The following is a 241,930-nucleotide window of genomic DNA, read 5'->3' as shown; positions in this document are numbered from 1 at the left end:
TATTGGCGTTGTGGTTACTGAAGAAAATGCCTTAGAGATGCAGATGCAAGTATGTAGGAGTGAGATGATATCTAGGATTTACTTTATTTTATTCATTTATTTTTTTTTTTTTGTGAGGAGATCAGCCCTGAGCTAACATCCGCCAATCCTCCTCCTTTTTTGCTGAGGAAGACGGCCCTGGGCTAACATCTGTGCCCATCTTCCTCTACTTTATATGGGACGCCGCCACAGTATGGCTTACCAAGCAGTGCGTCGGTGCGCGCCCGGGATCCGAACCAGCGAACTCCGGGCCGCCGCAGCGGAGCGCGCGCACTTAACCGCTTGCGCCACCGGGCCGGCCCCTCATTTATTTTTTTTTAATAATTTTATTTATTTTTTTTTCCCCAAAGCCCCAGTAGATAGTTGTATGTCATAGCTGCACATCCTTCTAGTTGCTGTATGTGGGACGCGTCCTCAGCATGGCCAGAGAAGCGGTGCGTCGGTGGGCGCCCGGGATCCGAACCCGGGCCGCCAGCAGCGGAGCACGTGCACTTAAACACTACGCAACGGGGCAGGCCCTACTTTATTTTATTTATTTATTTTATTTATTTTTTTGTGGGGAAGATCAGCCCTGAGCTAACATCCGTGGTAATCCTCCTCTTTTTGCTGAGGAAGACTGGCTCTGAGCTAACATCTATTGCCAATCCTCCTCCTTTTTTTTTTTACCCCCCCAAAGCCCCAGTAGATAGTTGTATGTCATAGTTGCACATCCTTCTGGTTGCTGTATGTGGGATGCGGCCTCAGCATGGCCGGAGAAGCGGTGTGTTGGTGCACGCCCGGGATCTAAACCCCGGGCCACCAGTAGCAGAGCACGCTCACTTAACCGCTAAGCCACAGGGCCGGCCCTAGGATTTACTTTAAAATACATCAGGAGATAGTAACTGATCCACTTAGCTTGGGGAGGGAGGGTGTAGATGAAGCAGGATTGGCCATGATGTGTTGACCTTGGTGGTGGACGCATGGGGATCATCACACTCTTCTCTCTGCCTTTATACATGTTTTAACTTCTCCCAATAAACATTTTTTGAAAAACAAAAGCCATTCGATGGAAACCTTTGTCGGTATCATAACCCCTATTTGAGGAGCGGCCACTGTGCAGCCCCACGAATTGAAGTACGCAGCGTCTCTGCACACTCTGTCCGTGTGTCAAGCAATGGCCATCTCGTTACCACTCTGCAAGAACGCTGTCCCCTAATGCTGTTACTAAAGTGACTGAAGAGCCAACTTTCACGTTGGCTTCCCTCTTGAAGAGTGATTTAATGTAGGCCTGAGTTAACAACTGCCGAAGTCCAGATGAAAAACGTCAGAAAACACACGTTTTACTTAGGAGCAACAACTTATGAACTGAAATGTTCATGATTATCAATGTTTCTATGCTGTCAGCTTGGTCTGCTTTCTTTTTTTCAAATAACATTTATTTGGTCTTTTCCTGCCATCTTTATGTTCAAGAAAGATACTCCCTAAGGAGCCGGCCCGGTGGTCTAGTGGTTAGGTTCGCATGCTCCGCTTTGGTGGCCTGGGATTCATAGGTTCAGATCCCAGTGCAGACCTTACCTACACGCTGCTGATCAAGCCAAGCTGTGGAGGTGTCCTACATACAAAATAGAGGAAGATTGGCACAGATGTTAGCTCAGGGCCAATCTTCCTCACCAAAAAAAAAAAAAAAAGATATTCTCTATAATGAAAAGGTAGAGTATTGCAATTTGAAAAACTTCCAGTGCCCTGTGTCAGATGAATGCTGTTTGGCTGAAAAAAAAAAATTGAATTTACGTGTTATTTTAAAGGAAACAAATTCAAGTAGTTACATTGAACATTTGGTTGTTGAGTGTCCGAGAAACCGTCAAAAGAGAAGCCAAAGGTTTAAAGAGCTCATGGCTGCAGGGAGGAGCCACGGCCATGGCGTTGTGTCACTCTCCTGAGCCAGACTCAGTGCGCTGGTGGCTCCACGTGACGGCGGCATGGATAGTGGGTGGCAGCCACCAGACCCCACATCCGACAAGGCAAATCTTGCTCCAGTGCACAGAGGAAGTAGATTTTGCTACACAGCAAAAGAGTGTTTCGGGGAGAGAGTTATTCAGTGCCTGCCATTTCCATAATCCTGAGCAGTGCCAGGCTCCCAGGACAGTTCACCAAACCCCACCAGCACCGGCCTGACACCAACACACCTTCATGTGGTAGGCGGCAGCCTGCCTCTCTGGCGCGGCTCCCAGCACCCACCGCCGCCGGGCATCATGGGGGAGTGGGGGGAGAAGGGTCAAGTCTCCTTAGCCACACTTCCTGGACACCTAGTGGGGCGCACGCTGTGCCAGGGGCAGTGGGCACTGAGAGGAAGTAGAAGTTGCTGTTCCTGCCTCCTTAAAAACTATACAGTAGGTCATGATGTTGGGGTTGGAATGGAGAACTGGTGGAAATTAGGAATGGTAAAAGTAGAATTCTGAAATTCTTAAAATTCCAGTAAACATCAAATATGGCACAAGGTATTTTGGGTAGTTTTATACCACGTAAAAAGGTTTTTTCGGGGCTGGCCCAGTGGCATAGTGATTGGGTTCACATGCTCTGCTTCGGCAGCCTGGGGTTTATGGATTCAGATCTGGGTGTGGACCTACACACCGCTCATCAAGCTGTGGCACCGTCCCACATACAAAAAATAGAGGAAGATTGGCACAGATGTTAGCTCAGGGACAATCTTCCTCACCTAAATAAATAAATAAATAATATATTTTTAAAAAAGGTTTTTTCTATTAGTGGCAGTTTTGGGGGATAGTTTTATTAAGAGTTTGATCTTGTGGCAGTTTTTTCAACTGGCAAAGTATGTGACAAAATACTTTTTAAGTTACAGACATATTTAAAGAAACAGCCTCATAAATTGCAGCTTCCTTCACTCAACACACGTTTTAATGAGCTCTTCCCGTCTGCCGTGCACCTGCCATACTTCGCATCGGGAATTCTGCCCACTGAAAGCACAGCATGTATTTGCAGCAGTTGATGTGAAAAGCAGATTTCTGCAGATGCCTTACTCCTGTACAGCTTGTGTCCCCCGTACCTGAGATCATTTCGACAAGTTGGATCCAGGTTCCAACTGGCACTACTATTTATTCCTCATGTGACCTCAAGCAAACTCCTTAACTTCTCTGGACCTCAGCCTCCCCGTCTCTGAAGTGAAGGAGTTGGATTGAATGACCTCCAGAATCTCTCTCAGCTCTATGATTCTATAGCTCATGGATCCGTAATGAACTTAAATTCCATGATCCAAAAAGAAACTGAGCTGTGAGGCAAGTGCAGGATGATAGATCATAAATTGCAGATTCATGTAAAGGACACTAATTCATCTTTTTACGCCTGATATCTAACAGAGGACCACACATTTATAGTAGGCACTCACATTTTTTAGTGAATTTAATTGAATAGGGATGCTAGTTTAAAAAGTTTCCTAATTCTTGGTAAAATAGAATAAGAGATATCTTTGGTGATTATATTGACAATTACTCTATTATTAATGACAAGGAAGTGAGAGAATGGGGGTTCTGCATCAGGATCTCCCAAGGTGTGTTTAGGGGAACATTACTCTTACCATGCGTGCTGAGGGGTCCCGTGGGGAAGTGGCTCTGAGAGTTGTGCCCTCTGTTGGAGAGACAGAGTGCACAAGCTCATGTTAAGGCTCTAAGTCCTGCAGGAGGAAAAAACATGTTTAACCCAGTGTGACCCAAAGGTATGTGACCTTGAGGCCCGTTCTCCTTGGAACACTCTTTGGGGATGCTGCTTTATGCATCACCAGGTATCACTCCTAAATCTCTTCTCCCTACGGCGAAAGCCTGGCATTCCCCTGCTCTTCCTGAGCACCCATCCCTTGTCCAACAGCTCCTCCTCTGCCCACCCTCTCATGGGGGCCCAGGGCCAGCCCGGGAGGCCCTGAGACAAAATCCACACCTCCCACTCTCACCACATGTTGTGCACGAGCCCTTCTGGTGTCACTAAGCTCTTTTAATCATTACACATCTTCCTGGGTAGATGACAGAATTTCAAGGACGTGTCCCTTCCCAGCTTGAGGGGTCTGGGGAGGACCTAGATGGAGTGGACGCTGGCGCTGCTTGCCCAGACCCCTGGGATCCACTCACAGCCCCTGAGCGCCTTCTCAGCTTTCTTGGCCTTCCCCGGTGGCAGCCCCAGTGATATTGCTTCCAAGGACTGGCCCAGAGAGGAGCCAGGTGAGCTGGGAGTTCGTGTCCCCCTGCGCGGCAAGTGACCACTGACTGTCCCGAGGCACATGCTGGGGGCCAGGGACCACTGCCCAAGGCATGTTCTGGGGGCAGGTGACCACTGACTGTCCGAGGCATGTGCTGGGGACAGGCTGCCACTCCTCCCTTGGGACTTGGACTGAAATGTCCCCTGGATTGGCTGCTTCTGCTTCCACCGCATTTAGAAGCCTGCTCCCCTGCACCCTCCCTGTCTCCCCTGGGGGCACTTCCCCAATCAGCCACCGCACCTGAATCCCCACCTGGACGTTAGCATCTGACAACCCATCCTAAGACTCTGAAAACCTTTCAAATGAGTGTGCCAGGAAGCGCAGGGGATGCCACATTGCTGCTGCACTCTCCCCTGCCCTGGTGTCACCTCCTTCAGGTGACTTGATATCCCAAACCTGTGTCTTGGGAACATCACAACGGACCTGCCAGTGTCCTGAAGTATCCGGGAGACTGGCGGGAGGCCCGCCGCCTCCCCCGCCCCACAAAGAGACTACTGTGGGCACAGCGAGGAGCGCAGAGGAGCTCCTGCTCTGGCTTCTGTGAACAATGGTGGGACTCCATGCAGACACTGCTATTGAAGTACAGGCTTTCTCTCTTTTGAAAAGGGTCAGAAAGGAGCCTTGTGTTTGCATCTCCTCTCTGTCCTCAAAACTGAGTGGCTTTTCCAGTGAAACCAGCCCTGTGGCCTCCCGTGCACCCACCCAGGGAGGCTGAGTGGCTCTGAAGTCCACCCTGTGTGCCGAGGTGCCACCAGTCATGGAACCTCTGCAATGTCATCAACCGAGGCAGGGTCCCCCAGTCCCTGGATCCCCCATCCCTGCAGAGACCATTTTCCACCGGGCAGCTCTGCCCTGAGACACGGGCACTGCCTAGAGATCCCCACACCCACCTACAGAAGGCAGCAAGGGGCTGTCCCCTCACACCGTAGGTCCTTTCCCTGGAGCCCAAGCACCAGAAAGCCAGTGGCTGGGGAGAGAGGTGGTTTGCTGTGCTTGGCAAGGCTGCAGTTCCCTTCTGAAAGGGCTGCAGACCCGGTGAATGTGTGCAAATCAAATCCTGAGATAGCCTTCAGCCACAGCAATTCTCCAAGTGGGGCCCTGGAGCCGCAGCAGTAGCAGCAGCACCTGGGAAGCTGTCAGAATCCAACTGTCAGCCCCACCCCGAACCTGCTGCATCAGACGCTGCGGTGGGGCCCAGCAACTTTGGCTTTAAGGAGCCCTCCAGGAGACTGATCACACTCAAGTTCAAGACCCACTGACCTGGAGAAGCCTGCCTTTAAAGGAAGCCTGGAACAAAGCCTTCTGCAAAGCGGTCAGATGTGGGCACAACAGGTTGTCCTAATACATGGCACGATTCTTCAAAGAGAAGCCCCCTGCAGCCCAGCTCCCAGATGTCATGAGAAATCACAGGCCGCGGAGCAGGGCTACAGATCTGAATGCTTGCCTCCCTTCCCTTCCCCTGCCTGCCCGGTGGCCAGCCCCTGATTAAGGCTGAAAGCGATCAAGAAGCCTCGCCCCCACCGGTGCCTGGGGGTCGAAGTTCATCTTGTTGCCCTCAGCTCAATTTCTGGCATCCCTGGGGAGAGGCCTTGGGCCCAGTGTCAACTCTCCTCCAGCTCCATGCGTCCAGCTGGTGGGTCGGGCTTGTTCCCTGACTTCCAGCCTTGAATTGAGCCCTGAGCTAGGCATCAGAGGCCCTGCCTTCCTGCCTGGTGCTATCCCCTCTCTCCAGGAGACCAACTCTCTTCCATCACCAGTCTGTGATTAGATATATGTATTAATAAAGATGTAGCTGGTATCACTGCTGACCAGAACACCCGCATGCCCTTACCACCTGAGCTGTCCGCATGCACAGGTGGGCCATTTTCTTTAGGAACCAGGCTTCTCCCCACCTGCCCGCCCAACCAACAGCCAGGTCCCAGCATCCCAGCCTGTGAGCCAATGCATGTTGATCTATGTTTACCAGAAGGTGGACATTTGACCAGTGCTAGACTCATTGCACAGAGCCATCCTCATCTTGTGCAAGTGAGGGCCCCCAGCTCCACTGCTGCTCCTCGTTTCCCGACTGCCTGTAAACCGAGGCAGGCTGGAAGGCGAGCGGACTCCAATATCCACAGACCGTCCTAAGATGTTTTCACTTGGCTTGTCCACTCACATCAACCCAGGCAGGACAGAAGATCCCGGGGGAACCCAAGGACGGCACTGGGGGCCCTGGGCCTCCTGGAACCCAGAACTGGGTCTGGGAGATGGAGGCCCTCTGCATCCCTGCAGGTCCTCTGGCCTCTCCCCTGCAGCATTTCTTCTCCCTGGTACCTACCCCTGGTGCCCCCTCCTCTGCTCCCTCCTGGTCTTGGCGCTGACAACAACGTGATGATGCTGTGCAGGGCCCTCGTGGCTCCCACGTGACATTTTGCCAGATTACCCTCCTCCATGGGCAGCTGTCCTCCTCTATTCCTGGTCCAAACACCTGAGGGGGTCATCTGACTGGCCCAGCTCGTGTTTTTGCACCAGGCTGTGGGTCACAGCCAGCCTGGACATGAGCTGCCTTCGGGTCAGGCGTCCACCCACGGTCCAATCAGTGTGACCAGCGGGGCTATGGGAGCTGGTTTTCCTTCACGGCAGCCCTGATCATCATCTCTGACTCCATCGTTGAAATCCCCATCTGGGTTTGTTCAATTTTGATTTGTAAAGTCCCCAAGTTCGTGAAGTTTTATTTAACCTGTAAAGGTCGACATACCACAGTATGTCAACCCAAAGACCCTGACCCAAAGCCCGCATTCTGGTGGCCGTTGCTGTGGGTGTGCACTGGGTGGTATCAGGGGCCGGCCTAGCCATCCAGATGCCCACTTCCCCACGGAGCCCAGGTCGACTGGACTCGTGTTCTTTGAGAGACAGGTGTTCTCTCAAAGCATGGACCGAGTTCTCTCAAAGTGGGGACTGAACGGACAGGTTTCTCACCTCACAGAGGAAAACAACTCCACTAAGCCTCGAGTTTCCCTGTGCAGACAGCCGAGGACTCACTAGTCAACTCGCTGCTCGTTCTTCAGGGAAGGCTAAGGGCAGCCCCCCAGGATGCTTGGGTTCTCAGAGGTGACGGCCATGCCCAGCTTCTTCTCGGCTGCCAAGGGGGCTAGTTAATAAACACCTAGGCTGGTGGTGGGAACGCCTTTCTTCCAGGAAATTAGTTCAGGAGAGCTTGGTGGCCTTAATCAAGTCGCCTGTTAAAGAGTAACTTACACCCATATTACATTCAAGTCCTGGGAGTAAATATCCAGGGGAAGTGTTTATGTTAACGGGTGAACAAAGCATCCTTTGTCACCAGCTCTGCCAGCGTCAGGCTCCCTTTGATAGGAACCGGCTGGCTCAAACCCCTGGGAACGTGCAGCCTTGCGGTTGACCAGCTAACCACTCTCCTGGGTGGGTTTATCCCGCATGGGTCTTTGCTTTCCCCAGAGCGCGGAATCGACAGGGCTGTCAGCCCCCCCTTCACGCAGCTGTGAGGGAGTCGGCCTCTCCCTCTCAGACCCCCAGGTGGGCGTGGGGTGGGATCTACCTCCACGTGTGGTTTCTCTCCTTGTCTGGTGTGAAGGTGGTGTGTACCCCTCGGAGTCTGTCCCACAGGCTCTGGGGTCTCACCGTGTCTCCCAGGCCCTCAGCAGGCAGCGCCCCAGGTCTCCCTGCTCTTCGGACACCCCAGCTGCACCTCCACATCTCCCGGAGCATGGCGGAAATACCCTCTTTCTGGGCCCTGGCGTGGATGACTCAATTAAATTCCTGGAGGTGAGAGTCTGGCACTTGTACTTAAAAAAAAAAAACCTCCTTGGGTTGATTCCAACAATAGGAGGAAGGGAAGTAGTAGGCAGAGTGTAAATAACCAAGATGGACGTGGGCTGGTCACAGATGTGGGGACACGGAGCGCCATAAAGCTTGTCCCCTCCTGTAGAAAGTTGAACGTGTAAAATAGGAACAGTGTTTGACACAAAATGAAAGTTTTTTTAAATCTCCCAAGAGATTCTGCTCTGCAGCCAGGCTGAGAACTCCACACGTGAGCCCCATGAGATTTGATGGGACCGGGGCTGCGTGGACAGGGATGCAGACTCAGAAAGCAGGGGCGCTGCTGCACCCCCCCATGCTGCAGCCTGCAGCCAGCACCACCCTATTCTTTTGAGCACAGGGTTCCGTCTGATGCAGGTAGCAGCCGCACGAGGTAGACCTGAGGGTCTCTGTTGCACAAGTTAAGAAGCCCGGAGGACCAGAGGTAGCCTGTCCAGGCCACATGGCCAGCAGAGCAGGAGGGCCTGGGGTGTGTGGGACCTGCAGCCCAAGCCCAAGGCCCTGTGGGGTAGGACGCCTCCTCCCTGGGACCCTTTGTGACAGCAGAGGGGGTACAGAACCTGTTGGCTGTGGTGCCCTTTAGCCGCTGGGCACAAGTGGCCTTGTGAATAAGCTGGTGGCCTCTGAGGAGACGGGTACAAGGTGGTCAGGTGGGTGCAGCCCTGGGGAAACCAGGCCAAGGATGCTGTGCGGGGTGCTGGCACAGTGGACACACCCGGGCCACACCCTGAGTGTCTCCCCGCCCCCCTCCGCCCTCCCCCACCCCTCAGGATCGCCCTGCCTGGCCTCTTTCAGCCAAATGCCTGCAAGGTGGGTCAGCTGAGGCAGGCCCGTCTGGGGAGGATGGGGCAAGGCCCATGACCTGGCAGGTGCCCCTAAGTTTGAGGAGGTTTGGTGACTTCCTGCAGGCAAGAGGGCCAGCAGTGAGTCAGGAGGAAGCAGCGTAAGGAGGCTGGAGGCCACTTCCCTGAGTTCTTCCTCCTCCTCGGGGAGCCCGCCCTAATTAGCGCCTTGGCCAGCTGGGCCTTCACGGGAAGCAATGCAAGTCACACTCTCGGCCCGCCCAGGTGGCCTGGCCTCTTCAGCATGTGCCTCACCTAGAACCAAGACCTGGGGATGAGCACCTGGCGGAGGCCACCCAGAGCTGGTATCGTGGTGAGATACCAGCTGTGGTGAGAGCTAATGCTCCCCCGTAGGGGATGTGGGCAGCAGGACCTGGCCCTGCACCTGGGCCCACCTGGCATGGAAGGGGGCACAGGTTGTATGTCCTGGAGGTCAAAACCCCCTCGGTTATCTCCCAGCCCCGAGCACCCAGGCCACAGAGGCTTAGGGGAGTCAGGGGCCTGAAGGAGGGAGAGCCTGTGGCTGGACAGTGCCTACATCATTCCTCAGCGTCCGGTGGGGTGCTCAGCCTGAATTACAGCCGGAATCACTGAGGTTCCCAGAGGCCCCAATTTCCTCCCTCTGGCGTCAGGGCTCTGGCCTTGGTCCCCCTCATCAGCCAGTCCTTTCTTCGTGCCTCACACCCACCCTGGTGCCTGCCCCTCTCTCAGTCCCCACCAGACCCTGACCCTCACACGGGTGGGTGGCAACCCTGGGCAAGTCACTCACCGTCTCTGAGCCTCAACTTCCTCATCCGTAAAATGAGCATGAGAATTCCTGTCATGGCCATTCTCTGCAGCCTCGGGTACTCCTTGGCAGTTGCAGATCATAAGGTACATCTCTACCTACTGACGGGGCAGGATCTCCAAGATTTAGTTTGTTCCAGGGGAAAACCCATTTATAGGATGATACATATAGAGTGACACCATTTGAGTTTGAAACACACACAGGCACAAATCTCAAAGTATGTTTTTATATAGGCACATGCTTGTATGTAAGTCATGCATGGAGAAAGTCTGGCAAAATATACATCAAAACAAAACAGTGAACACACCAGGAATGGGGGCAAGATTAAGGGGGATTGATCAACATGGACTTGGATTTTATTGGTAAGGCTTTAATTTTAATGAGACTGTGTTCAAGAATTACTATATGATTTCAAATAAACAAAATTTTAAATTGCACCCTTCTTGCAAGGATGTGGGGAGAATTACGCCCTAAGAGCCCAATGCAGCCCCACCCTCCTGTCCTAGCTCTTCTCGCCGTCTCAGCACCTCAATTCAAGGATGTCCCCCATCCAGGTCATATTCACTCAACAAGCATGCGAGGCCACCTCCTCTATGCCAGCCTTGGGCTGAACTCTCTGTCAGAGGAGGTTCCAAGGCAGGCCTGACCTGGAGAGGCTCCCAGCCCTGCGGGACACTGCCCTGAAGCTGGGCTCCCAGCCCAGCTTCAACAAGTGTCTCCTAAATGTTTGGAGGTGCCGCAAAATCCAGCAGTGGTGTGTTTCCTGCCCAACACCCATGAATGTTTTCTTCAAAGGAGAAAATCTGCCAGACCAAAGTTAATTAGCCAAACATTAAAACTAAAGGAGGCCAGGAAACTGGTACCCAGATCTAATGAATTGACGGAAAGCTCGTGACTTGGATAGTCTTTTCAAGCACCCGCACATCCCTGTAAGGGGCTCCAAACCTGAGACCCTGCTAACCGGCCCCTGTAGGCACCGGTGCTGACTACAGCGCCCACCAGATCCGCGCTTGGTCCCCCTCTTCAGCACCCAGCCCCATTTTGATTCACTTTTTCCAATCCCTCCTCCCGGCCCAAACCCCAGGAATCTTGGAGCCAGCCAAGTGTGCCCACGATCCATCATCCCTGGGGCACGTTTGCCAGACCTCAGGGGCGCAGCATCCATACACGAACCCAGATTCCCAGCTCACCCCAGGGGCTCGGGGGTCCCTAGATCTGGCCGCTTTCACAGGAAGGATCACATCAGGGCCTGGGAGAAATGTGTGTGTCAGGCCCAGTGGAATGCAGTCCGCAAGAGGCCACCAGGAAAAACAAGTTCCCGGGTTAGCCTCCCAGGAGTTCACACCTGCTGCCTTGTGACCAGGGCTCGGGGAGCCCCGTTCCTTAAAGATGGGCAGCGCCATTGTGTCCATAGGGTCAGGGCCTGGAGAGCCGAGTGTGGGCGGGGAGTGGGGAGGGGGGGAAAGGCTCCAAATGGCTCTAGAGGGGGCAGAGGAGGAAGCTGCCTAGGCAAGCAGGAGGGGAGCAGGCAACGGGCAGTGGGAGCCCAGGACCAGTCCACTGGCAGACGGTGGGTCTTAGACCCGGGCATGGGTCCTGGCTGAGGCCTGACCAGGAAAAGAAAGTGCAGGAGCTAGGCTGGGTCACAAGAGCCTAGCATTCACGGGCTGAGCCCACTGTGAGCCAGACGCTCCCTGGAGTCATCGAGGACACTGGGCACCTGAGATTCCCTCTGACTGGCCGGGGGGAGGCACGACTTGTGGGCAGACTTGGTGAGTGTGGGAACAGAAAGAAAAGAAGGGCAATGGGGCCCCCATCACCACCCAGTGAGGTGCTGCTCTGTGCCAAGCACCGAGCTCTGTACTTCCTCGGGACCCCGGCCAGGAAGTGGCGGCCTCCACGAGCCAGGCCGGGTGGGCCTCACTGCAAGGTGGCCGTTCTTCCCCCTCCTCCACCCTGCCTCCATGACCACGGCCAGCATTCACAGACCACGTTCCCTCAGTTAATCCTCACAACAGCTCATGAGGTGGGATGGCCATCATCCCCACTTTCCAGGTGAGGAACTGAGGCTCAGAGAGGGTAAGTAAACTGTCCAAGGGTACACAGCTAGTATTCTGCAGAACCAAGACTCAGATCTGGGAGGTCTGAAGACAGAGTTCCAGCTCTCAGCACCAACTAGTGCCACTCACCCCAAAGTAGGATGGGAAGGGACAGCCTCAGCCCTGGGTCAGGCTGCCGACCCTCTGGTCACCTCCGACCTCCCAGCTGCTGACCCCTGCCTGTCTGACCCTGTTGCCTGCAAGGCGGTAAGATGAACTGGAGAGAAGAGGGGCTTCTGTTGTCAGAGAACGCCAGGTTCAAATCAAATTCAGCCACCTAGTCATGTATGACTTTGGACATGTGAACTTCGCTCCCTGAGCCTCAGTTTCCTCACCTGTGAAATGGGGTCATAATGTCCACTTAGGTGAACTGTGTACCTCAGGACACCACGGTCTGGGGCGGGGGGAGGGCTCGGCCCAAAAACTGGGGCCACGGGAACAGTCACAGCACAGAGTTCCTCCACAGGACTCCGGCTCCAGTGCTCCCCAGAGTAGCCTGTGTACGCCAGCCCAGAACAGGCCTTCAGGTGCTTTCATGCAGAGGAAGGGGGTCATCTCCCACCCACCAGCTCTCGGGGATCCCCCCAACCCTGGGAAGCACCAGGGTATCAGAGCAGCCCAGGCCCGTCCCACCCCCTCCCGCAGACCCGGCAGCAGGAAGCAGCTGGAGAAGCAAGATCCACAGCAGCGCTGTGGGCCGCGGCCACCAGCAGCCTGGGGACTGTGCCAGCATCTGCTCTTAGCCCCTCCCCTCCCCTGCCCCACCAGGCTTGTGCACAAAATACCTGCGTTTGGGGTCAGCTTTAGGTTGGGAGGGGCCCAGGTGCAGACCCGGTCTGTCTGCTAGCAGCCCTGCCCGCCTGTGTCCTGAGGGACGTTGACTAAATGATTTTCGTCTTCCTGCTGCTGATTCAGATGAATTGCCATGGGGTGCGTCACTTCCACTGTGAACCAAGCTAATAACACCTCCCACTCAGTGCTTAAAGGTCTATCTTGAGCATGTATCGCTGGGTAATCAGAAAATAACAAGGCACTTTATTATTATTTTTTTGTGTGTGAGGAAGATCCGTCCTGAGCTAACATCTGCCAATCCTCCTCTTTTTTTTTTTTTTTTTTTTTGCTGAGGAAGACTGGCCCTGGGCTAACATCTGTGCCCGTCTTCCTCTACTTTATATGGGACGCCGCCATAGCATGGCCTGACAAGCTGTGCGTCGGTGCACCCCCAGGATCCGAACCGGCGAACCCTGGGCTGCCGCAGCAGAGCCTGCGCACTTAACCACTTGCGCCTCTTGGCCAGCCCCAACAAGGCACTTTAAAAACAATAAAGAAATAATCCCCCAGCCCGGCCCGGGTGGGCTTCAATGAGATCTCCTTGTGGAGGGGCTTGCTGAGCTCTGGCAGCTCGGTGTCCAGACATCCCCACCAGCAGCCTGACCACCTGAGGGTGATGATGACGATGATGGGCACTGCTGTTCCAACCACGGCCGCAGGGGCCTCGGGGAAGCTGCCGGGTCCTCAGCTCCCATTGCGCCGCCCTTTGACTGGTGGCTCTGCCGGGGCCCTTGGTCCGTGTCCATCCCCACGTCTCTGCCTCTTTGCCCCGGGCCGGCAGGCGGAGGCTGTTTGGGGCCGCCTCCTGCCAGGAAGGACAGACAGACCCTGCTTCTGGAGCTGCCCTTGGTGGGGCCCTCAGGCAGCCCTTGCCGGCCTGCACCCCACCGAGCCACACTCCTGACTCTTGCCCAACCCCAAGACATAGAAAAGATCAGGGTGAGGCAAGTGAGGCACCCGGGAACAAGATCGAAGGAGGTACTCACTCTAAGAGCCCGAGGGCACTGCGTGAGGCTGCCTGAGCTCCTCCTCCAGGGCCGCCCAGGGGCCCCGCTTCCCTGCCCCGCTCTACCTGGGGCCCCGCTCCCCTCCCCTGCTCTACCTGAGGCCCCGCTACCCTCCCCTGCTCTACCTGAGGCCCCGCTACCCTCCCCTGCTCTACCTGGGGCCCCGCTACCCTCCCCTGCTCTACCTGGGGCCCCGCTACCCTCCCCTGCTCTACCTGGGGCCCCGCTACCCTCCCCTGCTCTATCTGGGGCCCTGCTACCTTGTCCCCTCTACCTAGGGCCTGCTCCCCTGCCCCGCTCTGCCCTGGGAGCCTTGCTTGCTGTCACGGCCCTGGGAGCTTAGACCTTCAAAGTGATTTTCCCAAAGGGCCTCAGAGACCAGAGTCACTTCCATTGTTGAGAATTTGGGTAAAATTTTAAAATGCCAAACCAGAATTACACACTGTGATACCCCTGAAAGGTTACATTTCATGGTGGAATCTCTCATTCACCCCAAACTCTCACCTGTAACCTCACTGAAACAGGGGCTAAAGGCTTACAGTTGAGGCCTTTGTGAGGGTGGCTCTAGGTGAGCCCCCACCTCCTGCCCACGGGGGCTTAGCCCTCCTGCTCTCTGCTCACTGTTCTCAATGGCCTGGAGGCTTGGCCTCCGGTTCTCTCAGCACAGGGCCCAGTACAGGCTGCGGGCACAGAGCTGGTGCCCAGCGAGTGGACAGAGGGACATGGAGCACAGGGCTGGGTCTCGGGGAGCTTGGGCAGGGACCTCCTGCTCCTGCCGGTGAGGTCACTCTGGCTGGGATGGCACATGCTTGCTCTCTCAGCCTCTCAGAGGGACAGTTCTGGTAATAACCCACTTCTTCCTCCTGCTCCTGTGATTCACCGCACTCGGGTCATCTTCACACCTGACTCACCTTCAACATCAGCTGAGTGTGGCCGGAAGGTGACCAACTCCATGGGGACCCGAGGGCAGGAGGGAAATGTGGCAGGGGCCAGCCCAGCAAGAGCTGCCAGTGCTTCTGCTGCTGCGTCAGAGGGGAGCCCTGCTTCCTGCAGGTGCAGCAGCCCTTCCTGCCCTCACAGCACTCTACAGTTTACACTCAGGAGGCAGGTGGGAGCTGGGATTTCCATTTGGCTGATGGGGAAACAGAGGCTCCAGGGGACCTTGACCGCCCAGTGAGGGGATGGGCAGAATGGAAGGCCAGCCTCCGGACTGCACTCAGTGCCTTCGAGCCACATGGGGCAGAACCCAGGAGTCGGCCTGTCCTGCCCCAGTGCTGGGCTGCAGCCTCAAGCCCAGGGCCGAGGGAGGAGAGCCCAGGTCCCTCTCCAAGAGTGGAGTGGGGAAGGTGTGACGATGGTCTAGGGGTGGGCACAGCAAGTGCTAGTGCTTCGGGGGTATTCATGAGCCCCCCCACTCTCACTGCCCAGGCCTTCAATTGAACCTGCCTGGGAAAGGTTAGAAGTCAGAGGCAGCTCAGGAGGGGGTCAGCCTGTCTGGATGGAGGGGTGGGCAGAGATGAGGGAGGCCCCACATCTCCAGCTGGATGGGGGCAAGCCCACTGGGTGCTGCGTGTGTGGCTCATCCCAGCCTCACAGCAGCCTGAGAAGGCAGCTGTGCCCACAGATGGAGGCTCAGGGGCAAAGTGACGTGCTCAGGCTCTCCTGATTGGGAAGGCTGCTGGGGACCTGGCTTCTTCCCTGTCCACGGGTTCCAAGGCCAGCTCCCCTGTGCTTCCACAGGGCCATCGCTGGAGGGACCGCGCAGCCTGCTTCTGCCTCGTAGGGCCTTGGCCAGCCACCCCCATGACCCACCACTGGGTCCATCTCAGAAGGCCTTGGTGGCTCCGTCTGTGTCCATCCTAGTGCTGGGGGCCCAGGAGGTACCCAGGTAGCGTGAGGGGAGGGGGTCCCAGCAGGCACCCAGCCCGGTGCTGGGCGTGCCCGAGCCCAGCCTTTGGAAGACAGAAGACGGAAGACATGAGCCCGGCCAACTCCAGGCCTGCCCTGACTGGCTGGAGCATCTATTTTTACATCCACACTTCCCGCTTCTTTTCCTGTTCTAGGGAAAGGCTGATGGAGCTCCACGGGGCCTGAGGTTTCTCCCAGGAGCTGGAGGCAGCCAGGCAGCACCTCTGCCCTGAGCGAGCAAGGGCCTGATCCCGCTCTCTGGACGAGCCGTGAAATGTACGGCTCGCACACGTATCCCGAAAGAGGTCCCCCTCCTGCAGTGTGTCCTCATGATGCCTCTGTTTGCCAGGAAAAGGCAGGGCCGTCAGGGGGATCCAGGGATCCTGGAGGAACCAGTGGCACCTGAGGACCCTGGCGCAGCCCCTGCCACTTACCTGGTCTGTCCTGCCCACCACCTTCCTCTCAGCCCCAGATTCTTTCTCCCCCCACCCTGTCCTGCTGTGACCCCAGCCTAAGAGCAAACTTAGGAAGAACTGAGAGGAAGGAGTGGGCAAGAGAAACTGTGGAGGATGCTACTCACCTTTCTTTCTTTTTTTTGTGAGGAAGATCAGCCCTGTGCTAACATCTGCCAATCTTCCTCTTTTTTTGCTGAGGAAGACCGGCCCGGGGCTAACATCCGTGCCCATCTTCCTCCACTTTATATGGGACGCCGCCACAGCATGGCTTGCCAAGCAGTGCGTCGGTGTGCACCCGGGATCCGAACCAGCGAACCCCGGGCTACCGCAGCGGAGCACGCGCACTTAACCGCTTGCGCCACCGGGCCAGCCCCGGCTCACCTTTCTTTAAAAAGAACAACCTGAACACGAATTCTTGGAACCTGGCTCTGGATCCATAGCAGGGCCCTGAGAAAGCTTCCTCACCGGCTCTCAGTGTCCTCCCCTGTGAAATGGGGGTCCAGGGCTGCAGCAGTGATGAACGACACTCAGCCGCGCTCAGGGTCACGGCCATGGCAGGAAGGCCGTGTATTAGTTCTTTCAGCAGCCAGCACTAAGAAACCAGTTCTGAGCAACACGAGCAAAAAAGAGACTTACTGGAAGGAGGTGGGGCTTCTCCAGGTTCACAGAGGAGCGTGACCAGCGAGCCTGGAGTGGTGAGGTTGGGGGTCTTCTCTAGCAGGCCAGCCGACGTCTCCATGAGGCACAGTGGGCTCAGGCCCAGGGCCTCGGGAGATGTTTTTATTTCCTCTAAAATTGGAAGAAGAAAAATGAATTTTGAAGTTGAATAAACTGTCTCAATGTATATATCAATATATTCATCTTTACGCCAATACAGTTGTAAAATGTAATTTTTTTTTTTTGCTGAGGAAGAGTTGCCCTGAGCTAACATCTGTACCAATCTTCCTCTTTTTTTATGTGAGCTGCTGCCACAGCATGGCCACTGACAGATGAGTGGTGTAGGTCTGCGCCCAGGAACCGAAACTGGAGTGCACCAAACTTAACCATTAGGCTACTGTGACTGGCCCAAAATGTAATTTTTAATATTCTTTTACAGAGGAGGAAGGGGCCCTGCCCCAAGGTGTGGCCCTCAGGGCTCATCTGTGGGCCAATCCAGAGTCAGATTTCCAGGAGGGAGATTCTGATTGGTCAGCTTGAGTTGCAGGGTCCACACTGGGACCAACAATGGAGGCCAGTGGGCAGGATGACCAGGCCCAGACTTGGCCACTAGGCCCCCCCTGTAAGGGGAGAATGGGGAGGGCTGGGAGCCCCCGTGGTGGGGGTCTATCCTGATCATTGTGGTCCCCTGGAGCGGCTGTCGTTAGACTCTCCTGTTTCAGGGCTGAGCACCATCCTTTGTTTGCCCTCTGCTCTCTCAAAGATGGACATCCACAGGTGTGCTGACAGCAGCCTCCCGAGTACAGGAGACTGGGGCCTGCAGGCTGGAGTCCTTGCTCACCAGCTCTGGATCTGCTGCCCTCAGAGCAGCCCAGCAGAGACCACTGTGGCCGTGACTATTTCCCAGGTCAGCATTGCCAGCCCTGACTTTGGCCATGGGGAACCTCAAGGACACTCCTGAGCACTCTGCAGTTTGTGGAGGGGACCACCACAGTGAGGCCTCCACCAGGCTCCCCTGATAGCTGCGGTGGGGAGGGATTCTTCAGGCCAAAAGAATTTGGGGTATGGTACAGGCCAGGGCCATCCTTCCTGGCCATGGATGGCCTTCTTTGATCCCCTCCAGATCCCGGTGATAAAGCAGACTTCAGGACTGACCCTGGACCAACTGTGGAACTCCAAGTGAGCTCCTTCCTCTCTGAGCCTCGTTTTCCTCTTCTGTAAAGAAACACAACTGCAAGGAATGGACCTCGGCATCACTGCGGCAGAGATAGGAAAAGGGTCAGGAGAATCTCAAGAGGCAGGACAGATTCCCAAAGGAACGCTTCTGAACCCTCACTTTCGGGCACTTGCCAAGTTCTTCCGGGCAACCTGGGAATCCTGAGTGGAAACGTTAGCCCAGGCCCCGGAGCCAGCTGGTCCTCGCTGTCCAGAGGAGCCCCCGGCAGACAGCAGGAGACAGGGCGATGCCCAGGAGGAAAGTGAAGGCAGGCCGCCTCTCTCACCCTGCAGCCTGGATCTCTGGGCCCTCCCGCACTCAGCCCCATGCCCCAGCCTCTGTGCACGCAGGCTTTCTCAGGCCTCGAGGTTTCCAGGTGTCCTGTGCCCTCTGCCAGGGTGCCCTTGTCCATGTGGTCAGCCCAGCTCATCCACAGGAGACAGGATGTGAAGTCTTCCCAATCTGGTGGAGCCCCACGCCCCTCCTCTGTGTGCCTGGGCATGCACTCAGGCTTCATCTTGAGCACTGACTACATGCCAGGCGCCTGGATTGTGTTGTCTCATCCTCACAACCACCTTGAGGCCGTACCCTGATTCTCATCCCCATATTTCAGATGGGGAGACTGAGGCTTGAGGAATTGAGTCTCTTGTAGGTCTTTGTGCATCTCCTCTACAAACACATCACCCTAGCACAGCAGCTTCTAAAGAGTGGCTTCTGGGCTGGTCTCTTGAGTCAAGAGCTATGGGCCTCGGGCGAGTGTGGCTCATCTTGGCTGCATCCAGGAACTGCCAGGTATGCAGGGAAGGGCTGACCGGGTCCTCTGCCAGGCCTCCTGCTCACAGGCTGCCACCCCGCCCCAGCCCGTCCCACTTGGCACTGAACTGGATTGGGCTATGCCGGGTCCGTCCTCCAACCTGGTGGCCAGGCCAGGACCCCCAGCACTGGTCCTCACAGGCCTGCATGGGTGGTAGCAGAGCCCAAGGGACCCCACCCAGGCCTGCGGCCTCCCTGCTGTTCCCTCCTGCCCCAGGGCCCAAGCGTTGCTAGGTAGTGCACACACAAAACATGTAGCAGGAGCTAGGACTGGGCAGGGCGGAGAATGGGAGGTGGCTCCCCAAACATCTGGAAATCATCATCTCCCTCTCCCATGCTGCTCTGGAGATAACACGGCCTGTTTGTTGGGGGAGATGCACACCCCTGGCCCTGCGTGGAGCCCGAGGGTGGGTAGGGGCTGCACACTTGGCCTTTCCACCTGAGCCGTGTTTTCACTGGACGCCCGTCCCGGTGAACGGGCCCCACCGCTTATCCTTTCTTCTAAAGGTTTTGGAGCTGTTGTTGTTGTTTACATTTAGCTCTCTCATCCCTCTGGGGTGTATCTTTGTGAAGTAAACTACTGAATAACCAACCAGCTTCCTGAAAACCCTATTTACAGGAGTCCGTCTTTTCTCCACTCGTCTGTGCAGCCAGTTCTTTGTGGGTCAAGTTCTTTAAGATTTTAGGTTTGATCTTGAAAGCAACAGAGACTAGCACAAGACCCTAACACAGGGAGTTGAGCCCGACGGTGGACGGGACCACAGCAGGCGCGAAGCAGGGAGACCGGCGGGGCGGCCGCTGTTCTGTCCTCAGAGTGGAGGCAGCTAGGTGTGAAGGAGAGGACAGGCTGGGAAGGGACTTAGAGGGTCTGTCCCGGTGAGGCGGGCCAGCCTTCCCTGTGAGCAACCCCGCGGGTAGGGTCTGGCTTCCCTGTGGGTCCAAGAACAGGGCAGGAGTCCTACAGCCAGAAAGAGGCCAGGGAGCTCCTGCCCAAGTGCTCCTCAACTTCCTGGATTCCAGGAAGGCTCCCAGGGGGGCAGTAGGCAAGCCCCAAACAGGGGTGTGCCCATCCTGCAGCTCCCGTCAGCCCTTCCGGTGCCGTGGCAAGCCCCACGCAAGCCGGCTGGAGTGTCTGGGAGTGTGTGGCCATCTGGAGCCGGGGGTGGCAGGCAGGAAGGCCCCAAAGCATCATGGAACAGCAGGGAGACAAGCCCAGGGACCATGGTTGCAGAGCGGAGGCACTCAGGGGTTATTTGGGGAAAAACAGGCGGTGACTGTGGCTGCTCCTAGCTCTGGCCCTGACCCTCTATGTGCTGGGCCTCTGCAGCACAGAGGTCTGAGAGCTTTGGACTGTCCATCCTCCAAGGCCCTTCCGGCTACAAGTTGGCAGTGTGCGAGGCTATGCCGGGCCATGTGCTGACCGTGCAATCATCCCGAGCAAGACCATGATGACTGGTCCCACCGGACCCAGGCGCTGCAGTGGCGAGGTGAAACACAGGGCACTTTGTGTGGGTGACTGGCCTGCCCGAGCGAGACTGCAGTACAGGGAAGGCGAAGGCTGGAAGATTCCAAGGTTTTAGTCTCAGTTTCCCAGAGACGAGCGGGGACAGGGCTCAGGAGGCAGAAATGCAGGAAGGCAGGAAAGTAGGAGATACCAAATGGTTCTGGATGCCTCAGTAGGGAAGGCTGGTGGGGTCCCCTTGTTGATCTTTCGGGCAGTCAGCATTTCATGTTGGGCAACCTAAACAGAGAGGTGACAGGGTGGTGGGGGAGTGTGGGCTGAGAAGGCACAGAGAGGGCAGGAACCCTGAGAATAAAGCCCAGCGGGGAGGCAGAGGGTCCTGTGAAGGAGATAGGAGAGCCACCACCCTCCCTCCCAAGCGGGCCTCTCTAAATCAGCCACCCCTCAGCCAGCTGCCCACAGAAAATGCTGGAGCAGCAGAAACACAGTGGGAGGCCCCTGTGCCTGCCAAGGCTGTCCTCAGGAGAGGGCAGGAGAATGGAGTTGGGGTGGGAGTCAGGCCAGCCAACTCGGGGGTCAGGGAAGGAGGAGGGAGAGGAGGCCTGGGCTTGGAGCACCTGTCGGTGACCTTTAGCAAGCCAGCTCAGGTGGAGGAGAGCCCTGACTGGCAACCTAAGTTGGAATACACACAAGGTGGGGAGCTCACTCCTGCATCCCACAGTGGCCTGCTCCTCCCAGGGGAGAGTCCCTCCTCCCAGAAGTGATGAGAGGTGGGTGTGACTGCCTGGACACACCTCTCAACACCGCCCCCCACCCCAGCCTGGGCTAGATGGCTGGGGGAGCCATTTATCCCGACAGCTTCTCACTCAGAGACCCTAGAACAAACAGGGGCCCAAGCAAACATCAGCTTTTCTCCCGGCCTCTGGCGGATCCGCCCAGAGCAAGCAGACCCGTGGGCCACTCTACCAATCCCCAAACCACATGTGGGGGTGATGCATGAAGGGGTCCAAGAACACACCACACAGCAGCAGTGCCAGGCCACATTTTAAAGCAAATTTCCCAGAAGCCATTTCACAGCCCCCAAAAGGCAGGTCCATTGGTTACCACCCAGGGAGCCCCAGACACCAAGAGGCCAGTACTGGTTAATGGACTCCTCTTTATTCCAGCTTTATCAGCTAGTGGCAGCTAAAAGTGATTTTACACAAAATAATGTGTCAGAGATAATTGCTCCTGGGCACAGCTCCCAAATTCCAACCTGCAACCAAAGGCCAAACGTGCCCGTTAATGATTAAACCTGTAGAATCGGTACTGAGGGGCAGAGCGGCAGGGAGAGGCTAGCAGGCGCCCAGCGGCCGCCCCGCCCAACAGGAACTGTTTCCTGCCCAGCGGGGGAGGGGAATCGCTTCTCCACCAGGGGAAAGCTAAATATTGTCTGACACCGGCACCCGGGATGGCAAACAGGCATCTCATTGTCTGCACGCAGCAAGCCACGGTCACAGCCCAGGCTGTGCCCGCCTGAGGTCTGGGTGAAGGCCCAGGGAGGTTAGAGCATCCTGGCATCCAGGGTGGGAGGGGCCCTGCCTCTACTGCCTTCCTCTGCACCAGAGACGTTCTCAGGAAAGGTCTTGCGTTGCACAAAGGGCTTAAACAACGTGAAATGAATGGATATGGGTGGGCATCGGCATAAGAAAACCCTTATTTGGTGACAGAAAGCAAACAAGGGCCATTCTCCAGGTGGTCAAGAGTTTTGGATTTACACTCAGAGAGGTCTGGGCTTCCCCAATCCCAGCTCTGCCATTTGTTAGCTGTCATGTGATGTCTCTAAGCCTCAGTGTCCTCCTCTGTAAAATGGGGACGTGGTACCTGACCTCAGGGCATCCTGAGGCTAATGAGAGGATGCATGTAAAACACTGAGGGCCATTACCCAGGCATGTGGTAAGTGTTCAATACACAGCATTTTTTTTTTTTTTTTTGAGGAAGGTTGCCCCTGAGCTAACATCTGTTGCCAATCTTCCTTTTTCTGTTTTTTCTCCCCAAAGCCCCAGTACATAGCTGTATATCCCAGATGTAGGTCCTTCCAGTTCCTCCACGTGGGACGCCACCCCAGCATGGCCTGATAAGCAGTGAGCAGGCCCATGCCCAGGATCCGAACCAGGGAACCCCGGGCCACAGAAGTGGAATGCGCGAATCCAACTGCCATGCCACCAGGCCAGCCCAATTATTTTTTATCACAATTATAATCGCAACAGGATTCTGTCCCTTTGCAAGATCCTCTCCCAACCTCAGCCTCCTACTGTCTGTTGCTGTGTGTCTGCAGGTTGAAGTTGGACAGAGTCGAGGTTCAGTGCTTGGGGCTGACTACAGAGGGAAGGGGAAGTGGAAGGCAGGGTACCAGGCACCTTGCCTTCCCAAGGCAGGGGTCAGGAGTTCGTGTGAAAGTAAATATATTTTTATATATAAAGCTTTATTGATATATAATTCACCTAGCATAAAACATACTCTTTTTTTTTTTCTGAGGAAGATTAGCCCTGAGCTAACATCTGTGCCAATCTTCCTCTATTTTGTATGTGGGTCACCGCCACAGCATGACTGCCTGCGCGTAGGAACTGAACCTGGGCTGCCAAAGTGGAGTATGCTGAAATTAATCACTAGGTCATGGGGCCAGCCCAAAACATACCCTTTTAAAGTTACAATTTGGTGGGTTTTTGTACATTCCCAATGTTGTGCAATCACCACTATCTACTTCCATCATTTCCATCAGCCCATAAAGAAACCCTGAACCTATTAGCAGTCACTCCCCATACTCTCTCTCCCCCAGCCCCTGGCAACCACCACTCTTCCTTCTCTCTCTATGGGTTTGCCTGTTCAGGACATTTCATGTAAATGGAATCATACAAAATGTGTTTTTTGTGTGTCTGGCTTAGCATAATCTGTTCAATGGTATAGCATGCATCAGTGCTTCGTTCCTTCCTATGGCTGAATGATATTCCATTGTATGGATAGACCACATTTGTTTATCCCGTTATCAGCTGATGGACACTTGGGTTGTTTCCACCTTTTGGTTATTGTAACTAATGCTGATACGAACATCCGTGCACAGGTTTTTGTGTGGACATATGTTTTCACTTCTCCTAGGTATAGACCTAGCAGTGGAATTGCTGGGTTATATGGTAGAAAGAACGTTATTTAAAATCACCAAAAAAGCAGTAGAAAAATAAAAGTAACTATATAAAGATGAAAGGTAGGAGGGAAATGGAATGCAGCTGAATTTCCATCTTCCATCCTGAGGAGTCCATAGTGTCTGAAATTTGACAAGTCAGAGACTAGAGACAGACACATGGTGTAGAGCTGCAGGGGCAGTTGAGAGCAGAACGAAGGACAGTGCGACAGAAGACCAGCCCTGGGGAGACCCCAAGAGAGCCACTGGGGAGGGGGAGGTGGGTGGGCACAGTGTGGTTTTGCATCATAAGCACCTCTGCGTTATTCCATTTGTGACTGTGACTGTGTTGCTTGCATCAAAAAGACATTTTGTTAATTATAAAATCTTTAGAATAGGTGACCACTTCAGAAGTGAAAATGGAAGTTAGCAGGAAAATCGGGTTCCATTTGTCAGGAAAACAGCGAGAGAGGCGGTATGCATTACCAGCTGGCTTCGCCTGAAGACACCGTCTGCCTCCCTCCATTTCTGCCACTAGTCCTCGGTCCACCCCTGGAGCCACAGGGTGAGGAGCGGGAGTCCTTGCCTTCTTCCAGGTGAGAGCCCTCCAAGCCCTCAAAGGCAGCTCTCCTGTTCCCCTGAGCCTTGTCTTCTACAGGCTAAACTTCACCCACCTCCTCAGCTGTTTTATTACAGCCTCTATGATCCCTTCTGGCTAGGATCCCTGGCACTCCGGGTGTGCAGGGAGGCAGGGATGGTCTGCTGGCCTCAGTTGGGAACACACCATCCACCCACCCATCCATCCACCCAACCACCCATCCATCCACCCACTCACTCACCCATCCATCAACCCAACCACTCACCCACCCACCCACTCACCTATCTACTCACCCATCATCTGCCCACTCACCCACCCATCTATCCATCTATCCACGCCCCCAGTTACCCAGTCACCCACTCATCCACCCATCCATCCTTCCATCCACCACTTGCTCATGCTTTCTCAGAGCCAGCCCCTGGGGCCCTGCTCTCAGTGAGAGGACCAGACTGATCGCCAAGCCAGCAGTGACTACAGGGAGTGAGAAGTGCTGGGGCAGAGGTCAGCCCCAGGAGCATCAAGGAAGACTTTCTGCTTGGGGGAGAGAGTGAGGAAGACACTTGAATAAACGACCTGAGAGCCAGGGCAGCAGAGAGCTGGAGAAACAAGAGTCGTCCACGGGGCTGACTCTGACCAACTCAGGAGTCAGGTCAGAATGGGTACAATGGCCACCAGCAGTCATGATTCTACAGCCATCCCCAGCCTCCTTCAGTGGATGCTCTATTTTTGGGGACTCTGGCAGATACCCCCCAGCTCCAGGAGAGCACACACAGTGACAAGCTGGGGCTTTGGAGGTCCAGGCCTGCTTCTCCAGGGGGGTGGTCAACCTTGGGCAGTGACTTTACCTCCCTGCACCTCCGTTAGCCACCTGTGTAAGCAGGAAACAATCACCACCATGAAATGTTCCTGGGGGTTCACTTGACAAGAGTTTATTGGGTACCCGGTAGGTGTCAGACACAGTTCTAGGCTCTGGGGATACAGCTGTGAGCCAAAGTCCTGCCCTCGGGGCCTATGAATTAGAGAGAGTGCAAAGACAGCTCTCAACACACACTAGGCGCTCAGAAAACCATATAGCTGCACGGGTTACTTTCTGTAAGAGCGACGCAGACGCCAAGGGAGCACCCACCTCCACAGGACCCTGGGCCTCACTCAGACCAGGTGCTGGAGCCCACTCCAACTCCATCTTTCCATCATAGCAGACCCCAAGCCCACTGTGAGGACGGTGTATCTGCAGACTCTTCCTAGTGGAGACATTCTGCTGATAGGCTGTGGGTTCCAGAAACCTCCTTTTCCCTTTGAAAAAAAAAATCAGGACTTTCCAAGTTTGAGGAGGCAAGCACGAGTGAGATATGGCCCTTCCTCCTGTTGGCCCACCCTGCTCTGGGAGAATGGCCTCCTTCTCTGCTTCCTGGCCCCTCAAGGCCCAAGTCACACTGCTGTGGGAAGACTCCATCCTGATCTTGCAGGAAGAGATCCTTGTGGCCGAGTTGGGCCATGTTGCTGGTGGCCATTGTGGTAGTGACCTACAGATGTCTGTCAGCGACGCCCAGCCTTGGGGGCTGCTCCCAGGTCGCAGGCTGTGTCTGGGAAGGGGTGGCAAGGTATGACTCTCCCGAGGTGAAAAGTTAAACTGGGTGACCCCGGGGAGGGGGAGTTTTGGGGAGGGACTGGGGGATGGGCAGGCCAAGAGGGCTGAGCCAGAGTGGTCAGCAGCCGGGTCTGAGGGTCTAGGTGGAGGCGGAAGCCTGGAAGCCCAGGGCAGGATGTCTGGTGAGGACGCTCCCAGGGCAGGGGGCCTGGGAAAGGCGGAGCGTGAGCCAAAGCTCTCCTTATTGTTCACGCTGTCATTGTCACCATGTCTTGGACACTGGATCGGAGGAGAAAGAGGTGGCTGCGGGCATGGAAGACCCGGCGCCGGCGCCGGGGGAAAGAACAGCAGGACCCCGCCTGACGAGACAAAAGCCCCCAACAGGAAGGAAGCATGGCGGCAGGAGGGGCCCGCCAGGCTTCGAAAGCAGGCCCCGCCCCCGTCCGCCGAGGCCACGCCCACAAGGCCCCGCCCCTAGCCGGTGCCGCAGACCCCAGCACGCACCCGCTGCGGATACCCGAGCCAGATGCACTGGTCGCCCGCCTCCACTGCGCGTCCGCTCCCCGCAGCGGCTTTCCGCCCCCATCCTGTGCCGGTTCATCCTCGCAAGGATTCTCGGCAGGCACAGTGTGGCTCGGGGATGCGGCTGCCCCACTACACGGTTCTCCCTGCCTGGGACAGTCACAGACCCTGGGGAGGGGCCTGCAGGCTGGACCTTGTGTGAGCCTGGGGCCAGGATGTGACCATCAGGACAACAGGAGAGGGTCCAGGAATGAAGAGGGCCAGGGGCCTACCCACCTGCCGGCCCCAGTGAGGCACTTTCTCCCCAGGAGGAGGCTCTGCCTGATGGGATGCTCCATGAGAGCAGCAGGGCACAACCTGGGCAGGTGGGCTGCTCAGGGCCCTTCATCTGGACTCCCTCCTGGGAACAGGAAGCACCCTCCCCTGGGAGCCCAGGACAGCCACAAACATGGGACAAGAACATCAGCCACAACCATCACAGTGGCTACCGCAGGGGATTTTTGCTCCATTAACAGGTGATTCCACCCGACCAGCCAGTGTCCAGACACCAGGCCCAGGGAGGATGGTGCCAGGGCCCACCCAGCAAGTGCTCAGTGCCAGCGACAGGCATGGGATAGCATGCTTGGTCCAGGTGGGCAGCAACGGACAACAGGCAGGGCAGACCGCAGGGCGGAAGATGACCAGGGAATAGGATCCAGAACCCTCAGGGGCCCACACAGGGTCTGGGGGACAGAGGCCAAAGCACAAGGACAGTAACAGAGGTGGGGGACCCTTCCAGGTTGGATGGGCTGTAAGAGGGTTCTGCCTCTGAGCTACAGAGAAGGACTGAGCTGGTCAAGCCCCTCTGGCCTCAAATCTGGCTTGGCCTCAGGGCTGGGCTGGAGCTGTGGGTTGGGGTAGGGAAAGAAGACTCAGTCATGTGGCTCCAGCCAACTTGGAGCAGGAAGTTAGACCAGACCTGAGGCTCCATCTGTCGGGGTCAGAGGCCCAGTTCTGGGTCCCAGGAACTATTCTGACCAATGCCACATCATTCCTGCTGAGTCCTCCAAGGCCCGGGACTCAGGGGAAGCTGAAAGGCGGAGCCTCGGGAGCTCTGGCTGCTAAGAGACAACTGGAGGAAAAGCTGTTCCCAGGATGTGGCCCCAGCAGCAAAAGCTCTTGGGAATATCCCACAGTGGCCCAGCATTCTCACTGGACACACCATCTCTCACCCACCCGCACTCACAGATGCCCTCGCTCGTGCACACCCAGGGCCGGGAAGGCCGTGCTCTGCCCAGCAGCTCAGTGCAGCTGGCCAGCCCGCATCTGTACAAGGTTCAGTGCCGCCACCTGCTACCTGGGGAACACCCCGTTTCTCCCCTCTTAAGGGCAGTTCAGACATTGGAGGCAGAGACGGAGGGCCTTGAAGACCATGAGAAGGAGGTCGGACTTTATCCCACAGGCAGTTGAGAGCCAGAAGAGTTCCAGGGTGGCCTGGTCAGATCTGGGTTCCGGCAGGCTGCTGTGTGAACATGCAGGAAGAGTGCACTTGGGGACAGGAAGCCCAGTGAAAGGCACTGCTATCTGTGAAGAGGGGCGGTGGGGCCTGGGCTGGGCAGGGACTGAGGGCTGCAGCAGTGGAGCTGGGGCTGGGGGCTGGGGAAAGCCAAGGCCTCTGGCATTCACGCCAGGATGCCTGGGCATGGCTCATACCACCATGGGTCTTTGGGGCCCCCAGCCCTTTCCTTGGAGAGCCGGCAGAGCTGTGCTGTTCAGCTTCCCAGAAGCCCTTGTGGAGGGTGGCTCACCCCACCCCCTCCCCCGCCACCCAGGTGCTATGGAGACGGCCGAGCTCCAGTCAGGGCAGCTGCAGGACGGCACACAGCCGTGTCCTCAGGATGCCTCGCAAACTGGCCTGAAACTGACCTGTAACTGCAGCTCTTGGAGCCTTCTGGAACCCAGATCCCCACCTGAGATCAAACCAAAGACCTGGTTTAAGGTCCCTCGCTTGGCTTGCGGCCTCCCAACGCTGCCCCACTTAGCTGTGTGTCCTTGGGCCAGCCCCCTGACCTCCCTGGGCCTCGGCTTTCCCATCTGTAAAATGAGAGGGGGCCGGAAGATTTCTGAGATCCTTCCTCACCGTCACCCTGTGCACTCCTGGGGGCCAGGCCTTACAGAGTGATGGGGTCACAGAGGGGTGCAGACTCAGTGGAGGGACAGACATGTACTTGGAAGGTGGCGCACATGACAATGAGAACAGAGAAGAGGGAGGGGGGGAGGAGGTCAGGGTGAGGCCATCAGAGTTGGCCCTTGAAGGCTAGAGTGAGGCAGAACCTGGGGTTGCCTCACTGCACCCCCACCCCAGCACCCAGTGCCAGCTCTTGCCCACAGGCCTGTTGATGAACAGATAAGTTAACATTAGTAGCAGCTACCGGTAACTACCAATAGGTGTGAAGCCTATTCAGTTAAAAAGGCCTGACTCATTGCAACTTGGTTTGCCTTCCAGCAGCGCACACCTGGGCCTTAAGTCTCATTATCTCCAATTCACAAATGAGGAGACGGAGGGTCAGAGTGCTGCGTCTCTCACTGTCAGTGAGTGGTCATGTAGGGTGGCCTTGAGCCTAGGTGGGGTAGGGGTGCAGCCCTGGGGGCCCAGAGTGGGCAGGGTGCTGAGGACCCCTCCCTGCAGCCCTGGCAGCCAGGCACACCAGCCAGAGCCTTGGGGCAGCCAGTCCAGGAGAGCCCTTGGAGTGAAGCCCACGGTGACCCCCAGGATAGGGGAGCCTAGGGCCCAGCCCACACTCCTCTCTCTGGCCTGCCCTGAGCTGTGGAGCAGGAAGTAGGGGCAAGGCTGAGCTCCCTGAGGCTATCTGGTTGCTGTAAGGATTTCTTGAGATAAAGCCTGCTAAATGCCTAGCCGGATGCCCAGTGGTGGAGGAGGAGAGAAGGTGGGTGGAGGAGCGAGCATCTGGGCTGAGCTTTGAAGACAGAGTCGGATGCTAAACAGAGAAGGTGGAAGCAAGGGCATCCTGGGGTCAGGTGACAGCAGGAGCAAAGTCACCAGGTGGAAGAGGGGCACTAGAGTGGAGGGCCAAGGGGATCAGGAGCCAGGGACAGTAGGGAGCAGGGACACAGGCCTCCTTTGGCACATGGGACCCCCCCAGGTCACTAGCAGGTCACTTCTGTGTTGAGCTCTGAAGAGGGCACCTGGAGGCCTGAGGAACATCACCACCTCCCACACCACATACCACTTTTGTTTGCCCACAAGCCAGCTTCCCAGGGCAGCACTGTTGCCCAGCTAGGACCGAGCTCGGTCAGTGGCCCCCGGCCAGGAGGGCAGGGGGGCAGGGAAGGCAGGGGTTGGTGACCAGGGGCCCTGCTCCAGGGGGCATCGGAGGAGTCAGCTCCGTCGACCTCTCCACAGCTGGCTGGTGGAGGGGAAACATGGCCCTCTGAGGAGAGGAGAAATCCGGGTCCGACAAGTAAGCAGATGGGTTGTTTTCCGGGCCCATAGGCCCTGAGCCAGCGCCTGCAGTCCAGGCGTGACTGCTGTCCTCCAGCCCTGCCTCCCACCTGGCGCCGCCTGGTCCTGTTCAGCTGGGCCCTGGGCAAGGGCGCTCTGACGGCGGAAGTGCAGGCACCGTCAGGAGCCGCAGTGTGGGAGCACCTGGAACAGAGCCTGGGCTGCAGGAGTGCTGGGCCCATCCTGCCTGTGTGACCTCGGGCGGCAGCTTATCTACGCTCTCTTGGCCTCAGTTTCCTCCTCTGTCAAGTGGGGACGTCAGCAGTGCTCGCCTGCTCGGGGCTGTGGTGAGGATAAAGGAGAACTGTGTAAAAGTGCCCTCGGGGGGCTCGCAGCCGGGAAGCCAGGAGGATGAATCTGGCAGCACACCACAAGAGTGACCTGACAAGTCTGCACAACCTTTGGGGAGGTCACGTGGCAGCAGGAGGCGCTTCCAGCAGGCAGAGTTTTGGAATGCAGGCCCATGCTTGAGTCCCACTCAGTGTCCCTCCAGCATGCGAGCTCCTCACCTCTCCTCCGGGAGCAGCTCCCATGTCCTGTCTCCTCCAGGACGTGCTGTGAGTCCTGGCCCCTCCTCTGAGCCCTGCAGTGTGAGTCTGGGCCTTTGGGACCTGAACAGCTGGAGCAGCTGTTAGGTTCAGCCTGTCACCCTCAGGGAGGAAGGTCAGCTGCACGGTCCCCATCCCGGGGCTTGTGCCTCTTGCCGGGTGCCCAGTGAGTCCCTCTGCAGCCCCTGCCCTTGGAAGCAGTGGGACACCCCCCTGTCCTTTCTGCGGTGCTGCCCACAAGCTGCTTCCTCTCAGGATGAGGGAGGTGGGCATTGCCCTGCCGAGGCTTTGGAAGCCCCAGGAAAGAAGAGCAATTTTGGGTCACGGCCCCCAAAGCACTAGGCCTATAGCTCAGCTCCGCCCCAGAGCCTAATCACAGGAGTAACACAGGTCCCCAGCAGAAGGCTTGTCCGGGCTGGTGCTCCCCACCCGACATCTCAAATCTGGACCGCCAGCCAGCCAGGGGCAGGTGCACTGTTAGAGCCACATGGCTCAGCAGTCAACGGCTCAAGTTCAAGTCCTTGCCTGAACATTTAGCTGCTGTTTGGCCTCAGGCAAGTTGCTCAACCTCTCTGATTCTGTTCACTCACCTAAAAAGTGGGAGTGACAATTGTTGTACCTTCCTCAGAGGGTCTTAGGTTTACCAACGTGGTAAGTGCCTACAAAGGAGCCTGGCCCTCAGGGGGAAAAATCTGACTTTCGGAGGAGGGGGTGTGGGACTCAGAAAGGGGGCTGTTAGACAGGCTGAGTGGGCACTGGGTCACGGCTGCCACTTTCAGAACTCCGCAGCATTAGGGGCTGGCAACAAGCCCACAACGACAGAAACACAGAGCCCAAGACAGTCCAGCACTGGTTTTGAAAGTGAAAAGCAGCAGGAGGGTGAGTTGGCAGGTCTGATGAAGCTGCAGAGGGATGCCAGTGGGAAGAAAGCCCATTCACTCATTCATTCATTCACTCCCTCCCTCCCGCATTCACTTGTTCATTCAATCTATTTACTGAATACTCTCTCTCCTTTTTTTTTTTTTTTCGGTGAGGAAGATTGGCCCTGAGCTAACATCTTTGCCAATCTTCCTCTATTTTTATATTCGGGACACTGCCACAGCATGGCTTGATGAGCCATTTATAGATCTGGACCTGGGATCCGAACCTGTGAACCCAGGACCCCCGAAGCGGAGTGCATGAACTTAACGACTATGCCACCGGGCCGGCCCCCTGCTGAGCACTCTTATGTGCTGGGTGCTATGCTAGGTGCTGGGAGATATCTCCCTCATGGAGTGTCTGTTCCAGACTTTAAACCATGTAGAATGCCTTCTGGAGTGCTCCGGAGGACTTCAAAGCAGGGAAAGGGCAAAGGGCAAAGGTCGTGCCAGAGGTGGGGGAGGGGTCAGAGATGGCCTCACTGATAAGGTGCATTGAGCAGAGACGGAAAGGAGGAAGGAGCATGTGCAGGGCCGCCTCGAGGGACCAGCAGTCACACAGGGCCCCATGCCCAGGGCTTATGCTCTGCCCCACGGACTTGAAATTCTGAAAAATTTTATCTTTGAATTTGTGTTTTGTGAGTGGAGTCCGATGGGATAACGGAGTCCGATGCACTAGGCATTGGTCCTGGGCTCATGTGTCATGGTCTGGCTTCCCACTATCTCCCTGCCTCTTGGCTGCCCACTCCCATGCTGGCTGGTGCCCTGGACCCCATCAGAGCCACATACACCAGCCCAGCAACGGCTACCACCCTCTGCCCATAGTGGGGACCTGGGCATGGGCACAGAGAGGGTCAGGGACAGTCATACGTGTCCCACGGCATCTCAGGGAGGGACATGGAGGTGGCTGTCCCTGCCTCGGGCTGGCAGCCACACAGCATGTTCTGTAGGTGATTTGTTGGGAGTGAGCCTGTCACCCACCTCTGATCCAATTACCGAGTGCTTCCTACACAGAGCTTGTACCCCTTGCGGGTCACTCATGGGAAAGAGAGATTGCTTTCCTGCCCCCTCTAGTAGGGGTCACTCAGCAGCCTGTGGTTTGTGCGTGCACTGAGTGTGGGGCCCTGGGCACCTGTCAGGGTCTGCACGTTCCTGGCAAGCATCCCTGTGCCCCAGGGAGCACGACATTAAATAACCAAAAAAACACCATGACAGGTCGAGAGAGAGAGACTGTGGAAGAAAGGAAAATATTTTATATTTTAGTACATTTAATGCTGTTTTTTTCCCCTGCTCTTTTTTTTTTTTGAGGAGATCAGCCCTGTGCTAACATCTGCCAACCCTCCTCTTTTTTTTGCTGAGGAAGACCGGCCCAGGGCTAACATCCGTGCCCATCTTCCTCCACTCTACATGGGACGCCACCACAGCATAGCTTGCCAAGGAGTGCATCGGTGCGCGTCCGGGATCCGAACTGGCGAACCCCGGGCCGCCGCAGCGGAACACGCGCACCCCACACAAGCACGCCACCGAGCCAGCCCCTCCCTGCTCTTTGAATGAGGAGTCCCACATTTTCATTCTGCCCTGGGCCCCACAAATTATGTAGCTGGCCCCGGACATGTGGAATCTGAGGGAAGGACTTCTCAGGCTGAGAGAAGAGCAGGTACAAAGGCCCTGAGGCAGGAGTATGGCTGGCATAATTGAGCACGGGGGCCAGTGTGGCTGGATTAGAGTAAGCAAGGGGGGAGAGTTTCTGGGGATGAGGTGGGAGAGGGAACGGGAGGTGGCATTTATGTCGACCCAGTAGGCTGTGGAGGACTTTGGCTTCTGCTGGGTGAGATGGAGAGCCAGTGAGAGTTTTGAGAGGGGAGTGAAATTGTCTTATTTTAAAAGGATCGCGCTGGATGCCAGGTTGAGAATGGGCTCAAGGGTGGGTGGTGAGTGGTAAGCAGGCAGCATAGGCAGAAGTGGGGGACCAGCTTGGAGGCTCTTGCAGTGATCCAAGTAAGGGATGATGCCGCCATGGCCCGGGGTGGTAGCATTGGAGGTGGCAAGACTTGGTAAGATTCTGGAGATGTTTTGAAGGTAGAGTTGAAATAATTTCCTGGCAGACTGGGTATGATATGAGACAAAGAAGATTCCAGGATAACGCCAAGGTCTTGGCCTGAGCAATTGGAAAGATGGGAGGGCCCTTAAATGATATGAGGAAGGCTGTGGAGAAGTGGGGGTGGGGAGTGTATCCATTTCAATTACTGTTAGAACAAATTACTGCAAACATGGTGGTTTAAAACAGCCCGCATTTGTTCTCTTACAGTTCTGGAGGCCAGCAGTTTGAAATCAGTCTCACTGGCCTAAAGCCAAGGTGTCAGCAGGGCTGGTTCCTTCTGGAGAATCTGTGTCCTTGTCTTTTCTAGCTTCTGGAGGCAACCTGTGTTCTTTGGTTTATGACCCCTTCCTTGCATCTCTCCACCCACTCGCTTCTGTTGTCACCTCTGCTACTACCTTCTCTGACCTTCTTGCCTCCCTTTATAAGGACCTTGTGATTGCATTTAGGACCCACCTGGATAATCCAGGATCCTCTCCCCATCTCAAGATGTCTAAATTAATCACCTGCATGTCCTTTTTGCCATATAAGGTAACATCCACAGGTTCCGGGGATTAGGATGTGGTTATCGTTTGGAGGGCTGTTATTCAGCCTACCACAGAGAGTAAGAAAACAGGGGTTCTGTTTGGGACATATTAAGCCAAGATGCCTATTAGATATGCAAGTAGAGATGCTGAGAAGGCAGTTAGATAAAGGAATACAGTCATGCATTGCTTAATGATGGGGATATGTTCTGAAAAATGCGTCATTAGGTGATTTTGTTGTTGTGCGAACATCAAAAGTGTCCTTACACAAACCTAGATGGTATAGCCTGCTGCACACCGAGGCTACAGGGTATAGCCTATTGCTCCTGGGCTACAAACCTGTGCAGCATGTTACTGTACTGAATGCTGTAGGTAATTGTAACACAATGGTAAGTATTTGTGTATCTAAACATACAAAAGGTACAGTAAAAATAGGGTATAAAAGATAGTGGTACACCTGTATAGGGCTCTTACCATGCATGGAGCTTGCAGGAAGCTGCTCTGGGTGAGTCAGTGAGTGAGTGGGGAGTGAATGTGAAGGCCCAGGACATTACTGGACACTACTGTAGATTTTATAAACACTGTGCACTTAGGCTACTCTAAATTTATAAAAAATATTTTTCTTTCTTCAATAGTTAATTAACCTTAGCTTACTGTAATTTTTTTACTTTATAAACTTTTACTTTTTAAAACTTTTTTACTCTTGTTATAACACAGCTTAAAACCAAACACATTGTACAGCTGTGTAAAAATATTTTCTTTATATCCTTATTCTATAAGCTTTTTTCGATTTTTAAAATTTTTAAATTTTTTGTTACTTTTTAAACCTTTTCGTTAAAAGCTAATGCACAGGGGCCGGCCCTGTGGCTTAGTGGTTAAGTGCACACACTCTGCTGCTGGCAGCCTGGGTTCAGAACCCCGAGCACGCACCAATGCACCGCTCGTCCAGCCGTACTGAGGTGGCGTCCCACATATAGCAACTAGAAAGATGTGCAACTATGACATACAACTATCTACTGGGGCTTTGGGGAGAAAAAGGGGAAAAAAAGGAGGAGGACTGGCAATAGATGTTAGCTCAGAGCCGGTCTTCCTCAGCAAAAAGAGGAGGATTGGCATGGATGTTAGCTCAGGGCTGATCTTCCTCACCAAAAAAAAAAAAAAAATAGCTTAAACATTTGGGGAAAAAAAGCTAACGCACAAACACATATGTTAGCCTAGGCCTACACAGGGTCAGGATCATCAACATCACTGTCGTCTACCCCCACATCTTGTCCCACTAGAACTTCAGGGGCAATAACACATATGGAGCCATCATCTCCTATGATGACAATGCCTTCTTCTGGAATACCTCCTGAAGGACCTGCCTGACGCTGTTCTTGAGGAGGTGTCACTCTTTTCAAAAATGTGTCATGGTGGTTTGCTTGGTTTGTTTCTTTTTTTTCATCACAGATTTGCTTGTGAGCAGATAATGCACCATGAACATTCCTCTCTATTAATGAAAACCTTTTGGTGTTGGGGTCCATGTTTTCAAACTTTTTAAGGAGTTTGTTGAGGTCTGCAAAAGCTTCTGCTAAACCTTTCATTGTGAATTTTCTTGGGAGTTCTTTTTCTTCTCATGCAGTTCCTTTTCTCTTGCCTCTTTCTCAGCTCTTCATTCCTGTTCCAGTTCCAACAACTCCTCAGTCAATTCCTCAGGAACCACCTCTAGGAGTGCCTCGATTTCATCCTCATTCACACCCAGGTTAAAGTTGTTTGACATCTCAGCCACAGCCTTGTTGATTTTTGCAACCTCCTCATCCTTGGAAAATCCTTTGAAGTCATGGACCAAACTCTTGAGTGTCTTCTTGCAAATGCCATTCTTGAACTCCTTGGTGACATAATCCCAAGCCCAAACAATGTTCTTGGTGCAGTCATAGATGTTGTAATCCTCCCAGAAGTGCATCAGTGTCTCCCTCAGTTGCAGCAATAGCCTGGGAAAATGTCCTCTTTGGGTAGTAGGCCTTAAAAGCTGCTGTAACTCCTTGATCATTGATTGGATCAAAGAGATGGTGTTTGGAGGGAGAAACACCACTTTGATATTGTGTTGAAGATCACCAACAAAAGAAGGATGTCCAAGACGTTATCAACAATAAGCAAAATCTTGAAAAGTATGTTATTCTCCAAATAGTACTTCTCCATTTCATTGGCATAGCACTTCAGGAGGGCATCTTAGAAGAGGAGCTAGGTCATCCTTGACCTCTCATTGCTCCTGTAGTACACTGGCAGTGTGTGCTTACTGATATGATTGAAGGCCCTGGGGTTCTCACTGTGCCAGATCACAAAGTGTTTCAATATATAGCCTGTAACATTGCCCCCAAGCAAGACTGTTATCCTGTCCTTAAAAGCTTTGAAACCTGGCGTTGACCTGGCCTCCTTACGGATGAAAGTCCTTTCAGGCATCTGTTTCCACAATAAGGAGGTTTCACCCATATTGAATGTTTGCTCTACTAAGTAGTTTTCCTCCACAATCAGTTTATCCAGAGCTTCCAAAAATTCTTCAGCTGCCTTCACATCAGTATTCGCAGACTCATCACTCACTTTCACATTATGTAATGAATAATGATTCTTGAATCATTTAAACCACCCAGAGCTAACAGTAAATTCAATATAGTAGTCAGGTCCAGCCTTTTCTTTTAACATCACAAAGAAACTTTTTGCTTTGGCCATGATTTTCATGGCGCTGAGAGGGATACACTTCTGTGTCTGGTCTTCAATCCAGATCATTAGAAGATTCTCCAAGTCTGATACAGACCCTTCTCGAATTTTTGTTAGTCTCATTGTCTTCAATGAAGCAGATCCTTTAACAGCTTCCTTCACTTTGTTCTTGTTCTTCAAGATGATAGCCATGGTGGAAGGGGACACACCTGACTGGCGAGCAATAACCATCACTGATTTCCACCTTCGGAGTCCTTAATCTCTTTTAATTTTGTTTCTAGATTACTTGTTCGATGTGGTCTCTTACTGGCAACATTAGCAGTGGATTTTGTACACTTAGGGGCCGTGATGAACCAAACAACATGAGATTAAATCAAGCACAAGAGAAAAATGACACAATCGAGAGACGTGGTAAACACAAGATATGAGGCTACTGCCGGCATAAAAACAGTATGGCATACTGTTTTATAGTAAATTTTTTTTTAATAAGTAGAAAGAGTACACTCTAAAATAATGATAGGAAGCATAGTATATCCCAGCAGGTGCTCCAAAAAAAATAAGCATAATATAATAAACACATAAACTAGTAACATAGCCATTTATTATCACTAAGTGTTACGTACTGTACATAACTGTATGTGCTGTACTTTTATATGACTAACCTTGCAGTAGGTTTGTTTACACCAGCATCACCTCAAACATGAGTGAAGCATTTTGCTAGGACATTACGACAGCTATGACGTCAATAGATGATAGGAATTTTTCAGCTCCATTATAATCTTATGGGACCACTGTTGTATAAGTGGTTTGTTGTTGACCAAAACGTTGTTATTCAATGCATGACTGTACAGAGTTTCGGGGAGAGGTCCAGGCTGGAGATGTAAATGTGGGAGTCACGAGTGTGCAAACAGCATTTAAAGCCGTAAGACTGGATAAGATCATCTTGGGATCATCATTTCATCAAGTTGAAGGAATCTCCCAAAGACAGAGATAGAAACAAGGAGAGAAAAAATAAGAAAATCAAAAGACTAAACCAGGAAGTCCAACATCTGAATGTCAGGAATTGCACAAAGAAAAAAAAAAAAAAAAAAACAGAGAAAACAGAAGAAATAAAATTATCAAAGAAAATTTTATGAAAAACTCCCAGAACTGAAAGATATAGGTATCATGATGAAAAAAATCCTACCAAGTTACCAGCACAGTTAATGGATAAAAATCCACACCAGTGCACTTCATCTTGAAATTTTAAATCAATGAGGATAAAGATAAGACTCTAAAAGCTTCCAGAGAGAAAAAAGTAGGTCATCTTCAAAGGATGAGGTAGCTGAATAGCTTCCACAGCAACACTGGAAGCCAGATGACAATGGAATTAATGCCTTCAAAATTCTGATAGATGATGATTTCCAACCCAGAATTCTATACCCAGCCAAACTTTCAGTCAATTGTGAAAGCAGAATAAACACACTTTCAGAATGCAAGATCTTAAAAAATTTACCTCCTCTGCACCCTATCTCAAGAAGCTACTCAAAAATGTGCTTTGCCATGAAGAAGAGGCAAACTCAAGAAAGAGGAAGATAAAGGATCCAGGAAACAGATATTCCATGCAAGAGAGGGGGCAAGGAGAATTCCCAGGATAACAGCAAAGGAAAGTCCTAGGACAACAGCCATGCAGCAGACTGGAGAGCAGCCTGTCCAGATTGAGATGTATTAAGTCCTAGAAAAACAAAATATTATAGAGAAAAGAAAATATAATCATAACAGATATTTTTGCTACAATTAAACATATACGTTCCTTTAAAATCTTGCCTTCTATAAACCCATTCACTAAAAATAACAAGGCTTACAGAGAAAACATGGTTAGACATAGACTACTCAAAACCTATGGAACATTTTTAAGAAGTTGGGTTTATTGAGGTACAATTTATATACAGTAAAGTTTTTCCTTTTGAAGTGTATAATTTGATGAGTTTTGAAAAATGTAAATAGTGGTATAGCCACCAGCACTATCAAGATACAGACATTTCCATCAGCCCAAAAAGTTTCCTCATACCCCATTGCAGTCAGTTCCCCTCATCTTTCAGACTGATCTAGTTTCTGTCCCTATGACATTCCAGAACATTATATGAGTGGAATCATACAATATGTAGTCTTTTGACTCTGACTCCTTTCACTTAGCATAATGCTATTTTTAGATGTATCCATTTTGCTGTGTATATCCGTTAGTTTGTTCTCTTTTATTGCTGAAGTCATATTCCATTTTATAGATGTACTACATTCACCACTTGAATGAAGGGTGGGTTATTTCCAGTTTGGGGTTATTATGATTAAAGATGTTATGAACATTCACATAGAGGTCTTTGTGTGAACTTATATTTTCATTTTCTAGGGTAAAGGACTAGAAGTGGGACTGCTTCTCATTTTATATATATGTGCATGTGCACATGCACACACACACACACAATTTCATAAGAAAATACCAAACTGTTTTCCAAAAGAGCTGAACTATTGTGCATTCCCACCAGCAGTGTATGAGAGTTCCAGGTGCTCCACCTCCTCACCAACACTTGATATCATCAGTCGTATTCATTTTAGCCTTTATAGCAGGTATGTGATGGTATCTCATTGATGTTGACTAATGATGATTTTTTTCATGGCTTGTATGTCATCCATATCTCCACCAAAGTGTCTCTTCAAATTTTTGCTCATTTTTTAATTGGATTGTTTGTCTTATTATTGAGTTATAAGAGTTCTTTATATATTCTGGATATACATCCTTTATTAGGTTTGTGTTTTGCATCTTGGAACTTTGTAACCAGAGCCCTAATAAAAACAACAATGATACTAATAAAGATACAACACAGTCATTTTTCCTCTGGCATTAGCACCTAAAATCACAGCTGGTCTCTTCTTTGCAGGCTTACCTTCAGACTTCTTCCTCCCTGGAGATGTTGACCCTTGAAGACATTCACTTCTAAAAGAGACCAGTTTCATCCAGAAAAATATAATCTAGAGGTAGCTTTCTATATCGATCAAAAAACAAACAAAATGTTTAACAAACAAAATGTTTTAATATGAGGGAACGTCTTTGCAGCTTCCTCATCTACACACTCAGCTTCCCCAGAGAGACTGAATGTGGAGGAGAGTGGAGTGGTCCTACACTACACTATTCTTGCACTGAGGGAAGGCTTTTCTATGGAATTTTTCAGCTTACCTATTTTTTTAAGGTCTTCATATATTGCTAAGGCCCTCTTTTTAATTATTGCTATGCTGGCTCCTGATGGCTTCAAAATATTACTGCACTGGGAAAAATTGTGTATGAACAATTCAACTTCTAGGTTGTATTGACATCGTTTCCCCGCCCACTAGTCGCCTATGAGCTAATCTGCATTAATAAAACACGTGTTGCAGCAAAACAGTCTGTGCACAACTTGGCTCCGCAGTGAACAGTACTTACCTGGGCACAATGATGGAATCCTGAATATTGTTTAAACCAAAAATATGATATAACTTGGTTGTGAAAAGGGAAAAGACATGCTGGGAGAGGGCGAGTAAGATTGCTAAATTCTCATCTGCTGTAGTACGGAGCCAGTTGATAATATTGAGAATTGAAAAATCAAGAAATAATATAAGCATAATATTTACAAATATGAAAATAACACACACGCACAAAAACTGTAAAAGAATTGAAAGAGGTTGCCCCTGAGGCGTGTGACTCAGAGATGGACCTGCACCTGCTATTTTTCATCAGAAGCCTTTGCATACCATTTGTCTGGTTAAAAAACAAGTCCATGGATTATTTTGATAAGAATTAATTTTAAACATAAAGAAAGTTAGGTCTTTTGTCTAAACAGAACTATCTTTGTATGTTTGGGCTTTTGAACTGGAATTGGAATCAGGTCTTTCTGACTCCAATCACTAGGATAGGGGCCGGCCCCTCGGCGAAGCAGTTAAGTGCCCACGCTCCGCTGCGGCAGCCCAAGGGTTCGCAGGTTCGGATCCTGGGCGCACACTGACACACCGCTTGTCAAGCCATGCTGTGGCGGCGTCCCGTATAAAGTGGAGGAAGATGGGCATGGATGTTAGCTCAGGGCTGATCTTCCTCACACACACAAAAAATCACTATGATACATGTAGAGAACATTAGAAGCTGGTTTGGGAGGTGACAAGAAGTGAGGGCTGCGCTGTAACCTATGCCAGTGTGTGTGTGCGTGCGTGTGTAAATTCCCCTTCTAGCCCAGCCAGACCCATCTTTCAGGACCAGTGTTCTCCAGCCAGTTTCTCACATGGCCTTGACGAGTTCTTCACACCTCATTCAGCTGAACGGCCCTCCTTTCTCAGCCAGGCAGGCTAAGGGGGCTGAGTGACCTTCAGGGTCACTAGGAGGCATGTCCAGTGTCCTCCTGGTTCACTTGGAGGCATTTCCTGAGCTTGTCCAGAATCATCTCAGGCACCCCAGCACAAACTGTAGCATCCGTCACACCATCTCCACACACCAAGAGGGCCAGCCCCACCAGCCGCCTTCTTGGTTGTTGGCAAAAAGGACAGATCGCCCTGTTCCAGCCTGCATTCATGCCTGTGCGGAGGAGGCTGAGGTGGGCGAACAAGAGGGAGAAGCTGCTGCTGTTCAGCTCGTGGGGGTGTTTCAAGGTCAGACTGGCATGCCTGGGCGCCCGAAGCTGCAGATCAGCAGATAAGCGTGGTGGCTCCAGAAATCCTGGACCTTCCCAGCCTGGCAGCAGTGTCTCACCCAGTGCAGGGGAACAGCAAGTACTTACGTGGCATTCACTATGTGCCACAACCATCATTTTATGTACTCTAGACAAAAATCCTTGAGGTAGGCACTATTATCCCCATTTTACAGATGAGCACACTGAGGCACAGAAAGTTTGCCTAACTTGCCTCAAATTACACAGATCTAAGTGGCAGGTGGTCTAGCTCCACGGTCCAAGTAGGTACTATGTGAAAGCACATTTTGTTGACTTCTTGCTACAAAATATCCATTTAGTTATTGCAAAATGAATTCTAAGCTCATAAAACAATGTAAAGTATGTATAGAGTACAGGAGTTAGAGTCAGAAGAACTGGGTTTGAATCTTGGCCCTCCACCTGGGGAGGCCCATCTCCATGGACTGCACCCACAAGTTCCTGGCCCTCCAAATCCAGGGGGTTTGCACAGTGACGCGCCCTGGGGGGAGGTCAGGGAGTCCATCTCAGCTCCTCCAGGTGGGGGCCTTGGATAGGCTGTGTCACTTACTTGAATGGCATTGCTTCCAAGTCAAGCTTCCACTTGGTGACTCTCATCTTTCATTTGTGGTGCCCTCTCCTCCCTTCCCTCCAGCCCTGGGGGTGGTGACTGTCTCCTTGTGCAGGTCCTGGAGTCCTGCACTCTCCCTGTGGTTCCCTTACCCCCTCTTCCGTAAGCAGTCTCCCTTTGTAAATAACCCTCCTGGAATTTCCCTGATTTGCGGAAGCCATCTGTTTTCCCATGGGACCCTGACTGCTGTGACAGCACCATAAATAATGGTGGGAACTGGAAGCACCTGAAGTGTAGGAGAGCACAGGGGAGGGAGGGCAGGTGAGGGGACCCTGCACAGCGTCTGGGGGGGCTGAAGCAATCAGGGGAAAGAATGTTCGGAAAAACCCATTACAACAGAGTAGGGGAAGAGGATGCCTAGGGTAGGATGCTTGGAGAAGAACAAAAGAGCCAAGACTAATCTGAGTTATGGCACGACCTCCAACAAGCTCCCTGCGGGTAGGGACTGTGACCTTGAAGCCTCAAGTCTAGCACGGAGGACATAGCACAGGTCAGAAGCGAATCAATCAACAACGAATGAATCAATGAATGAATCAGTGAGTGTCCTGACCCAGCACAGGCCTCTCTCCTTCCCACAGGGGCCCCAGCGGATTCCAGGAGGAGGGGAGAAAACGGTTTGGGCCTCAGAAAAGGACCAGGGCTGTCTGTGTGCAGGTATGCAGACTCTCTCAAGGCGGGGGAGCCCCGCCCCTCGCAGGAGGCCCTTCCCCTCAAGGACCCCCTCTCCACGACGCCCCGCCCTCCCAGGATGTCCTGCCCACCCGGGGGCAGAGCCGGCGGCGTTGAGCTGGGAAGAGCGCTCCTGGCACCGCGGCAGCCGGGCTGGCATCTGCTCGGCCCCGGCTGGAGCCCCAACACCGTAGGTCCCCGCTCCATGGCCCTGGGCAAGTGGCGAGATCTCTCTGGGCTTCAGAGAACACCTGCCTCACGAGGTCCCCGCAGGGATGAGCCGACGCTGTGTGCTGAGCGCTGGTGTCCTCGGCATGCGGACCCCTCCCCCGTAGGCTGCACCCCCAGGGCGGGGACCCCGCAGCTGGGCACTCGCGGCGGCGACAGGCCTGTGTGGGAAGCAGAACCGACGGGTCGGCTCCCGAGACCCCGCCCTGAGGTCCCAAACTCCTTGCATGTGAAAGCCTGGCAGGAACGCCGTGTTCCGTGGCCTGGGGCGGTAGCTGCTGGGTTTCCACTTGTCTTTTCTTTGGTGGAGGCAGCCACGGCGTACGCGCTCCACGGGCATTATTAGGCGCCGACTCTCTGGCGGGCGCTGGGATCCAGGGGCTGACACAGCCCCGCAGGGCCGCGCACGCCCAATAAAACACGAAAAACAGATCGCTGGCTGTGTTCGTGCCAGGTTCTTCTTTTCTAACCTTGATGACAAAAGTATTACTTAATGCCCCAGAGGAGGGAATGGAACCACGACTGGTTCGCAGCCAACACTTGTGGAAACAGGTTTCCCGGGAACTGTGGGGGCGGAACATGAGCCTCTGTCCCCACTGAACCCACTACCACACTGGGGGGAATAGGGGGGCCACAGGGATTGCAGGGGTGGAGGGCTGCCAGTGGGCCCAGTGGGAGGGGTAGGACGTGGTCTGGGGCGGGTGGAGGTGGGGGGACTGTCTGGCAGGCAGAAGGGGGGCCTGAGGCTGGGGAGCAGGAGGCCCAAGCCCCCAGGGGTTTAACTACCCCCTGCCCTGCTCCCTGAGGGCTGTGGGGAGCCACTGAAGGGTCCCACTGGGGCAGTGGCAGGTCTGATTTCCGTTTTGGAAACACCCTTCTGGCCGTATTGGCGAGGTGAGTGTGGCTCTGTTTGGGGTGGGGCAGGAGAAACAGGGTGTGGTGGGAAGTGGTTAGGGGGTGGTGGGCAGAGAGGGGGTGAGGCCCAGGTGGTGCCAAATGTCTGGCTAGAGTGCTGGATGGATGGCAGGGTGGGGTGCTGGCTCAAGCTGGACAGAGGAAGCAGGATCCTGAAATGTGGCCCTGTCCAAGGATGGCATGGCAAAGCAGGACATCAGCACTGGACCTACCAGCGCCTGCTCACTAGGCATGCAGAGGGCTCTGTGAGCCCAGGCAGCCTGGTCTGCACCGCAGCCCCCCAGCACTGGGCAGGAGCCTGGGGGCCATGCCAGGTCCTTCTTTTCTCTCCTCCCCAAGTCCCACCCTTCAAAGCACATCCCAAATGGGACCCCTTCCCCACGTATAACACCTCACCTTAGTTCTCCTAAGGGGCCTCCCTCCTCCACTCTGGCCACACGCCAGCCAGCCTCCCCATGGTGGCCACTGGGCATTGGAAAACAAATCAGATCTCTCTACTTCCCTGGAAAATCACCAGAATAAAATCCAGACTCAGCGTGGCCCACAAACCCAAACCTGACCTCACCTCCTTCTACTCTCCCTCTGCTCTGCCCATTGAGCTCCCCAGCACCACCCCAGAGCTGCCATAAGTTCTTCCAGCTCCTTCCCTTCTCACCTGTTCTTCCTCCTCCTTTGCACACTCATCCCAAGGAGCCCCTAAAGGCTGCCTCCTCAGTATTCAGGTCCCAACTCAAATGTCACCTTCTCCTGGCAAAAGCAGCTCTCTCTGTCATGTTATCTGGCTTGATTGTTTTTTTAATACACTTACTAGCATTTGAAGTTATTTTATTTGCTGATGTTCTTGTTTATCATCTTCTCCCTGACCAGAATATAAGGTCCATGAGGACAAGGACCTTGTCTGTCTTGCTTGAGGTTGTATCACCAGGGCCTGGACCAGTGCCAGGCCCATGGGAGAAACCCAGTTGATACTTGTTAACTGAACAAGCTCACTGGCCTCTGGAGGAGACAGGTATGTTGCCAGCTCTAAGGTGTTAGGTTGTGACAAGTGACCCAGGACTCAGCAGTCTGGGAGAAGGAGGTAGAGATGAGTTCTCGTGGGGGATCTGGGAAAACGTTGAAGAAGAGGAAGGATTTGAATTGTGACAAGAACAGGGTAGCACTTCTTGAGGAAATTGATAGAGTGCTTTTGCAGGCATAGGGAAGTGAATGAACTAGGACCTGGAGGAGGGAAGGGCCAGGGTTTGGGATGGCTGGGTACAAGATCTGGGCGTGGGGTGCTAGGGGCATGGCAGATTAACTTGAAAAGGTATATTAGGGCCATGCTATGAAGGGTCTTGTTATGGACTGAATTGTGTCCCCCTAAGCTTCATATGTTGAAGTCCTAGCCCCTAGTACACCTGCCAATGTGACTGTGTTTGGAGATAGGGCCCTTACAGAGGTACTCAAGGTTAAACGGAGGTCATCCGGGTGAGCCCTAATCCAATGTGACTAGTGTCCTTGTAAACAGAGGGAGAGACACCAGGGATGCACACACAGAGAAAAGACCATGTGAAGACACAGGGAGAAGATGGCCATCTGCAAGCCAAGGAGAGAGGCCTCAGGAGAAACCAACCCTGCTGACACCTTGATCTGGGACTTCCAGCCTCCAGAACTCTAAGAAAATGAATGCCTGTTGTTTAAGCCGCCCTGTCTGTGATTTTCTGTTATGGCAGCCTTAGCAAACTAATACAGGTATCAAGTTTTTAAAATTTTAATTTTAAGTAGTAATATATTCACCTGGTTCAAAAATCAAACACGAAAAGTAATAATGACCAGTTGATCAAGGTCAACATAAACAGTGATACATCATGTTGAGAACGTGTGCCCTTGATATGATGTGATGTAAATGGCATTCACCTCCGTGGTCTTCCTCCAAAAGAACCCATAACCTCAGTCTAATTGTGAGAAAAACATCAGCTAAATCTCAAGTGAGGAACAAAACACCTGACCAGTGCTCCCCCAAACTGTCAAGGTCATAAAAAACAAGGAAAGTTTAGGAAACTGTCACAGCCTAGAGAAGCCTAAGGAGACATGATAACTAAATGCTGTGTGTCCTGGATGGGATCCTGGGACAGAGGACATTGGGTAAAACTAAGAAAATCTGGATAAAGTATGGACTTGAATTTATAACAGTGAATCGACATTGGTTCATTGGTGGTAATCAATGTACCATACTAATGTAAGATGTTAATAGTGGAAACGCTGGGTGGGGGGTGGGGGAGTAATATGGGAACTCCCTGTATTATCTTTGCAATTTTTCGGTAAATCTAAAAATAAAGTTTATTTTTAAAAGTAATAGTGAAGAGTCTCACTCCAATTTCTGTCCCCTATCTCCCCCGTTCCCATTCCCACCTACAGTTATTGCTTTACTAGTGTTCTGTGGATCTTTCAAGAAATCCTTTATGCAAATATAAATCTATAGTAATTTTCTCCCCAAATGGCCTTTTTATTTTAATCATTTTTAATATGAAATAGTTGAAACATACAAAGCAGAGAGGAAAATACAATGTACCCCATATACCATCACCATATTCAACAATTATCAAGACTTTACCCATATGCTTCAGCTGTCCCCCCTGCCTCGCTTGCTCTCCCTTTTGCTGAACAGTTTTAAACAAATTCCAGACCCCTTACATATGCTAGTGTGCATCTGGACATCTTCCTACACCACCCTGCGGTCCATATCCTGCTATCAACAGTGATACCTGAAGGGCCTCTTGTGAAGTGTGGTCTGGATGATGGGGAGACACAGAAGACTTTGCAGGGCAGGAGTGTGTATGTGTGACCTAATTATGTCCATGTGTGGGATGGTTTGGGCGGGAGGAGTTTAGAGCAGGGAGGCCAATTATGAACGCACTTGGTCTAGATGCCAGGTGATGGGGTCTGATGCTTGGCGGTTGCAGCAGGATGGAGAGGAGGAGGAAGGTGAGCTGGAGAGCCTCTGTGGGGAGCCACTGACTAGCCTGGGCTCAGATGGATGCCTACCTGGAGGACAGAGTGGGCCTTGGTGTGAGGGTGGGGTAGCCTGTCCTTGTCTGTGCCCACAGGTTCCTGTAGGCAAGAGTGGGACCCCAATGGCCAAGGTTCCCCTTCTAGGGAGAGTGGGCTTATTTTGACCACCTCACCCCAGGTGGCACTTCTCTGCAGTGCCCTGACAAAGCCTGTCCCTTGCCTGGCTTGGTGGGCCAGCGCCCACTCCTTCATGATTCATGACTGTTAGCACGTCAGAGCTGGAAAGCCCTCCGAGATCACGGAATCTAACCCCTCTCCAGTTACGGATGGGGAAACTGAGACCCAGAGAAGGGGTGCAAGTTGCCTAGGGCCACACAAGGAGTCAGAAGCAGAGCTGGAATTAGAACCCAGTTCTCTGACTTCCAGCTTAGGATCTCCTATTACCTAGAGCTTCCTCTTCTCTCCAAACCCTGCTCTCAGAAGAGATGTGTCATTAGCCATTAATGCCTGGTGTGTGTAAGTTTAAAAATCCCTGGGCGATCCTTCTCCCAGAGATATTTGTACGCTAAACCTGCTTGCTAATGATAGCATAACTACAGAAAACTATTTATGGCACAGCTACCATGTGCCACAAACTGTGCTAGAAGCTTTTCATACATCATGTCTGGTCCTCCCTAAATTCCATGAAGCAGGCGCTATCATTTCTGTAATCTCCCATTATAGAGATGGGCAAATTGAGATATAGAGAGATGTAGCTTGTCTAAGATCATACAGCAAGGGCGTGGCAGAGGCAGTGTCTGTCTAACTGGAAAGTCTATGCTTTCAACCACTAAGCCCCATGGCCTCTGAAGAAGAACAGTGGTGGCTCCTCATGAAGAGGACAGTGGTTACTCTCTGGCCTCCTCCCTCTTTGCCCCTCAGCCCCACCCAGCAGCCTTGAGCCTCTCAGAGGACCAGACAGGCTACAGATGGACCCTGACCACCACCTGCTGCGGTCTCCAAGGAGGTAGGCCCTTCCCAAGGTGGTTTATGGCCTTTGGTGTTTGGGGCCATAAACAGACCTCCGTGTTCTGGATACTCGTGGAAGTTTCAGGGCTGCCTGTGGAGTACATCTGTCACAGCCTCACCTCTGTCAGGGTTCAAGTGAATGGCACAGCATGGAGGACACAGAAAGGATGACTGCCCATTTGGCAGCCAGTTTTTTTTTTTTTTTTTTTTGTGAAGATTAGCCCTGAGCTAAGATCCGACGCCAATCCTCCTCTTTTTGCTGAGGAAGACTGGCCTTGGGCTAACATCCATGCCCATCTTCCTCTACTTTATACGGGACGCCGCCACAGCATGGCTTGACAAGCGGTGCGTCCGTGGGCGCCGGGGGTTCCTAACCTGCAAACCCCGGGCCGCTGCAGCGGAGCGCGTGCACTTAACCGCTATGCCACCCGCCCGCCCCTCGGCAGCCTTTACTAGAGTCTGCTCCGTGCCCTGCGCTGGACTCTGGACACATGGGTGGTCTTGCCCAGGTCTCTGTCACTCAGGCGCTAAGGCCAGAAGGGGAGGGTGTCACAGGAGACAAGGAGACTGGACCCTAGAGATGAGGACTAGGCCCTGCCCTGGGACGTTCGAGCATCAAAGGATGCTGGTACAGGTGGGCAAGGCGTTCTAGGCCGGGTGCACAGCCTGTGTGAAGGGCCAAGGCTCGCGAGCGGATATGTCCCCGGAAGGCCGTCTGGCCAAGGGAGCAGAGCACCCGGAGCCGCAGAGACGCGGAATGGAGGGGCGATCAGGTGCCCAGGCGCCGGAGCGCCGGGCCGGTTCGTGGGTTCATCCTGAGCAATGCAGGGCCAAGTCACGTGGACGGTTTCGGGCGCACCCACCGCCCTCCGACCCGGCCCCTCGCCGGCAGCCCTACAGCGCGCCGGGAGCCGGGGTCAGGCCGCGGTCAGACGCGGGCGCGCGCGCCGTCGCCGCGATGCGCCCCGCCCCCCACCAGCCTCCAGGAACCCAGGTTCGAGTCCCGGCTGCCGTGACTAGGAGTGGCACTGGGCTAGCTCTTCCCTCTTTGGGCCTCCTTTTTCCCATGCCCGAGGTCTCCGAGAGGCCGGGCTCTGGTTCCGGCGCGGCCCTGAGCCCACAAACCGACACGCAGGGCGGGGCACAGGCCAGGCGCCCCTAGCAGCCCGCCCCGCCCCCACCCGCCCGTCACGGGAGCGCGGACGCGCACGGGCGCGCTCGCACCTGGCCACCGCCGAGAGTGAGGTTGGATGGGCGGGGCCGTGAAGCCCCGCCCCCGTCCGCGCCAGGCCAATCGGAGGGGACATATGGCTCCGTGTGGGGCGACGCGGTGGGGGCGGGGCCTGCGGGGGCTGAGGAGGGAGCCCGCGGGCGGGCGGCGCGAGGCGGTTGGGCGGAGGCAGAGGCGGTGGCGGCCGGTCCCAGGATAGCGACGCAGCGCGCCGGTGGCCGCGACAGGGCCCGCCAAGCTCCGCAGCCCGCCGCAGCCGCCGCCTCGCCGCTGAGAGCCCGGGAGCGCGGCGGCAGGCGCGCGGCCTGTGAGGGCGGCCCGAGCGGCGGGCGCGGCGCGGCGCAGAGCGTCCTGTCAGGCGGCGCGGACGCCGCGGACCCGCGCCGAGATGATGCCGGTGGGTGCGGGCGGCGGCGGCGGCTTCTTCCGCGGGCCGCCGGCCAAACCTCTTTCCTCCCGCGGCTCCCCGCCCCCGGGCCCGCGCGAGGCCGGCCGGGCGGGCGGGGAAGGAAGTGGCCTGGCGGGCGCGCCCGGCCCCGGCGCCCCCACGGCGGGCGGGCAGGCAGGTGGGGGCGGCGCCGGGCTGTCAGCGCGGCCGGGCCGGGGTCCGGGTGTCGGGGCCGGGGGTTGGGGGCGGGCGTCGGCGTGCAGGCGAGCCTACCCTGCTCCGCGGGGACCCTCTGGCCGGCGCCCCAACCTCCCCGGCCACGGCGCGGCCCTTCCTGCCGAGCCTCGCTGCCGGCTGCCCGGGAGGGAAGCGGGAGATGGAACTAGAGTCGTTTTCCTCTTGGCTCTGGCTGGTGGTCAGACGGGGAGGCGGGGGTGTCGTGGGACGCTCTCCCGGTTTCAGGGTTTCGCGGCGCCTCGGTGACCCCCGGCTGAAATGTGCCGGCGTCGCCTGCGGAGCCGGCAGTGTGGGCACCCCCGTGTGGTTCCCACGCTGCAAACCCACGTTTCTCCGTAGTCCTTCCCTGATGCTGAAATCTTGTTGTATTTAGGAATTTACTAGGGAATGGATTGAGAGAGCCATCTTAGGAATTCCCGTCTACAGTGTCTTCGATATTTGTACTTTTTGGTTTAATTGGGCTGTTGTCACTGTGTTCTGAAGGTTGAACGAGGTTCATTTGTGGTGGCGCCGCCTTTGTCCTGCCCTCAAAGATGCGTTCTACTAGAAAGAAGACGCTGGTCGTTAGATTTGCCATCCTCCTACCCGACCTTTTCCTTTACCTATAATCTAAATAGCAGTGGGTGCTGAATTATAATTTTTCTAATCTGGCTTTTTGTTGGGTAAATGTCATGATTTATGAAAAAATGCAGGACTGGTGCTACCCAGTTGGATGAATTGGTTTTCCGAATGCCTATATATTAAGTAAAATTCTCAAACACGGTTATATTAAAGTAACAACAAAATCATTCTTTTAACCTACAGTTTCTACATTGAAAATCACGTTTCAGAAGGAAAGTGTCGTTTCTCTGCATTTTCTATTTGAATACTGTTATTCTGCTATGCTGCACCCAAGGACATTTAGATTAGAAATTTTTTTCCTGATCTTTCAAGTCATTTCCTGTCTCTTGATAATCTCTTCTCTCCTTTTTGAAGTGATTCCAACACTTCGTGTTTGCAAAGTCTTAAGATTTGACCTAGTTGATCCCTAGATCCTTCTTTGGCATCAGGGCTTGTGGGGTTTCTAAACGTTTGGTTTTAAATGAGTGATTGTCTTGTAATGGAAGGAGAATTGGATGAGCATCAGAAGATTCAGAGTCGAGTACTGGTTCTGCTACTTTTTAGCTATGTGACCTTGAACAAGACAAGGTCTCTCAGCCTGGAATTACCTCTGAATTAGGGATAAAAACATACCAGTGTCTGAAGGCCGTCCTGAGGATCAGAAAGGATGATGTGTCCAAAAGTGCCTGTCAAACGGAATACCATGTAAATATCTATTATTGTCAATATGGCTCTGAATTGTCTATTTCTAATTTTAACCTCTGCAAGATAATGCATTTGGAAACTGTTCCCTCCCTAATTCTCATTGGCTAGATTTGGAAAAGGCATTATAGTGTTTTGGAATTTTGAAAGCAGTTTTAGTTAAATCCTGTAATAGTTGATTGTTGCATTGTACTATAGTAATACTGAAGGATATCTATAAAATTGTGACTGGGTTTCATCATTGTATAACGTTTAATTATAAATACCCTGTTAAGAAACTTGGCTTACATTTTCCGTATGGCACCTTCAGACATTTTACCTCTATTCCACATGGTTAGAGTTTCTTACCAGGTTTCATTTTTAAGAGGTTTGTTTAGCTGGCAATTGGAAAATTTATTCATGATACTCAAAATAATCAAATACTGTTTTTAAAAAACAGGTCTGTTAACTATTTAAAACACTCTGCTTTTGTTTTAAAATGCCTTCTAGAAACAGATAGTATTTCTCTTAGTCCCTCTTTTGTGACCTTTACTTTTGTATTTCCTTCTTGATCCCTAAAAATACTATTTATAGGATTTAGTCCTTCTATTAACACAGTTGGAGTTGGTTGTAAGTTTAATAGAAGTTTTAAGAACATGCCATTCTTACTTGATACTATCTTGAACTATGTATCCAAGATATAAATAAGATTTTTCTTACTTTATTGTATATTTGGTGTTCATCATCATGATGAATCATCAAAGGAAGATTGGAGCGTATTTTGTATAGAGCAGCACTGTCCAATAAGAATGTAATGTGAACCACAAATGGGATTTTAAATTTTCTAGTAACTACATTAAAGTGATATTATCTTTAATAATATCTTTTATTCTCAGTATATCAAAAATATTATCATTTTAACGTGTAATCGATATGAAAAATTTACTAATGTGTTATTTTGCTTTTTTTTTTTATACTAAGTCATTGAAATCTCGTGTGAATCCAGTGAAGTTTTACGTTTATAGTGCACTTTAGACCAGCACGTTTCCAGTGCTCAGTAGCTACGTGTGGTTAGTGGCTACCATATTGGACAACGCAGGTTTAGAGTATATTTTATTTATTTGAGAATTGGCAGTTAGTGTGTAGTGTCTGTGGTAGCTTTTAATTGATGAGATGGTTTGCTGCAGCACCCGGTCTCTCAGCTGTTGAGAATAAGGGGGAGAGTATCTGGGCATGTTCTCATCTGACATAATGAAGTCTTTGTAGAAGTCTTCAATTTGCCTGTTACACAAAGTTCCATGACTATCTACTTTTAAACAAAGTTATATTTTGGAATTTTCCCATATTAAAATAGTATTGCATTCTAGTATCTATAGTCATTCACCTTTTTCTCAGTGGATGACATTTTAAAAATGTTTTCCCAAGGAAAACACAGGCTCTACTTTAAAGCTTACTCGTTGACTCATCCCTAAGATCCGGACCTAAAAGCATTTAGGCCATGCCTAAACAACTTTGGTAGAAATAAGATTTTAATAAAAATAGCCTGATTCAGAGCATGAAAAGGATGAAAACTGCCTTGATCATTAGTCAGCGTCATTCTTTTTGAAAGGGAGTGAACATTTTGCAGCTGGTAAAACCTTTTCTGCGTAGATGAAATATATCTGGGGAATGGCACTAAGGATACTTTTTTTTCTTCCACAGGAATGTTGACTTGAGTACAGGAGGCTCTGTGGCTCTGAAATGTGTTTTATTCATAAGGAAGGCACCCTGGTGATAGTGTTTTGGTAATGTCAGCAGTGGGACTCCTTACCTCCAGTAGACACCACACAGTGTGACTAGCTGATTCCACTCATTTCTGTCTTGGGAGCCCTTTTGGCATATTCGCTATAGGCTCTGGGTTACATTAATTTGTGCTTAATGTTTAGCTCTCATTAAACAAATATTCACTTATTTCAGGTATTCACTTTCTTCTAACAATGTAGAAAACATTTTGAGTACTGGAATAGATCTTTCTCTTTTTAAACCATCAGCTGTCACGTCATTGATAAAACAAGGACCTGGAAGTAAGGAGACTTAAGTTCTAGTCCCCACTTGTTAGTGACTGTGTGACCTTTGAACTTAATCTCTTTGGCTTTAGTTTCTCATCTCTAAGATGAGTTGGATCTGGTGATTTCCAAGTGTTTGTGTTTGGTCCAGGAGTTGATATATAGCAGATACTTTCATGAAGGTCGGTAGTATTCATAGCAGCTGCATCAAGGGTTGAGGCAACCTGGCACTTGTTTTGGCAGCCTTTTAGTGAGCTCCTTCCCTGCCCAGGGGTCTTTGTATGATAGAGCAGACAGGAAGAGCTCAGTAGATGTTCACTATTATTGTTAATTGGTAGTTAAGTCACTTGATAAGCTTGAATTTAGTCATTCAGTAAACAAAACAAGACTGGACAAGATTTTTTTTTTAACTCTGGTTTCTTTAAAACAAAAATTACAAACATAATATTACCATTTAAAATAATAAAACTATTTCTAGCCTTTGGACTGCCCAGAAATTCATAAAAGGAAAAGCAAAGCCTTGATCATACAAAGATGTGTATATAAAAGCTTTTATTATTACAGTTTTATTGAACTTAAAAATAGTCCATATGGATAACTCTTCTAAAGGCTACAGTATTAAGTACAGCCATAAAGTTTTGCAGCTATTTAACTTCCTACAGTTAATTTAGTAAGAGTGAGCACTCAGTCAGTGGTCTTTGTCATTATGTGCTAAGGTGCTGTATCATAGGCTTTGTGGTGCTGTCTCCGTTTTTATGGAGAACTGAGGCTCAAGAGGTAAAGAAACTTGGGTAAGGTCCCCCAGTTAGTAAGTGGTAAAACAAGGTTTGAAAACAAACTGTCTGACTCAAAAGCCTTTGCTCCTGGCCGTTGTGCCAGTCCCTTGGGAGAGTTTGCTGTAGTCATGGCATTTTGCTAGAGGTGGTAGTAAATTGAGTTTGGCTAAATTTTTTCCACTTATGCTCAGCTCAAATGGAGCTTAATATTTATTTATTTATTTATTTATTATAATTTTGTTTATTTATTTTTCCCCCAAAGCCCCAGTAGATAGTTGTATGTCATAGCTGCACATCCTTCTAGTTGCTGTATGTGGGACGTGGCCCCAGCATGGCTGAAGAAGTGGTGCGTCGGTGTGCGCCCAGGATCTGAACCCAGGCCGCCAACGGGGGCCGGCCTGGAGCTTAATGTTTAAAAGAATCCCAAGGTGAATCTTTTTGATAAAAAGTGATAGATGTCTCCATTTTGAGTTTGAGGACAACTCTATTTTAAATGTAAATGGGTGCCGACCCCGTGGCTTAGCAGTTAAGTGCATGTGCTCCACTACTGGCGGCCCGGGTTCAGATCCTGGGCGTGCACCGACGCACCGCTTCTCCGGCCATGCTGAGGCCTCATCCCACATACAGCAACTAGAAGGGTGTGCAACTATGACATACAACTATCTAGTGGGGCTTTGGGGAAAAAAAGGAGGAGGATTGGCAATAGATGTTAGCTCAGAGCTGGCTGATCTTCCTCACACACACACACACACACACACACACACACATAAAAATGTAAATGGGTTAAATGTATCTTTTCCTTTCTCAGCGTCCTACTTTGAACAATCTATGCCAGTAGATATGCTTAACAGTTATTTAGGATTTTTAGTGTGATAGGAACTTAAAATATCACCAGGTTATTGTACTGAAGTTACATAAGTGATTGTTGACATGCATTTTTGTGCGTGTTTGCACAGATGGGCAATAGTTTCTCAGCAAAAGTTTGGTGGGGTTTTGGTGCCTTGAAGTGCTGTTGCCATAGTTATTTCACAAACTATGGTTCTAGGGCTGAACAGAGGAATGGCGATAATCAAGTTCTATTGTGACCCTTTCTTGGCCTGATTGCTTTGTTTTATTTCACTGAAAAGATAGCTGTATGACTTGTTCATACTAATTGGTAAGCAAAAGCTGCTGTTACTGGGTTTTGTAAAATAAAAATCTTTGCATGGTGACATCATGCAGAACAATAAAAGACTAGAAAATGAGGTAGTTTTGATTAAAATTAATAAATGGCATTCAAAATATTAGTGTACAGTTCGGTACAGGATCTTGTTAGTGACATTGTGTATCTAGAGTACATGTTAACTGAAGTTTTGGTAGAATCATGATTTATAATGTATGTCGTAATCAGCATAGCTCAAGCCCATGCAAAGGCCCTGTGGTGGGAGCATGCTTAGCATACTGGAGAAGTACAAGGAGGCCTGTGTGGCCGGAGCAGAGTGGGTGAGGGGGAGAGTGGAGGAGAGGAAGTCAGAAAAGTGATGATGGAGGGGCCCGATGTAGGATCTATTGTAAAGACAAAGCGTGTGGAGAAAATTTCTGTTGGAAGAAATGAAACACAGTGGTCTACTTCTTGTTTTGTAAGTAGTTCTGAGTAATGGGCATTGCCTAGTTGACTTCAGTGTAGCAAGTAAGAGTGTGGGCCCTGGTGTCAGTTGGCTTAAGTGTGGATTCTCGCATCACCGTTTACTGGCTCTCTGACCTTGGGTAAAGTTACTTGACCCCTCAGTTCTTTGTAAACTGAGGATAATAATAGTAACCTTATAGAGTTGTTAGAAGGATCAGATGGATTGTTGCAGTGTAGTAAATGCTCAGTAAATGTTAGTTATTTGTAATAAGTTTCATTTCCTCTGGAAAGCTTTCACCATCTTTGCCTTGGTCAAATCCACCAGTAGAGGCATTCAACCTGTTATGTCTTTTTTTTTTTAATATCATTCACACACCATAAATTTCACCTTTTAAAGTGTACAATTCAGTGGTTTTTAGTGTATTTACATAGTTGTACAACCATCACCACTTTCTGATTTCAGAACATTTTGCCTGGTGTGTCTTTGCTGTACTTGTCATAGTTGCAGTCTTAAACATTTGTTTGTGTGACTGTTTCATTAATGTCTTTCTTGTACTGGACTATAAGTTTCGTGAGGGCAGGAGCTGTCTCTTTTTATTCGCCATTTACCACCAGTGCCTATCCCAGTGACTGGCCAGGTAGTCGGTGTTCAGTGACTGTTGAATGAAAGAAGGTATGATGTGGGAAGAAGTGTTGGACCCCTTTGTGAGGAGGTGTGTGTGTGCTGTAATGGGGTTTGCACTTGATCCTCTGAATGATCAGAAACCACCCAATGTTTTTAAAAAGTGGAGTAATGCAGTCGGATTTGTATGACAGGGTTCTGGAGCCAGGGGAGGATAGACTGTGCAGTAAGGGAGATTAACAAGAAACAGGCAGAGCAGTTAGGAGACCAGTCGGTGCAGGCCTGCCTTGACCTGAAGGAGAAGAGAAACATCCAGTCAATAGGAGGTAAAATGGGTATAATGGCATGTGTGGGAGTGAGTGTGATTGCTTGCATGCGTCTGTGATGGAGAGTGAGAGGGGAAGGAAGTTCGGTGGCTGGAGTTGAGGATAACAGGTTTATTGCTTCAGCAGCTAAGCTTGTCTTTCCTTTAACTAAGATAGAGAACATTTGAGAAGGAATACATTTAGAGGGCTGTAAGGGGACGAATGAGTTTTATTTCGGTTCTCCTGAGCTTGAGAGGCCTGCTATTTCCAGAAAGATGTTACTCTTAAATCTTAAGGTAAAATAAATATATCAAGTAAAAAAAAATTATTTGCACTATATTAAGTGTTTTTTAATGTTGTGTTTTTGGAGTTCTGAATTGCTGCCTCGGCATCTGTGGCATAGCACATACGTCACCCCTGTACTTGTCAGTTTGCCTGATGAGCCCTACCGTGAGCCCCCAGTAGACCAAGCTTGCCAGGGCAGTGGCTGGCCTGGGCCTCCTCCACCTCTGTGCTCCTAGCACCTGGCAGAGTTTATGTGCACACTTTTTATAGCAGTGTGATCCCTGTCTCTGCATTGATAGTTTGTGTTCTGCTTTTTACTCTATTGCGTGTTTATATTTCTATCCAATTTCTTGAAAATAATACCAGTAAATAATAGTTAATGTCACAAATGATCCAAGTATACACAGATTTTTGTGGTAGAACTAGAAATGAGAAATGAGGTTTGGTCAAAATGTGAAGAAAGATGAATTAAAGTTTGATAATTTTAGGATTAACAGAAAAAGAAACGAACAACAGGAACAAAGAGTATTTTGTGACAGGAAATACAGGTGTGAAACAGTATAGCACAGAGGTTATCAGCTCAGACTGTGGAGCCAAGACTGGTTTCAGGTTATAGCTTTGGACAAATTATTTAACCTCTTTGTGCCTTATTTTCCTCTTTAAAATGGGTTTGATAACAGTATGTTTCTAGAGGTTGTTGTGAGGATTGTCAGGTGCGTAGAGCATTCTGTTAAAATATGGAATAAACACTCAATAACTGTTTGCTCTTCATAAGTTTTCTTATGAAAACTTATGTCCACCATAAGGCTGATGGACAGGATGCAGTTGGACAAGAGTCGTTAGTGCACTTTATCCCACTGAGGTAGAGTGCTTATGTCCTTCATGTGAGAGAACTAGGTGGTGATTGCAAAATCTGTCAAGTTGATGGGACAGAGAGGGAAGGTTTGCATTACTTAGAAATTAAAGTCTACCTTCTCTTTCCAGTACCTTCTGTTATCCAGACCACAGCTGAGAACCAGAATAAGATTCACTTCACTCAGTGTTCCATCAGTGAGCTGAGAAGCTCATGCCCTTTCTGGTCTCTACCTAGATGGCACCTTCTAGGCCCCTCTGTATAAAATGCCCCTCCGCTTACTGTGCTTTCTTTCTCCTTATAGTATTTATGTCCACCTGGCATTTATTTGTGGGAGATTCATGAAAGCAGGGCTTCATTTTCTTTTCCCACTGCAGTATCCCCAGTGCTTAGGACATTGCCTGCCTCTGGTAGCCATTCAGTAAGTACTTGTTTACTGGATGGCCTCAACAAACAATTGGGCTGCATCACTTATATGCTGGGTCTGTGCGCTGGCTGGGCCCAGTCCCTGCTCTCAGTGAGCTCACAGTGGGGAACAATCATGTAAACAAAAAATGCCATTCCAAAAGATAAAGATTGTAAGAGTGGCAGAGTACGAGGTATAGCAGGGCACAGTGGCAAGAGGAGTCTTCTCAACCTTGGGATGTCAGGGGAATTTTCACAGAGGAGGAGTTTAGAAGGATGAGGAAGAGGGGAGTAGAGGTGATGGAGAAGGGCTTTTAGGTAGAGAGTTTAACGTGTGCAGGGCATTGAGATCTGAATCTGCATGGCGTGTTGTGGGAAATTGCCTGGAGCATAAGGCCAGATAACAGGAGGTAGAGGTCAGATTCTGAGGGCCGTGTATGACCTGCATAAGAGTTTGAACTTGATTTTGAGAAAGATATGAAACTGTTGATGAGTGGTTGTTTTTTTAAATTCTGGCAAAATATCCATAACATAGTTTACCATTTTAATCATTTTTTTAAATGTACAGTTCTGTGGCATTAAGTATATTCACATTGTTCAGCAACCATCACCACCATCCGTCTCCAGAACTTTTTCATCCTCTCAAATGGAAATTACTGTTGCAGGATTTTAAGCTGAGTTGTGAAGTGCTCCAATTTAAGTTCCAGTTGGTACTAAGTGTCTAGAGTCGAGGAGAGGAGTCTGTTGGAATAGTTGAGGCGGAAAGGTCTCTGAGCAGTCAAAATAGTTGTCAAAGAATCGGGCATTGAAGCCAACTTTTAGTAGACCCTCTTCAGCCCTCACTTAACCTTTATTGTTACATGTTGCACAATTCTAATTTACCTGGCTTCTAAATCTTTAGACGGTGCATCTGAGGTTGCTAGAGGGGTGTAGCTATGGGCAGACAGACTGCTGGAAACCATAGAAAGACACAGCTTTAAGTACAACCTGAGGTTGTGGTCTGAGGGTGGGCATCTGACCTGAGTCAACACGAAAGATGTCACAATTACAGATGACACACAGGGTGGTAGTTAAAGTTCCTCATGATGACTGCGTCAAGAGAAGAGTAAATAATATCAGTAATGGAGGCAGCTGCTGGATACATTTTACATGAGCTCTGTCCAAGAGAAGCATAGTGTGAGCCACAAATGCAATTTTAAAATTTCTAGTAGCCACATAAAAAAGGAAAAAGAAACAAGTGAAATTAATTTTAATAATATATTTTACTAACTTACTGTATCCAAAATATTATTAATGTAGTGAATATTCAAACATTATTAGTGAGATATTTTACATTCTTTTTTCATACTAAGCCTCTCAAATTCCAGAACATATTTTGCACATACAGCACATATCAATTTGGACTAGCCACGTTTCAAGTTCTCAGTAGCCGTTTGTGGCTAGTGGCTGTATCACGTGGACAGCTCAGTTTCAGATTTTGGCTCTAAGGGGTTAGACCCTTAGCTATTCAGAGAATGCTGTCATTCTTAAGAATTAATTCCTCAAGGATTATAGATGGCTGATGTTTTATTATAATAATTTTCACTTATTAATTTTTGCTTTTGTATTTGAAAAACTATTGAGGGGCAGTATAATGCAGTAGTTACAGAGCACAGATTTGGGGGCAGACTGTCTAGGGTTGAATCTCAACTCTTTCATTGCCTACCTATGTGATCTTGGGTGAGTTACTTAATCTCTCTGGGTCTCATTGTCCTCATCTGTGAAATGGAGGTTATAGCAGTACCTCCCTTTTGGGTTTTTTGAGGATTAAATGAGTTGTTATATATAAAGAACCTGTAACAGTGCCTGGTGTGTAGTAAACACTATAGATGTGTGCTATTATCCCCAAAATGTTAAATGATTTTGATTCAGTACATTTTAAAGACATTCTTGCTTTGGAGACTGCTTAATTTCAGCTAGACATTTAACAAGTTTTCACAGGTGAAGAAAAAAGGTTAAATTATAATTTTGTGAGGACACTTTCTAATTGATGTCTTTGGGTAACTAATTTTCTTGTTTGCTACAACATTGAGGCTGCTTAGCAACCACAGAAATAGCGTAATTAATAATTAAAGGATTTAGGATTATAATTAAAATTAGGAAAAATTTGAAAGGATGATTTTATCAACATTTAATTACTAGGGCTGTTATAATTAAACTCCTGTCTCTCTCAAATACTTTGTCAGTCTTACTATGTCTGGGGAGACTACCTAGTTCTGTCTTTTTCCATTGGTATATTCTAACACACTGGGTTGTTTTGAGAGTTTCACCTTCTACTATTATTTGTAAATGGGGTAGAAAAGAGTAGCAAAAATAAAACCAAATGTAAAAAGATCACTGTTTAGCAAGTGGAAGACATTTAAGAGGTGGTCCTCTCACCCTCTAGAGTGAAGCTTGGCTGGAAACATGACCAAGTTATGGTATGGTTATTTAAATGTCAAGTTTTTGGCACAGAAGAAAGCAGTGCCTAATGGGGGTTTATTTAATTACGGCTGTTTTCATCTGTCATTGATTGGCAACCCTGCCCTGCTGTCCATTCTATGGACCAGTTTAACACATTCTCTCTGCTTAGAATGTAATCTGCCCACCCCCTGGCTCCTGTATGCATTCTTCACTCCCCTTCATGGCTGACTCCTTCAGTCTCAGTCCACGTATTGCTTTCTTTGGGAAGTCTTTCCTGACGCTGACATCTGGATCTGGCGGCCCTTGTATGGGATCTCATGGCTCTCTGCAGTTTCCCACTGGTTTCCTGGTGTCTCTTCTCTGTCTCAGCTCCAAGTTCAGTGAGGGGGGAGTTGAGGCCTGTCTTGTTGACTGTATGTGCCCTGAGTCTGGCTCAGGGCCAGGTTGGGTTCAGTAAAATTTTCCTAAATGAATGAATGAGTGATCTTGTAAATGTGCCCAATTTATGTTGTATACATGGTAACACTTTGCTTTATACTGTGGGGTTGGGCTTCTTGTGCCTATTTTACTGCAGTGTCTTGCAGTAAAACAAACAAGCCAAAGAGCCTAATTTTAATCTCTTTATGTGGTTATTTGTAGAATTGAACAAATCCTCAAGTATCATTGTTAACAGAGAATACCTCGTGGTCCCTTTGGCTTCTGATAGGAATCCTTTTGGAGAGTTGCTAGTAATTAGATAATAAGGCTTATATGGGGTAGCTGGGAGGGCAAATGGGATATTTTTACAATAGCAATAGTAGCTGCTCATGCTTTTGGTAGTAAATTCAAAGTAGCTAAGTTCTATTTCTAAATTTAATGGAAAAATGAACTTTTGTCTTTCTTTTGCCAGCTTTTTTAAATGAGAAAACCGTTATTAAAATCTATTAATCTGAAACTTTATGGTTAATGATATGATAGAAGAACCCATTTCTAGCAGTTTATGAGGTATTGGCTAATATTCAGAGAAGTTTAGTGCTGAAGATTACCAGAGTCAAAATTCTGCACTACCATGGAGTCAGACAGGACAAGACTATAAACTTGAGGTTCTCACATTTTTGGAGGCTCAAATAGATATTTAGGTCTTATAAAATCTCACTGCCTTCATATCCTGCCCCCCTCTCCAAGTAGTACCTAGCATAATCTACGTTTAAGTGCCTTATACTTTTGTTTTGAAATTTTCAGTTTCTCGTGGGTTGAAGCCTTATTAGTGTGTCCTAAAAGCATGGTTTACAATCTCTATTGCTACACAGTGAGAAGGGGTCCAGACAAATAACTGCTAAGATCCTTTCTAGTGCTAACGTCTTACGATGTTGTGTTAGAGCTGCATAGAGGGGTCTCCATGCGAAAGCCCTCTGTTAGGGAAGCTCCTGGAGAAGCAGATGGACTCTGAGCTTGAGCTGCTTATGAATTCTGAGATGGAGAGAGGCCGCGTGACCCAGGCTGGGAGTGGGAGGCAGTTGTGTGCTGGGCATTGGATTGGTACTTTCAACAGATATGTTTGTGCCTCCCCTTCTCTATGCCAAGGCATTGTGAAGGGTATGAATGGCATAGTAGGAAAGAGAAACATAGTACAAAAAAGTGACATTCAGTAAATATTTTCACAACAAATATTTATTAACTTTTATTTTGTGCCAACACAGTGCTAGGCGTTGGAGACTTACAGACACTAACTCCCTGTCTTCAAGGGGTTCATAGTCTAGTTGATGGAAACGTGCAAAACGCCCACAGGTCCATTGTGGGCCAGGAGTGTTTGAAAATGCAGACTTTGGAATCGACTAGGCCTGGTGCCAGCCCTGACCCTGCCACTTACTAGCTTTGTGACCTTAGACAAGTTACATAACCTTTGGAACTTGTCTCCTCATGTGTAAAATGAAAGTAACAATGCCTGTCTCTAAATAAATTATGGTGTGGCCATATAGAGAAATAGTATATACCCTAAAAAAAAATGAAGTAGAACTGTGAGTCTTCTCATGGAAAAATGCCCAAAATATAATGTTGGCTGAAAAACCAACATTCTATTTAATGTGGTCTCACTGTAAAAAAGAAGAAAAGAATTTTGTGGTGTAGAAAAAGAAAGGATATATACCAGCTGTTTAAAGTGTGGGTCATTAGGGGGACTATTTTTTATTTCCTCTATTGTTAGACTCTAAAAAAATTATATGTATGCTAATTTGCCACCTAAAAAATAATAAAGATAATAGTTTATAAAACGCAAACCCTTCTTCCCAGGGTTTCTGACAGGAGCAAATGATATTATGCGTGGAGAATGCTCAGCACGAGATCTGGCCCATAGTGGGGGTCAGTAAATGGGTGCCATTACTGTTATTGCTGGGCGTGGCAGCTGAGGAGGAAGACTGCTAGACGGCAAAACCCTGGAAGGTGGAAGTTGGGTTCTGCGGTTTGCGTTTCCAGGGGCACTTGATTCCTTAGCTTAGGATCTTGATTGTCTTGTGGGGCCCACATCTGGGGACCAGGGTCCTCATGGTCCATGAGCTTTTGCTGGCCTTGGGTGAAAGAGAAAAGACTCGCAGCTGGGTGGAGTGTGCCAAGTGCACGTGAGCACCTCTCCATCCCCTCATTCTCTTGAGAATCAAAACATTGCCCGCCTCACTTTGAAGGGAGGGAGAGAGGTGGCCTGCCAAATTGTGATGCCTGTCCTAAAAGAGACCTGGGACACTCATGGGCAAAGTGGTGTAGTAGACTTTTGGAGTCATCCCTGGGTTTAGATTCAGGTTGAGCAAGGTATCAAGCCTCTCTTGACCCTGCTGCTGCTTCTGTAAAATGGGATGATGCTCCTGCCTCTTGCACTTGGAAGAGAATTTTTTTGAAGTAGAATTGATGGGTCATCTTATAAGGTTTACCTTTCCTCTGCTGGTGAAGTAGACAGTTGGAATGAATCTTCATGAAAAAAAAAGAGATCTATCCTGTAGGTTTTTGTTTTCTCTTTTGACCTGATTTTTTAAATATTTGTTTCTTTGTGGTATTCATCTCTTGGGAGTGTTTTGTTGTGGAGGAAACAATGTAGTTTTCCACAGGCGTGGTTTGCATTGGTGCCCATACGTCCAGGTATGCAAGGGAAGGTCTTGGATTTTGCCTGTTGTCTTGGCAATCTGTCTCGTTAGCTGTTTTTCACTCCAAGTGTTTGGTTTTTAATTATATGGTCACCTCAATTATATTCCATTGAGTGAATGCCTTGGATTTATTTATTTTTAACAAAATGGTGTCACTTAGCTTACATTTTCCAGGATCCCACTGATATCTATGGAGCCCTCTTGTAATATTTTCAAAACTTATTATAGGTCTGTTTTATGATCAGCTACTCTTTATAATTCACACTTGATTATGTGTTCCTGTGTTGGTTTTATTTCATGGTTCTCATTTGTGACTTAGTTTCAGTTTATTTCTATAATTTTAAAAGTCCTGGGGGGTTTTCCAACCTTTTCAGTGCCCAAAATTGTTGTCAGGTATTTAAATAAATAAGAGAGGGAGGAAATTAGATTTGAGACAATATTGTGTGCCAGGCTTTTTGCTAGACATTTTACAGACCTTCTCATTTAATATTAAGTAAACAGTGTAACTGAATAAACTGCTGAGAGGGAGGCAGTACGCTGGGCTGAGAATCAAGAGGCCTGATTTCAGTCTTGTTTTGTTACTAATAAGATTTATTAACCTTGACAAATTATTTCCTTTTCTGGGCTTCTGCTTCCTCATCTGTAAAATGGGGAAAGAATGGTGGTTAGATTAGGTTCCTTCTGGCTCTAAGATTAGATGACTGATCTTTATGATAGCTTAAATTTGAAACTCTAAGCATATCCCTTTTAAAATGAATTGAATATTTACAAAAGGATTAAGAAGCAAGTGGTCACTTACTCCAAAATAACTCAAATTACCAAAAAATATTTTTTTCTTTTCTTTTTCGCCAAACAACTTTAGTGACTATTGAAAAAAAAATTGAGATACCTATGTATTGTCCTCTCAGATTTGCAGCTTAAAATGTACGCTTTTAATAAAACTAGTATGAATGTTGCCTTAGGGAACACAATATTTTATTTTCGTGTTAAAATATGGATCCTTGTGAGCTGGGCCTGATGGCCTAGTGGTTACATTTCGATGCTCTCACCACTTCGGTGGCCCGGATTTGTTTCCTGGTTGAGGAACCACTCTGCCTGTCTATCAGTTGCCATGCTGTGGCAGCAGCTCACATAGAAGAACTAGAAGGACTTACGACGAGGACATACAACCATGTGCTAGGGCTTTGGGGAGGAAAAAGAAAATACAGATCCTTTGAGAACCTCCTTAGTAGTGAGCCAACAATAATACGTTAACTATTTTGAGACCAGAGGGGAAAGAAGCTATTTTGTGGCAGTGTAGGAAGATGATAAGACCAAAGGAAAGATGATCTGCCAACCTGAGCCCCATTTTCTCTCTTCTGGATGGAAACAACCGGAACTTTCAACTTGGTACAGAGCTGGGACTTCCCTGTGTTTGCTAAACAGAGTTGCTGAGGCTCTTGCCCCTGGAGGGTGGAGGGAAAGGAGGGAAGTTCTCCATAAGAGGACAGTCCCCGCTTCTCACACCTGGGGAGTGTGGAGACTGAAGCAGGTGTTCCTGCTGACCTTTTCTCCCTCCCCCTCCCCCTTTTGTTTTTGTTTTCATTTTAAGCTCTTTGTACCTCTTTGCAGATAGAGAACTAGTCAAGACCTGGGAGACAGTGTGGTGTGATGGACCAAGCATGGGCTTTGGAGCCAGGAAGACTTGTGTTCACATCTGAATGCAGCTACCCATAACTGCGGTGCCTTGGATGAGTGTGGCCTTTTTTATACCTCAGGTTTCTCATTTGTAAAATGGTAATAATTTTAGTAGTTGAGTTCATTTTGGTTGCAAGTGGCAGAAACCAACTCTTGTTTTCTAACTTCTTAGAAAAGAGGGGATTTATTGAAGGACATTGGAGGGAGAGCTGAACAACTGACTCTTCAGGTGGAGTAGGACTGGGACAGTTCTGGAGACCTCAGCAGCAGGCATGGCAGGCCTCTTCTCTGTGGCACAGCCTCTTTCTCTTACAGTCCACATCCACTCCATCAGCACACCTTCCCAGTCTACCCAGCTTCTACTTGGCACTACCTCCAGGATTCTCACTGTCTCCTGGAGAGCATTAGCCACCTGAGGGGTCTTCCTGCTTCTGTGCTCCTTCCTCTCGGTCTCTTGGCAACAAAGCAGCCAGAGTGAGCCTGTAAATCATCGTGGTAAAACATGCCATTTCTTAGCTCAGAACCCTCCCAGGGCTTCCAGTCTCGCGCTCAGCAAAAGCCTAATTAGTAGCTTACCTCTCCTCTCCTGCTCTTCTCCCCTTGATTTCTCTGCTCCAGCCAAACTGACTCCTCATTGATTCTGAACCTTACCAGGCATTCCTTCTGCCTCAGGGCCTCTGCACTCATTGTTCCCTCTGCCTGAATGCTCTTCCTTCCAGCTGCCTGCCGGCTCACTCACCTTTAGGGAGGCTTTTTCTAACCACCTTATTTAAAATTAAAATTGCCTTGTTCCCAGTCTCTTTTGACTGCTTTGTTTTTCTCTGTAGAATATATCACCACCCACCATACTGTATGTTCTACCTACTTATTTTCTTTTTCCCCAAACTATAATCAAAACTCCACGAGGGCAGTCACCCTGTCTCCATGGTCGGCGTGAACCTGCAGAGCCTGGCACATAGTAGGCCTCGTAAATACTTGTGGAGTGAAGAACACTTTCCATCAAGTGTCTTCCTTAGTTGAGTCTGCAGTGGCAAGAGGGGTGGGCCTGTAAAATAAACATGACCCCTGGGAACTTGCCACTGTGGGTCCCAGGGAGGAGGGGAGAGGGGTCCCCGGGAGGGGAGAGGATTGCCATCTGAGAGTCATCCCGCCGGGTGCTCTGTGGTTGTCATGATGACTAAATCGGTTGTGTATGCTTGTCTCGTAGGTGCTGAGATGTTCACTCTTTTCCCTTTTTGCCTTCTGACAATATTAACACTCAGAAATTCAGTCATTCTCCATAATAGAGGTTGTTGTTTGGAAAGGTAGAAGTTATGGTCATATAATAAGAAGAAAACTCATATGCAGCCTAATGTTTTAATAAGTTATGGAATACATAATTCTCTCTTCAGAGGGAATGAAATTTTGCAAATTGTACACAGGTTTTTATAAAGGCTCTTCTGGTATCTGAGCAGTCCCAAACCTCAGGACCTAGGCCAGGGCAAAAAAGAGGTGAATTCCTAAGAGTGGGAAGGCATCAATTTTCTTTTTAACCTTTCTTTAGTGGAAATTCTTTTACCCAGGGGAAATGTAGGCTCTTGAGTACATTCATCTTTTGATTTTATAATGAATTTCTACCAATTTAATCTTTTATATTCATACTTATAATGTTTTGTTTTTCAAAGATACATGTGCATTATATGTATGAAGTAAATTCTTCCATTATAAAAAATAGTTTGACTTTATGTTCCTATCTGATAACCTTTTTTTTCCTAAATTTTTTATTTATTTATTTATTTTTCCCCCAAAACCCCAGTAGATAGTTGTATGTCATAGCTGCACATCCTTCTAGTTGCTGTATGTGGGACGTGGCCTCAGCATGGCTGGGGAAGCAGTGCGTTGGTGCACACCCGGGATCCTAACCCGGGCCTCCGGCAGCGGAGTGCGCGCACTTAACTGCTAAGCCACAGGGCCGGCCCTGATAACCTTTGAATAAAGATTGTTTCTTATAGTTTCATGAGGATGAAGAACTTGAATAGTTGTGTTTTTTTTTTTTTTAAGTGTTCAAGAGTTTAGCACTGTTTTGTTCCTGAGCTATTTGAGTAGAAACTTAAGCTTTGGAGTGGACACTCGGGCACTTCTTAGTCCTGTGACCTTGGTCAGTCCTTCATTCTGTCTGCAGCGACAGGATCATCCAAGCACCTGGCTCCATTGGCCTTTTAAGAAAGTTTAGTGATGTAATACGAGCAAACAAAGGGCCTGTGGGTGAACTTAGTAAGCACTGAAATAATAGCTATTTTTATTATTAATAAATTGTAAAAGTCCTTTGATGTTAAGTATCTTGTTATAAACGTCATTCTGATTTTAAGCATATTCTAATATGTCAATACTAGCAGAATTTGGAAAAAACATTTGTAGCTCTGTGTGTGCCCTACCTCCAACAAGCTCTTTTCCTAAGCAGAAAATATGAACAAGGCATTTGTTGTGAAAACTTACTTAAAAATTTTGAGGTTTCACATTTTACAGTTGATAACAAAGCTTGATAAGTCTTTGTTGTTTTTTTTTTTAACCAGGTTTTATGTGGAGATTAGTAAATTAATGTTTAGTTTTCTTTTTATAGTGATTTCTAGATCCTGGTTACAGTTGTTATTGAACAATGCTAACAGTGAATTTTTTCTTCCATGGAACTCACCTAATTAGGTGAAACTTTATCCACCATATCACTGTGCTGTAACAACAGTGGTCTGTCTTGTTTCATTAGGATATCTTATCATGGCTCATGTCATTAGTGCCTGAATTTAGATTCCACAAGGCCTAAGGGATATCTATTTAAGTATTTTTGCTTTGTAAATGGCATAGATAATCTATCTCCAGGCACTGGGACTTTTGTTTTCCACACTTTAGTTTTGCTTAGTTTTCTAAAGATGAGAAATATTTTGAGAATGGTAATTCAGAGCATCATAAGCAAATTCAAAGTAGCATCATGGTTTTGAAGAGCTGGCTGAAATCTGAAAGAGAAAATGGACAAAGTCATTTGTAAAAAGATATGAGTGCTATTGGACTTAGTTTTCGTTTGTAAATTATATTCTGATTTTGTATCAGACGAATAGTATTTACTATGGTGTATCTATATACGATTATATTAAAGTGTTCTTCAGACACATTATTTTGCTAATTACCTTTGTTGTTTTAAGCTTTGTTTCCTGCTGGCAAACAGTACTCGACTTTTGGTATTAGCCGACGTGAAAAACAGGATTCGTACAACTATAGATGTTTATTACTCGAAAAAAGAAAGATACGCAGTCATCCTTTGGTATCCTTGGGGGATTGGTTCCAGGATCCCCCCCAGGGGATACCAAAATCCAAGGATGCCTAAGTCCCTTATATAAAATGGCATAGTATTTGCATATAACCTATGCACATACTCCTGTATACTTTATTTTATTTTATTTTTTTTGTGAGGAACATCAGCCCTGAGCTAACAGCCATGCTAATCCTCCTCTTTTTGCTGAGGAAGACCGGCTCTGAGCTAACATCCATTGCCAATCCTCCTCCTTTTTTTTCCCCCAAAGCCCAGTAGATAGTTGTACGCCATAGTTGCACATCCTTCTAGTTGCTGTATGTGGGACGCGGCCTCAGCATGGCCGGAGAAGCCGTGCATCGGTGCGCGCCCAGGATCCAAACCCGGGCCGCCAGTAGCGGAGCGCATGCACTTAACCGCTAAGCCACAGGGCCGGCCCTTCTGTATACTTTAAATCATCTCTAAATTACCTATAATACCGAATACAATGTAAATAAATAGTTGTTATACTGTATTGTTTAGGGAATAATGACAAGAAAAGTCTGTAGGTGTTCAGTACAGATGCAACTATCATAACCCCTTTTTTTTTTTTGTGAGGAAGATCGGCCCTGAGCTAACATCTGCCAATCCTCCTCTTTTTGCTGAGGAAGACTGGCCCTGGGCTAACATCCGTGCCCATCTTCCTCCACTTTATATGCGACACCACCACAGTGTGGCTTGCCAAGCGGTATGTCGGTGCGCGCCCGGGATCCGAACCAGCAAATCCCGGGCTGCTGCAGTGGAGTGTGCGCACTTAACTGCTTGCGCCACCGGGCCGGCCCCTATCATAACCCTTTTGACCCGAGGTTGGTTGAATCTGTGATGCGGAACCTGAGGATACGGAGGGCCAACTGTATATATAATATACAATGAAATATAATGTTTATTTCAAGTTGTTTCCATTGGGAAAAATATCTTACTGATTATATAGGTTGAATAATTGGCATAGCTAGATTTTTTTTTAAATAACAGCTTTATTGATATATAATTGACATATCATTAAATTCACCTTTTTAAAGTATAAAAATTCAGTGGTTTTAATGTATTCGCAGAGTTGTGTAACTATCACCACTATCCAATTTTAGAACATTTTCCAATTTTATTCCAATTTTAGAACACCCCAAAAAGAAACCCATTAGCAGTCACTCCCTATTTCTCCTCCCCGCCCACCCCTGGCAAACATTAATCTACTTTCTGTCTCTATGGATTTGCCTGTTCTGGACATCTCATGTAAATGGAATCATACAATATGTGAACTTTTTTTTGGTATCTGACTTCTTTCACTTGGCATGATGTTTCTAAGGTTCATCCATGTTGTAACGTTCACTTTATTCCTTTTTATGACCAAGTAATATTCCATTGTATAGATAGATATACCACATTTGTTTATCCATTCATCAGTTTGGGCTGTTTCCACTTTTTGGCTGTTATGAATATTGCTGCTATAAACATTCATGTTCAAGTTTTTGTGTAGACATATGTTTGGGTTTTTTTGCTGAGGAATATTTGCCCTGAGCTAACGTCTGTTGCTAGTCGTCTTCTTTTTGCTTGAGGAAGCTTCGCCCTGAGCTAACATCTGTGCCAGTCTTCCTCTGTTTTGTATGTGGATCGCCGCTACAGCATGGCTGCCAACGAGTGGTGTAGGTCCATGCCCAGGAACCGAACCCAGGCCGCCGAAGTGGAGCGCACCAAACTTAACCACTAGGCCACACGGCTGGCCCCTAGGCATATGTTTTTAATTCTATTGGGCATATACCCAGGCGTAGATCAATATGTTTTTAAAAAATACGTACAGGAGTATATTTTCTTGAATTTTACGAAGTATGTAGAAAGAGGAATTCTTATCCTGAGAATTGTTGGTACACCTAATTTAAATTTCTGAAAGTTCAGGAAAATTTAGTTAGAACATCTATATAGTTTTAGTGAGATAATCTTTATGGTTGATTAATTAGAAAAAATGCATGATTCTTTGTTCTGGTTCCCTTGTATGATGATTAACTTTGCAATTCAGATCGCTCCGACTAAAAACACTACATAAAACTTGGTTAATTGAGAAGTTATTAAATAATGGGGAGTACATTGTAAGTAGGAAGGTATTTATTAATACTTTTGCTGCTGTTCCTTTTTTATTTTGAAGCAGATTAGAGTAGTGGTTCAGAGCATAACTTTGGAGTCAGACAGATCAGGGTTAAATCCTGCTCTGGTATTTATTAGTGCTGTGACCTTGGACAAGTTATTTAACCTCTCCAGGCCTCTTTTCCCTAATCTATAAAATGAAGGGTGGTATCTATCTCACAGAGTGGGTGTGAGAATTGAGAATGTGTGAAGTGCGCATCACAGTGCCTAATAATAAGCACTGATAAACTGTGTTGGGAGTGCTTTTTCCACAGTGCAGTGATTGTTCGTTTAGTCCTGGTGGGTTTCGTGAGGCCCTGAGAGCAATATCTTTCAAACTTCTTAGACCTTGATCCACACACACTGAGAAACACCTTTTATAAGGTGACCCAGTCTTACCCACACACGTGTCTCTGTATATGGATGTATGTAGTTAGAATTTCAGGACACGACATGTACCCTTACCACGTGTAGTCTACTGCTTTATTTTTTATTTTAAATTAATAGACTTTATTTTTTAGAGCAGTTTTAAGTTTACAGAAAAATTGAGCCCCAACAGTTTCCCTTCTTATTTACATCTTGCATTAGTATAGTACATTTGTTAGTTGATGAACTAATATTGATATATTATTATTAACTAAAGTCTGTAGTTTACATGGAGGTTCACTCTTTGTGTTGTACAGTTCTGTGGGTTTTGACAAATGTGTAATGTCATTTATCCACCATTATAGTGTCACACAGAGTAGTTTCACTGCCCTAAAAATCTGTGCTTCACTCACTCCTCCATTCCTTCGCCTACAACCCCTACCAACCACTGCTTCTTTTTTACTGTCTCCATAGTTTTTCCTTTTCCAGAATGTCATGTAGTTGGAATCATACAGTATGTAGCCTTTTCAGACTGGTTTCTTTCACTTAGCAATATGCATTTACGTTTCTTCCATGTCTTTTTGTGACTTGATAGCTCATTTCTTTTTATCACTGAATAGTATTCCATTTCCTGGATGTACCATAGTTTGTTTATCCATTCACCTACTGAAGGATATCTTGGTGGCTTCCAAGTTTTTGGCAGTTATGAATAAAGTTGCTGTAAACATTCATGTGTAGGTTTTTGTGTGTATATAAGTTTTCAGCTCATTTGGGTAAATACCAAGGATTTCAATAAGCTGGATCATATGGTAAGAATATGTTTAATTTTATAAGAAACTGCCAAACTGTCTTCCAAAGTGGTTGTACCATTTTAAATTTCCACCAGCAAATTCCAGTTGCTACACATCTTCACCAGCATTTGGTGGTGTCGGTATTCTGGATTTTGGCCACTATAATAGGTGTGTAGTGGTATCTCGTTGTTTTAATTTGCAATTCCCTCATGATCTATGATGTGAGCGTCTTTTCATATGCTTATTTGCCATCTGTATATCTTCTTTGATGAGAGGTCTGTTCGGGTATTTTGTCTTTTTTTGAGGAGGACTAGCCCTGAGCTAACATCTAATGCCAATCCTCCCCTTTTTTCTTGAGGAAGATTGGCCCTGAGCTAACATCCGTGGCCATCTTCCTCCATTCTACATGGGACGCCGCCACAGCATGGCTTAACAAGTGGTGCGTCGGTGCACGCCCGGAATCTGAACCTGCAAACCCCGGACCGCCGCAGTGGAGCGTGCACACTTAACCGCTTGCGCCACCGGGCCGGCCCCTATTTTGTCATTTTTTGATTGGGTTCTTTATTTTCTTATTATTGAGTTTTAAGAGTTCTATGTATATTTAGGATACAAGTCCTTTGTCAGGTACATGTTTTATAAATATTTTCTCCCAGTCTGGGGCTTGTCTTTTCATTCTCTTAATATTGTTTTATATTGTTCTGTTCTGTTCCATTAAAAAACAGAACTGGTCCTGGGGCTTTAATTGATTTTACAGCCCGCTAGTAGGTCACAACCTGTGCTTTAAAAATCAGTGTTTGTCCTGCTTCCGTAATGTTCACATGGACAACGTCTATAAAGCAACCATCATTCCGGGCAGTGATTCTCAATATTGATCAAGATGGGTGTCAGGGTTGATACTGCCCTTTTTCTATTCTAGAGGATTCTTTAAGTTTTAGTGAATAGATTAAATTTGATCAGCTGCATCAGTCACCTCCACACCAGATAGTAATGACACATCGAGGCATTATGGAAAGCTTCATGAATTTTACATTTCTACAAGATTCTAGACGGTTCCCTCAAAATGCATATGCTTTTAGATACTGAAGGGATTAAGTACATGAGGTGAAGGGAAAACTAAGATGTTTATTTTGTATTCCCAGGAATAATGAAGAACCAGATTTCACCAATTCAGGTTGATGAGAAGGAACTTGTGTATGATGGAATATGCATATTTTTTGTGTGTGAGGAAGACTGGGTCTGAGCTAACATCCATTGCCAATCCTCCTCTTTTTGCTGAGGAGGATTAGCCATGAGCTAACATCTGTACCCATCTTCCTCTATTTTGTATGTGGGTCGCTGCCACAGCATGGCTTGGTGACCAGTGCATAGGTCCATGCCCCGGATCCGAAGCTGCAAACCCTGGGCCGCCGAAGCAGAGCCTGCAAGCCCAACCACTGCGCCACTGGGCCAGCCCCTGGAATATGTGTTTTTAAATGTTAAATTATTAAAGCAAATAAAAACTATGATTTGAACTAAACAGAATGGATATTATTGAGGATCTAATTTAATGAACATTTAACTTTGAATAGATGCTACTCAAATGTTTAAATGTATTTGGCCTCTCAGGAGGGTTAACTATGTACCCCTGCAGTCTTAACACTTCTTTTTTTTTTAAATAAACAATTTAGGTCTTTTTTTTTTTTTTAATAATTTATTTATTTTTTTCCCAAAGCCCCAGTAGATAGTTGTATGTCATAGCTGCACATCCTTCTAGTTGCTGTATGTGGGACACGGCCTCAGCATGGCTGGAGAAGCGGTGCGTCAGTGCACGCCTGGGATCCGAACCTGGGCCGCCAGCAGCGGAGCGTGCGCACTTAACTGCTAAGCCACGGGACCGGCTCTTAACACTTCTGATTTATTTAGAAAAAAATTTTTCATTACTCTCCAAAAGCCAATTCTATTTCTTTGCCAAAATAATACAAATTCAAATTATGGGAAATTGAACTTAACATCCTCTTACTAAACTATTCCTCTGTTTTCTTTGGAGTTAATTCTTTTCCCCCCAAATTTACAAAGGAGGGGAAAACTCACCCCCTGATACCCTGCAGTGCCACCTTGTGGAAAGAGGGAAGGCTTAGCAAGGGATGTCCATGGATCTCTAGGTTTGAGTAAAATCTGCCAAATATCACATACATGTGTACAGGCTCCTGACTTGCACACTAACGTGTTTTAAAGATTTTTTTTCTTTTCTCTGGTGTGGACTAACTCAGTGATTAGAAAGGTAAAATATTGGCTATCTTTTTGTATAGAGATCTCGAAGATGAGAAGGCAGGCACCTACCCTTTGTGGCTCAACCTATTGTAAAAAGGAATTTTATGTATAATTGGGGGAGTTTATTGAGTGCCTACCATGTGCCAGGCAGCAGTGATACAGCAGTGAACTAACTAAAATTCCTGCTCTCAGGGAGCTTATGTTCTAGTGGGAGGAGACAGAGGATAAAGAAATAAATATATAACATAGATCAGATGGTGGTGAGTGCAAAGAAGAAAAAAATAAAGCAGGGTGAGAGGATAGAAAGAGAGAGAATAGTGTGGTTTTAGGTAGACTGGTTAGGGAGAGCTTCCATGATAAGGTGACGTTTGAGCAGAGGCCTGAAAGAGTAATATAGCCATCTTAGTAGCTGAGGGACGAGCGGTCTAGGTAGAGAACAGCGAGTGCAAAGGCCCTGAGACAGGAGTTGGCTTGCTCAGTTGGAAGAACAGTGAAAATGCCAGTGTGGCCAGAGCAGGGGAATGAAGGGAGGTACTGTAAGAGGTAACATTAGAGCAGTGTGTGTGATGCAGGTAGGACCTTGTAGACGGTATTTAGGACTTTAGAATGTATTCTGAGAGAAATAGGAACCCACTGGAGGGTTTTGAGTGAAGTGATATATCTGAAGGGCAAGAGTGGAGACATAGACCAGTTAGGTTGCTCTTGAAAATGTCCAGTCTGGGCCGGCCCCGTGGCTTAGCGGTTAAGTGCGCACGCTCCGATCCTGGCGGCCTGGGTTCAGATCCCGGGCGCGCACTGATGCACCGCTTCTCCAGCCATGCTGAGGCCGCATCCCACATACAGCAACTAGAAGGATGTGCAGCTGTGACATACAACTATCTACTGGGGCTTTGGGGGAAATAAATAAATTAATTAATTAAATAAAATAAAAAAAGAAAGAAAATGTCCCGTCTGAGAGGTGGTGGTAGCTTGGGCCAGGGCAGTGCAATGGAAATAAGCGGTCAGATTCTGGGTACACTTTGAAATTAGGGTCAACAGTATTGCTGATGTGTTGTTTGTGGAATATGAGAGAGAAAGGAATCAAGGGTACCTCCCACGTCTGTCTGTCTGTATTCTCCTTGCTCTGTGTGAGTGGGCAAAGGTTAGTGCGTATTTTTCAGTCTTTGAGAGGCTGATTCAGGGAAGTGAGATGAGGCATTGAAGGCAATGTCTTGGACTTAGTTTTCCTTACAGCCGTAACGTTTCTGAGATTCTAAATTGGTGAAGGTGTTGCAACAATGTAGGGCTGGAAGGGAGCTTAGCGTTAATTCTCATATTGCGGTATGCAGCCCACTGGAAAGCTGAAACGGTCTTCTGATGTCCCCCTTCCCCTGTCCAAACTGATCCTTTCTTTGGCTTTTGTGGGCTACTTACTCGTAAGCTACCAAGTGAGTTATTACATGTTACTAAAATTTGGTATAGCTTTTATTATCTTCTCAATTATTTTTTGTTCCCTCTGAGTTCCAAGGATAGAACTTGTTTCTTATTCCAGGCTTCTTTCTACCACTTAAGTAGAGTTTCTTATTTTCTTTTTTGGAAGTCTGTAGTTCGTCCTTTTTTTGCTGAGGAAGATCCGCCCTGAGCTAATGTCCGTTGCCAGCATTCCTCTTTTTGTTTGAGGACGATTTGCCCTGAGCTAACATCCGTGCCAGTCTTCCTCTATTTTGTATGTGGGTTGCCGCCACAGCATGGCTGATGAGTGGTATAGGTCTGCGCCTGGGATCCAAACCTGTGAACCTGGGCTGCCAAAGCAGAGCATACCCAACTTAACCACTACGCCACAGGGCCATCCCCTATAGTTTGTACTTTTAAAAAATAGCTTTATTGAGGTATAATTTATGTACCATGAAATTCACCCATTTTAAGTGAACTTTTTAAAAATCTTTAGTAAATTTACAGAGTTGTGCAGCCGTCACCACAATCTAATTTTAGAACATTTCTGTTTACCCCAAAAAGAAATTTTGTGCCTGTTTGTAGTCACTCCCCATTTCATCTAGTTTCTGTCTCTATGGATTTGCCTGTTATGGAGATTTCGCATAAATGGAATCATATAATATGTGGTCTTTTGTGTCTGGCCTCTTTCACCTAGCATAGTGTTTTCAAGGTCTGTCTGTGTTATAACCTATATTAGTACTTTGTTCCTTTTTATGGCTGAATAATATTCCATCGTATGATATATTACATTTTATTTATCCATTCATCAGTTGATGGGCGTTTGGGTTGTTTCCATCTTTCGGCTATTATGAATAATACTGCTATGAGCATTTGCACATGAGACTTTGTGTGGATGCATATTTTTATTCTCTTGGGTAGATATCTAGGAGTGGAATTGCTGGGTCATACAGTAAATCTGTGTTTAACATTTTAAGAAACTGCTGAATGATTTTTCAGAATGGCTATGCCATTTTATATTTCCATCACCAATGTATGAGAGTTCCAGTTTCTCTACATCCTCATCAACACTTGTTATTTTCTGTCTTTTTTTTGTGTGTGAGGAAGATTTGTTCTGAGCTAACATCTGTTGTCAATCTTCCTCTATTTTTTTTTTGTTTTTTTTGCTTGAGGAAGATTGGCCCTGAGCCAACATCTGTGCCCATCTTCCTCTATTTTGTATATGGGCTGCCGCCACAGCATGGCTTGATTAGCGGTATGTAGGTCCGCGCTGGGATCCAAACCCGCAGACCCTGGGCTGCCAAAGCAGAGAGTAAGAACTTAACCACTATGCCACCAGGCCAGCCCCAGATAGTTCCTTTTTGTTGTTGTTATGGGTGTTCCCCCCCCAACTTAACTGAGATATAAATGGCATATAACATTGTCATTGTATAATTGACATAAAGCATTGTGTACAGTGTGATGATTTGATGCATGTATATATTGAGATAGTTCCTCTTTTTTAATGGCTTATGCACCCCTAATTTGTGCTTTGCTTTGATTTCCTGGGATCAAGAACATCCTTTAAATACCGCATTTGTAAACATTTTAAAGATTTTATGTAGAGTACTTAAATTAGTGATTGATTCCAGTTGATTTTCTTTGTGTAGCTCAAATGTTCTTGAAAGTAAGGATAAGGTGGTCTCGTGAGTTACTTGATACTGTTATGCAGTTGTCTGCCTGCTAGCCTGCCTCCAGCCTTCATTTACCAGCACCACTTATGTGTCTAGATTTTACTCAGACACTGAGTTAGAGAGAGAACACAAGTCCTGCCCTCAGTGGCCTTATGGTCGTTCTGGGTTCTTCAGACTTTTTTTTTTTTAATAAAAATATTTGCAGCTTGAGACACACTTAGATGATTTCAAGACCAGGTAATGCGCCACAGCTCACTCTTGTGAGTCACAAACACTGTTCTAATAGAGGATGTAACCATGAAAACCATTGATAACTTAGTGTAAGAATGTTGTGCTAGAAATAGCCACAGTCTGTTACAGGAGAACAGAAGAGGCTCTGTCTCAGATTGGGTCAGGATGGGTAGACAGTGGTGTCAGGAAATATTTCCAAGAGGAGGTGGACGTTTGCAGGTGATGGAGAAGGATGAGCAGGGGCCAGCAGGGTCTGTTAGCATGACTTGTCTGGGCAGAGGGAACAGTTTGAGGAAAGTCATAAATAGGGCATCTTGTCATCACATGCTGTATTTGTTACAGCACATAGTACAGTGGTCTCCCCTTATCTGTGGTTTTACTTTCCACGGTTTTGGTTACCTGCGGTCAACCACAGTCCAAAAATATTAAATGGAAAATTCCAGAAGTAAACAATTCATAAGTTTTAAATTGCGTGCTGTTCTGAGTAGCGTGATGAAATCTTGAGCCGTCCCGCTCCATCCTGCCCAGGATATGAATCATCCCTTTGTCCAGCAGATCCAGCTGTACACGCTCCCTGCCCGTTAGTCGCTTGGTAGCCATCTCGGTTGTCAGATCAACGGTCACGGTATCACAGTGCTTGTGTTCAAGGAACCCTTATTTTACTTAATAATGGCCCCAAAGCGCAAGAGTAGTGATGCTGGCAATTTGAATATGCCAAAGAGAAGCCATAGACTGCTTCCTTTAAGTGAAAAGGTGAAAGTTCTCAACTTAATATGGAAAGGAAAAAAATCGTATGCTGAGGTTGCTAAGATCTATAGTAAGAACGAATCTTCTATCTGTGAAATTGTGAAAAAGGAAAAAGAAATTTGTGCTGGTTTTGCCGTCACACCTCAAATATGTATGTTCTGTAGGAAAAAACGTAGTGTATACAGGATTCGGTACTATTCCCTGTTTCAGGCATCCACTGGGGATCTTAGAACGTGTCCCTCGCAGATAAGGAGGGACTGCTGTTTAAATCTTTGCATGTTTTTCTAACTGTAGTTGACCAAATCTTTTATTTTCAACATAGTAATCTTTTAGGAAGGATAAACGTTAACTTCTTTTCTTTTTTCCTTTAGTTGTGGTTGTTTTCTTTAGTTCACGTAATCCTTGACCCTGTTGGGTTTCATCCTATCTTACATGCATTAGTAGAAAAGAAAAAATAACACTACTCATTAGATTATGATATGCTATCACTTGTAAGATATATTGTGATTTCAGAGATGTTAAAATATAAACAAAACGTGCCTCTAGAATCAATACAATATGATATTTGTGTGGGAGAGTCTTTAGTTTTTTTTAAGCTAAGGAAATCTTGCTAGAATAACAGTACCGGTCACAGACCTTTGCAGCTTTAATTTTAGGGGATACCTTAGGGAAGTATGTACCATTCAGGTCAATGCCAGCTTAATTTATCTTGAAAGTTTTCAAATCTGTCATGATTATAATGAAATTCACTTTGGTTAAGTAATAGAGATTAGGGAAAATGAATTTTGCTAAGATTAGGAAAGATAGAGTTTACTAAAGACTATAAAATAGAATTAAAAAGTGAAGTAATGTTTAGTGACTTTCGGATAAAGTTATCTGGGAGTTCTTAGCTCTTAAAAATAAGTCTTGGGCCGACCCTGTGGCTTAGCAGTTAAATGCGTGTGCTCCACTACTGGCGGCCTGGGTTCTGATCCCGGGCGCACACTGATGCACCGCTTCTCCAGCCATGCTGAGGCTGCGTGCCACATACAGCAACTAGAAGGATGTGCAACTGTGACATACAACTATCTACTGGGGCTTTGGGGGAAAAAAGGAGGAGGATTGGCAGTGGATGTTAGCTCAGAGCTGGTCTTCCTCAGCAAAAAGAGGAGGATTAGAATGGATGTTAGCTCAGGGCTGATCTTCCTCACAAAAAAAAATAAATAAGTCCTCAGGGGCCAGCCTGGTGGCGCAAGCGGTTAAGTGTGCGCGTTCTGCTGCAGCGGCCCAGGGTTCTCCGGTTCAGATCCCAGGGGCGCGCTGACGCACCGCTTGTCAGGCCATGCTGTGGCAGCGTCCCATATAAAGTGGAGGAAGATGAGCATAGATGTTAGCCCAGGGCCAGTCTTCCTCAGCAAAAAAAGAGGATTGGCAGATGTTAGCTCAGGGCCGATCTTCCTCACAAAATAAATAAATCTTCAGACTCACAACTCTGCCGTTCTACCTCGCCTCCCTCCTCCCCCACCATATTAAACTTATTCATGAGCTGAAAAGTCTTGGTAATTCAAAAAGTGCCCCAAAATAGTGTCATGCCATCTTTCATTTGGACAGCAGGTTCATAAAGAACTCTGCTTGTCAGAGCAAGTAAGCACAAGCCGTGCCTTCATGAGTGCTAAAGGGGCTGTTCTGTGCCCGTGGTGGACAGTGAGCGTGTGAGACCCTGGTTCTGGCCAGAGGCTCGTCTTGCAGAAGCAAGTGATTATATAAACATTCACTACCTCATAGTATTGAGAACAAACCAGGAGATACTGTAGCAGGACAAGGGCTAAGGGCTGAGGAATAAAAAAAAAACTGAAGAACTGAGGAAACAGGGCATTCTATTGGTTGTTAGTAAACTACTAATAGCACTTAAAGGAAAGATAGTAAAAAAAAAATGTTTTTACTAATCTGAAATTTTGATTTATAAAGCATGCTTTGGGAAAATATATTATTAGATCTTGAAAAGCATAGGCTGTGAAATCACGTGGGAAAATATTTACCATTAGAAGTGTAAAGTAAATGTGTGTAAACAGGAATAAAAATATGTTCCGTTTGTTCTGGTGGAACTGTTACAACATTAAGACTCTTCATTTCTGGACTTGTTTCTACTGGATTCAGGAATTACCTATTTTATTCTCAATTTTATAGATTCCAGGCCATTCATTTCAGTAATCAAAAGCCCCCAATTTTTTATAAATTCCTCTTATGGGTTAGTGAGCAGAAATAACTATTTAACTTCTTGTTAAATATAAATGTGTTTATAATACCTAAGAAGAACTGAAGAAAAAATGCTTGTTTATGGAACAGACTGGATGTATCTTACTTAGATTATACGCAGTATTTCCTCAGTTCTCCGGTATGATGGAGACTTCGGGTTTTGTGTGTCATTCATGGGGTCAACCAGATTTTAGCGTGCCTTGCATGTGTCAGGCAATGGTAAATGAAAGATTCAAAAGTGAATTGCTTGGAGGAGCATAGAGCCTGGTGAGGGGAGGGAGACGTGTTAATGCTGTGATGTAATAAAGATATGTGTGAAGAGTTCCTGGATCACAAAGGAGGGATCATGTAGCCTCCGTGGTGAGAGGAGGTGGTAAAGGGAGGTTTTACAAAGGTGGTAGCCTATGAGCTGAGTTTTCTTTTGAAGGGGGAATAGGAGTTTACAGGCAAACAGGAAGGGCACTGGGGCAGAGGGCCTTGGGCCTGAGAGAACTTGATTGGAGTTGAGGGAGCAGGGTTCAGTGCGGGCTGGAAGGCACTAGGACTGCAGGCCAGAAAGGTTGTGAGGAATCGTGTTTGCTGTGCTAGGAGTTAACGGTTTATCCTGTAGTCTAGGCTTTCTCAAAGGGTGTTCTGTGGAAATCCAAGCCTCATGTGAGTCTCAGAGGGGGAAAAAGTTAGAGATGCATATGAACATTACAATGTTAGACTAAGTGCTCAGTAAAGAAACCTGTTTCCTGTTTATATACCAGAAAAAATGTTTTGGGAAGGGCTGCTGGCAGTGTAGAGCCCTTGAATATTTTAAGCCAGGGAATAACTTTACTTGATTTATGTTCAAAGAATGAACTGGCAACGGTGAGGGGTAGGTTGGAGTGAGGGGAGATTAGTTGCAAGGAAACTAGTTCGTAACTGTTATCAATTTTGGTAACATAAAATCTGACCAGCTGTATAAAGACATTTAATATCAAAATTTAGGAATTTAGGGCACTTCTAAGAAAAAAATATTTTAATAATGAACTAAAATACCTACTTGACAGCTGATATTTTAAGTGAGAGGAGAATTTTGGGACAAATGCAGATTTTGTTTCTGACTTTGATCAAAGATTAAGCAAATACTTTATATTACTATCTGATTAAAGAAAATCTTTGGTTTAAATTGTACTTTAGAAGTAATGTTTAAAAAAATCCCTTCTGACGTGGTCTCCGGATCTTAGATCAAGGTGGTAGGATTTTTTTAAAGATTTGAATAACAATAATGCTGGAAAGTTTTTTTCAAATACATTATAATGTATTTTCATGTTTAAGGGCCATTTGCATTTCTTTTACTGTGATATATTATTTCATTTCCTCAGCCAATTTTTAAAAATAAATTGAATTTTTGGTCTTTTTGTTACCAATTTTTAGGATTCCTTTATATATTGAGATTAGCTTTTTATTTGTAATATGAATTGCAAATATTTTTCCTTAATTTGTCTTTTTTGCATTGTAAAATATTCTTATATTTAACAATTTTATTTATTTATTTATTTTTGTGAGGAAGATCAGCCCTGAGCTAACATCCATGCTAATCCTCCTCTTTTTTTTTGCTGAGGAAGACCGGCTCTGAGCTAACATCTATTGCCAATCCTCCTGCTTTTTTTTATCTCCCCAGAGCCCCAGTAGATAGTTGTATGTCATAGTTGCACATCCTTCTAGTTGCTGTATGTGGGACAAGGCCTCAGCATGGCCGGAGAAGCGGTGCATCGGTGCGCACCCGGGATCCGAACCCGGGCCGCCAGCAGCGGAGCGTGCGCACTTAACTGCTAAGCCACGGGGCCGGCCCAAGAGTCTTATATTTAATTACTTGAATGTATCAGTCTTTTTTTTGATGGGTCTCATCTTTGAGTCATAGTTAGAAAGAGCTTCTGTACTCCAAGGTTATAAAAAGGAATTTACCTAGTTTTATTCTAGAACTTTTATAATTTTATGATTTATATTTAAGTATTTGATCTATCAGGAACGTATGCTAGTGTATGATGTGCAGTATGAATCCAAATTTTTTTTCCAGATGGTGATTTTAATTGCTCAAACATCATCCATTGTATAGTCTTTTCCCTCCTTGCTTTTGAGATGCCTCCTCCATCATTTACCATTTTCTGTTTCTAGACTTCCTAATTTGTCCCTTTGATCTATTTATGTTGCTAGCGCCATATTGTTTTGAGGTTTTATAATATCTGGTAGTGCTGGTTCCCTTCTAAAACTCTTTTCTTTTGGAATTTTCCTGACTTTTCTTATTTAATTTTTCTACATGAACTTTAGAATCAGCTTATCTATTTCCAAAAACTAATCCTGTAGACGTTTTGGCCCCCGGGGTGGGGAGTTGGGGGGTGGGAGTGGGTGGAGGTGAGTGGAGTGGGGGTGTGGGAGGAGGGAGGTGGGGAGATCACTTTCAATTTAGGATTAATCTCTCTATGAAAATGACGGTAAGTTGTAGGTTTAATTTAATCTTTTCTCTTACAGATGATATTAACTGTGTTCTTGAGCAACAATGAACAGATTTTAACAGAAGTTCCTATAACACCAGAAACAACATGTCGAGATGTTGTAGAATTTTGCAAAGAACCTGGAGAAGGCAGTTGTCATTTAGCTGAAGTGTGGAGGGGAAATGGTATGTATTAGGCTCTATAAAGATTACTAAGTAGATGAAATTTAATGTTTATCAAATGCAGAATATTGTTTCTGGTTCTTAGTTATCTGTGGTAATAAGGAATTGAATAATTAAAATAAAAACTATAATATTACATGAGAATAGGATTTTACAAATACTTTTTATAAAAAAGTATATGATTTGACCTTACTATAGCCATCTGAAATAAGCAGGGAAGGTAGATCCAACTTTTGTGTGAAGTCTTTCTTGATATCACTACTACCAAATGAGAGCTCTCTGTCCACTGAGACCTGACGGTGTTTTGTTTGTTGCATGTCTAGTTGTTCTTCTGTTTCTCTTTTCTCTATGATAACTGCATGAAGACAGAAACATTATTGTGTTCCCCTGTGTACAAAACCTTTTACATAATAGGCCTTCCATAAATATTTGTTTATTAAGTTGAGAAGAGTAAATGCTGGCTCTTACATTTAAGGACTGTCAGCTAGCTGGGCAGAGAAGATCAGTGTAGGTAATATGATTACTGAATACGGAAAATTCTGCAAGATAATTTGGACTCTATAGGAGCCATTGAATTTAGACAGGATAGGATATACTAGTAAGGGAAGCAATGTGAAGGGAGGACAAGAGAAGAATATGAACACTGTGTGCTCCTAAGACAGTACTGAGAGAAGGTGGGCAGCAGGGTGGAGACTAGACCAGGTCGTGCAAGGCCTGCAGCACCGGCAGAGGAGGGTAGCCTTTATGCGGCATGCAGAAAGAGGTAACTGTGTGGTATAGATGAGTCTGTAAGTAAAACTTGGAAGGTAAGAGAATGATCGATTGGATCATGTTGAGTTTGAGGTAATAATGAGATGGGCATCCAAATGGAAGTGTTTAAAGGGCACTTAGGGATAATCAGTGAAGTCTTACACTTTTTTTTTTTTTTTACATTTTTTAAAATTTAGGTATAACTGACATACGACATTATGTTAGTTTCAGATGTACAACATAATGATTCGATATTTGTATATATTGCAAAGTGATCACCATAATAAGTCTAGTTAACATCCATCAGGGGCTGGCCTGGTGGCGTAGTGGTTAAGTTCCCATGCTTCAGCGGCCTGGGGTTTGCAAATTCAGATCCTGGACGTGGATCTACGCACCGCTCATCAAGCCATGCTGTGGCGGTGTCCCATATGTAAAATCGAGGAAGACGGGCACAGATGTTAGCTCAGGGCCAATCTTTCTCAGCAAAAAAGAGGTGGATTGGCAATGGATGTTAAGCTCATGGCTGTTTTCCAAAGCAACCATTTTACATTCTCAGCAGCAGGGTTCCAATTTCTCCACATTCTTGCCAACACTTGATATCATCTATTTGTAGCTACCGTAGTGGATGTGAAGTGGTAACTCATTGTGGTTTTGATTTTCATTTCCCTAATGACTAACGATGTTGAATATGTTTTCCTGTGCTCACTGGCTATTTGTGTGTCTTTGGAGAAATGTCTATTCAGATCCTTTGCCCGTTTTTCAATTGGGATGTCTTTTTTTCCTTTTTTTTTTGTTGAGAAAGATTAGCCTTTAGCTAACATCTGTTGCCAATCCTCCTCTTTCTGCTGAGGAAGATTGGCTCTGGGCTAACATCCATGCCCATCTTCCTCTACCTTATGTGGGATGCCTGCCACAGCATGGCTTGATAAGCGGTGCGCAGGTCCATGCCTGGGATCTGAACCCATGAACCGCAGGCCACCAAAGTGGAGTGTGTGAACTCAACCATTATGCCACCGGGCCGGCCCCTGGGTTATCTTTATTGAGTTGTAAGTGTTCTTTTTTTTTTAATTGAGGTATAATTGACATATAACATATTAGTTTCAGGTGTACAACATAATGATCGGATATTTGTATATATTGTGAAATTATCACCATAATAAGTCTAGTTAACATTCATCACCATATGTAGTTACAAAATTTTTTTCTTGTGATGAGAACTTTTGAGATCTACTCTTTTAGTGACTTTCAATGTGCAATACAGTATTATTAACTATAGTCACCATGCTGTACATTACATCCCCAGTAAGAGTTCTTGATATATTCTAGATACAAGTCCCTTATGAGGTATATGATTTGCAAATATTTTCTTCCAAAGTCTTATTCTTTTAATGTTATCCTTAGACTTCTGAGTAAAGACTTTAAGGACACATTGAGAGAAACTTGATTTTGATAAATGTGGAACTATTACTAAACCAAAAATAAGAGGGTGGGTCCTCAGTTATGTCTGATAACAGCTACAGGAAGGGGGTGGTGGTTAAGTAAGTGTAGTTTTGTTTTTTTTGTGAGGAGATCAGCCCTGTGCTAACATCTGCCAATCCTCCCCCTTTTTTTTTTTTTTTTTTTTGCTGAGGAAGACTGGTCCTGGGCTAACATCCATGCCCATCTTCCTCCACTTTATATGGGACGCCGCCACAGCATGGCCTGACAAGTGGTGCGTCGGTATGTGCCAGGGAGCCGAACCAGCGAACCCCAGGCCGCCGCAGCAGAACACGTGCACTTAACCACTTGTGCCACTGGGCTGGCCCCAAGTGATTGTAGTTTTTTGGAGACCAATATTAGAGCCTGATCATCTCATCATTGTTTGTTCTTCTCTAGCTTCTTAGCACTCTTATTCTTTGTTACTTGTTATCACTTCTAGTTCCTTATCTGCCTCTCCCCCTCTGTTACTTAGCCTGGGAGGGAATAAAATTTTTGCATAAATATTGTAGCCCTAGATGGTCCCTGGCCACTTGAGAATGCTAATCTCTCCTATACGAGTCATTCAGTTGGTGCTGTCCTTATCTCCAAGTCCACCCGAAATCATGACCTATGGTTTTACCTCATCAGGAATGAGGACTACCACCTCGGAGTACAGGGTCACAGCATACTATATTTGCCATGGCTTTTGTGCTTGCTATTCCCATTGTCTAGAACAATCCCTAGCACCTACCCCTCTTTGCTTGGCTAACTTCTATTCATCCTTTGCTTCTCATCCCTTCCTTGAATCTTTGTGAGTATTAAATTTCCCTCCCCTGTGCTCCAGTACTGTCATAGTATTTATCAAACCTAATATAGTAGCTTTCATGTCTCTCTCACTGGACTAAAATTCCTGAAGTCGGGGACTTGCCTGTTCACCATCGTATCCCCTGTGCCCAGCCTAGTGCTCATAATAGTTCCTTTGTAAACACTTAAATCATTGAGTGAAACGGAGTAGCAAAGCTGGATCCTGAAGAACTATTTCCCAGTGGGTGAGATTCACAGAAAGGGGAAAAGAACTATAACAGCCTTTCTCAATCTTTTTACCCTAAGGGAACCCATAAAGTAATTGTCAGGTTTCAGAGAACTCCTGCATAAAAATTAATGCATCTATAACTCATGGTATATTAGCATGATCAGTATATGTCATAAACGTAATACTCCAATATAATTGTCAATGGTTTTTTTTTGGTGAGGAAGATTTGTCCTGAGCTAACATCTGTTGCCAATTTTCCTGTTTTTTTTGCTTGAGGAAGATTAGCCCTGAGCTTACATCTGTGCCAGTCTTCCTCTATTTTGTATGTGGGTCACTGCCACAGCATGGCTGATGAGTGGTGTAGGTCTGCGCCGGGGATCCGAACATATGAACCCGGGCCACCAAAGCGGAGCACGCCGTGTGTAACCACAACGCCACAGGGCCAGCCCCTAATTGTCAGTGATTTTGAGAAGAGACTATTTCTCTGTGGATCTGTGTATTAGTTTGCTAAGGCTGCCGTAACAAAGTACCACAGACTGGGTGGCTTAAAAAACAGAAATTTATTTTCTTGGGGCCAGCCAAGTGGCACAAGCGGTTAAGTGCGTGCGCTCCGCTGCGGCAGCCTGGGGTTCGCTGGTTCAGATCCCGGCACACACCGACGCACTGCTTGGCAAGCCACGCTGTGGCGGTGTCCCATATAAAGTGGAGGAAGATGGGCATGGATGTTAGCACAGAGCCAGTCTTCCTCAGCAACAAAAAAAAAAAAGAGAGAGAAGGATTGGCAGATGTTAGCACAGGGCTGATCTTCCTCACAAAAAAAAAAAAGAAGAAGAAATTTATTTTCTCACAATTCTAGAGGCTAGAGGTCTGAGATTGAGGTGTCAGCAGGCTTGGTTTCTCCTGAGGCCTCTCTCCTTGGCCTGTAGACAGCCGTCTTCTCCGTATGTCCTTACATGGTCTTTCCTCTGTGAGTGTCTGTGTCCTAATTTTTTCTTCTTATAAGGATACCAGTCATATTGGACTAGGGCCCACCCTAATGACCTCATTTTAACTTATTACCTCTTAGTACCTCTGAATGACCTCTTTAATTTATTATCTCCTGTCTCCCAATAACGTCACATTCTGAGGTGCTAGGGGTTAGGACTTCAATGTATGAATTTGTGGGGGGGACACAACTTAGCGCATAATATTCTGTTAATTGGGCCAGTTTACTACCCTACTCTTTTTGTGGTTGCCTTCCCCACACAGGGTGTCAACTCTAATGCAAATCAGGAGTTGTAGGTCAAATCTTCAGTTTTTCCTTTTGTAAAATTTCCTTCTCGATTTTCTTGTTGCCTTACCCAAGAATGCCTGAAAGTCTTATCATAGATTTCCATTATGTCAAGAGGCTAATAAGGAATAGTATATATTACATGGTATGTGTAGGGTAGTTTTGTTTCCACTTTAAAATAAAAATGACGTTTTAGTTAACCTTGCTTATTAAAAAGATAGTGAAGCTTAGCTTGCTTTTCTTGAAATTAATCTTTTCTTTAAAATTTTTTTTTAATTCATAAAGGGAAACAATAAATTTCTGTTAAATAACTGGTTTAAGGCAAATTGGATTTAATTTTTATAAAGTTATGCTCAGATTTGGTATATTTAAATAAAGGTAAATTGATTTTAATTAATGTAAAAAAAATGAAAATTTATTGATAATGTTGATGAGTAAAGTGACTAAAACTAAAGCTACTAACACTATAAGCCAAAGCAATATGAGTAAAAATATGGCCAAAGACACAATTTTCTGCAAAACTGAGGGACATGATTGGGCTTTAATATTGGCCTCACCATTATAAAATTACAATGTACATGTTTTTAAAAATATTTTTTATAGGTGTGTATACATAAAAAGTGTTACTTTTGTTCAAAACAAAATTCCACCCACTAAAAGTGAAGATCTAACTGGCTTTATTAAGCAATTCATGAGTTGGGCATCATCCCATCTAGCAAGTAGAGAGAGAGATACTCCAGGGAGTTATACAAAATAGCCAGTTTTTATAGGAAGGGGGGTGGGGTGGGGAAGTTTATTAGCAAAAGAAAAGAAAAGATTATTTTGGGCCAGGATGTCTTCTCTGTGGGGAGAAAGGACTGGCAAGGGTTTTATCTTATTGTGCAGGTTGCATCTTCTTCCTCTAGGGGATGGAGAGGGCTCACACGTGACAGATTACCTCATTGGTACTGACCAGAAAATTCTGGTCAATTGATTAAGACAACATTTCTGGGGAAGGTCAAAACTGCAATTAGGTCAGGTATTAAATCTAGGTTTGGTGTCATATCCTGGGCTTTAGCACAAGTGATGCCATTTTGGGCCTGTGGTTTTTCTCTTTAACACTTTCAAAACTAAAAATATGGGATGATATTTACTTCTTTAATGTTCAATTTGTGCTTGTCTTTTGCTGTACAGATACTCAGTTCTGAGTTGAACTTGAGCCAAGCACACACAGATTTCATTTTCAACTGAAATGAGACAGTTTCTGTCCTTGCCCTTGATGTTTGCTGAGTAAGACAGAGCTTATCTACAGGTGTAAGAAGCAGCACAACGTGTGTTACATTTCTATGAATGGCAGGATTTTCTTCTTATAGAAGTCTAGAACTTATCTAGGGCAGAGCAGTAAATTACACCTTGAATGTGTGATTAGACTGCAGCTTGCAAAGTTCTCTCTCTCATCTTAAAGTCAGGTTCTCAGACTGAACAGAAGATTTAGAGAAAGGATCTCTCACCCAGCCATACACCTGTGTTGAAAGGAGGAAAAACACTGGTCGGATTCCTCCTGCCACTATCTCTCCCAGGTCGTTTTCTATCAGTCTTCTGACTTGCTGGTAGCCTTCCTCACTTTCAAGCACAAGGAGCAGTGGGAACATTTCAAGCTTTCCTTTCTTTTCCCTTTAATTTGAGATAAAATTCACATAACATAGAATCACCATTTTAAAGTGTACAATCCAGTGGTTTTTAGGACATTCACAGTGTTGTGCAACCATCACCAAACTCTGTATTTCCCCATTCCTTCCTCGACACCACCTTGGCAGCCACTGTATTACTGTCTGGCTCTATGTATATGACTATTCTCGGTACCTCATATAAATGGACTCATTTAATATGTGGCCTTTTTTGTCTAGCTTCTTTCACTTAGCCTAATATTTTCAAGGTTCATTCATGTTGTAGCATGTATCAGTACTTAATTCCTTTTTCTGGCTTAGTAATATCCATTGTATGATGTACCACATTTTATTTATCCATTCATCAATTGATGGACATTGGGTTGTTTCCACTTTTTGGCTACTATAAATAATGCTGCTGTGAACATTCATGTACAAATATTTGTATGGACATATGTTTTCAATTCTCTTCAGTGTAGGCCTAGGTCTAGAATTCCTCTTATCTCACACCTTGTCTTCAAAAATTGCCACATTGGGCTGCCAGGAATGTTTGTAAAACACAAACACTAATAAAATATAAAACAGAAAGACATAATCAATAACTAAGCAAGATTCCACTGCTGGGTATTTATCCAAAGAATGTGAAAACACCAACGTGTAAAAATACATGCACCCCTGTGTTCATTGCAGTGTTATTCATAATAGCCAAGACTTGGACGCAACCTAAGTGCCCATCGAGGGATGAATGGATAAAGAAGATGTGGTATATATACACAATGGAATACTACTCAGCCATAAGAAACGATGAAATCCAGCCATTTGTGACAACATGGATGGACATTGAGGGTATTATGCAAAGTGAAATAAGTCAGAGGAAGAAGGTCAAATACCATATGATCTCACTCATTAAGTAGTAGATAATAACAACAACAAGCAAACACATAGAGACAGAGATTGGATTGGTGGTTACCAGAGGGGAAGCGGGGAGGGAGAAGGGCAAAAGGGATAATTAGGCATATGTATGTGGTGATGGATTGTAATTGTATTTGGGTGGTGAACATGAGAACATGATGTAATCCGTGCAGAAATAGAAGTATAATGATGTACACCAGAAATTTATGCAATGTTGTAAACCAATGTTACCGCAATAAACAACAAAAATAAATAAATAAATAAACTAAGCAAGAATTATCAAAAAATACCATAATTTCACAATACAACTCACTTTTCACCTACACAATCCACATTTGTTAATATTAGCAATGCAAAGAGCCAGGGGGACAGCTCCTGAGGTGTAAAACTTCTCTTTAGAATGAAAAATTCCCTCCAATTTCCTATTACAGGGATTGAGGTTGTAATAGGTCTTATAAGTTGGTTGGCAGCACGTAGGGAAATGTTGGGGGAGATGTTTCTGAAGGAAGAGGCTAATGTCGTCAGCCCGTGGTCCTCCCCTCCATGCTGTGCAGCGCTCACCAGTTACTAGCTGCCTGCTTGCCAGGTCCCCTTCTCCCTGATTCTCAGACACCACCTCAGCTAAGTGACCTTACTCAACATCACCAGTAATATGTCATGGTGATGGCATGAATACCCTGGTATGAGAGATGAGAAAGATGCCTCCTCTTCCTGGGGTTCTCCCCAAAATCCATAACCTCAATCTAACCGTGGGAAAAGCATCAGACAAGCCCAGATTAGGACATTCTAGAAAATATCTGACCAGAACTCCTGGAAACTGTCAAGGTCACAAAAAGACAAGGAAGGATTGAGCTATTACAGACCAGTGGAGACCCTGGGTTTATGACAAGTAAATGCAATGTAGTCTTCCGGATCAGTTCCTGAGACAGAGAGAGGACATTAGTGGAAAAACTGGCAAAACCTAATTAGAGCCTGGAGTTTAATTAATAGTAATGCACCAGTGTAAATTTCTTAGTTTTGACAAATACACCATAGTTATGTAAGATATCAGCGTTAGGGGAAACTGGGTGAAGAATATATGGGAACTCTCTATACTATCTTGGCAATTTGTCTCTAAGTGTAAAATCATTCCAAAATAAAACAATTATTTAAAAAAATATATATGCACATGTAAACAAAAAATTTAAAGGTGCAGAGGAATAGATTATGATGTGCAGGATCTCTATGGTAAGACTTAAAAAGAAACCATTGATGAACACAAGGTACCTAAAAGAAATGGAGGGAGATCACCATGCTCATGGACTAGAAGACTCAGTTCACAAAGATGTCATATCTCCCTAAATTTATTTATAAATAAATTAGTATGATTGCAGTCAAAAGCCTACCTTTAAAAAAAGAACTTGACAAGCTGCTCCTGAAGTATATATGAAGGTGAAGGGCTGAGAAATGCCAAGACAATTTTGAAGATAAGCCGTGTGAGGGGACTTTACCTACCAGATAGCAGTACTCTGTAAAACGATGGTAATTAGGACTGTGGTATTGGCATAGAGGTAGATCGAAAGCCGATAGAATAGCAGAGACAGCTCAGAAAAATCTCACGTGCATACGAAATCCTGATACGTGTCAGAGGTGGCAGTTACATGTGTGGGGGAAAGGATAGACTATTCAGTAGACAATGCTGGGAGGATTGATTATTCAAGTCAGAAAAAATAAAATCAGATTAATTCCATAGAGACGATGAAAGTAATGCTTTAAAATTTGTAGAAAAAAATGAGAATATCCTTTTGACCTTGGAGCAGTGAAGAATTTATTGTACAAAAAATTCAAAATTGGAAAAGATTGGTAACTGCTTACATTTAAATTTTTTAAATTACTGTGCAACCAAAGGTACCAACAAAATTAAAAGACAATCCTATTTTCAATCTATGTAACCAACTCCAGATTAGTATCCAAAATATAAACACTTCCTTCAAATACTTAAGAAAAAGGCAAACAACCCAGATTGTTTTTTTTTTAAGGTTCATAATACATGAGGCAATTCAAAGGAAAATGGGGTATATTATAAACATATGAAAGTGGTAACTTTTAAATTTAACAACTGTCTTAGTGCTCTTCTCAAGTAAGTGGTAAAGAGATATTTTGTTAGTGAGCTTTTTAAAGAATATTTGAAGTACATTAATACATTTAATTTTATAGAATTTAATTTTTATTATTGGTAGTTTTTGCTTTCTGCAAGTGCTGACCGACATTCACAATAATGTTACCTGAATTGCCAGGAAGTGCCGTGTCCATCCTTTGTACATGTGACTGCCACGTGTAACGTTTTGATGAATGATAAGACTCAGCCAGTTTGTTAATGTGTTTGTATAAAGAGTGAGAGGCACGCTGGTTCATGATAAATAAATATTGTAAAGGGCATTTTTTTCAATATTCCCTATTTAATGTTCCAAAATTGCTTTTTTTTGTGAGGAAGATCAGCCTTGAGCTAATATCTGTGCCCATCTTCCTCTACTTGATACGGGACGCGCCACGGCATGGCTTGACAAGAGGTGCGTCGGTGCGCGCCTGGGATCCGAACCTGCGAACCCTGGGCCGCCGAAGCGGAGCACTCACACTTAACCACTTGTGCCACCGGGCCGGCCCCCAAAATTGCTTTTATGTATGCTTCTTGTCTTTATGTTACCTAGATTATTTCCCATTCATATTCCTGCTTTTCTTTCATTAAAGTTAAAATCAGTACTTATAATATCCTTGAATTCTACTATGTATGTGTACATTTATTTAAATTTATTTTTATTTTTTTTAGTTTTGGTAGGAGTCATTTTGTTTGTTTCTGGAATAAGTAAGATGTGTGTTTTTTTTTCCCTAGAGCGTCCCATACCCTTTGATTATATGATGTATGAACATCTTCAGAAGTGGGGGTCTCGAAGGGAAGAAGTGAAATTTTTCCTTCGACATGAAGATTCCCCAACTGAGAGCAGTGAACAAGGTAGATAAGTGCTTTTTTTCTCATTTGTTAATTTTTGCCATAAAAGCTAATTTAAGAAAAATAGGAATAAATATTAAAATAATTATTCACGTGATTTTTTTTCCTTAACTCACAAGTAGTGAGAGGGAGAGCTGGTCTCTCACATTTCTTTGGCCTCTGTTATTGCAGTTTACAGTTGTTTCACACTCTTTAGGCACCCACCACTTGCTTCCTTCTCAGGACCCTAAGTCGGTCAGATAATGCACTCAAATGTGTAGGGGGACCTGCTGTTTAAAGGAATTGTAGGGCCGGCCCCGTGACTTAGCGGTTAAGTGCGCGCGCTCCGATGCTGGCGGCCAGGGTTCGGATCCCGGGCGCGCACCGATGCACCGCTTCTCCGGCCATGCTGAGGCCGCGTCCCACGTACAGCAACTAGAAAGATGTGCAACTATGACATACAACTATCTACTGGGGCTTTGGGGGAAGTAAAGAAAGAAAGAAAGGAAGGGAGGGAGGGAGGGAGGGAGGGAGGGAGGGAATTGTATTTTTGTTTTTGATAAATACCAGATGGATCAAATATCTAGCTTTTAAGAATAAACAAAACTATGAAAGGATTAAAAATTCTGGGAAATATGGTTTTTTTTTTTTTTTTAATTTCTTAGTGTGAACAAGACCTTTCTAAGTGTAACACTAAGCCATAGAAGACAAGAGTGATTTGTTGGAAAAAAACAAAAAAAACTGCATGGCAATAACCACCCTAAGCAAAGTCAAAAGACAGATTATAAACTGGGAATAGCTCATATTGCAAAGGGCTAATTTCCTTTACATATATGAGTTCCTAAAAATCGATAAGGAAGAAAAAGAAACAGTAAAAAAATGGGCAAAATATACAAAGAGTTCACAGAAAAAGAAATATACATGGCCCTAGGATATATGAAAAGAAGTTCTGCCTTACTCCTGATCAAAGAAATGCAGGGAAAACACTGAGATGCATATTTCACCTGTCACATTGGCAAAGATTAGAACATTTAATAACACACTTGGCAATGGTGTTGAGAAACAGGCGTTCTTCCACATTGCTGTGGGAGTGTCAGCTGGCAGCTTGTATAGAGGGCAATTTGGCAATATCTATTATAGCTTACAAAAGCACAAAACCTTTCACTCAGTAATCTCACTCAGAGCTTATCCTAAAGCTGTGCCTGCACACATACAAAATGACGTATACATAGTGTTACTCACAGAACATTGCTGGTAGGAACAGCCTAAATGCCTGCCTACCAGGGACATCGGGCTAAAGAAATCATGGTTACCTCTGTACAGTGGACTGCTCTGCAGCCATAAATAACAAAGCTCTGTGCCCTGACCTACACCATCTTCTGCACACGTTAAGTAAATAAGTACAATGCAAAGCAGTGTGCACTCTGCTACCTCTGTGTAACAGACGAAAGAGTAATTATGTCTGTATTGGCTTGTGCATGTACCAAGTATCTTTGGAAGGATACCTAAGAAACTGATAAGATTGCTAGCCAGCCCCAGGGGGAAGGCTGTGGGAGAGGAGAGGGAGGGAAAATCGTTAATTTTGTATCTGTTCCTTTTGAATTTTTAACCATGGGAATATTTTGAATTTGAATTAAATTTTGAATTTTGAATTAAAATTTAAACAAAATAAGAGAATCTTTTTTTCCGCAAGCATATATACTCTACAGTTAAGAGACCCTTAACTTGTTATTTAACAGTGATTGTGGATTACTTGTAGTATTTAAAAAAAAATAATGAAAGGACATCCTTTTGTAAAAAGAAGATTCCTTCATTGCAAGTTATCCTCCTTTATTTGTATTTTATATTAAAGGATATTTTGCCTCTAGGATGAGCTACCTGTCTACTTTAAAATCATCTTTCCATAGCCGTAAATACCATTATAGTGCTGTTTTTTACAGTGCACCATTACTTCTAGATTTTATTCCACTGGCTCCTGGTCATCTGGAGTCGAGAAACCAAAGCTCCAGGTCCAGGTCTTCATCCACTTTACCTTAGACAAGGGCCCTGCCTCCTGGGCAGAATCCTCCGAGAAGGAGGATTAGACTGGCTGACAGACAAGGTGCTGTTCTAGTGCTAAAAATTTATTTTAACTCTCTTCCTGAGTTCTCCAAATATTTATACCCTCCCTTTCCTAGATATACTTAAGAAGTTTTATATTTTACTTTTACTGATATGTGTACATAACTCTTAATGTTGCAGGGTGGTGGGGTGGGGGGGAAGTCTTATTTTATTCTCACTTTATAAATTTAGAAGTGTTAGGGATACCTAAGAGAACTGTCCAGAGTCACAAGGAAGGTGACAATGCTGACCTTCCAGTTGACCTTTGTTGTACCATGGTGCAGCTTAGTCTAGTTGTTGTGGTGACACGGCAAGTACAAACAAGATGAGTGGGGAGGGCGGAATGTTTTGCTGTGTGGTATTAAGGAGACAGCCATCAGTGCAGAGCAGAGTGGTTAGACAAGGAGTACTGGGGGAGATGGGGCTTGAAGTGGACCTCGGAGAAGGAATAGGGTTTGGAGGGGCAGAATGCAGAGCTGCTGCATTCTAGATGGGATCAGGATAAAGGAAGCTCTGAGGTGGGGTATGGTGACAGGGGATACACCTTCTCAACCCGGGCTGGTACGGAGGATTGGTCAGGATTGGAAGAACCAAATTCATCACACAACTTGCATCACTTTTCTAGAACTCTCAGCAAAGTCCCTGCTTCCCTATTTAACACTCCTCAGTTTAACTTCGATGGCATTTGTAATAGGACCCTACCCATCTCTTCCACCTCTTCGTTCCTTCTTTCTCTCTCTCAGCCACACTCTTTCTTGCATGTCTATTCTCTCTGTGTCCTAACCCAGGATTCCGTCTCCCCCAACTCTAATGCCATAGAATGACTCACGTGGGCTTAGTGTTCCTGTTCTGTTTTTGTTCACTGAACTTCTCCTCCAGCTTGTGTTCTAAGCCACTAGAGTCGAGGATTGAAGACTCATGTTTCCTCTGTGCTTCCCACAGAGCTGAGACAAGGCAGTTGTCACCAATTGATATTATTTAAAAGGGACTACATTTGAGTGTTTATCGTATGTAGAACTACAGAATATAACAAGAAGAAGTAAAAGACATCCCTGGAAGAGTGAGAATTCTGTTTGGAAGCTAGAGGAGAGCGTAGAAGACATTTACTTCAATCACCTTTTACAGTTGGGGAAACTAGCTTGGGGAAACTAGCTTAGAGTGTAACATAACTCGATGCAGGTCATGCAGAGCATAAACTAGAACCCGGGAGCTGGTGTGGTGGAGTTTGGAGCGAGGCTGCCTGGGTTCAGCCCCAGCCCTGCTGCTTACTTAGCATGGACCTTGGGCAAGTGACTTCACATCTCTGTGCCTCGGTTTCCTCGTCTGCAGGGTGTGTAGGGTTGTCGTGGGGGTTAATGAGGTGTAATGGTGAAGTGCTCAGAGGAGCTTGGTGCACAGTAAGTACTCACTAAATGTCAGCTCTTATTATTCATTATTTTCTGACTCCAAAATGCAAGATCATTAAGTTTCATCTTTACCAACAAAGATCAAGTGGCACTTGGTATAATTTTAATGTTGTGTGTTTTATAGTATTCTAATTTCTTGATAGTTTGTTGTTTGGAAGAGGCAGCAATTATAGAATATTAAATTTACCTGAATAGCTTATACTTTAAAAATACCAGGAATAACTAAGAATTTAATTTACCCTGTAAATTGATAGATGCCATAGTCTAGGGGGTATGTATGTGTGTAATTCCTGCTAATAGGAAACTACTCTAGATTTTATGAAATGGCTGTTGTATATTTCATGACTGTGTTCAGTTGCAGGCCACGTCACTCACATTCGTTTAAACTCTTGTCATTATCACCCCCAAGGACCCTTTTTTGGATGTTCTGTTTTTGCTTGTCCCCCTCCTGTCCCCTATCAGATACACATATATCTGTTTATGTACTATATATCTTTGCTTTTACATAAAAAGAGTAAGATATTTTTATCCTCTAAGAACCAGTCTTTGTCCCCTTAGGGGCAATATCACTGTCTTTGAGAATACATGGTTTAAGGTGAAACCATATTTCCATAATATAATTTTTCTTCACATTTTTCAAAGTAATAGGAAGGAAATAGAAGACAAAATATTTTTGCGTCTTTTTTTTTTAACATTAGGTTCATGACCCTTTGAAGTCATGTATTCTAGGTGATAAAGTGGGCTCTGGGGTGTGATAATTCTCAAAATAGCATGAAGTAAAAGCTGGAGAGATGAGTGAAGTAGGAGCAGCCATTCAACACATCAGACATGAATTTATATGGCTTCGGATTCACCTGTTAAAGAATTGTGCATCACACTTGATTTTGTTTAAAAAATACTACAGGACATATAGAGAATTATTCCAGTTTAAATTTGAAGCCTTTTTTTTTAACATTTTAATTTTTATGGAACAAAGGAGAATTCATAAGACTACCCAAAATGAGATGGTGTCCCATCTTGGTTTTAACCCTATTAGTGAAGATGAGTTTTGTACATCAGTATTTTTTTTTTTTTTTTTTTTGAGGAAACTTGGCCATGAGCTAACATCTATTGCCAATCTTCCTCTTTTTGCTGAGGAAGAGTGGCCCCGAGCTAACATCTCTGCCCATCTTCTATTTTGTATGTGGGCTGCCTCCACAGCATGGCTTAATGAGCCGTGCGTAGATCCCCGCCTGGGATCCAAACCTGCGAAGCCCGGCCGCCACCTAAGCAGAGTACATGAACTTAACCACTACAACCACGGGGCCAGCCCCTATACATCAATGTTTTTAATTACTGGATATTAAGTTCTATTTTAGTCTCTTCTAAAATATAAAAAGCCTTTAAAATTTTTTTAATATAAATTAATTGTGATAAGATACCTATAACATAAAATTTACCATCTTGACCATTTTTAAGTGTTAGAAATCTTTTGATACAAGTCAACTTCAAGACTCCGAAACAGAATGTTAGAAGAAAAAATTTCATTTTAACAACTTTATGTATAAAGATAAATTGTAAAACATTTTTTCAACTGTACTAAATCTTGAGTTGTTCAGCCTGGTATTTTAAGCTGTGTTCAAATAAATATTTGAGTAAGTGAAGAAATGGGAGAATATCGTTTTTCTAGTATGTCTTATAGTAAGTTTTGTCCTCTCATTTCTTTAGGTGGCCGTCAGACCCAAGAGCAAAGAACTCAGAGAAATGTAATAAACATACCTGGAGAAAAACGCACTGAAAATGGGGTAAGTAATAGTGATTTAAATTGAAATTTTTAAATTGCTTTTTATAGGTACTGATGAGTTTGGGTTATAATTTATTTTTAAAGAATTACTGTTTGGGTAGAAATTGTCATTTCTGTTGAATATTTCAAAACTTCTTCTCAAGTTATAAAGGGGTGGGTACTGAGTGGTTTTACCAATCCACACTCTGGCCCACGCACGGGGTAGTCTCAAGCAGAGCAGTGCCCTCCATGCCCTTCACATGTTGCTGCCCATGACATGACCTGCAGCAGCAGCCACGTACCTGTGTGCATGTGACAGTGGCCTGTCCCCCGGAAGCAGATGGTTTCAGTCTCTAGACTAAGAGATGAACAAGCAGACTTGCTATGTATCTTCAGTGTTGTTGTCCTGAACTTTCTGTCAGGTTTTGAAAGACAAAATGGCTGGTGGGTTGAAGTCTTCTTCACAACTGCCTCCAGGAGAGAGAACTTCCTTTATCATAGGTGTAGAGCATAGGTGTAGAGATGGAGAACAGGCCTAACACTGATTATAGGTGAGGAAGTGTGTCTAAGTGGAGGGGTTCTTTTTAAGAAACGTTGGTGCATGTTAAACGAATAAGCGGAAATGAATGGATCAGAATGAGAATGAGTAAATGAGAGAAGAATGAAGAATGAGAGAAAATGTCAACATGGTCTTTTCTCGAAATTTTAGTAATAACTTTGCAAATAATTTTAAAGGCTGGAGAATTAGTTTCTTTTTCTGGCTCCGCTACTAACCAGGTATGTAACCTTGGGCATATTATTTCCTAACACCATGCTTGGCACAGCCAGATACTGGTAAAGAACACAAGGTCTGGAGCGTGAAGGGCCCATATTCAGACACTGGCTTTAGAACTTTCTAACTAGCTAAATTTGACCAAGTTACTTTGCCTCTCTACTTCCCAACTTAATATTGTTGAATTGATGTTTTAGTTCTTTTATTGGCTACCATTGTGACTTTAAGTGATATACTTAAATCTCTGTTTCTTTGTGCTATCTACTTTAAACCATATCTCTGGACCCCCATCCTTGTAAGATGAGGGTATTAGCACCCCCTGCCTTTTCCATCTTGCCTGCCCTCATACCTTCTAGCTTTTTCAGCTGTACTTTTATGTTGTCAAGGTTGATAATATTTGTGTACTGTTATCTAACTAATTAAGCCTTTTATACTTTGTCTATAGGTTGGTTATAAAGTTGAAAACCGTTTAATAGTGTTTATTATTTTAGATTTTGCAGATATCATCCACTGCAGAGCCAAGTGGTATACTGATTATATTTTCTTCTCTTTGACTCCAGTGTCATAATCCTTGTGCCAGTCAGGGAGAACTATTCGTAATGTCAAGATTATGGATTCTCCTTCCTTACGCTCCAATTTCTAAAGATCACTCCACAAATCCTCTTGTTAGTCCTGCCCTCTAACATACTTGTCCACTCCAAATCTAGAGCCTCTGTGGGGTTCTGCCAGGCATATCTGCTTCAGAAAGTCTTAAGAAATAAAGGCCCAGACCCCACTGGCGGAACTTTTGATTCAGTAATTCTGGGGTGGGCCTGAGAAATTCCCCATATGACTGTGTTGCCCTGCCGTTTGGGAACCTCCAGGTTACATGCACGTATTGTCATAAGCTTTCAGAACTTACTTTCCCAACAGAATTTTGAAGATCCTTTTGAGTTCTTGGATTTCCCAGGACCTGAATTTCAAGGAAGGTGAAATAAATGTATTGGGTAGGCTGTGTATTGAGGTGAGATGTGTGTATATATGATATGAAGAAGGGACTCAGAAAGAAGGGATTTCAATGGTGTAATAAAGTGAGTTTTGATGTTTCGATATGATGGATCTGTGATCTTTTTCCTGATGAAGTTGTTTCTTGGTAGCACGGAGATCGGAGATAACGTTTATATTTCAAGGTCAACAAAACTGAAACCTGAAACCAAAATTTAAAATGTGTTTGTAGCGTTTATGTAAGCTTGTAATTAGAGGGAGGTGGAGAGCTAGTCTAGAGGTATAACTCTGTGCTGGAAGCATTACATCAAAGATGTTACTATATTTTATGACATACATACTTGCCTTTTAAGCCTAATAATAGATTACCTTTGTAAAGCATTTTATTGTCTACAAAGCACTTTTACATGCTTTTTTAAAGTTAACAAGATGTTAAACATCTTTCTCCAAAAAGATTTTTGTGTATACCCTGGATATAGAATAATGGTATGCTGAACTTTCTGCCTCATGGGCTACAGCAACTAGGAACAGATCAAGCTAAGGGAGGAGGGCATGTGGGTTGGAAGAGAAGGGCAGTATGCTGAGTTGGTGTGATTCATGCCCATTAGCAGCTGCTGATGCAAGAGGCTGGGAAAGTGCTGCTCTCCGAAAATTGCAGGTCAACAAGTCGGATTGTCTAAGAAAGGCCCGGACCCCACTGGCAGAACTTTTGTTTCAGTAAGCCTGGTGTGGGCCTGGAAAACTCCCCATATGACTGTTGCCCTGCCAGGTTTGGGAACCTCCAGGTTACATGCACACACTCTCATAAGCATTCAGAACTTATTTGTCCAACAGAATTTTGAAGATGTGGTTTGACTTTATGCTATAAAGGCAAACTGATTTATTCTCGTTGTATGTGCCTACATCCCAGGTAGATACAAGCCATCAGGGCACAAGCCAGCTTTGGTATTTCCTCATTGCCCAGAGCTTCTGCTGTCTCTCTGTTTTTGGCTCCTGTAGCCTACTTACTATTGTGTCAGCTCATTGATGCTCTTAAAAATAGGTTTTTATGTTTTATCTTGCCTTTTAGATGTTGCAATAAGGAGTGTAGTTCAGTTTGTCTTGTGGGCCAAACTGTTGGAAACAGGCAGTTCTCATGGTGTTTGGCTTGTAGCTCTCATGTGGCACGTAGTTGGTTTTCTCTGACTGTTGTGTTTTTTGATAGCTGATTATCTTGCTGATCTTTCTAGCCCTAATCATTTCTAGCCACTTGTCTTGAGTATAAATGTTTGTTGAACTGAACTGAACTGATATGGGTGAATTTTAATCATAAGAATAATTCACACTTATAGGATAAAATAGCATATTGTAGTATTATGGCAGGGGATAGGGATCCAGTATATATTTTAGATGTCTAATTGACTCATTAATTTGTGAAACTTAGTAATTGCTGGAATATGAAATATTCCAGCTCCAGAATATAATGAGGTGTTAGAGAGGCTCAATTTTACTGAACATTTTATGTGATAAAAATAAGCCTACGTGTTTATAATGTATCTTGATATCATTATCACCTATTTTTTTTGTTTGCTAAATAGGCAAGTAAAAATACTCTCCAAACCTGAAAATTTATAACTTTGGAAAGATAGGAAAAAAGAGGAATGATTTAATGTTCTAGAATATTGTGTGAGCATAAATAGATTTTATCCTAATTATTTTGTCAGAGTTTTGTTTTAGGGATGTTTGTCATTTTGAAGTGACGTTATACTTAAGAATCCAGTTATACTTTTTTATTTTATTTTATTTTTGTGTGAGGAAGATCAGTTATACTTTAAAAAACTAGTTATGGTTTTAAATAGATATCTTGCGATGATTAAATTACAAGATAGGATACTAGCTGTTTGGTCTAATTCTTTTTTATTTCTTACTTTTTTTATTGTGAAATATATATACAGAAGAATGTGTAAAACATGTACAGTTTAAAGAACTACTAAAAAAAGCACTCAGGTAACTACCACCCAGGCTTAGAATTTCTCTATTCTTTTTAAAGCAATTCTATTCAATTTATTTTGCTTTTAGACAGACCAAATACATTGTAAAAGCAAGATATTTGGTGGCAGCTACTTAAAGTCTGTCTCAAATTCCACAGAGAAAGAAAGGGTGTTTTTGGAGATAGGTGTGTAAACAAATAAATCACCATACAATGTGAAAAGTGTAGTAAAAGTAGAATGAGGCACTGAAATAATAGGCTGTGATCAGATTAATTTATGGAGGTGGTGGATGTCAGGAAGGGTTTCCCAGAGGAGGAGATCGGAGGCTTCTGCAGAGATACAGAGGAAAAACAGGAAACTCAATGGCGGCAGAGAGTTATAAACATGTTGGTAACAGCAGAACCTGCAACACGGGGACAGGAAGGTGGGGGCAATGCTGAAGAGGGAAGAGAGCCAGAGGATTGGCCAGGGAGGTGCCAGATCTTCACTGTGCTAAAAACCTCGACTTAATCCTGTAAGATTTTTTTTTCCCCCCAAAGCCCCAGTAGATAGTTGTATGTCATAGTTGCACATTCTTCTAGTTGCTGTATGTGGGACGTGGCCTCAGCATGGCCGGAGAAGCGGTGTGTCGGTGTGCGCCCAGGATCCAAACCCGGGCCACCAGTAGTGGAGTGCGTGCACTTAACCACTAAGCCATGGAGCCAGCCACAGTCCTGTAAGATTTTAAGCAAGAAAAAGACAGGATCAGCTGTGTTTTAGAAAGATCCCTCTGGTACTAGTGTGCGAGAATTATATATCCGGGGAGTGGGGGTGGGAATGAGACTGGAGACAGGCGGCCGTGCGAGGTCCTTGCTTGCTGTACTTTACAGTAGAGTTACAACTACTTGAATCTCAGAGAGACTTACTTTCAAAGAAAATATTTGAAAATAAGAATTTTAAGGTTATGAAGATATAAGCTCAAAAGGCACCAGTTATCTATAAACTACAGTATAGAAGAAATGTCACTCCTTGAGATGATAGCATAAACAAGGGAGGTTATTATTAGCTAACAGAATGATCTCTCTTTAAAAATTCTTAAACACTTTATTAATATGAGAACAAGGTTACTATCCAAGAAAAGAAATTCCTTGAAAATCATTTCTCAAGAAAAAATTATCAGACCTGAGATTTTTTTTTTTTTTTGAGGAAGATTAGCCCTGAGCTAACATCTGCCACCAATCCCCCTCTTTTTTGCTGAGGAAGATCAGTCCTGGGCTAACATCCGTGCCTATCTTCCTCTATTTCATATGGGACGCTGCCACAGCATGGCTTGATGAACAGTGCGTAGTTGCGTGCCTGGGATCCGAACCTGTGAACCCCAGGCCATTGAAGCAGAGCGCATGAACTTAACGACTGCGCCACCGGGCCGGCCCCGATGTTTGACCATTTTTGATCTATGAAAACAGCATTTTCATATGATTCAAACTACTAATAAATCAATAGATGGTACCTAGTGGTGTTTACCCTTTGATACAGTAAATGGCTGTTGGTTAGGAGCAGTCGTATGTGCCTATGCTGCAGCCTGGGCAGGCAGTACCTCCTGTGTCATGGAAAGAGCATCCGGCTTGCTGTCAGGAGATGCACCACCTGAGCTTGGGAGAGCTGGCCAACCAGCTCCCCAGAGACTTAGCTTTCTCATCTGTAAAATAAGCTTACTTTTCCTTATAGGTTTTTTGTAAGCATCAACTAAGGTAACTATAAACTCAGGTATATATAAATGTCTGATATGGAGCAAGTGCTCATTCCATGTTGGTGAATCTCTCAAATTCAGAATTCATTAAAAAATACTGAGTTCTCTCCCATGTCTGGAAGTGATGTCAGATCCTGAGTGTCAGAACAATTGTATCAGAGATTCCTTAGAGGATCAGGAAAAACTTCAGGAAGCAGATGGATAGGTAGAGTTTAGAATGTGGGGGCATTGTAGACAGAAGGAAGAATGTAAGCAAAAATATGGTGGTGGGAAAGTGTTGGTTCTGGAATAGAGAGGCAAGCATAAATGTGAGAGAGATCATAAAGAGCACTGAGCAACAGCTTATATTTGGAGCAGGGTAGGCTCAAGTCAGAGATAATGCTAGAGCCATTAATAGACATAGGGAAATTTAGGGGGGAAGTCAGGTTTGCAAGAAAAGAGAGGAGTTTGGTTTTAGACCTGCTGAGGTTGAAGTGCTGGCAGGGCATACAGATAAAATTTGGCTGTGGGAACTGTGGATCTAGAGCTCTTTGGAGAGAGGTCGGGGTGGATCGGTAAGGTGTGTTCTCCATATAAACTAAGTACAGAAAGAAACAAGTAGGACAAACTGTTGAACTATGGCATATCGTCTCATTGAAACTTGAAAGCTTAGGGAATTTATCTTTTTATTTTTTTCCCTGAATAATATTACAGTGACATTCTTGTCTATTATAACCAAAGATGAAGTTTTTTGGTTGAGTATTAAAATCAGCATATCAGGATTAGAGCTGTCATCTGAAGTGACCCATTAGCCAGTAGGTGTTTAATTGCTGACGGAATCCACTAGTCTTTTCTATTAACTGATTACCAAGGAATAAATGTGAAGCATTGAGGGAAAAAGCAGTATTTATAGTTAAAAACTCTATTGATTTTACTATAATCTAGCTCTCTTAAACGTATGCTCATAAATATTCATAACCACTCTCTCTTCTTTGGATTGTGACAATGTTGTTGGGAATAACAACCAAACTCCTGTAAGTAGTGAATAATAGAATGATGGAAGTATATAGAGCCTTTATGAGATTTTACAGTAAATGAATGTGGTTTTTAAATATGTCTGCAGGGGCCGGCCCCGTGGCTCAGCGGTTAAGTGCGCGCGCTCCGCTGCTGCGGCCTGGGTTCGGATCCCGAGCAGCACCGATGCACCACTTCTCTGGCCATGCTGAGGCCGCATCCCACATACAGCAACTAGAGGGATGTGCAACTATGACATACAACTATCTACTGGGTCTTTGTGGGGAAAAATAAATTTAAAAAAATATATATGTCTGCAAATTCTTTACCATGCCTCCCTTCAAACGGTGGAACCTAATTCCCCTCCTCTCTCAGACTTAGTGACTTGCTCCTAACAAATAGAATGTGGAGAAAGGGATGCTATGTGACTTCTGAGGCTAGTTCATAAAAAAGATAGCTTCCCCTTGGCTCTCTCTCTCGGATTGCTTGCGCTGGGGGGAAACCAGCCACCGTGTTGTGAGGACACTCAGGTAAGCAGCTCTGTGAAGAGGTTTGCTTGGGGAGGAACTGAGGCCTTCCACCAGCAGCCAGCATCAACTTGGTAGCCATGTGAGTGAGCCATCTTGGAATCAGATCCTCCAACCCCAGTCAAGGCTTAAGAAGACTGCAGCCCTAGCTGACATTTGACTCAACCTGTCGACTTGGCCAAGCTGCTCCTAATCCTTCACCTGCAGAAACTGTGAGCCATAATGAATATTTATTGTTGTTTTAAGTCAATAAGTTTAGGCGTGATCTGTTACTCAGCAATAGAGAACTAATACGTGGCCCGTGACATGAATCAAGTTGGACTGTTGATTCTCAAATCATTTTCACAAGTATAAAAATATACCAACAGTGAAGGCATGAATAAAGATGGACTGTTGATACCCAAACCATTTTCACAGATATAAAATATACAAATTGAACAATGAAGTCATGCTTATATAAGTAATAAGAAACACATAAATACAGTTGGAACATAAAATGTCATATAATGAAAGTTTGTTGTACTTGCCAAAGGAGGAAAAGAAGGCTTCGCAGTAGGCGTCTTTGATGGAGGAGATGCAAGGAATTGTTCTTTGGAATGACTTCAGAATGTAAATTGTTCCTTTTGCATCTTCTTCACCAGTTTTTCAACTTTTGGGGAGATTGCCCTCAAACTAAACTTAAAAATAAAGTTATAGGACAGGAAAGCATCTTTAGGGTAACAAAAACTAAACGAGAGCACTTCAAGAGGTAGCCCACGTGCACAATGGACAGAGGGTTGTAGCAGATGCCCCTCCTCCTTGTCACATGTACTCAGAGCACGCCATTTGGACTCATCCAAGGGTGATGTGCAGTTCAGAGTGTGCCGTATTCTTTTTTTTGCTGAGGAAGGCCGGCTCTGAGCTAACATCTATTGCCAATCCTCCTTTCCCCCCCACCCCTAAAGCCCCAGTAGATAGTTGTATGTCATAGTTGCACATCCTTCTAGTTGCTGTATGTGGGACACAGCCTCAGCATGGCCAGAGAAGCAGTGCATCGGTGCATGTCCGGGATCCGAACCCGGGGCGCCAGTAGCGGAGCGCGCGCACTTAACCGCTAAGCCACGGGGCCGGCCCTGCCGTATCCTGTTCTCTCGCCAGGAGCGGTTGGGTTGAGTAATTTGGTGACTGTTTATTTGCCTGGAACTGTAATGTCAGAAATATCACTTCTTATAGGACATTCATTTAGTGTGTTTGTGGATGAAAGTCATTATAGACAAAAAAAAAAAAACAGTTGTCTGGAAGATGGAATTTTCAGGATAAATTTTCAGGAACTATGACAGTGAAGAGTTGTTAACTGAACAGATTGTGCAAGGTGATAAATCTTTTTGTTTTCATAGATAAAATTGCAATCTTTGATAGTTTTTTGCACATATCAGAAAAATACATTTGGCATGTCTTGGCAGAATGTGTCAGTAGTACTTTAGAGGGAATGTAAAACTAAGACTTCTTACTAATATTTGGAAAGACTAAAACTCCACAGAAACATATCATTAGTGGCTTAGGATAGAAGACATATGTATATATTGCATAATTGTCTACAGGGGTTTGTTCTGAGAAACTTTATTATATATTTTTAATACTTGAATTATTATAACACCAATTTCAAAATTATATGTAAAACCTTACCTTAGGAGACAAAAAATACATTTGATTAAAGCCATGTTACCAACTGACTTGGGATCACAAGCTTTTAACTATAATTTCAAGTGAGTAGTAGTTTTTTAATATCTTAAAAAATCTAGCTCTGATAACCTATTTTTCAAGCATAATTTATTTTGATAGCTTTATGAGTCATGACTCATACACATAATTAGTACAAATGAGACATTAGCCTGGGAAGTATGCCCCCTTTTCATACCTAACTTTTGGCAAATCATGGGCTAGCTTATTTATTGAAAGTCTGATCATGGTACGTTTGGGGTTGATAGCTTAATTATGGACAATTTTGTGCTTACTTTTTTTCATTACTCATTGAAATACCATTTATATGGAATCCTTTCATTGCCAGGAGGTTAACATTTTATTTAAAAAGAAGAGGGGCCGGCCCCGTGGCTTAGTGGTTAAGTGCCTGCGCTCCGCTGCTGGCGGCCCGGGTTCGGATCCCAGGTGCACACCGACGTACCTTTTGTCTGGCCATGCTGAGGCCGCGTCCCACATACAGCAACTAGAAGGATGTGCAACTATGACATACAACTATCTACTGGGGCTTTGGGGGGAAAAAGGGAAAAAAAAAAGGGGGAGGATTGGCAATAGATGTTAGCTCAGGGCCAGTCTTCCTCAGCAAAAAGAGGAGGATTGGCATGGATGTTAGCTCAGGGCTGATCTTCCTCACACACACAAAAAAAATTAAAAAGAAGATAATTAAAATTTAAACATTGACAACAGCAAGTGTTGACAAGGATGTGGAGAAACTAGAACTCTCATATTTTGCTGGTGGGAGTGTAAAATGATGCTTCACAGTGCAAAACAGTTTGGCAGTTTCTACAAGTGAAACGTACACTTACTGTAGAACCCACCTGTTCCACTTCTTGATGTTGGTTACCCAAGACACACCAAAACATTTGTCCACATAAATACTGGTACATGAATGTTCAAGACAACTTTATTCCTCATAGCCAAAAAAGTGGAAACAACCCAAATGTCCATCAGTGGAGGAGTGGATAAACAAAATGTGATATATTCCATACAATGGAATAGTGCTCAGCAGTAGAAAGAAACGAATTACTGATACATGTGGATGAATCTCAAAAACATTGTGCCAAGTGAAATAGGCCAAACACAGAGAAGTACTCACTGTATGATCCCCTCTATATGAAATTCTAGAGCAAGCAGAACTAGGCTATCATGACACAACAATGCGCCCAGATCAGTGGTTGCAGCGGGGGATGTGGGGGGTGGAGTTGACTGGGAAGAACAGTAGGGAACTTTCTGGGATGATGGAAGCGTTCTATATATTGACTGGGTGGTGGTTACACTGTGTTATGCAGTTGTCAAAACTCATTCAGCAGTGTACTTTAAATGGGTACATTTCATTGTCTGTAAATTAATTATACATCAATAAAGTTGATTTCACTGTGTATTTCTTAAACTAGCTAGTTGTCATTTCATTTTGTTAACTCGTTACCAGTATGAATGTCTTTGAAGTTTTGTATCTGAGATGGACTAGAACATATGCTCATCAATTTTTTTAAAGTTGCTAATCTTAAATTTAAGACCATAAAAAATTAGAAAATCATGTTTTACTTTTGTTTATTTTGAGTATTATGAAATAATATTTTTATTTGAAATTTGTGTAAAGTCAGGAGCAATAATGTACAGAGGGTTTAGCTTCTTATTTGGATTCATTGTTTCTGGGTGGGAGGTTTTAAGAGACGTCTTTTTATTTTCAGGCCCACAATTCCCATGATGATTGGACCCAGGGTAGCTGAGTGTGGTGTAAAATGTCCTGCTTTTCTGAGCTTCTCACAAGCTTTCTAGGATGAGTGCCAGGCTGAACAGTGCACTTGTACAAGAGTGCATGGTGACATTGCATGTCTTCGGTGCTACGCTAGGAAATGCTGTTTTTATTTCATGGTGAAAATATAAGTATAAAGAAAGACTGAGCTCCTGTCCTGTTCCTCATAGTTGAATTGATGGATAACCTGATTGCTTCCCTGTGAGATCTCATCTCAGTCGTCAGGATAGAGGCTCACTGAAAACAGGGAGAAATTGCATTTTACTTTTGTATTGCCTGCAGTGTCTAGGATTATATCTGGCGTATCAAGGGTAAGTGAATGGTCATGGTATTGTGGTATTGAACATGTATAGTCTTCAAAAAATACCAGTGCCCCTGACCCCTTCACAGCCTCCCTGTCAGTAGAGAAGCCCGGGTGCTGGTCCTCGTCACTCCTTACTCATGCGGGGCTCTTGAGCACGTCGTTTAGTTTCTTCATTTACAAAGCTCCATTGCCATTGCTGCTTATAGCCTTTCCAGGCAGACAGGAATTAGGGGACATGGTCAGAAGGGAGGTGATAGGGGCCAGAGGAAATTTGGGTTAATGAGGTGTTGGGAAAGATCTGGAGAGGCAGTTAAAATGGTGAAGAGGACATAGACTCTTCATAGAATGACAGACGAAAAGAAGTCTGGACTTTGAAAAGACGCTATCCACGTTGAAGTGTGATCGGGGTATTGTGGAAGGCTGAGGAAGTATTGAGTCACTTACAGATCCATTCAACAAACGTTGATCATTGATGGTTGGTCGGAGGCTGTGGCCAGGGCACTGGGCCAGGTGCTGTGGGCGCCAGATGAGGTAGGACCTGTGGCTGCTGAGGCCCAGTCTCTTGAATTCTCTCATAAGCTAGAGGCTCCCTGGTATAGGTTTTCTGTCAGGTAAATATTTTGTATATAAAAGTGTCATAAGTTAGAGGAATGAAGTCTCTTAATTTATCATCTCCAGATAAGTGATCATGAGGGCTGGGGATGAGAGGCCTCTGTTTTTTTCTGCTCTTGTGAGAGGTTTGGGGGGGTAGTTAGTTAGAGTTGGAGTTGGATGGGCCATGCTTGTTGTGGAAAAACGGGTGATATCGGTAATAGGCTGGAGAGCGAACTGCGTTCATCGGGAACATAAGTACTTTCCCTGGAACCCAAAGTTCAGGTAGAACATCAGCGTGAGAGAGGACCCTGAGCCCCGGGGCCCCAGGCGGCAGTCCCTGCTGGCAGGGCGTTGGAGCAGGCGGAAGGCTAGTGAGGTGTTTTCTTTTCTCTGCGCCCACATTTGTAGAAGCCTGCTGGGCGGCTACTGAGAGAACTTTTTCCACTAATTTTACTAGTCGTGGAAGTGGCTTGTCCTCTCTGACCTGGAGTTGAACTCATCAGATAACACTACCATAATGAGGGACATCGATATGCCCAAGGGAACAGGGTTGATTTCTTCTTATTAGATGCAGTGAAAAGAAATAAGTGAAGAATTAGGTCATAGGTTTGTTTGAATAAATTGAGTTCATATGGAGAATTTAAAATTGTAAGTGGGGTTTAGTTTACATGGAGAGATTGCATAGTGATAGGCCTGTCATAAAAAGGAGCAAATTTATATTGAAGGTTTTTGTTTTCTTAAAAAACGCTGAAAAGGTGTTTCTTTTTGCAAAATTTTCACATTGAACAATTAAGGGAATGTATATGAAAATGTAAAATGTTGCATATTTGTTGATTTAGAAGTTTATGGTGGCTTGTGTTTTTATAACCCATTTAAAATGCAATTAAAAATTACATAGGTGTGTTCACTTTGAAAGAATCCATTGAACTGCACGCTATAATTTATAGTTTTCTGTATGTAAGATCTACTTCAATAAAATTTTATTAAATTACAGTATTTATTAGCATATACATAAAATATAATACCTGAATGACTTGTGACAACATAGTAGTATATCTTAGTTCTGTAGCTTGAAATACCCATATGACACAATACTCACAAAGAGCTCTATCTTGTTCACAGGTATAAATATCAGAATACTGAACAGTTAAATTTCTGCTCTGTCCTCTTTTCATTGTTATTCTAAGCCATCGGTGGGGAGGGAATACCAAAGAGATTGTTTTTTGTTTTTTCTTTAAGTTGTAAAATCATGAAATTAATATAAATTGAAAGATTTGTTGAATGGACATAGTTTTTCTCTAGTCCAAAATATGTTTAAGAAATAAAAGTTCCGCAGGTTTCAAAAAATACCTTTTATTGTGGTGATTGGAAAAATCTCAGTAGTTGGAAATTAGAAGCCTTTTATTAGTGTTAAAGCAGAAATTTAGGGCATTTTGATGGTTTTGCCAGGTATTTTTTGGTAGAATAAACATTTCTTTTCAAATGGAAGTTTCTATAACTTGGAAATTTATAATATCTAGTTTTGAAAAGGGGCTTGCTCTATATTCCTTCCTTCCTGGAATGGGGGTTCCAGTTAAGACTGTTGAACAAATCCTGATTCCATTTTTCGAGTCAAGAATGTGCCCGACCACCGTAAGATTTGGGGAAGACTAGAGTCGGAGGAGCAGGGGTTGGAACCACTGTTAAGAGTTACAAGAGGGCATCAGGGCGGTGGAGCATAAGGGAGTTCTGAGAGTACAGATGGACCTGGAAGTAGAGAGTGGAGGGCTGAGGAGGGACTGTGGCCTCCGTGATTAGCACAGGAGGGGTTGGAGGAAGACAGACTTGGCTGGAATCAGCTCTGCTCCTTTTGTCAGCTCTGTCCCCTTAGGCGTGTCCCTTCATCTTGCCCCTGTGATTCCTCATCCAGTTTAGGGCTCATTTACCCACCACACAGATTTTTTATGAAGGTTATGTGATACAGTGCATATAACACGCCTAGCATAGCAGTACGTGCACGTAGTGTGTGCTTAGTAAAGAGTGTGCTATACACGATGGTCAAGAACAAGGACTCTGCATCCTGCTCTGCCCCTTTGAACTGCCTGACCTGTGGTGGATTATCTGAACTGTGCTTGTTTTCTCATCTGTAGAATGGGGCTATAGTAGTACCTACCTAATAGTATCACTGTGAGGCTTAAATGAGTTCATCAGTGGCAAGTACTTAGTTCAGTGCAAGGCACATGATAAGCACAATAAAAAGGCTTGATGTTATTTTTTATCACCATTAACAGAGAATGGGGACATGCTTTTAAATTCCATCAGTTGCCACTCCTCTAGGTATTACCTTTTTGTATTTATTTCACATATATAATTCTTTGTCAATAATGGGTCAATCCTTGGTGTAGGCCATACATACTGTGTTTTTAATGATGTATTTGTATTTTAGAATCTTTTATATATTTCAGCTTCTCGAGACCAGGTGGCAGTGAGATGACATTTGTCCTTAGGTGTCGCCTGCACATTTATTTTTTAAGTTGTGTATCTTTAAATATTTGACATCCTCCTTTACCGAAATACACCTATTAAATAGCCAGTTGAAAAAGAGGAATGTTACTTTCAATACACATTTGCAAAGATTTGCTTAAAATTGGGCCTCTTATTAAATATAGTATCTGGTATATTAGAAAAACTTATTTATATTTAATAAAAGCAGTTAACAATTAGGAAAAGTTCTTATGAGAAAATAAACTAATTTGTATTCTCCTAACTTCTAGGAAACCTATTTAAGATCTTGTGTGTTCTGACACTAGAGAAAAATAATTATGTAGATAAACATACATTCCAGCTTGAGTGTGTTTTGTTCTCTGTAGGTTGGGAATCCACGTGTTGAACTTACCCTCTCAGAGCTCCAAGATATGGCAGCTAGGCAACAACAGCAAATTGAAAATCAGCAGCAAATGTTGGTTGCTAAGGTAAGTTATAAAAGCAGAGGTGGGGAAACGTTCAACAAGTGTATTCTTCAAGGGGCCAGCCCTATGGCGTAGTGGTTAAGTTCACAGGGTCTGCTTTGGCGGCCCGGGGTTTGCAGGTTCAGATCCCGGTGCAGACCTATACACTGCTTATCAAGCCATGCTGTGTCAGGCATCCCACATATAAAGTAGAGGAAGATGGGCGCAGATGTTAGTCCAGGACTGATCTTCCTCAGCAAAAAGAGGAGGATTGGCAACAGACGTTAGCTCAGGGCTAATCTTCCTCACAAAAAAAAAAAAAAAAGTATGTTCTTCAACCAGTATTTTAGATTGGGGTTAATACGTTCATGGTTAACACTTATGAGTAAGACTGTGCATTAAAGTGTGAAACACAGTGTCTTTCTCTATTATCTCTCCTATAATCATAAGTGCAGACTGTAGCTTCTTGAAGTTTGGAAGGTATTAAAGCAAGAGCATCTGACCTTTGACATGCATTCACAGACACTCCAGAACAGGAAATGGTTGACCTTACACAATTGTAGATAAAATTTGGAAAGAAAGGTTGCTTTCCATTGTTGTCTCCTTTTGCCTCTGGGTGTGTTCTCAGCTGGTGTAGTTGGCAGTTAGTGTTCTGGAAGAAGCCAGCAATCCATGATGAAGACTCTGTCATGGGCCCTGAAGACAATGACAGTTGGATATTGGGGCTTCCCTTTATGCCACTCTACAAGGAGCTTGTTTTGTTTATTACAGCATGGACCATAGTTAATGCTCATTATATACACTGAGTTCTACATTTGTTTTTGAAACTCTATAACAGTAGGATTTGAAATTTTTCTAAATAATGGCTTAATCATGGACTAAAAGATCAGACCTATTACCTGGGCCTGCTGGAAATGATTCATGTTGTAATGATCTTAAATGTTCTGAAACTGCTTTAAAAGAACATGTCAACATGACTGCCTCGGTGCTTACTGCTTTCACTGTAGAGAGATTTTCTTTTTTCGTTTTTTTTGTGAGGAAGATCAGCCCTGTGCTAACATCTGCCAATCCTCCTCTTTTTTTGCTGAGGAAGCCCAGCCCTGGGCTAACATCCATGCCCATCTTCCTCCACTTTATATGGGACGCTGACACAGCATGGCTTGCCAAGTGGTGTGTTGGTGCGTGCCCGGGATCCGAACTGGCGAACCCCGGGCTGCCACAGCGCAGCACGCACACTTAACCACTTGCACCACCAGGCCGGCCCCGAGATTTTCTTAATAACCAAATGTCCAATCCAGCTTTTTTCATTTGTTAAATGACCATGTAATTCCTGGTACTGTCCACTTTTATGTAAATAATAGTTTAAGTTGGACTTGTTTTTAAAAGTTGTCTTACAAAGTTTATTGGATTTACAAGAATAAAAAACAAGTTATTTGGGGGCCGGCCCGGTGGCGCAAGCGGTTAAGTGCGCGCGCTCCGCTGCGGCGGCCCGGGGTTCGCTGGTTCGGATCCCGGGCGCGCACCGACGCACTGCTTGGTAAGCCATGCTGTGGCGGCGTCCCATATAAAGTGGAGGAAGATGGGCACAGATGTTAGCCCAGGGCCGTCTTCCTCAGCAAAAAAAGAGGAGGATTGGCGGATGTTAGCTCAGGGCTGATCTCCTCACAAAAAAAAAAAAAAAAAAAAAAAAAAAAAAAAAAAAAAAAAAAAAAAAAAACAAGTTATTTGGAAAGTATTTCATCCCATTAATAAGATTTCTAAGATGAAATGTATGAAGTATTGTGTAATTATAAAATTTTCTAATTCTTTTTATTTCTTTTCCAAATATTGATCCAAGAATATTGCTATTAAAAAAATTCTTAGATATTTTCAGCGGTGTAAATCACAAGTTAATGCTAATTTTTATGTTTTTAAGCACATATTTCCTTACTGTAGATTGTAGTGTGTAATGCCTGCATAATCACACTGAAACCTCTCCTTATTTAGGTTTATTTATGCATATATATAGGACCATGAATATTTAATATTGACTGTTATCCTTAAGGTATATTTTCGCATTAATAGGGGAAAAAACTATCGAAGAGTATTGCATGTATTTTTACTTTAGGATTGTCCCGTTCTTGTTTGACTATAAAATGTTTCATTAGTTTGAAACTAATCCTGAAGAAAACAAACACTTCCTTGACTGTTCAGTGTCACTTGGCAAATTAGAGGTTCATCTCCTTACTGATTACCTTATTTCTTTTCAATATAAAATCCTTTGCTGGTCAGTGCTCATTTCCTTTAGGAAGTTAAATAAGGGATCTTTGGAAGCTGCTTTGTAGCAGCAGGAAACCTGGTACTAACAGCAGGAAACAAGGCTGGCCGGGGCTTCACAGACAGGATGAAGATGAGATTGTGTGTTAATGCATGTGAAGTGCAGGCTTGATGTTCTCCTGCTGGAAGGTTTCCTGAGGGAGCATTTATATTAACTGAATGGTGTAGATCAGTGTACATAGTAAAACCCACATTTTAAAATCCCCACTCTTGTGCCGGCCCGGTGGCGTAGTGGTTAAGTTCATGCACTCCACTCTGGCGGCCTGGGGTTTGCGGGTTTGGATCCCAGGCACGGACCTATGCACTGCTTATCAAGCCATGCTGTGGCAGGTGTCCCACATATAAAGTAAAGGAAAGATGGGCACGGATGTTAGCCCAGGGCCAATCTTCTTCCGCAAAAAGAGGAGGATTGGCAACAGACATTAGCACAGGGCTAATCTTCCTCACAAAAAAAATAAAAAATAAAATCCCCACTCTTATCATCTCACACCTTTGTATGCCCAATAATTTCAGTTTTGTATGGTCTGATGTGTGCAAGATTCCTCTAGCATTTCTTTAATATTCATTAAAATAGGTGATAATGTGGAATCCTCTCAAATTTTTTTTAGTGTATAAAAAGTAATCATGGGCCGGCCCCGTGGCTTAGCGGTTAAATGCGCATGCTCCGCTGCTGGCAGCCCGGGTTCAGAACCCCGGGCGAGCACCGACGCACCACTTCTCTGGCCATGCTGAGGCCGCGTCCCACATACAGCAACTAGAAGGATGTGCAGCTATGACATACAAGTATCTACTGGGGCTTTGGGGGGAAAATAAATAAATAAACAAAATCTTTAAAAAAAAAAAAGAAAACAAAAACAAGTGTTTTAAAAAAAAAAAGTAACCATACATTTCAATTTTCAAAGTTAGATATTTCCTTCTTTTGTTAGGAACAGCGATTACATTTTCTAAAGCAACAGGAGCGCCGCCAGCAGCAGTCTATTTCTGAAAATGAAAAGCTTCAGAAGTTGAAAGAACGAGTTGAAGCCCAGGAAAATAAGCTGAAGAAAATCCGTGCCATGAGAGGACAAGTAGACTACAGCAAAATTATGAACGGCAATCTGTGTATGTGCCCGCAGTCCCGCTCGGCATCCACACACAGCAGTTGTAGATACAGTGAAACAGAGCCCAGCTTCTGGACACTTTTAGTCACAAACGAAAGTGCACTGAAGCTTTGCTCTTTTATCTCCATCTAAAAGGATGGGGCAGGGCCGGCCCCGTGGCTTAGCGGTTAAGTGCGCGCGCTCCGCTGCTGGCGGCCCAGGTTTGGATCCCGGGTGTGCACCGACGCACCGCTTCTCCGGCCATGCTGAGGCCGTGTCCCGCATACAGCAACTAGAAGGATGTGCAACTATGACATACAACTATCTACTGGGGCTTTGGGGGAAAAAAAATTAATAAATAAAATTATAAAAAAAAAAAAGGATGGGGCAGGTTAGGTTAAGTGATCTTGGAAGATCTCTTGCAGCCTCGCAATGCACAGCAGCTCATTGAATTGGGGCTGGGATGCTCCAAGACTCAGCTCATTATGGAGGGTCTCTTTTAATTGAACAGCTTAAATTTATATGTGTATTAAGATAAACCACACAGATGCTCACTTTTTGTTTCTCTGTGTGTAGATTCTTTGTTGTTTTATTACTCACTTCAGTTAATGCCTACTTTATGTTACAGTGATAAGCAAGACAGACTTGGATGGTCCTGCCCTTACAAAGCCTTTGGTCTGTCGGTGCACTGAGATTCCTCAGTGGCTTGACCAAGCTAGCTTTTGGACTCATTACCCTAATTAAAGAATATTCAGGGCCGGCCCCATGGCTTAGCGGTTAGGTGAGCGCGCTCCGCTGCTGGCGACCCGGGTTCGGATCCCGGGCGCACACCGACGCACTGCTTCTCCGGCCATGCTGAGGCCACGTCCCACATACAGCAACTAGAAGGACGTGCAACTATGACATACAACTATCTACTGGGGCTTTGGGGGAAAAAAATAAATAAATAAAATTATTAAAAAAAAAGAATATTCAATAATTAGTGCAATATTTGCACTAATTATTGTTGTTTGTCATGTGAACAGTCACATCATATGTTGCAAAGGCTTGTTAAAGTGTGTGTTGGATGATACACATCACACTGTTCTCTCCAAGGTCTGGCAGTAGATGATGCTATAGTTAAATGTATAGAAATGAAGAAGAAATCACAAAACAAAAATAACAAAATACCATGAAAAAAGAATATCAACTAAGTGATATTTTTTCTTTTGGTGGGAAATTATAGCTGCTGAAATAGAAAGGTTCAGTGCCATGTTCCAGGAAAAGAAGCAGGAAGTACAGACTGCAATTTTAAGAGTTGATCAGCTCAGTCAGCAATTGGAAGATTTAAAGAAAGGAAAACTGAATGGGTTCCAGTCTTACAATGGCAAGCTGACAGGACCAGCAGCAGTGGAGTTAAAAAGACTATACCAAGAGCTACAGGTAACTCCCCGGGTCTCGGGAATGGTTATATTAAGCCATGCTCATCTCTCAGGCTTTTTTCCAGCGTAGAAACCTGGAAAACCTGGAAACCTCAGGAACTGGGAACCTGGGGGCTGGAAACCTCAGGAACTGGAAACAAATTAATGGATTCTGATTTAATAGTAGGCACAAAATGTATTCAGTACAAAAGAATTTTTAAAACAGCTTTGAGATATAATTCACATAGCATACAATTCACCCATTTAAACTGTACAATTAAGTGGTTTTTAGTATCTTCACAGAGTTCTGCATCCATTACCACAATCAGTTTTAGAACATCTTCATCACCCCCAAAAGAAACCCTGTACCCCTTAGCCGTCACTCCACGACCCGTTATGCTCCCAGCCCTAAGCAACCACGCATCTACTTTGTCTCTATGAACCTGCCCGTTGTGGAAATTTCATATGAACGGAATCATGCAATATGTGGTTCTTTGTCACTGGCTTCTTTCACTTAGCCTGTTTTCGGTACAGAATTTAATTGACACTGTAGTGAACTAGTAAAGAATTAAGCTTTAGATGATATTTAAGGTCTTTTGTGGAAACAGTTTTGACAAGATAGAGCCCTATGGTTAATACTTGTCTGAGTCAGCTTGAGCTGCTATAACAGTACCAGAGACTGGGAGCCTTAAACAACAGACATTTATGTCTCACAGTTCTGGAAGCTGGAAGCCCAAGATCTAGGTGCTGGCAGGTTTGTTTCATGGTAAGGGTCTGCTTCCTGGCTGGTAGATGACTGCCTTCTTGCTGTGTCCTCACAGCTCAGGTCTCTCTTCCTCCTCTTATAGGGCACTAACCCCATCATGCGAGCCCTGGCTTCTTGACCTCCCAAAGGCGTCGTCTCCAAATACCATCACATTGAGGGTCGGGGCTTCCACATATGAATTTTGGGAGGACACAAACATTCAGTCCATAACAATCCTCAAGATTTCCATTTCTCAGAAGTTGTCATTCAGCAGATGATTTTTCAAGCCAGAAACAAGTTTTGCAATTCTCTTGGCACTTGCTAGAAAAAGTATTACATCATTTTTTTCTTTTTACAATAGAAAATCACTTTTTTTATTGATGTCATAATATTTTATAACATTGTGAGATTCCAGTTGTATATTACATCATTTTTTGAAATGAGAACATTTAATTACAGAGAGTAAAATCATTTTTGTTGCTGTTAAGTTCTCTAACATAAATGCATAAAATTAAAATATAAGAATTTATGACTTCTTTACATTTTGAGCAATTGTTAAAAGTGCAGGGTTTTTAAGGATTTTTTTGGTGAGGTGTGATAAATATAGTATATTTATTTGTATTTATTTCCAACTTTTTTGAGTGCAATCCAGGTTAAAAAGTACATGTTACCTCCTGTCGAGTACACACATGCGAGTGTATATGTACTAGCACATGTATGCATCTGAAAGAGTTTAACAAGATAAGATTGATTGAACCTTCTGTATGCAGTACACTCTGGATGTTTTCTGTTCTCTATTTCATTTTTTTTTAACGTGCTGGTTGTGAGTCACTAAAATGATATACAAATGTTCTATTTGGCGATTTAGGCCATCTTTTGTGAATTTCCTGCTACCTCCACAGTAAGGTTCCTCATTCAGTGGACTGTGGGGCAGAGCAGACGCCTCTCCTTAGGTCCCTGGAGGACATGTTCAGGGCCTAACTAAATGCCATTCCCGAGGACTATGGTCGTTATTGGTACCATTCGTTCTGTACACTTTGAGGAAGACACATTTTTGCAGATATTTGCTCTTTTTTTGTTCCATAAGAAATCTGTTCTGGCTTGAGGCAGCCCTGATGGCCTAGTGGTTAAAGTTCGACATGCTCCGCTTCGGCAGCCCAGATTTGGTTTCCAGGTGCGGAACCACACCGCTCATCTGTCAGCAGCCGTACTGTGGCGGGGGCTCACTGGAAGAGCTTAGAGCTGTACACAACTATGTGCTGTGGCGGGGAAGGAAGAAAAAGGGAGGAAGTTGGCAACAGATGCTAGCTTAGGGCGAATCTTCCCCTGCAAAAAGAAACATTAAAAAAAGAGAGGAATCTATTCTGGCTTCATCTGTGCTGTGCCTGTACAACATTTAGCATACAGGTGACAATGCATATATGTAAATACACGTAAAAACTTAATGTTGCTTCTTTTTTTTAATCTCCTTGGCAATGAGAACGCAAATCATAAAAGTTGTATTTTCTGTTTTGCAGATTCGTAACCAGCTTAACCAGGAACAGAATTCAAAACTCCAGCAGCAGAAGGAACTCTTAAATAAGCGTAACATGGAGGTGGCTATGATGGACAAGCGAATCAATGAACTACGTGAACGTCTTTATGGGAAAAAAATTCAGGCATGTGAAAAAGAAAATATTTCTGTGAGATAAACTACTAAAAATGGCTCAACCCACAATCGCACATCTTCACTATAATGGCATTTTGCTCCCCTCCTCCACCACAGCTGTTAAAACATAAATTGGCCATAAACCATAAAAAACAACAGTAGAAGAAAGTTCTCTTTCCCAAAGATGCGTTTGTTTCCTGGTGTGTGGCATCAGGAGCATCCCTGTCTGCAGCCATGGCTGCCGTGTCCCCCTCCTCCGCTCTCCTGTCCGGCTGTCTCCCCTGCACTGAGGGTGCTGTGGCTCTGGAGCTGCAGCGCCTGGGCTTGCTCCCACTCTGCATTTTAAGCTGTGCCATGTGGGCAAATCCTCCTGTCTTTGCTGTAGACTGATTGGTCCTACCTGCCCTGGGAATCATTATGAGGATTCTTAGAAATAACCCATGAGGAAGGGCCTTGTAAACTCTTGAGCAAAGTGCTCTATAAGGGGTTAGTGCTTTTAAAAAATCTTTATTTGGCATTTGAATTCCAAAGGTAATAAACACCCATTGAAAAAAACAGTACAGGGGCCGGCCCTGTGGCTTAGCGGTTAAGTGCGTGCGCTCCGCTGCTGGCGGCCCGGGTTCGGATCCCGGGTGCGCACCGACGCACCGCTTCTCCAGCCATGCTGATGCCGCATCCCACATACAGCAACGAGAAGGATGTGCAACTATGACATACAACTATCTACTGGGGCTTTGGGGGGAAAAAATAAATAAAATCTTTAAGAAAAAAAAAGAAAAAAACAGTACAGAAATATTTAAAGGAAAACATGACAGTCCTTTCCCCCTGTTCTCATTCTCCAGGGGTAATAGTTGTTAATGGTTCCAGTCTTTTGCTTAATACAGCTAGACAGGTATTTAATTTGTAATTGAAAGTGGAATTGTAGGAATTATATCATTCACACTGTTCTGCACCTAGTCTTTTTTTTTTTAAACTGCAATGTGGGTATCTTTCTAGATGATTACCTCATTCCTTTTGTAACTTGTGTATAATACTCATGTCCCAGGGGCTGTGGTCACTTGACCCAGCCCTGTTGTCAGGCAGGGTGTTCCCGAGTCTTGCTATCAGTCCTGGAGCTTCGGTGAGCGCATGCATCACCGAGAGCTTGTGGGGGGACATGCAGCTTCTGTACGCTTTGTCTTTGGCTGTATGTGGCACTTGACCTTTCTTCAACTTGTGGTGCTCAGGGTTCGAGGGAAGCAGAGCCTGAGTGAAGAGCTGATGGGCACTCTGCCCTCGGGAGTAGAGAATGGAGCAGGCAGCCCGCTAACTGGGCTCGTGCTTCCCGAGTCCCCTTATCTGCACTCAGTAATTGGTGCTTTCACGGCTTGATAAGTGCTCTCTTGTCAGTTCCTGCTGCTCTGAAGGTAGCTCTCAGGTGGTGCTGTGGGCTTTGGGGGCTTTGCCTGTTTGGGATGGGTTAGGATGCTAGAGGAAGAAGGGAACTGCCACTTCTTTGGGTGTCATAATCAGTGGTCTCAGGTTATAAGTCTCTTATTAACAAATCTACATTTTTTTTTTAACCAGAGAACTTAAAGGTCATTAATCTGTATAACTCTGTGATTTCAGATAATGGTTTTCTTTTTCTCTCAGTTAACAACACAGACACCGTGGGGGAGGAAGCATACACATTCTCCATGCTTACTTACATTACATTCTTTAGTAATGGTGTATTAGTCAGGGTTCTCCAGAGAAACAGAACCAATAGGCTGTGTGTAGAGAGATTGATTGGTTGATATTAAGGAGTTGGTTCACACAGTTGTGGAGGTTGGCACATCCAATATCTGCAGAGCAAGCCTGCAGCCTGAAGACCCAGGGAATTATTGATGTTGCAGCTTGAGTTTGAATGCAGTCTGCAGGCAGAATTCCCAGTTCCTCGGAGGAACTTGGTCTTTTTCTTGTAAGGCCTACAACTGATTATATGCGGCCCACCCACATTATGAAGGGCAATCTGCTTTACGGAAAGTCTGTTGATTTAAATGTTAGTGTCATGGGCTGGCCCCGTGGCTTAGCGGTTAAGTGCGCGTGCTCCGCTGCTGGCGGCCCGGGTTCAGATCCCGGGCGCGCACCGACGCACCGCTTCTCCGGCCATGCTGGGGCCGGGTCCCACATACAGCAACTAGAAGCATGTGCAGCTATGTCGTACAACTATCTACTGGGGCTTTGGGGGGAAAAAAATTATAAATGTTAATGTCATCTAAAAGATACCTTCACAGCAACATCTAGACGTGTTTGACCAATATCTGGGTACCACAGCCTAGCCAAGTTGACACATAAAATTAACCATCACAAATGGCTAGATAAATGTTACTTCTTACATTCCACCTGATACTTCAAGGGATCGCCTTGAAGCAGTTGGCGTTTCTGCAAAGATGTGTCTCCACCTAAAGGTCGTAGGCACCTTTGAGCAATTATCAAAGACATAGACCCTGTCCACAAAATGACACATGCTCATACATGCAAAATTTGGCAAACAATTCTAGGGAGTTATGGATCTCGCAGTTACAGCCTATGTGGGGACCCCTAAGGAGAGTTAGTTAGATCTTCTCTAGTTAGATCTCTGTTATGGACCATTTTCTTGTTGGACAGCATCACATGACTAGTGTCATTGGCAGTGGCGTGGTGTCCTTGCTAAGAATGGCAGAGCTGCCTTCAAGGAACTGGTCAGAGCCTTGCCTGGTTCCAGGCCCTGTCACTGTGCCCTGCGTGACTTGTTCAGTGCTTACAACAACACTTATCCTGACTTTACAGACATGATCATAGAGTTCAGAGAGGTCAAATCACTTGCCCAGGCAGCACAGAGTAGGATTTGAAGCCAGGCTCGGAGCCCAGGCTTTGACTGATGCCTCTGCCCGCCCAGGGGAGGGAGAGCATCCCTCAGGCAAGAAGGTTTTGTGGAGGTGTCTTGGGAAGCTGTTCTGTCATATCATCAGCTCCTGGTTTTCATAGCTCACGAAGAGGTGGGTGTTATCAGAGTGAATCTCACATGGAACTGTGGGTTGAGGCCCTTCTTTGAAGTCTCACCCTTTCTAGATACTGATCTTTCAGGGTGATGGAACTTCCTAAGTACAAATTATTGAGTGAGTGGTTCAACTCTGGGCAGTCTGTCACACTACACTTACAATTTTCTTTTATAATTTAGGAGAAGCTTTAACTGTCATTTCTCCCCATTTTGTAGCTGAGCCGTGTGAATGGCACGTCATCGCCGCAGTCACCTCTGAGCACACCTAGCAGGGTTGCTGCAGTGGGGCCGTACATCCAGGTTCCCAGCGCCAGCAGCTATTCTGTTCCGGGGGACCCTGTGAAGCCCCAGTCTCTCACTGTTGCCCCAAGTGCTGCCCATGGAAGATCCAAATCCGGTGAGTGGCCCCGGCCCTCTTCTTGGGGGAGTGAGTGAGCAGGGAGGGGCCGTGGGGACTGCGACCTCAGAGGAGGCCCCATGTTACTCCCCAGGCTCCGCCCACCCTCAGTGTCCCGGGAGGTGTTTTGTTTTCTAGGGCAGCGTTTGGACGTTGTGTGCCACCACAGTAATGACAGTCCTACAACGAGCACGGATTCTCTGTATTGAACCGAATGACTTCACTATGCGGCTTTTTGAAACACAAATTAGTTAAGGCCTCATCCTCTCGTGCCACAAGTTGTTTACCTGTGGACACCTCCCTGTGGCGCAGGGGCTGCCTCCCCATAAACAGAGCACTGGGGCTGGTCTTTCCTGTCCGTGTCAGCATGGTCTTCATCAAAAAGTCCACAAACCATCACTTTGGCCTTGGCCGCATTGAATCGTGTGGTATGACCAAACTCAGGTCTCCTGGCACCGTGCTGGCGAGCAGCTGACCTGAGGAAGATGAGGTGTCCTGTGGAGTCCCTGGCTTCCCAGCCAAGTACAGCCGGGTTCTCCATGGGGAGTCCACTCTCCTTCCTCAGAGGATGACGGCTAGTTTTTAAACTGATGCATTAAAAGCCAAGGCTTCTTGGGGTCAGCCTGGTGGCGTGGTGGTTCAGTTCAGTGTGCTCCACTTCGGGACCCAGCGTTCACGGGTTTGGATCCTGGGAGTGGAGCTACACCACTTGTCAGCCGTGCTGTGGTGGCGTCCCACATACGAAATAAAGGAAGATTGGCACAGATGTTAGCTCAGGGACAATCTTCCTCAGCAAAAACGAAAAACAAAACAAAACAAGGGCTTCTGTGCAGTAAGACTCTCTTTATGACTGGGATTAAAACATTTCCCTGTAATACACAGGATCGTGGAGTTGAGGGACTAACAGTGCAGCATCCCTTCATTTAGGACCACAGTACTGCTGACCATCCTGTGTCAGGCCTGTGTTCTGAGGACTTTCGTCAGGATTGGTGGTAGATTTGTGTGGTCTTTTGTTTGTTTGCTTCATGTTCTCTTGCCTGGCACCTAGTCTGAGGAGCGACACCTCTGCTACTCCTGCTGCAGGGCTCAGGGCTTGTTCTGACCCAGCCTGGAGAAGCCATCACCAGCCCTTGTGGGCCACACCCCCCAGCTCAGATCTCTTCACGACCATGTCTCAGCAGCCACACGGAGTGTGTGGTCGGCATAACCTCTAATTGCAGCTTTCTTTGATAAGCTGTTATTTATAGTTTGAACCACTCCTGTGGTAGGAGTAGATATTCGTCTGTTTCCAATGGTGGATAATTAGCACAGCCAGCTACTTCTCTGCTGACTTCATTTTAAACACTTGCTAAGCCAAGAACATCTCCCATTTTCCCTCTTCTCTGTGGTGTGTGCTAGGCCACCTCACAGGGGTTGCAAGGAAAGGACACCCTTAAAGGACCCAGAGAATGTGTCCTTCAGAAGTTCAGCACTAGCGTTGGTCTTCCCACTGAGGTGTAAGGTGACTGGACACAGGAAACCTGGGTCACCCCACACTGGGGGCAGAACCTCAGCTTGGATGTGGAGCTGGGGTGAGAAATCTCCCCGGTGGGGCTCTAACCGGCACTGTCGGCTGTCCTTCTGGTTCCATGTCACACAGATGGCCGTGGTAAACCCAGAGTGACCAGCTCGTGGACAGTGTCAGACCTCGACGTCGGGCCTGACTGTGGCTCCTCACGGCACTCTGCAACCCTGTTTGCAAACCGTATGTCAGCTGGCAGGCCTAGCGGGAAGTGATGATCCTCTCTAATCTTCCTAAATCAACAATCATTTGTTTTTCCAAACTGACAAAGGCCTGCTCATTGCATCTAGACTTGAAAAAGATGCCACGTAAACAAAATTTGTCCCTTTCTTCAACAGACAGGTGTGAAGTTTGGGCTGGGCCTCACACCAGATCATCCTCAGGAAGGGTGTGAAAGATGCTGGCACAGCAAGGGTTTTTGGTTTTGTTTTTAAGAAATTAAGATGATTTTCTGAGTTCAAAAACTAAAAGTTATGAGGCTTTTAGTTTTATCTCCAGTATAAGAAATCTCCCATCATATTTGAAGATAATTGTCCCTTTATAATCCAAATAAATGCTCTTTCTTGTCTACCTCCTGCCTCATCCTGAAGGAACAAAATTCCTTGTCTCTTCTCAGTCCCTTTGTGGCTGAATTCTGTAAAACCTCCCGTTGCCGTAGGATTTCAGAAGCAGCTCAATGGCCACGTTCCTCGTGACCCCAAACGGGGAAATCGGCTCCTGTGGCCAGTTGTGCCCTCCCCGCTGAGTCTGCAGTGGGCTCTGTTTCCCCATCAGCCCAGAGTTTTCACCTCAGTGCATCCTTGGTGAACCTGTGTGTTTCTGGCCCATGCATCCCCAGGCTAAGATATAACCCAGGAGGCGTGAAGGCACACGTACTTCTGTCCTAGAAGAGGCTGGCAGGCCACGGGAGCAAGGTGGCGGTTAGGGCCGGAGGCTTGGGATGCCTCAGCAGGCCCTTGCAGCTTAGCTAGAACCATCCTGGAGCCCTGCTGCCTGGAGCAACTTGTACAGTGTAGTAATTCAGCAGTGTAGCGGTGGGTGCGGCTGGGCTCATAGTGCTGCTGCAGCGATGGATGTGGCCAGGAGCGAGCTGTGTGCAGCTGCTGCCAACACGGCCAGCCAGGGCACGCAGAGGCTCTGCCCATCCTCGCTGCACACGATGGCGCTGCCTGTGGTTGTGCTCTGAGCATATTGGAGAGTTCCCTCTTCCTGTGTTATGAGTTGCAGGTTTGGGCTCAGGCACTGTTGTGAGGAAGAGTGACTTCCCTGTCACCTCTCAGGGATGAAGGACCGGGATGTGCTGTTCTTGTCAGGAGGGCCCAAAACAGTCCCCCCCGGATTTCTTTCCGACCCATATGGCTGATAGCTGGGGTACTTACCACTTCAGTACAGTTCAGCCCAGCATCTGTGCCTGTGAAGGGGAGAGACAGGAGCCTGAGTCAGGGCTTATAATCTGACCCTACAGATGCTGTAACATGTTTACGTCACTGTGAGTGAGCCTGTGTTACCAGGGAATGCCTCTGCACCCTTTTTCAGTTTGGAAAATGCTCTGTAAAAAATACATCTTTTCAGTGGCTTTTCTGAAAATGCAGGGTTGACTGGCTTTCTAATCACTGCAGCAGAATGGTGGCCTGCGACTCCAGTCAGTGGAAGCTTGTGCTGGCCTCCTGTGATCATGAGTTATGTTAGAGGATAGAAATTTCTAACAAATTAAAGTCGAGTTTCCTTTTAATACTGGAAGCAGTACAGGTCAAACCTGTTATGAAGTCAAAAGATAAATCTTTTTTTTATTGCTGTATGTAATTTCTAAACAGTGTTTGAAATGTAAGTGCCAGTGCTGATTTTATTCCCTGGTGTTGATGTAATGGATTTGACCTGTACTGAAATGGGGGCCTGAGAATGTTTCTACAATCCTCTGGCCCCTCGCCCAGCTTGGAGCAGCCCTCTGCTTGGTCATCCAGTCTGTCCCCGGAAAGCGATGTGGGCACTGGCTGTGCCTCGCCAGCAGAGGCCGCCCTGGGTCTTGTTGTGCATGATCCGGTGTATGGGGAGGGTCGGGGTCGGCCGCCTGGTTAGTGGAGCTCCATCAGAATGTGATGTCTCAGAAGGTGATTTTTCTTTCTGGCAGGGGGGTTTTCTTATCTTGGTTCAACGAATTTCAAGAAAAATTTTACTTAAATTCTATGTTCTTTTCAAGCCAACGATGGAAACTGGCCAACATTAAAACAAAATTCTAGCTCTTCAGTGAAACCAGCGCAGATGCCCAGTGTGGACTGGAAGGACTCAAGCGTGGAGGGGCCTCTCAAGCAGGGGACGGTCTCAAGCCAGCCTGTGCCTTTGTCGGCTTTAGGAGCCACAGAGAAGCTGGTAGGCCATTTGTTTTTATCACAAAACACAAACAAGCTCCTAACTACACCACTGTTCAGCCTTCGTCTTCATCGAGGAGGTAGGAGGTGTCATGGGGCAAATTAATCATGTCAGTGTCCAAATTATACCCGAGTGTGAAGGAGTTCATGGACCCTAAGCACCTGAGCAGTCTGCAAATGTAAACACCTTTTGGTCAGGATTGTTCTGTGGCAGACAAGCTACAAGCAGTGCCGTGTTTGATCCCCGCTGTGTGCCCTGTGCCTGGTCACAAGCCGATTTGAAGGATTACAAGTCCTACTTTGTATTCTCTTGTGACTGTGGTTGGAAGTATGCTCAGCTTCTCAAAGGGTGACTTTGTTTTTCTTCTTAACATCTCAATTTAGGGCATCGAGATTGGTAAAGTGCCACCCCCCATCCCTGGTGTCGGCAAGCCACCGCCTCCGAGCTATGGGACGTACCCAAGTCCTGCTCCCGTGGGCCCAGGGTCGACAAATTCCCTGGAGAGGAGAAAGGAGGGCAGCTTGCCCAGGCCCAGCGCAGGCCTGCCCAGTCGGCAGAAACCTGCACCGCTGCCCACTGCAGGCGGCACCCACCAGCCAGGTTCCTCGCAGCAGATTCAGCAGAGGATTTCTGTGCCGCCAAGTCCCACGTACCCATCAGTGGGGCCACCTGCATTTCCAGCTGGGGATGGCAAACCTGAACTCCCCCTGACTGTGGCCATTAGGCCCTTTCTGGCTGATAAAGGGTCAAGGCCACAGTCCCCCAGGAAAGGACCCCAGACAGTGAATTCAAGTTCCATATACTCCATGTATCTCCAGCAAGCCACACCACCTAAGAATTACCAGCCAGCGGTGCACAGCACTTTAAATAAGTCGGTTAAAGCAGGTACAGCGGGTTTGTACTCTTCTTCTCTTGGTGCTAGGAAATTATACTTAAGAAAATGCCAGTTCATAGCCTTATGTTTGGGCCACATGCTGTTTAGGATTAAACTTGATTCTTACATAAAGTGTGGCCTTAGGTGTCCCTGTAGGGTGGGGGTAAGAGGTGAAATGTATAGAGCAGTTCTGCAGGTGGATCACAGCTCTCTGAGTTCCTGTCTGGGTACCCGCCTCCCTGCATTACTCAGGAAATCCAGCCTCCCGGAAGGGTGAGATTTGGGAATTTCCTCTTTTTCTCCTGCTTCATGGTAGTTTGTGCAGGAGCTATTCAGGGAGCTGGCATGCGGGGGGTTCTGCATGGACCTGATACCCCCGGCTTCCTGGCAGTGGATGAGCCAGACCCCTGGGTGGGGCGACTTGAGGGGGGTGTCTGCTGCTTTGGGAACGTCCCTCAGATCCCACGGAGAAGAGCCTTGGTTTGGGTGAGGGGAAGTCAGCCCTGAGGGCCAAAGTGTTCTAGGAAGGTAGGTGAGAGAACAGAGCCTCGTTCCACGCATACTGAGGCCGAGGGCGATTCTGACCATGCCATATGTGCGTCACATCTGGGCTGGGGCCTCCTCAGACATTTTTGGGCATGGGCCAAAGCTTCCAGATTCATGGTCCAGGGATTCCTGGGAGTGCCTGATCACCCCATGCCCAGGGACCTTCCAGGTGGAGGTGCCGGTGCTGACCTGTGGGCAGGGCTCTGGCCTTTCCTCTGCTAGGAAAGGCTTGCATTCTCTGGAGCTCCCAGACCACCAGGGAAAACCTTCCTGTCTGAGGTGGCCTGTGTTTTATCCTGTTCGACTCAGTCTGAGGGTCAGATGTGTGTTTAGAAGTGACATCTTTCTCCTTGGCCAGAAAACAAGGAGGACTTGTTTGGGACAGGGGAGTCAGGTCTGCTGCCTTTTTTTTTTTCCTTCATTTGAAAAGGCCCCATTTCTGGAAACCCAGATGTAAAAACTGATAAATTAGAGAGACACTCCACCTCCCAAAGTAGTCGATGGGGTTCTTTGAATAGAGGGTTCCTTGGGGATTTAAAATTAGTATTTACCAACAACCACAGCAGATTCACAGTCTCTGTAGGAGCCCATGTCTTATGTAATCAAAAGTGCTTGGTGACTAGACCCCATGCCCCGCAGGATGCTGAAGTTGCCCCTGTGCTCTGTGTCTCCTCTAGTGTACGGTAAACCTGTTTTACCATCCGGTTCAACGTCCCCCTCCCCATTACCGTTTCTTCACGGGTCGCTGGCCACAAGCACGTCGCAGCCCCAGCCACCTTCAGAAAGTGCTGAGAAAGAGCCAGAGCAGGACAGCCCTGCCCCACCTGGAGATGGCACGGGCACTGTGGAGAGCCTGCCGCGGCCGCTCAGCCCCACCAAGCTCACACCCATCGTGCACTCGCCACTGCGCTACCAGAGCGATGCCGATCTGGAGGCCCTGCGCAGGAAGCTGGCCAACGCGCCCCGGCCCCTGAAGAAGCGCAGCTCCATCACGGAGCCCGAGGGCCCTGGCGGACCCAACATCCAGAAGCTGCTGTACCAGCGCTTCAACACTCTGGCCGGGGGCATGGAGGGCACCCCTTTCTATCAGCCCAGCCCCTCACAGGACTTCATGGGCACCCTAGCCGATGTGGACAATGGAAATACCAACACCAATGGGAACCTGGGAGAGACCAGCCCCGCCCAGCCCACAGCCCCGCTCCCCACCGAGCCTGCCCCATCCTCAGACGCCAACGACAACGAGCTCCCTTCTCCTCACCCAGAGGGGCTCATCTGTCCCCCAACCACCCACCAAAGAGCTGAGCCTGCCGAGGACGACAACAACAACATAGCCACAGCCCTGTCCACAGAGCAGGTCCCCAGCCCTGGGGCCGAGGCCCCCTCTCCAGAGGAAGAGCAAGTCCCTCTACCACTTCCCCCTGCCGTGCTCCCGCCAGCAGCCTCTACGGTGGGTGTCGTCCTATACCAGGGCCACGGCTTCCTAGTCGTGCAGCCGGTGCTTATTAGCCGTGGGGCTGGCAGGAAAGGGGGTCCTGGCTCGGGGGGTGCTCACCAGATCCTGTCCCTGCCCTCACTGAGTCAGGCCCAGGCAGAGGACAGTCATGTCAGCACAGGGACCGGGCCCTGAAGGAGAAGTGCACGAAGCTGCAGAGCTCTTAGTGGAGGACCCAGTCAGGGAGGCCAGAGAAGATTTCCCTGAGCAAGGGGAGCTGCAACTGCAATCTGAAGGGAAGGCACTAAGGGGGAGAAGAACCTTCCAGACAGAGCCCTCTGGTAGGAGGTCAGTGTTGATAGAGCAGAGAAGGAGGTGGGGGTCCATTGCAGTTGGTAGGAATGAGCTGCTCACTCGCTCCTGGGAGTGGAAGCAGTTAAGAAGGTTGGCTGTCCCCACCTGATTCCCCACCACGGGCGACCCAAAGAGCCAGGGCCCAGCTCTTGAGGCAGTGCTCCCTCAGAGCATGCTTTCTGCAAGCAGAGGGCCTGGCAGGGGGCTGCTCGGGCTGCTGGGTGAGCACTGCCTAGGGCTCCAGTCCTACCCCTCCTTCCCAGCAGGCTTGGTTCCTTGGTAGGTCACCTTTCATTCAAAGCATGCTTCCTTCCCAATAGAGTAAACGGACCAACCTGAAGAAGCCTAATTCCGAGCGGACGGGGCACGGCCTGAGAGTCCGGTTCAACCCCCTGGCGCTGCTCCTAGATGCTTCTCTGGAAGGAGAGTTTGACTTGGTGCAAAGGATCATCTACGAGGTGAGCTGAGCAGCCTGCGCTGCCCCGTGTGCTGCGGGGCTGGTGGCTCACATGCGCCCCATGTCCTAGGTGGAAGACCCCAGCAAGCCCAACGACGAAGGAATCACCCCACTGCACAATGCGGTCTGCGCCGGCCACCACCACATCGTGAAGTTCTTGCTGGACTTCGGGGTCAACGTGAACGCTGCTGACAGCGATGGCTGGTGAGGGCCCTGGGCAGGGGTCAAGAGATCCCCTCCGAACAGCCCAAAAGGGGAACGCCGTAGTCTAGAGTGTGGGGAAGTCCGCCGAGCCTCGCACCCCACAGCGTCCTTGTGGGTCCTCCCAGCCTTGGTTCTCTTGAGTATTCTGTTAAAGGTACCTGGTCATTAACATTGTAGGCTAAGCATTCTGCTGATTAACATTGTAGGCTAAGCATTCTGCTGATTATTACTCCCTCTTCGTCTGTTTTAAGTAGCTAGATCAGCGGTATGAAAAGCAGCCTCCCAGCCCCACTTTGGGTGGACTGGGTGGACTTGGTGGACGGTGAGGTTGTTTGCGAGGTTTGCATTTGCCTTCAGGGCCTGCTGCTGCTGTGCAGGCCCCCTGGGCCTCTGGTAGGTGTTATTGTGAACTTCAGGCCACTGTCCTGCTGAGTTTGAACATCTGTTTTTTTAAATTGTGGTAAAATATACATTACATTTACCATCATAGCCATTTTAAGGGACATATCAGCAGTGTGAAGTATGTTCGTGGTGTTGTACAACGATCATGTATTCTATAGGCTGTTGCTTGGTCCATGCCCTGCCCCCTCATTTCAAAAATTTATATGTGGTCCTAAACAGTTTGTTAGTAGAAATCACGCCATTAGAAAGACAACTCACAGAAACTTGCAGGGCACTGCGGTGTGGCACAGCCCTGAGAGGTCTCTAGAAGGCTGCATCGCAGGAAGTGGCCAGCCCCCGGGTCCTGGCCAGTCTCGGGCAGTGCCATACAGCACCTTCACCTCTTGTCCCTTCCAGGACGCCGCTGCACTGCGCCGCCTCTTGCAACAGCGTGCATCTCTGCAAACAGCTAGTAGAGAGCGGCGCCGCCATTTTTGCCTCGACCATCAGCGATATTGAAACTGCTGCAGACAAGTGTGAAGAGATGGAGGAAGGCTACATCCAGTGTTCCCAGTTTTTATATGGTACGTGGGGGACTTGGAGTGCGCCTCAGGTTCTTTTTCTGGACTGCAGTGGTGACGTGCACCACGGTGCTGCCTGGGCCAGGGAGAAGCCCCAAGTGCAACTTGGGGCAGCACAGTAAGTTTCATTAGAATGGAGGTCATGCTGTCACTTAGGCTCGTTCCCAAAAATGTGTTTGCAAATCCGTGTTGTCAAGAAGTCTGCCAGATTGCTAAAAACCAAAAAGCCTTTCTCTGTCTTTGCACAGATGTTGCCCCTCTGGGCAGAGGAGGTGTGGGTGGCCAGGCAGTGCCTGTCTGTGTACTTCTGCTGGGATGCACCAGGACTTGAGGCAGGGCCAGAAGGAGGCTGTGAGGGCCGTGGGTGTCCCAGGGTCAGGCCAGGGTCAGATCCCCGTCTGGTGGTGACCATTGATGAGTGGCCATTTGATGAGTGAAGCTCATCATGTCTTAATTAAAGTGCTTTAGCTAGGTTCAGAGATTCCAAGAGCTGGAACATCTCTATTCCAAGGGCTAAACAGTCACAGGTCAGCCGTTCTACACATAACTTGGGAACCTGTGGGCCCAGCCCTACGTTAGACCCTGGGGATGAAGTGATGAACAAAAACAGGCACCCCCTCCAGGCCCCAGCTCCCAGTGCGGAGGTGGCAGCAAGCCCTTGTAGGTCTGTGGTGGCGCTGGGGAGGCTGCAGTCACAGACACCTGTGTGGGAGGAGGGAGGTACCGGGCCGTCAGCACGTCTGGCTTTTCTTGGGATCCCGAAGGTGACTTCTGGGTATGAGATTGCTTGTGGTTCGGTTGTGTGCAGCTCCTTCACTGCCATTTGTAAGTGCTTTCTGCCGTGCAAGAGCAGTCAGGCAGCTGCTTTAGTCGTCGACTTTTGAAAGTTTGTTCTAGATGTGAGTTGTAAGTTTCACTTTTAGACATGCCTTTTGGAACAACACATCTTTGCTCCTGGACTTAAAACTTGAGTAGCAGTACTCTCTTGCTGGGACATCGAAAGGACTGTTGACATTAAGCAAAGGGCAGCAGCTGGGCCTGGGGAGGCATCAGGCAGCGTGGCCCTGGCTTCTGACCTTTCAACCATGGACATCCACTGGGCTGCCTGAGAACAGCAGCATGTCTGTTTCTGGTCCTGGAACGGGGCTCTCTCCAGCCCATTCTGTGCGGGACCCTCACCCTTTGTTCTCTTGTCCAGGGGTGCAGGAGAAGTTGGGCGTAATGAACAAAGGAGTGGTGTATGCTCTGTGGGCCTATGAGGCCCAGAACAGTGACGAGCTGTCCTTCCACGAGGGCGATGCCATCACCATACTAAGGCGCAAGGACGAAAGCGAGACTGAGTGGTGGTGGGCTCGCCTCGGGGACCGGGAGGGCTACGTGCCCAAAAACCTGCTGGGGGTAAGCACTCTGAGCTCTCTCCCGGGGTCTGACTTGACTGCTACAACTTCACTCCCAAGCTTATGTCCTGGGAAATCAGCTGTCCTTTTCTACCTGCTGTCAGCCAACACCGGGCATAGCATGGGGTCAGATCCTGCTGGGTGACCATGGGCAGGAGACGGCCTTTCTCCAAGCCTCAGCGCCCCCTCTGTAAACAGGCAGGCTTGTGGAGTTGGCACAAAGCTCTGGCAGAGCCTTGGAGAGCCCCCGGGCTCACAATCACATGTGGGAGCAGTGGGGGCGCCTGCTCTTGAGGAGGCCCGTGGGGAGGCCTGGACAAGGACTGCTCACAGTATGCCCTGTTCACGGGGAACTACAGCGAGCAGCCAGCCTCACCCCAACCAGAATTTTCTTCAGCTCAGAAAGTTCTTTAACCTGGATAAGGTGAGGAGCCTGCAGGTTGCTACCCGTATTGTATTTATAATTGCATCAGTCCTTTGGCAGAGCAGCTGCCTCTGCTCTCCTCTGCGTGCCTCGGTGGGGCTGGCAGATGCTACTTGCATTCCGCAAGCAATCCCTGAACACCAGGCACCTGCCAGGCACCAAGGGGAACCCCACAGTGAACCGGGGGCTTACAGTGCTGAGTTGGTACTCTGTGCTGAGAGATACAGAGGGATAGGGTATCCTGGGTTGGGGGCGCAACTTTTAAAGGGAGTAAGGAGGGTCTCAGTAGGAGGGTGACAGTCCAGCTTCTGCCCGAAGGAGGAGCTAGCCGTCGGCTATCTGGGAGGAGCAGGAAGTGGGGAGCCACAGAGGCCCAGGGAGGCCTGGTACCTGGACCCCGATTCCTGCTCAGCATGTCCTAACTCGTTTCCATCTCTTCCCAGCTGTATCCCCGGATCAAACCCCGACAGCGAACGCTCGCCTGAACTGCCCACTGGAGCACCCACTGCACAGGCTCGCCAGCAACGAGGAGCCACTGGAGGGATCGTTCTGCTGTTTCCCCGGGAAAGCTGAAGCCAGACATGGTTTTAATGGTGCTCACTTTAGCAGACCGTGTCCACAATGTGAAATTGCTGCAGTTTCTAGGTGAGGCCCTTTCTCCAGTTTGCCCATAACTGGGAGAGGTACTTTCACCTCTGAGAAGACTAAATTTTGCCAATTACTGTAAATCTAAATAAATACCCAGCTTTCTAAACAACTGCCCCTGTTGCCAATAAGAAGCCCTATGATACCCCCAGTTGGTTGCCAATGAAGACAAATGCCCTGACTGACTTGGCCCCAAGGCCGTTCCTCGTTCTTGATGTCATCCCACCCCCCAATAGTGAAAACTTGCAGCTGCCATGAGGTGTGCCCCCCGCTACAGCCCGCCCTCCTGTTACTGGGCATCACAGACACCCACCATCCTCTCACCCTCACCACACGCGTTTCTTCCCCTTGTGACCAAAGGAGCCCCTGTATGGAAACTCCTGCCCAGTGGTGGTGCCTGGTGTGTGTGTCCTGGCGTGGGTGCTCCACTTCCTGTTCCGGATGTTGGTCTAGGTCACCTACAGGCTGATGGCGCTGAGCTGGACTTCCATGCCCTGGGCACAAGGGCCCTTGAGACCAGGTGATGCTGTCAGGAGCCTCAACACAGCACTGCCTTTTCTGTGGCCTCTTGCTGCTCAGGTGTGGTTCTTACCCCTCACAACGTGGACGTGCTGTGCTCTGAGTGCAGGCAGACCCTGCAGCCCACGGGCCAGGAGGCTGAGGGTGGTCAGCGGGGTTGGGGTGGACATGGGGAAGCCTGCGCGTCAGGAGGGGCAGCTGTGGGGCAGAAGGGCCAGGGGCCCAGCCTCCCCAGTCCGGCCAGCTGTGATGCAATAACCTTTGCCCCAGGTCCAGACTGAAAGCAAGTAAGGCACTTCCCTGAAGTTTGAACTGTACACACGGGCTTTTATATACCAGAAGTATTTTTTGACTAGACCATTTAAAACTACCAGAATGACAGACATTGGAAATGTTGTTTTCTCATTAAAATCCAGGCCCTTAGCCTTTATTTTCCATGCACGAGTCTTGTGTATAATTTATGTATAAATATGTGTATAGCTCTGTTGCTGTAGTTGATCACCTAATTTAAGCATTGCTTGTACACAGTGTGGTGATGAAAAGTGAACACCCTTGTGGGGCAGCCTCTGCTGCTGGAAGCAACTGCTGTGTCCCGACACCGCTGCCGCGTGTCACTGTGCACAATAAACGCTGTCTCCCACTGCGGCTGCGCGTCTTGTGTTCTGGAGCCAGAGCCGTAGGGGAAAGCTCGGGGTATCTGGACACAGTGAGGCAAGGCCTGGTCCGTATTTTCAAAATAGGTTTTAATCATAAGCTTTATATACAAATTGTTGTACAATTATTTTAATAAAGTGAAATGGTAAGTGAAAAGTACAAAACACAAAGCTGGCTCCTTCCCCTTAGTGACGTATCAAAGGTTTGTTCATAGCCCAAAATTAGTGACATGGTAAATGGACAGCCTGTGAAATGGGCTCAGGCAGACTGTACACTGGTGTATTAGAAACCGGGCAGGCTCCAGTACAAATCCGGCCCGAGTTACCACTGCTCAAATCATTTCTGTGCAAGAATTAATGCGACATTGAGGGGCCAGAACCTTCTAGTAAACGTGGGCACTCATAAAAACATGGCATATATTATGCTAAAAATAGTTTAGCAGTAGTGTATCTCTCCCACCCCCAATTAAGTATCAACAATACACAAATTCTAAAGCGTGAAGCTGTTTAGAGCGTTAATAAACTGTGTAAATATTGCACTAGGTAAGCGAACACTTCTGTTTCTCCAGATACTTGAATTGCATTTCTCAGTACTTGTAGGATTAGTTGTCTGTGCGTACACAGAGAGCAGGCTCGGCTCTTCTATGCTGACTCTCCATCCCACGTGGAGTTACTGGTCCCGAGATTCGTAGAGGAGCTTGACAGCCTGTGAGGTGACCAGAAATAAACACGGAGGATGATTGGTCCTGTACTGGCTGGAGCTGGTGTGGGCACCCCCAGCTGGGCAGGAGGCAGATCTTCCCCTGGGAAGGAGGGGCTGTGCCCTAAGCAGAAGGGCCCAGCCTCCCAGGTCCCTGCCCAGAGTACCTTGTGCATGGCTGCCAGCCATGCTGTTGACTGCCTCCTGCTGGCATTGGCGTCCTCCCCAGCTGTCAGCTTCAGCTGGGTCACAGCCTCCACCCCTGGTGCTGTGTACTGCAGGGACATGCCTGTGGCCCGTGCGTTGCCTCCTGGAGGAGGGAAACAAGGTAAGAAGGCCCAAAGGGGACCCTGAGCACCCAGGATGCCACCGGCCCTGAAGTGGTGGTGGCCAGGGTGCCTCCTTCCCAACCCTCATGCTGGTCTAGGAGAAGCCTGGTGGCAGAGGCCTGTGCTTGGGAGGCACCCAGTGAACACAAGCTCCTCAGGCCTTCTGGTAGATAACCCCAAGTTCACAGGATAGGAAAGGGACCGAGTCACCCAGCCTGGTGCCCTCCATGGCCCGGGACAGACAAATTGCACCACATCCCTCAGGGCCAAGTGAGAGAGACACTCCTGTCATCAGGAAACCCCAACAAGGCTGGCTGCATCCAAGCACTGGTCACACCCATCTGTAGCCAGGGCTGGTGGAAGCAGGGCCTGCACCAGTACAGAGGCCAGGCGGTCAAAGCCACCCCACTACTAAGAACCAGGGTCAAAGCTGAGGGGACAGAGGATGCAAGCAAGGCCTAGCACCAGAGAAGTGCCACATCCTGGGTCACCGACCCAAGGAGCCGACACCCCACCCTGGGACACGAGCTCCTGCAAAGATGCCGTGGAGGGGAGTCAGCCTCCTAGGACAATGCCCATCTTTGGACCGTGACCAGCTGCTCCATTGATGACGACTTGATTCCAACACCTGACAGGACCAAGCGCTCAAGGATTAGATGGCTCTTCACAGTCACAAAAGTCAGGTGGAGACTAAGCCTCACAGTGAACTTCACCTACAGCTTTTCTACTTCGTGACTTCCGTTTTCCAGAAAACTCCATCTTGAGCAGTAATCCACCTCATGGAAGACTCCCTCAATCAGACACAAAATCTCTGAGTTAAAACTGAGGGCCTGACTCTCCCACAAGCCAGCGGAGTGAGCGCCACAACTGCAGATGGGGGGCCGTGCTCTGGTTGGGAGAGACCTCACCAACTGTGAGTGAGCAACACGACTGTCGAGTGCTGTACCACCTAAGGCCAGGAAAGCTATCCAAACTAACTTTTCACAAGCCACTCTGCGTGTCAGTCCTTGCAGGTCCCCACCAGTGCTCTGGAGCAGGCTAACTACGGCTCTGCCCAACATCTGCTTTTGTACGTCAAGTTTATTGGCCCACAGCCACGGCCGTGTTTCCGTATCACCGCCGGCCGCTTTCACAGTATGCAGGAGTCCACGTGGCGGGCAAAGCTCAATAGAGTTACTACCTGGCCCTCGACAGAAAAAATGTGCGCCCTGCTGTAAGGTCGCAGGCTGGCGGGTAGGCTCCTCTGGCTGCCTTCAGCTCGAGGAACTGTTCCAATGCCCCCAAGCCCATGCGAAGATGGACCTGGGGTTTTAGAGGTTCCAGAAAACTTGGCAGAGCAGTGCTCACTGCATCCCCAACACCGCCACAAGGGAGTGTACGCTGCCAGAAGCCCCAGGGAACTGCCAAGGAAGGCGTACCTGCAACCAGAGGCTTCACCAGGCCAGCTGGAGTGGCAGCCTTCTCCTTGGCCTTGGGAGGGGCTGCGGCAAGGCACATTCCTGAGCCTCAGACTCCCCAGGAGGGGGCAGGCAGATGGGCACCCAGGCTGACCTCCAGCTTGTCCAGACCCTGCCCTTGGTACCAGGGCATCTGCAACTCTCAGCCTGCCAGAGGCAACCAGCTTGTCACCGTGCACACCCCTGTGCTCAGGAAACAGAGGTGGCGAAACACTGCCCTGGCCCTCTCACCTCATCATTCAGAGGGCTCAGTCAGAAGCGCGGAGAGGCTCCCAGAAGAGCACAGGGAGCCGGGCTGTGAAGGGGCAGGAATCTGTTGGGAGAAGGGTCACTGCCCGCTCCACACTCCCCGATGCCCTCCAGACTCAGTCTGCTCAGGGCCGGAAGATACAAGAAGTTATGAAATATTGGGTGACGCTTCCCCCCTTGGGACAGAAGAACTGAGCAGAATAAATACATCTCTTCTGCTGGGATATTTTCATTTATGCTTTATGTACGCACATCTTGGACCCAGCCCTCTTTTAAGTCGGCCAAAAGAAGTGCACGTGTGTTTCACAGAGAACCTTGGCATGGATCACCCCCACAGACAGAAGCAGGACGTCAAGGGGAGGCGCGGGGCCCACAGCATGGTGGGGAGAGTGCTGAGGAGCGTGTGGCTGACCTTCTGAGCCGGGCTGGCTCCCCAGGAGGCTGGCGTAAGTGTGAATGTCTTTTTCTACGTCAAGAAGGTAGGCAGACAGGAGAGAAGAAAATCAAGAGCCAGTCAGGAAAGAGAAAGCAAGACGGGTTACGTCACATGGGTTCAGCACACTTCATACAATACGGACACAAACTCCGCTTCAGTGGAAAGACAGCTGCTGAAGCGCAGAAGTTTACTTGGAAAAACACAGACTGGGCTAACTGCTCTGGTAGCTCATAAGGAAATGTAAAAGAATTTTGTTTCCACAGACACCTGCCAGGAAGGCTGAGTGCTGGTTCCCAACTGGCCCCCACTTCAGGCCCCTCTGGGAATCTGGGTGATGCTGACTGCGTCTGGAGCTTTACCCTTGGTCTGAGTCCAAGCATGAATAAAATGGCACAGAAGGGCATTTATACAACATGTTGAGGCAAACCTTCCTTCGTCATTTTACCTGTTAAGTCCCCATTCACCTGCTGAGTTCCTAAAGCCACTTACGCAGGACAAGCCCACAGAGGAGGACAGGCAGGCATCTCAGAGACTGCCAACAGCCTGAGCAGGATGACTCAACAGACCCTGTGCTCACTGCTGCCGCATTATCCCAAAAGTCACCCACGCTGGCACCAAATCTCCTGCTTAGTAAAGGGCACACCGCGTTTACCTCCAGGAGGAAAGCCTTCCGTGAGAATCTGCACAGTCGAAATGTGTGCGATTTCAATCTCGTAGCGGCTGTCTCCATCCAGAATCAAGTATCTGTCAGAAAAAAGGGCGTCCAAACTACGTTCCTCCAGGACTCAATGTGACAAAGCTGTCAGTGCCAAGCAGCATCTGCCTCTTACCTCTGGTTGTTGGAAAGACGACAAACCATCGTTTCTGATTTCTCTGGGTTTCCAAAAGTTACGAGGAAGGTGGCTCCTTGGGATAAAAAAACAAACCTGAGAACACAGTTCCTTTCCCCCTTCGGTCTTCCCCGGCCAGGCCAGGCCAGCTGCCCGGGGAGATGCACACGCACAGAGCATGAAATGAAAACAAGCAAGAGCTCTGCCGCACGGGTCCCGCAGTGAGGCAGCAAGGCCAAGGTGGAGTGAGGGTGGAAAAGGCACGACAAAAGGCGCTGTTAGAGAGACTTCCGCTTGCCTTGAAAGCCCTAGTGACTTGACATCCTGCACAGAAAGGTGCAGCAGAATCCACCCCAAGGGGCCGATCAAAGAGCACTCACCCCTCCACCCACACACTCGAGGAGCGCCCAGGACAGGACCAGGATGATAGAGAGAAGGCACATAACACCCGCCTGGCCCGAGAGGCACAACTCTCACCCTCCTGCCAGGAGGAGACTGCAGGGTCAGGCTTGCGGGAAAGGTGGGAGGAGCAAGGACCACAGCAGGCCCTGGGGAGGAGGGGTGCTCAGTTCTCCGAAGCTCCTGGGGGGCAGGCCCTTAGTCCCTGGAGAGCTCCTCCCCCTGTGCCACACATGCCCCAAGATGGTGGGGTGGAAGATTCTGCCTGCTGCTGGCCCTGTCCTCTGGGGGCCGCATCACAGTGCTCCGTGTAAGCACTGCACCCTGCCCGGGCCCAGGGCACCCCCACCCAAAAGACATCCCAACTACTGGTCCCAAGCCCAGTGAAGTCAGACCGACATTTTAGGTGATGTTTCCATCTCTGCAGAGAAGAGCTGGCTCTGTACCTGCTTCTAAAGGAGTCCAGAAGAGAGGGAGGGCGAGGTGACATGTCACAGAAAAGTGGCCACCGCTCTTGCAGCCCAGCGCATCAACACCAACATCAAGGACAGGGTGTCTCAGGCAGGACACAGCTGCTTACCGCTCAGGAGCACTTTGAGCTGCTTGTCGTAGAACTCCGCCTCCTTGTGGGACACCAGGGCACACTCGGCGCACTGCCGCACGGGGTCCACAAAGCACATGCGCCTCAGCGGCACCTTCTGGCTGCAGCACTTGTCACAGAAGCACCTGCCGCACCGGCGACAGTGGTGCTGGAGACGGCAGGGGGCAGGCAGTGAGCAGGAGCCAGAGGACAAGTGCTCCCAGTGGGGACCGCTTACTAAATGCGCCTGAGGAGGGACACGCTGGGCCAGCGCCACAAGCGCATCCACGGACGCGGCCCCAGATGCTGAACCTCGCCATTAAAAGGACGAGCGCGCCACGAGGGTCCCTGTGCACAGCAGGCTGCTCTGCTGCTGCTCCACTCTCTCTCAGCTACCTGACCCCGCGTCCCGCTGACGTGGACCAGGACACCCCACCTCTGTGCCACTGAGAGCCACGCACGTTGTCAGAGCAGGACACCCCCTGAGGACAAGACCCGTCTGTATGGGCAGCGGGAGGCACTGTCTTAGCGATTCTTCAACAGGTGGCTCACAGGAACAGACAGGGCCCGCACTCTCCAGACCCTCCCAGAGAGCTGGCCCCTCCCAGGAACGGACTGGATGTTCCGCGGGTCCCCCTCCCCCAAGTCAGTCTTCCACTCGCCCCTCCCACCCATGGCCTCAGCTCACCTTTCTGGTGAGGAAGTCAAACTTGGCATCACACTGCATACATCTTGGGCACTAGGAGGGGAGGAGACAAAGTCTCAGAACCCAGCTCTGTTCCTGCCTAAATGACTGAGGCAGGGCTCAGAGGCGATGGGAAAGCCGACCTCCCCTCCTGACCAGCTCGGCTCCCATGGCCTCCCCACGCGCCAGGTGGCCCACAGTGGGCAGGACGCAGAGCTCAGCGCCTGGCTCAGGAGCCCACCGGGCTCAGCAGACCCCCAGCCCCAGGCTGTGCTGTGCGGTGGGTGCTGCTCCGAGGCCTGCAGGAGATGCCGAGGTCACAGACAGGGGCCGAGACTGTGCCCAGTGGCCAAGGTCCTGCTGGGGTGGGGAACAGACTCAGATGGCACCTCAAAGACGTCGTCGGAGTGCGCTCCGCCCAGAGGGCAGTGGTTCGAGCCCACATCACCGTTCGAGCCCGCATCACCACGCTTAGGTCAGCTCACTTCAGGAGCTCCCTAGTCCTGTTGCCGGAACCAAGGCCCAGCGCCATGAAATGACTATGTGAGTCCACAGCAGGAAGGAACCTAACCAGGAAAGCACATGCGCTCACCGACCCTCTAAATGAAGGAGGTGCAGGGAGTCTGCCAAGTTGTGGGGGGAGTACCAACTGGCAAAGGCCCGTCCACGTGAGACACAGTGTATTCTGCTTGTTTACTCTGAGTCTTTGAGTGCACACCCTCAGCCAGGCCCAGGAGGGACTGTTTGGAAGAAGCTGAAGCAGGCCGTGGGGATGATAGGGGTTCCATGCGGTCAGCCGCCAGGCCTGGAAATGCCCCTCAGTCAGGAACTAGAGGGAGAAGGCTGAGACCCACGACCCGGGGCTCAGGTGGCTGGATTTGCTCGGCAATGGGAGTCCCACAGCCACACACCCTGCAAGTGCAGAGACACCAGGGTGGCCGGAATCTGGGAAGGCCAGGAAGTCCGACTCCCACGAGACCCGGGGATTGAGCAGATGGCAGCGGGGTCTCCCTCACCCAAGTACTCAAGGAACAGGCCAAGCCTGCAAGGTGGCCCTGCTCCAGACGCCGAGGACAGGGACTTGAAACAGCCACAATATCACCAACCAAACCAAATCAAAGAGCTCAGGCCTCTTCTCTAACACAAAAGCAAGAGCTGTTTCAGATCTCACCACCAAGCACAGGAGAGCGGTCCCTGTGCTGACAAGGCTCAGTGTCCCCTGGTGGGAAAGCTGCTCCTGGACACATATGTCACTTCAGCCCGACAGTGTGACAGTGAAACCGCCCGCCCGCCCAGGCAGTGAAGAGGGTTTATGATCAAGACCTGGTTCACAGACAGACAGACCTGACCACATGACCCCGAGGGAACCAGGGCAGGTTCAGTCAGTCCTGGCCAACAGGGGCTACCCACCACTGTCCTTCCCTTTGTCCTCACTGACCGTATTCCCTCTGGGCAGCCAGAAACACACTCGTCCCGCGGGTCCAGCAGGGGCACTGGCCCCCCAACCATACCTGCCCCCAGGCTCTTGTTCCCCGTTCCACCAATGCACAGGGGCTTGAATTCTCCCCTGCTCTGCACTCTCTCCTCTGGGAAGCCCGACCCCTCCTCTGGGCCTCGGCCTCCTCAAAGGCAGCAGTCTGTGGGCCATGGACCCAGCGCCAGAGTGGGGCGCATGGGCTCAACGAGTCAGGCAAGCAAGTAGCTCTGCGGAAATTCACATGAGGTGCCATGTGCCCACTATTCTTAGGTGGTCCAAAGCAGAGTTCAATGGATTCGGGACCCTGCAGATGCTTCTGGAAGGAGCCTGGGATCCACAGCCACAGTGTGCCCTTCATCGTGGAAGGAGAGGTGTTGAGCCTAAGCCTTTTCAGATGTTACCCTACAGTGGAAAGGGCGCCCACAGCCCCACCGAGCTCCATGTGGCTGTGGCCCCTGCGCTGGGTGTGGTATCTAAGCTTTTTGAGATCCTGTGACTAACATTTTCTTGTTTCCTCCTTGCTCTTAAGCTGCTTTCTGGACTTGGACACTGGCCATCCTGGCCTTCCAGAACCATCTACAGACTCTCCACCGGCTTTGGGCATGTGCTGGCTGCTCACTGCACTGCTGCTCCTTCCAGAAGCCCAGCCCCTGCCACTGCCTCTCACTTCTGTCAGTTCTGGAACATTCCGTGTATTTGACACTAGGGCTTCTGGACAATGGTAGGGTCCCGGCGTCCATGTGCCACGCTATTCCGTTACCCCAGACATCCACCGGCCACAGAATCCACTGAGGAAAGCCTCCACAGTGGGTTCAACTAGTGAGGCTGAGCAGATGGGAAAGCCCCCATTATGACCACGCTCTAGAGAGTAGCTGCTTGCTGAGCCTCCCCAAGGCACTGCATCCCGCGCTCCCTCGGGCAGGGCATTGCTCTCAGCCTCCTGACGGGCAGCACAGACAAAGGGCCTCGCACATGGACCGGGAGGCCATGTGCTGGGCAAGTTGAAAGACCAATTTCTAAACATAAGACCACATCTAGAATTTAAAATTTGCTCCCTTAAAAATGTAAGTGGGGGCCAGCCTGGTGGCATAGCAGTTAAGTTCGTGCCCTCCACTTCGGCAGCTCGGGGTTCGCCGGGTCGGATCCCAGGCGCGGACCCACGCACCGCTTGTCAAGCCATGCTGTGTGGCGGTGTCCCATATAAAGTAGAGGAAGATGGGCACGGATGTTAGCTCAGAGCCAATCTTCCTCAGCAAAAAGAGGATTGGCACTGGATGTTAACTCTGCTAATCTTGCTCTCACACACACAGAAATAATAAAAAATAAGTGATCTAGAAGTTTTTTATTATTTTAAATAACCAATGAGGTTATTCAAAAAATTGACAGATTTTTCAACAAGGTAATTTCCTGTTGATTATATAAGAGAAAAAAACTTTTAAAATTATCAACAGAGCAATTTAATATGAAGAGAGAATTAAATAAGGAAATAAAGCATTGGGTGAACATCTGAGAGTAAAGGTGTCGGTGAAGAACTAACACTGGCTCTGACAAACCAGCCACCCCAAAAGGAAAGACAAGCACAGGCATGAGGCCCAGCCTGGGACTCGCGAGACCTGGACTGACCGGGCGGCTTTCTGATGCTCCAGGAAACTGCTGTTTGGGGAGAGAAAGAATGACCTGAGGCCCAGAAACCAGGTGTGATCAACCCTTCTACCATATGCAGCAAAAGGTGTCTGAGATGCCAGCCTCTCAGGCTGTGTCACACCCAGGCCTCTGTGTGTCACTGTGTCACCGCTGGAGTGGGCTGGGGCTGACATTCAAACAGGCACCATCACCAGAGAAAACCTTCAAGAGCAGACTCACCCAAAGGGGTGGTGCAGAGGCGAGTGAGGGCCCCAGGCATGACAGATACGCCCACGCAGACCCATCTGCTGCCGGATCCCCTGGCCGGTCTGCTCGGCAGAAAACAGACGCCGCCCCCGGGATGGGCAGCAGGACCAGCAGCATCCTCCGGGGGTGTCTGTCCACATGAAGCAGCATAAACAGAAGAGCCTCTAGCCCGGGCTCTTGGGCCCCCTGTGCCCACCTCCACGGTGCTCCTGCCGGCAGACAGGAGGAAGCTGGTGGTAAGGAGCAGCCTCCAAGGGTCCCCTGGGCGGCCACGAGAGGAGGCGAGCTGGGCAGGCGGCAGGCTGGCTCCTAGTAAAATTCCCAACTCCAAGCACACTCCCCGGCTGCAGGCTCTCGAGTCAGAGCCCAGGCTCCTGTCGACTCCTTGCTGGTCCAGTAAACCAACAGCTGAGCCTCCCACCCCTGCAGACAGGGGACAGTGTAGACAAGGTTGAGGCAGATGCTGTAAACTCAGCTTCCAGAGAGATAAGTGAGGAGGCTACGAGAAATCAAAGAAGAAACCAGAAAGGGCCTTGGGCGAACTGGGCCTGGAGCAAAGACTCCCGAGCAGAGGGCCCTGGGGAAGTAGGGGATCCACCCCCGTTCCACAGCTAGGGCAGAGGCCCGGGGCACAGAGCTGTTTGGAGACTTGAGGTCTCTGCCAACCCACTGCCCTGACTCAAGCACAAGGAGCCCCACTAAAGGTGCTCAGAACCAGCCCCCGTCCCCAAAAGATAACTGACAGAGCGTCTCCCCCTCAAAGTTAAAGGAGTCAGAAAATACAGAGTTTGGAAAGTTTAAGGGAATGTTAAAAAATAAAAAAGGTTACTATAAAAAGAGCAAAGTTTTAGGACACACACCTATCCTGAGGCTGGAGTGACTGGGAGAGTCACACTCTCCCACACTGTCCTCTGGGGCTGCTGAGAGAAAGGCCGCCTGGCTGGCTGGCACCAGGCTCTCACCCCAGACCGTTTCTTAGGTTCCTCAAAAATCAATCAATCATAAAAATAAATTTTAAAAAATAAATGTATTGGTATATCTTTGTTGAAAGATAATCCTTTTCAAAGGGTAGAAGCATAACTCCTAGAAATAGAAAATGAACCATGTCAGAGATTTAACTCATTAATTAGTGAGGGAACCAATAACATGTAAAAACCCAGCTGGAAGGAGAATCCAAAGAGCAGACACAGAGGCCACGAGGGATGAGGAGATGGATTTGATAACAGATGCCACGGGCTGCTGTCACAGGTGCGTGCTGTGTGAGGGGGAATGAGCGAGAGGGGCAGGGGGAGCCCTCCTGCACCTCCAGAGGACAAGGCTCGTTTGCATCACCGTCAGTTTTCTACAGTGTGCTCAGCTGTCGGACAGCTCGGAGGAGGGAAGGTGCAGACACCAGAGACAACCATCACATCCAGGAGGGCAATGCCAGGCCCAGCGTTCCTCAGCGCCCAGGACTCCTTCATGGCTGTGTTTCACAGTGCTGTTTCTCCCAGCAGCAGACAGCTCCTCACCAGCCAGAGGGGCCACTCTCTCGCGTCAGGCAGTGCGCTCCTGAAGGCATCCACGCGGTGAACTCCCCTGTGACGTGGAGAGCACCCGGGAACCCCGCCCTTGAGTGTTCTGGGAAAGTGTGCTGCAAAGAACCCCCTTCCCATGTGACCCGCCTAAGGCTCACAGATGCCCCTGTTCACCATGACAAGGCTGGATTCAGACCCCAAATTCCCAGAGTTCACCCTATTCCTTGACTGGCTGACCTGTTTGTCCCCACTCATCAACTGAAACAAAATCCCCACTAACCTGACTTGATCAAACTTGAGTTCAGCTTCTGTCCTTCCTTCAGGACCCTGAGCTACGACCCACCCTCAGCCTGACACAGGCTGACCTGGAGTGATGTATCCCCTGAGCTGCTGTCAGGTCACACCACCTATACCTCCACCTGCACCTGTACCTGCACCTCCACCTGTACTTCCCCCTGCACCTGGACCTCCACACCGCCAGCTGCTCACCACCCCCTCTTCATTTTCTGCTAGCCTGGGTCACTCCTCCCATTAAGAAAGCCCTTTTCTGCCTGACCTTGGAAACCAGTGCAGGTCTCATGGTTGGAGCTTCCTCCCTCCGGCAGCTGTCCCTTTCCCCCTCTTGCAATGACCCTGTGAATAAAAGCTCTCCTCACCTAAGTCTAGATTTGTTTTTCATCTGACACACTTGTGCTCTCTCCTCCCTGGTTCTGCATCTACAGAGTATCCAAGCGTCAAAATGACAGCACAGAGCTGTCATCATCAATGGTCATACCCAACGAGAATGGGAAGAAAGGGGGGAGGGGTGCATAACTGCATGGGTTTTAAGAATAAAACCCAGTATTTCAGACTGCTTGTGACAAGTCCTTACTGCTGCATGCCCAGACAGCCGACCCCAACCTCACTCTTCTTTGCCATTGGATACTTTGATGGCAGAGTCACACAGACCTCTGAGATCATTCCCAGGCTTCCTCCATGCTCCCACAGCTCCCGCCTCCATCCACAGCTCCCGCCACCACCTCCCCGGCCTCACAAGCTCCTGGGAAGGCACAGACTGTGTCATCCTCCTGGTGTTTACACCAGAGAAGCGAGTCTCTGTTATTTCTGGGGCAGGAACCCCTCTGAGAAGCTCAGAGCTACAGACACATGCACACATACCCCCAAATTTTCCAACCTCTTTAAAGGATGTCCCCATGGGCCCAAGCTAATAACCTGGCACAGGGTCATGCACCTGGAAAGTACTCAACAGATGTGGAACGGGCTGATCTCAGACTGAAGACAGAACCCGAATGAGAAATGGAGGAGTGTCTACACTCCAGTGAGATAAGACAATGACACCAATCTGAGGATAGCCGAGAAGTGGGGATATGGGCGGGAGCTGAGGACAATATGTCACGCCCCTGCCATGTTCTACCTGATCCCTCCCCACCCATTCCAAACCACCCCAGATAAACCCATTTCTCACAAGTGGTTATCTCCATGCGAGAGTCACCTCCCGGCACCCAATGATTTCGGCGTCCCAGGAGCACCGAACAGGCAGAGTGAGGCTACGAGGGACCAGTCCGGCACCGCCAAGCGCCAGGCCAGTAGGACAGTAGGCGCCGCCACACCCTGCCCCGCGAGCTTTCGCAACCTAGGCCGACTATTCCGAATCTCCCAGCCCAAACTGCCCTGTTCCAAGTCTCTCTTCCTCCAGAAGACACTCTTTGGTAGTTTCTGGACTCTAGGACCATGCACAGTACATTTCAAAATATACTTCCTCAAACTCAGAGGAGAAGTCCACCCTCACTCGGAAGTCTCCTCCCCTACTCCAAGCTCACCGGGCTTCTGGGGCCTTCCATGGCTGCTAAGATCACGGTTATTCATAGTTCTAACAAAGGGGGGGTGTATTTCTGGAGGGGCACCCCACCAGCCTTCCAACATCAGAAGGAAACTTCTGTTAAAGGAAGGGGTGCCACACTGACTCAAGCATTTCAACACAATTAGAATTTCGCAAGAGTTCTCAGGAGAGCCGAGGAAAGCTCCAGATGCACCTCACGGCTCAATTCCACTCAAGGCCCAGGAAAAAAGGTAACTTATGCAGGAAACAAATGAAACAATTATTTCAGGAAATACCACAAGGGCTGAGAGAGGGAAGGCAGAAGGGACACAGTGGTTCTTACAAAGCAGCTGGACCTGTGACAACAGTGCTGTGTGCAGCAAGGGGAACTGTGCATTGTCCAGACCAAGAGTTCTTGTACTTCCAAACAGTCCCCAAACAGATATGCAGCATATCCGTGCCACTAAAATTTCATGGGGGGATCAACTACGATAAAAATATCTTGGGGCCGGCCCGGTGGCGCAAGTGATTAAGTGCGTGCGCTCCGCTGCGGTGGCCCGGGGTTCGGCGGTTCGGACCCCGAGCGCGCACCAACGCACCACTTGGCAAGCCATGCTGTGGCGGCGTCCCATATAAAGTGGAGGAAGATGGGCACGGATGTTAGCCCAGGGCCAGTCTTCCTCAGCAAAAAAAGAGGAGGATTGGCAGATGTTAGCTCAGGGCTGATCTCCTCACACATACACAAAAAATATATCTAAAGAAGCTGCAAGAGAGCAATAGTGGGAAAACACTGAGACACACTGCCCTAGGCTCTAGCACACCCCTCAGGTGATGCTCAGTGACCGGAGGCAGCTATGGACACAGTCTGTCCATCTGTCCACTGAGGTCCGTGGGCTCCCCTCCCTAACTGTGGACGTGGCCAATTCGAGTCTCTCTGCCTTTCATTCACCTGCCGTCTTCCACATCAGTTCGTGCTGACTCCCTGACCGTGACGACATCTGCCGGGCTCCTCGCCGGGTCAGTCAAATGAACTCTGGACACTATTCAGTTATGAGAATGAGGGCCTGACATTACCTTTGTTTTCTTTATCTTTTAACAGCACTAATCAAGGGGGTGACATGAGGAAAGGGACATTGTTAGCACAAAGAGTACAAGAACCAAGAGGAAAAATGCAGACAAGGAAGCACAAACAGGGCAGCCAGGCAGAGGACGTGGCCCGGCTCAGTGACCATCTCAGTAACGACCTCCCCGAGTGGCTGGGCAACTGCCACCCTCTCTGTGTGCCCACCTGCCCTGTCTCTTTCACGCTCAACTCAGTGACTGGGATCAGAGCACCAGGGCTGGGCGTCTAAAGGACAGGACAGGACAGGGCCAGGTCTGTGCCCTCCTCCCAGCCGCCCTGCCCCCCAGGCCCTGGCCCCCACCCAGTTTCCAGCGCGTCACCGCCCACTGCACTCAATACTCCTGACTTCATTCCTCTCCTCAAAACCTGCTGCCTGTTACAGGGACTCTCAGGGGAGGGCGGAAAAGTAGTTTATCAGAGTGCGGGAGGGGGCTGTAACTCCGAGCATTGTGAGAATTCGGGGCTCTTGGACGTCTCTTAGGCCGATTTACAGGAATGCACGCAGTTCCGCCGGCTTTGCGCGGCTGAGAATTACTGGCTACGGGATCGAGTCCAGCTCCCTGGCCCGGCACAAGAAGGCCTCGAGAAGGTGCAGCACCCGCCCCGACAACAGGGCGCTCATCACCTCCCCAGCCCTCACCTCTCGGCCGCAGCTGCTCCCGCCTCTCCGGAGCAGGTGCAGCTCCCAGGCAGGGCGCCTCCTCATTCTCCATCTGGAGACTCCCACTGAAACACCACCCGCCACCGCCGTCCGCACACTCGAGGGCCCCTCCGGAGAACGCTGGATTATAAATAAACACGGGCCCCTCCGTCCTCCGCCGGGCAGGGGCCCAGCTCTATCTCAGCGGATCCAGCCAGCAGCTCGACCAGGGGATGCTGAGGATTCGCAGACGACCTCGCGGGGGGCGCAGCCCGGGTCACGCCAGGAGGGGAGGCCCGCGCGCGGGGCTCCGGAACTTAGAGCGGAGGGCCTGTTTCTGAGCACTGGGGGAGATGGGGGCCTGGACGCCCCGAGAAAGGGAACGAGGCAGAGAGCCCCGGGGAGGGGGCGCGCGAGCGGCAGAGCCGGGGGCTACCGAGGGGCGCGGAGGGGGGTGGGCGAGGGGGACTCGGGAGGACAGCAGGGTCCACACGCGGCGGGTCGGGGGCCCGGGGCGCAGGGAGCGCAGGGCGCGCGGGGCTGGGGAGGGAGGTGGGGCGGGCCTGGGACGCGGACGGGGGCGGGGAGCTGGCGGGCGGCCGCGACCTACCTCCTTGTCCGGCACCCACTGCGGCTCCTCCAGGCCGAAGGGGCTGCCGAAGGCGCGGTGCTCGGGCACCATGCGCAGGCCACTGGGGGAGCGCACCAGCTTCTTGGCGTCGCGACGCGCGGCCACCTCGGAGGACATGACGCCGCCTCAGCGCTCGCCCACCACCCGCACCCGCGGGCTCTCCGCTCCTGAAACCCCACCCCACCTGCGCGGCTGACAGCAACCGTGCCCAATCGCCACGCCCGGCTCGGAGCGCGGGCCAACCGGCGCCCGGGCTCCGCCCCACCGCTGCCCTCTCCAATCCGCGCAAGGGCACTTCCCCTGCCACCCTGCTGTCGGTCACCAATCGGCGGTGAGGGCCGGCCCGGGCGCGCTCCGCCCCCTCGAGGCGACTGAGACTTTGGATTGGTCAGTTAGTCTGCGACGTGGGCTATGCTTTCTCTCTGATTGGCGTATCCGGCTCAGGGCGCCCGGCGCTCATTGGAAGAGGAGGTTGTGGGGGGCGGGACGGCGCGAAGAGGCGTGTGGAGAGCGCGCGAGGTGAAAGCGGCCGGGTGGGGGCCGCGAGCGGGGGCTTCAGGGAGGATTCTGGGGTACGGAAGTGGAGTGGGGATGGTAAAGGGAGGCTGGGGGTGCCGGGGGGCAGGGACGGCGGAGGTGGAGTAGGGGGTGTATGGGGTGGGGGGATGAAGGTACAGCGTACAGGCTCGGTGGAGGCCGGGCGCGGACGGGGCCAAGCTGGGCGCGTGCCCAGACCTCCTCCGGGCGCCCGGTGGGGACGGCGGGATCATCGATGCGGGCAGGCGGGCGGGCCAGCAGAAGGGACAGCCGGAGCAAAGGTCCTAGCGGGGTCCTGGCAGTGGGAAGGAGCCTGGGCCAGTGCAGCGCGGGCTCGTGAGCCGGGGTGGGATGGCTCATTTGGGGGCTATCACCCCGCAGGGTTTGGAGGAGGCTGCCCAGCTCCTGGGCCAGTTTGGGTTATGGCAGCCGTCCAGGGACTGTGGGGTGGGAGGAGAACCGGGACCGTGTGAAGTTGGGATGTTTTAGGGGCGAGGACAGGGCCGGGTCAAGGGTGATGAGTGGACAACCACGGAGATGAAGCGCACTGTGGGAAGAGCAGATGTGCATGGATAGCAAAGTGAGTGTGCAGGGCGCCCAGGTCCACCCGGAAGGCCAAGGCTGGGGTCCGCTGGACATCCAGGTCTGGGGGAGTCATTGGGAAATAGGGCGTGCTCAAAGCCGTGGGGCATGATGGCTCAGGGACTGAAAAGAGAGGGAGTCCTCAGAGGAAGAAGAGGGTCCTGAGAGTGGAGAGGGCCCCCGGGGTCCAGGCTGGCCAGTTCTGGAGGAACCACAGTGGTGGCCCCGGGCGTGGAAGGACCGGCTTGGCCACCCAAGGTCACTGATAATGAAAGCTCCCTCTGGGCAGCTCTAGGATGAAGGAGAGCTCATGGCCCCCTTCTGGGAGGGGGAGCAGAGAAAGAAGGTTAATCTTGAGAGTGGGCTGGACACCCCCAGGCAGGTCAGCCTCTGGATAATTGAGTTTTGCAGTGTGGACACTGAGCAGTTCCCGCTGGATTTGTTAACAGGCGGGCCATGTAAGCTCATGGTCAGGCTCATATAGGTCAGGAGCTTAGAATATGCAGTGTGGACCTGAATCCCAGGCCACCCACTTGCTGGCTGTGTGACCTTAGCTTGTCACTTAGCCACTCTTGCTTCTGTTTCCTTGTCAGTGAACAGAGATCATGACATTGCTGTGGTAAGGTTTGAGCGAGTTCATACATGTCAAGTGCTTAGAACAGTCCTGGGGACGGACTGTGTTTGATAAATGCCAACACTCAATGGTCGTTACGTTTGCTGATTTTAGGGCAGCATCAGTGGAGCTGCACGTACCTTGCCTGAACTTAGCTCTGAACTTGGCACGAGAAAGAAAGATAGTTTCATTTGTGAGGGATTTGGCCAGCCGTCTCCTCCAGCGCAGTCAGTGCTGCTCCCATGAACCCCCTGACAAACCAGGCGAGGCCACTGAATCTCCTTTGACAACTTATTCTTTTCCTGGAGTTGATATTTCTTTTTCACTTGCTGTCTGTCCTCAGGAATCTAACCTCTTTTCATGCACCACCAGCTCTGCCAGCATCTTCCGTACAGCCTCAGGGCACGTTCTGAGCTGGTGCAAATCCCCATTGGCCCTCCTTTTGTGCAGCTGGTCCCGGCGCCCCAGGTTCGGGCCACCTCCCACCTTCTGACTGTCACCCAGCCCTCCAGCTTCCCTTCTGCTCCGATTTGCAGTCCTGGGGGTCACCAGGGGTCTCTGTGTGTCTCCTCTCCAGCCTCAGCAGTGTTTACTGTCAGCCCTGCCCTGAGCAGCCAGCCTGGGAGCCCCCCGTTCCAGGCAGAACACGGGACCAGCCTGCTGGCTGGGAAGACCCACTGGCCAGGGCCTGTGAGTCTGGGCAGGAAACCAGCCCGTGGAGCCCCAGCTTCCTCCTGCCCAGCAGCTGCCTCCCAGGGTGTGGTGATCAAATGGCCCAGTCGTGCCCCGGTATCAGGCTGCTGCGGCCAACCCTGGAACTTGTACTGTCGGTTCTGGACAGCCTGAGCCTCGCCAGTGTCAGGCCTTGGTCTCCCTGACCAGCCTGTGCGAATGTGGGAGTGCAAGTGACCTGGTTCTTGAAGCTTCAAAAACAACCCAGTATTGTCCAAGTCACTACAGTATTCTAAGCATTGCAAGGCCAAGTCCACAATTGCGTAACCTTCCCCTCAGCACTGGGACTTGGCGAGGCACGGGGAGGGAGCACTGAGCAGCTGCTGGCCTGGGCGTTCCCGTATACCCTGCTGCATTCCGGGCCTAGCTGTTTTGGGCGGCCTCAAGGGGAATGCAGAATGGCTTGCTGGAGAGCCCCGGGGTGACCCTGGGCTGAGTCTGTGGCAGCCAGCCACGGTGGGAGGTGGGAAAAGCCAGGTTTCTCCCCTCAGCAGGGTCAGGCTCCTGTTGTCCACTGCCTTTATAAAGTGCTCGGGCCATGGTAGGGCTGCCAGCTCCCCTTCCTGGGAGGGGCCACCACAACATTACTGGCTGAGTGAGGGGTGGGGGCTGCAGGGCAAGGCTCGCCGCCTCCCACAGCCAGGCCGGACACAGTCTCTATTGTTCTCCACTGAAACAGCTTGTGGTCCTGGAGGTTCCAACTCCCTGAGCATCCTGCAAGACCCAAACTCACTCTTTCCACTCTCCAGATTCCCCGTGGAGAGATATTTAAGGGAAATTAAACTGGAGAATGCAAAAGAATTCGAGTGAGCCCAACACGCATGGCTCTCTGACTGGACCCGTTGTCCTTGCCGGGAGAGGTGGGTTGAAGCAGAACACGCACCTGGACGCTGGGCCCCGGGCTGGGACTCAGGGCTGTTCTGACACTTTCTCAGGGGCTGAGATGGGATGGCCGTGTGTTGTGTTGACCTTCAGAATGTGGGAGGGTGGGGGGGTGGATTCCTTGCAATGCATCCATGTGTGGATTGAGTCCAAGGTTTCTGGGCCGGCCCCGTGGCTTAGCGGTTCAGTGCGTGTGCTCCGCTGCTGGCGGCCCGGGTTCAGATCCCGGGCGCGCACCGACGCACCGCTTCTCCGGCCATGCTGAGGCCGCGTCCCACGTACAGCAACTAGAAGGATGTGCAGCTGTGACAGACAACTATCTACTGGGACTTTGGGGGAAAAAATAAATAATTAAAAAAAAAAAAAAAGGTTTCTAAGTTTCCAGATAATTTCTAGATGTAAATTGCTCCAACAGAAGTGTTGCCCTAGGCTTACTTACCTCGATGGTCTTCCTGGTACAGTGAAGACGCTCCTCCCACCTCTGAGCTGTCACAGAGGGGCTGCACACCCGGCTGCTGGTACTCTGCTACCCTCGGCTCCCAGGCTGTTCGAGTTGACAGCAAGTGTGTCAGGATTTGTGTCCCTGGGAAGTGAGTCGTCTCTGTGGTCAACCCATTGAAGACATGGATTTGGATCAGTTAGACCTGAATCCGAGAATTATTGCTGCAATTAAGAAAGGTACGTTTATTGACATTTATGTAACATATATGAATGTGCATACATATGCTTTATGTAAAACCAGTTAACAGAAGGTCGCTTGTCCGGGGCTCAGTCCCCAAGTCAGTTGATCCTGATCAGTGCACTGATGCTGGAATGTGCTGCTTTTTTTCAGTTGTGTGTGTGTTTTTAACTGAAAGGACTTTTTTTTAAAGTTAATTTTATTTTCATCAAAGTAATACGTGTGTATTATCTAAAAAGTGAAATGGAACTGCTGGGCACTTAGGAGTCTTTAGGCGATTTTTTTGTTTTTACATGTGGGTTCCTAAATAATGTGCCTGTGTTGCTGTGTTTGATCTGTCCGTGTTATCGACTGCTCACAGACTTCCCGTTACGGGGAGAGGGCTGGCTTGCTTTCGCCCCCATGCCCCTACTTCCTCCGTCCCCTCCCCCCACAGTTGGAACACAGTTTGGGTCATGTCAACCGTCAGGGTTGTGACAGGGGACATAATGGCCGTCGCTGACCCAGGGGGTTATGACTGTTTCCTGTCTTGTACCATCTTTGGTTTTTCCCCCAAAGTTAGTATTGCCTCCTTTTTTCACATGCTACGTTTTCTGTGTACTTCTTGCTGATTTTCCCACGTCCTCTAGTCGGTCTGTCAAGCACCATTCGCTCTTTCCTAAACACAAAAGGGGTGGACGGCTCACCCGTTCTGTTTCCTGGTGCATCCATCCCCAGCGCCCCCTGCACGGGCTGCTCCCCGGGCCAGCTGCGTGGCTGGGAACCCCGTCTCGTCTTCCCTGCCTCCCGGCGTATCCATTAGGGATGCTTCAACGTTAGGACGCTCGTTGATCACATAACGTGGACCCCGAGTGCACGGGGCCGGTGCCACAGCCTGGTGACATCCGCTCGTCCACCCTCGGCTGTTGGTTTTTCAAAGAGCACGTCAGTGGTTTTGTTGTGTTTTTCCTTTCCTTTTTTTTTTTTTTGTGAGGAAGATCAGCCCTGAGCTAACATCCATGCTAATCCTCCTCTTTTTGCTGAGGAAGACCGGCTCTGAGCTAACATCTATTGCCAATCCTCCTCCTTTTTTTTTTTTCCCCCCAAAGCCCCAGTAGATAGTTGTGTGTCATAGTTGCACATCCTTCTAGTTGCTGTATGTGGGACGTGGCCTCAGCGTGGCCGGACAAGCGGTGCGTCGGTGCGGCCCAGGATCCGAACCCGGGCTGCCAGCAGCGGAGCACACGCACTGAACCGCTAAGCCACGGGGCTGGCCCTGTTTTTCCTTTCATCCAGTCTGAGCGTCTTTGTGTTGTAACGGGAACATTTGGTGCGTATGTGTCTAAGCGATAAATTCCTGGTAAATTTGGGTGTAACTCGCCCCTCTTGTGCTGAGCTGTGTGTCCTCTTTCTTTGTTGTGTTGTTGTTTGCTCTTTTTTGCCTCCTTCTGGATTGGTTGGATATATTTTTAGCATATTTTTTCTTTCTACTAGTTTGAAAATAGTGAACTTATCCAAGCCCAAAATTAATTTATTCACTCTCCTCCCCACATACCGGATCCTTCTACGTATTAACTCTGTAGTCCTACCCACCCAGCTGTTCCCGCTGGCGTTCTAACTCGCACGTGTTCTTTTCTCTGTTCGCCCCACTGGCTGTCCCGCTACCCCGTCACCTCGCCCTCACGGCTGTCTGCTACAGGGGACGTTTGGTTGGGTGATGGCTCAGCTTTCCTTCTGCACCCCCCTGTGCACGGTTCCCCGACCCCGGGCTCACCCTCTAGCCTTGCATCTCGTGCAGGCCTTCCTTGAGAGAGGTTTCTGGGGCGTGGAGTGGGTGGTGGCCATTGCTCTCGGCACCTGGGAGATGCCCCTCTGCACGTCTGGCTTCCGCTGCTGCTGCAGCCGAGAGGTGGGGTTCCCACAGCTTCGGGGAGCGATGGCTCTGGCCCCTGCCCACTAGGTCCCCAGAACTGGAAGAAAACTCTCCTAAAAACACCTGTTGTCCCTGCTCTGTTGCCTTGTATTACTATAGTCTGACCTTGCCCTGTAATTTATTTGTATTATTCCAGCCAAACTGAAATCAGTAAAGGAGGTTTTGCATTTTTCTGGACCAGACTTGCAGAGACTGACAGGGCTTTCTGGCCCTGACGTGCAGCACTTGCTGAGAACGGCCTCCTCGCACCTGCGGGGAAGCAGCGTCTTGACAGGTGGGCAAGGAGAGTGTCTGCTCTGCCCCGGTGCCGTGGGGTTTAGCCGGAGCCCTCCTCTGGGTCGCCGCTCCCCAGCTCCAGGCTGTGGGGCCGTGTGCACAGACTCCACTGAGGAATAACTGTGTAGCCGTGGTCACAGCGTCGGGATCGGGACACACTGGGTGGGCAGGGCGAGGACTGCAGGGCCATGGGGCCCTCGATGCATTCGTCAGTTCTTGGGCCACAGAAGAAGGGACGAGGCCTAGGGGCACAGGAAGCAGGGGTGAGTTGGCATCCAGGGGAGCCCAGAGCCCATGGTGCCCACAGAGCACTGCAGCTTGGAGGGGCCCTATGGCCAGAGGGGCCTGGGCATTGGAGGGACCTGCCCAGGGCTTCCTGGCCATGGCCGCCGCCTCCTTGCCCTCCGGCACCCTGCCCACCCATGTGACCGCAGTCCTCTGTCCTCCTGCCACTCAGCGCCAGCAGGCTGAGCAGCAGGGGCATGGGCAGGAGAGCCAGGCTGACAACCCCCCACCCGCAGCGCTCCACCTGTTCCGGCAGAAGGAGAGCTTCCCCGCACAGCACCAGCGCCTGAGCCTGGGCTGCCCCGTGCTGGACGGGCTCCTCCGAGGCGGCCTGCCCCTGGACGGCATCACCGAGCTGGCCGGCCGTAGCTCCGCCGGGAAGACCCAGCTGGCGCTGCAGCTCTGCCTGGCCGTGCAGCTCCCGCGGCGGCACGGGGGCCTGGAGGCCGGTGAGTGGCCGCCCGCTTTGGCGGGGGGCGGGGGTCCTGGCCGTCAGCTCTAGGGGGTCCCAACTCCATTCTTGGGCTGCTTTCCACTGAGGTTGGGTCTGAGGGCTGTTCTCTACGATTCCCATCTGTCTTCACAGAAGATTGAAGGGGGTGGCCTGAGGGGTTGGCGGGCATGTGCAGCCTGCCCCCATGGGAGCAGCGCCCCCCTCCAGTCCCTGTCCCCGCGTGGAGCCTTAGAGGCGGTCGCCGGTTGAGCACAAAGTGCCCTGGGGGTTGTGGGCCTGGCCCGCGGATTCCCACAGGCTCATACATACACGTGCTCACACCACCAACCTGCAAACCATTTGGCCCCCAGAGCCAGGAACACGGGACAAACAATATTTCGCTTTTCTCCTTTTGGGAAGGAGTGAGGAGGGTGAGGCTCGAGGACAAGGAGGCTGGCCGGGCCGTGCATGTGGGGGCGGCAAGCCGAGTCCCCCTGCATGGTTGATGTGTTTGTGACATGAGCACAGGCTTGCCCAGCGTTAGGGGGACTTTTGGAGGCTGCCTATTTGGGTCTTTCAGGTGTTAACAATTCAAGTTGTTTTTATCAAATTTGAGATAACTGGAGTGAACGTGATGTTTCCTGGTAGCTCCCTAGCTCTTATAAAACTCCAGCAGCACTGACGTGCGATTCCTTACTGCTCTTAAACTGCATGTGAACACAGGATGGCGGCACTTCGCGGACACCACCTTTGGCTCGTCCGCCCGCTGCACTGCCCAGACGGGGCACTAGAGCCAGAGCAGGCACCTGCCCAGGCCACATGCTGGGTTGGGACTGGAGCGGAGCGAGATCTGGACCCTGCCTTCTGAGGCCAGGCCGCCTCCTCACGCTGTGCCAGACCTGCTGCTCTGGTGTCATCTGTCACTCAACCTCAGCAAGTCCCTCCCTGTTAGCTGGGACCCTTGGCGGGGCTCTGGTACGCGGAGCTTGGTTTGGAAACTCCCGTGTCCCTTTGAGCACCGTGAGCTCCCGGTGCCTGCCGGACCCCCGGGCCGTATGGGTTTAGTGCTGGGGTCTCCTGACCGAGCCTGGGGCTTGCTCACACCAGAGGTGGGTGTTTTGTGTCACTTCTTGTCCCTGTGTCTCTGGGTAAAGGTGTGGCCCAGGAAGGCTTGGGGGTTGGGTGCCTGGCACCCTCTGCTGTACCATCTGAGGCTGTCCTGGTGCCTGGGTGGACGGACTTGGCCTTGAAAGTGGGAGTCCTCAGTTTCCCCACAGAAGAGCTGCCATGAGACAGGACTTGCGTCTGCTCAGAAACGAAACGGGAGCCACATTGCTCACCAGCGTGTCCTCATGCCAGGCTTTGGGCAGGTCCTCTCTTCACCATGACTCACACGGAGCTGCTGCCCCATTGCCTTCTCAGGGAGCCAGGTGGGGAGGGGGCTGCGCCCAAGATGGGCTGGGTGTGGAGCGTGGGGATGACGGGCGGAGCACAGGGCAGTCGAATCTGGATTCTGAATCTCTCCTGAGCCTGGTCATCTTTGCTCCATGATGACCCCAGATGTTCTGGCCCAGCGGGGACCTTGGGGATCCCTGTTCTCTCCTGGAACCGTCACACGAGCAGTTACCCGTTGGCACCTGTGTTCATGCTGGGTCCAGGCCCAGGTCCTCGTCTGTACTCAGTGTGCGCCTGGCACATAGTAGGTGCTTTCTGACTCGGTGGGAGAAAGGTCACAGCACAGCAGGGGCAGGTCCTCAGTGCTGCTTGGGGCCGGACCCCTCCTCCCTTCCCTTCCCACCTCTGGACCCCTGAGAATGTCCCTCGGCGATGCCTGCGTCCCTCATGCCAGGACACAGCAGGCACAGTGCGGCAGCCCCACTGTGCGCTCGCTCCTCCCTCGACCCCAGCCTCATGTGGCCCTGCCACGTGGAGAACGCCACCTTGTCCACTCGCCTGGAGGGTCTCACCCCCTTCACCATCACCACAAGACCCGGGGTTGCTTCTCTTGGTGACAGTAGCGTCACCTCGCAGTGATTCCTCATGACCCCTGCAGGGGACTGGGACGCCGCTGGGGGTCTGAGGCTTGTGCTCCCAGCTGCACCTGCCTCCTCTGTGGAACATCGCACGTGGGCAAGGACTCAGAGAACTCGGAGCCAGGGGACCTGAGGCTCTGAGGGGCGGAGCTCCGGGGTGGCCAGTGAGGTTCCACAGAGATCCGTCGGATCCAGGGAGCAGAGCCAGCAGGATGGGCTGCAACTGGCAGGTGTGGAGGTCGGCCTCAGGCTGACCAGTGTCCGTTTCCAGAGATGCAGCCCCCAGGAAAGGAAAGGGACGTAGACGTGACCATCACAGTGACGGAAGGAAAATAAAGAGGCGTGTCCCATGGTGACCTGGCAGGGAGGGCGGGAGGGAGGCGAGCATGTTAAATGTTGGGTCCATTATGCACATTTTCCTGAGAAAATGGCTTCTTTTCCCTAAATCAGATCTGAAAAGCCCTAATTTTGAAAAGAATGGCCAAGAGGCTCTGGAGTTACTTCAAATCCTGTATTTAAGGAAACCGCCCCTGGCCTGCTGCCATCTGCCGAGGCCACCACGGCCATGCAGCCCCTCTGGGTGGGGACAGCGGAGGAGGCCCCTGCACACCTCTCCCAACAAAACCTGCAGACAGGCAGAGGGGCTTAGAGGACGACGCAGGTGCAGACTCGGTGGGTTCTGAACCTTCCGTCCAGAACGCCCTTTCTCCCAGAATGTGGAAAACATGGTCGCTCCCGGCGGCCTCGAGGATGATGTGGGCCTCCTGGCAAGGGGCTCAGCCGTGTTGGGAGTGCTCTCCAGGCAGCATTTCCCACCGGAGTGATCTGGAATGTGCCGAGGAAGGTTAAGATGCTGCTGACGGTCAGGAGCTGACCACTGACACAGATTCAGACTTGGTGGTTCCTGTCCTGTCTTGAATCTTCTCTGAGTCTGAAATTCTGTGGAAACAAAATTAGATCAAGATCAAGTGACACACATTCACAAGTAGGATGCTGATGTGGGTGTGGTGCTTTTGGCTCTCTTCTGCGTCCCCTCCCCGAGGCTGTGCCGTGAACCAGGCAGGGAGAGGGTGAAGGTCAGCAGTGGGCCCTGGGGGTCCTGGCAGAGCACAGCCAGCACTCAGCCACATCACAAGCCTTCTTTTTTTTTTGAGATGTATTTCATTTACCTTAAAATTCACACTTAAAATGTCCAATTCAGTGGTTTTTAGTATATTCACAAAGTTGTACACCCATCACCACTATCTAATTCCAGAACATTTCATCACCCAAAAAAGAAACCCCAGTCCCGTTAGCATCACTCCCCAGTCTCTCCCTCGCCAGCCCCTGGCCACCAGCTGTCTGCTTTCTATCTCCATGGATTTCCCTATTCTGTACATTTCATATAAATGGAATCATACAAATGTGGCCTTGAATGTCTCTCTTCTTTTGCTCAGCATGATGTTTTCAAGGTTCACCCATGTTGGAACATTTGTCAGTACTTCATTCCTTTTTATGGCTGAATGATATTCCATTGGGTGTACCTACCACAATTGTTTACCTATTCGTCTGTAGATGGACATTTGGGTTGTTTCCACCTTTTGGCTTTATGACTAATGCTGCTGTGAACATTGGTGCACACGGCCTTAGGTAGAGGCATGTTCTGGTTTCTCTTGGCTGGATCCTAGGAGTGGGGTTGCTGGGTTATATGGTAACCCCACGTTTACTTTTTGAGGAGCTGCCAGACTGTTTTGAGCAGCAGCTGCATCATTTTATTCCCACCAACAGGGTGTGAGGGTTCGTTTCTCCGCGTCCTTGTCAACCCTTGCTTGTGTTTTTGATTCTTGCCATCCTCATGTGACGTGGGATCTCACTGTGGTTTTGATTTGCATTTCCCTCCTGACTAACGATGGTGAGCATCTTTTCCTGTGCTTATTAGTTATTTGCATATCTTCTTTGGAGAAATGTCTATTCAGATCTTTTGCCCATTTTTACATTTGGGTTGTCTTTTCGTGGTTGAGTTGTAAGAGTTTATATAATCTGGATACTAGACTCTTTTCAGAAGTCTCTTCTCTCTGCGGTTGTCTTCATTTTCTTGATGGTGTTCTTTGAAGCACAAAAGTTCTTCATCCTGATGAAGTCCAATTTACCTTCTTGCTTGTGCTTTTTGTGACCTATCTAGGAATCCACCGCCTAATCCAAGGTCATGGTGATTTACCCATGTTTTCTTCTCAGAGTTTTATAGTTTTGGCTCTACACATTTGATCCACTATAGTTTAACTTTTGTATATAGTGTGAGGTAAGGGTCTAATTTCTTTCTTTTGCATGTGGATGTCCAGTTGTCCCAGCACCATTTGTTGAAAAATTATTCTTTCCCCATTGAATTGTCCTGGGACATTCATTGAAAATCAGTGGCCACAACGTTAGGGTCTGTTTCAGGTGGCCCCTGGTTCTTTTTAGCTGCAGGATTCAGGGTACATTCTCTGGTGGGGGGGTCCAGGCCCCAGCCAGCATGTTGCCCCCGGGTGTTCAGGTTCCTGGTGACACGTTGCCCATTACTTTTTCACTGGCTTTTCCAGTCGCAGCAAAGACACAGTTATCCCCACGTAGCCCAGGATTGCAGGGGGAGCCTGGAAAGTGGAATCGAGGAAACATCTGCACAGTGGAGCCTTTAAGGGGCATCTCCCTGCGTTTCCAGGAGGGGGCATTTCCAAAAGCCTGTTGGCCTTGGTACTTCCACTCGCAACAGCGTGGGGGACAGACCCACAGGGTGACGTACTGTTGGCAAAGTGGCTGCAGTGGGAGACCAGCGCTGGCCTGCCTCCCTCCTAGGGTCGGAGGGGAAGAACCTTTGTGGGGCAGTGTCAGAAACAAGGGGAAGCGTTTGCCTGGGGTTGTGTGGTGGCCACAGGCCCCTTTCCTGATGGGCGTGCTGGCGCTTGGCTTCCCAGGGGCTGTCTACGTGTGCACCGAAGACGTCTTCCCGAACAAGCGTCTGCAGCAGCTCATCGCGCAGCAGCCTTGCCTGCGCACAGACATCCCGGGAGAGATGGTCAGGAAGATCAGATTTGGCAACCAGATCTTCATCGAGCATGCAGCCGACGTGGTGAGTGTCCCGTCTGTCTCTCCAGCCCTGCTCTGTGGGGCAGGCGGCCGTGAGGCGCATTCCGGTGTGGTATGCCCCGTCCGGATGGGCAGCATGAGTTGTCACCTCAAATTCAGGTTGACCTGGGTGTCCCCACCCATGAGGGAAGAGTCGGGACGCGAGGCCCCCCAGGTGGCGGCGAGGGCGCCTGACCCGCCACCTCCTGCCCCCAGACGAGCCCCTCGGTCCCCTCGAACAGGCTGCAACTGGGGCGAGCGCCGCCTGCTCACCTGGTCACCCTAAAGGGACCACTGCCCAGAGAAGGATGGGACCTGCTGTCCAGGCTGGCTGTCCTGGTGAGAGGAGGCTGTGTTGGGTTTTACTTCTGCCTCTGATGGAGAGGAAAGCCCCCTCGTCGGAGCACAAGGGCCCCCCACCTGGCCAAGGCCTAGTGGGCACCCAGCCCCCTCAGATCGCTGACCGCCAGCTGGCTGCGCCACTGAGGAACGCCACATCTGGAAGCATCACCAAGTCGTGGGCTCCCTCCTTGTGGACAGATAACCCTCAAGGAGTGGGCAGGAGGGCTGCTGGGGCCAGGCAGGTGGGCGGGGAAGCGGGCCGTGACCTGGTCAGCTTTTCAGCTTAGATCATTATTTGATGAAAGGATGAATGATGAACGGAAAGGATTCAAAAGGAAGGACAGGAAGTCAGCATAAACCAGTATACCAAAAATAGCTGGTGAAGCCTTCGCATGGGGCGGGGGCCTCTCCATGCAACCTGGCTTCCCAGGAGAGGCCTCTCGACATCAGCTGCGGCTGGGCAGAGCCCCCAGCTCCTGGGTGGGCCTCTCCCCCTTTTAAGAATTGTTATAACGAACTTCAAGTAAAGGATAAGGCTTATAAACTTTTAATTTTTAAAAAATTTACAATAAAATACATTATCACGTGGAGAAGTAACATGATGAGAAACGGCACAAGAGGCCCAGGCAGCCAGAGGCCTTTCCGTGCAGGTTCAGCACACAGCCTCGGGGGCTCCCCGGAACGGGGGTCCAGGAGGGAGGCTGCGCCCGCCCTGGCCTCCTCTAGGACGAGGCTTTGTGATCAGCGCGCATCCTGATGAGCAGCGTGGTTATTAGTATGACAGCGTGCTCCACAGTGTGGGGACACAGAGAAGACAAGGTTAGTGCTGCAGGCTCCCAGCTCCAGGGCCCTCCAGCCTCAGCGATCGTCCCCTGGCTGTCACAGGGCCGGCTCAGGCCACACACAAGCAGCGTCGTCCTGGGTCTTCCAGGGCCAGATCCAGCTTCACTGCAAGAGAAGGCAGTGTGTCAAGGCCAGATGACCCAGACCCAGTGGTGGTGGCATTTCTAAGTTTTGTTCTGGAACAGCTCTGGGGGCAAGAGACCTCCACCCTCTTGCCCGGTGTCCTAGAGACTGGGGGGCGTGGGGGCTGCTGCTGGTGCGAGCCTCCCCGGAGCCCAGAGCCCTGGTGTTGGGGAGGCTGGTGGGGTGGACCTGGGCCTGCTGCTTCTGCACAAGCAGGGCCTTGGGGCCCTAGTCCCCACTTCCACTTCCCAAGGGACGGGGTCTCCAAGCTAGATGCTGCGGAGTCCCGGCCCTGCAGCAAGGGGGCACAGCCACCACCTGCCCAGCCCCAGGTGCCCCAGTGCTGAAAGGGTGCAGGACTCACGTTAATGTTAGCGTCCTCTAGGCCACTACTGCTGCTGTCATTTTCCACAAAAAGAGGCTCTACTGGAGACACCCTGGAGATTTAAGCACAGAACTGAATTTCATTCCAGGCAGGGCTAGGAACCAGACACTCGACAGCTCTTAAGAGTTCTGGATGGGGCAGCCTGTGTTTGGGCCTGAGAGTCAAGGCCGGCAGGGCAAAGTGGCCACAAGGGGCAGGCCTGAGGACACCCTGACCCACCCTGGGGATCCTGGCCATCTCCGCCTCCCGGCCAGGCCAGAGCTGCTAAAAACACAAGGCTAAGGCCTTGGAGGATGGGCAGGGCTGGCCCCGGGGGCACCTGCACCTGCAGCCCCCAACCTGCACTCCCCACCCCAGCCCAGGGGTCTCCACATTCAAGGCAATGCTGGGTGCAGGACAGAGTTAGACCCCCAACCGCTGCCTCCTTCCTCCTTCTTCTGGGTGGAGCTGGCAGGGCTCAGAGCTGCCCCCAGAGCCACCTGATGAGGATAGTCTAGTGACTGTGGTGGTAACAGGCTGGCCTTGGCCATGTGGCTGGGTCCAGGTGGTCAGCACCCAGCGCAGGGTCACTGAAGGAGGGGCTCACTGTGACAGCCCTGAGGGGGTCGGGGGTTAGGCCCACCAGGGACTTGGTAAGTAAGATGGGCAGGACGTGGGGGGCTCCCTCGGCACAGGGAAGAGGGGAAATGTGGGTGGTGGGGACAGTGACAGCCGCCTCCCCTCGGCTTCCAGGACACCCTGCTGGACTGTGTGAGTAAGAAGGTGCCCGTGCTGCTGTCTCGGGGGATGGTGCGCCTAGTGGTCATCGACTCCGTGGCGGCCCCATTCCGCTGTGAGTTTGATGGCCCGGCCTCGGCCCCCAGGGCCAGGTGTTTGCAGGCACTCGGGGCCACACTGCGCCAGCTGAGCTACACCTTCCAGAGCCCAGTGCTGTGTGTCAACCAGGTGGGCCGGCCCTCCCTGCCCCTGCCCTACCCCGCCCACCCCCAGAGGTGGGTGCACTCAGAGAGCTCCTCTTTTAGGGAAGACCCTCAGGGAGGGCAAAGCCAGTCCAGTGGGGTCAGGTGGCAGTGGGGTCCTCGCTGCAACTGACGCTGATCTGGACCTTCCAGGTGACGGAGGCTGTAGAGGAGCGCGGCAAGGTGCCTGGGCCATCAGGGTGAGCAGGGGCCCTGAGTAGGAGGGCAGTGTGGGCGGCGTGTCCTGCCACCGTGGTTTTGTAACGCTGGGCCTGTTTTCTGTCTCAGACACTGGGATGAGCGGACTTCTCCGGCCCTCGGAATAACCTGGTCTAACCAGCTCTTAATGAGGCTGATGGTCGATCGGCACCGCCCCGAGGAGACTGTCCTCACCCCACCTGGCCACCCTGCCCGCACTCTGAGGGTGGTCTTCGCCCCTCACCTGCCCCCCTCATCCTGTTCCTACACAGTCAACGCCGAGGGCGTGCGAGGGACTCCTGGGACCGAGGCCTGCTGACACGGCAAGTGCCCGACACCGGCCAGGTCCCGGCAGAGCCTTCCATACTCCGCGGATGCAGGGGACTGATGTCTTTGAGTCAGCACACCCGTCACTGGATTAGTCTCCTCCAGGGCGTCAGGAAGACAGTGAGCAGATGACCCCCCACCCGAGACCTGGGGGCTGCTCCCTCCTCTCCCTGGGTTTTGGGACACACCCAGCTCTTAGGTCATAAGGACCTGTCCTCCACTGCTGCACTGGCCCTTGCAGGGACTGGCAGCTCTCCGGGTGTCTCTACAGTGAGCTCCTGGAACCCTCGGCCTCACAAGGAACAGCCTTCTCCATCTTCTGTCCACATCAGCTCCCACCCAGGATAGGGGCCAACAGTCTTCTCCGGCTCCTGCCCAGTGGGGTCTCCACTCTACCCTCCTGCAGCCTCCTGCCCTCCTCCCCACAGGCTGCACCCCCTTCCCCCACTGCTCCCGCCACACTGGGCCACAGTCAGATGAGCCACCTGCTGGCCCTCACCCTCCCCTTGTTGGGGTGTTGGTCCCAGCCCCCAACACACTCACCAATCCCAAAACTCCAGTTTGGAACGGGGTGGAAAAAACTGACACCAAGCTGACTTTAGGCTACAGACTTTAGGAGAGGAGTTTGGGGGTGGGGTGGTGCTTCTTTTACTTTTGTGTTGCCTCTGCCACCAGCCACAGCTAGACAAAGGAGCAAGTCACAGCTGTGGGCACTGGCTTGGCCCATCTGCTAGGAAAATCAGGTCTGGGCAAACAAGAATTTTATTTTTTAAAAAAAGCACATCCTGGTGTGTCCTTGGTGCCTGGCAGGGCGTCCACTCTGGCGGGGACATGGTGGGACAGCCTGGCAGGGCCATCTGCACAGACCCAGCTCCCACACTGTGTCTGGGGGCCTTACTTCCAGCTAGAAAGCGGGACCTCCCGTCAGCACAGGATCCTGCTACATCTTGCTACCAACTCCAGAATCTGACCATCTGGTGGTGGAGGCACGAGGCCCAGCAGTCACCAAGGGACGTGACTGCCCAGCCCAGAGGACAGGGCCTCCACAGAGGCAGAGCTGTGTCTGTCTTCATCCTCATCGTCCCCTCTCCCCAGTGCCTCACCATGCTGCCTGGCAGAGTCAGCCTTGGACAAATAAATGTGCTAAGTGACTGCAATTGTAGCCCCTGGACCCTTTCACTAGCGACTTGCTCTTTGCCAGACACTGTCCTAAAGTAATTCATCCACATTGACGTATGTCCTCGTCACAGCCCTTGGAGAGGGGTACTGTTACCACCCTCACTCAGGGAAACTGAGGCACAGAACAGTTGCATGACTTGGCCACCCTCCCACAACTCCATGAGCCAGACACTATAACCCCAGGGCTGGTGCCAGGACGGCAGGGACTCACCCAGGCCAGCACTGGGGCTGGGGTCATAAATCCCTGTAGTTGGGCAGACTCTTTCTGTTGGTATGTTTTTCTAGAGCAGAATGATCCATTTATAACTCTCACCACATTTTCAAAGTAGTCTGTGACCCTCACAGTTCAGAATGGCTGGTGTAAAATAGGAAAAAGTTCTTTCAGGGTTGGAGTTTTACAAAAGAGCCTTTCTGCAAAAGTACAGGGACTTTACAACAGGAAATAAAACACTTTATTTTTGTAATTAAATATAAAAATTCTACATCATTTCCTAGGCAAGTCACACCAACAATGAGAAAAGAAAACAACAGCTCCAGGACAGAACATACATTTAACGACGACCCACGCTCTGGCAGGTGCAGCCCAGCACAGGAGCCCCAGCACCAGTGCTCAACCCCTGGGCCGCCACACGCATCTGCCTGCCAGGCTGACGGCTGCACATTGCCCCGCAGGTGCCCCCCCACAGGCCAAAGGACACGTCTGCAGTAGGGCTTTCTCTCCGTGTCTCAGGAACACCCACAATTCCCATGAGTGTGCAGGGCAGGAGCGGTGATCCCTGCAGAGCGCCCCACCCCTGCTGTCCTGGGGCCTCTGGGTGCACATTCCTCTCCATGACGTGCTCTCCAGGCTAGTCAGACAGTCCTCACAGACCCACGATCCCCCAGGCTGAGTTCCACACCACTGCATAAACCACTTTAATCCCCCCCCCAGTGTTGGGGAACTAATTCACAACAGAGGACGTGTCTACGTGCCTGCCCAAAGATGGCTCCCCGAGTACACGGGCGACGATGTCTGCCCTGCTAAGCCTCACTTAGCTGACCTGAGCGCACCTTTGGCCGGGGCTATTGAGTGCCATCTTAGTGTTCAAAAATCTGGTGATCATACAGTACAGTGCTCAAAACTAAGTGCAAATGAACATACCAGAAGTTAGCCTCATATACGTAACATACCTTCCAAGAACATTCTATAAAGTTGACAGTGAAAGATCTATTCTATAAATTGTAAACTATATATCCTTAGCAATAGTTATATTTTACTATAAACACTGAATTTCTAATTACATGATATTCCTAGCAGCTTTCTGACCAAATATATGACAGGACTTTTTTTAATTCCAGAAAATAACCGAATCCCTCCAACTTATGAACACAAAGACCCAGTGCTGCAGACCCTGGCTTTCCCATGCCATCTGCCCTCAGACAGACCCTCCCATTCACACATGGGCCAAGGTGGGTCCCGCAGACACCCCTCAGGTCTCATCCACTTCCTGTCTGTCCTCTGGCCAGGGCAATAACTTGATAGAAACTCTGTAGAAATGGGTGCTGGCTCCCTTAGGTCCCCTCACCAGGAAAGCAAAACCCTTCGGAGGATGGACGGCCAGGCACACTGCTGCTCTCTCCAAGGAGGTTAAAATTCAGACTACCAGACTTGACGTAGGTTACAACCTGGCTCATTTCTATCCTGATACAAGTTCAAAAATGAGGAATTGCAGATTCCCATGTAGCATCCCCTCTGCAACATGAAGGTTTTTTACGACCTGGCTTCATGGAGGCCCTGTGGCTTCTCTTACTCTGAACACTGTTTCCACACAACCTTGCAAAGGCGACCACGGCCCTCAGAGGGGGCTGGGGCTGGCAGGGTCGAGATGCAACAAAAGCTTCTGCAAAGATGGTCCGTTTCCACCAATTGGGCACTTTAAATTCTATTCTCAGCTCCATGTTTATTCTTTCTGAATGCCCCTGTTTTTCCAGAGAGAACTGTCACTAAGGAAAACTGAGTGGGTTTCCAATGTACTGGCTTGTGGCTGGGGAGAAGAAAACTTCACCTGGAGTGGAAGGAGGAGACAGGACGGCACCCTGGTCCCTCCCACTTGGTGATAACGTGGCACACAGACACAGCACACTGCATCCAGGCAACAACACATGTTACCCCATGGCACCTAAAGTGTGAATTTCAAAGAGCCACAGTGTCCACGCGAGGACAGCTTTGCTTTCTTCTTTCTTTTTTGGTGGTTTCTCACAACGCATCACATTTTTTTACACACCTCTAGACAGCATTTAGAAAATAAGTTCCTGATCCATCAGACACTGCAAAACCTAAATGGAGTCAGGAGCCGAGGAAAGCAGCATGGCCAAAGCAGACGAGCTGTAGGAGGCCTGTGTCAGCCCCGCCGGCACCTTCAACATAGCACACGCGCATGCACTACAAGCGCTTGTCTCTGGGTGGAAACAAGCCCATTTCCACAAACACAAGCAAGCTATGCCATGAGGTAACATATTATCAAGTGACAGGAAACTTCTCAAGTGTACAGTCTAGCCTTGCTGTAACAAAACCCCAGGATGCTGCTGCCTCCAGCCCTCAGCCCTAAGGCCACACTTGGCCTGAAGGACACGTGCAGTCTGAGGGAGCCCCTCCCAGTGACCCCCAGTGGGCAGGTACCCTGGCCCAGTGCAATTCATGAGGAAAAGGTGGCTAGGAGCAAATAAAAACAAGTGCCTTCGCTGTGACACCACCTATATCATTACATTAAAATAAATTAATATCAAAACCTGACAACAGTTCACAAGGATGCTCTCACAGTGTTTCCTATCCCCTTCAAATCTAAAGGCTGGGGCCGGCCCCGTGGCTTAGCGGTTAAGTGCGTGCGCTCCGATGCAGGCTGCCCGGGTTCGGATCCCGGGCGCGCACAGACGCACTGCTTCTCCGGCCATGCTGAGGCCGCGTCCCACATACAGCAACTAGAAGAATGTGCAACTATGACATACAACTATTGCCTGGGGCTTTAGGGGAAAAATAAATAAATAAATAAATAAAATTAAAAAAAAAAAATCTAAAGGCTGAATCTTCACATTCTAGCTCATCGGCATGGACCTGCCCCTCTGTCATCTGGAACTACCGACACCTTGTCATTTGTTTAGTATTTTCTGAACCTGCCAGTTAGTCTCACAGATTCCCTTAAGGAATAACACCTCAGGGTTGATCTGAAAATGTTCCTATCAAAATCCACCCTGTGTTACTTAACTCTACAAAGAAAAACTTTCTAAAAATAAAACACACATCTCTACCTGCTTAGTGTACAGGGGCCAGGAGAGAAAGGGGTGGGCGTGGGAGCCCAGAGGCATCCAGCAGGACAGGCGGTGGGGGTCCTACACCACAGGCACTGGGACTCGAGAAACAGAGACCCAGAAGGAAGGAGGCCTCCCAGCAAGTTACTCATTTCTCCCATTTCTTATCAGACACTTTCCTCTAAATTCTAGGCATTACTGCCACAGATCATTAGATGTTTATTCTAAAAGAATGCAGTTTAAGGTTCCAGGGTCTTAATTTACAGCCTTAATACAACACTAAAATTTAAAACAGATTTTGGTGTCGTGGCAGAAAGTACAAGTGTCCATGAGCAGCGGCCAATTCCGAACATGCTGAAGCCGGCTGCCGGTGCCACGTCTGCCTCCCCAACCGCCGCGCCCGGCCCGGTCTCACGTTCGTGCTTCGACAGCTCTCGGTCACTAGGACTGCAGACTGCTTAACAGAATTCAGGGCAAACCTGCGGGGGGTTGGAGGTGACTATCTAGAAAAGGAGCGACCCCAGGGGCCTCCCGTGCAGAGTGGGTTCGGCAAAGCTTTGAGGGTCTCAGGGCTTCGTTAGTCTCGGGGATTTTATCTAGCTCTGCTCCGACCCTCAGTGGGTCAGGTCAGTGTGGCTGGCACTCAGAGGTCTCGAGTCTGCCAGACAATTATTTCGTTCCTGCATGAAAAAACAAATGGAAAGATTATACTTAACCAGTACTTCAAATGACCCCAGCTTCAAGTGGTCTTAGCTCTAACAGTAACAGCCGCACGACTCTAAGACAATGCACCAGAGTCCTGATGCTCCAATATGCAGGTGCCAACACCAAGGAATGGCAGGGAAAGAACTGTCAACTCCAGACCTTTTCCAACAAAAATATCTGCTTTTACTCTCATTACCAGGAGCGCTTAACGCAAGCTACCCAACATCCCACCAGCATCTGTGGTTTCTAACTAGAGGCCTGCTGAAAAGCACCCTGGGAACAATCACCTCCCAGGGTGCTGGGGGTGAGGAGAAGGTCAGCCTACCTGCCAGGTCCGTTACTGTCAGTGTACGTCAAACAGTTTATCAGTTGGACTGGGGCAACTGGGCCAGCTGCTGACTAACAGGTGTGGTGACCAGGAAGTCTGGTCACCGGCAGAGGAGCAGCAACTGCTAAGTCCCAGGTTTCTCTTTTGCACAAGGTCAAGCTGCCTGGTCTGCTCAGCACACTTGAGAAACAGGGCCAGGCGGTAAGGTCCAGGAACCTGGCTGCACCCTGACAGTCACACCAGACATTTAAAAGAAATGGAAGACAAAAAGGCCATTTTTGATGAAGAACAGGATGCCAACAGTTTTAAACGTGAAGGTAACACGTTCGTGCAAGACTTTGACAGCTGACAGTGCTCAACATCCTGGTATCAAAGTGACAGTGTCAGTTACTTACATTAGTGAAGTTTTGAATAGTTTTAAAACACTGAGCAACAGGTTAACTAAACAATGAATTAGTTATAAATTTATTAGAGGCTAAAATCATACATACATGTTAATATATTAATATAAATTAATTGGCTAAGTTTTAATATTACTTTATCAGAATATTTAACTTTTAATTAGGTCAAGTAAACTATTTTTAAAGATCATTAATTAATATACTGAGCATGTTCACAATGTGAACATTCCCATAATTCACATAGTCAAGTTACGGCAGAATGTGAAAATACCACAATGCCTATCTGTCTAAGGATCAGAAACATGTAAATTTTCACCAGGAGGCTGTTGAAATGGCAGTGGCGCCAAGGACAGGGCTGCGGCCAGCCTCGCTAACCTGGTCTAGGTGGCCAAGGACGTTAAGCAGGGCAGGCTCCTTACTTGGCAATGGTCTTCGGCTGCCTTGCCACCCACGTTAAGCACATTCAGAGAACTGGCACGCTTCATGCTGCAACCGGGACAGTGGACATGCAAGGACAAAGCATCGACACATCGGTCAACCAGCACGAGGAAAGAGCACAGCCGCCCGCCAGAGGCCTCTGTTACCACAGGGGTCCTAACGGAGAGGGGGCCTTCCTCTCGCTCGGAGTGGGATGGCCACCCAATTCTTAACACGCATATCCCAGGTCTAACTGTATTCAGCGCCCAGTAGAAAAAAAGGGCAGTTTCTCTGTGTCTTTCTCAGCCAAACATTTGTCCTAAAGTATTACACGTAAACTCCAAGTGTCAGTATATTTTCACTTCTTAAAACCTGGCTCACACAGGAGCCGAGAGGCTCTGCTGATGCAACACTCCCATTCAGCATGTGCGTCCACAGTGCCTCATCAGGTGAGTTTCAGGCAGGGAACCTCCAAGATTCATGGAAAACCATAACCCTAAGAGACCGTGTTAGAGATACTCGAAACTCACTGTTAAGATCAGATGCATAAATATATTCTGTATTTTATATGTTTTTCTATATTAAAAGTAGGGAAAAACAAATTTTTTCATTAGTAAAATAGACCTGAAGCTAGTATTTCTCTGCTTAGAATCCAAAATTTAAAACAAATTTCATGGCTTTACATTTTAAGGAATATAGTGATTTATACATATGTTTACTTTTTCTCCCATTTGACACTTTTAAAATACTTGATGAAATATCCTACAAAATACCTTATAACCTAAACTTAAATTACAGATAGTCGTAAATTTACTATATTTGCTTACCACCACCCCGGATGCCCTCAAACAGAAAGTCACCTTAGCTTTTAAAGCTAAAATAACCGATACTAAGGGTTATTTGTAAATGTTTGCAATAGGATCTGTAATTCTGAATTTGAGCTACCTACGACATAAACAGTGAATACTATCATTTACTCCATGAGCTGAGGGCATGGCTGTGAGGCTGAAACACAGGTCTGAAGGGTGAGCACAAGCAGACACACACACAGGAACGCTCTGGGAACGAGGACTGAAGGCCCAGGTCATGGCCCACGTTTCCACCAGCACCATGAGCGTGGCACCCAACAAATGGCAGACACTAAGTTCTCATTAAATAAACTATACCAAAAGCAAACACCTTCATTTACTTATCCTTAAGTAAAACCGACTCCCAAAATGTCCCAACCAGGACAAAACAAAACATCCCAACGAATCCTACACAGGTGTTGCTGCAGTTCTGTGTAAGTTTTTCTCTACCTAGAACTATTCAAGAACAAAGGATAAAATCAAACCAAATCACAAGTAAGTCACATTCTGGCATATTTAATTATTCTATTATTTAACTGGCCAATTAACTTTTCCTAAGAAAGCTACACAACCTTTTTCCTCAAACTCCCTATTCCTTACAAGGTGAAAGTAAGAACAACTTGACTCCTGTCAACGATTCTGCCCCGACTCTTCTGAACTGCGCCCACGCCATTCAGTTACACCTGTGGCGCTCACATTAGCAGTGCAGTAACCCAGTGGAGTCATACCCAGTGGGGAGCTGTGAACACTGCTCCTGGATCTCCTAGGTCGGTGATCCTCAAGATGCAGTCCCAGACCAGCAGCACCGGCACCACCTGGGAACTTGACAGAAAGGCTAATTTGGGGGCCCCCCCAGACCCACTGTATCATAAACTGAGGGGCAGGGCCTAGCAGTCTGTATTTTACAAACCCTCCAGGAGATGCTGATGCACCCTTAAGTTTGAGAACCACTGGTCTAGTTAGTAAAAACTGTTACTCTTACCTGGAAAGATTATTCCATTTTATGTTATTTTATGAGATGAAATTTCTAAAGTCATTTAGTTTTTCAAAAAGTTCAGTGAGGTATCATCTCAAATAATATATATGAAAAATGTTAGTATATGCAAGTATACAGGTCTATTTTACATCAGGTCAGGCTGGCAAAGTGTTTTTAGCACTGTGAATATTTACCATATTAGGGAATGTTCGCACACTGTTATATCACAGCAAGGAGAGACAGAAAACATGGAAGAAAGAGAATGAAAAATTCTGAACTCTGCCACGAGGGAAGGAAGGTCCATGTCATAGGACTTAGTGCCAGAACTGGACTTTGCATTTAAAGCTTCGAAACATCCAGAACCTCAAATAACCAGTGCATTTTCCCTGGAGGAACTAACAACAGCCTGTGTAGAGCACTGTGACGTACAGATCACTTCCACTCATCAGCTCCATCAAAGGAACGGAAACTAAGCAGTCGCACAACAATCTGTTCAGATTCTCATAAGGCTGTAAGAAAAATTTTTAATCTTTCAAAATTCAGAGAGATAATCTATCATTTTAGTTTTGGAAATCTGTAATAAAGAGCCCTTTATTCCAGAGGCAGTTCAGAACCTGCTTCCCCAAATAAGTGTTCACTTGTCTCATCATAGGCACTCTGGTGCTCTCCAGACAGCAGCATGGCAGTCTGCTGCGAAGCCCCACACACTTCCAAGAAGCCCAGACTGGCCTCAAACGCTGGATCTTCCAGGTGGTTTTCACAACAAATGTCTACGGAACTCATAAAACTCCCTCTACAGAAACGCGCTTGTAAACATTTTTGAGAAGCAAGGCAACAGCCACTTACGAAAACCAAATCACTCCTTTTGTCTCAAAAGCCATCAAGAAACGTCTTCATCCACAAGCAGAGAGATGTCTAGGGGGCACAGAGCTAAGAGCAGGCCTGGGCCTCTGCTCCCTCACTGCACCCTGGGGCCTGCTCCCCCAGCTGAGGGGGGGACTGGGTAACAGCAGGGATCCCCAGGAGTTAGACCCTGACTGACAGTGAGAGGAATGAGAGTGGATATACCTCAAAATAGCAAAGGAAACAACTGAAAAGACATAAACTTTAATATTTCCAATATGTTGTCCAAAGGAAGTTGGTCTCACAGTGCTGAGACATTAGAATTCTTACCCACAGAACTTAAAGTGGAATCACTTGTAAAATACAGTTTTACTGAGAATCAATCTTTAAAGAGTAGGTACCATTTAGGAAGTTAGAGTTTCACAGAACAGCTAACAAAACACTGCTTCTGTGAGAAAGCATCCAAAAACAGGTGGTTATTTATACCAGAAATAACCCACGTACTGGGACAATTTGTTAACACACTAACAGAGAAGTACAAAGAACCCCACACCTCCAATACACCTTATAAAAACAGAGTATCTCAGAACCAAATTTCTTTGACAACTTAAATGTTATTGCTCAAAAGACTCTAAGACCCATGACTGAATCTTTTCTAAACACACAGAAAATCTAAAGTTTTTTAAATCTCCTGAAAAAACTCCTTATAATAAAGTCTTGAAATTGTGATCCTTCTATTTAAAACCATTTTTCTCCCTATATTAATATTTATGAGTTTAATATAGTTGTAGCTAGCATTTATTCTAAAAGAAGTAATTTTAAAGGATTTAAACTAATGCTAATTTAAGAAATAAATAATGCATATCTAGAGTAAACAAGTTAATATGCTCAATGTTTTAATATTATATTCCCACTTTTCACTTCTAAGGTTTTCTTCGAACATGTAACAAAACCAAAGAATTCCATAAATTTCTTTTAAAGGCATCAGCCCTTTTAGTCTCTAAACAGGAAGTTTCACAATTATTTCTCAACCTATCCTGGGGGAAGATTGAAACTACTAAACTTTTCCATTGCTAAAATATGGGAAATAAGTTGGAATGTTTTTTCTGAAGTCTGTGGGTGAGAATGCTGTGCTTGGAGGAGAAATGGCCGTTAGACACTGAGCGGCAGGATGGTCAGCAGGGCTGGAGATAATTACCCAGGGTTCTTTGGCTCACTCTCTCGTGAACTTCCTCCCTTCAGCTTCCTAACCAGCTTCTCACTGCTGCGTCTAATTGAAGCCCGGAGTTTGCTAAAGGAACCACTGCGTTTTAAAGATCCAGTGCCATCCTGAAAAAAACGTGAACAAATGTGAAGGTGCAGGTGGTTGTTCCCCACAACCCCCCAAGAGGCAAAGCTGAATGAAAACAAGAATTTACATCACAGTTGACCTGCTTGTCTGTGACTTGCTGGTAATACGATTCCTACAGAAATTACCAATTTGCCATGTATGTAAATACACTTCAAATATAAATCTACCCATTTTAAATTTCATTAAAGATAATCCAACGATCATGAAAACCTTTGAACATGAAGCAGCTCACTCAAACAAAAGTTATAACGTCCCCAAAGGAAAATTAATTATATTGCTGTTCTGAAACAAAAGATAACACACAAAAAAAATCTCAAGAAAATTAAGGCAGCGTCTAGGACTCTCACCAGTCAGACCCCACGTTTAGTGAGTACGGAAGTGTCTGGTCCACATAACAGTACGGGCCCAGAACATTCAGATCTGACAGGCAACTTCCTTTTAACAACTTCATCTAAATGCAATACTTAGACATACTGTTTCTTTAGAAAATTTTAAAGAACAGTTTTACTAATGTTGATTATAAATATGGTTAGAAAATCAAATAAAATGCTCGTTCTATACAAATAACTAAAAACCCTCACACATCTTACAGGAAGCAAGTAAAAGAGTGCCCAGCTTTCATAATCACTGATTCAGACATTAATAAGTGAAACATTTGGCAGTATCCAGATATGAAAATCAAAAACACAGAGTGAAAAAAATGTGTTTATAGCAACTTTTATTCTCAGAATGAATCACTTAGTAAGATTAACAGTAGCCCTGTTCCTTCTAGAAGCTATGCAATGCTGCATTCCATGGAAAGAGTGAGAAGTTCTACTAAGCAGACAGACACCAAGACACAGGTCAGTTAGAGTGAGTTTATTAGAAGTTAGAAAGACACAAATACACAAATCACTGAACATTTAAGATTAGTAGAGAAAAGCAGAATTGCCAAAATTTCACACAAAGACTACACAGCAAATGCTACTTGAGTGTGATCCTAAGGGGAGAGCCCAGAGCCCCGGTTGGTCCCACCAGATCTCTGAGTACAATGGGAGCAGCACATGCCCTACTCTTACAGCCTAGCTAGTGTCAACAGTCACCGTCATGCCACTGCAATAACACCTGTGGAGCATTTCTAACTACCTTTTATCAAAGTGAACAGCTAATCACTCAATTTTTAAACTCATGTATTACACAGTAAATGGTTTTTATTAATACAGCTTATAATATTACTAAGTACATATCTGGCAAAGCTACATGTATACAGAGATAAGGAACCCCCCAAAAGGACAGCAGCACCGAAAGGAATGGCCAGTCACAGAGAGGTGTAGCTCTGACAAGAATCCTAGGGGATTGCTAAACACAGCAGTCAGCACTGGAGAGAGAAGTAAAGCTGGAGGAGGTGCCGCCCGTCATGCAGGAGACAGTGTGAGTGTCACACAAGGCAGCTAGGCCTGTTAGACAGAAACGGAGAGAGCCCACATGAAACTGCTGTGAGAAAAGAGGCAATTTTCCACTTAGCACAGCCTGGCTTACAGTATTTCTAGGTCACAAAATCTTAGCAGCATTTTTAATCGCTTTAGTTTTTGGGATTACCTTCTGTCTGCTTCTATCAGCCCAGTATAAAACAGGTCCTAGACCTTAGGTTATGTTTTACATAACCTAGTTATGCCTACCCATCATCAAAATAAAATTCAGCATTTTTAGAGCACGGATTAGCACTGTGCTAGGACTCTCCTTGATACTTACTAGAAAAAGGTTTTCAAGTAATCGTACATAAAGGAGATTCCACAGTGAAAACCACTGACAGTGACCAAAGGAGAAGCTACACACAGGAGAGAGCATATTCATTTAAGCTTTAGCTTCAACAGAAATCCCTTTATATCCCTAAACTATAAAGTTCTCTCCGAAATCAGGTAGGACTTTCTCTTAAAAACACTAACATCTTAGACATTTCAGAAACTTTAAGAAACCACTGACTTTAAAAGTCTATAGCACATTTTAAACATGCAGTTGATAATCCAAAATAAAATTAATTATAGAAAATGGATTTCCACAGGCAGCAATGCATCCTGGGTCCTGGCAGATTGGAAACCCGACGGTCTCGTACCGAAGCCCCAGACAGCAGGGACCTGAGCCCCTGCCCGTTCTGACTCACCATGGGACGCTGAGCAAGTCATTTAACCAGCCCGAGCTTCATTTTTCTCATCTTTAAAACGGAAAAATAAAACTTGTTACCAACTCCCCACAAATGTTGGGAGGACAAGAAAACATAAGTTCTTGCTGCTCTTCAGAAAAAGGATGTTAAAATGTTAATATAATTCCATAAATAGTACTATTCCTGCTGTTCACTTCAAACTTCAGTGCTACACTAGAGTTATGTATAATATTCCTGTATTAGACACTCAGCAGAATATGGAAGGGTAATTTCACTCAAATTCCTAAAGTATTTCATGTTAAAGACACACACACACACACACACACACACTCCCACTCTCCACCCCGCGCCCCCTGCCACCGCTGGCTGCTGGCTGGGATCTGAGCAGCACCCGACTCCCACCCTCCTTACACTCACCACCTTAGACCCTGTCCCATGAGAACCAGCGGGAAGGACTGCTGTAGACCTGCACCGAACTGAGGCGGGTTTCTCTTCATTGTGGGCTTGAGGGTTTGGGAGATTTCACTACATTCTAATGCTTTCAAAAAGTATAAAGTCTACTTCTTTATAATGCCATGAAAGAATATTTACATCAAAAATGCGAGTTGCTGAACAGAAATGAATGGTATGATGTATTGGTTAAGAAATAAATAGTTATAATTATTATCTATGGATTTCAGGTGATTTGGTGTTTTAATTTTTTTGGTATATTCTAGTTGTCTTTAGGAAGACAACTATGTTAGGAATTATGTTAGGAAACATTAATGTTTGGAAATTATGTTAGGAAAAATTAATCTATTTCTAATAAACAGTTTATCCCATTCCCCAGTAACCCTGGGTAAGAGTTTAGAGTATTAAAATCTTTTAGAAATATTAACACGGGGAGCAGTGTGAAAAGAATAAGGAGGTGGGTGGAGCTGCTTCTAAGGACCCCCGTAGAGAACTAGCAACCCAAAAACAGAAAGGGCAGCACAGACAGAAGACTGACTTCAGGACCTCAGGTTCCATGTGGAATGCAAGATGTGCGATGTTTCCTGGTGGTCTAGTAGGTCTGCTGTAAATACAATTACCAATAATGGGGCAGCCCAGAGGCTCCCACACATCCTGGTGGGGACCTAGGTGCTGGTGAGTAACACACGTGGGCCTCACAGTTAACACAAAGCCACGTGGTCAGAGGGTAAAGGGAATCCTGTTTTATCCAGACAGGATTCCTTTGCACACACAGCACCTGTGTTTTTAGAAGTAGGACCATAAAAGAACCAATTCAGACTTATCTTGACAGTGACTTTTAGATCTACACACTTCATACAAAAGTAACTTGAAGAAGTTACTTTTCAAGTACTTTAATCACAATATTTATGGTACATACTTAAAGAACAGAATTGTACTTCCCTAAACAAATTATCTACCCTGTCAAGAACTGGGTCAAAAAGAGAAGATCTGGGTCCAAAAACTTCATATGGATTACTAGCATATGTCCAGTAACTTTACTTCTCTTTTATTTTAATAGCATGTAATTCAGTTCTGTGCTGACCCAGACTTTCAGTATCTATGGGAAGCAATTATTATAACCTAGTGTGCCTTATCTTTGATCGTATTGCCCTTTGTTTTAAATGTTATTTCTGAACACTGAGAAAAATTACGCCTAATATCCTGTGTAAACGGTTGTGAGAATTGAGTCAAGCTGTCGTGTCTGTTCCCTGCCATCTCATCTGCTGGACATGCACCTGACCAACAGAGCAACACAATGCCTTTCCCTAGGGTAGCAGTTTTCAAGCTTTTTAAAGAGCACTGAGGGGCCGGCCCCGTGGCTTAGCGGCTAAGAGCGCACACTCCGCTGCTGGCAGCCCAGGTTCGGATCCCGGGCGCACACTGCCGCACTGCTTGTCCAGCCACGCTGAGGCGGTGTCCCACATACAGCAATTAGAAGGATGTGCAACTATGACATACAACTATCTACTGGGGCTTTGGGGAGAAAAAGGGAAAAAAAAAAGGAGGATTGGCAATAGATGTTGGCTCAGGGCCGGTCTTGCTCAGCAAAAAGAGGAGGATTGGCACGGATGTTAGCTCAGGGTTAATCTCCCTCACAAAGAAAAAACAAACAGATAAAGAGCACTGCAATCCTTTATCAAAAAATTAAAATGTGGGGCCAGCCCGGTGGCGCAGCAGTTAAGTGCATGCACTCCGCTGCGGCAGCCCAGGGTTCACAGGTTCTGATCCCGGGCGCGCACCAACGCACCGCTTGTCAAGCCACGCTGTGGCAGCGTCTCATATAAAGTAGAGGAAGATGGGCACAGATGTTAGCCTAGGGCCCATCTTCCTCAGCAAAAAAAGAGGAGGACTGGCATCGGATGTTAGCTCAGGGCTAATCTTCCTCATCAAAAAAAAAATTAAAATGTAATACAGAACCCCAATATAAAATAAAATCTAAATGGTATTTTTTCATTATAAACGTATAATAAGTTCTTATGACAATAAACTAATAAGAGCAATGAAATTACCTTTATAAAATTCACAATTTGAAATATGAAGTTACAAATGACAGGTCTAGTCTTAACATCTACCTCAACTCTCAGTTTATTTCTTTTTTTTTTGCTGGGGAAGATTCACCTGAGCTAACATCTGTGCCAGTCTTCCTCTATTTTGTATGCGGGTCGCCGCCAGAGCATGGCTGACAAGTGGTGTAGGTCCACGCCCGGGATCTGAACCCTTGAACCTGCGAACCCGGGCCACAGAAGCAGAGCACACCAACTTAACCACTATGCCACAGGGCTGGCCCCTCTAATATTTTATCCTGGTTGCATAACATTAAGAAACTCTTGGGCCAGCCCCATGGCTTAGCGGTTAAGTGCGTGCACTCCGCTACTGGCGGCCCGGGTTCAGATCCCGGGCTCGCACCAATGCACCGCTTCTCTGGCCATGATGAGGCCGCATCCCACGTATAGCAACTAGAAGGATGTGCAGCTATGACATACAACTATCTACTGGGGCTTTGGGGGAAAAAATAAATAAATAAAATTATTAAAAAAAAAAAAAAGAAACTCTTGACGCACACAGATAAGTGGTTGCAAACGGTAACAGTTCTTAAAGCGTTTGCCTTGTAAACTCAGGGAAATCTTCACTCGCACAGAGACAGGATTAGACGCTTTATTCTCACACCTGGACAAAGACTAACGTGGGGACTGCAGCGTGTTAACATCTAAATCAAAGGTGATGCTTGAAATGGGCTCTTTTGGTTGCATATAACTATACTTCAATGAAGTTGATTTAAAAAAACACCTAAGGGGCCGGCCCCGTGGCGTAGTGGTTAAGTTTGGCATGCTCTGCTTTCAGTGGCCTGGCTTCGAGGGTTTGGATCTCAGGCACGGAGCTACACCACTTGTCAGCGATGCTGTGGCGGGGACCCACAGAAAAAATAGAGGAAGACTGGCACAGATGTTAGCTCAGGCCTAATCTTCCTCAAAAAAGAAAAAAGAGAAAGATTGGCAACAGATGTTAGCTCAAGGCAAATCTTCCACAGCAAAAAAAAAAAAAAAAAAAAACACCTAAGTGTGCATACTGCTTTTATTGCCTCCTCTTAAATACCAAAAGTATGCTTTGAAAATAAAACTCAAATTAAACGTTGGGAGAGCTCAGCACTACCTTCTCAGAACCTCAGGCTTCAGGGAAACCAGTCTGGGAGCCACAGCCTTCCCGTGAAGGTGATGTGGGCTGAGTCTGAGCAGTAGCCTTAGGTGACCAGCGGTGAGAGCACCAGCCCTCGCCTGCCGCACCCTGGTTAATCCAGGCAGTTCTCTATTTACTCACTGCTTTATGTAAGACTCCATTTGAAGAAAGGGCTCCTTCCGCTGCTCAAAGCATCCACTGCACTGGATGTGCCCTGGGGTGGATTTTGTCAAAGATGGAAAGCTGCTTGTGTCTTAAAAGTCGAGTAAAAAGCTGTCCAAAGCCCAGTGTGTGACCGTCCTAAGTGACAGCATGTCCGAAGTGCGAAAGATGTGAAGTGACAGGCGTTGGAGCAAGCACGCACTCACAGGAGTGACGGCTTCCACCTGCTGCGTCTGTACTTTTTGCCTGACCGGGTGCTGCCCACCAGCCCCTGAACGGTGGAATGAAAGCAGCTCCCCGTATCCCTGAGTCTCAGTCTGGAAGATAGTAACAGAACCCTGGGTTGTCAATAATTTTAGTATCATATGACTTCATAGGAAGATCGACCTAGAAATACTGTCTCAAGAGAAAGTTCCTCCAGAACTTCATTCGAGAGTATCAAAATCTGCACCCTGGCTTCTACAGACAAAAGAAGGGACCTGGCCCTCCACATAAAGCATGCGGGACAACAGCAACCACGGGGAGAGTACAGTACACAGTGTGGGCCGCACGTGGACAAGAGCAGGGACCGTCATCATCGTTTTTGTCTGGGACGACTGCCCAACAGGGGGAATGGTCAAAGCAGATGCTGATTGGTTGTCTTGGCACAGGAAAAACCAAAGCAAGGGAGCTGCCAGATAAAGACAGTCAACAAGACTTTCTCCCTGATATTCTGGCCACTAGCACAAAATGTCTATTTAGATGCTAATCCTTACCAAAGTGCTACAGCTATAGGAAATCCCAAAAATAAAGAGATTCAAAAAGACAGATTATAAGAAAGCCCAAAACTACTACTTGGCAAGACATCTGCACAATTACAACTAATCAAACTGCACTACTGTGACTTCAAAAAACACTGAGAGTGCACCGGGACCCGCTCCAGCTAATCCTGTGCTCAACCCTCCCTGAAGAAAGCAAAATTCCAAAGATACCAGCTCAATGTACAAAAAAGTTACCCTTATGTTAAAAAAATTCACGAGAAAGAAAATGTCCAGAAGGCCACAGGCTCTCTGGCAACCACTGGATAAACAGCAGTGGTCTGAGAGGCAAACCAGGGAAACTCAGAGGCAGAGCCTGGCCAGGGGTTGACAGGTCACAAACACAGGCACATGTTCTGGTCCGAACCTCTGGCAGGTAACTGTGAAGAGCAATAGCCCACGGGACCCCTCAGTGGAGACATGACGTTCAGGACTGAGGCGGGACACCACCCTACTGTCCCTGCTCTTGACCTGTTCTTTCTAAAGAGAAGTTCTGCTTGAAACATCATTTCCCTTTAAGGCACTCAAATTAATTCTAACAAAATCTACAGTAGCCTGATGAGTGAAATTAGGAGCACTGGAGTTAGCAATGAATATGGGTAAGTTAAAAAAGCGAGTTAGTTATCTGCCACACTAATCCTAATATTAAAATAAAATCAGATTATGGATTATGCTTTAAATAACCAGGACACTCAATCAGCATTTAAGTGCTCAAAGTTAAGCCAAACAGTTTTGATGGGTTCCTAAAAAGAAGAAAATTACCACTTCAAAGAAATAACAGACTTCAGTATTAGGAGGAGATAAGAACTTACAAAAAGCTTAATTGGTACTTAATTTGAGAAAAGTAGAATGTCTAGCACAAGAGACAGGGGAAGCCACGGGAAAGCACTCCCGGTAGGAGACGGGCCCCCGCCGCTGCCCGCAGACAGACAAGCCCCTGCCTGAGCGCGCTGGCAACTGTGTACTGTACTTACCCCATTCCACTCTACGCTCATACTCACTTCCTCCCCTCCGTCAGGGCCACTCTCGTACTTGACCACGTCCACGTTGAGGCTCTCTCGGCTTCTCCTCTTCTCCATGTTCTCAGGGTCATTCAGCACTTCAGCTACTCTCTGTTTGTGAACATTGTCAAGACCCTGTGAGCCAGGCAGGGGGAAAAGGGTTTGATCCATTAGCACTTGAGTTGTATCAGTGATTTCTAAGATAGCTAAACTTCACTAGAAAGAAAACAGTTCGTAAACATTAGAGAGAAAAAATCAGAACAGTGATTCTCAGGAATATACATTTGAGACTTCTGCCGTACATAAACTTTACTTCAAATGTAAAAAACCCATAAACAAATATTGAGCCCCAGTTAATGATTTGCTCGCTTAAGTATTCAGAGAGAAGTGTACTAATGTATATAGATTTGAAATGCTTCCAAAAAAAAAAAATGGATTGATGGATGGATAGACGGGAGAGATGTGCTCAACTATAATGTTCACGATAGCATCTACATGGCAGGGACACAGGTCTAAAATTCTTTCAACTTCTCTATATGTTTGGAAAGTTTCATCATATGCTGGGAAAATGCCCAGTTTTTAACCCTTGAACACTAAGTCTCTTGTGTTTCTTGCCTCCATAATAAGTACATGATTGAAAACTCATGGATTACTTTATTCTCAGCACAAGATAACTGAAAACTAGCCACTAATTTACAAAAGGCACTTTAAGAGTAAGCTTTCACACTTTTAGGAAGTGATAAGCAGCAACAAGCACTCACCTTATTTTTTCAATGATTATTCATACATATTTGAGTTAAAAATAACTGGATTAAAACCCAACAGGTATTGTTCTCCATGTGTATTTCCATACCACCTGATGACCAGGATGCAACATGTTTTATGTTCTACATGGGATTCAATCCAAACAGCTCATGCAAAAAACCTTTGCTGACTTCACAGGTTCCTCCTCAGGAGACGCAAATCGCAAACAGACAGTGTGTTGCTGTGACTTTCACAGCAAAGCCAAGCAGGAGGGGACCATTCTCAGTAAAGAACTAGCAATCTCCTTGAAACTTCTGAAACTCCTGACTCTCAAGACTCTGCTCATTTGATAAACATTATCTGGCACTTTAAAACAAAGCCTGGATTGCTGATACCACTCCTGACGACGACAGGTCACAGCACTCTAGAGCTAGAATGAGCACTGCAGACCATCTAAGCCACCCTCCATTCCCAGGGGTGGCACAGACGGCACAGCCTGTGCTGGAATCCCATGCAGCCCACACAGCCAGACCCCAGCCAGGGCTCTGGACCCCATGTCACAAAGCTCCACGCAGCAGCCCTTCAGAGTCAGAAGACCCAGGAAGGATGACAGGACTTCAGAAAGGGCTTCTCCAGGGGCAGGGGCTGGGAGAACACACCATCGACAATATCTCTACTGGGTCCTCTCTAATCAGTCTGCACAGACTTTTTTGAAAGAAAAAAATTGTAAGGTATATATGGGTAATTTTATTTTATTTTTTATAATTTTTTTTATAATTTTATTTATTTATTTTTTCCCCCAAAGCCCCAGTAGATAGTTGTATGTCACAGCTGCACATCCTTCTAGTTGCTGTATGTGGGACGCGGCCCCAGCATGGCTGGAGAAGCGGTGCGTCGGTGGGCGCCCGGGATCCGAACCCGGGTCGCCAGCAGCAGAGCGCGAGCACTTAACCGCTAAGCCACGGGGCCGGCCCATATATGGGTAATTTTAATCCCAGCCAAAAAGTGGCCATAAACCAACAATCACACAACAGCCTACATATATACCATTGAGGGGGAAAAAACCCACACCTGCCCCTCCAAGCCTAAAAATATAAAACAAAACCAAAACTGTCATCTCTATATATACACACATACACATATATAGTAATACATTGACTCCTTACTCTAAAGACTGGCAATTAAATGGGAAGAATTAAGACTTTTTCGTGTCCTTTTTCAGCATAACTAAAATAACTCAGTTGATGAAGGAAAGTGCTTCAGTAGTTCATAATTTTTTATCGCCAAATACCATTCCAATATATGGATCCACCATGACCTGTTTATCCATTCACCCTATGATGGACACGTGGGTTGTTTCTACATTTATAGACTACTGTAACGCTGCCATGAACATATGTGTACAAGGACAGTCAACTCTCATTATTTACAGATGTCGTATTTGCGAACTCAGCTACCTGCCACAATGTATTTGTAATCCCAAAATCAACATTCGCAGTGCTTTCAGTTATTCGTAAACATGCACAGAGTGGCGGAAAATTTGAGGTACTCAATGTGTACTTCCCCAGCTAAGACTGAACAAGGTGACACTCTGCTTTGTTTCATCTCTTACTGTAAACAACTGTCCTTCTCCCAGTCTAAATTATTTAGTGCCACACTTTCCACACTTTTGTGCTTTTTTGTTGGCGATTTTGCTGTTTAAAATGGCCCCAAGCCTGGTGCTGCAGCGCTGGCCAACGTTCCCGAACACAGGAAGGCTGGGCTGGGCCTCATGGAGAAAACAGCTGTGTCAGGTGAGCCTCCTTTAGGTGTGAGCGGGAGGCTGCTGGCTATGAATTCGATGTTAAGGAATCAACAGTATATGCTAAATAAGCTGTCTTTAAACAGAAACACACATAAAACAAGGTTATGTATTGACCAGTTGATGTAAATGTGACCAGAGGCTGGCAGGAACCTAACTGTGTATTTTCCCCTACAAGCAGTGGTTCAGTATTTGCTAATTCAGTGTTCACAGAGACTTACAGAACATAACTACTGTGAATAACAAGAATCAACTGTATTTGTTTGAACACTTGTGTTCAATTCTTTTGGGTATATACCCAGGAGTGGAATTGCTGGGCCATACAGTAATTCTGTGTTTAACTTTTTGATGAACCATCAAACTGTTTTCCACAGCGGCTGCATCATTTTACAACCCCACCAGCAGTGCATGAGGGTCCGAATTCCTACACTTCCTTCTCAACATTTGTTACTTGCTGTCTGTTTTGCTTTTCTGATTCTAGCTATCCTAGCGGGTGTGAAGTGGTATCTCACTGTGGTTTGGATTTGCAGTCCCCTAATGACTAATGATGTGGAGTCTGTTCATGTGCTTGTTGGCATGCGTGTATCATCTTCAGAGAAGTGTCTATTTAGGTCCTTCGCTCATGTTTTTAATTAGATGGTCCTTTCGTCTTTATACATTCTGGAGACTAGACCCTTACCAGATATGTGATTTGCAAGTATTTTCGCCCATTCTGTGAGAGCCTTTTCACTTTGATGGTGTCCTTGAATGTACAAACATCTCTAACTATGTGAATCTAACTGGTCGAGTTTTTCTTTTGCTGTTTGTGCTTTTGGTATCGTATTTACAGTCTTTTAAACAACATAATTTTATTTGTACAAACTATTAAAAATTTTCTATTTCTAAATCAAACTTTCAATAAGTCACATAAAAGAGAATCACTAAACTCAAAGTTATAACAGATAAGTTAAAAATAGAAGGTATGCTGGGGGCCCGCCTGGTGGCGTAGCGGTTAAGCGCTCGCACTACGCTTCCGAGGCCCGGAGTTCGAAGGTTCGGATCCCGGGCGCGCACCAACACCCCTGCTTGTCAAGCCATGCTGTGGCGGTGTCTCATATAAAGCAGAGGAAGATGGGCACAGATGTTAGCCCAGGGCCAATCTTCCTCAGCAAAAAGAGGAGGATTGGCAACAGACGTTAGCTTAGGGCTAATCTTCCTCACACACACACACAAAACAAGAAGGTACGTAACTGACCTGTTTACGTGACCTCATGGCTGCTTCTTCCAATGTTTCTGCAGCTTCATATTTGCCTTGACGTCTGTAAAGTGCCCCAAGGTTTTTTAAAGTAGTTGTAACAGTTGGACTATAAGAAAGCACATGACATACAGAACTATTAAATATAAGTTTTAGAGCAACCAACACACAACAGCACATAATCTAATGGACTAAGAGGCTTATGTTTGGTTAAAAATATTTTTTAAATTTCGATGGAACTTTTTTAAACTGTAAAATTCTAAAATGTTCTGCTATCTCAAGCATCCCCTGCCTACCAGTGCTGTTCAGGGCAGTTAGGGTTGACCCTGGCACTTGCACTAGACACCTCTGCAGGGCGGGGTCCACTGCACCGTGCCTTGTGGCTAGGGGATGTGCCCTTGCCCTCTTCCAGGCTGCGGCCACTCTCACACAGTCCCAGCCACTCTGTCCACAGAAATGTCTGTGCTGGGTCTGTCTAGTGACTATCATGCTTCCCCTGGAGGGAGAGCTTATTCTGCGTTGAGTAGTAAAGAAGACACGGTGTTTGTAATGTTGCTATTCACCTTCTCCCTTCTCTCCACAGGTAGAGGGGAAGCAGAGCAAATCCAAACCTCACCAGCAACGGGGTCTGAGTCAGGATGAATGCTGCATGTGTGAAGGCAGAATAAACACTATGGACAGGGATGATGTGTTTCTGTATTCTTGACTGAGCAGTCTTACTAAAGAACTAGAAATAAACCTAGTTCATTTTAGTATAGATACGTACTTCAAGAGACATTTTTCTTACTAATGATAGGTACTTTAGATACAGAAATAGAGAAGCTATGCTCGCTGTCTTGGAGACAACTACACAGTAGTGGGAGAAATAAAGCATATAAATGTAAGATATTATGGTAAGTGCTATGGGGAACCCAGAGTAGGGGTATTTATTCCAAAGTAGGGGTTCAGAGAGCTTTCCTGAAACAGATGACTGGTAAACTGAGTCTGAAAGGATGGGTGAGACTGAAGATAAGAAAATGACCACAGGGGGCCGGCCCGGTGGCACAAGCAGTTAAGTGCTCGTGCTCCGCTGTGGTGGCCCAGGGTTCACCGGTTCGGATCCCAGCGCGCACCGCCGCACCGCTTGTTAAGCCATGCTGTGGCGGTGCCCCATACAAAGCAGAGGAAGATGAGCACGGATGTTAGCCCAGGGCCAGTCTTCCTCAGCAAAAAAAGAGGAAGATTGGGGCTGGCCCAGTGGCTTAGTGGTTAAGTGCGTGCGCTGCGCTACTGGCGGCCCGGGTTCGGATCCCGGGCGTGCACCGATGCACCGCCTGTCAGGCCATGCTGTGGCGACGTCCCATATAAAGTGGAGGAAGATGGGTATGGATGTTAGGCCAGGGCCAGTCTTCCTCAGCTAAAAGAGGAGGATTGGCAGATGTTAGCTCAGGGCCAGTCTTCTTCATAAAAAAAAAAAAAGGAAAGAAAGAAAATGACCACAGGAAAGGTGTTTCGGTCAGAAGAGGGAACAAAGCTGTCTGCAGCAGCCCGTGGTATGGAGGTGGCAAGCACAGGCTCACAGGGCTGGTCATGGAAGGGCTCACACCACCCGCTGCAGACACCGAGGCCCTGAGGGCCTCGAGGAAACAGGGCAGGTGTATGCCTAGGGTCTCCCTGTGGCATCCCAGACACATGTTTGCAAAGTGCTGGCTTTTGCAGGTCTGCTGGCCTATTTCCCATGAGTCTGCTCTATGGCCAACTTAAATACCATGTCCTTGTCTAGCTATCTCTTTCTCCTGCAATTCAGTAGTTAGCCTTGGACAAAATAGTATTAATGGGCAAAACCCATATTTACCCCTATTATGGTGGGTTTTGTGTATGTAGATCATCTCATTTACCAAGTATGGGATTTTTTATTGGAATTTGGGAAAAATACGAGACTGTGCAACCACACCACCTTAAGGAACTTTACACAAGGAAATTTACACCTTAAGGAATCTAGGCAGGGTCATTTACAGGCTGCCTTTAAAGCATTAGTACCTTCCACAGCTGTTTGTGTTTCCAGTTAAACAGACATACCTATCAACTTTGCAGGCCTTATACCAGCCACCATACTCTCCAAAAGATGTCCCGTCCTTTTGCTTTCCCTAAATTATAAAAAATAATTTCAAATGAATAATTATCTTGAAAGCAATATATCCAATTGAGAAAATCTCTGAAAACAGTATATTCTTACTTTGCATTCTTCTCTTTCTTCAGCGTGCATCCAAATGGGTTTATTTTCATCTAGGGAAGAAAAAATAACCTACTATAAATAGAAGCATAATAGAGCCTACTGAGTAGAAGCTGTCAAGTTTCAGTGATTGCAAGGTTTTTGTTTTGTTTTTTATATGATCCTTCTTAGATATTACTTCTCACAACTTGGACAGATGAGGTTCACAAGGGAGGAGAAAGCCTATGAAAACAGAACCAGACCACAAGAAACAAGTAGGAGATGGCCAACACGTGCAGCACTGTCAACAGAAGATGCAGAATCAAATGTACCTAGACAGGGAAGGCAACTGTCAAAAAACCTGACACATGCTGGGGTCCCTATACTGAAACTTTTTAACGCTAGAATCCTCACATAACATGTAGGAGTATTTAGAATTTGAGCAACCTAGCATTAAACAAAAGTCTAAAAAAAAAAAAGTAGTAAGATACTGGAAGCAAAAGTGGAAAAGATGCAAATCAATACTCCTTTAAAGTCTTCTTACCTTCTGAGAATGTTAACACATATGACTCACTCAAAGTTTCTACAACTAATGTACCCATACCACAGAGGACAAGCAGTCTTAAAAGTGAAGTTTATGAAAATATTTTTACGACATGAAAAATGATTAAGCTACAAGCATAAGGGAAAATAAGCAGTAGATATGATTATACGATTATATGTAAGCATGGTTTCAAAAATGTAAATCAGAGCCAGCCAGCTGGCACAGAGGTTAAGTGTGCATGCTCCGCTTCGGTGGCCCAGGGTTCGCAGGTTCGGATCCTGGGTGTGCACCGACACACTGCTTGTCAAGCCATGCTGTGGCGGCGTCCCATATAAAGTAGAGGAAGATGGGCATGGATGTTAGCCCAGGACCAATCTTCCTCAGCAAAATGAGGAGGATTGGCAGATGTTAGTTAGTTCAGGGCCAGTCTTCCTCACAAAAAATAAAAAATAAAAAAAAATAAAAGTATTTACTAAAAAAGAAGAAAAATGTTAAAAGATGTATTTGGGTGATGAAATTATGGGCAATTTTCACGTTCCCATCTCTCCATGAACTTTCAAGGTTTCCTGCAATGAAGACCTATTTCAGGCTCCCACCCAGTCCACCTACTCCTCAACTATAAACCCTGGGCAAGCTACTTAGTCTGCAGTGTCCTCGCTCCTAAGATGGGGTAATGTTTGACCCACTTCACAGGACTTGAGAAAATTAAATAAGGTTACACATTTAAACTGCTTAACTGCAAGACTAGTAGTACGTGGTTAACTATTATTACTATGATTATTATTCATCATGTCATAGAAGAAGAGTGAAACTAGTTTTAAATATTGGTTTTAAAAGACTGAACAGTATTTAAAACTTACTAACACTGTTATTTAGTGTGGTTTTAGCTCCATCTACTAAACTAACTCTATTGCTAGAACAGACAAGTAGACACCACAGTTAACAGAGCTTGATTTCCCAACAACGAACCAACTCATGGACTTCATTCACTGTGCGCACTGTGAGCAACAGAAGGCCCCCGTGACACGGAAGGTCATGCACCGACAGCGTCACAGGACACATCAGCATCTCGCCTAAAGAAAAAATGCCTGTCTGTCCTATGTTTTAACATTTGTATGGAGGATTAATCCGAGTATAGAAAACTACTTTTAACTAGAACCCAATTAACTGAACTTCACGCTACTATTTTTAGCAGAAAAAATCTAGCAAATCATAAGGAAACAAGTCTTCCCCAAGAGTAGAATTATTTAAAAGAAGCATTAAGGAGATGGCCTGGAATCACTACAAAATCAGCACAGCCTCTGCAGTTAGATGAGGATACGAAAGCTCCCTATGAACTATAAATCGCCAGGGAGGTCACTTGTTGGCCCTATCCTGCCACACAACTGCAAATACAATCCAATTCCAGAATGATGAACCTGAGGCACTACTATATTCTGATAGCAAAAGAGATTTACTGCTCCACTTATTAACAGAGAAAAAAAAACAAACACATTTTTCAAAGATTTTTCCAAAGTGGTTTCTAGAAAATCTCTTTAGAAGAAAAATTTTATTAACCAAAACCTCTCTTTCCCTACACATTCTAAGGTTTCCTGGACACCAGTAACAACTATCCTCATTCTGAACATCTTATGTAATACATGATGGAGGGAAAAAAAAATGCCTTATGTACCACAAAAATATTGTTTTACTGAGCAATTTAAATCCTATAAAATATTTATTACAATCTGAGTATTAAGCACCTATAATACTTTAAGGAATATAAAGGAGACAGGCCTGGGCTTAAGACAGTCAAACAATCCAGCAGGCCTGGGACGGGAAGAATTTGCATTTGACAGGACCCAGGTGGTGCTGGTGCTCCTGGTCCCTGCTGGCACTTTGAGAATCATTGGATTACAGGACAATGCCAGAAAGCATTAATGACTCCAGGGAAGATTTTTGGAGTTAGCATGTCTAAGTCATGCCTAAAGCAAGCATGGGCTCTGGAGAGGGCAGCACAGAAAGACGTGGGCAGGTGGCCATCACTCCTCCCCAGAGGGTGCACGACCCCACTGAGTTATCAGTAATGCCAGGCAAGGACACAGGCGTTCACCACGTTCACTGGATGATGAATGAATGGATGAACTGATGAGTCGATGAGCACTCAGGCTGTGTCACGTTCTCTCCTCTATGTGCTATTTGAAAAATCGTTTCTAAAATTCAAATTAAAGTCTATCTTGATAATATTGTGTTGACTTGGGTATTACCAAGTTCAAGATAGAAATCATTATTTTTAATGCATCCTACAATTGTATCTGCATAGAAGCAGGAGTGTAGGGCCGGCCCTGTGGCTTGGTGTGCTCCGCTGCCGGCGGCCCGGGTTCGGATCCCAGGCGCACACCGGTGCACCGCTTCTCCGGCCATGCTGAGGCCGTGTCCCACACACAGCAACTGGAAGGATGTGCAACTGTGACATATAACTATCTACTGGGGCTTTGGGGGAAAAATAAATAAATAAAATTAAAAAAAAAAAAGAAGCAGGAGTGTACATCTTACCATCTACAGAACCAAACTCCCTTTCATGGGCACGAGTGAGAATCTCTTTGTACAGCGTTTCTGCTTGCTTGAATTTTCCTTGCTTCAGATAGCAGGATGCCTTAAAATAAAATAAAATGTTTAGTATTCTTCATATGTAAATGAAGCATACATTCTTATCTACAGGTTACATTATGAAACAAAGCTCAGATTTCAGAAAGAAAGCAATTCTGGCTCTACCTACAGAGTTGTTCCTCTGTAAACATACCAGGTTATTTTTTGTTTTGGCCACATTGGGGTCATCGGGTCCCAGTTTTGTTTGGTAGATCTCGAGGGCTCTTTGATAATAATATTCTACTTCTTCGTACTTGCCCTGGTTCTGGCACAGTAAGGCCAAGTTATTTAACTGCTTAGCAACATCAGGGTGATCCTTTCCCAAAACCTGAAAATAAAAAAGTATATTAGAAACACTTACTTGTTTCACTACCATCTGACCCATTCTCCACCCTACAAGAGAGATCTGTCTAAATATAAATATGACTATGCCTTACTTTTAGGCTTATAATCCTTAAAAGGCTTCTCATGTCGTGTAACAATAAAAATAATTTAACTAGAATTTATTGAACTCTTATCCTTGGAGGGAAGGAGGGAACTGTGCCAATTTTCTTTACATAATTTAACTTCCTTAATTCTTATAATAATCCTACATGGTAGGTAACATTATCATGCACATTTTGAAGATGAGAAAACTGGGCTTTATAAAGGCTATGTTAACATGACTGCCAAGTCCTGGAAGAGCCCAAGCTTAAACCCAGCCTCTCTGACTCTAACTACTGCATTACTCTCATTCCTATGCATACAAGCCTTCGAAGGAAATTTCCAATTCTTCAACTCCACCTGTGTATCCCTTCACATTCAGACCTGGAGGTCCCCTGCAATCACCCCAAACTCCTTTCCCTCACATTTCAAACTCCACCTTCAGGGCTCTTTGAACTCACTGTCCCAGATGCCCGAAGCTCCTCTCCCAACCCCCCACCCAGCTACTTTCCCTTCAGGTCTCTCTTCAGGACCCCTCAGAGGAAACTTCCCTACATCCTATTTAAGGGAGCCCTCAGCCCATCCCCACCCAGTTAACTCACAAGCACATCACCTGGTTTTTCTCTATCTTTCCAAGTACACTACCTGAAACTATCTCATTTATCTGTTTAGTCCTTTATTGTCTGACTCTCACTCATTAAAATGTAAGCCTCAAGAGTGCGAAGTCTTTGTCTGTCTTCGTCACCGATGTAATCTCAGCATCTAGAAAGGTGCTGGCACACAAACAGATGAATAAATACAAAACTATTTCCTTAGTACCCTGAAGAAGCAATTCATTCTCTCAACTCTGTGCCTTCTCGAGTGAGGCAGGCCTTCTCTCCACCCCTTTCTGCATCCCCTACCTCTCCCTGCCTGGAAAACTCTGAACTCGGTTATTTAAGACTCGGTTCAAACACTGACCATTTGAAAGAAGCCATCTCCAATGCACCCCTAAGCCCTGGACTTGGAGGCGGCCCTGCTCTGTCCTCTCCCAGAGCTCCCTCCTAGAAGCCAATGCACCCTGTGCTCCCAAGGTCTGTCTAGTGGACTGTGCTCCTGGCGAAGGAACTGCATCTCTGATTTGTAAATCAACAACTCTAATCAAGCAGGGGGCTCTTAAGTCCTCAATAAACATTTGCTAAATGAGGGAATGAAAGAGCAAATATTTATGAATGAATCTGGCAGATAACCCTATATAGTTCATAATCCTTAATTTGATACGTTTGTGTTCTCCCTGATTTTAACCCCAGTACACTCAAAATCTGACCATTTTATTTCATAAACATCATGCAGCTGGCAGCATGATAAAATTTTACTTGCACAGTTTGATAATAAGCCCCTTTTTACTTTCCCTTACCCAATTCCTTGCCATATGGCTCAAAATTAAATGATTAATCTCTCAGTATCACTGGTAAATAATCACAAAAAATACCAAGAAACATGAACCTGACACCTGAGTCTCTGTAATATTTGAATAGTCATACAGAGTACTGCTGAAATTCACAAGTTCCATTTTTTTCAATACCTAATCACCATAAACTGTAGCAGCTGATATTAAATATCCAAGAGACTGACTTAATCTATAGCTCTGAGTTAATCTTTAGTTCTGGAAATAATTATTTCATTTTTTTAAGCTTTATAAGCATATTTGGTGACTTTATTTTTAAATTTTAATGTTTTTCTTATTGACAGGCACATGCCTCATTGTCAAATGAAATGCCCCCATCCTTTCCACCTCCAGTTCTCGGAAATTCCTTCTTCAATAGAGTCATTTCTCAGCCACCTCAGGCTGGGAGGGCATGCAGACTCAGGGTTCCACCCTCTGAACACCCACACCCTTACACACCCATTTGTGTGGGCCAATCTGGCTGTGTTTTGTGGGCTGTCCACCTTACTGAATTAGATATTTTCAGTAAATGGTCAGTAATGACATATCACAGTGGTCACTTCTCAAAACTTAAAACTGAAATACTTAAAAAGCACAAAACACCACACCTCAGAGAACAAGAACCCCCCCTCACCCGCACCTTTTCTCTGATCTCCAGAGCTCTTTTACACAGCGGCTCAGCTTCTTTGTACTTCCCTCTTTTGCCATACAACACTGCGAGGTTATTCAGAGTTGCTGCCACCTACCAACAGAGGGAACCAGGAAGAATGGTAAACAACATCAAGGGAGAGGACTTCAGACACCACACATTCATTTACACCCCCTATGTACAGTGAAGTGCTCTCAGTTGGATGAAGCAATATGACTTCAGTTAAAAGCAAAAGAGCAATTCACTGTAATATAGATAGAGTATACAAAGTAACACTGCAGAATACATGTAATCAACATGATCTCGATTTTTTAAAATTTCACTGAAAGCCACAAAGCCAACCAAAACAGATCTGTATGCAACTCTAACCAGATTTTAATAAAAAGACAATATAAATTCTTTAGAGAAAAATTTATAGAAGTACATGCGATTTGATTTAGGATCAAAAAATACAGTCCGTGATCCATTTGAAGTGGTGCTGATACACAAATTAAGTGTGCACTGGCTATGCTAATGACAGAGTCACCAGCACTGACGTACGTCACTGGTATCGAGTGAGTGAAGACTCCTACCTGTGCCAGCTAGTGGAAAGGCAGCTCTTAAACCTTCCCTGTTGAGTTTAATATTAAAATGAGTTGGGTAAAAACAATATTAAGAGAAAATAAAATATAAAAAGAATGAAAGACCAGATATACAAACCGCGGGATGATCTTTGCCCAAAGTTTTTTCACGGATGGCCAAGGCATCATTCAGTAGATTAGCTGCATCTTTGTATTTATTCTGGTCTCTAAATTGAAAAACATACATTAAGCGTTTTAGATGTAGCTTACTATATCTTTTTAAAATGTAATTTTGGAACTACAGAAATAAAAGTTATGCTTCAACTATTTAAAAAATAAAAGTCAGCTACTAAAACTATTAAAAACACCTCTAGTGTAGAAGCAAAAGACTCCGTCAATAAATGTATTGGCAAGGTGAGCCGGAAGCAGACCTCATTAGCTTTGAACCTGGCCCTCCCATCTAGATCACTGGGACAATACTGCCCCCACAGTGCAGTGTTGTCCTGCACATGCCAGCTGCCCCACACAGAATAAGTGATGCAGTCCAGAACAGTGGACCGAGCTTCGTATGGTATCAGATGGAACCGATTCCAGCGTCTGAGCCTGGGCTCTGCCAGTTAATGGCTATGTGGCTTCGGGACTTTAAGCAGCCTCCTGCAGTTCCAGTCAGCCCATCTATAAAGTATATTACCTAACTCACAGAGTTGCTGTAAAAAGCTAATGATATACTATGCGTATACTGAAAAAGCCTTGTTAAATAGGGCCGGCCCCTTGGCTTAGCGGTTAAGTGCGCGCGCTCCACTGCTGGCGGCCCCGGGTTCGGATCCCGGGATCGCACTGACGCGCCGCTTCTCCGGCCACGCTGAGGCCGCGTCCCACATACAGCAACTAGAAGGATGTGCAGCTATGACAGACAACTATCTACTGGGGCGTTGGGTGAAAAATAAATAAATAAAATCTTTAAAAAAAAAAAAAAAAAATAAATAAATACAATACAATACATTGTAGTAGTGTCTTAATTTGGTATACAGTTTGCTACCACTTTCTTGAGTAAGGAGGAATGAGGATCTTTTTTGACTGTGGTAAGACAGAAACACCACCAGCCCAGCTCCCCTTGGTTTAAATGCTAACTGACGATGTAATTGCAAATGAGTCATTTGCTTTGTGACATTTAGTACACATATTTCTCAACTGAGTAATAAGAGCTGCACAAGGCTTTACCCTGCAGAAGCCAGACTGCCCTACAGAACATGGAAAGTGTTAATAAGGCTTCTAGAACCTCTGAAGCACACTAATTCTGACCAAGTATATTGAGTTTTTTCCTTCATCATCCTATTACCCATTATAAACTGGCTCTAACTTTTTGTGAAAGTTAGCAAGTAGGAAATAAAGTTTCAAAAACCAGTAGACACTGAAAAACAATAACAACCACAACTACCTAAGGGTGTTGTGACAGTTAGGTGAGACAACTTATACCGAGTGCTTTCATAAACTATGACATGTCATAAAATGTCAGGGACTAGTCATGAGCCAATATCAGCCATCAGCCAAGGTCACACCAAGAGTCAGAGCACCGGTTCTCAGCAGCGGCCCAAAACTGACAGCAATCCATCTCAGCTGGAACTTGCTATAAACCCGCCCGACCAAGCCCTGACCTGCGGAATCAGAAACTCTAGGGGTGGGGCCCAGCACTCCTATAACAAGCCTACCAGGAAATTCAAACTCAAACTGAAAACAAAAGTATACCACCATAAGCATTAAAATCCTAATAGAGGGGCTGGCCTGGTGGCATAGCAGTTAAGTGTGCACGCTCCGCTGCAGCGCCCCGGGTTTCGGATCCCGGGCGCACACCGACACACAATGCTTGTCAAGCCATGCTATGGCGGCGTCCCATATAAAGTGGAGGAAGATGGGCACGTATGTCAGCCCAGGGCCAGTCTTCCTGAGCAAAAAGGGGAGGATTGGCGACAGATGTTAGCTCAGGGCTAATCTTCCTCACAAAAAAAAAAAAAAAAAGAAATCCTAATAGAAAAAGGGCGAGATAACAGACCATTCACAAAAGGACAAACAAAAAATATATAATCAAAGAAATACAAATTAAAACACAATGCTGCACTTCTCCATTAATAAAGAGTGCAAGATGACCAATACTGCCCCAGGTTGGTGACAGTGTAGCAGGAGTGAGGACTGCCACCATCTCCCTAAAAAGCAGTTTGGCAATATGTACCAAGAATTGTAAAATGTTTATATTCTAACCCATTTTAGGAATTGAGCCTAAAAAAAAAAATCCAAAATCTTGAACAAAACTTAGAAAGATGTTCATCAGTATAATACTGATGGCCCCCAAAAAAGCTTACAATTAAATGTCCCTTAATACAAGAATGATGAAATAATGAGTTACGGTACAGCTGTAGGATGCAATATTGAATATGAACATGAATATCTATGTAGCTACTAATTTTTTCTCAAACTTTTTACTGACTGAGTAAACTCTCAGGCTACAGCGTTAAGGACAAACACAAGATTGAAGAGAGGTCACCGACATCCCAGCACCCAACACAGTGATAAGTGTACCACCACGCTTGCTTAGGTACAACAACAAAAACCCAGGTATGTTCTACGTGTGTTTTTTATTTAACTCATTTATAATATGAGTATTTACTGTTAGCCAGAAACTCTCATGTTGTTAGTAGGCACATAATTTTTTTTTTTAATTTTTAGAATGAAATTTAGCATAATCTATCAAGATTTTAAATGCAAATACCTGTGACTAAGGAATTCCTACAATCATAACAGTAAAAACTTGCAAACAACCTAAGTGTCCATCAACAGGAAAACAGTGAAAAAATTTCAGAAATATCCCTACAGAGTACTATGTAGTCACGAAAAGACTGTGCTGCCAACAAAGTGCAGAGCTGCAGAGCATGATCTCATTTTAATAAGCGTTAAGGGTGCTTACTTTCTTTTATTGTGTGTCTTTTTTTAAAGAAATTACTTACTTCCATGGTTGTAGTATACCCTTTCTCTTCATGGAGCCATTATCTCTCCTTTCCCTCTACATTGTCCCTATTCTTGCTCAGGTTCCCATCTCCATACCCCCAAGACCCTTTGCAAGCCTCCTGACTGGCCACCCTGACTCCAGGCTCCGGCCTCCACTCTGTCCTGTGCATCATACCAAAGTTAACTCCTAAGACCCAACTCGGAGCCCACTGTTGTCCACAGGCACCCTCAGCACAGCCCGAGAGGCCTCTCTGATCAGGCCCAGCCCCTTCCAGCCCCACCTCTTACTGCTCTTCAGGCGTCACTGAGCTTTTCCAAACTGGATTCAGGAGTATGCTCCAAAACACCCAACGCCCTTCCCATCTCCACTAGCAAAAATCCTAGCCACCCTTCAAGGCCCCAGAAAGTGCTCCCACGCCTCCATTTATCCTTCTCTAAGTCCCTCAGCTAGAAGGAATCTTTCTGTTCCATGAACGCTTCTGTGTTATTTTATTAACGCCACCACAGGGCCGGCCCCGTGGCTTAGCAGTTAAGTGCATGCGCTCCGCTGCTGGCGGCCTGGGTTCGGATCCCGGGCGCACACCGACGTACCACTTCTCCAGCCATGCTGAGGCCGCGTCCCACATACAGCAACTAGAAGGATGTGCAGCTATGACATACAACTATCTACTGGGGCTTTGGGGGAAAAAATAAATAAATAATTAAAATTAAAAATAATAATAATAATAAATAAATTTAAAAAAACACCACCACAGTCTCCCTGCTTCTGTAATTACATATGAATGTAAAGAGCCTATTTTCTAAACAGGGTTATAAGTTTCTTTAGAAACAGATTTAGATAATGCTGTTTGAATATCTCACGTCTACCAGGCAATACCATGTGTCACATCCCCTACAATCCTTCCCTTGGCCCTCTCAGTGGGTATTATAACACCTCCATTTTAGATACGAGGAAACTGAGTCTCAGAAAAGTTAAGGGCTCTGAAAAACCACCTGTGTCTAGTGCCCATTTAGCAGAGATACAAACTGAATTCTCCTGACTTCAAGTTCAGTGTTGTGGTTTCTCCTTGAGAACAGGAATTATGTATTCCTCTTTAGGGTCTCATAGAACCTGCCTAAAGTCATACATATACTTGAGTCTCAAAAAATGTTTGTTGAACTGAAACAATCAAACCAATGAAGAGAAATGAAGCAGTTAACTAAAACCCACAAAACTGGAAAGGCCACAGTAAACCAATCCCACTGTGTGAATTATTTCTCCCTCCTCAGCTACTCACCGTGATCTGCTCACTATGATCTGCTCTCTTTCAGGTTAGTTCAGCTGAAGACACGAGCAACATAACATTTCCTGATGCCATGAGGGCAAACTAAATCCATTCAACATGTTTACCAAAGGCTTCTATGGTAGGAAACACGCTACAGTAATATGAGAGGCAGAGACACAAAGATAACCTGGTCCTCAACCTAAAGGAGTCAATATTCCAGAAGACGGAACAAAATTCAAACAACCCGATGCCCAGCATAATGAGCAAGTGCCATAAGAGGCAGAGATAAAGGGTTATGAGGGTACAACAGGGGCAAGGGGCAAGTGGAAGCCTGAATTCAGAAAGGAAAGAGCACTAACAAGGCCCTAGAAAGGTGGGAAGGCTGCAGGCAGGCATAGTGGGAAAGCTATTCTGGACAAGAGAAACTTAGTGCACAGAGTCTTGTGGAAAAAAATCACGAGTTTAGTCTGGCCAGAGAGAAGGGTGTGTGTGGGCTCCTCTAGAAAGGCTGAATGAAGGGCTTCCAAGAAGCGTCTGTCCCACCAGGTGATGCCCTGGCCACAGAGCTTGCTAAATATTTTGAATTTAACCCCTGACTGTTTGAAGAGAACTGGATAATAAGACTTGAAAAGTAGCTTATACAGGTTTATAAAAATATACTTTAAGAGTTAGCTCTTTAAAAATATCGTCTCTAGGTAAAATTAAGAGGATAACATGAAAACTACTAGCCTGTACACCAAGGCCAGAATATTCAGCATGGTGGCCACATCCGGGTGGTCATGGCCAGAAGTCTTCTCCAGGTCCTCCAGGGCCTGCTTGCAGAGGGGCACGGCAACCTCATAGCGCCCCTGCGAGGCATACTGGATGACCAGGTTGTGGAGGGTGCGCAGCCGCGCAGGGATCTCGTAGCCACCCTGCTGGGCGGCCGCTGCTGCACTGCTGTGCTGCTGCTGGACTACAAAGAGAAAGTTTCACTTCAGACATGTTTAGAGAAAATTATCCAGATGACATCATTTAATTAAATTTTTCTTCTCTAGCTTTGGTCCAGATCGGCACGTGGCCCCCACACTACAGAAACCTGTCCAGAACTCCTTAGGCAAGCAGGATAACAACAGTAACTTGCTGGGGGTCTCGTGATGCCCCACAACGGTGCAGTGAGACTGCTCTCAGCACCAGGGAAACTCATTCTGCCTTTTTCACTCTGTAAGAATCCACAGACCATGCCTGAACTGTTTGTGCATACCCCTGTCTGGCAGGGGCTGGTCTAACTTATTACTATATACCAACAAGAAAACCACTGGAAATACTTTTGAGAAACACAAGGCAATCTGAGTGCTCCTGCAAGGCAGGCTGTATCCACTAAGACGCCCCTAATTATGACAATTATATCCCAAGAGGACAAACCACCTTATTTGTATGCTGCATTTAACCACCACTCCCCTCACTTACTTCCTTGACCAGGGTCGTCATCATCATTTGGAAAAAGGTCATCCAGAGGTTCTTTGGTGGAATCAGTGTCTTTGTCCTCCTAAAAACCAACCCAGGACAATCTTAGTCTTACAAATACTATAAATTCTGTACTGGATGTCTTTGATATAAATTTCATTTTAATTAAAAATCTGAGAAAAGATGGTCCGGGGACCGGCACAGCGGTTAAGTGCGTGCACTGCGCCTCGGTGGCCCAGGGTTCGCAGGTTCAGATCCCAGGCGCGCACCGATGCATGGCTTGTCAAGCCAAGCCGTGGCGGCGTCCCATATAAAGTAGAGGAAGATGGGCACAGATGTTAGCTCAAGGCTAATTTTCCTCACAAAAAAAAGAAAAGATGGTCCGTTTTTAAGATTAAATAAGGTATTATCCACAATTTGGCTTATCCATCAATTTAGAGAGTAATAAAAAGCTTGCTAGACTAGAATTCAAAATACTAAATGCAGGCCAGGGTGGCAAGACAAACCCTGATGGCCTCTCTATGCCTTAGATTCTTCACCTGTGTTCTGAGGAAGTTCAAATAGAGCAGGGAAATCCTTACTAAAAATAAATTGTATTTCGAAACCAAATATGTAAAAACAGATTAAAATGGTGCATCTCTGAACGCCACAGAACTGTAGACTCCCCTCTCTCCCCAACCACCAGCTCTACCGCAAGACAGCTTTAAAAGTCTGTGACTCACGTCTCCCCCACAGATCGCTGATTAGTGCAGGGGTAAAAATAGTGACTACACAATGGAGAAAACAGATAACAGCTTGACCAGGTGAGAGATTAGCTTCGCCCTGGGGTTTGCCTCTGGAAGGGATAATCTGAGAAGTACACATGGTCATTCTTGTAATATTCCTATCTAGGATGCATAATGCGAATATACTCATAAAGAAACATTAGACAAACCCAAACTGAGGAATGATCGAGGAAGCAACTGGCCTGTACTCTTCAAAAATATCAATGTCATAAAAGACCAAGACTTTTTTTCTTTCTTTGGAAAGGACCTGTTCCAGGTGAAAGATGATGACTAAAGAGACAAGACAACTATGTGCAGTATGTGATCTTGAACTGGATCCTGAAATGCAGTGAAAAAAATGCTATGAAGAATTCCATTGAGACAGTTAGCAAAAGTGCACATGGACTGCAGAGTAGATGAAGCGCTGTGCCCTGTTAAATTTCCTGAATCTGACCCTGGCCCTGGATTCCACAGAAGAATGTCCTCATGCTAGGGAAATGCACCCAGCTGCAGTAGGGGGAATGTGGCATGAGGTATGCCACCTACTCTAACGTGGTTCAGAAGAAATAATCACTCACATGTACACCCTGAAAGGGGAGGCAGAGTTAGCTCATTCTATCTCTTCTCCAAGCTAGACATTTTTTCAAAATAAAGAGTTTTGTAAGTTTCTGATTCTACGAAATCAGCTTCCCCTGCTCAGTTATCCAGTACTCCAGGTGAATCACTGGCTGATCAACATGTCCATTCTTATCCCCACAGGAACCTACGGCAGCATATCTTTTAAATCCAAACAATTAGCTGCATCTGATCTAAAGATGTAAGAGAGAAATACAGTAAGCCTAATAAAACAGGGTGCTATAGACTAACTGTCACCCCCAAAAATCATATGTTGAAGCCCTAACCCCCAATGTGATGGTGTCTGGAGATGGGGTTTTTGGGAGGGAATTAGGTTTAGACGAGATCTTGAGGGTGAGGCCCTCATGATGGGATTAGTGCCCCAATAAGAGACACCAGAGAGCAAGCTCTCTTTCCCCACCCAACCCGCCGTGTGAGGACACAGCAAAAAGGCGACTGCCTGCAAGCCAAGAGAATCCTCACCAGAAACCAACCATGCTGACATCCTGATTTCAGACTTCCAGCCTCCAGAACTGTGAGAAAATAATTGTCTGTTAAGCCACCCAGTCTATGGTATTTTGCTATGGCAGTCCGAGCTGACTAAGATACAGGGTAGGTGTAGGTTCGCTGGTACAATGCACAAGACTAACCCAATAGTCTTAGGATGAGGGTTTGGATTGGAGACACAAATGTGGAACTCACTGGTATGTAGATTATGTAGTAAACATGCCTAGCACCATGTAGGCATTAAAAAAATGTTAGCTCAAAATGCAATGTGGACTCCTGGATCGGATCCTAGAACAGAAAAGGGCCACTAGTGGAAGGACTGGTGAAACCCAAATAAAGGCTGTAGTTTAGTTAATAGTAATGTAGCAATGTTAAATTCTTAGTTTTAACATATATACTGCTATGAACTGAATGTTTGTGTACCCCCAAAATTCATATGTTGAAGCCCTAACTCTCAACGTGATGGTATTTGGAGGTGGGGCCTTTAGGAAGTAATTTGGGTTGGATGAGGTCATGAGGATGGGGCCACCACGATGGGATTAGTGTCCTTATGCTAGATCTCTCTCTCTCTCTCTTCATGGACCAAGGAAGACCATGTGAGGACACAACCAGGAAGAAGGCCCTCACCAAGAACCTGACCAACCAGGCTGACACCCTGATCTTAGACTGCCAGCCTCCAGACTGTGAGAAATAAATGTCTGTTTTTTTAAGCCATGCAGCCTATGGTATCCTGTTACAGTGGCTCAAGTTGACTAAGACATGTACTATGGTGATATAAGATGTAAGTAACACTAGTGGAAACTGGGTGAAGGGTATATGGGAATTCTCTTTACTATCTTTTCAGCTTTTCTGTGAATCTAAAATTATTCCAAAATAAAAAAAGTTATTTTAAGAAACAAGTTAAGCAAATCAGAAATAAATGATGAATGAAAAATAATTGAGACTGGGATGAACATCCAAAAAAAGCCAACAGAAAAAGGAAAAAAACCAAGGTCCTTGGGGAATCCCAACATTACAGGAACCACAAGATAAGCTGGTAAGAGAGCCCAAGAAGGAGGCACAAGAGAGGTAGCAGGAGAACCAAGTGGTGTGCTGGGGGCAGGGAAAAACGAGTTTCAAAGAGAAAGTCAAGATCCACAGCATCACAAACTACACAGTTAGTCCCGAGTCTGGATTATAGATGATTGGATTGGGTCACTGTTGACCTGAAGGAAAAGAGTTCCAGCAGCACGATGGGCATGGAAGCCAGACTGCAATGGGTTAGATGTACAGGAGATCTCAAGCTGGGGCAAACCTTGCTGAAGATAATGGTGCCTCTTTGCATTGTACCTTATATTTACAAAGTATTTTTACACTTTCTGACCATTTTTCTAAAAAACACACATGAAAAGAACATGGCAAAGAGAACTTATATGACTTGCCCAGGGACTCAGTCCCAAGACCCACAATCCTTGGTCTTACTAAGTGCAATCACTGGAGGGGAGAGGAAAACAATGACAGCTTTACTGAAACAATCTACCAAATGTAACATGGTAATTGTCAATCCCGCATTCCTACAGAACCACTTACGGATGGAGAAATGTCATCATCATATTTTTTTAACTGATTCATGAATTCCAGATGCTTCTTTTCTTCCTCCAGTTGAGCCACAGACTGCTCACTCTTCTGTAATTTCTGCTGCGTGTTGGCCAATTCATCTCGCAGCCACTGATTCTCCTGGCACAGACGACGAACCTGCGCACGCAGTTTCTGTTTCTCTGACTCAACGGCATTCAGGTGATTTGACAAAGCCATCATAACCTAGACAGACAGAAACGTTTACAGCACTGCAGTATTCTGTCCAACAAACATTACCACCCATCTATGCAAACATTCTGTGGTTGCAGCTCTAGCTTACATTTGCAGATACGTTCTCCAAAGTACATGTAACTACAATTGGCCATCTACTTCTATTTTCACCCATCAGTCACAGGCTACATTAACGGGGCATGATAAAGAATATCACATGCTCATAATATCTACAAAAAATATACATTTTTTTTTTCTATTTGAGAGTACCTCACATGGAGTAGCGATGGACACACAGCTACTCTTCTGACGAAACTCTTATTTTTTTACTTCCTATCTAGACGGTTCCAACATAATTTCTCATAGACCCATCTTCCACGTGTGACAGCGTGTGCACATGCAGGCACCTGTGTACAGAGTGCAGGTCACTCTGTGAGGGGTTGGTGGTGGAGTTGGGGAAAGGAAGGCAGACAAATCTTCTTCTGTCTTCCAAGGTAAGAGAGGAAATCTTTGTAGCTAACACTCAGAGTCAGAACGCACTGATGCATTCATCAACTTAGGTTCACATCATAAAATCTGGTGGCTGCCCCAGGACTCTACCTGTATGCACCAATTAGTTGCAGGGACAGACCTGCCTGAGCCCATAGCAAGTTCCTGAGAGTATAAGAGCACAACGAGTTGCGGGGAAAAGCTGGTTTTATTCTCTTCTCTCTTTAGACCATATACCTGTCCTTCCCTCTTTATTACCCTCCTAGGTGTAAAACCTGAAACTCCAGAAGGTGGGACTTTTTCTTCCTTCTTTTTTAACCCTAATATCTGCCAAACTAAAAAAGGAAGTTCATATTCATATTGCTTTTCAACAACAAAACTTGCAAAATAACAGATTCGTCATAACCAAAGTCAAAGTCAAAGTTCTACAATTAGAGTCTGTAACATGGTTAGGATGAAGAACTCTGAAACCAGGGTACGGACAGTCACTCTGGTATAGAATGATTTCCTGAGTGAAAGCAGAAATTGGTAATCCGGCAGCCCCACTTCTGCTTCATTCATTCACTATACAAGAAGAAAGCTAAGAAAGAAAGAAGCTGATTTTTAGTGTATTTAATTTTACCTAAAATATGTTGGCAGAGCCAAAGGTTATTGGGGAGTTGGAGACACCTAGATGTTTCCAATTTTTTCATCTCTATGTCTAGCATGATAGAAACAAAGGTTTAGTCAAGTACATAAAGCAATCTTGTCTCGGGGTATTGCAGAGACTATTAGCTGTTGGCCAATATTCATTCTCCCTTCTTCCTTAGGCTTAAGAACCCAGAACTTTCAGGGGGCAAGACAACATTCCCCAGTCTCCTCACAACTAGATATGTCCATGGAACCAGCTCTGGCCAAAGAAATGTAAGCAAAGGGCCGGCACCGTGGCTTAGCGGTTAAGTGCGTGCGCTCCGCTGCTGGCGGCCCGGGTTTGGATCCTGGGCGCGCACCGACGCACTGCTTCTCTGGCCATGCTGAGGCCGCGTCCCACATACAGCAACTAGAAGGATGGGCAGCTATGACATACAACTATCTACTGGGGCTTTGGGGGAAAATAAATAAATAAATAAAATTATTAAAAAAAAAAAAAGAAATGTAAGCAGAGTGTTGTGCACAAGTTCGAGGAAGTAAAGGGAGGAGGCATGCCCTTCCTGTCCCTTCCCTGTCATAGAACCAGGTCACATGGTTGCAGCTGGAGCTCTGTCTAAGTTCACGAGACAGGTTGGCTGGGGTGTAGCGCACCAGGTGGCAGGGGCTTGGGTATCCCCGACAACCATGCAGCTACAGAACCTGTCCGTAGGTAGGGACAGCCTAGCTCAGTATTTGTTTTACACACAGCTATGATGTTTAAGCCCCTGTTGTTTGTTTTTGATATATACAGCCAAATCAAATCCTAACGCCACACAGGGATACCTCTATTTTGGCTCTGCTTTTTAAAATTTAGACATGCCCAAATCAATCATCATTTCCATAACATACAGAACACACATATAAGCTCATCTCTGTTTTTCTTTAAGTATCTTCTCTCTAGTTTAATTAAACTGCATATTTCAAATGAAGTCTCCATTTTTCCAGACTGTCAAGTTCGTGTTCATGTCTGAGACAATCTCACTTATACCTGTGCCTCACTCAGGCCAAGCTCCAACATTTCCAGTGACTTTCGGATCATGTTGGATTTTTCCTCCACCAGATTACTTTCATCATCTTTCTTCAAACACTTCAGTGTCTCAAGTAAACTTTGTAAAATGGAATTGTGCTCATTCTTCAGAGCTTCCAGCCCCTGAATTACTTGCTTTGTCTTAGAAATAATTTCATCCTGTGTAAGCTTCTCCAACTTGTCTTCCTTTATATACACCATTGTGGACATGCTGTCATACATTCTAGAATGGAAAAAGGAAAAAAATTAGACATCTCATTACAGGTTTAATTTACGTTACATCTTTAATAAAGTACACATGTGAAGACTTTTAAATTAATGTTTTTATAAGTGAATAATAAATGTGTATTTGTGATTTATTACCATGAAATACTATATTCTGTACTATTTCTGTTTTTCCTTTGCAGACCAATTTAATTACTTTCCTGGCTTATGTCTCAATTCTTTTTTATGGAAGAAATGACAGCAATTGAAATTAATGCCAATGATTAAAAGCAGCAAAACATCCAAATGGCATTTCCAAAACACATAGCGTCAGTGAACAAAATTTTCTCTGAATGTTTGCAAGCTTTTTTTTTTCCTTGATGAAATGCAGAAGGGACAGTAAATTTTTGGTGACATATTTACCAGAGAAGTGAGAAGTGGTCACAGTCGGAACAAGAAAGAAAACCAGCAAAGGCACAGGGGAACAATCAGAGTAGCCGGAAAAGGACTAGATCCGTCTGAAACACGGTAAAAAAGGGACATGAGTGAGCAGGGTAATCAATGCCGGACAGACTCAGGGACAAGGGCGAAGCGTGCCTACTGGAGTAGACTGGCCGAGAGATCACCAGGAAGAAATCACACAGTGTCTGGAACTGGCTCCAAAATACTACAGTGAGGGCCGGCCCCGTGGCTTAGCGGTTAAGTGCGCGCACTCCACTGCCAGCGGTCCGGGTTCGGATCCCGGGCGCACACTGGCACACTGCTTCTCCAGCCATTCTGAGGCCGCATCCCACATACAGCAACTAGAAGGATGTGCAGCTATGACATACAACTATCTACTGGGGCTTTGGGGGGAAAATAAATAAATAAAAATTAAAAAAATAAAATAAAATACTACAGTGAGAATGAACAAGGACAGGGGAAAGGGGCATATGAAACAGTATTGGCTGATGACTGCTGAAGCTGAGCAACAGCTCTTTTACTATCCTCTCTAGTTTTGTGTATGTTTTTAAATCCCATAATTAAGTTTAAAAAAAGAAAAAGGATAATTAAGAAAGCCTGTTCAGGAGAGTGACAGGGATGGAAGTCAGATTATACGTCAGCGTGATTTCCCTCAGAGCGCTTACGACTACCTGAAATCTTCCTTGTTTTATCGTCTTATATCCCCTTGAATATAAGCTCTATCTAAAAAGCAGGGACTTGATCTTGTACTCCACTGAATCCACAGTACCTAGGACTGCTCCTGACCCCTCACAGACCAGCTGGTGAATGGATGGACTGATAAACGCTGGATGAAGGTAAGCAGTGTTGAAGCAGCAGATAAAGACTACACATTCCAGGATTTGGGGTGAAGGCTACAAGTAGTTGATGACAGGGTTATGTTAGTCCCTGTGCCCCCAGTTTCACACTGGAAAACTGATTTTTTTCAGATAAATATGAAGACTAAATTCCTTTGGAAATTTAGAAGCTGTCTGTAGGACTATTTACAAATCCACCTCCTGGGCCAGCCCCGTGGCTTAGCAGTTAAGTGCGTGCGCTCCGCTGCTGGCGGCCCGGGTTCGGATCCCGGGCGCGCACCGATGCACTGCTTGTCCAGCCATGCTGAGGCCATGTCCCACATGCAGCAACTAGAAGGATGTGCAGCTATGACATACAACTATCTACTGGGGCTTTGGGGGAAAAATAAATAAATAAATAAAAATTTAAAAAAAAAAAAAAAAAAGAAAAGCACCTCCATACCACAAAGAGCCCAGAAAAGAACAAAAGACAGGGGCAACTCCTCCACCTAACAGTCTGTATTATTATTAGATGTGTTATCTATTTATTTAGCTTGTGGAGTTCCAACTCCACTGAAACTTGAGGAGAACAGGGACCTCATTTTTCCTGTTCAGCACTACATTCCCAGCCTGTCACACAGTAAATGCTAAATACATATTTCCTGAATGAATGAACAAAATACTTTAGGACCAGCTTCCAATGAACAGGATTCAACACCATTAGATTAAAGTGCTGATCTGAGCACTGCTTAAGGTTCCTACAAGTGATGGGGAGGGATCTCCAAAACTGGTATCCCTAAAGAAACAGGAAAATAAAAATGAAGGCTTCCTTCTCCACCTTTGGCAGAGAAGCATTTATGTATTATTTCCAGATGATGCAACGTTTGTTCTTTTCTTTCCCAAACTAAACGATACAAGCATGTTACTAAAATGTACTCTGAGCTAGGCCCTGGAATACACAGACTGATGAGGGCCTCACCCTCAGGGCCACGCAGGCTAGCAAAAGACAAGCTAAATGAACATGGGTACCAAGAACTAAAAGCACGGTGACAGGAACTGTACATTGGGAGGGAGGTGGAGAAGAGGGGAAAGCAGGCACTTCCACTGGAGAGAGGAGGCCTGCCACACGGAGAGGTGAACCAGTCTTATCAAATGAGCACATCTTCTCTAGACAGGAGTGCGGAGTGCACTGCCAGACAAGGGAGCAACAGAGGCCAAAGCAGAGGTGTGAAAGCGCCCACTGCTTGCAAGCAGCAGCATCAGGCTGCAGGTCGTCGTGAGCTAGGCACTCAGTAATAAGCCTAGAGAAGCAGAGAGGGGTGAGGTCACAGGACACCTGCATCCTGAAGGCAAGAGCCTGGGGTGAGGACGAAGGGAGCCAGGGCAGCAGTCAGGAAAGGGAAGAGGGCTTCAAGTAATAATGCCACGGGAACAATCTATTGAAGACATAATGCACTTACTTCCCCAGCCCTCTGCTAGCATTAAGGTTCATTGCCTCTCCTCAGAAAGCCAAACACCTAGCCAGCAACTGCTTAGAGTCTTTTCCAACAATATTAAACCCAGGGGGGTTTAGGATGCAAAGGCAAGGCTGCAAAGGAGAGTCTCAAGACCTAATAAGAAATGACAGCAACTTCATTACTCAAACCACCTCTAGAAAATAAAAGCTCTTGGGGCATGAATGGACAGTAAATTACATCTATGTAACATTAAATCCTGTCCAATTATAAAGATGGTCAGTGGGATACCTCTACAGGTTATAGTGGTGGCTGAAAAGAAGGGAAGAGAGGGCAATTCTGTTTATGTAAAGGAAGAAAACGGGGCAAGGGGCCGAGGGTTTAAATAGAAATAAGAGGGTTTAAATAGGACTAGAAAACCATAAAAGGTAGGACTTATGTGCAGGGAAAAAAAATCAAAACCAAATAAGAGGGGCCGGCCCCGTGGCTTGGCGGTTAAGTGCGCGCGCTCCGCTACTGGAGGCCCAGGTTCGGGGCGGGTGCACACCGATGCACCGCTTGTCCAGCCATGCTGAGGCGGCATCCCACGTACACCAACTGGCAGGATGTGCAACTATGACATACAACTGTCTACTGGGGCCTTGGGGAGAAAAAGGGAAAAAAAAGGAGGAGGACTGGCAACAGATGTTAGCTCAGGGCTGGTCTTCCTCGGCAAAAAAAGAGGAGGATTGGCATAGATGTTAGCTCAGGGCTGATCTTCCTCACAAAAAAAGAAAAAAAAATGAGAAATACAGTCACTTTAATTGAGGGGATGCCTCAATTAAGGAAATACATTTAAAGAAATCCAATTTTAGGCGCCAGCCTGGCGCCGTAGTGGTTAAGTTTGTGTGCTCCGCTTCAGAGGCCCACGGTTCGGATCCGGGTGCAGACCTACACACCACTCATCAAGCCATGCTGTGGCAGCATCCCATATACAAAATAGAGGAAGACTGGCACGGATGTTAGCTCAGGGCCAATCTTCCTCACCAAAAAAAAAAGAGAAAAAGAAATCCAATTTTAATTCCTTAAGGAATATGTAACAAAACTGGTGAGAGTAATACATATTTACACACTCTTTTTTTTTTTATTTTATTTATTTATTTTTTCCCCCAAAGCCACAGTAGATAGTTGTCTGTCATAGCTGCACATCCTTCTAGTTGCTGTATGTGGGACACGGCCTCAGCATGGCCGGAGAAGCGGTGTGTTGGTGCGCGCCCGAGATCCGAACCTGGGCCGCCAGTAGCGGAGCGCGTGCACTTAACCGCTAAGCCACAGGGCCGACCCTACACACTCTTGTAAAGGCTTTAACCAGAGACAAGAATAATGAATACAGATGTTGTCTGGATGTGCACAAAAAAAGCCACTTACGGTAGTTTGTTGTTTGTTTTTTTTTTTAACTTACTCTTAGAAAATTAATGAGAATCCAAATGCTCTGGGGAGCACTTAGCTCTCTTGAGAAATGAGACGACAGGTGTTATGGACAGCATGGACTCTAAATTCAGAGTGACCATGTGCAGAGCCTGGCTCTGCCATCGGCCACCACTGCGGCACGAGGTAAAGCCCCAAACCTCCCTGAGTCTCAGTGGTCAGCAGCCCTCCCTCAGTGCAGGGCTGTTATGAGCACGGGCGAGTACAGGTGAGGCAACAGACACAGTGGCTAACAGGCACATAGGAGCCACCCAGTAATCAGTAATCAGTGGAGCTAAGGAATGAGGAACATCCCTGATAAAGGACCACTCAAGATCTGCACACACACTTCCTACAACACAGGCCTCACTACTTTGCAAGACAAATCAGTTCCTTGTTAGCCTGCTCCAATATTTAGTTAGAAAGTGATTCCTTTTGCTGAGTTGATATCTCCTTTCCTGTAACTTCTACCCACTGAGCCAATTTCTTCCCTCTAAAATAAACACAAAATATATTTACTATCTCATCCACAAAACAACATTTCAAATATTGTATTATAGGCCTAGAGCTCTCCAAATCTTTCATTTCCCAAACTCAGACCTCATGCTACCCTCAGGCACTGCTCAATCATAACACTTTCCGTATCTCCCACCCAAGTCACCATCATATAAAAATACCCATACATGCCACTTCTTTAGAGGAAAACACACAGTGGCATATATATTTATACTGCTCAATATTTCTCTTATTTCTAAACTAGGCAATTATAACCAAAGGTGGGTTATATAAAAATAGTGCTAAGGCAACCAGCTATTTAGAAAAAAACTAAAGTTGCATTCCTACCCTCCCTATACACTAAAATAAATTACATAGTGATTAAAGAATTAAATGTTAAAAAAAAACACAAGTAAATGGAAGAAAATTCAGGCAAAGGTCTATATGCATATAGGCAAAGATAAAAAGCATTCCATGAATAAAATGGCAGAAAACTAAAAGAAAAGACTGGTAAAAGTTTACGTAAAATAAGAAACTTCTGGGGCCTGCCTGGTGGCATAGCAGTTAAGTTTGTGCACTCCGCCTTGGCGGCACGCAGTTCGCAGGTTCGGATCCCGGGCGCGGACCTACGCACTGCTTGTCAAGCCATGCTGCGGTGGGCAACACACATATAAAATAGAGGGAAAGGGGCATAGCTGTTAGCTCAGGACCAATCTTCCTCAGGAAACAGAGGAGGACTGGCAACAGATGTTAGCCCAGGGCTAATCTTCCTCATCAAAAAAATAAAATAAGAAACTTCTAAAGTGTGATGTAGAAACTAAATACATTTCTTGGGGCCGGCCCCGTGGCTTAGCAGTTAAGTGCGCTCACTCTGCTGCTGGCGGCCTGGGTTCGGATCCGGGGCGCGCACCGACGCACTGCTTCTCCAGCCATGCTGAGGCAGCGTCCCACATACAGCAACTAGAAGGATGTGCAGCTATGACATACAACTATCTACTGGGACTTTGGGGAAAAAAATAAATAAATAAATAAAATTTTAAAAAAAAACAAGAAACTAAATACATTTCTGAGGGAACACTATTTTGCAGCCCATCACAGTGAAGAGCTCAAAAGTACCCAGGCCCCTAGCTCAAAGGGTTAAGGTAGAGGTTACATTGATTTCTAAAGGTAAAAATACTGGGAGTCTAGGTCAACTCAAACATACTTTATCAGCCTATAAATCACACTATCCCTAAGACCTTCTTCCAGCTCTTATGCTGTGTATGCCCCGAGGTGACTCAGTGGAACACTGAAGCAGCCAGAACAATGCCTGGCACTCCACAGGCATGCAGTAAATATGTGCTCAATAAATGCACGAAGCCGCTTTACAGCCAGTGTATCTGAATCTAACACTTTTTCTTCCTCTCACCCACCACGTGACCTCTTGGAGCCTCAATCTCCCCACTTTTCAAGTGGCGTGGATACCCACCTGACCTGGAACATGGCCCAAAAATATTCCCTTCCCTCTTCCCCTCTGAATGACACATGCGACATCTGGCCCCAGGTTATCCTAATTAACCAAGGCAAATTGTTTATTATGCTTTTATTTCCAAGAAAAAAAAAAAGCGAGCTCTCTAAAGTCCCATCATGTGCTCCATGAAAGCAAAAGAACTCTGCATAATCTCCAACATAGAACCTGACAAATCAAACATCTGAATCAAGCTCCTAGAGAAGCAAACATGAGCAGCCCTTCTTAGGGTCAAACTATTAAATTCACTGTTCAACAAAGTCTGTACTGTGTCTGCAGATTATAAGAGTCACTACCTAAATAATGACGACAAAAATAATCCTAAAGCTTTTTATTTTTATTTAATTTCAGAACTATTTTTGTCTTCATTATTTTAAATAGTGACTCAATCTTCGCAATTTTTTATTCGGTAATATAACGGTTTTGATACTATTTTTAATATACATGAGTCTCATGTCCAAGGATTTACTTCAATCATTCACTTACAAACCACACTGTGAGGATATACATTGGGAACTGATCAGAACCCAGCTTATCTCCACATTCGGACCCTCAATTAAATCCTGCCTGTAGCATTTTGTAACCTAAAAATAAAATATTTTTTATTTATTTTTAAAATGCCACTTGAAAAACAATAAAAACAGACATGCTCTCTTACAACCTACCTTCATAGGGCAGAAGTGAGGAAGTACAATGTTATCCTTTCAAAGGGCTGACCTGCCCTTTGGAAACACAGGAAACCAAAAACTAGGCCCTTGAGTAAGAAAGAAAGGAATTAAATCTCTACATGCTCCAACTTGAAGGGTAAGGATTTGGACCTTGATGGTAACAGAAAAGGGATGAATGGCAATAATAACTAATATCATCAATGCTCCATTATTCAGGTACAACAAAACACCAGACAAAATATTAATTTGCATATCCCGTGGCTTTACCTCTACTTTGAAGTAATCCGAGCAGAGCTAACATGCAAAATAGAAAACAGCTCCTACTACGCACTAAAACTGTCCTTTTAATTTGTCCTTTAACATAACTTGTCCTTTATGACAAGAGTGAGTTTTTTGCTTACTTTAACACACCAGTGGTTAAAAGAGAAATCTTCAGGGTTACAACAACTTCTGCTAGGGATGATGGAAACGGATACATTTAGAGTTGACGATTCTGAGCAAGGTTAGGTTGATGCTCTAAACTGAAAAGTATGCCTGCTACGTCCCCTGAAGCGTGGCAGGGGAACTGCAAGAAGAACTGAGCCAGGCAGCACGAGAGAGAAGCTGGGGGAGCCAACCCTCACCAGGACCCGACCCACGGAGCACCGGCAGCCAGGCCCTCACCTCCAAAAGAAGGAGAGAGATCCAACCAGCCCAGAAACAGTATCATCATTCACTCAGTAAATATTTATTGAGACCCAACTCTGTGCCAGACACTGTTCTAGGCATAGGGGTTGGACTTTACCAAAAAAAGTTTTTTAAAGAAAATAAAAATATTGTGGTGACAAAAGAATATCCTACATGCTCCCAGGGTGGGAAGAAGGGAGATCATATAGCTAGAATTAAAATAATCAGAATGGCTTCAGACTTTACAAGAGCAACACTGGAAGCAAAAGGCAAACAAATGCCTTCAAAATTCTGAAGGAAAATTATTTTCCATTTAGAATTCTAGGGCCGGCCTCGTGGCTTAGCGGTTAAGTGCACGTGCTCCACTGCTGGCAGCCATGGTTCGGATCCTTGGCGCGCACCGAAGCACCGCTTCTCCGGCCATGCTGAGGTCGCGTCCCACATACAGCAACTAGAAGGATGTGCAACTATGGCATACAACTGTCTACTGGGGCTATCTACTGGGGTTTGGGGGAAAAATAATTAATTAATTAATTTAAAAAAATTATAGAAAGAGGTAAGTCCTAAACATCTAGAGCAGGAAGTCAAAAATTGAAAACTCATCGGGTAGCAATATAAGCGTGTTATTTAGAAATGGTGGTAATTATGGAAAAATCATAATTTCACTTAAAAGAAATGAAAACAGTTACTTCTGGGAAGAAGGAAAAGGGGAGCAAATGAGTGGCAGAGACCAAATCTTACAAAAGTATTTGACTCTGAAAAATGTACCATTCTCATCACATAGTAAGAGGATGTGCTCTCAGCCTGACTTATAACTAGGGAGGTCAGTCTTGATCACCCAGCAGGTTTCCCCACTGTAGGATTACCTCCATTATATACACCGGTTCCTCTCCATACTCGACCCTTAGGAAGCAAGCCACTAAGTGCAGCCCATACTCAGAGGGGAAGGGAGGAGAGTTAACAATTGAAGAGGAAGTATAAGTTATTTGGAATTTTTCTGTATGGGAGAGTCCCTCTTCTTTCATTTATTTAATCACTTATATGAATATGGATTTTGGATATGTGTTTTATTCTTTAGGTTATACCTACAGAATACTAATTATTAAAAATACCACATTATTTATTTTGTTGCTCAAATCGTTCCAGCTTTGGCCAGTGGGAGCTCTCTCAATTGGCTCCTGTCCCTCTGATATGCTCCCATCCTTTTTGTTTGTTTGTTTGTTTGTTTTGTGAGGAAGATCAGCCCTGAGCTAACATCCATGCTAATCCTCTTTTTGCTGAGGAAGGCCGGCTCTGAGCTAACATCTATTGCCAACCCTCCTCCTCTTTTTTTTTTTCCCCCCCAAAGCCCCAGTAGATAGGTGTATGTCATAGTTGCACATCCTTCTAGTTGCTGTATGTGGGACGCGGCCTCAGCATGGCTGGAGAAGCGGTGCATCGGTGCACGCCCGGGATCCGAACCCAGGCCGCCAGCAGCGGAGCGTGCGCACTTAACCACTAAGCGACGGGGCCGGCCCCCATCCCTTTGTTTTTTGAGCTCTCCCATACTTTCTGGCACTACAAGATGTTCTAGGCTCATATTATATTCTCTCTGCCCCAGCCCTAGAATCAGCCATTAATTCAAGGAGCCTTGGTTTGTTTGATGGTAGAAGAGTTTTGGAAACCTAAATTGGGCCCAGTGGTGTTCCTCCCAAAACCTATAACCCTAGTCTAACCATGAGAAAAATATCAGACAAACCCAAATTGGGGGATATTCTATAAAATACTGACCAGTACTTCTCAAAACTGTCAAGGTCATCAAAAACAAGGAAAGTCTAAGAAACTGTCGGGGCCGGCCCCGTGGCTTAGCGGTTAAGTGCGTGCGCTCCGCTGCTGGCGGCCCAGGGTTCGGATCCCGGGCGTGCACCGATGCACCGCTTCTCCGGCCATGCTGAGGCCGCGTCCCACATACAGCAACTAGAAGGATGTGCAACTATGACATACAGCTATCTCCTGGAGCTTTGGGGGGCGGGGGGATAAATAAATAAATAAATAAATTTTTTTTAAAAAGACAAGAAACTGTCATAGACCAGGAAAAATGATGGCTAGATGTGATGAGACGGGGTGTCCTAGAAAAGAGTCCTGGGACAGAACAAGGATATTAGGGAAAAACTAATAAAATCCAAATAAAATGTGGAGTTCGGTTAATAATTATGTACCAGTGCTGGTTCCTTAGTTGTCACAAATGTACCACAGTAATGTAGGATGTTAACATTAGGAGAAACTGAGTACAGGTATGCAGGAACTCTTACTATCTTTGCAACTTTTCTGTAAATCGAAGACTATTCTAAAATAGTTAATTTTTAAAAATCTACATACAGGGGCCGGCCCCGTGGCTTAGCGGTTAAATGCGAACGCTCCGCTACTAGCAGCCCGGGTTCGGATCCCAGGCACGCACTGACCCACCGCTACTCCGGCCATCCTGAGGCCGCGTCCCACGTATAGCAACTAGAAGCATGTGCAACTGTGACGTACAACTATCTACTGGGGCTTTGGGGGAAAAAAGGAGGAGGATTGGCAATAGATGTTAGCTCAGAGCTGGTCTTCCTCAGCAAAAAGGGGAGGATTAGCACGGATGTTAGCTCAGGGCTGATCTTCCTCACACACACACACACAAAAATAAATAAATAAATAAATAAATAAATAAATAAAATATTAAATAAATAAATAAAATCTACATACAAAGAATACAGAAAAGTACATATATAACTTTGATAAAAACAAAACCAAAAAAGTAAATAGGCAATATGTATAATAAGAATTCACATCTATCCAGCATTTTAGTTTCTGGAGCATTTTCATATGTGTATTGTTTTATAAGAACAAAAAAAAAAAGTCTGTGGGGGGTTCAACCAACTATTACTATAATTCCCATTTACAACTGAGGAGACAGGGGCTGGCCCAGTGGCACGGTGGTTAAGTTTGCGCAGGCGGCTTCGGCAGCCTGGGATTCATGGGTTTGGATCCCAAGTGCGGACCTATATACCGCTCGTCAAGCCATGCTGTGGCAGCATCCCACATACAAAATGGAGCAAGAATGGCATACATGTTAGCTCAGGGACAATCTTCCTCACCAAAAAATAAATAAATAAATATTAAAAAAAAAAAAAAACTGAAGCGACAGACAGTTAAAGGGATTCAAACTCAAACTATAGAACAGGAACAGAACCAAGCTCTCTCTACCCTGCTTGGGTGTGCCTTTGATTCAATAACCATGCTGCTGTGTGTGCACACAAGCACACACATGCATGTACACACACACCCTGTGCTTCTGATAGTTCATCAATAAGAAAACAGAGTAATACCTAACTGGGCTGTCTGGAGTTGCAGGCAAAGGAACTTCTTTTTTTTTAGATTTTATTTATTTATTTATTTTTTCCCCCCAAAGCCCCAGTAGATAGTTGTATGTCATAGCTGCACATCCTTCTAGTTGTTGTATGTGGGACGCGGCCTCAGCATGGCCAGAGAAGCAGTGCGTCGGTGCGCGCCCGGGATCCGAACCCTGGGCCACCGGCAGCGGAGCGCGCGCACTTAACCGCTAAGCCACGGGGCCAGCCCAAAGGAACTTCTTAAATCCTCAAATATAGAAAAAATTTGACACTTCTGCCACAAGAAAAATAGACCAACATAACACTGAGACAAGAATAGAAATGCTGATTACACTGAATATTTTATAAGATAAAAAAACCAGGGCCAGCCCAGTGGCATAGTGGTTAAGTTCAAGCTCCGCTTCTTCAGCGGCCCAGGGTTTACAGGTTTGGATCCTGGGCAGGGACCGACACACCACTTGTCAAGCCATGCTGTGGTAACATCCCATATAAAGTAGAGGAAGATGGGCATGGATGTTAGCCCAGGGCCGATCTTCCTCAGCAAAAAGAAGAGGATTGGCATCGGATGTTAGCTCAGGGCTAATCTTCCTCACCAAAAAAAATTAGACCAGAACTGTCATCAGGATGTAATGTACAGCATAGGGAATACAGTCAATAACACTGTAATAACTTTGTATGGTGACAGATGGTAACTAGACTTCTCAGGGTGATCATCACATAATGTATATAAATGTTGAATCACTATGGTATACATTTGAAACTAATATAATATTGTATGTCAACGATATTTCAATAAAAAAATTTTTAAATTAATCCAGTTAGACTCGAAAAGCACTCTTTAAAGATTATGCTAGATCATACAAACTGAATTTTGGCATACCAGATTATCAATTTTCATGTAATGATCTTGTTTCCCATCTCTACCACCTGATCATTTCATATTTTTATACTCTCTTTGGACCACAGACAATGAGATTATACACACACAACTAAACATTATACTAATTAACAGGCAATACAATTTCAACAGTTTGACAAATTTTACCACAACATTCCCCCCCTCTCAAAAATTAACAGCAAGAAAGCAAAGGCCAGAGAAAGAAAGAGTATCATATTGGTCACTTTACCTCCCCTGGTTTTATCATGTGCAATTCTGCCAGGAGGGAGTAAAAAGCTCATGGTGGTAAAGAAAGTTTAAAAAAAAAATCACACAAGCACTCAAAAGGGAATGTGTGGAATCAGATTAGTGATGGTGGTTACCCAACATAGAGAGTAATTTAAAAAAATCACTGAATTGGCCCCGTGGCTTAGCGGTTAAGTGCACGCACTCTGCTACTGGCGGCCCGGGTTCGGACCCCAGGCGCACACCAACCCACCGCTTCTCCAGCCATGCTGAGGCCACGTCCCACATACAGCAACTAGAAGGATGTGCAACTATGACATACAACTATCTACCGGGTCTTTGGAGAAAAAAAAAAAAAAAGGAGGGGATTGGCAATAGATGTTAGCTCAGAGCTGGTCTTCCTCAGCAAAAAGAGGAGGATTAGCATGGATGTTAGCTCAGGGCTGATCTTGCTCACAAAAAAAAAAAAAAATCACTGAATTGTACACTTTAAAATGGTAAGTTTTAAGTTATATGACTTATATCTCAATTTTTTAAAAAAGCAATGTGATAGAAAAAACAGGTCCGGGTGCACGGAGTGAAGAAATATGAGTTATTCTGATAATTCTTGATTGTGAAAAGAAGTTCCTATAAAAACAGCAAAGGGTAGTACAGAAAAAGAAAAATAAGATGGAGGGAAGAACAAAGAGGTCTTGACCTTGCAAATATTGGTAGCAGAACATCACATTTGAGATGTTTTTCTAAGAGCTATCTGAGCTGAACCGTGAAACTCTGGCAGCAAGCTACACCCATGGCCCATCTCCCTACATACAGTCATAAGCCCTGATGAGCACTGGACACAGAGAGGGTCTTGAAGTAGAGGAAGAAATGAGAAGAAGCAGGCAGAGAGCCTCTAATGAGCCTGTAGACAACAAACCAAGTTGTTTTCAGGGAACTATTCAGTGCTATGGTCTGAACGTTTCTGTCCTCCCAAACTTCTATGTTGAAACCTAACCCCCAAGGAGATGGTATTGGAGGTGGGGCTTTTGGGAAGTGCTTAGGTCATGAAGGTAGAGCCTAAAAGAGACCCCACAGAACTCCCTCACTCCTTCCACCACGTGAGGACAGAGGGAGAAGACACAGTCTACGAACCAAAAGCAGGCCCTCGCCATCCAATTAACATGCCACCACCACGATCCTGGACTTCCCAGCCTCCAGAACTGTGAGAAATAAATTCCTCTTGTTTATAAGCCATCCAGTTTATGGTATTTTGTGGGTTTTGTTTGTTTGTTTTTGAGGAAGATTAGCCCTGAGCTAACATCTGTTGCCAATCCTCCTCTTTTTTGCTGAGGAAGATTGGCCCTGTGCCCATCTTCCTCTACTTTATATGGGATACCACCACAGCATGGTTTGACAAGCAGTGCATAGGTCCATGCCCGGCATCTGAACCTAAGAACCCTGGGCCTCCAAAGCAGAGAACGCGAACTTAACTGCTATGCCACTGGACCGGCCCCTATGGTATTCTGTATTTTGTTATAGCAGCCAGAACAGACTAAGACATTCAGTATCTTGGAACTCAAGATTACAGAGTGTGTTGTGATTTAAATGATACAATGTCAAAAGTTAAAAAATTAAATGAACAACACATCAATTCCACTCCTGGGTATACACCCAAGAAAAGTGAAAACATGTTTACATAAAAACTTGCACATGAATGGTTCAAAAACTAAAATGCTGGACAAATGTAAAACTTGTATATTAATATTTTGGCATTATTCATAATAGCCAAAATGTGGAAACAACCCAAATGCTCAACTGATGAATGGATAAACAAAATGTGGTATATCCATACAATGGAATATTATTTGGCTATAAAAAGGAACAAAATATGATACATGCTACAACAGTGTGCTAACTGAATAATGTCAGACACAAAGGGCCACATACTGCACAATTCCATTTATATGAAATGTCCTTAAGAGACAGACAGTGGATCACTGGTTGCCAAGAACTGGAGGGAGAAGAGGATGAGGAGTGACTGCTAAGGGGTACAGGGTTTCTTTTTTTTGGGGTGATGAACATGTTCTGGAATCAGATGGCTGCACAACCCAGTGAATTTTTTCAGATGTGAATCATATCTCAGTAAAATATATCCAGAGGTGTTTTTAAATTAAACGATCCAGATCAAAGAAAACAAAACACAAAACCTCGCTCTGGGATCTAATCTATTTTAGCTTTATCGAGGAGTCACAGAAAGCTTCATTTCTCAATCTTTTTATCCTATGTTCCCCTTTTGACAAACAACAAAAATCTCAAGCCCTCTAGAAATTTCCAAATATATAATACATTACCTATTGTGACTAAAAGGTAAAGTAACCAATGGTAGTAATATGAGAAGTAAAAATGTTCTTTTTTGTTCTGAAGTTTCAGAACAAAAATTATATAGTGCAGAGTCAAAGGGGGAATACAACTTGCTTGAAAAGAGATGAAACAAAACAGTGATTCTTGAATTTTCAAGGGGTATGTGGTCTGTTTTGGAGGGGGCAGGAGAGGGTAAGCAGTGAGGAGGAGGGGTGTCACTCTCCCAGTTTATATAACAAAGTTAAAGTTCATATTTAAGCAAAATCCAAAAAGGTCTCATGGAGAGTCTCAATCTTTTTCAAACCATGACATCTTTGGATAAAAATATAAATGTCATGTCCCTTTGTAGTTTGTACTACAATAGTGAGTTATTTTATTTTCTAAATATAGCACCATACTATGATAATAAATATATTTTATCCAGCTATACATTGCCTACCCTTTCCCAGTTAAGAATCACTATATTCTACTCAAGGGAGGATGTGCTCCATCAGGTACCCCCTGATCAGAAATTTCAGGGCCGGCCCCATGGCTTAGCGGTTAAGTGTACGCGCTCCGCTACTGGTGGCCGGGTTCGGATCCCGGGCATGCACCAACGCACCGCTTCTCCGACCATGCTGAGGCCGCGTCCCACATACAGCAACTAGAAGGATGTACGACTACGACATACAACTATCTACTGGGGCTTTGAGGGAAAAAAGGAGGATTGGCAATAGATGTTAGCTCAGAGCCGGTCTTCCTCAGCAAAAAAGAGGAGGATTAGCATGAAGGTTAGCTCAGGGCTGATCTTCCTCACAAAAAAAAAACAAAAAGAAAAATCTTGAAAAAAAAAAAAAGAAATTTCATCTCTGGGTCATGAACTGACAGAGGCAGCTGAGAGATACAATTCCAGGGCTTGCCAAAAGCAGCCACTATAGAATGGAAATTTTATCAACTCAACATTTTCTACTTGTATGACTGTTATCTCCTCTGATCTAATCTTCCTCCAATCTAATCTAACCTAATCTTTTATCTCCTAAACTTGAATCTCAAGAATGAACTGAATTGGGCCGGCCCTGTGGCTTAGCAGTTAAGTGCACGCCCTCCGATGCTGGCGGCCCGGGTTCGGATCCCGGGTTCTCCGGCCATGCTGAGGCCGCGTCCCACATGCAGCAGCTGGAAGGATGTGCAGCTATGACATACAACTATCTACTGGGGCTTTGGGGGGGAAAAAATAAATAAATAAAATCTTTAAAAAAAAAAAAAAAGAATGAACTGAATGAATGAATCTGCTGGCCTAAAAATCACAAATATCTATAAAGTGAAATGTTTTAAAATTAAAGGCTCTATAACTATAGCACCTATTCTGAATTTGTTTCCATCCTAAAACTATAAACCACTGGACAAAACAAAAGCATGTATTTGCCTCTTGGGTGATTCTATTGTAGAGGCCCTTACAGAAGCAGAGAAACTAAGACAAGCAGAACTCTTCGGGTTCTTTTCCCCACAGCCCTGCTCAGGAAGTCAACAGGGGTTCTGTTTTGAAATCAGCCACTTCTATGTACACAGATCCTCTAAGTCGACAATAACCTAACCACATCACCTGTTTTGAGGTATGCACATAATAAGGAAGAATTTACTTCCCCTGTCAATGACCAAGGCTATACCTGAGGAAAGGGTTTTATAAGAAGGCCATGTCCACCACCAGGCAGGGCTCTCAGCCAGGGCCAGGCAATACACTGAGGTCATTTAATTTGCCATGGGACCACAGGCCCATGTCTTCAGATACAGATTTTAAGCATGACAAACTACAGGGGCCGGCCCGGTGGCTTAGCGGTTAGGTGCACGCGCTCCGCTGCTGGCGGCCCGGGGTTCGGATCCCGGGCGCGCACCGACGCACCGCTTCTCCAGCCATGCTGAGGCCGTGTCCCACATACAGCAACTAGAAGGATGTGCAGCTATGACATACAACTATCTACTGGGGCTTTGGGGGAAAAAAATAAATACATAAATAAATAAAATTAAAAAAAAAAAAAGGCATGACAAACTACAGGGAAGGGTACTACATGAAAATATAGGAGAACATTCTTTTTCCTAAAACAAGGATGAGCAAGCCCAAATGATGCAGATGTCTCTATTACAAGTCCTTGGTTGAGCAAGCAGAAAGGAAAAAGAGCTTCATCGGACAGTGTGACTAACAGAATATATAACAGGGTGTTATGGGAGTCTGAGGCAAAAGAATATAAACAGAGAGTATTCATTCAAAAAAAAGTATTAAAAAAAGCATTTTTATTTCAAAATGAAAAATGTCAGATTAACATAATACCCTAAGACTAAGTTTATGTATTTAACCGCTAATCAATGACACACACATGGAGTAATTTTCTTTCCTAACTAAAGAAAGGCAATTAAAACATTTTTAAAAAATCAGTTCTCTCTGGAAAGATGAAATGGGAAAAGAGACAACTCACTTACACCTTTATATCTTTCTGTATCATGAGTTTTCCCAAAAGAGCATACATTTTTTAACGATTTAAAAACAAAAACAGGGCTGGCCCCATGGCTTGGCGGCTGAGTGCTCGCGTTCCGCTGCTGGTGGCCCGGGGTTCAGATCCCGGGCACGCACCGACGCACCGCTTCTCGGGCCATGCTGAGGCCGCGTCCCACATACACCAACTAGAAGGATGTGCAGCTATGACATACGGCTATCTACTGGGGCTTTGGGGGAAAATAAATAAATAAATAAAAATTATAAAAAAAATAAAAAAATAAAAACAAAAACAGAGAAGACAACAGAAAGCAGAAACCATAAAAGAAAAAAATTGATAATGTGGACTTAATCAAAATTTAAAACTACTGACTATTAAAAGGCATAGCCGGAAAACAAATAGTTAAGTCCCACATTAGGAAAACGTTTTTTTCCTCAACATATGTATCTGGCAAAAGACTTGTACCCAAATATGTAAAGAACTCCTACACTCAAAAGACAAACCCAGTTTTTCAAATGGGCAAAAGACTTGCGGAGATGTTATTTAACAGGTATAGAGTTTTAGTTTTGCAAGATGAAGAAGTTCTAGAGATCTGTTGCACAACAATGTAAATACACTCAAGACTACTGAACTGTACACTTAAAAATGGTTAAGATGGTAAATTTTGTGTTTTTTACCACAATTCAAGAAGGATAGAAATTAACATATTTCTCCCCCGTTTGGTCAATAATACAAATCCTTTCCAAACAGGTAGAATAAGTGAACTTTAAGAGAAAACACACCACCTGTATTCACCATAAGAATAAAGAATCAACTTTTACTGACCACCTATTCTATGCCAGGCTCTGTGAAGAACACAAATACTACAATGCCAATATGGTGACCAAAACACCACACATGGAGTTACCATGACGACACTGCATTACCGGGGCTTTGGAAATGGAAAAACTGGGGCAAGGGTTTCCCAGGTGAAGGCAACTAGAGGACTGAGGTGAGCATTATAGTGATTCATGACAGCAAGGTGGGGCAATGCTTGAAATGTACAAGCAAAAGACTTGAGTTAGAAGCCTGACTTCTCAGCTGTGTACCTCTGGTTTAAGGAACTTGCCCTCTCTAGCCCTCAACTTCCTCAACAGTAGAAGAGAGGTGATTACAGCACCAATTTTATCTGGCATGGTGCTAACTTTACTATTATCATGCTAACTTTACTATTATCAGTTTTGTTAGCAGTAGTATAGTGAACTTTACGAGAGGCTGGGACATAAATTGCCACGTTATGCAATCAGAGTCAGGGAACAATCCAAGGTTTAAATTGAGGTAACTGGGATATTTTAGAATGAAGGAAATAACTTCTACTTTACATATGCACTTAACTCAGCTTAAAATGCTTGTTCCATTGATATTCACTTATCCGCTTTATTAAGTACGGACAACATACCGAGCATACAGTCATGCGACACATAAAGACATGTCAGTCAATGACGGAGCGCATCTACGACGACGGTCCCATAAGATTAGTATCGTATAGCCTAGGTGTGTAGTAGGCTATACCATCTAGGTTTGTGTAAGTACACTCTATGATGTTCACACAATGACAAAATCACCTAATGATACATTTCTCAAACATGTCCCCATCGTTGAGCAACACAATTGCATTTAAAAGCACAGATCCAAATTGCTTTCATCTGCCCCTAAAAATTAGTTAAAACAAAAATAAAATCATAATTCATTTTTGATCTAAGAGTCTATTATCCAGGAGGTTACAGGGCAGAATGACACAAGGATGCCTTGGGAGAAAGAATACAGGCCATCTTTGAACTAGCCCTCCTGCCGTAGGAGGCAATATTCTCAGGAAAAATTTGTTTATTTATTTTTTGAGGAAGATCAGCCCTGAGCTAACATCCATGCTAACCCTCCTCTTTTTGCTGAGGAAGACGGGCTCTGAGCTAACATCCATTGCCAATTCTCCTCCTTTTTTTTTTCCCCCCAAAGCCCCAGTAGATAGTTGTATGTCATAGTTGCACAGCCTTCTAGTTGCTGTATGTGGGACACGGCCTCAGCATGTCCGGAGAAGCGGTGCATCGGTGCGCGCCCGGATCCAAACCTGGGCCGCCACCAGCGGAGCTCGCGCACTTAACCGCTAAGCCACGGGGCCCGCCCCTCAGGAAAAATTTAAAGGGTCACTAATAACCTCATAGAAGCCAAATCCAGTATATTTTTCTGTCCAAATCCTCCCTGACTTCTTAGCCAATTTGCTATTGACCTCCTCCTCTTGCCTTTCCCAGGGCTCACTCCTCCTACCCTTAGGGCCACTTCAGTCTCTACTAAGTGTCAGATGCTCTCCTGGAGAGGTCATTATAGATGCTGCCTCTGGCTTTGGATAACATGGTGAGGTCTCTCAAATCTGTATCTCCAGCCCAAATCTTTGTCTTGAGCTCCAGACCTGAATCTCCAACTGTCCACTGGTCCACGCGGCCGCCCCACAAGCACTTCACATTTAAGCTATCCAGAACCATCTCACCAGCTTCTCCTCCTCCTCTCATTTTCCCCATCTTGGTGGGTGTCACCAGCCAGTGAGTCACACAGTTGGAGACGAGGAAGTAATTCTAGATGCAGTCCTTCAATAAACATTTATTAAGTGCTTATTACATGCCAAGCACTGACACTGACTACAACAGATAAAAATCCCCATCCTCGTGGAGCTTATGGATGTTAAGTGGAGAAAACAGACAATAAACTAAATAATAATTAAGTACAATAATACAGTATTGTAGCAAGAAGTACTAGGGAGTGTGTGGGGAAGTGAGGACAGTGACACCCAGGACAGCAGGCTTAGGATGCACCTGGATGTGCCTCAGTGAGGGTGAGAATATGAAGAGGGAAAGAGACAGGGATGCGGGTGCTTACAGGACAATGGCAAAAACTTCAGCAGAGAGACATGACCCGCCTTATGTTTTAGCAGTTCGCTGTGGCTGGGCACACTGCTGATCTGTCTCTTCCTGCCTGCAGCCCGACCCTTACCCCAATCCACTCAGTCCCAACTCAGGGCCACTCTAGTCCATCAATCCCTCTCTGACACATCTGTTCCTTTGTTCCTACTGTCACTGCCCTAACTCAAAAGTTTACAGTCCTCACTTGGGGTTAATGGCTTCCTAACTAGTCTTATCTCGGTTCAAAGCACCTGCCACACTGCCTATGCTCTTTCTAAAATGTCACCTCTCTCCTTAGAATCCTCCAATCGTCCTTCCTACCCTCAGGGTGAAAGCAACCCCCTTATGCAGGCTGTACAACACCTTTCCACTCACACCCCTTCCCAACACTCCCCTTTACTGCAGCACTACCTCAGGGCTTATGTCCTCCAGAACCACCAATCCCACCGTCATTTGGCCAATTTGTACTTTCCTTCCAGTCTCATATCTGGAATCCCCTCCTCAGGGCACTCAGCACAGTATTTAACCTAATCTGTAATACCTGTCGACTTCTCAACTTCTCCCATCTCCCTCGCCAGACTGTGAGCTCTTAGAAGTCTTATCTGTATATCCCCAACTACTTAACACAGCACCTGCCATTCGTTTGGTTCTCAAAAGATGTTTAAGACTGTGCTTTTACAATCTTAACATGCTAATCATTTTTAGTCTATGCCCTGAAATCTGACACCTAAAACTTTCCTGTATCTTGTTCAGAATATTACTGATCACTTCTTTGTAACATAAAGTTCTGGTTTCTCATCATATTCCACCTATGTTTGGAGGTTATAAAAATTCTACATTTTTTCAACTTTTGACTTTTCTATTTCTTGGGTTTTGTTTGACACAATTATATTTTAAGATAGTTTATAGCCCATATGGAAAGCTACACACTGACTTATCTATCTTTCAACATTATGAAACATTCTTAAGAATGTATAATTTTAAAAAAGAATGTAAACTTTAAGTAACTGTAGTTAAGTTTTTATTACTATGAAATATTTAAGATATTATATGCCCCTCCCCAGTGGCATTTCCTCCCTCCTCCTTGCTGGAGACTATCACTGTCCTCATTCCCGTGCATGTCTTTCTACCTTTACTACATACTGTCTACACTGTTTTTAGAAGACATTGCCAAGCAAGGTGAATGAGCCAGGCCGCAGTGAGGTTAACACCCTGGGTCCTCCACACCCCTCCGTAACAGCACAGGGCTGCCAGGCTCCACTGCAACATGATGTTGCATTCTTTGATGACTTGGAGAAACCGGCTCTTAAGAGTGCCTACCCTCCCACATATAATTCCACACAATCTGAAATTTGTAATATTTAGTATCACTGCATTCTTACAGATACTTAGGAAACAACAATGAATCAAATTTCCCACCCTAAGGCCTGTGGCCAGTGCCTGAAAAACATAAATCTGGAACTGTAATAAGATTATGAGATTTAAGGAGGTTGTTCCAATTTCCTAATGGGTTTTTCACTGAACTATTACAATGTATTCTGAGCTAATGACTCTGATCAATGGCTCAGTTATGCTGTACAAAAAAAAGCCTTGGAATTTAACTAATGCAAAGAATCAAAGAACCAACTGCCCATTTACCCAGCAGTTAAACGGTGTATCTCAAATTTTCTGTTGTTCTCACACTTTTTAAAAACATCATTTTTGCAAGTACTCTTTAAACTCTAAATGTGCTGTTTAAATAAAAAAACAGTAATAAGCAGCAACAATATAAAATTTCCAACACAAAACTACCTAGATCTACAAACCTTAAATTGTAAAACCATCCAATCCACCAGGCACTAATTTTACTTTTTTAGTCCTTTATTTAATATTTTCAAGGAAAGAGATGCACCACATTTGACAACCAACTAGATATTCCAGCACTGGGGCTGCTGTAAGTTTAGACGAACACTGAGGATGAAAGGTTACCCGTCTTGCTACTAAAAGAAAGGGATCGCCGAGGAGGCGAGGTCGAGCCGGCCTCTCGGGGGAACCCACACGCTTCCGACCCGCCCGGCCGCCGGTCGCCCGCGAGCCTGACAGGCGCGCCCGCCCAGGGCGGTGCCACGGGAGAGGGCGGCGGCCGGAAGGAAGAGGGAGGATTCGGACAAAGCAAACGCGGCCGGCCGCCCCCTCCTGCCCGCCGCGTCCCGGGGGCGGCCACATCCCCCGTCGCGCGGCTCCCGGGACCACAGCTGTTCCCGGGCGCGGCCGCCCCCGCCCGCAGCAGGGCCAAGCCGTGGATGCGGGGCTGGGGCGGGGCTGGGGCGGGGACCCGAGCCGGGATGGAGACGCGCACGGGACCCGAATCTGGAGCGGACGTGAATGGGGCGGCGGCCAGGGACGGGAAAAGATCATGGATGAGGACCGAGGTCCGCGGCCCCGGGAGGGGGCCGGGAAGCGGACAGGAAGGGGACGTGGATGAGGACCGCGGTCTGCGGCCCGGGGAGGGGACCGGGAACGGGAAGGCAAGAGGAATAACCACGGCTGAGGACCGAGGACTGGGCCCGGGGCGGGGTCGGGAGAGGGCCTGAGGGCGACAGGGGTGAGGACGGGGACCGAGGAGGGGACGCGGGTGAGGCCCGCCCGCACTCACCGTGCTGCTCCGCCGGCCGCGCGCTCGCGCTGTCAGCACCGGGAGGCCGCGGCGCGTGCGCGGAGCGGGACTGCGCGGGCCCGCCGCCTGGACGCCTCAGACGCGGCGCCGCGGTCACGAGCGAGGGATGCCGGCGCGGCCGCCCCGCAGCATCCTCGGCCGCCCGCCCGCGCTGTCCCCGCGGCTCCTTCTCGCAGCCGCCGCCCCGCACCCAGCCGGCTCCGGCTCTGCCGCTCCCGCCGCCGAAAATGGCGTCTCCGCGTCCCTCCCCCGGCTGGGCGCTCCCGCCCCACAATGCCGCGCGTCGCCGTGACGTCATGCCGGGGGCGGGCCCGGGGTGGCTCCCGCGGCGCTTGGCTAGCCGAGGACCGGGTGCGGTCGGGGCCGGCTGTCCACGCGAGGGGCGGGGCGTGTGCCGGCTGTCCACGAGAGGGGCGGGGCGTGTGCCCGCCGTGGGTGGCCCCGCGCGGGCGCGGCTGCCCCCGACCACCTAGCGCCAGGCTGTCGTCCCTCCCGGCGCGCGGTTGGGAGTGTGGCCTGAGGACGGCTCCGGCCCAGCATGGCCGGTCGGTCAGCCCTGCGTCCCGTCCATTCCCTCCTATACCAGGAACAACGCTGTGTGGCAACCCCGTATGCACGTGTGTCATGTGCTCGTCTGCTTCTTTCCAGAACACGTTAGGAGGGCTCTCACCAGCGCCTCCAGAGGACAGAATGCTGAGAGGCTAGGCTAAGCCAGGAGGCCTTTCTCCCTCCTCCAGGAAAACCTACAGCCTTTGGTCAAGACCCGGGACCCCAGACCCCTGCGCCTTCCCATCTCGTTACTCCCTCTCCCCAGGACCATTGCAGCCTCAGAAATAGAGGGGAATTTCGGGGCCCTCCCGTCAGCCACAAAGGCCTCCCACGAACTGCACCTCAGTCTGGTAAGAGAGACCGGGATGCTTAACCACTAGTGCCTGCAAGAGCAGAGATGCCACTCCCTGCTGTCGCACCCCACCGGCGCCATCGCCCGCGCACACACCGGGCTGCAGTGCCACAACCTCCAGCCCCCGCCTGAAGGGCAGTACTTCCAGGTCAGAGAGAGCCCCTGGCCTCATCCTGCTGCATCGCGAGCTCTGCAGGCCTGACTCAGCAGCCAGCCAGGAGGAAGCATGCTGAATCAGTGCGCAAGGCTCAGTTGTCTTTGCCTGCCACCAGCTTGGGAGAACCGCGCCCCAGGTGCCTGCAGATGTCCCAAGTGCAGGGCCCCGTTAATCAGGAGGGGTTCCTGTGCCAATCTCCCACCCCCATTCGCTCTTCAACTGCTCTTCAGATGTTATCACCCAGCCCTGCCGCCCTGTTTTAACCCCGCAATTACACAGTCACGGAGAAGTAAGTTCTCCTAGATTTTCACAGGGAGGTCCAGTTACTTTGCTTTCGTTTATAAATGCAAAGAAGAGGTAAAAAGGGGGGAGTTCCTACAGTGACACAGCAGTTACTGGGCAGAGGGAGAGGCAGTGAATCAGAGTCAAACAACCCCTCCACACTCTGGTAGTGATTTGGCCACACTGCAGCTTGGATGTCACCTGCTCCTCAACCACTTTGGAGCTGGGCGAGGCAGCTGTGACCAAAGTGCTCTGGAGAAGAGAGGAGCCGAGGCTCCTTTCTCTGTCTGTGACTCTGGACTCAGTAACTGTCCCCAAGCTAGAAACCTGAGATGCTTATGCCCTCTTCTGATGGGTGGCCAAGAATCTACCTCCTTAATGTTGCTTTACTCCATCCCTTCTCCATCCCCACTGCTGCCACTCTGTTTAGGCTTTATTGTCTCGTTCTTTTATTCTCTCAACAAATATTTGTTGAGCTGCGGTGGTCCGCACGATACGAGCCAAGATATGTTGGTAAACAGGATAGTAAGATCCCTGCTCATGCAGTGCCATGCAGAGAATTAAAGTAAGATGATGCAACAGGCAGAGGCGAGGTGGTCGGGGTGAACTCTGAGGCAGGCAGGTGCGCTGAGACTTAAATAGTAGGCAGGAGCCAACGGTGCAAAGCCTGGGGGAGAACACGCCAGGCACAAGTCCTCAGGCAGGAATGAGTCTGCAGTATTGGGGAAAAGAAAGAAAAGGCCAATTCATCCACCACATCCTGAATCTGACCACGTCACTTCCCTGCTGAAAATGCTGCGATGCACCTATCCCTCTGAGAGTGGCGGGGCTGGCGCCTTCCTCACCCAGCGTCTCAAACTAAGACTAACAAGTCCTGCCCTCACTGAGCTGCCCTGCCCTGAGCGTCCTCAGTCCCTTTCAATCCTCTGCTCCTCACAGAAACTCCGAGAGAGGTGCTGTTATCCCCATTTAACAGATGCTGCAGCTGAAGCCCTGCAAGTTCCGTGGTTTGCTTGCTGCTTCCCAGAGAGGGAGTAACTCAGCTTTAGGAATCAAAACAGAGCCCTGCTCCCAGTGCAGGCACTAGCAGAGCCAGGAGTCAATGCCTTTGTGGTGGGGGAGCCTCAGCAGAGCTACTCACAGGCAGCAAACCCATTATCTGTTCTTCCCTACAAACCCAGAGGACCAGGGCCCAGGGAAGCAAACACCTGTTTGCACAAGTCCTAGTGGCCTCTGAGCATCCCTGTGGCCAACAGCCTGCTGAGTTAGCTAGGGTCCTGGTGGGGTAGGACTGTGCCCCAGGGGGCAGCCAGGGACCTTTGGCCAGGGCCCAGCCCGCACCCCACCCCCATGCAGCAGGACTAGGGGTTCCTCCAGCAGACGTGAGAGCAGGGAGCAGGCTCTCTCCTTGCTCCCTTGTAAGCGCTCTTCCATTTTGGAAAAGGCATCCTGCGTGGTGTGAGCCAGCTCCTCCTCCTTCTCTCTGCCTGTCTCTGTCTCTCCATCCTCCTACTTTCCCCAAAGGGAGAGGCTGTGTCCTCTGCCCTCATCTGTTTCTGTCTCCTTCCCAGCTCTGACTCTTTCACTCTCCTGCTCCGAAACCTGACAGATCAACAGGCAGCCTGGAGATCTAAACAGAGGCTGGGGCTGGAGTACAGATTTGGAGGCAGCCTACAGTGCGCAGATGAAGCTGGGGCTGAGGTCCCTGGTCCAGGAAGAGTGAAAACATCCACACGCGTCCAGTGATGCAACACTGACCTCCTGCGGTTTGCCAGGCACCTGGACGTCAGAGATAAACCAGGAGCATACAGTCTCCCAATCATTCCGTTCCCAATATTTATGGAGTACCACTAGTGTCAGGTGCGAGGCTGCGCAATGGGAGAACAAGGCGCCCCTGTGTGGGGGAGCCGACAACCCGCGGGAGCAGAGACAGGAGGCCTGGTTCAGGCGCTGAGCGGGGAAGCTGTATGTCCCTCAGGGATCAGGGGACTCCATGGAAGAGGAACATTCACATGGTAGGTGGGAAGGACCCAGCAGATGAAGGTCCAAGTGGGGGAACTGCAGGAAGAGATGCACAACGTGGAACCAACCACACAGTCTCATTTTGGCAGCCTGGTGGGGCTGGGAAGCTGTACTTGGGTGTGTGTCCTTGGGATGGGAGTGGTGACCTGTCTGAGTGGCCTTGTCAGGAGAGGGGCTGCACACACATGGAGGGACAGGAGCTGGGAGGGTAAGCAGAGGCAGTGCAGCCAGGACTCCCCCAGCTCCCCGCCAGCCAGCTGCGTTCCCCTGTCCCCCTCTCTTCCAGGGCGGCCTCCTCCCACCCCCTCCCCCAGCCTGGCCCCCACCTCTCACCCTCATTCTGGCCAATGCCTAGCCTGCATGAGGCAGGGGATGAGGGGCTGGTGCGCCTCATCTGGGGAGGGGCAGCCTGGTGTCTGGGCCAGGGCTAATCCGGGCTCCTCTGCCTTGCTCTCCACCACAAGCCACACCCTCTCTGGTCTCTGGCTTCAGTTTTGAAAATGGCATTTATCAGATTTTCAGGGTGTTTTTCCTTTAAAGAGCTGCAGCTGCTGGCATTAAGCCCCAGTGACTGCGCCTTCGCCTTCGGACAAAGGGGAAAACAGCAGCACTTTGAGTAGGAAGGAAGTGGGAGGAGGGAGTGGGTTGGCTCTGGGGGGAAGCCCAGCCTGCTCCCTCAGTCTCTCTCTCACACATTTTTCCCTGATGCAGGGGGATTGAGGCCTGGGTCCTGCTTGGTGAAGCTTGGCTCCTGCAGGAGTTCCAGGGTCCCCAGCATTCCTGACCAGTCACCTCCACACGCCCTCTGGGCCAGCCTGATTCTGAGTACAGCTGAAGTGAGGCAGCCGGTTCCAGGCTGAAGCCTTAAGAAGGCCCCGGAGATTTCACTTTTGTGCTTTTCAGAACCTGAGTGGCCATGTAAGAAGGCCAGCTGCCCTGCTGGAGAGGCCCAGACATCCCTGTCCCCTGAGCGCTGCCTTCTGGCTGTCCCCTGGGGCACCAGGCCATGAGGGAAGCCGTCTTGGATGGTGAGACCAATGTACAGAGCCATCCGTGGGACCCAGGATGTCTCCAGATGAGGACTGATGCTTCAATGCAGGCAGGGAGGGCAATGGAGCCTGTGCTAGAGAAAGATCAGTCTGGCTGTGTCTGCATTTGTTGTCCCCAAATGTGTCAACAGACAGAAAAACTTGTATAGCAAACTCACACATACCCACCACTGAGATTCCACAATTAGCCAATGGGCCTTCTTTGCTTTGTTCTGTTTTGTTTGACTATAGGTTAGTTTTGCCTGTTCTAGCATTTTATATAAGTGGAATCCTACCGTATCTGCTTTTTGTATCTGGCAACTTTCACTCAACTAATAGTGTTGACGTTCATCCATGATGTTGTGTGTTTGACGGTCTCCTGTTGATGAGAACCTGAGCTGCTTCCATTTTGGTTCATATGAAAGAAGCTGATCTGAACTTTCTCATGCAAGTCTTTTGGGGAACACATATTTTCATTTCTCTTGGATGAATACCTAGGAATGGAAGTGCTAGGCCATAGGGCAGGTGTATGTTTAGTTGTGTAAGAAACTTCCAGGGGCCAGCCTGGTGGCACAAGCAGTTAAGTGCACGCGCTCCGCTGCGGCGGCCCGGGGTTCGCCGGTTCGGATCCTGGGCGCGCACCAACGCACTGCTTGTCAAGCCATGCTGTGGTGGCGTCCCATATAATGTGGAGGAAGATGGGCATGGATGTTAGCCCAGGGCCAATCTTCCTCAGCAAAAAAAGAGGAGGATTGACGGATGTTAGCAAAGGGCTGATCTCCTCACAAAAAAAAAAAAGAAACTTCCAGACCATTTTCCTAAATGATCGACCATTTTACATCCACCAGTGATGTATACAGCATACACGGCAGTGTGCTATATAGACATCCTTGAAAAGATGATCTGGGACAAAGGACAGTCAGTGCCTCCGCTCGCAAGATGTGTGGGTATGGAGAGGCTCATGGAGAATTGCCTCCCAACAGGTACCATCAGGGGTGCCACACACCTGATTACAGTGGCAGCAGGGGTGGGGGGTAGTGCTGGGTAAGAGGCATCAAGCTTTCTGCAGGGAAGGGACATGGTTCCTCAGCCACGGCGCAGCCCCAAGGTGCAAAGTCCCTTCATAAGACGTCCTGTAAACCAATGATTCTCCTGTTAAAAAATAATGATTACAGGGCCGGCCCCGTGGCTTAGTGGTTGAGTGTGCATGCTCTGCTGCTGGCGGCCTGGGTTCGGATCCCGGGCGCGCACCGACGCACCGCTTCTCCGGCCATGCTGAGGCCGCGTCCCACATACAGCAACTAGAAGGATGTGCAGCTGTGACATACAACTATCTACTGGGGCTTTGGGGGGAAAATAAATAAATAAAATTATTAAAAAAAAGAATGGTGGTGTCATGCCATGGAGTTTTGGGGTGGTTTGCTAGGCAGCAGTCGTAACTGGCACATTCCCTGAAGTTCTCTCGGTTCCCCCATGTGATCCCCTTCCTCTGTGTGCTCGTGGCCGTTTGTGAGCCCCCACCCGGGGAGCATAAAATAAGAACACGCACGGCCCTCCACAGGGCCCTCTCTCACAGCACAGCACCTCTACCTCACACTAGTGCTTAAGTACCTGTCGCCCCCTGTCCCCTGCACAGCTGAAGTGAGGGTCATCTTTGTGGCTCCCATCATGATACACAGCACAGTGGCTGGCACAGAAAGTGTTCAAGGAAGGAGGGAAGGAAGGAAGAAGGAAGGAACTGAATTCAGTCCTGAATTATGGCTTATGGGTCCAGTCCTGGTTCACCACGGTGTGATCTTAGTCTATTCACCTGTAAAGTGAGGATGATTACCCTGTCCATCAGCCTCCTAGGAACCTTGTGAGGAGCGGGTGGGTGGGAAAGGGTCTTGTGAGTACCAGTCCTGTGTTTCACCTCGATCCCTGGGAGGCACCTGTGCCAATGGTGGAGCCTCGGTGACACCTTCTAAGGAAGGGGGCTCAGCTGGAAGTTGGCGGGGACTGAGCCAGTCCTCTCTCCTTCTGGGGGGTGTCTACAGCAGTATCCAGAGCCCCAAGGACCACAGGAGGTTCCAAGGCCTGGGCTGCTTTCCTGGCTGCCCCCTGGTCCTTGCCCCCAAGATCACAGATGGATTCATGGACCTGCACTGACCCTGTCGTGTTCTCTCACCTCCCTGCCCCTGTCCACCTGTTGAAGCCCTCCTCCACATTTTATGGCCCAGCACAAATTGGCCTCCTCCAGGCAGCCTTCCTAGGGACTCTGTGGGCCTCAGGTGTGCACACCCCACACAGCAGCGCCCCAGAGGGAGGTGGCTGGGCCCTTCTGGGGGGGTGTTCTCTTGATTACCAGGCTCTCCATAATGCCCCCGCGTCTGCAGAATACGGGAGGCCCAGAGGCCTCAACATCCTGGCTGCTCCCCTCTTTTCTGAGATGGCTGTGATCCCAGAAGGGGGTGGACTTGCTCAAGGACACAAATGTGGGGCTCCTCAGACGGGCAGATGGATAGCTTCTTCCAGTCTTTAGACAAAAATAGCCACACAGGTGCCAAGTCTATTCCCGAATCGGCACAGGCTGCAGCAACCCCCTCTATGAACAGGAGACTGTTTGGGACTTGAACCACTGGATGCCTGATGGCATGGCTGACCACAGGGCTCCCAGGAGCTCCTTCTGCAGAACGCAGCCTCCTCCCCGCTCTCTCCATGGTCTCATCCAGTAAGACCAGACTCGTCTCCCAACTATTACAAGTGTTCTGGGGGCACAGATCCCATGTTAATTCCGTTGGTATCTCCTGCGCCTCCTCCTTCCCATACATCCCAGGCCTAGCTCAGGTTCTTGAATATGATGGTTCTTCATAAACGGGGCTAAACTGAATGAATGAATGAGGAAACAATTAACACGACCTGGGTAATGGATTTCATGTCTCCGACCAGAATCGGTCTCGCCCACCCCCCACCCCCGCAGCTCCAGCTGAGGGTGCCCTTGAACTTCTGGACCCTGCCATCAAGGGGAGAGCTCCATGTCCTGTGGCTTTCTTACCTCTGCCTCCGGCAGGTGTGTAGTCAGACCTCAGCCTGGCCCCCTTTGTAGGAGCAGAAATGGCTGCAGCAGTTCCAGACGTCACATCTTGGTACCTCACTGTCCAGAAGGAAAAAGCCGCTCACCCATCAATAAATGCCCTGAGCTTCACTGGGATTACACCTTCCAGGTCACAAACCCACCCGGACCCACTCCTGGGCAGGAGAACACTTCACACTGCTTGGCTCAGCCAATGGGGGCCACCCTGGGAATGTTCTGCTGCAGGATGGGGGACAGGGAACGGAGGCTGGCAGAGGGGAATGGAGGCCGGGGGAGAGGAATGGAGGCCGGGGGAGGGGAATGGAGACAGGCGGAGGGGAATGGAGACAGGCGGAGGGGAATGGAGGCTGGGGACAGCCATGAGCCTCTCTATAGGTGGCTCTCTGAGCTCAGACATCCTTGTTCCCTCAGACAGCACCCCCAGGGTGGGTGGTGCAGTGGGGTACCTCCACGCCCTGACCCTGACCATCAGGATCGACGCTGGTCTGGCTCACTCAATCAGGCTTGTTAAACCTCCCTGGGCCCCACATCCCACCCCCACAAACTGGCTTCCCTCTTTCCTCCCCCTAGCTCCTGGCCGGCAGACACGCTGATCTATGTATAAGGTGGAATTGTGGACATTTTTCATGGTGGTTTTTTCTCTCTTAGCAGATTTCTTGGTCCCTGAGTGATCTGGTGGATTCACAATCATGTTTGGGAGAGGAGGGTCACTTATCTCCTCGCACCAAAATCACCTCTGCGTTGGCCCAGCTGGGACCACATGACTCCAGATATGCCCAGGAGAACCGTGACCTGAGAGCAGTCAGTGGGTTTAGAGGGTCAACCCCAGGAGCAGCAGACTCCCAGCCCACCAGGACAGCTGCTGTGCCCATCACCTGTGCAGAGAGAAAGGTCAGGCCTGAGGAAACCTGCAAGCAGGGCAGACCACAGCCGCCCGCCCAGTGCGGGCTCTCAGCCCTGCGCACGTTCATACCCTGGGACAAGCTCCTAATCGGGCCAGGCATTGCTCAGCTGGACTGAATGGAGAGGAGGCAGACGCTGAATAAGGTAATGCACAAATGGATACATCATCACAAAGAGCTAAAAAGGAGAAAATCTAGCCTTTGCAATATCCCATGGTGAGCCCACCAGGGCTGGGCTGGGCGACTCCGTCTAAGCTGCGCCCTCTGCCTCTGCCCCTCACTTTCAGGACCCCATCCCCATCAGCACAGAAACTCAGCAACCATAGACAACTCTTGCCCCACGTGTTGGCATGAAGGACCTCACACCCATTTCCCGTGAGCACCAGCCAGGGCAGGGAGTACCATTCCACTTTACAGATGGAGAAACTGAGGCTACTCGAGGGGAAACTGGCTGCAAGGCCTCGGCTCAGATCTAGTCATTGGACCCAAGTGGAGTGCCCAGGCACTGCTGCTGTAAATAAGACTAAAGCATTTATCCACGTTCTCGCTCTTGAGATGAGATTCGGGAAGAGGCTTTCAGCAGGGCCTCTGGAAATTTTCATCTATTGATTCATTCTAGAAGCTGCTGATCCATCAGACATAAATCTTGCTCTCCTTTTTCAGGACTGCACCTTGATCCAATCTCACTCCAAAATGCCTGAGTTCCTCCTGCTTGTTCTCCTCATGAGCTCTAAGTCTGGAACCCATCAGAGTATGTTTCTGTGGCTGCTGTAACAAATGACCACCAAATGGGGAGCTTAAAACAACAGAGATTTATTCTCATACAGTTCTCGAGGCCAGAGGTCGGACACCAAGGAATGGGCATGTTGGTTCCCTCTGGAGGCTCTGAGGGAGAACCTGTTCCAGGCCTCTCTCCAGCTTCTGGTGGCTCCACGAGTCCCTTGGTATATCTCCCTCTCCTTTCTAAGGACACTTGTCATTACTTGTCATTGGACTTAGGGTCCACCCTAAATCCAGGATGATCTCATCCTGATATCCTTAACTTAGTCACATCTGCAGAGTCCCTGTTTCTAAATAAGGTCATAGTCCCAGGTATGAGGGGTTAGGATGTGGACACCTCTTTTGTGGGCCCCCACTAGGGTCGGTCTCTTCACAGACCCAGCTGGTCCACCCGTCTTCAGGAAGCAGACTGCTGCTGCCCCATTTTACAGATGAGGCCAATAAGGTGCTGAAGAATAAATCACTGTTCTGTTCTCAGTGTGGATCCATTCCAGGGACTGTGAAAGGGGAGGGAGAAGGAAGCGGACTGTCCCCAGCTTGTCCTGGCAGATGCTGTTTTGGGAACAGCCAACGTGGATCAGATGCTGCCTCGCCTGCTCCTGGGAGATGAGCCGAGGGCCACCCTTGAGTGCCTGGTGAGGCCTTGCTAAGAAAACGTCCGCTGACCTGAACTTCCGAACAGGCAAACAAGCTCACCCACCAAGGCCCAGCTGGAATGTCACTCCTCTGGGAGGCCAAGTCCATCCTTCCGGCAGTTCCAGCCTCTGTAAGGGCTCTCTGTGCTGGGTCACACTCGCCGGTCCCCTCTTTGGACCACAGAGACCCCAGGGCCTCTGCCCACTGCAGCAGCGCTGCCCCATGGGAACTAATATGAGCCACAATGTCATTTAAAATTGTCTAGTAGCCATAGTAAAAAAGGCAAAAAGAAGCAGGTGAAAACAATTTTAATAATATATATACGTATATTGTTTGTTTCTTCAGCAAATTTTATCAGAAATTATTATTATTATTTTAATAATTTTATTTATTTATTTTCCCCCCAAAGCCCCAGTAGATAGTTGTATGTCATAGTTGCATCCTTCCAGTCGCTGCATGTGGGACGCAGCCCCAGCATGGCCGGAGAAGCGGTGCGTGGGTGCACACCCAGGATCCAAACCCCAGGCCGCCAGCAGTGGAGTGCGCGTACCCAACTGCTAAGCCACAGGGCCGGCCCAGAAATTATTTTTTTAATTGTGGCAAAACATACTTATAAAATTTACCATTTTAACCACTTTAAGTGTACAGTTTAGTGACATTAAGAATATTCACATTGTTGTGCAACCATCACTACAGAACTTTTTCATCATCCCAAACTGAAATTCTATACTCATTAAACAGTAACTAACCCCCAGCCCCTGGCACCCACCATTCTACTTCCTGTCTCTGATTTTGACTACTCTAGGTACCTCATATAAGTGGAATCACACAGAATTTGTCTTTTTGTGACTTGCTTATTTCACTTTATATAATGTCCTCAAGGTTCATCCATGTTGTAGCATGTGCCAGAATTTCCTGCCTTTGTAAGACTGTTTAACAATATATTTTACTGAACCTAATATATCCAAAGTATCATTTCAACATGTAATTGATATAAAAAATTATGAATGAGATAGTTTACATTCCTCTTCTCATACTAGTCTTTGGAATCTGGTATGTAGCTTACACTAATTCAGACCACCCACATCTCAAGTGCTCGCTAGCTACATGTGGCCACGGCTGCAGTATGGAAAACAGGGTGCTTCTCACCAGATGTCCTGGGAAAAGCCACAGTGGCCATACCTGGCCCAGAACATCTTCTGGATCCCCTCCCCCCTCAGTCAGGTACTGGCCTTTCCTGCTGGACTGACTCTCACATGGACAGCCCACCTGTCCTCCCAGGGACACAGCCTCTGGCATACCCTCCTCCATGCCCAGCTCCATCCTGCCCCACCTGCTGCTCAGCCCACACTCCCACATTCGGGGCTCTGGCTTCCTCTGACCAAAGAAGGAAGAATATGCCTTATAGTACCTCCTAGGCCAGCACTGTCTAACAGAACTTTCTGCGATGATGGAAATGTTCCACATCTGTGATGTCCAATATGGTGGCCACTAGTTACCTGTGGCTATAGAGCTTTTGAAAGGTGGCTAGTGCGACTGAGGGACTGAGTTTTTAATTTCACTGAATTAACTGAAATGTAAATAGCCACATGTGGCTAGTGGCTCCCATACTGGACAGGCCACTTCTCAGCTCACCACCTTCCCAGCCACCCCTTAGTAGGAGCTAGCCAGGTCCTGGCTGTAGCCTGGATGGGGCTCCTCGTTCTGCCCCGGGCCCCTGACAGAGTGATCAGGCCATGGCCGTCCTTTGCTCAGAGCCCTCAGTGGCTCCGCAGGGCACTCAGGAGAAAAGCCAACGTCTGTGCTTCGGCCTGCAGTCCCCGGCCCCCCTGCTCCCGCCCTCCTCCACCCTGGCTCCCCCCCACCATGCCGCCCGCCTGCCGCTCCTGGCCCTGCCAGGCTCACTGCAGCCCCGAGGCCTTAGTCACTCTTGCCCAGATCCCGCCCCCTCGCCATCTGCTCCCCAGCCCGGTTGCTCCTTTTCCACAGCACTGAGCCTCTGGCAACCTTTTATATAATTGATTTCTTTATTGCGTACATTGTCTGCCCCTCTCGAAGGATTTCTGCCAATTTTGTTCACGGATGACCCCTAGCACTGTGGCGATGACTGACGTGTGCTAAGCCTTGGTGCATTTCATTGACTGAATGAATGACAGCTCCAAGCATGGGCTCCGCGGGGGCCATCCTCCCTACCGGCATCTAATAAGCCAGGGGGCGGGCCCATGGCCCAGCTGGGCCAATCAGAGCAGAGTCCGATTCCACCCTGCAGCTGGACGGAGCCGGGCTGGCCTGGCCGGCTGCTGTGCGGAGAGGCCCACAGGACCCCCTCAAGGGCTGTTCTGAGGATGCCACGAATCCACATAAATAAAACTCTGAGAACTGTGCCTGGCAGATAGTCACACTAGCTCCCTATTATTAGCATTTGGTAAAAAAGTCCAGGGGCTGCATTCATGTAGCACCGTTGTCCAAGGCCTTCTCTTTGCCAGGCAGCATGGTGAGGCACTGGGGGGAGAGGACGATGAGGATGAAGACAGACACAGCTCTGCCCGTGCGGAGGCCATGTCCTCTGGGCGCGGCAGTCACGTCTC

General features: G+C 47.4%; 4 protein-coding genes across 32 annotated transcripts; 2 read left to right on the top strand and 2 right to left on the bottom strand.

Moving 5' to 3' along the window:
• The first annotated feature begins 48,896 nt into the window (after positions 1 to 48,896).
• Positions 48,897 to 134,890, top strand: PPP1R13B (protein phosphatase 1 regulatory subunit 13B). Of its 4 annotated transcripts, none has more exons than XM_058567790.1 (18): positions 48,897 to 49,093; positions 82,386 to 82,533; positions 92,469 to 92,588; positions 97,778 to 97,854; positions 112,048 to 112,149; positions 115,368 to 115,542; positions 116,746 to 116,942; positions 119,183 to 119,323; positions 122,531 to 122,711; positions 124,351 to 124,455; positions 126,470 to 126,639; positions 127,023 to 127,524; positions 128,737 to 129,506; positions 130,166 to 130,303; positions 130,373 to 130,506; positions 131,305 to 131,471; positions 132,667 to 132,866; positions 133,733 to 134,890. In XM_058567790.1, the coding sequence occupies exons 1-18, from the start codon at positions 49,085 to 49,087 to the stop codon at positions 133,772 to 133,774; spliced, it is 3,378 nt and encodes a 1,125-aa protein (XP_058423773.1). In that variant the 5' UTR covers positions 48,897 to 49,084; the 3' UTR covers positions 133,775 to 134,890. The 4 variants fall into 4 exon arrangements, with proteins under 4 accessions (XP_058423773.1, XP_058423775.1, XP_058423774.1 ...); XM_058567791.1 differs by lacking the exon at positions 48,897 to 49,093 and adding an exon at positions 51,991 to 52,386; XM_058567793.1 differs by lacking the exon at positions 48,897 to 49,093 and adding an exon at positions 92,073 to 92,258 and having other exon boundaries at positions 82,494 to 82,533.
• A 285-nt stretch (positions 134,891 to 135,175) lies between these two features.
• On the bottom strand, positions 135,176 to 150,022 carry ZFYVE21 (zinc finger FYVE-type containing 21). Of its 3 annotated transcripts, XM_058567821.1 has the most exons (8): positions 149,848 to 150,022; positions 140,775 to 140,825; positions 140,087 to 140,255; positions 139,108 to 139,183; positions 138,930 to 139,021; positions 138,254 to 138,307; positions 135,974 to 136,116; positions 135,176 to 135,812 (listed from the first exon to the last, which is right to left on the bottom strand). In XM_058567821.1, the coding sequence occupies exons 1-8, from the start codon at positions 149,983 to 149,985 to the stop codon at positions 135,777 to 135,779; spliced, it is 759 nt and encodes a 252-aa protein (XP_058423804.1). In that variant the 5' UTR covers positions 149,986 to 150,022; the 3' UTR covers positions 135,176 to 135,776. The 3 variants fall into 3 exon arrangements, with proteins under 3 accessions (XP_058423804.1, XP_058423805.1, XP_058423806.1); XM_058567822.1 differs by lacking the exon at positions 138,254 to 138,307 and having other exon boundaries at positions 149,848 to 150,019; XM_058567823.1 differs by lacking the exons at positions 138,254 to 138,307; positions 138,930 to 139,021 and having other exon boundaries at positions 149,848 to 150,021.
• A 3,339-nt stretch (positions 150,023 to 153,361) lies between these two features.
• XRCC3 (X-ray repair cross complementing 3) lies at positions 153,362 to 166,247 on the top strand. Of its 5 annotated transcripts, XM_058567817.1 has the most exons (8): positions 153,865 to 153,892; positions 155,024 to 155,202; positions 155,942 to 156,079; positions 156,603 to 156,815; positions 161,763 to 161,917; positions 164,339 to 164,551; positions 164,719 to 164,765; positions 164,854 to 166,247. In XM_058567817.1, exons 2-8 carry the CDS (start codon positions 155,031 to 155,033, stop codon positions 165,080 to 165,082), a joined length of 1,167 nt encoding a protein of 388 aa, XP_058423800.1. In that variant the 5' UTR covers positions 153,865 to 153,892; positions 155,024 to 155,030; the 3' UTR covers positions 165,083 to 166,247. The 5 variants fall into 5 exon arrangements, with proteins under 5 accessions (XP_058423801.1, XP_058423803.1, XP_058423798.1 ...); XM_058567820.1 differs by lacking the exon at positions 155,024 to 155,202 and having other exon boundaries at positions 153,377 to 153,892; XM_058567815.1 differs by lacking the exons at positions 164,339 to 164,551; positions 164,719 to 164,765; positions 164,854 to 166,247 and adding exons at positions 161,391 to 161,541; positions 162,130 to 162,712 and having other exon boundaries at positions 153,840 to 153,892.
• Positions 162,787 to 229,690, bottom strand: KLC1 (kinesin light chain 1). Of its 20 annotated transcripts, none has more exons than XM_058567804.1 (17): positions 229,541 to 229,687; positions 206,921 to 207,182; positions 204,556 to 204,786; positions 201,104 to 201,182; positions 200,384 to 200,609; positions 195,529 to 195,616; positions 194,821 to 194,922; positions 192,486 to 192,659; positions 192,239 to 192,338; positions 189,184 to 189,233; positions 189,027 to 189,094; positions 186,969 to 187,077; positions 183,163 to 183,324; positions 175,271 to 175,401; positions 171,408 to 171,474; positions 163,586 to 163,658; positions 162,787 to 163,203 (listed from the first exon to the last, which is right to left on the bottom strand). In XM_058567804.1, the coding sequence occupies exons 2-16, from the start codon at positions 207,179 to 207,181 to the stop codon at positions 163,623 to 163,625; spliced, it is 1,884 nt and encodes a 627-aa protein (XP_058423787.1). In that variant the 5' UTR covers position 207,182; positions 229,541 to 229,687; the 3' UTR covers positions 162,787 to 163,203; positions 163,586 to 163,622. The 20 variants fall into 20 exon arrangements, with proteins under 20 accessions (XP_058423787.1, XP_058423788.1, XP_058423790.1 ...); XM_058567799.1 differs by lacking the exon at positions 162,787 to 163,203 and adding an exon at positions 172,982 to 173,075 and having other exon boundaries at positions 229,541 to 229,688; XM_058567795.1 differs by lacking the exons at positions 162,787 to 163,203; positions 163,586 to 163,658 and adding exons at positions 169,750 to 170,234; positions 207,587 to 207,681 and having other exon boundaries at positions 229,541 to 229,688.
• Between the last annotated feature and the right edge of the window lie 12,240 nt (positions 229,691 to 241,930).

Source organism: Diceros bicornis, chromosome 24 (genome assembly GCF_020826845.1).
Source record: "Diceros bicornis minor isolate mBicDic1 chromosome 24, mDicBic1.mat.cur, whole genome shotgun sequence".
Taxonomy (NCBI): domain Eukaryota; kingdom Metazoa; phylum Chordata; class Mammalia; order Perissodactyla; family Rhinocerotidae; genus Diceros; species Diceros bicornis.
Note: the sequence above shows the minus strand (reverse complement) of the source record. Positions and strands in the feature narration are given on the sequence as shown.

What these genes read in the sequence shown, in the direction of transcription:
- XRCC3 (XM_058567815.1), top strand. Translation starts at nt 155,031, where the DNA reads ATGTGGGACGTGGCCTCAGCGTGGCCGGACAAGCGGTGCGTCGGTGCG. An exon ending in GCACGGGGGCCTGGAGGCCG is followed by an intron (nt 156,816 to 161,390) that starts GTGAGTGGCCGC and finishes TGGCTTTTCCAG; the next exon opens with TCGCAGCAAAGACACAGTTA. An exon ending in TCGAGCATGCAGCCGACGTG is followed by an intron (nt 161,918 to 162,129) that starts GTGAGTGTCCCG and finishes TCCTGCCCCCAG; the next exon opens with ACGAGCCCCTCGGTCCCCTC.
- ZFYVE21 (XM_058567821.1), bottom strand. Translation starts at nt 149,985, where the DNA reads ATGTCCTCCGAGGTGGCCGCGCGTCGCGACGCCAAGAAGCTGGTGCGC. An exon ending in CGTCTTTCCAACAACCAGAG is followed by an intron (nt 139,022 to 139,107) that starts GTAAGAGGCAGA and finishes TTTTTCTGACAG; the next exon opens with ATACTTGATTCTGGATGGAG. An exon ending in GGAAGGCTTTCCTCCTGGAG is followed by an intron (nt 138,308 to 138,929) that starts GTAAACGCGGTG and finishes TTCTTGACGTAG; the next exon opens with AAAAAGACATTCACACTTAC.
- PPP1R13B (XM_058567790.1), top strand. An exon ending in AAAAACGCACTGAAAATGGG is followed by an intron (nt 97,855 to 112,047) that starts GTAAGTAATAGT and finishes TGTTCTCTGTAG; the next exon opens with GTTGGGAATCCACGTGTTGA. An exon ending in AAATAAGTCGGTTAAAGCAG is followed by an intron (nt 127,525 to 128,736) that starts GTACAGCGGGTT and finishes TGTCTCCTCTAG; the next exon opens with TGTACGGTAAACCTGTTTTA.
- KLC1 (XM_058567795.1), bottom strand. Translation starts at nt 207,181, where the DNA reads ATGTATGACAGCATGTCCACAATGGTGTATATAAAGGAAGACAAGTTG. An exon ending in TTGGCCTGAGTGAGGCACAG is followed by an intron (nt 204,787 to 206,920) that starts GTATAAGTGAGA and finishes CTGTCTGTCTAG; the next exon opens with GTTATGATGGCTTTGTCAAA. An exon ending in CTCTGGAGATCAGAGAAAAG is followed by an intron (nt 192,660 to 194,820) that starts GTGCGGGTGAGG and finishes TTTTATTTTCAG; the next exon opens with GTTTTGGGAAAGGATCACCC.